The sequence below is a fragment of the Sorex araneus genome, chromosome 1 (assembly GCF_027595985.1).
Source record: "Sorex araneus isolate mSorAra2 chromosome 1, mSorAra2.pri, whole genome shotgun sequence".
Lineage (NCBI taxonomy): Eukaryota > Metazoa > Chordata > Mammalia > Eulipotyphla > Soricidae > Sorex > Sorex araneus.
This window is the reverse complement of record NC_073302.1, coordinates 152363253-152651610: the sequence shown is the minus strand read 5'-3', so window position 1 is coordinate 152651610 and position 288358 is coordinate 152363253. Positions and strand designations below refer to the sequence as shown.

Sequence of the window (288358 nt, the reverse complement as noted above, 5' to 3'; positions counted from 1 at the left end):
TTCTTTACCGACGAAATGTGTCAGATTTCGGAAGGATGAACGCTGGGAACAACATATCTGGCATCTTTAGTCTTGTAAAACTCCTTTGTTCCAATAATACCTCCAACAATGATTATTTCAGGCCTGGGAGATAACTAGGTTGTAGAGCATAGGCCTGTACTGTGTGAGGCCCTGAGTTTGATCCCAGCCCGGAAAGATCCTCAGGCACTACTGGGAGTATTCCTGACGCTCAGAGTACTGCTAAGGAAAGCCTTCGTAGTTAAAAAATAGATTTGAAAAATTAAGAATGATTGGTTACAATTTGGGTTGGATCGATAACACAGCGGGTATGGTGTTTGCCTTGCACACAGCCGACCCGGGTTCTGATTCCTCCGTCCCTCTCCGAGAGCCCGGCAGGCTACCGAGAGTATCTCACCTGCATGGCAAGAGCTTGGCAAGCTAGCCTTGGCATATTCGATATTCCAAAAACAGTAACAACAAGTCTCACAATGGAGACATTACTGGTGCCCACTTGAGCAAATCGATGAGCAACGGGATGACAGTTACAGTGGCAGTGGTTACAATTTACACCTCCATACAAGCAAGAAAGTTGAACAGGAAAGCAAGAGAAATGTTTTTGGGAGGATTCTCCAATTTTATTATAATTGATTTTTGCTTATTTGTTTGTTTTTTGTTTGGGGGGGCCACACCTTGTAGTGCTTTTGACTTGTTTCTGGTTCTGCACTCAGGGATCACTCCTGACAGGTCTTGGGGAACCATGTGGAGTTCCAGGCTTAGAAACTGAGCTGCCACGTGAAAGGCCAGTTCCCTACTAGGTGTGCTATTACTCCAGTCCCCATAATTTGAGTTTTTAACTGACCTGTGACATAGAGACCCTCTCCACAAAGCTTTGTTGGGAGAGAATTCCTTTTATCCTTCTGAACTTCATTTTGTTTTTTTATGAGGACCAGTATTTTTATTTTTTGTTAAAAAATGGTCTGGTTACAATAGTGTTAACGTTTATGGTGTTGATGTGTTAAGTTACAGCACCCAACCAGCACCAAGGTGTCCAGGATCCTCTGCTACTGTCCCTATGTCACCTCTGGTCTGATCTTTGTTCCCCTCCCCCTCCCCCACTGTTTGTTATTAAGTTTTGTAATCTCTAGTATTTTTAAGGTCACATTCTAGAATTTTACTAGTTAGCTTTCAAAGTAAGAGTCAGGTCTAGAGATCATTTGAGGCTGTGGGGCAGGGCCTTCCAGGTAGTACAGAGGGAGCCCTGGGGTTCACTGGGGTCATTCCCAGTGATACTTTGCATGACCCAGCTTGGGCTGAGGCCACAAGAAACACATCTGACAAAGCATGGGGACCCCAGGTTGCCAGAGACTAAGCCTCTGCACACGCAGTGTGTGCTCTAGTCCTTTAATTCCAGAGGCCCAGACTAATTTTACTGAGAAAATAGAGAAAGAGATGAGGACTTAGCTTAAACACCTAGGATATTAACCATTCATAGTACCAACAACAAATGTGCCAAGGATTCCAAAATATAAGAAATGGTTCATTTTGACACCATGCCAGTGTGGTGTGAAACGAAGAATAATTCAGTTAAGAATTTTTAAGCAGACTATGTAAAAAGTTTCAAATATAAAAAAAAAAAATCAAACTTAAACTTTGTGGTGCCAAAGGGGGGAGATAGAGAATGTATAGGCTATTGGCTTAAACTTGAGGCCAGTGTTTTATTGTGTAATGTACCAAAGTTTCTTTAACCAGTCATCTGTTCTAGGGCATTGGGTTGTTTCCAGATTTTGGCTATTGTGAACAGTGTTGCAATGAACATAAAGGTACAGATGTCACTTCTACTGTGCTTTTTTGCATCCTCAGGATATATTCCCTGAAGTGGTATGCAGCAGTTAGGAGAGATGAAGTAATGAAATTTGCTTATAAATGGATAGACATAGACATGGAGAGTATCATGCTAAGTGAAATGAGTCAGAAAGAGAGGGATAGACATAGAAGGACTGCACTCATTTGTGGAGTATAGAATAACATCACATGAGGCTAACACCCAAAGACAGTAGATACAAAGGCCAGAGGATTGCCCCATAGCTGGAAGCCTGCTTCATGAATGAAGAGGAGAAGGCAGATGGAATAGAGAAGGGATCACTAAGAAAATGATGGCTGGAGGAATCAGTAGGGATGGGAGATGTGTGCCAAAAGTAGATAATGGACCAAATATGATGACCTCTCAGTGTCTGTGTTGCAAGCTATAATGCCCCAAAGTAGAGAGAGAGTATGGGGAATATTATCTGCCATAGAGGCAGGGGGAGGGCGGGAAAGAGGGCGTATACCGGGGATATTGGTGGTCGGAAATGTGCACTGGTGGAGAGATGGGTGTTTGATCATTGTGTGATTGTAACCCAAACATGAAAGCTTGTAACTATCTCACAGTGATTCAATAAAATTAAAAAAAAAACTTGAGGCCAGGGGGAGATATCATTTACTTTTCTTTTTTCTCTCAAAAGTTGTATAAAATTAGGTTGGGGCAAAGAGAGTAGAGTAGGTAAGGCGTTTGCCTTGCATGAGGTCGGTCCAGATTTGATTCCTGGTACCCCGTATTGTCCCTCAAGCCCCTCTGGGAGTGATCCCTGAGCACAGAGTCAGGAGTAAGTCCTGAGCACAGCTGGATATGCCACCCCCCAAAAAAAACAAAAGCGAGAAGGTTGTATGAAATGATTGATGCATCCTCTATTGACAACATCTTAAAACTGAAACAATGACATATCCATCTATAAGAACAAGTATTAACATACTCTACAAATATGTGCTGTTACTTGTTATTTTCTATTACTGTATCACTGTCATCCTGTGACATCGATTTGCTCATCGATTACTCGAGGGGCACCAGTAACATCTCCATTGTGAAACTTGTAGATACTGTTTTTGGCATATCGAATACGCACAGGTAGCTTGCCAGGCTCTGTGGTGCGGGCAAGATTCTCCTGGTAGCTTGCTGGGCTCTCTGAGAGGGGTGGAGGAATCAAACCTGGGTCAGCCACGTGCAAGGCAACCGCCCTACCCGCTGCGCTATGCTCCAGCCCATTATTTATTTTTTTTGTTTGTTTTGCTTTGCTTTTTGGTTTGTTTTTGTTTGTTCGTTTTTTGTTTTTGGGTCACACCTGGCGTTGCACAGGCATTACTCCTGGTTCATGCACTCAGGAATTACTCCTGGCGGTGTTCAGGGGACCATATGGGATGCTGGGAATCCAACCCAGGTCGGCCGTGTGCAAGACAAACATCCTACCTGCTGTGCTATCGCTCCAGCCCCCAGCCCATTATTTCTATAGGTATGATAAATCAATATGATTTGAGCACTCTTGCAGAACATAGAAAATATTTATCATGAACATTAACCAAGTCACTAATTTTAACAGAAATATTCAAGAATAAAGAGTTCCTGACAATTCAGAAACAAACAAGGGTCAAGAAGTAGCTCAGAGGGTTGGAGAGCTTGCTTTGTGCACAGCACCCTGAGTTTGATCTCTTACCCCATCCCAGAACTACCAGGTGTGCCCCTGGTGACCCCACAGGACCCGGGGGCCCAAGCAACACCACATCACCAGGCACTGAACCTCTGCCTGCTTGGCCAAATATCACTGCAAATAACTCTCTGATCTCCTGAGATCTGCTTGGGGGACACCCCTCCTAAAAAAAAAAACAAAAAACCATATATTTTTTTTAATTTAAATTTTATTGAATCACCATGTGGAGGGTTACATAGTTCTCAGGATTATGTCAGTTATACAATACTCAAACACCCTTCCCTTCACCAGTGCCCATATTCCATCACCAACCACCCCATTATACCTCCCGCCCCCTCCCGCCCCTCCAGTCCCCGCCCTTGTAAGTGATAAGTTTCACTTTGTTTATGCTTTATCTTGAAAACCCCATATTTTTTAAGTTAATTGGTATTGTGGATTCATCTTTGAGTCTAAAAGACCTGAGAGGGTTCTGTAGTTTTGTCCCCGCTGTAAAATCCTGAGTATTGTAATAAAGTCTGTGTAGATTCTAGTTGCCTGTAAGTTTCCTAATAAAATATGCACGACAAGTTGCATTTCAGGTCATAAAAAAATAATAAGGCTTAAACCTTCTATCATAGTTATGATTAAGCCTGACTCTGAATCACAGCAACCTTAAGTAACAGCCGTCTAAGTAAGGAGGACGTTTATTTCCGTGTTATTCTGACAGCCCGGCTCCACAAAATCCCACGAGACACAGGCTCTTTCCACCTTTTTCCTTATGACCTGAGATGGGGGTTGATTATCTCTGACTGGCAGGAGGAGGAGGGAAGGCAAAGAAGAACAAGCAAAGGGAACGACATAGGTGTTAACGAGAACAATCCTTGAAGCTGCCGAAAGATACTTGAACATTATTGAACAGCATTAGGCTATGGGGTTATGCTCAGCTATAGAAACAAAGAGAAATATTTTATATTGGTGTGAGGAACCCAGGGGGAAAAAATCCTGGAACTCAGAGCTAGAGAATAGGCTTTAAGGCACTTGCTTTGCATGTCGTTGACCCTAGTTTAATCCCCAGCACCACATTTACTCCCCTGAGCACTTCCAAGAATGATCCCTGAGCACTGAGCCAGGAGGAGCTCCTGAGCACCATAAGTATCCCCTTGAGCACCTCCATACAGTCCCCCAAACAAATAAGCAAAACCCAACTAAAATTCTACTATAAAGTAAGAATGCCTAGTAAGGGAAAAACAGCATAACAGCATTTCTGCAAACCAATTTTTTTTTTATTGGATCACCGTGAAATACAGTTACAAACTTTCATGATTATGTTTCAGTCATACAATGATCCAGCACCCATCCCTCCACCAGTGCACATTTTCCACCACCATTGTTCTCAGTGTCCCTCCCACCACCCCACCCATCCCCCCACCCCCCACCCCCACCTCTGCAGCAGGTACATACCATCTTTCTCTCTAATTTTGGACATTATGATTTCTGCAAACCTCTTAGCTAAGTCTATTAAAGCCATGCTTGGTTGCTAAATGAACAATCTGTTTCAAACAGATAATCACGTAGTGCAGTTAGAGGGGTTTATAGTAAGTGACATAAGCCAGAGGGGAAAGGACAAAAGCTAAATGATCTGTCTCATCTGTAGGCTATAAAAACCAAAAGGGCAGTAAATTTGTACATAAAAACCATACATTAGTGTAATAAACAGTTTAGGTTTCCGTCCAAAACTAAAACAAAAAGCATAAAATGAAAAGAAACAAAGACAGGGAATGAACAGCCTCTAATAATAACAAATAAACCTTGGACTCTGACCACTGACCCTGGAGCTGAGGTGAGCAGCTGTGGGGAGGAGAGGGAGCTACACAGCAGGCACCATCTGCCACACGTCAGAGGCAGCCCCAGTGCAGTTAGGCAGAGACCAAAGACATGAATATTGACCTTCTTATAACAGCCTTATCTCTAGTGAAATAGATTAAGAGATTGAAAAGTAGCACTGCACTGTAACACTGTCGTCCTGTTGTTCATCCATTTGCTTGAGTGGGCACCAGTAACATCTCCATTGTGAGACTTATTGTTACTGTTTTTGGCATATTGAATACGCCACGGGGTGCTTGCCAGGCTCTGCCGTGTGGGAGGGATACTCTTGGTAGCTTGCCTCATTCTCCGAGGTGGGCATATGAATCGAACCCGGGTCAGCCGTGTGCAAAGCAAACACCCTACCCACTGTGATATTGCTCCAGTCCGAATAAAAAGTAAGATCATTAAATAGTGCCTGTTAAGTATTTTTTTTAAAAAAAAGGTACTAACCAAAATAAAATCCTTAAATATTAATGATATTTCCTTTAAACGTTTCTTTTAACTTCTGCCATATATCCAAGTACGTTCATCCATCACTTTCTTTGCTGGTTGCATTAACGATCTTACATTCTCCAAATGCATATCATTTTCATTTCTTCAGAAAGAGAAGAAGGGAGCTTTTACCTTTAGTTTAGTTTTCCTAGAAACAGATCCATTTCACACATTTCCACTCACTTCAGTGATTTTTCTTTTTTGTAATATCTTTTGAATTTCATTTTTATAAAATTATTCACAATAATTAATTTCATTCAATATTCCAACACCAATCCCATCACCATTACACCTTCCCACCATTTTATTTCAAAATTTCCCAACCACCACCCAAGCCTAAATAGAAGGCTGGGGTGGTAGCTTGATAGAAGGCCCTAAATAATTTATTTTATATTGCTTGTAATGAATAATTCGCTAAAAATGATCAAAACAGTTTGCTTAGATGAAAGTGTATGAAGATTGTTGTATCTCATCCGGGAAGTATATTAAACCCTGTATAAGAGTACTAACATGTTGTTATAGGTTGAGACTTGTGTGCTAATATTTTTTTAAATGAGATTGGTTGCCCTCTATTTAACATCCCCTCCAATGTGGTGTGCCAGTCCTGATACATCAGTGTTGTAGAGTATGAAATGTTGCTCTAGGGATTCTAAAATTTTAAATAGGGTGATACAGCTGGAGTTAAATTTTTAACTGGATGGTAACTTTGGAGTCAGGAGGCATCTCTGAAGTTTGTTGCTCTCTTCTGAGATTTATTTTGTGAATCTCCGGATTGTGGCCAGTTAATGAGCTTATATGGCACCAGAGGGAGTTGGTGGGCATGGCTGGCAGACTCCTGGGAGATGGAGGGAGGTGACCCATCCCCAATTCCATGAGATCCTAGAGATTTCAGTCACAAAACCCACATACCTGAGTTTTTCAACAGATTCATTCATGGATGAGGCCTGTGCCAAGCCTTTGGTCAGTGATATTTCTAAGGATATGAAAATGTAATACGTGGGAGGCCGGAGCGATAGTATGGAGGTTAAGGTGGTTGCCTTGCATGCAACAGACCCAGGTTCGATTTCCAGCATCTCACGTGGTCCCCTGAGAACTGCCAGGAGTAATTCCTAAGTGCCAAGCCAGGAGCAATCCCTGAACATTGCCAGATATGGACCAAAAACAAAACAAAAAAATGTAACATTTGGTTTTGATTCAGACCCCCAAACAGAACAGAGATGTGATGAACCCATGCTTCCTAAAGAGAGGATCTAGATGGACTTTGTAGAGCTTGCTAAACAGTGTGACTAAAACTTTCCACTATCACTTAGCTCATCACCAACTTCCAGGTTCTATAAAACAAAGGGAGTGCTATAGAAGAAAGTTGATAGAAGAAACTGTTTTGAAATGAGAGTCAAGGAGATCTTCCTAGGAGAGCATATTGTGAATCCTTGAAGTTGAAAGTCACTAAGAAGAAAACTTTCAAGGCAAAAATCTATTGCCGACCACCAAGCTCGAAGAGAGTGGGACAGTGAAAGTAACTATGCTTCTGACATCATTGTCCTCTTTCCTCTGTAAGAAAAGTATTTTCCAGTGGCCAGGGGGCAATATATTCAGCAAAAAGGCAGGAGCTGACAAGAAACTCATAAATGGCCAACCAGAGAAGTATTCCCTGTACCAATTAAGGGAAAAAGAGGAAATTTATGAAGTGCTAATGATGGACAAGCCCACAAAAATGTCTCAAGACATAAGAGCATCTAGGGAGTCTATGCCTCAAGGATGACAGACTGCAGAGTTGCTGTTCAAACAGCAATTGTTTCTTACCCTTCCATTTTTTTTTTTTTTTGGTTTTTGGGTCACACCCGGCGATGCACAGGGATTACTCCTGGCTCTTCACTCAGGAATTACCCCTGGCGGTGCTCAGGGGACCATATGGGATGCTGGGATTAGAACCCGGGTCGGCCGCGTGCAAGGCAAACGCCCTACCCGCTGTGCTATCTCTCCAGCCCCCTCTTACCCTTCCATTTTTAACATCATCCATCCGGATACATTGCAGGGAGTGGAAAGTAGACATGGAAAGTAAATTGGAGGAAGATGAAGCCAACATGGTTGCAATGGGATTCATCACTTTAGTCAAATCCAAACTAGAAAAGGAGGTGAAGATTTTATATATTTGACTGGGATGCACTTTTGAATAGCTAAAAGTGATATTCTTAAAATACGAAAGTGAGAGGAGGGAGAGAAAGCACAGTGGGTAGGCCACTGGTCTTGCACATAGCCAACTTGTTTGATTCCCAGTATCCCATACAGTCCCTGAATACTTCCAGGAATAATACCTAAGTGCAGAGTCAGGAGTAACCCCTAAGCATTGCTGGGTGTTGTCCCAAAACCAATATATGTGAGTAGAAATGTTATGGGAGCTGCTAGAGAACCCTCCAATATCAAGGAGGAAAGTTCAACATTGCACATTTAAGAAAGAATAAAGTAGATACTTTTCCCATATGCACACTGGCTTTTAAAAGATATTTTTTATCAGAGTTGGAAGAATAGTACAATGGATAAACCTCTTGCCTTGTACACTACCAACCTGGGTTCCATCCCTGGCATTCCATATAGTTCATGGAACATCACCGCAAGTGATCCCTGAGCACAGAGCCAGGCATAAACTCTCAGCACTGCTGAGTGTGGTCCAAAGACTAAATATATTTGTATATTTAGTCTCATATATATATATATATATATGAACTTACATATAAAAGACCAAATATATAGATATAGATATGTGAGCTGTGTGGCCTGGGGGATAAAATCTGTGACCCCAGCCATGTGCTATACCACTTGATCCATCTCCATGGCCCTACATATTGACTTCTTGCTTAATATGGTTGAGTATATATTTCACAAAATCACATCATTTTAATATTCAGTATAATGACTACAAATAGTTTTGGAAGCAGTCACAAATGATGACTCATATAAGCATATATTTGATTTGTAGGAGAAAAAGAGTTCTAATCCTTGAAAGAAGCAAAGGCATTCATCAACTCTCTTTTGCCAGGAGAATGGAGGGAGGAGTAGCTTAAGCAGTAGTCTGAAAATTTCAATGTTTCCTCTTCTGAACAATTACTCTGTGTGTGTATGTGTGTGTGTGTGTGTGTGTGTGTGTGTGTGTGTGTGTGTGTGTGTGTGGTGCTGAGGATCAAACCCAGGGCCTCATGTATGAGAGGCATACGCTCTACCAGTGAGCTACTTCTCTAGCCCTGGACATACACTTTTTAAAGAATAAAGCCATGGACTGATAGTGATAGCTGCCTTGCATGCAGTTGACCTGGGTTTGATTCCTGACACCCCATATGGTATCCTAAGCTTTGCCAGGAGTGAGCTCAGAGCCTCAAGCTAGGAGTAAGCCATTAGTATCACCAGGTGTGGCCCCTGAACCAAAAAACAAACAAGCAAACAAACAAAAAGCCCACTTAGATGCAATATTTGGGGCTCGGTGAGGGGGGAGCCCAATATACAAGAGCAAAGCCCAAAATACACAAGATTAAATCTTGCCTAATGTTTTAACATTCCTGGAAGCCATGAAAATCATCCATTGATCCCAAAAGAAACCTGGGTGCTTTCAGGGTTCCTCTTTCATTAAAATGAGGAAACAAAGATCCTGGAGGGGAAATGATTTGCCTAAAGTTGATTGAAGGGGTCAGCAAGTAGCGAGCATCCCCTTCCACAGCACATTCCCACAATCCTGCAGACTGAAAGGGGGAAATTCAGAGTGAGCACAGGGCCAGCAGGGCCTCTAACTGGGCTCCTGGGTGCTTTGCTCCTCTGCTCCATGTGGTGCCCTTGTTTCTCTAAAGCCAGCATCTTCATGCATTATAGCTCACCTAGACAGAGCAGCATCATGGCATCCTCTGGCTTGGACCTCATCTGTCCGGTCCACACAGACTTTAATCTATTTACACTCTGCCTAAGAAGCTGCCTATGAGCCCATATTCCCAAATGAGGCCTCTAATCTAGTTTGGTGACTACTCTCAAGTCACTAGTTTGGTGGGAGGGGGGGTTACTTCCTGTGCTCAGAGGTTTCTACCCCTAGCAGTGCTCAGGGAGCCATGGTACCAAGGACCAAATCCAAGGCTCCTGCATTGACATGTGTCCTATAGCTCTATCTCACAAGTCCCCTATTTACTTTATTAATGCTATATTGACTCATGGATTTATAATATGGTATTGTAGATGGTTAGTTTCACTAGTTTGGTGACAAGTCACTAGTGCTGATAAGTGGAATCCTGACCTTCTGGAACTCTAGACCTCAGGCCCTCTAGTTTTGTTTTTTTTGTTTGTTTGTTCTTTTGTTTTTTGGGTCACACCAGCAATGTTTAGGGGTTACTCCTGGCTTTGCACTCAGGAATTACTCCTGGCGGTGCTTGGGGGACCATATGGGATGCCGGGGATTGAACCCGGGTCGGCCGCGTGCAAGGCAAACGCCCTACCCACTGTGCTATCGCTCCGGCCCTCAGGCCCTCTAGTTTTAAATGTAACCGTTGTTAAGGTGACTACATTTAAATGTTATCGCCTTTAAGGGCCAAGAGACAATATAACAGATGGTGCTTACCTTGCGTGTGGCTGACCTAGGTTCAACTCCCCAATACAACATACAGTCACCCCAAACTGTGCCAGGAGGGATCCCAGAGCACAGAGCTAGGATAAAGCCTTGTGCACATAGGATGTGGCCCCCAAACAAAAGCAAGCAAAAAAGAAAAAGGAATTACAAAAAAAAAAAACAAAAACACGCAGCATCAGAATCATGCCTCTGGGGACAAAATGGGTAGAATCTATGTTAAATGAGATCAGCAAGTGAAGTGGATAGGTTCAAGGATATGCAGAAGATGCATAAGAATGAAGCAAAAGGACTTGCAGAAAACAACACTTCCAGGCTCAGAGGAACTCTGACAGACCCCAGAAAAAGGAGGGGAGTAGAGGAATCAACAAAGGGGTCTTCTGGGCGGTGGAGCAGCACCAATACTTTGGTTGGTGGGAGAGTAAACATTAGCATTATACACTACACACGTACATAGAGATATGAAACTAACCATCTAAAACACTATGTTATAAATCCATGAGTCAATATAGCATTAACAGAATAAATAGGGGCTGGTGAGATAGAGCTGTAACATATATATCAATTCAGGAAACTTGGATTTGGTCTTTGTCACCACGTTGTTGGGCAGGAACTTCTGAGTACAGGGAGTAACCCCCCTCCCAGAACCACTCAAAATCCAAATAATAAACAGATTATTAAAAATAAATGAAAAGAATCAGCTGGAGGCCTTGATGAAAATGTACGTTTTGATGACTATTCCCCAGATAGCTCAATTGGAATCTCCAAGGAATCAGTATTATCAGCAAGCTCTAAAAGTAATTCTAAGAATTTGTCATATTTTGGAATGATTTATCTATAATATATGTAGTATTAGATTACTCATGCATTGACTTAAAGCCATTGATCAGTTGGTTGTCTAATGTTGCATCTGTTAGTAAGATTACTTCAATGTTATTGCTACTTTAATTGACTTGCATATATTGTCTGTCAAAATAGTCTGATTCAATAATAGGTGGAAATGATCCTTCTGGACAAGAACTGAGCATTAAAAATCGATAAAGGGATATACCTTTTAGTATCTGTATATCTGTATTGCAAACTACAATTCCCAAAGGAGGGGAGGAGTGAGATAGAGATAGAGACAGAGAGACAGAGACAGAGAGAGACAGAGACAGAGCGTAGGAGAGAGAGAAAGAAGATAAGTGCCTGCCATAGAGATGGGCTGGGGGGTATTAGGGGTGATGGTAGGGAACCTGGGGACACAGGTGCTGGGAAAGGTACACTGGTGGAGGGATGGGTGTTGGAACACTGTATGACTGAAACCTAATCATAAACAGCTTTGCAAAGGTCTACCTTACAGTGATTCAATAAAAAAATCTAAAATAAAACTCTGCATTGTGGTCATAAATTCTGAAGCTTAGAGAAGGATACCCTTTAATAGTGTTCCCTTGCTTAAAAGCTGGTGACATGGGCTGCAATTCCTTGAAAATATTATTTATTCTTTGTCCAATTATATTTAACAAGAAGATAAAGTGATGACTCATGTTTCATTACAGCCTCTGCAAAATTGCTGAATCCACATCTGAATCATGAGCCTTGTCATTTATTGAGTTCCTGGTGAATCAGAGCAAATGTTCCGAAACCATTTCTGCCTTTCTCCATGTTCAGGTTGTTTAAATGAAAGGCAAGCTTGCAGCGCAGATGTGTATCCTGCAGATACCTATAGACCATGAATTTTAGACCTAAAAAAGGCTTCAGTGGAAAGTCATGGGATCAGGAAGGTCAAAATAAATATGGAGACAAACTAAAGAAAATGATTGTGAGCTGAAGTGCACCAATGGTCTGGACAGAGTTTCTAGCCTGGTTGGGCATGTTGGCAGTCCACAATTTGGTTGGTCACAATCAAATTGAGCAACCAGTTGGTTGCTTCAGATTTACTCTAGATCTGGGGATGGTGCTGTTCTCTACAGCTCGTGCTCTCCCTCCCTCTCATTCTCCCTCCCTGTCTCTCTGTCTCTCTCTATCTGCTCCCTCTCTGTCTGTCTGTCTGTCTCTCTCTCTCCCCCGCCCCACTACCCCTCTGTCCTCATGCCTAAAAGTCTAAAGTCTAGCTTGCCTGTAAAATAAAAGACAGATAGGATTAGTGGGGGCTGGAGCGATAGCACAGCGGTTGGGCATTTGCCTTTCACGAGGTCAACCCAAGTTCAATTCCTCCACCCCCTCCCAGAGAGCCTGGCAAGCTATTGAGAGTATCAAGCCCGAGCAGCAGAGCCTGGCAAGCTACCCGTGCGTATTGAATATGCCAAAACAGTAACAATAAGTCTCTCAATGATAGACGTTACTGGTGCCTGCTCGAACAAATCGATGAGTAACGGGATGACAGTGACAGGACTAGTGGAACCACTTAACTGTGAACCAATTCAACAATAGACTGTAAAGAGCATAAGGAAACACTCTGGGTAATGAAGATATTTTATATCTTAATGAGGTGGTAGCCATAACCACTTCTGTTTGTTCATTGACCTGCAGGTCTAAAGAGTGGATTTTACAACGAGAGAGAGAGAGAGAGAGAGAGAGAGAGAGAGAGAGAGAGAGAGTACACTTGTTTTGCATATGCTAACCCTGGTTTGATCCCCAGGACTATATATGGTTCCCTATATACCACCAGGAGTGACCCCTGGTCACAGCCCTGAACACTGCTGGGTGTGGCCCAACCTCCTTCCCCCACCCCCACTCCCTCCAAAAGCTAAGTGACATTCTATACAATTACACCTAAAGGATTCATAGCAATGCTACCATGCTACCATAGCTACATTACGGACCAAATGTGAGAACATAATAATGAAGTGCATGGTTATGGACTCCCTCATTCTTGTGTTGAATCCCAATCTCCAATTTGATAGCATGACGAGGCAGGGCCCACATGAGGTGACTAGGTAATGAATGGGGTTGTCGCCCTTATGATGGAATCACTGCCTGTATTAGATGGGACAAGAGCACACTCTCATCTCAACCATGTGACGACGCAGGGGGAAAATGGCCCTCTACAAACAGAAGCTTTTTCTCACTAGACACCAAATCTGCTCACAGTTAAGCTTCACTTTTCCTAGCTCCCAGAACTGAGAAATATTTGCAGTTTAAACCTCCCTATCTTAGAGCAGTTTGAACCAAGGCAAGCCACAATAGACAAAAAGCCCACACAAATCAACCCGAAATTTCATTCTAATAGAAAACTGAGCAAAGGAGATTGTTATGGAAGACACACTTCTGCAGAGCCCTTCTAGTCTCAATGCAAACAACCTGTAGAAATGAGGGACCGGATTCAAAAATTTCAAAGTCATCAAACCCTTTGGGGAAGGGGCTGTTGAGGATGAAATAATTTCATTTTCCTTGTCTTGTTCTCCCCAGCAAAGCCAATAATGTTGGCAGTGAAAGATAAAGGGGCTAAGGCAGCGCCATGACAGCTCAGTAAGGAGCCAGACCTAAGTTTTGGTTTCCTATGGTTTCCCCGAGTTATGGTTTTCCCAAAGTGACGTGGCAAGCCAGGATAACTAAACATAAACGGCCGCCAGGACAACCAAATAGAGGTGGGAAAGTCGACTGGGAAAGTCCCAGGCAACCACCTTAGCCTGCCTCCAGCCAGTCAGAAGTTACCACGTAGCTGGAACGCCCCCTAGACCATTGCCAAAGACAAACCCCTGGATGTAATGCTGGAAGATTACCTTGCACACCCATGGCAAGGGGCCATTTGATCCAAGGAACCCCTTGTGTCAGTGAGCCGGATGGGGGCCCTAGCTCAAGCTAGCCACAAAGACCCTTTGCTTGTTGCATCTCAACTTGTCTTGTGTGATTTCTCTGGGGAAATCTTGGCCCGGTTTAACAGAAGCATAATTTCCCAGCTAATGGGTACTTGCTCTGGATGTGAGAACAATTGCATGACTGAGCAGGGCTTAGAAAGTTCTTTTTTATTTCTCCAAGTCAAGGGACACAATATTCCAGCAGCAGAAGCCTAAGCTAGGCACTCTGCTCTGAAGGCCCTTAGAGACCAGGTGAAAAGGTGTCTGTACAGGGTTTACCACGCCAGCTCAGAGACCCATGTGGGACTGCAGTGACCCAGTCTGGTCCTGTAGGATGAGCCAAAGGAGACTGCAAGACCTTTAAGGTTTGAAACTCCTGGTCCATTTCCTCACCCAGAGTGGGAAGTAGGGAAGTGATGTTACTGGGAATTTAGAAAGAATTTTTTCCTTGGCACTCAGGTTAAAACAATTAGGTGGATGAGAGCAAAGGGGAGCATTTTGTGACCCTAAATAACCCTTAGTGCTGCCAAATGATAAGTGGTAAGGTCCTGTCTTAACAATAACATAAATAATAATATATTATTTAATAAATACAATAAACTGATAATAATAAGTATAATAAACTGATAATAACATTAATAGTAAAAGGAAGATAAACTGCTGGATGAACCCTTATTTATTTATTTATTTGGTCTTTTTGGGTCACACCCAGCGATGATGAAGGGTTACTCCTGGCTCTGCACTCAGGAATTACTCTTGAAGGTGCTCGGGGGATGCTGGGGTTTAAACCCATGTTTGTGCAAGACAAACATCCTACCCCCTATACTGTCACTCCAGCCCTGTAGGCTGAACTCTTAATCAGATCTCTGGTTTTAAATTTATAAATGCATTGGTGCTTTTCTCAGAGGACCAGCCTGCAAGGGACTTTACCTGTCACTCCACACTCTGATCTGTGTTCTTTCTAAAGATCTACTTCGTGGTCCTCTATGAGCCGTGCTTAGAGCATGCAGAGGAGGTGGCTCTTTGGGGTGTGAACCCAAGAACTTCCAACTGACTGACTTGTGACTCATAGAGTTTTCTCAACCTGTCTGCTGTCTTGGATTAATTGGCCCTTGAGTGGCAGCAGAACCAACCCTGGCAATTACATCAAGTCTCAACCTCATTCATGATACTGGTATGTGGTGGTTTTCCCCACAGTAAGTAATCCTGCAGCACCCACTATGAGCATGCCATCAGTGCCCTACATTTGAACCCAACCCTCTCACACCTTACCTACCTGAAGATGGTATCACACACGGGTTTCATCCCACAAAGCCGCCACTTCCTTCAGATGCAAATCACACATCCAGGTTGTTCTTGGTGATCCTGAATATATATCATGACTCCTTCCTCGGGTTCAACTTACTTGATAAAGCAACCCAGAGAACTCAAGAGAACAATTGATGGGTTACTAGTTTGTAAATAATCACAGGATACATATAAGCCAGATGAATGGAGATCGGGGTCCAGAAGAGATCTAAATTTCTGACTCCTTGAAGTTTGGGGTTCACTGCACTCTTAGTATGTGCATGCTCCCTAAGCTTGTTCTTTTGGGGAGCTTATGAATTGATAAAATTTATTGCCATTGGTGATTAAATCCATCTCCATCTTTTTGCCTATTCTTAAAGGTGGGGTTGGTACTGAAAGCATCAACTCCCTTCCTCTTTATAAAAAAGTTTGTATTGAGGTTCTGTGATTTACAATACACCACACCCATCACCAGCTTAACCAGCTCCCTTCACCAAGGACCCCAATGTCCCTTCCTTTCAAACTGCCCTCCCCCCACACCCTCCCCACAACTCAATTCTGTGGATCAGTTCCCCTCTTCTGTTGTCTTTGGCCCTTTGTTCTTACCTTGCTGTGTAACTTTCAGTCCTGTATATTAGTGAGCTCATTGTGTGTCTCTAACCTAGTGTTGGTTCTCCTGGTGACCAGCATCTGTTCTTGGAATTTTTCAAAAATCACAGTTAACATAATTCAAGGGGGCTTGTTGGGAATAACAAAAGGCACCTTCTAATCACTCAGGAAATATCAAGAATGTCAGTAACTCTGTGCCAAATAATGTATTTATTGTTGAAATCCAAAGATCAATAGAGACAACAATCAATAGATTCAAAGATGCCTGTCCATGCCCCAAAGTCTAAAGATAAGGAGAGTTTATTCTCAGTTTACCCTTTCTTCCAAAAGCCTTACCATTTACTTTGGTTAAGTCTGTAAATAAGATGAAGCTGGACCAGGGGGATTGCCCCATAGCTGGAAGCCTGCTTCATGAGCAGACGGGAGAAGGCAGATGGAATAGAGAAGGGATCACTAAGAAAATGATGGCTGGAGGAACCAGTTGGGATGGGAGATGCATGCCGAAAGTAGATAATGAATCAAACATGATGACCTCTCAGTGTTTGTGTTGCAAGCTATAATGCCCAAAAGCAGAGAGACAGTATGGGGAATATTGTCTGCCATAGAGGCAGGGGGAGGGTGGGAAAGGGAGGGTATACCCAGGATATTGGTAGTGGGGAATGTGCACTGGTAGAGGGATGTGTATTTGATCATTGTGAGATTATAACCCAAACATGAAAGCTTATAACTATCTCATGGTGATTCAATAAAATTTTAAAAATTTAAAAAAATTTTTTAAAAAATATGAAGCTGGCCTCAGGGAACCGGCAGAGAGGGGATTTATTGTTCATTTTGGTGTCCTCTGACCTGCAATCTCCCTTCCCTCCCTGTCCCTTCCCTGTGACCCTTCAGATGACACAGTTGCTCTGAGGACACTAGTCCACCATCCTCCCACCTGACAGCTTGTTGCTAAATAAAGTTCTTTCTCCACCAATCACCACGTCTCTTGATTAATTGGCCTTTGAGTGACAGTGAAACCAAACCTTTGCGGTTACATTATTATAAGTCATCATATCAGAAGTGGAGAGGTAACTCACAGAAGAAAAACAGATAAAGAATAAACATGCATAATGATAGTGTGCTCAGCAGGAACTAAAGAAATTCAAATTAAAACCATATGATCTTTCTCACACAGTCAGTTAAAGTCAAAAATGGGCAATTATATAGGAAATAACTAGGGACAGGAAAAAAATAAGCAAGGTAGAACTAGGGAAAGAAAAGTAATTTTGCCCTTAGAATAAAAATGAATAGAACATCATAGGGCCAGACCTTCTAAGTAGTTCTCAGATCTGCAACGACAATTCTCATGGTCATCATAAATATCCAGTCTGTCTCTGTTTCAAACATTCTGCCTGCTTCCATCTTGACATTAAAGTCCCCTGAAGATAGGAGATCAGCTGTGTCTAGGCTTAATGAGAAGATTTTTTTTTTTTACGTATTTGTTCACCTCCCTAGTTCAAAAGATATGAAAAGGAAAGAACCACCCCTCATCATGGGCTTTTTCCTCTTGGAACTTTCTTATGCTATAGGTACTTTCTGTCTGGTTTTTGTCTGGTTCTAATCAAATCTACTTGTATTCAACCATTTTCATTTCCTCTCTTCCAGCCTTTGATAGCCAGAGACAAGAACCTACCTGTAATAACAAGAAATCTGTGAAGAGAAAGAGCATGGGGAAGTAAGTTTCTACACAGCTGTTGGTACAAGTACAACTTAATAGAGTCCTCTCACAGAGCCCAGCAAACTACCTTCACCCTCTCACAGAGCCCAGCAAACTACCAAGAGAATCTTGCCCACATGGCAGAGCCTGGCAATCCACCCATAGCGTATTCAATTTGCCAAAAATAGTAGCAACAATTCTCACAATGGAGACATTACTGATGCCCGCTCGAGCAAATCGATGAGCAACAGGATGACAGTGATAGGGTGATCCCCTCTCAATGTCCCCACTAAAGTGCATACCCCAGAGGAGCAGCCCCACCCCCATTTCATTCACTTCTCCATCCCAGGGATTATAATAGCGCCTAGCACAGCTGCTTCAATGCACAAACGTATGTACTAATATATCCACATTTATGCATAGATGATGAATTTATATTCATATACATGAGATATGTTATTCATATATGCACAGATATGTGAACGAAGGGATGTTTCTGATATTCCTAAATGCCTCTATCTATGGCCCTTTTGCCAACTTCCACTCCTTGCCAGTTTCCTTCTTTCTCCATTTCCCTTTTCCACTCTTCCCACCCAAAAACACACCACATTTTTATTCTTTTTTTCTCTAGAGAAGCTTTTTTTAAATGATTTTTTAAAATTGAATCGCTGCGAGATACACCCTTACAAAGCTGTTTATGATTAGATTTCAGTCATACAGTGTTCCAATACCCATCCCTGTGACGTAGGTGGGCAGGCACCCACCTGGCGATGGCAGTAAATTTCCTGGGAAGTATTAACTCTGAAGTTGCAAAGGCCAACTTTGCAGAAAACAGGAATTAAAACCTGATAAAAACCCTCACCTGGCGCCTGAGGAGGCTGGACCCCCCTCCAACAGAAGCTCCAGCAGAAACAAAAGGCCAGGAAAGGAATTTCAAAGACCATCTCCACTCCCAAACCCCTTGGTAATCTTCTTGGCAATTTTTACCTTGGCAAAAGCCCCACATGGGGGCAGGTTGGAGAAACCCTATAAAGGCCACCTTGAACAAAGGAGGGGTGCGCATATGCTGCCTGAGCCCATGTGCTGCTTGCACCCATGTGGCCGAGCACATGTGTTGCCCACATCTCCCCTCTTGAGACGTGTGCTTTCATGCATCCATGTCTAACGCTGCATTGTGTGTAGAGGCTCTCTCTGCCCTTGGAGAAGCCCGGGTTCTCTCTTGAGCACAATACTCTCCATTCTCTCCCACTTTCTATTCCTCCTTCCCTTTAAAACCTCCATGTAAAGTCTGTTTTACTTCACTGCTTGTTTACTCCTGAAATTCCTTTCTGTGAGGCGAGACAAGAACCCAGTAACCCTGGGGCCCAGGTAGCAGAGGTGGATGGGGAGAAAGTGGCCGTCTTTCTCCTCCCCGCTTCACATAAGTCATCAATGGGGTCCACCGACATCACCTCCACCAATGTACATTTCCCAGTACCAGTGTTCGCAGTTTCCCTTCCATCACCACCTCATTCCCCTCCTCGCCTGCCCTACAGCAGACACTTTTCTCCTCTTTCTTCTCTCTCTCTGTCTCTCTCTCTGTCTCTCTCTGTCTGTCTCTCTGTCTCTGTCTCTATCTGTCTGTCTCTCTTTCTCTCTCTCTGTCTCCCCCCTCCATCTCTTTCTCTCCCTCCCCCACCTCCTCCTCAGTTTTAGGTCCGTAACAAAACTAAGTGCACAGATTTTCGATCTCAGCCTGCACTCTTGCACACAGCTTCCCCAAGATCTGCCACCCCACGCCTCCCTGGCCTCTTGCCAGAGTTTCTCTTCACTCTAATAGTGTAAAATCTGCTCAGGTCCACGTTAGCAAGCTCTCTCATACAAATTAGATTGCCCAAGGCATTTCCTTCAATCACGGGAATTTTTCTTCATAAGAAAAACGCTGAGCTGAGAGAAACAAAATCATGTTTATAGTCTTTTAAAACCCCTCTCTTCACAACTACCCTAAGCCTTAGATTTGTTGCCTTGAAACTGATTTGGATCGTCAGTGTAGGTTCCGGAGTATTGAGGGAAAAACGAGTGTTTATGAAGACACAGTTGTTTAACAGCCTTGAGAAGGAATTTTGGGTCCCCCCAGGTATGAGTCCAGACCTCACACTGCTTTCTCTCTGGTTCAGTGTCTTGGTGTCCTTGGGTCCAGCATCCTCTGCTGTTCTCCTATGCTGTCCCCATGTCCTGGGTTGTCCTATGTCCTCCACTGTGCTCCTAGCCTGAGGTTTGCTGCTCTGTCTCTACCTCTCAAGAGTTCTTTGTCCCTTTGGCTTTTTAATTTTTTTTTACTTCTCCAGCAAAGACTTGAGCGATAGCACAGCGGATAGGGCATTTGCCTTGCACGTGGCCGACCCGGGTTCAATTCCTCCATTCCTCTCGGAGAGCCCGGCAAGCTACCGAGAGTATCCCACCCGCGCAGCAGAGCCTGGCAAGCTACCCGTGGCATATTCGATAGTCCAAAAACAGTAGTGAGTCTCACAATGGAGACGTTACTGGTGCCCTCTTGAGCAAGTCAATGAACAATGGGATGACAGTGCTACAGTGCTAGTTCTCTAGCTATGTGCCTGTGGGCAAGAAATGCTGCTTCTCCTGCTATCCACCCTAGCACTGCTGGCGATCAAAGAGATCTCCAGATCTAGGGTGCTCAGACAGATAGGTACCCTAGCAAAGAGGATGTCATCTGACCTGTACTCCCCCGTCTACGTCTTGCTAGCACCACAGCCATATCTGTTTGGTTACACCTCAGATCGGGAAGATTAAAAATGACCGATTGTATTAAAATAGATTATTTGACGTGCCCCACCTCCACCCACCCCACTCCACTTCCACTGTACCAGTTTGCTCCTTTAGAAGCAGAAGAGTGTTTGCCTGCAGTTCTTCTATGTGACCGCCCTGCCTGAAGTTTTGTGGTTCCTAGCTCCTAAATTGGTGTTAGACGGTTCTTTGTGTGATGTGGGTTTTGAGAACACTCTCAGGGGCTCTTTATTAGAATATCTGTAGCTTTCAATGCCCTTAGAATGGAGAACAGGTGCCTGAATAGACTCTAGATGTAGCTGAGCTGATCCCAAGAACTCTTTTATTGTTGTTTGGTTTTTGAGGAGTTCACACCTAGTGGTGCTCAACTTACTCTTAGCTAAGGGATCATCCCTGGCAGAGCTCGGGGGACCCTATCAGATGACAGGGATTTGGTCAGCCATGTGCAAGACAAACACTATCTCTGCTGTACTATCTCTCTGGCTCACGAGGTCTTTGTTTGGGGGCCACATCCAGCAATACTCAGGGCTCAATCCTGGCTCTACACTCAAGGGTATAGTAAAAAAAACTGCATGCAGAGGCAAGTGCTTTAATTCCTATACTATTTCTTGGGCCCCCTGATAGACTTTTGATTCCAGGGCAGGTCCAAACTTTGATATGGGTTTGGCACTTTGATTTTATAAGGTAAACTGTGGAGAGACAGTCAAAATTTTAAAGGTGTTGGGTTTCTTGTCCTTTAGAATGGGAAAAGTATGAGAGAGAGAGCAGAAGGAATGCATGCAGCTGACCCTCAGTTCAATTCTTAATTAACACTGCGTATGGTCCCTCAAGTACTGAGCACTGCCAGGGGTCACTCCTGAGCACAGAGTCAGAGCAGCCCCTGAGCACCACTGGTGCTGACCCAACCTTCCCCCTCAGTGTTAGCTTTCCCACCTGCAGCCTCTTCTGGCCAACACAAGCCAGTGCTGCATCAGCAAAGGCTCCCCCGGCCCCCACAAAAGACTTCTGCACTGACTCTGGATAAACGCAAAGGGCTTTAAATAATCATAAGCAGCAGCAGCATAATAAATAATAGCAACAATTTCAGTCCCAGACTGGAAGCTTGCAGATGCAGAATAATCCCTGCTTCATTCTGAGTCCAGGAGACTGAAAAAGAAAAGGCCCGGCTCCAAGGTGATTGGACAGAGGACCCCTCCCTCATTTCAGGAGGGGCTTCAGTCTTTTACTCCTTTGAAGCTTTCAACAAATTGGGTCCTAGCCCCCCAGATTAGGAGGACAATCATCTTTATGAAATCTACTGAGTTAAATGTGAAACTCATTCCAAGACAGCCTTATGGAAACAGTCAGAATATTTGATTAAATACCTGGACATGTGTTGACATGGAAAGCCTACCACCTCCCTCGCTAACTCATAGTGGACCTTTCTTTCCCTGGGCCTGGGCTGGGATGGGACCATCGCCTGCAGTGGGCCTTGCCTGACACATACCGATACTGGCTTCCCCCAACTCCTATGAGACCACGAATTAGATCAGCTTTTTCAGTGAGCTAGGTGCTAGCTTCTTAAATTGTGGACCATAACCCTGTGCCATCCCAGAACTGAATGCAGGACTCAGCAAAAAGATTCTTTAAAATTTCTATTAAATAAATGTCTTCATGATTTATTATGAGAAATTGTTTGATTTCTATGTGTGTTTTATTTAGCTCTGTACACTGGGCCGCGTAAACATCTTTCAGGTGAAAACTGGTGACGCGGCTGAGAGGTTGAGGTGCTTGTCTTGACTACAGCTGACTCCGGTCCCAGCACTGTCTGCGGTTCCCTGAGTGCTGCCAGGAATTACTCCGGAGCACAGAGCTAGAAATAACCTTTGAGAATCCCTTATAGGGTCCCAGACTCAACCCACCCAACACAGGACTACCCACACAGAAAAAGAAGCCTTAATCTTGAGTACTTGCTCTCAGGTATTTGAGGCCCTGGGTCCTATTCTGGGCACTGCAAAATAATCTTAAAAGCAGATCCCTTGAGCAATAATCATTTGGCTTTCACTTCTTTATGGCTAAAGGGATTGTACTGAAGACCTTTAGAAGAACCTCCGGTTTTAAATCTGAAAATGTATGATTCAGGGAGAGTGCCAGTCCTTCTTTGCTCTTCCGATGGCCCCAGCTCTGCGTGATCAGAAGGTAACTTGGGTTTGTGGGAAGGGACTGTGAGCACTCAGAATCAAATTACTCACCTGGGACAGACTGAAAACAAAGCAAAAATAAACAAGGATGCCACTCACACATACCCAACTTTTTTTCTTTTTTGCCACTCTTTTAAAGAACTGTGATTTAGTTATAGATAGTTGAGTTTTATGCATGTAAATATTCCAGCATCAATCCCTCCACCCGTGTCAGCTTCCCTCCATCAGTGTTTCCATTCCCTCCCCACCCCAGCTCCCTCTTCATCCCCATCTATCAAGTTGACAGGCACATTGCAAAGCTTCAGTGGTTGCGCTTAGATATCATGTTTTCTGTTTTGTTGAGTATAGCGCACAACTTTTCTTTTTCTTTTTCTTTATTTTTGGTCAGGCTGGAGCGATAGCACAGCAGTTGGGCGTTCGCCTTTCACATGGCCGACCGGTGTTCAATTCCTCCGCCCCTCTCGGAGAGCCCGGCAAGCTACTCTCGGTAGAGCCTGGCAAGCTACCTGTGTGTATTGGATATGCCAAAAACAGCAACAATAAATCTCTCAATGAGAGATGTTACTGGTGCCTGCTCAAACAAATCGATGAGCAACGGAGTGACAGTGACAGATTTTTGGTCACTGTTCAGGGTTTATTCCTGGATCTCAGGGATCACTCTTGGAGGGCCCAGGGGACCATTTGTGGTGCCAGGGATCAACCTAGGACAGTCATGTGCTGTGCCATCTGATAACACAGCAGATCATACCACCTGCTATAGTATCGCTTCAACCCCAGACACAAAACTTTCCTGAGACAGCATTGAAAATAGCCATTTAATAAACAGCCACCACCACCCTCCCCTAGCCCCATTGCCATAGCTGGTGAGACAGAGGAGGTATTTTATAGCAACTCTTTATTGTTAACAAAGTTTAATGGATAATGTTTAAGTGAATCACCATAATCATTATTCTTTGATGCTTGTTGAACACCAGCAGGAAGCTCTGCATTAGAAACCATGTGTAATCACATTCTACAAGCAGAGACTGTAGACCTATATCTGCTAGAATAGGCAGTGATAAGGAGGGTACAGTCTGTTAACTGGGTGCACTACAATGACTCATTTTAATGAGCGGATTTGTTGGTAAAGTACAGGCAATCTTTTTCCAGAACAATGTCCATAATTACCATCTCACCTTGTGACTCTTCAGCTTCCTGCAAACACCCATCCTCAGTAGGCCGAGATGCCTGCATGCAGGGCAGGAAGCTGCCAGTGTCTAGTTCTCTCACCCTCAAAGCAGGCATCACCACAATTTAACTCAAATGCTAGGAATGCTGAAGACACCTGCCTCCTGGGTACCACCAGACAGACGGCAGCCTCAGGAACACTCCTGGCTCTGAGCCACTTTCTCTTTGAAGAATAAAATTCAAAGTTGGTGGTTCAAAGACCTCCCATTGCCCTTATGATAAAGACCCAAGTTCTTAGCACCATCTGGTCAGTTGTCAAGTTCAGACCCAGAATGGGAAGCCCTTCCGGTCACACGGCTTCCTTCTACACTGCCTTTTCCACAGGAGTACCTGCTGCTTCCCTCTTCCTCTACACCTCCCTCTGCTCCTTTGTCAGAAACTCCTGGAAGACTTTCTACATTCCCTAACGAGGGCAATTTCCTCTTGACATGTTCTCACAGCATCACCTTCTCTGCCTGGAAGCTTTAGTCCCAGTGTGATTTTGTATGTGTTTGTAATGATTCCATCCATGCTGGTGATCCATGTCCACTGTAGGCTTTGTTAAGAACAGGACCTGTCGGCATTGAGCACCCCTGTGTCCCCAGCTCTGTGTTCAAAGGTTGGCGCACTACAGGGACTCAACCACAAAAGTTGGTTAAAGGAATGCTTGAACAACTGAATGGCAAATGGGAAGCAGGCTGTGACCTCAGGGAAATGTGAGAAAGCCATCATCAGCAGGAATTCCAAACCTTTGTGATCAGGGCTGGAGCTATGGTACAATGGGTAGGGCATTTGCCTTGTATGCAGCCAGCACAGGTTTGATCCCAGACATCCCATCTGGTCCCCTGAGTATTGCCAGGAGTAATCCCTGAGTATCACTGGGTGTGCACCCCGAACCCCCAAAACAGACCCCAAAGCCTTAGGATCTTACCCTAGTTAGTCTATTCAGGCTTCTGTGATAAAATACCACATAGCCCAAGTGGGGCTTAAAAACAAAAGATGTTTATTGTTTCCAGCTCTGGGAATTGGAAGTTCAGGTGAAGTGCTAACATGATCAAGTTCTGGCAAGGACCCTGCCAGCCTGCAGATGGTTGATTTCATTGTGTTCTCACTTGGTTGAGAGAGTCTGTACCCTCATGAAACAACCAACTTCCAACTGCCCAACCTCTAACACCTTCCCCTGGGACTCAGAATTTCAACATATGCATTTTGGTAGGATGCAAACATTCTGGCCGTCTCATGCACTGACTGTTGATTATGGAAGTGTTGAGACAGGCCAGAAAGTCAGCTGCCACTCTCTGTCTGAAATATAGACTTTTCATTTGCTGATTGGACAACCTCGGGCAAGTTCCTTCAGCTCTGAGTCCTCAGTTTTCTCACATGTAAAATGAGGATGATGTTGGTACCTGATCCAATCTCCTGGCTGACTACAGGTTTGGCTTCAAGTAAATGCTCGATAACCATCAGTTGATATTATAGCTGTCGTGATGAGGGTGTTGGAGAGACTCATGACTCAAAGACTGGATGAACTCAATCTCACCCCTGCTGCTTATCTTGCACTGACTATTTTCAACAGTAAGACCAAAGTTCTCCATTTCCTGACCAATTGATATTAAAGGAATATGAAGGGAGATGGATGGAGAGGGAGGTCACAGGAAGAACAAACCAAACCTGACTGTGCCAGGCCTTGGTACTGACCTCTCAGTGATATACCCCTCTCATATGTGAGGGTATGAGACGTGTGGCAGTACTCAGGGGATCATATGTGGTGCCAGGGATCAAACTGGGTTGAGGGTTGAAGAGACAGAACAGAAAGTAAGGTGCTTGCCTTGGAAGTGGCCACCTGGGTTTGATCCAGCAGCAACCCATGCGGTTCCCTGAGTCCCACCAGGAGAGATCCCTGAGTGTAGAGCCAAAAGTAAGCCCTGAATACTGCTCGGTGTCACCCCCCAAAACGAAGAACCCCATGCATGCAAGCATCTTAACCCCTGTACACTCTCTCCAGATCCATATCTCCTTACTTGAATAGTAAAAATCACTGTTTTTACTCCAGGGTATAAATGTAACATGCTAACAAAACATGCAACCCATAGTCGGGCCTGATTTCACACTGGGCATGGAGTAAGAAGACCTCCCCAGGCTGCTGTGAACCTGAAAGTGTTGTGCTTAAAGGGGAGACTCTGCCAGCCAGTGGGGTGTTTCTCTCTCAGGTGTTTCCCTTGGTGTTCCAGCATAAAGAGTAAAGTTCTGTTTGAGCCAGGATTTACCTGTGCCCACTTTCTTCACAGTTTCAGCCTGAGAAGTTTTCCAGCCAAACCCATTCCTTGATTTGTAACCATGTGATTCTAACCAACATTTTTTTAAATTTCAAAACCCTCCTACTCTTTGATTAATCTAAATTGCACAGTTGCATGGAACTTAACAGCATCTCTATAATATTTTATAATGCCTTGAAAACTTATCAGAAGGGTTTTATAGCATCTGTACCTCTATGGGAGTCAGTGAAGAGAAAGATTGAAAAAGGAAAAGTAATTGTGAACAAGTAGGCACAAATACAAGATACTTGGATTTATAAATCAAAGAAGATCTGTTCATAATATCTCTAAGACAAATTTTCAGGAGAAAAAGATGACCTACCTAGGCTAAGGCAGCCAGAGGATATGACCTTTTCCCCATTCTGTCCACTCTCTCTCCCTGGGGTTTTAAACCTGTGACCTCCAACTGCTGACCCAATCTTATTTGCCAAGTGGGTCTTGCTCCCCATTAAGGAGTATTCCCTGGGCAGGGGGAGTCTGTTCCGCTTAAGTGTGCTGAGTGGTCAGATCAATTCCTGAATTCTGATTTAATCTCTCTTTTAGCCCAAGGGAACCTACTTGTGAAGTCATAACCTTTGGGTTCTCACCCCATCTTAGATGATGAAAAACCACATTTCTCCCACCTTGCCTAGATCAATCCTTGAACGTGAAAGAGTTTTTTGGATTTTTTTTCTAATTTTGAGTTTTTTCCTGGGAGGGGGTGTGCTGAAAACAACCAATGACATAAATAGAAGTCATCATTCTGGTGAAATAGAAGGATTTCAACAGCCTTATTTATGCACATATAAGCAGGCTTGGCATCATAGCCAAGACTCTAAAATGAAAACAAAGAACAAAGAGAACTGATGATTGGAATAGATTCCAAATGCCAACTTACCCAAAAATCAGTCCTCTAGTTCATGCAGAAATGGAAACAGTCCAAGAAAGGAAAATATTTAATATTAGCAACTTACATTCATCAAGCAGTTCCCATGAGTGAGACAGACACAGCACTAAGAACCACACACACAAAAGGTTCTCATAGAACCTTTGGAATAGGCCCACAACCACGGGCTCTTTTAAATAAGGAGATAGAGGCGCAAAGGACTCTTTAATCTGTCCGAAGGACACTCCATGGTTGGTGAAGGAGCCAAAAAAGGATAAAGTCAACCTGGCTCCCAAAACCACTCTCTTTACTGCAAAATGGATAAAGAATCCAACGAGAGATATTCTCATTTTCCCAATAGCATTTATTGAAGAGGCTCTCCTTTTCCTATTGTTTGGGTCTTGGGACCCTTATATTTAACTAAACGTCAGTAAATATTTGGGCTTATTTCTGAACTTTCAGTTTAAAATAAAAAAAAAGTCTAACCAAATTGTGGTTATGTTTAAATCAGCTATTAACTTTTAAAAATTACCTTTTAAAGTGGATAGAAATTTTAATTCTGATGATGAAAAAAAAGTAGAGCATGTTCCTGAACCATCTCCCCATTTCTCCCGTAATTACTCATTTATCCTCTAAGGCTTTGTGCCAAATGCTGTGGAGTAAATAAAACTTAGACAAAAATTATACCTTTGAAAAGCAACCAAGTCTAGCTATTAAGACCTGCACAACTATATTAAAAACAAGTATTTAGAATTTAATATGTTCTAGGTGTTATCATATACCCTTAGAGATAATAGTGAGAATTCCTCAAAACAAGCTTTAGGGTGGAGACTACTATTATTTCCGTTTCATGAGGGATGAGACTGCTAAGTGCCCCTGGGCGCATGCTGGGAAAAGGGCGAAGTCTCTGTCAGAAGCCCAGCTCTTAAATGGACCAGTCAAGCAGACAGAAATAAGGGCAATGACAGGGATGTTTTAGTACAGATAAGATAATCGCCTTATCCACTCTCCCCTGGGGCTTCATTTTAAATTCATTCATTCAACCACTCCTCATTGAGATACAGCAACATGCCAGGCCCAGGAGGGTTTGCTGGATTGGAAGGATGAGAAGCTGCGATATTCATGAGGATTTATTCTCTCTTGAGGAAACAGGCATTGAAACCAGATCAGGGGGCCAAATTGGCTTGGTCCGGGAGTCTGAAGACGGGGTGGAAAACTGCCAAGCAGACAGAGGAAAGGCATAATTGTAGCCAGCACCCGTGCGGTGCTGGGTGATGTATCTGGGAATGATGTGTTGAGTGTCCTTAGAGAAGAGAATGCAAGCATGACACAGAAAGACAGAAGAAAAAGAAGTGTGAGTCACAAGGTGGGAAAACTAGAAACAGGGTAGGTCATGAAGGCCCTTAGGTCCAATGACAGTTTTGAGAGTTTCCTAAGGGCAACAGAAAATCACTGGAATGTTCTACCAGACAGAAATGGGGGTTGTTTGTTTTGTTGTTGTTGGATTTCTTTTTCCTTGTTTGTTTGGGTCATGTTTGGCCATGCTCAGGGCTTACTCCTAGCTCTGCACTCAGGGATCACTTCTGGCAGAGCTCAGAGGACCATACATGGTACCACGGATTGCATCCAGATTAGCCTCATGTGAGGCAAGTACCCTACTCTCTGTACTGTCTTTTTGGCACAAGCAAGGGGGTCTGGCTTGCACCTTAGGTTTCTGACAACAGCAGCCTAAAGGGTGAACTGGAGTGGGGTCCAGAGAAGAGACCATTCTAGGCTGTTACAGTGAGAAAGCAAAGGGAAGGAAAGCTCAGTGGGGCAGAAGAAGTTTAGAACAGACTTTGTCTAAAGATTTTCTGAAATGCATTTATCCTGAGTATGACATTTCTGTGATAGACTCTAATCCAATGATTCTCTGACAGTCTTTAGGGACCCTTGCCAGGGCTTAGGCTGGCATCCCCTCCTGCAACTTTTAGGATTTCCTGACCAGGTCATAAGGTGGCATTACCTCCATAAGACTTTAAGGGATTAAAGGCTTCTCACCACAGAAGTTACTACAAACAATGGAAAGTTACACTGGAGATGTAAACCAGAAGGGGTTAAAATGCCCTTGAGAGAAACTAAAGAGATCCTGAGAAACAGAATGCCAAAGCCTGCCTGTTTTGGCTTTTCCCCTCTCATGAGTTGTTGTACTCATGAGTATGAAAAATTAGTTCCCAGTTCCTAAAAAAAATTTTCTTTCAAGGTAGGTAGAGAAGACACTGGCAGTTTAGAGGCTCAATATCCTTAAGAACTGCAAGAAAAGCTCCGATTCTCACTCCTACCCTCCAGAGGAATCCTTCACACTGGAAACTCATGTCTGTTAATTAGTCGGCCACTGGTAACAGACTGTCACTGTCACTGTCATCCCATTGTTCATCGATTTGCTCGAGTGGGTACCAGTAACTTCACCATCATGAGACTTGTTGTTACTGGTTTTGGCATATTGAATACGCCACGGGTAGCTTGCCAGGCTCTCCGTGCAGGCGAGATACTCTCGGTAGGTTGCTGGGCTCTCCAATGGGGCGGAGGAATCAAACCCAGGTCAGCCGCGTGCAAGGCAAACGCCCTACCGGCTGTGCTACCGCTCCAGCCCAAAGAACAAAAAGGCGAGATGGCTTTAAGAAAAAAAAAATGAAGGTCAGGTAGATATGTCAAAAGGTTAAAGTGCATGTCTTGCATGCATCAGGCTCTGAGTTCAATCGTTGGCATTGTATGGCACAGCCAGCACCACCAAGTATAGTCCAGGTGGCCCCCAAGCACTGCTAGGCCTGAGCTAAATTGCATCGCAGGGTCTAAGCATCTAAGCATCAGGCCTGGCGTGGCAAACCCAGTGTTTTAGGAAATGCCCTCCCCTCCCCACCCCTTTGCAAAGACTTAGAAGGATGACAACTCCATGTTGCTTGCGTTTAAAGCCTGATTCAAGGTTTCAATTCTAAAAGACATCTTTTCTACTTTTCAGAAAATTGGAATATGAACTGAATAATATGACACTGAAGGATTATTCTGTTTTGTTAGATGTCACAGTGGTATGATATTTATGTTTTGTCAGGGTCCTATGTATTAGAATGTTAAAGTTCAAAGTAAAATGAAGCAACCTCTGATACAAATGGAATGAAAGATTTCATTTCGTCAGAATGAAGATTGGTTAAATGTACATGTCTGGGGGTGGATGAGTGCTTCGAGAAAATTAAGTTATCATGTTCTGTATCTTTGAAATTTTTATAATGGGGTTGTGTTTTAATTTGCTTGCTTTCTCACTACACAATACATAGGCACTGTAAGGAAAATAAATATATCTAAGAATTAACTAAAGTCCCATCATACCTAACACAGTACTAAACGTAGAGTCCTCGATGGTTTTCTATGTCCAGGTTTGATGTTTGACATCTTTGATTGATAGTCATTGAGTATTTCATCTTTTCTTTTTTCTTTCTTTTTTTTTTTTTTTTTGCTTTTTGGGTCAGACCCAGTGATGCTCAAGGGTTACTCCTGGCTCTGTAGTCAGGAATGACTCCTGGCAGTGCTGGAGGGACCATATGGGATGCCGAGGATCTAACCCAGGTCAGCTGCGTGCAAGACAAATGCCCTACTTGCTGTATATCTCTCTGACCCGAGTATTTGACCTTTTATCCCTGCTTTCACGTAACATATCTCAGCAATAGCCCTATTGTGACCTGGGCTTCACACCAGCACTGTGACATTTGAGAGCAGACTCTAAGCTTGCAGAACACTGTTCTTGAAATCAGCCTTTGGTGGAGAATATTTAAACCGTGGCAATCAGCAAACACTACACATCAGCTGGTGAGTTGTTAACCATTTACAAGCACATGACTGTTTAGAATCACCTTTTATTTGCAGGGGAGGTGGGCCTCCCAGGTGGGGCGCAGGGACCAGGGGGCCCCCTCCCAGTGATTATCAGACAACTGGACCATTGATTCAATGCACAAGCCCGAGGGTGCATTGCTGATCCAGCCCTGTGGTGCCACCCCAGAGATGTTGGGTCCTCCAGGCCCACATCCAGAGATAATCCAGACCTCCAGAGCTACAGTGATGCTTGGGGCACCATGTAAACATGCGACATGCTAGCAAACTGCTGTACTATCTTCTGCTCCTGTAACCATCATTTTAAAAAGCTAATATTTTAAATTTGTTCTTATTGTAATATAGATAGGATGATTGCAAGAGTTCTAACATTCATGGTTTTGATGTACAAAGTTACTTCGTCTTCACCATCACCAAAGTGCTTGAAACTCTCCACACTGACCTTTATCACTTCTAGTCCGCCCCATCCCCCTCTGGCCCCTGCTTAGTCATCTCAGTTTTGCCATCCAAAGCCAAGGACTTGGCACCGTTAGATACTGCCCATTCCCTTGTTTTCTCTCTCACTCGTCAGTGATGCCATCCAGTATTTGTTTTCTCTCTGGATTATTTCATTTAATGTGATATCCCCTACTTCTAGCTAAGTTGTAGCAAACTGCAAACATTCACCTTTTCTCGGGGCCAAAGTGATAGTATAGCAAATAGGGTGTTTGCCTTGTACTGCCAACCTGAATTTGATCCCTAGTATCCTACATGGTCCCCTGCCAAGAGTAATCCCTGAGTGCAGAGCCAGGTGAAAGCCCTGAGCACTGCTGGGTATTGCCCCCTCTTCAAAATAAAAATTTACCTTTTCTTATAGCTGAGTAGTATTTTGTTTCGTGTGTGTGTGTGTGTGTGTGTGTGTGTGTATTACAACTTCTTTCTATACTCTGTCCTTGGCCATTTTATAACCATTGTTTTTTCCAGTGATCTTCAGATAACTGGGCCATTGGTTCAATACATGGACCTGAGGGTATCACTGTTGCTCCAGCCCTGTAGTACTACCGCAGAGATGTTGGGTCCTTCAGGGTCAACATCTTTTTTGGGGGTGGGAGGGGAATACCCAGCTTTAGTCAGGGTTTACTCCTACCTCTGAACTCAGGGATCACTCCTGGTGGGGCTAGGGGACCAGATGGGAACTGAGGATCAAACCTGGGTCAGACACATGCAAGGCAAGCACCCTATGCACCGTACTCTCTCCAGCCCCCATATAGCCACCATTCAATTTATTTTTTTTTTCAAGTTCCCAGGTTGGTTGCATGCAAAGCAGATGCCCTACCTGCTATGCTATCACTCTAGTCCTAACAAAGCAACAATAGATCAAAATGACAGTTAAAAGTAATTTAGATAAAAGGAATTTTATAGAACATAAAGTTCTATTCCCAGGTTCCCTTTTTTTTAATCACTCACAAACATACCAGGTTCCTTTTTATTCAAAATTAATTAATTTAAATTCTCAAAGTTTGGAAGCCGGAGCAATAGTACAGTGGGTAGGGCATTTGCCTTGCACATAGCCGACCCAGGTTCAATGCTTGGCATCCCATACAGTCCTTCAAGCACCGCCAGAAGTAATTCCTGAGTGCAGAGCCAGGAGTAACCCTTAAGCATCGCTGGGTGTGACCCAAAAAGAAAAAACAGAAAAAAAATTTTTTTCAAAGTAATAATTCCTCAAATACTTTGAGTAATACTAAGTTTTATTACCTTAAACCAAAATATTGAATTACAAATTTTACTTACTAGATAGTAAACTATAAAATAATTATACTATATAATATTCTATTTAAGAAGAAAATCCCAAAAAAGAAAGTTTGTATTTTTTATTTATTTGGTTCTACTTTTCCCTCAACTATTAATTAAAGCTAATTTCTAAGAAATGATGAATTTTTAGTTTGACTATATAATAGACACCTTAACTATTGACCAATTTGATCATCTCATTTCTTCAAAGTAATCATTGTAGTCTGATTTTCATGTTTATTAATTTAAAGTATATATTAATTAGCTTTAAGTAGCAAAGGCTGAATAATCAAAATTCACTGAGATAAGTTTCTCACTACATGAAACATCACTACATCTTGGTTTTTGTTTGTTTGTTTGTTTGTTTGTTTTTATTACGTCCCTCTCGGAGAGCCCAGCAAGCTACCAAGAGTATCCCGCCCGCACGGCAGAGCTTGGCAAGCTACCCATGGCGTATTCAAGATGCCAAAAACAGTAACAAGTTTCACAATGGAGACGTTACTGGTGCCCACTCGAGCAAATTGATGAACAACGGGATGATAGCGTTACAAAAGCTTTTTTTTAAGTTGGGTAATTTTTAAAAAAAAATTTATTATGAATAATCGTGAGATACAAACTTATAAACTTCTGTGTTTGCATTTCAGTCATACAGTGATTGTTTACCCATCCCTCCACCAGTGCCCATTCTCCTCCACCAATATTCCCCGTATCTCTCCCACCACCCCCACCCCATCCCGCACCACCCCACCCTGCCTCTGCGGCAGAGCATTCCCTTTTGTTCTCTCTCCTTTTGGGTGTTGCAGTTTGCAATAGAGGTATTGAGTGGCCATCATGTTCCGTCTAGTCTACTTTCGGCATGCAGCTTTCAACTTCCCAACATCCTCTACTTGGTGGCCTTGGTGTTCCCTTCTCTATCTCAGCTGCCTTTTCCCCCAGCATGTAAGGCCAATTTCCAAGCTGTGATACAGACCTCCTGGTCCTTATCTCTACTACTCTTGGGTGTTAGTCTCCCATTCTGTCACTTTATATTCCACAGATGTATCGGTCTCTCTCTTTCTGACTCATTTTACTTAACAAGATAGTTTCCATGTTGATCCACTTATATGCAAATTTCATGACTTCATCTTTCCTAAACAGCTGCATAGTATTCCTTTGTGTAGATGTACCAAAATTTCTTTAACCAGTCATCTGTTTGGGGGCACTCCGATTTTTTCCAGATTTTTTTAGCCACCATTTTATTTATTTATTTATTTATTTATTTTTATTTTTTTTTTAAATTTTTTATTGTGGAAAGTTACAAAGTTACAAAGTTTTCAAGTTTAAATCTCAGTTATACAATGCTCGAATGCCCATCCCTTCACCAGTGCTCATATTCCACCAAGAATCCCAGTATAGCTCCACCCCGCCCCCTCACACCCAACCCCCCCCACGCCCCTAGCCCCCCCACCCTAAACCCCCCCGCCTGTGTAACTAATAAATTTCACTTTACTTTCACTTTGATTGCATACAATATGTCAACAAAACTCACTATTATTGTTTGGAGAGTCTCTCCCCTAAAGTCAGACCTGCTGAAAAGGAAGCATTAGATAATTTGTTTTCCATTGCTGAGGATGAAGAAGTATGAGGTCGAGTGACCACAATTAGCGGCCTCTCAGTTTTGGGTTTCTGTAATTTAGTATTTTAGTAACTAAGTCCAGAGAGATATCTGCCAGAAGTTTCATCGTTGCCAACTTGTACTTCACAGTTACATTATATTCCACATATGAGTGCAATCTTTCTATGTCTGTCTCTTTCTTTCTGACTCATTTCACTCAACATGATACTTTCCATGTTGATCCACTTGTATGCAAATTTCATGACTTCATGTTTCCTGACAGCTACATAGTATTCCATTGTGTAAATATACCAGAGTTTCTTTAGCCAATCATCTGTTTTCGGGCACTCTGGTTTTTTCCATATTGTGGCTATTGTGAACAGAGCGGCAATGAACATGGAAATGCAGATGTCATCTCTACTATACCTTTTTGCCTCTCCGGGATATATTCCCAGGAGCGGTATTGCTGGGTCAAATGGGAGCTCAATTTCTAACTTCCCCAACTTCCAACTCTACTACAAAGCGGTAGTCATTAAAACAGCATGGTACTGGAACAAAGGCAGAGCGGCAGACCAATGGAACAGGGTTGAATACTCTGACATACACCCCCAAATATATGATCATCTAATCTTTGATAAGGGAGCAAGAAATGTGAAGTGGAGCAAGGAAAGCATGTTTAACAAATTGTGCTGGCAAAACTGGACGGCTACATGCAAAAAAATGGGCTTAGACCTCCATCTATCACCATGTACAAAAATCAGATCAAACTGGATTAAAGACCTCAACATCAGACCAGAATCCCTAAGGTACATTGAAGATAAGGTCGGCAAAACCCTCCACGACATTGAAGCCAAAGGTATCTTCAAAGCTGACACACCACTGGCTAAGCTAGTGAAAACAGAGATAAATAATGGGACTATCTCAAACTAAGAAGCTTCTGCAACTCAAAAGAAACAGTGACCAAAATACAAAGACAGTCTACAGAATGGGAAAGGATATTTATGCAGTACCCATCCGATAAAGGGTTGATAACAAGGATATACAATGCACTGGTTGAACTCCACAAGAAGAAAACTGCCAACCCGATCAAAAAATGGGCTGATGAAATGAACAGAAACTTTTCCAAAGAAGAAATCCGAATGGCTAAGAGGCACATGAGAAAATGTTCAACATCACTAATCATCAGGGAAATGCAAATCAAAACAACAATGAGATATCATCTCACACCACAGAGACTGGCCCACATCCCCAAAAACAAAAGCAACCGGTGTTGGCGTGGATGTGGGGAGAAAGGGACTCTCCTTCACTGCTGGTGGGAATGTCGACTGGTTCAGCCCTTTTGGAAAACAATATGGACGATTCTTAGCCACCATTTTAAATGATCACCTAGTAGCCCTTCCAATAGACACAGTAAACATTTATATGACAGTTAATACACGTCAGGTACTAAGCATTTGCTCCTGTGGATTATTAATCCTAAGAATGGACCCCGTGAGGAAAGTTACTGTCACCCACAATTTTTACAGAGGAAGAAACTGAGGCAGAGGGCAACAGTGTAAATTGCCCCTGTTGTGGCAGAGCAAACATGAGAGAACTAGCGGGGACTCAGGCTGCCCTGCTGCATCTCAGCCTCCACTGTGTACCACAGCTTTGTACCTCGGCTGCGGCCAAGCAGCAGGCATCAGCCCTCTGAGGCCACTGCCTCGGCTCCATCAATCATTCAGTGAGGGGGCAGAATTGCAAGGCCAGCAGCCGTCAGCCTCGGCCAGCAGCCTGAGTGCGTGCCTTGGGGAGCCCGGAAATTGGTCCAAGCAGAGTTAAGAGGACCCTGCTCAGCTCCCTGGCAGCAAAGACCCCAGCACCACCACCCTCGGTTGGCGGATAGATACAGGGAAGATGGTGATACATGCTGAGAGCTGGTCTGACCTCGGGTGCCAGGGGAGCTGGTTTGGTACCCTATTGAGGGCGAACATCCAGGGGTGACTCTTTCTTCAGAACCTCTCCAGTTCCTGCCAGGGAGTCGGCATTCAGGGCAGGATTCTATTTCTGGCGTGACTGATGAGTGCTGAGCGAGAGCGAGCCAGTCATTTGACCTCGGCAGCAATCCTTTTACTGAACAGAGACGTCATAAGACCCCAGTGTTTCCAGAACACTCAGGAGCTCTCGCGTTTCCAGTACACTCAGGTGCTCTCTCGGTGGAAGACTGTGTGTGTATCTCAGCTGCTGGCCTTGCTGTTTCCTGGCTCAGCTTTTTCCCTCCTGGGGCTGGGAGCCTGGAGGTTTCTGGGACAGTGTTCCCACGTTGGTATGAAATGCGGAAGAAGCAGCAAGGAAGCAGTTACTGAGATATGCCTGAAGCTGGTCAGCCTAGCTTTGGATCAGGATTCTTGCAAAGTCAGTGAGAGGTCATTCCATGAAGAAGTGAAGAAAAAGAGTATTGTCTTAGAAGAATTGGAGGGTTGATGCACAAAAGGCTAAAGCCATCACGGAAACAGAAAATGTGCATGTCCCCTACCTGCAAAAACTTGCAGCATCATAGGGACTCAGTGGTTATCAAATAAGTGTCATTGTAATCTAAAGCCAAAGAAGACTCTAGAAAGCACCTAAGTTTATCCAGTGTAGGTTTCCCTTGATCTTTTAAATGCTCTAATCCCATTAAACACCAAGAGGGGATCCAGTGAGAATTAGGACATTCTCAGCGGCTGGGCATGTAGCTCACGGTAACATACCTTGCATGAACCAGACCATCCCAGAAAACACACCCTCTCTGGGCCTGCAATACCTCCAGAGATAGCCCCAAAGGTCCCCAACATTTACAGACCCCAGCATTGAATGGTCTGACTCTGTTGGCCAAATGTCCCCAAGAATAAGCCCCAAATATCATGAGAAATGACACCCACAGCTCCACGAGCACTGTTAGTGCAGAATTTGTGAATGTGTGAGAGGGAGAAAGGAAAGAAAATTGTAGAGAATTTGAAGGGATCATTGTGGGTTCCCTTCTGTCTCTATAGCCCAGGTTCTCCTTAGTGGCTTCGAGCTATGAGAAAGACTAGAGACCTCTACAGCTTCAGTACTGCCCAGAACTAGGGGTGTGGTGGAGACTAAGAACTGTGTGCAGAAAAAAGGCTGAGGAGAAATCAGATTCTGGGGAAAGAAACAGCTCTGCTAGCCTCCACTTGGGGCAGCCATTATGGCACAGACAGAGATTGGGGTGGGAAACAGTCATGCATATAAGACCTTGATTGCCACGACTGGTTCTTTATTTTGAATCACCATTATATATAGTTATGAAGCTTTCATGATTGAGTTTCAGTCATACAATGATCGATCACCCATCCCTCCACCGGTGTGCATTTTCCCCCACCAATGTCCCCAGTACCCCTCCCATCATTCCCAACCCATCCCACCCCCTGTCTCTGTGGCAGGCACCTTCCTTCTTACTCTCTCTCCACTTTGAGGCATCATGATTTGCAATACAGATACTGTAAGGCCATCATGTTTGGTCTTTAGTCGACTGTCAGCACACATCTCCCATCCCGAGTAATCCCTCCAACCTTCATTGATTTAGTGATCCCTTCTCTATCCCAACTGCCTTCTCTCCCAGAACATGAGGCAGGCTGCCAAACCATGGAGCAATCCTCCTGACCCTTATCTCTCTATCCTTAAGCGTTAGTCTCATATTATGTTATTCTATATTTCATAAATGAGTGCAGCCATTCTATGTCTGACCCTCTATTTCTGACTAATTTCCCTTAGCATGATACTCTCCATGTCTATCCAGTTATAAGTGAATTTCATGACTTCATATTTTCTAACAGCTGTATAGTATTCCATTGTGTAGATGTACTATGGTTTCTTTAACCAGCCGTCTGTTCTTGGGCACTCAGGTTATTTCCAGAGTCTAGCTATTATGAACAGTACTGCAATAAACATACAAGTGCAGATGTCATTTTCTATTGTGCTTTTTTGCATCCCCAGAATATATTCCCAGAAGTGGTATTGCTGGGTCATACGGAAGGTCAATTTCTAGTTTTTTTGAGGAATGTCCATATTGTTCTCCAAAACAGGCTGGACTCACGACTGGTTCTTTAGATGCTCAAAATCATGTCTGGTTTGTCCTATCACATGCATTTTCTGTTCTTTTTTATTACCAATAGAGCTAGTATCCATGCAAGCACTTTCAGAGGGTAATTTCACCTGTTTATCTCCACATGAAGAAGAAAAAGCATGAAGACAAGGGCTCTGTGTTTGCCATTTCCTTTTCCATGACTCACTTAAAAGGCTCAACTTGCACTCCCTGCCCTGCAGTAATGAATGTCACCATCATGCACATGATCATTGCCATGTTGTGGATGTTGTTGTTGTTCACAGGCCCTAGTCTTTTCCTCAGACCCACCCAATATCCCTCTCAGGATCCTAGATGGCAGCTGACATGAGGCCAACTTTCATGAGAGGTCACCAATTAGTCACAATTGACAGAGTAACATTTGATGACATCTAATGGCCTGAGGTCTTGGGAACTTGTGACTCATTCCCTGCCCTTTGCCCTCTAGTATCCTGTGCTTATGTGTGATGGAAGCATTTATCTGGCCCAGCCAGTCACCGCACGAAACGGTTGCCCTGTGCCTCTTCAAGGGTGCATTGTGTTGTGCTCCAAATGACTGGGAGTCTTCTCCCTGCTCAGCATTATAGATCTTGCTGTATTTTAATTTAACTGAGAACTATCGGCTCCAGTCTTGCCCAGGGGAATGGTCCATCCAACCCTGTAAGCTGGAGGAGTCTTTAGCGGAGTCTGAAGGCAGAGATTTCCAGCCAGAGGAAGCATTTGCTTTCGGCTGCTCCTGGAACAGACAGTGATGTATCCCAAGCCTCCTGATAAAGGTGTAATTCTTTGTGAGGGTGACGTGTGATGAGCCTCTAAAGCATTCCTGGGAAGCCTCGCAGGTCACGAGGGTAACCCATCTCCATTAGCTGAGGGCGGTGAGTTTGGCGTCTGTACATCCGGTCCTGATGGGGTAAAACAGTTTTCTCCTTTCCTATTCATTTTGAACTGGAGAGCCACTCTCATTTGCAGGCCAAATTCTTTCTCCACTGATTCTTTGTTCTACTCGCTGAGGAGGCAGTCTGGAAGATTCTGTTGACTCACAGAAGCACTCATATATCTTTAATTTCAACTCAGAGAAGGAAATACGTTATATGGCAACTCAGCACACACATGCACTTGAAAGTTTAACAAACTGCGTCCTGATACTTCTAGTTTCAGTCCATTTCTTCTCTTTTTGCCTCCTCTCCACTTCCTCCTCTTCCACTAACAAATTAACCTTAAGACATGCAAGGAAATCACCACTCAGGGTTTGAAAAGTGTTCTTCTTCTCTGTGATACTTCCAATGTCTTCTAGGTTTTACAACCACTTATAGAAATTCTCAGTTATTTAAAAATAATTTAGAAGTACTAATTATTTATGGGTTGGAGCAATAGCACAGCAGGTAGGGCATTTGCCTTCCATGCAGCCGACCTGGGTTCGACTCCTCCGCCCCTATCGGAGAGCCCAGCAAGCTACCGAGAGTATCTCGCCGGCACTGCAGAGCCTGGCAAGCTACCCATGGTGTATTATTCAATATGCCAAAAACAGTAACAACAAGTCCCACAATGGAGACGTTACTGGTGCCCGCTCGAGCAAATCGATGAGCAATGGGATGACAGTGATAGTGACAGTGACTAATTATTTATGCATACCTTTAAATATTTCTCAGAGTCCTGAAAACAGTTCATTATATGATTTCATCTCTGCCACTTTCTTTTCCAAAGCCACTTACTCTGACAAGCCAGGCAATACCATGCGAACAGTTTCTCTCTGCGAGGTGAAATGAAAAGTCATTTTTTTAGAGCCTGTAATTTTTTAATACCAACCTATATAATTTGAATAAATATAGCAAAGATTTTCTGTGAAACGGTTTAATCTCCCTACCTCCTGCCTTCCCTTAACTGATGTTGATGTTGTGGGGTGTGGTATTAGTAGTACACACATGCCTGACTGAGGGGCTCACACATTCTAACTATATGCTCCCCAGGTTGTGGTGGTCACACGCTCAGCCTCAGTGCTCACCGAGGTATGCACCCCTGTAAGTGCAGTCAGCACTATTGCTGACACACACAAGTATTGTGAGGAGGTGTTTGCTGGGGAGTTACCTGCAGTGCTCACCAGGAGAAAGAACACAAGGCTGACACCCAAGGACAGTAGATACAAGGGCCAGGGGGATTGCCCCATAGCTGGAAGACTGCTTCATGAGCAGAGGGGAGAAGGCAGATGGAATAGAGAAGGGATCACTAAGAAAATGATGGCTGGAGGAACCAGTTGGGATGGGAGATGTGTGCCGAAAGTAGATAATGGTCCAAGCATGATGACCTCTCAGTATCTGTATTGCAAGCTATAATGCCCCAAAGTAGAGAGAGAGTATGGGGAATATTGTCTGCCATAGAGCAGGGAGAGGGTGGGAAAGGGGGGTATACCCGGGATATTGGTGGTGGGGAATGTGCACTGGTGGAGGGATGGGTGTTTGATCATTGTGAGATTGTAACCCAAACATGAAAGCTTGTAACTATCTCATGGTGATTCAATAAAAATTTTAAAAAAAAAAAAGAAAGAACATTTTTCTATGTAGGGAGAAATTGGGCTACACCCAGCAGTGCTCAGATTTATTCCTGGCTCTGTGTTCAGGGGTCACTCCTTGTGGAGCTTGAGGTAACTGGGACATATGCATATGCGGTGTCTGGGACACACAGGGACTGGTCATGTGCAAGGCAAGTACCTTAATCCTGTAGTAGTTCTCGGAGCTCTGGGGTCACACTTCTTGTCCATGGCACTTACACGTCTTTTTATTATTATTTATTTTTTACTTCTCAACGTTTTTTAATTGAATCACTGTGAGATGCACGGTTACAAAATTGTTTATGATTGGATTTCAGTCATACACTATTCCAATACTCATTCCTTCACCACTGTACATTTCCCACTATTAAGTCCCCAGTTTCCCTCCCAGGCCCACGCCCAGCCTGCTTCTATGACAGACATCTCTCTCTCTCTCTCTCTCTCTCTCTCTCTCTCTCTCTCTCTCTCTCTCCTCTCTTCTCTCTCTCTTTCTCCCTCTCTTCTTTCTCTCTCTTTCATTCTGTCTCTTTCTTTTTAGGTATTATGGTTAGCAATACAGGTACTGTTGTGCCCAAGTTTCAGAGCCCCAAATGCAGAGAGACCCAGTTCCACACATAATAATGCAAAAGCAAAGGAACTTTATTACTAGCCCGAGCCAGCACTAGCTCCAGCTAGGGTCCAAGTTTCATCTAACACAGTGGAGTCTTGATAAGGACCCCAACTCCAAATCACAAGCACTTTATATAGGGTTCAGAGTTAAGAAGCAATTTATACTGATCTATTTTTGTCATTGGCCTTGTTACAATGGTGGTCAGCAATGAGGCAATGGTTGGCAACAGTTTCTAAGGAGGGTGCAGTGACCCTTCATGACTGGGCAGACCCAACTGCCCAATTCCTTATCTTGGCAAATTACTCAACTGGGAGTTTACCAGAAGCTGCAAGTCATGCTCTGGGGAAACAGAAATTGAGGCCTAGTTGAGTCTTAATGTTAGCTGCAGCTCGTCATGGCTCCTGAAGAGCCTACTTTTGGGCCTCACAGTACTAAAAGATTATCGTATATATCACTTTATCTCCTTTCAGCACTCAGTTCTTGTCCAAGTTACACATCTTTTAAAATGTAGTATGTGTGCATCCCTCATCCCTTTTGTTTATTTTTGGTCCCCACCTGTGATGCGCAGGGGCTACTCCTGGCTCTGCACTTAGGAATTACTCCTGGTAGGGCTCAGGGAACCATATGGAGTGCTGGGAATCAAATCAGGGTCTGTATACCCAAGGCAATCACCCTACCCATCATACTATCACTCCACCTCACCCCTGGAGGTGTGCCAGAAATCCCTTGTGAAGCTGGGGGTCATAGACAGCATTGCCACTGGGATCTGTGTTCAGTACTTATGCTCCAGGATTTGAATTCGATGCTCTAAGCCAAAGATGTCCGCTAAGCAAAGCAGACACTCTCAGCCACTGCACTATTCCTCTGGGCCCCCAAATATCAAACTTTTAGAAATTATCTTCAATATCCTTAACTAAATGTTAGCTACCAGGGTTTTTGTTTGAATGTCTGTAAAACCTTCTCATGGTATTATTAATATTTTATTGTATTTTTAAGTCATTCAAAAAGAAGTTTGCATTCTTACCACTTTTTATTCTCATCTCTGCCACTTCCTTTATATGTCTGTATCATAGTCAGTTTTCTGCTGTCAATCATTGAGACTCGGTTTGTCAGTTGGTAAGAAACTATCACTCTTAAATTTTATGATTAGATAAGAAGACATTTCTGTCTCTCCCTCAGAAAAGTGGTCAATCCACAAAAGTAATAAATTGTATTTATTCTTTGTTTCGTCTAGACTAATAGGCTGATTATTATTTGGGCATTAGATGTAATATCTTTTTTAAGTGGTACAATCTATTGAGACATGGTGTTACTCATAACAGTAACTCAATTCAATTTCTATATACTATTTGGTTATATTCTTTGTAGTTCATTAAAACTTGAGAAAGTTTCATTCACCCAGGGCTTCTGTCAAAATATAGACATGAACAAAAACCTCTGGAGTATTATTAGAGCAAGTTAACTTGCCAACCTGCAAATATAACCACTAGTATTTCAACCTGCATCTTGAAGATCCCCTGAGGAAGCTAGAATATGAGCCAGGGAAAGAAAGGAGAAGACAAATACTCTGTATTTCACTGCATAATCATGGCCATCATATAATCATCACACCCTGGACTGGAGCGATAGCACAGCACGTAGGGCATTTTCCTTGCACACGGTCGACCCAGGTTCGATTCCTCCGTCTCTCTCGGAGAGTCCGGCAAGCAACTGAGAGTATCCCACCCGCATGGCAGAGCCTGCCAAGCTACCCGTGGTATATTTGATATGCCAAAAACAGTAACAACAGGTCTCACAATGGAAACGTTACTGGTGCCCGCTCGAGCAAATTGATGAACAACAGGACGACAGTGCTACAGTGCTATACTGGCACAATTTGGGCGGGGGGTGGAATTCAGGAGATAAGGGGATATAATTTTTATTGAGAATATCCACTGAAGTAGAAATAATGTCTGTATAAAGCCAAATGTTTGTCACTATATGTTCTGAATCTTAATTAAGATATATGGGACTATTTTAATTTCTCTCTCCCTCCCTCCATCCCTCTCCTTCTAGGCATTGACTCACAATACAGGTACTAAAAGATTACCATGCATATTCCTTTACCTACTTTCGGCACTCAGTTCTTGTCCAGGGTCATCATTTCCAATTATTGTGATATTGGTCCCTTCTCTATTCTACCTGCCTCCCCTCACTGCCACCCCCACACACACACACCCCTTGCCAACTTGTGGCAAGCTTCCAACCATGAACCAGTCCTCCTAGCCCTCATTTCTACTGTCCTTGGGTAATAATCTCATACTATATTTTGGTTGGTGTCCATTTAGAACCTTTGTGCCTATCCACTCATTTCCTTTTTGTGATGAGCACATTCTTGCTATGTTTCAACCCTTTAGAGTACTTTACACTCAAGGTCATTGGCTGGTAAAGGCTGTCCACTGAACTTGCAGAGCCAGCCTGAGCTCCGTTGTGGATGGCCATCAGCATTTATGCCTCCTTTTTTTCAAACCCTCAGAACTTGAAATGTTAATTAAATTCAATAATAAACTAAATTTATATTTGAAGTCTATAAAACTAAATGTAGTGATAGGAGAAGAATGTGAATAGATATCTTGTCAAGTTGGATTGAAAAAGTAGACAGAATTCTCCACTCTTATATTAGAAGTTTCTAGATCAGCCTCTCTGTGGCTAAACAATCAGCTTTATCAAGCGGTTTCCTATGTCTTGTCTCTGTCTTTTCCTTTATTCTAGTTCTCAAGCTTTCAGGAAGCTTTCTGTAATGTCTGTGTACTTGCCCCATTTCCAGTTTCTAGTATTCAGCTTATTGGATGATCTTAGGACCCGAGTTGGCCATATACTTATAAGTATGATGTACCAATTATAAAAGTCAGGCTCGGCTTATACTCTGCGCTGAGGCTATTTTGATTGGTTATCCACCCCAAGTTCAAGTTTGTAATTCCTAAAATGAAAGAGAAGATATATGTATATATATATATATATATATATATATATATAGAGAGAGAGAGAGAGAGAGAGAGAGAGAGAAAGAGGGAGAGAGAGAGAGAAAAGAGAGCTGCCTGCCATAGAGGCAGGCTGGGGTGGGGGTTGGTTTGGTGGAGAAGGGAAACTGAGAACATTGAAATTACACTGGTGGAGGGATGGGTGTTGTAACATTGTATGACTGAAACCCAATAAACAATTTTGTAATGCTCTATCTCATGGTGATTCAATTTTAAAAAGAACTTTCTTGTAGTTACCCATGATTTCTAAATTATTAAATCTAATGATTATTTCTCAGTATTCGCCAAACGTAACACATTATCAGCACTTAACATAGTTTCTCTCTTAAATGCTTTCTTTTCCAGTAGTTATAATCTCCTGAACATCTCAAATTCTTCGACTGACTTCTTCTCATCTTATTAGTCTTTTAGATATTGTAGGGTTCAGAACTCGGTCTTGATTCTGCCTCTCAATTTCATCTACTCCCTACCACGTGGTACTTGAGTGAAACCCGGGGCCTCACACATTACCACTAAGCTACATCCAGCCACCCCTAGGTGTTCTCAGCTGGTCTCACTGCTATAAATATCAGCTATATGTGGCTGATTCTACTTTACGTCTTCAGATCTGACCTCTGAACTCCAGGCCTGTGTCTAAATACTCAGATTTAATAGGACTGAATGAGCCAGCTGTCTCTGTAGCCTTTCTTAACTGATGGCAGCACTATACTTCCAACTGCTCAGGCCATAACCTAATGCCACTCTATTGTCTTCCTTCTTTCACCCATTCCCTTAGACCCACTGGAAAATCCCATCCGTTGTATAAACATGCATCTCCAATCCTGATCACACCCTAATGATTATCACTTCTTGCCTGAAATATTGCAGTATTTTAAAAACCATTCTTTCTGTTTCTGCACATGATCCCCTGAAATTTGATACCCAGTCAGATAAGTCCCCGAAAGAGGAACTGCTGGATCATATGGTAGTTCTATTTTTAGGAATGCTTTTTTTTTAAATATAGGCATCCTCAAAATACACACAGTATTGGGTGGCTGTGTGTCTCTATCTTAGATATTCACCCACATATCAACCAAAGATATGTACTTTCTCTATCTCTCTCCATCTCTTATTTTTCTAAATAAGACAATTTTACTTGACTAAAAAATAAAAATTTTAAAAAGGAGAGGAAAATACAGCATTGGAGTTTCTATACCTCTATTAAATAATTAATATAATGAAGCTCATTATTTTTTTCAAATGCATAACATGTGCCCAATACTAATCAGTGCATATTCTGTCCCCTCTATTAGAAGACCTTAGCAGGGGCTGGAGCGATAGCACAGCAGGTAGGATGTTTGCCTTTTGCCTTGCATGCAGCTGACCCGGGTTCGATCCCCAGCATCCCATATGGTCCCCTGAGCACCGCCAGGAGTAATTCCTGAGTGCAGAGCCAGGAGTAACCCCTGTGTGTCACCAGGTGTGACCCAAAAAGCAAAAAAAAAAAAAAAAAAGAAGACGACCTTAGCAGCAAATCTTTCATTATTCCTGTGAGTGTGCTGGGACAGATATAACTGCTTACTAGATCTCTGATATTGACTAAATCACATCAGGTTCTATATGCATTAATTTCTAATGAAATAGGCATATAAAGTTTCCTTTGAAAAATATCCCCCCCATAGGGAACACCAAGTAAAGTGTGGTTGGAGGACCCGCTCGGGATGGGAGATGCGTGCTAAAAGTAGGCTACAGATTGAACACGATGGCCACTCAATACCCCTATTGCAAACTACAACACCCAAAAGGAGAGAGGGAACAAAAGAGAATGCCCTGCCACAGAGGCGGCGGGGTGGGGGGGGGCAGGGAATGGGATTGGGGGGTGGGAGGGGTACTGGGATCATCGGTGGTGGAGAATGGGCACTGGTGGAGGGATGAGTTCTCAAGCATTGTATGACCGAAACACATGCACAAAAATATGTAAATCTGTAACTGTACCCTCACGATGATTCACTAATAAAAATAAATAAATAAATAAATAAAAAACACTCGAAGCACAAAAAAGAGAAAAATACCCCCCCCAAAGTGATACATTGGCATAAGAATTATTATAATGTGTGTGTGCATGCGCACCCACGCCCACACCCAGGCCTCACACAGACAAAGCAAGTACTTTACTACTGAGCACTGTTCCCCAGCCGCTATCATAAAAGACTATTTTGAGCAAAAGTTACCTTTATAATAGCCAACAGAGAAAGGCATTGTAATTCCCCCTTGCTTCCAGAATATAGATTTTAAAAGTCCCCTGCAAAAGACACCCTCCCCTGAACCAGAAGGAAAGTATTTTCTTACCACCAAGAGCAGCCTCTAGGAACGAACCTTGTGAAGTTGATTCTCACCTTCCCTTAGTCTACCCATACTGAATCACTTCTCAAAACTTCCTCTCCTCATGCCACCTAGATACTCAGGTAGAGGCTTCCCACGGACAGTCTTCGCTTTTGCGGGGAGTGCCCGGGTCACTTGAACTGACATGACTGCGTCGCTCCTCTTTAACCTGTCTCATGTCACTTCAGTTCTCTAGCCTAATCAAAAGTTTCTTTTCGTTTTAATGAAAATAGATCTTTTATTGGTATGAAGACAAGCTGGGAAGGATGGCCGTCAGCACATGCTGGAGAACAGCTTTCCCAAAAAATGCTTGAGGTAAAAGTCTGCCTCCCCTCTACAGAAGAGAGCCTCCTTCCCCGCCTCCCCCAGGTACTGTCTTTGGAGGTGCACTGTAGGATAACATAGCCTCAGATAGTTTAGGTTTATTAGGTTACTCCCATCACAGTGCTCCCATTCCTCTGTGTTTATTTGTAACTTCTTTCTTTGTGTTCTGTTGACTTGTAAATATTGTTTTTCTCTTCTCCTTGAATCCTTTGCATAGTTTATTCAGAGCCATGTCCTTTAGTATGGGTGCAGGAAGACTATAGCAAATGCTATGCTTTTGTAACCTGGGAGTCATTTGCCTCTACATGATATTTTCCTCCTGGCATCTGTTCTCTCTCGACCTAAGCCTCAGCTGTCCTTACTTCCTAGCACCCCCAAAAGCAGGGTCCTGATGAGGGATGGGAGGGACCCAGGCAAGCAGTGAGTTATGTGCTACCCTGGCATCGAGATGGGCCTGGCCAAAGTGCCTAATGCTTAACTCTAAGATAAGAGTTTGGTCATGGACAAATGCTTTCATGATCCAAAAAGTAATAACTAGCTTCGGAGCCTGCTAGGGTTAGGAATGATTAATCTGGCCTGAGCGTTGTAGTCTGAGTCTGTGGCAAGATGTTGCCAGGAGAGCTGCCCTGCAAGCCTCAATGTATCTCTTACTGTGTCCATACAAAAATAACTAGTATTAAGATGTTGATGGAGTTTTTGGAATGAAAAAAGGAGAAAAGCAGCTATTTTGCCTGTGGGCAGTCAGAAAGGGCTTTGGAATGCCCCTAGGTGGTGTTTCCTTTGAACCTGGTAGGCCCTCAGGAAGGGCTTTCTTATGTTGATTTTGCTACCAGACTGTGTGTAGCCCAGAGGGCAAGGTGGAGAGAGACAAGGAGGGGGAGACTAGTGAAGAGGGAGCAGAATCCAGAGAGCGAGGATGGAGGAGTGAGGAGCTAGGAAGGAAGGGTGCGGGAGATGAGAGAGACGAAAGATTGAATAAACAGAAACTAATCAGCAACCAGCTTGGTCCTCATTCTTTCTTCGCCTGTCCTTGGCCCACAGCCGTCCCTATCCAGCCCACACACAGCGGCTCAAGAGCACGGAATGCGGGCGGTGAAACAGAGCCTCCCGGAGAGCCCGTGAACATACACCTTCGGCTTTCGGAAGTTTTTTACAGTGCACCATGGAAATGTCCCCTCAAGACTTTGCAGGACATGGAGATGTGTGGTAGGATGAGTGGGAGGATTCCAGCCTTACACGTGCAAGACTGCAAGTTGGGTCCCTGGCACCACCCTGCCTGGGATATGATCCCACACTATTGCAAAACGGGTTCCATCCTCAGCACACTGTGATCCAGTATGTGTGTGGAAACACCACAACTAAGTGTATAACCATAGACAGTGCAATTGTGGCAACAAAAGAAGTGGGGGGAGGGAAGGAGTGAGCGAGAACTTGCACAGACCCGAAACACAGAATTCTGTTGCCCCCAAAATTACTAAAATGGCTAAATGGAATGTTAGGGCGCAGATCGAGATCTCCCTTACCGACAAAGAGACTCCAGAGACTGCAAACAGTGTTAGGGTCGAGCAGACCTCTACCCGGGGAGGCGCAGAGGAACGAGACCGAGACAACTCTTTCTGCAAACACACGGGGTTTATTCAAGCCAACATGTTGGGACCCTGCAGCATGCCTGAGAGCAGGCAGGGCTGAGGGCTCCGAACTCAAAAAGCAAACAGTTTTTGTATCATTTTGGAGAAAAAAAAAAGGGGGGGGAATCACACATATTGGATCAAAGGGAATCACACATATTGGATCAAAGGGAATCACACCTATTGGATCAAAGGGAATCATACATAGGTCACTTAATTTGCTAATCTCAACATTTGTTATCTGTTAACTGTTTCTGCGCAAATGTTTCCTTACAATTCCTAGAACAGTTTGTTGGCCCATTTGGTGACCATTTCCTGCCCAGCGATAGGTCGAGAAAACATCTTTCAAAGCAGCCAAGCAGTTACAAAGGCAAATTCAGCGGTTAACAGAAGCGAATTTTTAACCCTTAACCTGCCCTCCTCTTCAACAGCAAGCAGGGTTTATTGTAAGACTGGCTAGCCAGGGTCCAGCCACCTATGCGGACACGCAGGTCTAGCAGGTTGGGCAAGACCCCGAGCTTCTCCAAAGGAGATCTTATATAGGCCTTCCCTGGCCATTACAGCAGAGCCCACGCATTTCATAGCCAATAGATTTGTAATATTACAAACTTTCTTAACCAATCCATTTAAAAGGACATCACTCCTTAGCCTATGGTTTTAGAGATCAGTATTCACGCCAATATTCAGGAATGTCCCGGTTCTGGGGGCAGTCCTGGGTCTTGTGATATGGGTCTTGTGATAAGCATCTGGTTATCTGGTCTGACCACCACCCTTCTTGTGACCTGGGGTGCCTGTATCCAAATTCCTTGCTCAGGGGCAGAAAATCAAGTTATTCTGCCATGCGGGCTCCTGTAAAAAGAGTCTTGAGAAAGCTAAATTGATTCCTGTGGTCTGTTCTGGGCCAGTTCCTTACAGGAAAGGAAGGGCTTTCTTGCCAAGAGGGCAACTGGGAAACCAGGAAGCATGTCTTGCCAGCAAAGACTTTAGAGTAAGTTCTGGAAAGGGCAATGGAGCATTAGACTTGATGCTGGTGGAGTTGGAGTAATGTGATGGCCTATGCCAGTGGTCTTCAAACACAGGTCCACGGACTGCTGCCAAGTCACAAGTGGAGAGAGACAGTCTACCACAAGGTTCATGACTGTCGTCCCTGGACTGGCACACAGACAAGTGCTGGCCTGCAGTTGTAAACAAGGTCTACACCTTTGCAGGAATTTTCCAGGGAAAATCAACTTATGAGAGGCAATAGTCAGTATGCACAGTTGAGGAACGTATAGTGTGCTTGCTTGCACACACATATATGTTGCATGGATAGAAAAGGGCAAAGTGGGGCTGGAGCAATAGCACAGCGGGTAGGGCTTTTGCCTTGCATGCAGCCGACCTGGGTTCAAATCCCAACATCCCATATGGTCCCCCCAGCACCGCCAGGAGAAATTCCTGAGTGCATGAGCCAGGAGTAACCCCTGTGCATCACTGGGTGTGACCCAAAAACCAAAAAAAAGAAAAAAGAAAAGAAAGAAAGAAAATGGCAAAGTTGGGCCAGAAAAATAGTTCAGTGGGTAAGGTGCCTTGCATGCAGCTGATCCCAGTTTTATCCCTGTCCCAACACATGGTCCCCGAGTACCACCAGGAGAGATTACCAAGCACAAAGGCAGAGTAAACTCTGAGCACAGCTGGGTATTGCTCCCCTACACCCTCCAAAAAGAGAAAGAAAAAGCAAAGAACAGCATCATTTTTTTTAATCCTTTAAAAACAAAAAACAAAAACAATCCTTCCCACATGGAAAGTATCATGCTGAGTGAAATGAGTCAGAAGGAGAGGGACATATATAGAATGACTGCATTCATTTGTGGTACATAAAAATATATAGTGCAAGACTAATATCCAAGACCAGGGAAAAGAAAGGCTAGGAGAACTGGTCAAGCATTGCAATCTACCACAATGTGTGTGGGGCGGAAGGTAGGTAAGATAGAGAAGGGACCAGTATGACAATAATAGTTGAAAATGATCATGTTGGACAAGCACGAGTGTTAAAAGTAGGTAAAGGGATATACACTGTTAGGGCGTGGATCAAGATCTCCCTATAACGACAAAGAGACTCCAGAGACTGCAAACAGCAAGCAGGGTTTATTGTAAGACTGGCTAGCCAGGGTCCAGCCGCCTACACGGACACGCAGGTCCAACAGGTTGGGCCAAAGACCCCGAGCTTCTCCAAAGGAGATCTTATATAGGCCTTCCCTGGCCATTACAGCAGAGCCCGCGCATTTCATAGCCAATAGATTTGTAATATTGCAAACTTTCTTAACCAATCCATTTAAAAGGACATCACTCCTTAGCCTATGGTTTTAGAGATCAGTATTCGCGCCAATATTCAGGAATGTCCCGGTTCTGGGGGCAGTCCTGGGTCTTGTGATACGGGTCATGTGATATGGGTCTGGTTATCTGGTCTGACCACCACCCTTCTTGCGGAACCGGGGTGCCTGTATCTGAATTCCTTGCTCAGGGGCAGAAAATCAAGTTATTCTAGAATGCGGGCTCCTGTAAAAAGAGTCTTAAGAAAGCTAAATAGATTCCTGTGGTCTGTCCTGGGCCAGATCCTCACATACACAATAACTTTTCAGCATCTGTATTGCAAATCACAATGCCCAAAAGAAGGGAGGGAGAAAGGGAGGGAGGGAGGGAGGGAGGGAGGGAGGGAGAGACAGACAGACAGACAGACAAACACGGACACAGACACAGAGACACAGAGACGGGGGGGTGGGGGAGAGAGAGAGAGAGAGAGAGAGAGAGAGAGAGAGAGAGAGAGAGAGAGAGAGAGAGAGAGAGAGAGAGAGAGAGAGAGAGAGGTGCCTGCCATAGAGGCAGGCTGGGGTTGGGGTGGAGAATGATGAGAGGAAACCTGGGGACACTGGTGGTGCTAGGGAATGTACACTGGTGGAGGGATGGGTGTTGGAACACTGTATGATTGAAACCTAATCATGAGCAGCTTTGTAAGGGTCTATCTCACAGTGATTTAATAAAAAATAAATAAAAATTAAAAAATTTCCCTCCCTTCCCTCTGTTGATGCTGCTGGGATGACTAGAGTTTATACCGCTTTTGGTGCTCACACATCACCTCACGGTGCTCCCCCACTCCACCAAGGTCCTAGGAGGGCTTGCACTGGTTTACATAGCTGTGCTTACACCCCTGCTCACCAGGGGTCGTGTTCTTCAGTTGCTGGCGCTCACATACACCTGCCAGGCCATGGTGCAGTCAGAAGTTGTGCCAGGCACAAACAGTCACGAGCTGCCAGGATGCTGCTCGGCACATGTAGTAACAGGGGGATTGAGCTCATGACCTCATGTTTGCAAGGCAGGGGCTAGAGTCTTTGCACAATCTCCTGTGATGAGGAAAGAGACCAAGGGGTGGGGGAGGGTTTTCCATTTCCCAGGTGTTACAGATCAAGAGTGCCCCCCTAGGGTCCTTATCCATGCAAAAGTATTTAAGATTCTGTCTTGGCCCCAACAAAAGCAAAGGAAGTAACAACGTGCTGTCACCGAGAGGGGCTGGCACAGCCTTTGCCTACAACCCTGTGGCTTTGCTTTCTTCATCCCAGAGTCAGTACCCATGAGAGGCACACAGACCTCAGAGCTGGACAACATCTGGGTTATTTGATTGAATATTATAAACCAATGTTACTTCAATAATAAAAAAATAACTTACTGCAATTTTTTTTTTGAACAATGAGAAACTAAGAGAAAGAGCTTGGTTGTGAGGAGAGTCAGGAGCTGCATGCAGTGCCTTGGGGACCTGCCACAATATATGCCCTGGGGCCAAGCTCTTCCCTCAGAGCCCTGCAGTGACTGGGCTGAGTGGGGAAGGCTGCTCCTGGTTCTCTCCAGCCAGAAGCTCTCCAGCTCCACCCCACCCCTGCTGGGTAGGCCTAGAGTTTATCAGGTCTGCACTGGAGCCTGAATCTCTTCCTGCTAATTCACACTTCCTTTACCATGAAAGCTACTGGTCCCAGATCAACCAGTGTGTCTATCCAGAACACCCAACTGATGGTTCTGCTGTGGGTTAATTAAATGAGGCCACTAAACACAGGGCATGCCCCAGAGTTGGGATTTCCTGAAAGTTCATTTTGCAATCTTCTTTACAGAAAAAACAATAGAACGGTGAATTATCTCAAACAGCAAAGAACATATAATGACAGACCACCCGGGGAACTATGGAGCCTAAGGTCTCACTCCCGCTTACACACACATTAAGGAGAGTTCATTTTCTCTAAGTAAACCTGCAGGTCAGAGGAGCCCTGATTTCTAGGCTTCAGTGGGGCACTTGGGGTAAAAGTCTGAGGCTTTTCTTACACACACACACACACACACACACACACACACACACACACACACACACACACGGTTAGGTCTTTGGCCTTTGGTCTATATGCTTGCTGGCATATTTGAGAGCCAGGATGGGAATGAGTTTTGGGTCTGGAGCTGGGGTCAGGGGACCCTGCAGAAAGAAACCTGGGAATAGGATTCAGGTAAAACAACAACTAAGCTCTGAGTACATGAGGGTGAGGGTTTGGGTGTTGGGAGGCAAAGAGGTTTTGGCCCAGAGCTGCCTTTGTCCTGCTTCCCTATAGAAGAAGCTTCACAAGACTGTAGGAGGCCCCAGGGAAGGAGCAGCAACTCATTTGGTTCCCCAAGAACCGCCAGGAGTAATTCCTGAGTGCAGAGCCAGGAATAACCCCTGAGCATCTCTGGATGTGACCCAAAAAGGGCAAAAATAAATAAATAATAAATAAAAGAGCAGGCAGAGCCACAGGTGCACTGCTGGGCTCGCATGGCCCAGGCCTCGCCATGAGACCCTACAGCCTCGGCCGGGTTTGGAGAGACGAGCTTGGACCCTTGGTGCTGTGACTCCAGGACACCGAAAGCGGGCGACTGAAGTGGCCTACCCTTGGCTCTGAGGTCGGGACGCAGAGCGCACCTGCCAGTCAAAAGAAAATTCTGGTGCTTGTGTAAATGGACATTAACTTTAGAATTTCTGACAAACCGTAGCAAATCACCTGGGAAGCTGCAACAGGCTGGGCCTCCGTGGACCTTCGAAGCAGATCGCACTGTGTCTGCAAGAAATTTGTTTCTGGGTAGGGTGTTTGCCTTGCATGCAGCCAACCTGGGTTCGATTCTCAGCATCCCATATGGTCCCCTGAGCAACGCCAGGAGTAATTTCTGAGTGCAGAGCCAGGAGTAACCCCTGTGCAATGCCGGGTGTGACCCAAAAAAGAAAAAAAAAAAAGAAATTTGTTTCTGTTTGAGGATTCTGGAGGGAGAGAGGATGGCATATCCAGCTGTGCTCGGGGGCTACTCCTGGCTCTGCACTCAGGGATCAATCCTGGAGGTGCTCTGGGGACTGTAAGTGATGCGGGGAATCAAACCCGGGTTGACCTGGTGCAAAGCAAGTGACTTAATACCTGTATGATTTCTCAGACCCAGAAAAAGAACGGTGACCATGGCAGAGTGACGGCAACCAAGGGCAACCACGGGTATGTGGCTGCCGCATGAACCCCATAAGGAGAGGTTGAGCCGATGGGCGCCGCCTCCCCCACCGAGCAGAGAGGAGACCTGAACATGTGTGCCAGCGGCAGCCTGATCGGGCCCTGGATTCGCTGGGGATTCTCTGGTCCTTCTGGAACCCAGAAGAATTTGGTCCACTGACAATGTCCTCCTGGATGGATCTTTGTTTAACCAGTCCAGCATGGTCGCTCTGGTAGATTTCCACCGAAGATGCGAGGAGCCAGCACAAATCAATTACAATGTGTTTTGTGGTGAACATTTCTACCGGGAAATGGTTGCTTGGGGTTCCCCCCAGCGCCAGCAGGAGGGCTAATTAAACAATTACCCTGCTGGCTGACATTTAGACAGGGGGTATCTTTAATCAACAAGGCCGTTTCCGGAGCACGAGGCTGAAAATCAAGAAGCCCTTCGCCTTCCCCTCTCACTGTGGCACAGTAGCCGGGGTCAGCCTTCCACACCAGCCCAGAGGTTCCACAGCAACCTCAGAGGAACCTGCATTAGCGGCCCAATTTCCTTCATTTCCTTCGGGGAAGGGGGTGGGGTGGCTGCTGGGGGAGTCATTGACATGTTCCGCCTAGGCTGGTTCCCGTAACCTTAGAACAGTTATGTTCATAGACGCTGACTCAAGATTCCCAGTAGCAAGGGCAGCACCTGGTTTTCTAGAGCACCCCGGGCAGTGGGCATGGGTCATCCATTAAATTCCATGGTTGCTGAGCTGCATTTCTCAGGCCTCCAGGGAAGAGCTTGTGTAGGGGCGTTGGATGGAAATTCACACTGAAATGGTTTTAACCCACAAAGGTTACTTACCCTCTGCAGGAGGCCATTCTAAACTCATTTCCTCCAAGGGTCATTCTGAGGTGCCTCCTCAGTGCATCCTGCATCAACGCTGATGTTTTTGGTTTGGTGATAAAGGAGTCAGTGGACATGGCAGAGCCGTGGGTTAGCACAGAGTAGCTGCCCCGTGTGTTTAATGGTCAGTTGCATAAATGATGAGATGGAAAAGGGCAGAGTCTCCTATTATATTGGTTTCCTGTGGCTGCTGTAATGCATTGCCACTAATTTAGTGCCTTAAAGCAACAGTTTTATTATCTTATAGTTCTGGGGTCAGAAGTCTAAAACGAGTCTAAAAAACATAGTGTGGAGGCCAGAGACAGAAGACCGAGGGTAAGGCATTTGCACGAGACTCAATGCCCTGATTCAGTGCCCACTCTACCAGGAGTGACCTGAGCTAAGCACAGAGTCAGGAGTAAGCTTGAGCACCACCGATGCAGCTCAAGAAACAAACAAATCAAGGTGTGCGCTGGCTTTGCTGCCTTTGGGGGTTCTCAGGAAGCATCTGTTTCCTTGACTTTTCTTGCTTCTAGCAGGAGTTTCCAAACTGGTTTGGACTACTACTACCACCTTTTCAGGAAAAAAAAAAATCATTCAGTGCCCACCCCCTGCAAATCAACCTTCCTTAAGTGAACAAACAGAAAGCACCCCCCCCCCCCCACCGAAGTGCTACTACTGCCCCCTGGATTCTTTCAGTGTCCCCCTGTGGGGCAGTATCACCCACTTTGGGAAGACCTAGAGGCTTCCTGAGTGCCCTGGCTCCTGCCCCTTCTGCCCCCGTACAAGTCCATCACTAGTATCTGCTCCAGCTCCTCCTTCTTTCTCTCTCAAAGACCCTTGCAATTACACTGGGTCCTGATAATTCAGGCAGTCAGTCTCCTTATTACAAGACCTCTAGTTTAATCACATCTGCAAAGTCCCTTTGCCATGTAAAGTAGCGTATTAACAAGTTCCAGAGAAAAGAACACAGGCGTCTTCAGGGAACCATTTTTCTGCCTACCAGCCCTATTATGGGAACTGCGGCTTCCTCTCCTTCTCAATATTCGTGCTGTTTCAAATTCCCTTTGCTTGGGGAAGGCAAAATAGCAAAGTAAATATGGTTCCTTGGAGACACAGAATCCCATTTTCCAACTGTCAAATGCAATCTCTGTCACTTGGGCTAAGGCCATTTGAAAGGACCATAAAGATAACAACGGCACCTCCTGGTGGAGCAGCTGGTCTTGGAGGCTCGCCCAGGACAGGTGCACGGACAGTCTCTGCATCTGTCCTGTGCCGGGGAAGGCAGCAGTGCAGGGCCGGTGGAAGGTGGGAGGAGTCGCAAGGGGGAAGTAACCTCTGAGCAGAATTGTCAGCCTCAAGTCTTCTGGGCTTCTAGGCGATTTGGTAAGCCCCTCTAGGGAGCTGTCAGCCAGTGAAACAAAATGAGAAAAGCCTCTTCCCTAACTTCCCTGCTGGATGGCTGAGAGAAGGCAGGGGCTGAGAGCAAATGTGCACAACTGAAGAAGAGTGAGTCTAGGGATCAGACAGAGGGGCTCCAGCCGGTGCACCTTGGAAAACATTTCTTGGGTCACTTTTTGAATTGAGGTATCATTACTGACAATGATACTGATATTAATGCTTTAGGCCCTGCAGACCCCAGCTCTCTCTGGCCTGCCTGCCCTCCCCTCACACCACCCCCAGCCTCCTCACACTCACTGCTCCCCTGACTTCCTTTGGGGGATAACTTTGCAGGACTTGTTTTCATTTGCCACTGTCTACTCCCTCATATTGTTTCTCCCCCCCCTCACCCCCCCCCCACACACCCCTACACACACCTGAGTGAGCGTGTCTAGTGTTGTCCATCTTCTTACTCCCTTCTCCTAGCACGACATCCCCCAGTTTCATCCAAGCTATGTGAAACACAAGGCTTCCTCTTTTCTCTCACAGTTGAGTCATATTCCATTGTATATCTACGCCACAATTTCTTTTCTTTTTTCTTTTTTTTTTTTTTTTTGCTTTTTGGGTCATACCTGGCGATGCTCAGGGGCTACTCCTGGCTCTGCACTCAGGAATTACACCTGGCAGTGCTCAGAGGACCGTATGGGATTCTGGGAATCGAACCCCAGGTCAGCCGTGTGCAAGGCAAACGCCCTACCCACTGTGCTATCGCTCCAGACCCCTATGCCACAATTTCTTTATCCACTCATCCATTGTTGGACTTGTGGGCTATTTCCAGATTTTAGCTACTGTGAAAAGCTCAACAATAGCTCTCAATGTATGTGTGCATGCATCTTTTTTTAATGAATGTGTTTGCAGAACACATTTCTTCATCTTTGAGGGCCTGACTGCCTTCACTTAGAACATGGAATTGCATTTGCCTTTGGGACTAATGTAAAGATGAGGAGTAATGAGTATAAAGCTTATGGTACACTGATTGCTCACTGCAGGTACTCAAAAGTGTATGCTTGCTGTCGATGTTGTTTTATTACTATTGCTCGACTGGGAGTAGAGATTGTAGTTGGCAAGTCTGGTAGGAAAGCTTCAATTGGTTGGTTCCCACATCATTACAAGCACTAGACACTTGACCAAAACCAGATGAGAACATTTTTGAGCAAAAATAATAAAGATCTGTCCTCCCCAATTCAGGTGCCTCTCCGGAAGATGCATTGTGAGTACTTGCATAGGCTCTCAGGAGACGTGAGCTCTGTCACACCTCAGGAAGATGGAACCCATTTAACTAGTGGAGAAGCAATTGAGCTTTTCAGATGAATTACTCTAATTTTATTCTCTTGCAGAAATGTGAAGATTTGAAGAGGTTCCAAATGCCTTCAAGGGCTTCTCAGTATGCTCCTTACTAGGCCTGGTTTCTTTTTGTCTTTATTTTTTTATTTAAAAGCAATGTACTTAGAAGGATGCGAGGGGAGAGAGTGGAGTGCATGTTTAAGGGAGAACACAGGCTTGAAAAAGTAAGACAAAGGCCTCATTTTAATTGGCCAGTAGCTGAAAAGTAGACTCGGTGGAACAAATTATTGAAAAGAAATTACATCAACTTCTTATTTATCTTTTCTCTTTTATTTTATTTAATATATTTTCTAATTTAGGCACTGGAATTTACAATAGCATAATTAGGACACATGTTTTAGGGTACCATGTTGCTGCATCACACTCATCACCAGAGTCCTGCATCCCTCCACCACTCAAGGTCCTCTCTCTCCCCACTCCTCTCTAGGCAAACTCAGCACTGCAGATAAATTCTCAAGGTCTGAAAACATTGGTCATTTTATATTCCCTTACCATGTGTTTTTTTATACTCCACATATGAGAAAGATAACTCAATATTTCTCCTTCTCTTTTTGACTAAACTTGCTCACATGAACCTTCCATGTAGTAGCAAACTTCAGGATTACATCTTTTTTCATCACTAAGTAATATTCCACACTTCTTTATCCACTCATCTATTCTTGAGCATCGGGGTTGTTTCCAGATCTTGGCTATGTTGACCAGCACTGTAATTTCCTTTACTTTTGTCTTATAATCAAAGATATTGTATGATTAATTTCCTTTAGAAATACTTAAACTGAGTAATCAGAGTTAAGATTCAAGCCTCAGACCAAACATCATTTTATATCTTCAAAGTAGAAAAGCAACTTTTCCCTCCTCATCCTTACAAATGATACTCTGTACTATGTAGAAGATTGAAGGATGGTTGGGGCAGGAGAGATTACCGCTGGTAAGGTGCTTACCTGTCATGCAGCCAACTGGGTTCAATCTCTGGCACCCCATATGGTCCCCCGAGAACTGCCAGAAGTGATCCCTGAGCTTAGAGCCAGGACTAAGCCCTGAGCACTGCTGGGTATGATCCAACCCCCCTCCCAAAAGAAACAAAAAATAAATGAAAACAAAAACACAAAAATGAAAGGATAGCATTCCATGGGCTCCGAGAGAAATTCCGATCCATCAGCATTTACTGAAGGCCCCGAAGAGAGCCCAGAGCTCAGAGAGGCAGAGGAAGACAGGCCTGGGAGACAGAGGAGCTGCCAATTGGGGTGTGAATAAGGCCGTGAGCTTTCACAGAGCTGAGGCAGAGCCGTAGATGTAGCATATAGACTGTTACTATCTTGAAATATCTGTCTCAACTCTCGGTAGCACTGGTTAAAAAATGGGCACTTTGAATTATCTACAGGTTGATCTCATAGGCCTGTTATCTAGAGAAATAGAACATTCTGGTGTGAGAGGCAGATTCCTCAGTATGATCATAGAAAAGGGGGAGATGTGAGAAGCAGCTAGCTCGCCTCTTCTCACCCTAGCCGTAAAGATTGTAAGAGACAGCTCGGGCCAGGAGGGATATATGACTTAACTGAGCTAATTGGTTGACAGTACCACTTGGTGGGAAGCATCTGGCCATGAAGGATATATGAATGAGTTAATGGACTAAAATAACTACCTGGTACTTATACAGACATGGAGCTGGAGAATCAGGAGCTGGTACACCCGTGTCTTGTGTCCTGTGCCTAACTGATAAGATGCTTACTTGGTGTATGGGAATGTTTTGCCTTCTTTTTTTTCCCCTTATGGCTCACACCTGGCAATGCAGAGGGGGTTACTCCTGGCTCTGCACTCAGAAATCACCCCGATGGTGCTCAGAGGACCATATGGGATACTGGGAATCGAACCCGGGTCAGCCGCGTGCAAGGCAAATGCCCCTACTCGCTGTACTATTGCTCCAGCCTCAGTTTTGCCTTCTTAATGCATGGGAATATCTTGCCTTCTTGATGTACAGAAACTGAGAATGTCTCCCTAATTGGGAATATTTTCTTGATATATTGTTCCTGTATGCTTTTGTTCATTTATGAAATGTTTAAAGTTATTTATGCCTTTGGAACTGTTTATCTTTGTGCCTACTCCTGAGGTCTGTGTGCCAGAGTGGCTATATAAACCCTCTGCCATAAGCCCTCAGGGTCGAGCTCTGCCCTCCTGCTTCAGCAGGACAGATTGGCCCCAGCTAGCTGGAATAATCAAGTCTCAGTGTGTGTTTCGCAGTCCCGCTGGACTCTTTGTCTCTCTGAATACTGAGGGGTGGTCTCCGTCCTAACACTGGAGAAAAGGAACCACTGCTTCAAACAGATGTGGAGTGGGAAACACTATTCTCCCTGTCCACATCTGTTTGAAGGCCCCCGTCATTTCATAGAACAAAGCTTCTCATGTATTCGTGTTTAGGGTGGGTTTAGGAGAGTTTTGGGTTTGGTTTTGGTTTTGTTTTTTTTGGGGGGGGCGATGCACAGGGGTCACTCCTGGCTCTGCACTCAGGAATTACTCCTGGCAGTGCTCGGGGGACCATATGGGATGCTGGGAGTCGAACCCAGGTTGGCCGCGTGCAAGGCAAATGCCCTACCCGCTGTGCTATTGCTTCAGCCATGGTTTTGGTGTTTTAAGCCACATCAACCAGTGTTCAGGGAGGGTCACATCAGCTCTGCACTCAGGGAGCACTCCTGGCAGTGCTCACGGAGACCACCTGCCAAGCCAGGGATAAAACTGGGCTCAGCCACGTGCAAGGCAAGTGCTAAACTTCTGTACAATCTCTCCAGCGCCTCATATTAGTTTTTTAAACGTTTTCCCTGAGTGGGAGTGATGGTACGGTGGATTGGGCCTTCGCCTTGTACAGGCTTGCAGGGATATGGACATTGACAGTGATGCCAGTGGCAGTCCCACATGACTTACATGAAGTGGGGAGGAGAGAGCAGCAGCCTCAAGAGGGGAATCTGCCATTTTCTCTCTATGCACCTCTGCCACTGCGGAACAGCTGGGGAAATCTAGGACTGTGAGCCTTTCTTGCTCCCTGCAGGAAAGTCAGTCAGTCCTCGCTTGACCTTGCTGGGTTCTTCGCCTTTCCCTCAAAGAAAAGAATTTCAGGAGATGAACAGTGAAGTTACAACATAGTCCTTTGGAAGTTTTGAGGAAGGCAAGAGGAGAGGGAGAGAGAGAGAGAGAGAAAGAGAGAGAGAGAGAGAGAGAGAGAGAGAGAGAGAGAGAGAGAGAGAGAGAGGGAGAGAGAGAGGGAGAGAGAGGGAGAGAGAGAGAGAGAGAATAATTTGCTCAAGAGAGAAGGGGGAGAGAAAGCTCCAGTACACATCCCAGCATTAGATATGAAAATTGTCCATCTCAAGAGCAGACATGTAGGCCACACACGTGCTCAGGCACCACAGGCACTTGGCAGCAACTGAGGGGCACAGGTATCACATGGGCTCTATCAGCATATGCACATACTTCCCTACTTAAAATTGGCTTTTAGGGGCTGGAGCAATAGCACAGCGGGTAGGGCATTTGCCTTGCACGTGGCCGACCCGGGTTTGATTCCCAGCATCCCATATGATCTTCTGAGCACCGCCAGGAGTAATTCCTGAGTGCATGAGCCAGGAGAAACCCCTAAGCATCACCAGGTGTGACCCAAAAAGAAAAAAAAAGGCTTTTAAAGAGTTTCTCCCCAGCTGCCCCACATAGGGCTTCCTACCTAAGTCAGAGCCTGTTGCTAGGGTGGTTGACAAGAAAGTAGAGATGGGAGTAGTGGATGGTCTTCTTTGATATTATGTTCCTGGGCTTTGTTCCTGCCGGAGTTCTTTTGGAGGGGGGTGACCAGCCTTCTCTGTGCTGGCGTCAGATAAATGTTTTATCTGGCCCTAGTTCCAGTGCTCACAAGGTAGGTTTTTACAGCCTTGAACCTAGTTGGTTTTATTTCTTCCCTTGAATTCATTGCCTTGGGGGTGGCCAGGGCTTCGCTACCTGCTTCAACAGCATCTGTGAACACTGTCACTCAGAACCATAACATTCTCCCTGCTGCCACTGATTTGGCAAAAAAAAAAAAAAAAAAAAGATTTTTTCCTGACTTGAGCCTGAAATAAAATCTGGGTCAGTGCTAGCATTCTCTTAGATCTTGCAGACTTTGCTCCGAGGGAAAGGACAGCAGCCCCTCTCCTGTGTCGGGATGAGAGGTGTGAGCCTGGCAGCTGCCACATTTTCAGTCTCTGGGAAGCAGCTGACCTGACAGAATGAGGCTGATGCAAAGAGGGATGAGTAGAGAAAAACGAGAAAGAATCCAGCCCCACAAGTCTCTGGTTCTGGGGGGGGGGGGTCTTTGAGGCTCACTTTTCCCCCAGGCTTCTACTCGACACACACCAGTCAATTAATTTCTTATCCCTCTCCGTCTTCCCTGCTGTGTGGGTGACCAGGAGCTCACACACGAAGTCGAGGTGCTCTCGTCTGCTCTGGTTGCACTCGCTGTGGTGCACAGACACATGTTTGCGGGTTGCTCGAAAGCCTAGCGGAGGAGGGGGCGGGGCTGGGGATGAGGCTACACACTTCCGTTATGATGCTCAAGCATGAACCCTGGACTGTGTCGTGGAAACTGCATGTTTCTGTCTAACGTCAGATTTGCAACTTCGATCTTGTGTGGGTGTCAGTCTCAGAGAATGAGGCAAACAGACACATAAAGAGACATACACAAGGACCATCCCAGCTTTAGGGTCTCCTGGGCGTCATCAGGGCACTCACAGGCTGGCTAATGGTTCATTACAACAGCCGTGAAGCATTGTTTAGTTGACTGAAGCACGAAGGACTGTTAGGAAACACATCATCACTCAATACGCACCTGAAGGGGGCTGGAGTGATAGCACAGCGGGTAGGGCGTTTGCCTTGCACGCAGCCGACCCGGGTTCGATTCCCAGCATCCCATATAGTCCCCTGAGCACCGCCAGGAGTAATTCCTGAGTGCAGAGCCAGGAGTAACCCCTGTGCATCGCCAGGTGTGACCCAAAAAGCAAAAAAAAAAAAAAAAAAAAAAACCCGCACCTGAAGAGCAGAGGGTGAGAGGGTGGGGCATTTCCCAGAGCCAATCAGCGGGCACCCTTAAAGTATAAAGGTGTGAAAATTTCCTATTCTATTTTTGCCTATGTTGCCCTCTGCTGAATAGTTTTATTCTTTCCTGGGTGCATTTTTGCTTGCCTGGATTATGATCTGAACGACCTACCCTGTTCTGCCCAGAGAACTATCTCAACCTTGGGGCTGTTGTTAGGAGGACCCGTCTCAGACAGCAGAGCTGCCCGGGCTGTGCTCAGACGCGGCGGGTGGCGCTGGGAACTAAACTCATGGCTTCAGGCTTGCAAGGCAGGTGCTTCGAGCTAACGAGTCATCTCTGGGAAATCCCAATTTTGTTAGGTTGATGTTTGTTTGGTTGGTTTCTGGTTCCTGGGTCACACCAGGAACTGATCTAGTCTGATGTCCAGAGGCAATTCCAAGCTCGTTGCTCTGTGCTCCCAATAGTGCTCAGGGGATCATGAGGGGCTGGAGATCCAATCCATAGAGCATTCGATCCCCAGAACTTCATATGCTTCCCTGAGCCCTGAGTCCTGCCAGGAGTGATCCTGAGTGCAGAGCCTGGGGTAAGCCCTGAACACTGCTGGGTGTGGGCCAAAATCGTGTGTGTGTGATGATTATTTATCATATTAAATTGGGCTTTTATCATAAATGACAAGAATTCAGGCTGTCACTTCTCTGTAAGTTGGTTTGGTAGGAACACAACTGCATCCACTTGTTTACAGACTTTCAATGCCTCCTTTTCTGTTTTAACATATTTAATTGGCTCTACACAGAAGTTTATCCAATCATGGTAATATTTTGGCCTTTAAAAGACCTGTGTCAGGACACTAGCACAGCACTAGCACAGCGGGTAGGGCGTTTGCCTTGCACGTGGCCAACCCATGTTCAATTCCCAGCATCCCATATGGTCCCCCAAGCACCACCAGGAGTAATTCCTGAGTGCAGAGCCAGGAGTTACCCCATGTGCATCGCTAGGTGTGATGCAAAAAAGCAGAAAGAAGAGGAAAGGAGAGGAAAGGAAAGGAAAGGAAAGGAAAGGAAAGGAAAGGAAAGGAAAGGAAAGGAAAGGAAAGGAAAGGAAAGGAAAGGAAAGGAAAGGAAAGGAAAGGAAAGGAAAGGAAAGGAAAGGAAAGGAAAGGAAAGGAAAGGAAAGGAAAGGAAAGGAAAGGAAAGGAAAGGAAAGGAAAGGAAAGGAAAGGAAAGGAAAGGAAAGGAAAGGAAAGGAAAGGAAAGGAAAGGAAAGGAAAGGAAAGGAAAGGAAAGGAAAGGAAAGGAAAGGAAAGGAAAGGAAAGGAAAGGAACAATAGAAAACCTGTGTCTGTTGCATTAAATTATGTTCTAAGAATGTTCTACTAGGTGTTAATGCCCAATTAATTTAAACAAGATTTTCTTCAGATTATATATTAGACTACATAATATAATTACTTTTCATTAGAAGTTTAATTCCCTTCATTCTTTCTTTTGTTGGGGGGGGCGGTTCTTGGGGCCACACCTGGCAGTGCTGGGGGGATTATTTCCTCTCTGTGCTCATGAGTGATCAGTAGCAGTGCTTGGGGGACCAGATGCAGTGCGAAGGATTGCACAGACATCAGCTTCATGCAAGGGAAGTTCCTTAACCCTTGTATTATCTCTCTGTCCTCAATTCCCTTACATCTGATAGAAAATTATTGCTGAAATTTCCTTTCTGTATTTATTGACTTCTATATATTACAGAAAATGTATGAAAATATAAATTAAATAAGCTGTAAGTTCAAAATGACTTTTATGTGGTTAAACAGAAAAAAATGAACTCACAAACATTAAAATCACACATAGCTAAACCTTGAAGAGGAGAGATTTCTTTTACGTTTTCAGCTTGCACCATCTAGAGGTGAAAAACATAATTCCTCATGAAACTCAGAAGTAGTTCATCCCCACTGATAGTTGGAAATGATTACTCTGGACAAGAACTGCGTGCTGAAAATAGGTAAAGGAATATTCATGATAACCTTTCAGTACCTGTATTGCAAACCACAGTGTACAGGAGGTGGGGGGCAGGGGGGGAGAGAGAGAGAGAGAGAGAGAGAGAGAGAGAGAGAGAGAGAGAGAGAGAGAGAGAGAGAGAGAGAGAAAATTAAGAAAAGTGCCTGCCATAGAGACAGGCTGGGGAGGAGCCATTGAAGAGAAGGAAACTGAGGACTTTGGTGGTGGGAAATGAAATGCACACTGGTAAAAAAAAAAAAGAAATGCACACTGGTGAAGTGACGGGTGTTAGAACATTACATGACTAAAACTCAATCATGGACAACTTTGTAACTGTGTATCTAATGGTGGTTCAATAAAACAATAATTTAACTTTTTAAATGTTCATATCCTCCTTTAATAGTGCAGGAGGTGACTAAGTCCTAGATAAATGGGATATAGAGATTTTCTCCTGTCCCACAACAGGAGGGGGTGGGGAATGAGCATTGGGATCAGACCCCCGCCTCCCACATACTCAGCATCTGGTCCAGAGAACCTGCCTTTCTGCTCTGTGGGGTCCTCTGAGAGCCTTATCAGCGGGTCACTGCAGTGTGGTGCCTTGTTCATTTGACCTCTACTTTGCATCTGTTAAAAAGGGTTGAGGAGCAAGTGATGCTTAAGAATAAAGGTTTCTCTTTTCTGTATATATAAACTAAACATCTTTTAAAAGTTAACACAAACAGAAAAGTTAAATAATAGTGCATTCGTTAAAATAACAATATAAAGATTCTTTTACTTGAATTCCTCCTTTTAGCTAATTGGAGGGTATAGGTTTTAGTCAATTTATTCATTTTTATCTTACTTTTACCAAGGAACCATTGTTTACATTACAGACTTGCAGAGTTACAGCACAGGCCTATTTTAGGGGCATGTTTTAGGCACCCCTGGATTTCTGCATGTGGACATCATGCTAGTCTAACCTTCACCACCACCCTCAGTCTGACATGTCACTTATGTTTGCCTTCGCCAAATTAATCAGTACTTGAGCCCTACCTTTGTAAAAATATCTCTACACAAATAAGATCACTACTATAATTAAAAAGATCAACCATCTCTATAAACTACCTTAAACTTTCTTTGTGATTTTTCATTGACAATCAAAAGAAAATTTTGAAAATGTTCAATTTTATGGTTTTAAGCTGATTTCCTTATCTATACAACTAAGAAGCAAATCCAAATCATATGTTACATTAGATTATTTTCCTTTAATTTCCTTGATTTTTATTACACAATTCAAGTGGAAAGCAAGAAACACAACACTCTAGATACCCTCATTATATTATCATTATTACTATTCTTTTTCTAATATACTACTGTTATTCTCCTATAATACTGAACTATCTCTGACTTTGCTTTGCTTTTGTTATTGTATATTTTATATTTTCTTTGTACCAAATATATATAGTGTAAGCGAATTTTGTAGAGGAAAAACTTTTTTTCTCTTTTCTAGATTCTGTGTGTGTATGAGTGTGTGTGTGTGTGTGTGTGTGTGAGTGTGTGTGTGTGTGAGAGTGTGTGTGTGTGTGTCTGATGGACTTACCCTTTTTAGGTTCTTCAACTGGTCTATTAATAATACTCACACAAGGGCTGGAGAGATAGTACAGCAGGTAAGGCACTTGTCTTGCATGCAACTGAGCAGGGCTCAATCTCTGGCATCACATTTGATCCCCTGAGCCCTACCAGGAGTGATCCCTGAGCACAGCCAAGTGTGATCCCGTAACTAACACTGAAATAATGATAGTAATGCTTACACAAGACTTCTTCCTTGTGAAGGCCCCCAAAATACAGCACTTTCAAAAATGCCAGAATATTTTGTTTTATATCCTTTTAGATAAAGAAGAGCTAAGAAATAAAAGGCTAGGAGATTATAGTAGATTTATAAAGAAGAAATGGGGGGAGGACTGGAGCAATAGCACAGTGAGTAGGGTGTTTGCTTTGCATGCAGCCAACCCGGGTTTGATTCCCAGCATCCCATATGGTCCCCCAAGCACTTCCAGGAGTAATTCCTGAGTGCAAAGCCAGGAGTAACCCCTGAGCATTGCTGGGTGTGACCCAAAAAGCAAAAGAGAAAAAAAGAAAATAAGTAACAGAGGGCTGGAGAGATCGGGTGGGACAACTTTCTTGCACATGGCCAACCTGGGTTCCATCCCAGACACAACATTTGGTCCCCCAAGTTCCACCAGGAATAACCCCTGTACACTGAGCCAGGAGTAAGTCATGAGCACAGCCATATGTGGTCCCCAAAATAAAAATAATAATAATAATTGAACATCTCATAAACCCTTTGGTAAAAATACATTATTTCCCATGAAAGGATGTATCTGAAGCTGAACAACCCCAAATTCACTTTCAGTTTTAAATAGAGATCTTTTTCTCTAAATAAAAGTTAACAGTCATTTAAGTGTGTTTGGTTGTTAATACTGTGAGACTCAGACCAAGCCAGACTGCAGCCATGACAGGCGACAGAAATGAGAAAAATCAGGTGGGCCTCAGGTTCAGTTATGGGAACTAAGACAGATTTCATTTCCCAGCAATGAAATAATTTGTAACTAACCAACCTGAACCTGTCTGGGAAAGTTCCTGGGCTCAGCAAGTGGGCTCAATCAATCAATTCTCACAATGCCCCAGAAGTTGCTTTTTGTTAACCCTAAAAGAATGAGTATCCTATGTAATCATAGGATTACTGGTACTGTTACTGGAAATTATTGTTTAACTGTTACCTGACCACTGCTACCCCAGACACTTGCCAAAACCTTAATTTAGTAACTAAGTAAGATTCTTTCCTGAAACAATAAGGCATGTACTGCTTATGTAATCAAGCCCAATATAAACTGCTTGCACTTGAGACCACTCTGTGGGTGAGATAGTTGACCCCAGTATGCTGGAATAAAACTCCTACTTCTTTTGTATTATCTAGTTAGTATCTCTGTCCACATCACTTCTTGGGAACCCGTAGTCCAGGCTTAACAATATTATGTCTGTCACTGTCACTATCATCCTGTTGCGCATCGATTTACTCAAGCGGGCACCAGTAACGTCTCCATTGTGAGACTTGTTACTGTTTTTGGCATATCGAATACGCCAGGGATAGCTTGCCAGGTTCTGCTGTGCAGGAGAGATACTCTTGGTAGCTTGCCGGGCTCTCTGAGAGGGACAGAAGAATCGAACCTAGGTTGGCCACGTGCAAGGCAAACACCCTACCGCTGTGCTATTGTTCCAACCCAACAATACTCTACTAGCATAAAAATATTTTCAAAACATTCAATTAAAACAGATTAGTTTCATTTATTTATTTTAAAGGGTTATTATTATTATTTTAAATTTTGCTTTATTTTACTTTAGGCACTGTGATTTGCTGTACTATTAATAATAAAACAACGTTCTAACTCCACACCCTCCACTAGAGCATCCCCCATCAACTTACCCACCCCATCTAGTTTGTTCATTTCTGCAGACCAAAAATGACTAGTTTTATAAATATGATGGGCTGGAGCGATAGCACAGCGGGTAGGGCATTTGCCTTTTACACAACCGACCCAGTTCGATTCCTCCGTGCCTCTCAGAGAGCCCGGCAAGCTGAAAGTATCTCGCCCACATGGCAGAGCCTGGCAAGCTACCCATGGCGTATCTGATATGCCAAAAACCATAACAACAAGTCTCACATAGAGACGTTACTGGTGTCTGCCTGAGCAAATCGATGAGCAATGGATGACAGATTCCTCATGTAAATGATACCATCTAATATATATATATGTACATATATATATATAATTTGTGGTTGCAAGCTTAAAATATAATGACTAAAGAATTGATTTACAATTAAAAATATAGTCATACTACTTTAAAAATAATGATCATTGTTTATATTTGATAAATAAATAAAAATTAATGAAGGAAAATTGAAAATGGATCTTAATATTTCCCCACAGAAATATTCCCTTTACCATTTGATAGATTTTCTTACATCACTCCCTTTCCCTCCTTCCTTTCTTTCTCACTTGATAGTTCTCTTTCTTTTTCACTTTATTTCTCTCACATGTCTGCTATGTGTATACATGTATTATTAAATTTGTAATTTTACTTTACTCTCAACATAAAAAACATTCTTTCAGTTAAATGAACACTTGACCAAAGAAGATATACAGATGGTCAATAGACATATGAAAACCATTTCTCATATCACTTATGATCAGGGTAATATAAATGAAGACTACGGCGGGAATTATTAAATAGCACTAGTTTCTGTTCATAGAAGTGCTCGTGTTCATTATTGCCTTATGTATAGTCCTACTAAGCCTATGAAAATGCCTATTTCCTTCATATCAAAGTCGGGTAAAACATTCTTTGAAATTCCTCCTTTAATTTAAGCTTTTTTCATGACTACATTTTATACATTTAATTGAGACGTTTTTAATTTAACTTAAATACATTTAATTTAAATGTATCTCATTACATATACATCCTTTATATGTATTTAATTACAGGGAATATTTTTAAATGTTTTTACCAAAGAGCTGCACTTTTACATTTTAAGTATCCAACATTGGTCCCCTACATTTTGCCCCCTAAGCAAAAACAAATAATACAGTCCCGAGAATGTGTGTGCGTTTGATTTCTAGGTGTTGAGCGAGTAAGTACATAGATAACCACAAGAGGTCGCTAGCACACAGATTATAGCACAACTGACAGCCACTAGGCGCCTCACTGGGTTTGCTAATCTTATAGTTTCAGAATAATTGTCTTGGCCGGAGGGAAGTCAAAGAAAAGGCCCACTGAATATATAATGAATATAAAATAAAGGCAAAGCAAATTTCTTCTATAAGGAAAAGAGGTGTCAATGGAATCTCTGTTTGTTGGGGACAGATTTGCATGCCAGTAGGCAAAGATCATTGCTTGTGGTTTTCAGTATTTTGGGTATTTTTTTAAAGACTTGTTTTGCATTGTGAAGGCTCTCCCATAGACTCAGCAACCAAAGCTGGGAGGATGTGCTGTGGTTTGGTACAGAAGCTCACACTTTCCCTATACACACACACACACACACACACACACACACACACACACACACACACACACACACACACACACACACACACACACACACACCCTGAAGTGGTTTGGTTCCACACTGTGAATCTATTGTGTCTGCACAGTTCTTGTGTTAGAGGCTCGACATTTCTTTTCATCTTTTTCTTTGGGGGGGGGGGGGAGGTTCAACCCAGCTGTGCTCAGGAGTTACTCTTTTTTTTTTATTGAATCACCATGAGATACAGTTAAGACATATGAACTTTCATAATTATATTTTAGTCATACAATGATTGAACACCCTTCCGTGTAACAGTGCCCATTCTCCACCACCAATGTTCCTGGTATCCCTCTTGCCACCCCCACCCCTTCCCACCCCCTGCCTGTGTGGCAGGCACATTCCCTCTTACTCTCTCTCTCCTTTTGAGTGTTATGGTTTGCAAGGTAGGTTCTAAGAGGCCATCATGTCTAGTTCAAAGTGTACTTTCAGCACACATCCCCCAGGGGTTACTCTTATCTCTGCACTAAGAAATTACTTCTGGCATTGTATACGGGTCCATATAGGGTGCTGGGGATGAATCCAGGTTGGGAGCATGCAAGGCAAGAGCCTTACCCACTGTGCTATCACTCCAGCCCCACCAACATTTCTATTGAAACAGCATTTCTATTGAAACCTACTGGCAGTAGCAAGATACTAATTGCCTTGTCTGGGGCTTTCTGTTTTATTTAAACAGCTACTGAGGAAGAACCTGATCACTTGTTTTAAGAATACAATTCAGTGATGGGAGTAAATTTACAGAGCTGGGCATCCATCACTGTGGTCCAGCTTTTGAATATTGTCGTGAACTCAACGAGAACCATCATGTCCATGTACAGGTCATCTCTCTTTCCATTCCACCCTGGGCAATCACAAGGAAACATTTGTCTCTGCAAGTCTATCCTATCTAGACATTTCTGTCAAAAAATCCAGGATCCAGAGTCATTGTATAATGGGGAGGGTACTTGTCTCGCACATGGCCAATTTGAGTTCTATTCCCAGTACCCCATATGGTCCTAGAGCCCCTGCAGGAGAAATCCCCTAAGCACAGAGTCAGGAGTAAGCCCCTGAGCACTACCAGGTGTAGCCCTAAAACAAAGTAGGTGAATTTTCTAGAACTAATAAGGGAAAACTTGAACTCATTATTTGTGAATAGTCTAATCATGTTTTGGAAAAAAATGTAACCTTTTATTGACTCTTAAATTTGTTGTATTAAGAAGTTGAGAGATCAGGGGCTGGAGTGATAGCACAGCGGGTAGGGCGTTTGCCTTGCACGCGGCCAACCCGGGTTCGAATCCCAGCATCCCATATGGTCCCCTGAGCACCGCCAGGGGTAATTCCTGAGTGCAGAGCCAGGAGTAACCCCTGTGCATCGCCAGGTGTGATCCAAAAAGCAAAAAAAAAAAAAAAAAGGAAGTTGAGAGATCAGCAATACCACTGCTGGGAATATATCCCAGAAAAGCCAAAAAGTATAGTCGAAATGACATCTGCACTTATATGTTCATCGCAGCACTGTTTACAATAGCCAGAATCTGGAAAAATCCCAAGTGCCCTAGAACAGATGACTGGTTGAAGAAACTCTGGTACATCTATACAATGGAATACTACGCAGCTGTTAGAAAAAATGAGGTCATGGCGTTTGCATATAAGTGGATCAGCATGGAAAGTATCATGCTAAGTGAAATGAGTCAGAAAGAGAGAGACAGACAGAAAGATTGCACTCATCTGTGGAATATAGAATAATAGACTATAAGACTAACACCCAAGATTAGTAGAAATAAGTACCAGGAGGTTGTCTCCATGGCTTGGAGGCTGGTCTCTCATTCTGGGCAACTCAGAGAAGGGAACACCAGGTAAAATGTGGTTGGAGATAATGCGGGGGAAGGGTGATGCGGGCCGAATACAGACTAGAGACTGAACACAATGGCCACTCAACACCTTTATTGCAAACCGCAACACCTAATCAGAGAGAGAGATCAAAAGGGCATACCCTGCCATAGTGGCAGTGTGGGGTGGGGGGGAGACGGGACTGGGGAGGGTGGGAGAGATGCTGGGTTTACTGGTGGTGGAGAAAGGGCACTGGTGAAGGGATGGGTTCTTGAACTTTGTATGGGGGAAACATGAGCACAAAAATGTATAAATCTGTAACTGTACCCTCACGTTGATTCACTAATTAAAAATAAATAAATTATTTTAAAAAAAGAAGTTGGGAGATGGCTCAGTGGCTAAAGCACACGCCTTGTAAGCACAAGACTGAGAGTTTGATTTCCAGTGCCACCCACATGAGCAGAGCAATCTGACCAAAGGCAACACGCAAACACAATCTGCAGTCTCTGCTCCCTGGTGGAGACACGAGTGGACTCTGGATGCATTTTGCAATTGAACTAATTTATCTTTAAAAAGGCCTCCTTGATTAATAAAGTTATGTCATTTTTCATGTGAAAAATGAAAACTGGGGAGGTGCACGGTGGTGCTTGAGGATTTCTCTCACTTTGGGGAACCCATATGGTGCTGGGGGATGACCTGGGCCTCCAGCACGCAAAGTACATGCTCTCTCACCCCCTCCTTCCTCCCCTCCTCCCCCCACCCCTCCCTTCCCTCTTCCCCCATTCCCTCCTCCCAGCCCAGTAAACTCCTATCTGATAGAACTCCATTCAGTCAAAAGTTCCCTCAAACAAAACAGTAAAAACAAAATTAGTGATAACATTATTAACATTATTAATTATATATTGGTATAAATCTATTTCTTTTTTAATTAATCATTTTTTAAAAGTCTGTGCTCTGTGGACCCATCTTAAATGGTTTCCCAAGTAGTCCATCTGTTCTGTCAAATATTCTCAGCAGATTTTTTTCCTCTTTAAAGGAATCACATGTATTGGCCCATCCATCCAATTACTTCTGTTATTTTTCCCTTGGAGGAGCCTTTCTACAGCCATCCACCCTCTCTGGACATGCTGTCTCCAGGTCTGCCTGCATAGGGCCAGGAGATGCTCAGAGGACTGGCTGCAGCACATATTTGGCACATGGGGGACATGCAATCCTGAGCATCATCAAAGACATGCAGCCCCCAAACCAAACTACAGTTTCCCTACTGCACAGCTGCCACTCGGAGAATTTCCCTCCCTGTCTACCAATTCTCTTTTTCATTTACACGTTGTTGCCACTGTTAGATATAGGGTACACGCAGAGGTAGCCATGGGTCCTAGATACCTGAGCCCCAGGACTTCACACATGAAGGGTCCGTGCTCTAGACCTTGAGCTGGACCCCCACACCCCAATCCCAAACTCTTTATCTGTGTCCCATTTTCCTTTCCCCAGATCTGGCAATGATTCTGACCTTGGCTACTTGTCTGTTCGCACAGCTCCTGGCAAGTATTGAAACAGAAGACTGTCTTCATCTACCTGTCCAGTGATTCATGTTTTGGCAGGATAAGTTTTATCTTATATTTATTTCTTAAAGGGTAGCATTAATATTTTATTATCCCTTATAATCGATAGCAGCTGGATCTTGCTCCATGAGCCAGGAGCATAAATGCATAGTCAAAAACATTGACTTGCTTTGGTCCAGAACTTTTTTTTATTCTGGAGGAGAAGGTGAAAGGGGGTGGGAGGTAGAAATTAAACAGAACTAACCTTCATCTTCTTTTGACGAAGTTAATGATTTCAAGTGGAAGGATCAAGAAATAGCAGGGAGGGGCTGGAGCAATAGTACAGTGTTGCCTTGTACTCGGCCAACCCGGGTTCAATTCCCAGCATCCCATATGGTCCTCCGAGCACCGCCAGGAGTAATTCCTGAGTGCATGAGCCAGGAGTAACCCCTGTGCATTGCTGGTGTGACACCCCCCCCAAAAAAATAGCAGGGAAACCATGTCACTAAAAACATAAAGATAGGACCAGGGAGACAGCTCCGAAGAGTGAGCAGTTGCCTGGCCTACTCAGGGCCCTGAGTTTGTTCTCTGGTACTGCATGCCCCCCTAACCCCAGCACTGCCAAGGGGGACGCTGTTGGCTCCCAACACTGGCAGCCCCAAGCAGCACATCTCCTCCCCAGCCCCAAACTGTCCACTCATTGTTAAGATGAGCATTGCCTTAAATCGAGTGGTGCAATGAACTCCCCAGCACCCCTTCAACAGGAACCCACCCCCCCGGCCCAATTATAAAGGTAAATGTCAAGTTGAGTGTGGGAGCTGAATTACTTAAAAACTGTTACCTCTAGATAATGGAGATAGATCTGTTCATTAAGACAATTTCAGGGTTGTGGGAGCAGCGCAATGATAAAGCACCTTCTTTGAGTGTGCGAGGCTCTGGATTTGATCCCAGACATGGAAAGGAAAAATGAGAGAGACCTTTTAACACTCTGCTCACAGCCTATTCTATTCCAGGATTATACTTTTTCTTTATATTTAAGACCCCCACTTGGGGCCAGAAAGATACTTCAGAAGCTAAAGGGCTTATGACCCAGGTAATTGCCAGGACCTCAGGGCCTAACCAGGACCATACATTTATGCCCTGGCATTGAACCGTTGACCTGTTTGGTCAAGAATCACTGGAAGTGGCCCCTAGATTTCCCAAGCACCACTTGGGAGCACCCCCTCCTAGAAAGACTTCAATCTGCTTTCTCTCCAAGAGCCATATGGTGACTCCTTAATTTTCACCCCAAGACCCTGTTCCAGCCATTACTGTTTCTTTCATTCCCATCATCTGTCAATCTTTCCCTTGCCACTGGCTTCCTTCCCTTTGCTTATAACTGTGTCCAAGAACTTCTAGCTTGGCAGGCAGAACTGACCAATGTTGGCTTTATTCCCTGCATCCTGATCTCATTTCTTGGCGCGCAATGCTGTTGGAATGATATCCACTACTAATGAGCCTCCATTGGGCCCAGCTCCAGGACCTCCCACGTATAAGTACTTATCAGGTACTCTGCAGGCTGTGGGTTGGATCACATATAGCCAGTCCCTCCAGCAGTGGTGGACATTTGGAAGACAGGATTGCAATCACTGGAAATAAATGGAAATAAGGGAGAAAAAGAAGAACCGAGGTGATCCCCCAAAAATTGCAGATCCATGACTGATGCTGGGAACTCACGAACAGGATATTTGGGGAGGGAGAAAAAGGAAGAGAAGAAATCCAACTTTAAAAAAATTGAATTTGAAGCTCAAAGAGTTGGATAGTCATCAAGATAAAGTTGACAGATTAATTTCAATCCAGACATTAAGAGTGAATATATACTGATTCAAATGTATTCTGGCCTCACACGATACTAGCTAAATGATCATTGCCAACATATTTACCTTCTCTTGGCCTTGGTTTTTCATCTGCAATATGGCGACTGCTTCATTTTGGGGTGGAAAGCACATTTTGTGATGCTTGCTCCTGGCTCTGTGCTCAAGGATTGTTCCTGGTGGGGCTTAGGGGACCTTATGGGATGCTAGGTATGAAACACAAGTTGGTTGCATGCATACAAGGCCAACAGCCTCCCTGCTAGGCTGTCTCACCTGTCTTCGGGGGCTGTTTTCTGATCAGAAAGTCAACATGACAAATCTGAGATGTCGCTAGAGTAGAGATATCCTGACCCTCATTGTTATCCTGATGGCAACGATGCAGAAAGTCATGGAAACCCTGGGAATGGGGGGCAGAGAGAAAGTAATAATGTAGAAAATACTTGGCAGAAAGAACAGTGGGAAGCTGTGGCTCCTTGGTTTGGGGGCTGTGACCATGGATACCCTCGTGTCCCCTGTCTGCATACCACCAGATCCCTTTACCACTTTCCTGCTCCACGGTCACTTTCAACAGCCAACAGGAAGAGTCCCAAAGCCCGGGGTGTCCATATTTCTGGGGAGAGCCCAAGAAAATATCTCCTGGTACAGGAGCACTAGCACTGCAGCTTCCTTGCCTGGTCTCACTGCCATGAGGTATGAATAGCTCCAGAGTCCCATGGAGGGGCCATAGCTGGTACAGAGGGTAGGGTCCTTGTCTTTACACTGCTGACCTGGGTTCCATCCCCGGCAACACAGAGAGTCTCCAAACCCCACCTGGAGCACAGAAGCAGGAACAAGTCCTGAGCACAGTTGAATGTGCCCCCTCCACAAAAAAAAAAAAAAAGAACCACACAACCAGAGTCTTGGTGCAATTGAGCCTTTCTTGCCCTGCAGGGGACTTTGACATGGGATCCTTGCTTCTCTTACTATTGTTCCCAACTCTCTCTCCCAGAACCTTACTGTCTTTTCCTGGCAGCACTTTCCAATTTTTCATTTTCACATGAACCTTATCTAAGGGTCTGCTTGGAGGGAGTCCATCCTATGACAGTGTAGGAGGGGTTGGTGAGATAGTACAGTGGATAGGGTACTTGCCTTGCACGTGTCTATTGAGTTTGATACCTGGTATGGTACCCTGAGCATTGCCAGGAGGGATTCCTAAGTGTATAGCCAGGAGTAGCCCCTGAGCATCACCAAGTATGGCCCCAAAACAAACAAACAAAAATGACAGTGTTGGAGTCATTAATGTTGCTTGTTCATTTTGCTACACACTGTCTTCTATGTGGTATGTTTATACTTCCTGGCTTCCCTGCGGGTGGGTGATGGACCAAGTTACCAGCTTGAGCAGGGGGATGGGTGTGACTTCTAGGCTGGGATCAAAGGCAGTTGGGGATAAATGGAGAAATAGCTCAAAGGCTGGACCATGTCTTGCACGTGCAAGGCCCCGAGTTTGATCCCTGGGTACCACATGAATTCTCTCCTGCTCCCACCTTTAACACCTTTAACGGGTATAACCTTCGAGGTTCCCCTGAGCACCGCCGGGCTTGAGCAGTATTACATCAACAGCCAGAGCACTGAACTGGACCATCCTGGTTGACTTAGTATTGTTGAATGTGACCCTGGAGCCCCTTGAGCATTTACTGGGAGGCCTCACTCCCCAAACTGCCAGTATGAAGCTCTTCAGACTTGCTTCCTCTGTACCATAGTAACCAAATATTCCCCAACAGTGACTTCTCCGTCAACCTGTAAGGGGGAGCCAAATCCAAGCTCTACCCAATAGGAGCAGGAAATAAACTTTCGTTTGTTAGGTCACTGGGGCTTGGGGGTCCGTTTGATCTATGGCAATGTAACCTCGCATATTCTGACTGATATAAGGGGTGAGGAAAAGAGAAGCAGGAATGACTAAGGCTTCTGACTTGGACTTCGGGTTGATGTGGTTGAAAGGGGTTTAACCCCATTTGGAGGTAGGAAAAGGCAAGGAGAAGGAACTGGGATTTATGTGTTTGGCTGTTTAGATGGGGAATGAAGTGCAGCTGTGGACACTTTGGGCTGGAGATTCTTTGATGGGAATCCAAACTGGGAGGTTGAAAAGACAGTTGGTTTTGGATCTTTGGAAAGTGGTGTAAGCTGGCGACAGGTAATTTGACACCTATCCAGGAAATCAGGATCAGAAAACCAAGTGATGATGCCATGTGGACCCCTACTCCACCCCGTGGTCATCCCAGCCACTGCCCGGACTCCTCACCTCTGATCTCATAGGACATGATTTGGGGAAAACGAATTTTTACAGAAGAAATTGAGATGGAATCTTCTTGCTAATTTTGCGTTTACAGACTGGATTTCATTTTTAAAGGCCTTTCCTGAAGAACTTATTGATCTGTGCTGATTAATCTGTGTTTCAGTCATTGGAATAGTCCTTTATTTTCTGTGTTTTCAAAGCCTGTGAAAAAGGCAGAATTTGATCAACATTTTGAAGCCAGGAATAACCCAAATTGTGTCTTTGTAAGCATGGAAGAATCCTGAAGGAAAAAAAAGCATCCAGTTCTCCTCTTGTTGGAGCTGTCATAAGCTGAATAAAAGAGGAAAGAGAGAAAGAAAGAAAGAAAGAAAGAAAGAAAGAAAGAAAGAAAGAAAGAAAGAAAGAAAGAAAGAAAGAAAGAAAGAAAGAAAGAAAGAAAGAAAGAAAGAGAAAGAAAAGGAACAGAAAGAAAAAACAAGTGAAAATAGGAGGTATATATTAATACAGATACTATGATCAGAATTTAAATTGGGTGTAAAGCTTCTTGAAAGGAGACAGAGGCACATAGGCATGTGGCTCGCACCAGTAGAAGGAAGGAAATATACAGTTCAAATAACAAAAGTTCCCAGCACTTGCCTTGCAAACAGCCAACCCTGGTTCAATCCCCAGCACCCCATGTGGTCCCCTAAGCCCACTAGGAGTGATCCCTAAGCACAGAGCCAGGAGCAACCCTGGTATACCACAGAGTGCAGCCCCAAAACAGGAGGAAAAAGAAACTAAAGTTCTAAATGTCCCCTTCTCCCTTCAACCACAGTAGCTTCTGAATAGAACTGTCCTAGAGAAAGAATTTTGTGACTCCAAGTTCCTTGAACAAGTTATAGTGGCCTCCTTGAGTAATACTTCGGGCTAGATTAATCTGATACAAACTGAATGGCAGAAAATCCTATCTATATTCTTAGGGGAACTCCAGATGGAAGAGAGTCCCAGGGGGATCCTGGACCTTTGCCCAGGAGGCAGCTTTGGAGCATTCCCAGAGTTGACGTTAGTTATCTAGGTGGTTCTGTGAAGTTGAACTTTGTGGCTTACAGCCCATCTTGAGCTCTCTGAAGGATGGACAGTGGTGTTTTTGTTTGCTAAAATATCCACTGAATAGGGACTGTGGCTGCTTTCATAGCCAGGAAACTTTCCCAACAAGCATCATGCTGTCTTCAATAGAGCAGGAAAAAAATAACCCACCGCAGAGGGGCCTGAAAGTGATTTTAATCTCAAGGAATGACAGGGCAAGAGGACAACAATACTTAGCTAATGGGATGTGTCACGTTTCTTTCACAGAGTAACACAACTACATCAGTGGCCTGAACAGCCATGATCTTTGGTAAACATGCAGTTGTGGAATCTAAAAAGCTGTAAAAGACTGAAAGAACAGTTGGCTCAGGAACATATTGCAGAGGAAGGGATCTAACCTGGGGCCTCCTGTAAGCTAATTCACTCTATCAGCTGCTGGGAAAACTCCCTGTTTGTTTAGTGGAGATTTTTAATTTTTCATTCACATACTTAGGCACAATGGCTTATTTTTTCTTCTCCAGCAGGTTTCTGACCCATGGTGCATGTAATTTGCTTTTTCACTCAGCAGCCTTGCCCTGTGTCTGGCTCTGGTTTGGTCCCTGGTCCCTGGCACTAAATCTAGCACCGCCCCCTCCCAGCACCTTTGGGTGTACCCAGTACCCACTCCTCTTCAAAAAAAAAAGGCGCAAAAATGAAATGAAAGAACTTTCTGAGAAACTCCATAAACTTTTCTTTAACTCTATTAAAAGAATGAAACTACAGACTAGTAAAACACTTTGCAACAATGTTGCCCTCAAAGGATTTGTATCTAAACTTTATAATGAATAACCAACCAAAAAGGAAAAGGTAGGGCTGTACTATCTACAGCAGATAGAGCAAATATTTGCCTTGCATGTAGCAGACCTGGGTTTGATGCTCAGCATTCCATATGGTCCCCTGAACACTGCCAGGAGTGATTCCTGGGTGCAGAGCCAGGAGTAACCCCTGAGCATTCCAGGGTGTGACCCAAAAAGACCAAAATAAAAAAAAGAAAATAAAAATAAAACATAGACAAAAACTTGGACAGACATAGAAAAGAACATTCAAGTGACCTATTAGTGTATATTAACCAAAGACAGCTAGATTTGTTTAGTGTTGTCACTGTTTTATTACACAATAATGTAATATATTTTGGTCAATACCAGGGGTGAAGCTTTAGCAACTGCCTGTGCTTGACTGCTTCAGCTGAATGGCGACCCATCATCATATAAAATGATTTTATCATTATACTTATCCACTTAAATTATTATATACTTTGTTACATATGGTTAAAATTATATTTTCATCACTATACATAATCACCAACTGGGTTTCTCTAAAAGATAGCAAGATGTGTTCAATAAAGGAAAATCACAGAGGCATATCAAGAGATGGAGTATTTGCTCAAATCCCAATTGATTATAAAAGTCAATAAAATAGGATAGAACTTCCTCAATCATATACAGGATACCATGAAAAACACAGAGCTAAAATAATGACATTTTAATATTTAAAATAATGATAAAAGACTTAAAATGATTATTCCCCTAAGACCAGGTATATGACATAGGTGCATAGGTTCTGTTTTTACCACTTCTACTCAACATGTAATAATGGGAGTTTTGGTTAGAGCACAAAGGCAAGAAAAAGGAACCAAGATGGAAAGAAGTAGTTCAACTATTTTTTATTTGTTGATTATCTGATATTATATACAAAAATTCCTAAAAATACACCAAAAATACTGCTAGACCTGACAAATAAATAAATCCATATATCAAGAATATATCAATAATGTCCATATATCAAGGACATTATACTAAAAAAGGAAGTTGAATTTTCTATAGAAACTGAATAATCAGACATGTAAATTAAGAAAATTATTTCCCATATGATACCATCAGATAGAATAAAATAGAAATAGTTTTATGAATTTCATATGATAGTATAAGATAGAATAAATAGAAATGTATTTAAGAAAGTATTTAAATTTGCATGTGGAAAATTACAAAATATTGTTTAATAAAAAGTAAAGATTGAAATAAATGAGACTGGTGACCCCGAGCGGCCACACACAAATGACTCCTCCATTCCTGAACGCCCATGATCCTGGAGGCCAACTAACTACTTTCAGCACCCAGCAGCTTCTTGCAGAAATGCCTCTAGACTGTGAACTAAGCTACGGCCCCATGCCACCCCGGGAGGGGAAAGGTTTTTCTCTCTCAGCCTTTCCTTTCCCAGTGGCACGGCAACTGCCATCTTATAAGGTCCACTAAACAGAGGTACAAGCTTGCAATGATGCTAATTCTGGCAGAAATTTCTCTGGACTTAATTACTAAAATACCAGAAATCCAAAACCACATGGCCGGCCACGGTCGAGGCCACGGGACCTCATGTGCTCTTGCAATGGAAAACAAATTATCAAATGATGCCTTTTCGGCAGGTCTGGTTGTTGGGGGGAAATTCCAAATAATCATAGTGAGTTTTCTGTTGAAATATTGAATGTAATCAGAGTAAAGATAAAGTTAAGTGAAAATCATCAGCCACACAGGTGGGGGTGGGGGGTGAGATGGGGGGTATTCTGGGGTTCTTGGTGATGGAACACGTGCACTGGTGAAGGGATGGGTGTTTGATCATTGTATGACTGAGACTTAAGCCTGAAAACTTTGTAACTTTTCACATGGTGATTCAATAAAAAATAAAAATAAAAAATAAAAAAGTCAAAATAAAAATTTTATGGAGAAAAAAACAAATAAATGAGAATATTCAGTGTTTATGTATTAGAAGACATTAGGCTGTTATGATTTTAGTACTACCCAAATTGATTCACGGAACCAAGGGAATTCATACAGTCATTTTGCAGAAATGGGGAGCTGTTTCTAAAACTCATGTGGAGATGGTAAAAAATATTGACGTTATTAATTTTCATGAAGAAGCGACAAATAAATCATGATAGTTTATACAATAGAATATTACACAGCAATAAAAGGAATAAGCTACATCTACACTGAGCACCATGGATGAGTGTTATGCACATAATATTGAGTAAAAGAAGCCAGGTGCAAAAGAGTTGTTACCATACTACTCCATTTCCATGACGTTCAAAAACTGGTACATATGTGCTGTCAGATGTCAGAAGGTTACCTCTGGTCAAGACAGTCCTGGAAAGGGAAACAAGGGAAGCTGTATTCTTGTTGGAAATGCTCCACATCTTCATTTGGGTGATAGTTATCCCAGTGTCTAATACAATTTAACAATCACTTTATTTGTTTAACAAATATCTAATAAAATTGATTTAACAAATTGATGTAATAAATTGTATCTAATAAAATTGAACTGTATGTTTAATGCCAAATATCATCCACACTTTTCTGTAAGTGTTATGTCTTTGTTGGTGCCCAATCAGATCATGAAGATGAGTCATTGGACGCTGCCTTGCAAGCAGGAAGCAGAACTAGGACACCAGTTTGCACTAAGTGGGTGAGCCTAAGCTTGTGAGTCTGATTCATATGGAAAAGGCCAAACTGACCCTCTGCAGCCAGCAAGTTCCCATAGCACAAAGAAGCAGCTTCCCCTTCTCATGTGTCTCAGACCTAGCTAACCTTTAGATGTAAACATCCTCTTCTGCTTATCACAGACCCCAGGTGTGAGGAAGTCCTGACCTATGGCGCCTAGTGCTAGGCCATGCTGTCTTCCCCAGAAATTGTAATGGACATGTTTTCCTTCCTATCACTGATCATGTTTCCCTTCCTGAATATTGTAACTATTTGCCTTGTAAATAGGGCAAAATAAGATATACTTTGATACATGCTCATCCTCTACCTCCATTTCCTTGTTTTGATTCTTCTTACTCTGTTGAATTTCATTGGACAGGTTTAAATAAGACAGCAAATAAAAGGAGGCTGAGAAGGCTGAGCGAGTTCTGTGATCCTCTGTGAAAAATATTTTTTCTCGGGTTTCTTGTGTCAGGGTCTCAAACCTTCTAAACCAAATGTTGATACAACAGGTCTTGTTCCAAAGTTAAGTACCAGAATTTAGACGGCGAAGAAATAATATAGCAGGTAAGGTAATTGACCAACCTGGAGTCTATTCCCAACATCCCACATGGTTCCCTAAGCTCACCAGGAGTGGCAGAACCAGGAGTAACTCTGAGCACTACCAGGTATGGCCTCCAAACAAAAAATAAAATAACTATTAAAAATATATATTTAAATTTCACTTGGCCAAAGACTAGGCATTGTACTTCATACCCGTTTCTTTATTGTCCTCTTTGTGTGCCACTATCAATTTGTATGAAGACCGAGCCTATGGTTCTTACTTTAAATGCAGGTTCTTTGGTCCCTCTGCAAATACACAGGATTAAAGTCTCTCAAGGGAAGATACTCAGGAGGACCCTACATTTTTCACTGTGAAACTCAAGATCTACCTCAATATGGGGAGAACAAGAGAGCCGCCTGGCATTGAAGGTCTAGTTCCGCCCTACCCCCACTAGCAGCCGGGTGCTAATCAGTTTCACTGTAGCATTTTCTAAGCAAGGCTTGGTTGAGAAATTGAGAGACATTGTGTATTGTTTCCCCCTTGATGTGAGGGAAGCAGAAAACTGTCTCTCTTTCAAGCTTTGACAGGACATGCCTTTCCCAGCTCCATGTGTCTTTGTTTGAGTTGAAAGTTCATCTTTCTGTTGTTGTTCCTTTCCAATAGGAAAGAATTCAAATCTTTTGCTTGATCTGTTCCTCCGCCGGTGAGGAAGCTTAGCTAGAGTACACAGTTTCACAGGTCTTTTTGTTCGATATTTGGTTTTGACTTTGGAGTAAAAGAATCTTTGAAGTATTTCTTGATTATATCATTCACTGCTTCGATAAGCAATTCTTTCATTGGACTTTTTCCCCATTCATTTTTCCTTTCCTTTCTACATTTTTAAAATTGAAGTGCCATGATTTACAAAGTTATCCATAGCTGAGGTTTAGACATACAATACAGCTGGACTAATCCTTCCACCAGTGTCAACTTCCCTCCACCAATGTTCCCAGGTTCCCTCCCCATATCCTCTCCTTTCCCCACACACTACCACCTCTACCTTATGCCTGCCCTCTTGGCAGGCATGTAAATTTGGTTGTTAAAGTTTGAGTCTCTTGATTTCAGTGTTGTTGACTCTTTGGTTTGGATATTTGCCTTTGTCATTCCTTAAAGACATCTTAACACTTGGGGGCTGGAGCGATAGCACAGCGGGTAAGGTGTTTGCCTTGCACGCGGCTGACCCGGGTTCTAATCCCAGCATCCCATATGGTCCCCAGAGCACCGCCAGGAGTAGAGTAATTTCTGAGTGAAGAGCCAGGAGTAACCCCTGTGCATCGCCGGGTGTGACCCAAAAACCAAAAAATATATATATATTAACACTCGCCTGTCCTGGCCCTTGTTACTTCTCATCTGTCTCTTCTTCCCCTGCCCTTCACTCTTTCTTCTTTTTTCCTTCTCTTGGAATGTTTATTTAAAATTAAAAAAACAAAACAAAACAAAACAAACCTTGGAGCCAGAGACAGTACAGCGGGCAGGGCACTTGCCAAGCATATAGACTACCCAGGTTCAATCTCCAGCATCATATATGTATGGTCCCCGGGGTTCTGCAAGGAGTGATCCCTGAGTGCAGAGCAGAAAGTAAGTCCTGCGCACTTGGGGTGTGATCCAAAGACAAAACTAAACAAAACCAAATCCTCATAATTATAAATCCTTTCTCTGTTATGGTGAGATGTATTAATGTACCTTCTTCAACTCAGAAGTGGTTTTTTTTCAAAGACTAAAAGCCTTTCCCTTAAAATATAGTTAGAATAAGGCCAATGCCCCCCAGTCACGAAACAGTAGAAGCCTCTCTTGAAAGTTGGTGAACAGACACATACAACCTAACTACATCGACATCAATCCACCTTTTGTAACTTCACGTCTCTCATTCTGCTGAAGCCTCTACCTTATCTTTGCACTCCCTCATTCTCCTTTTAAATTCTCCAGAGTTTCTGCATCAATCAGAATTGAGCCCACACTTTTCTCCCTTGCAGCAGTTGCTGAATGAAACCTATATTAACCTTCTTTAACTAGTATATGATTTTTATCTTGGACAGTTCTTCCCATTTCTTTAAGTTGCTTCTTTATATACAAGTAATCTAATTTGCTATCATATTGATTTAGTACATCTATTTAATGTTGATACTAGTATATTCACTGCATTTTATAAATTATAGGTTATGGGTTATAACTCTTTCTTTCTTCCTTCCTTCCTTTCTTTTCTTTTTTTTACCTTTGCTTTTTGGGTCACACCAAGTGATATTGAGGTGTTGCTCCTGGTTCTGCACTCAGAAATTACTCCTGGTGGTGCTCAGGAGGCCATATGAGATGGTGGAGATGGAACCTGGGTTGGCCACATGCAAGGCAAATGCCCAACCCACTGTGTTAAATATTAACCCTAAGTGTTTTAGGCTTCATCAGTGAATTACCTCTTTTCCTTCTCCCAGAGAAGCCCTCCACGCTCCTTCTAGTATCCCTAATTTAAAGTTTATCTTTAACCTTTCCTTTGTGTTTTACCTCTCATTGTCTCAGTTCCCCAAGTCAGTCTTGATTGCTTATAAGCCCAACTTTCTGGACTTTGTATTTGTAATGCTTTGTATTTGAAGTAACAACAATGGGCCTCATTTGCCTGACACTGAACGAGCCCCCAGTATGGCAATGTTAAGAAGGATGAGCAAGGTGAGGCTGATAAAATCTCAGGGATGAACTAGACTGCCAAAACGAAGAAAGACTAATATGACTGTCTGTACTTTCAACGCACATACACTGGCATCAGAAGCATCCATTGAGGACCTGATGGTGCAAACACAGAAGATCAAGTAGGACATTATTGGTCTGACCAAAGCGAGAAGGCATCAATTACATCACGCCATTTTTTTTTTCATCACGCCATTTTCGACACTGGAGAAGAACTGTTCCTCGAAACATGTGACAACAGAGGCATCGGTGGCGTCGGTGTTCTTGTCAACACGAACTTGGCCATGAGCATTGATTCATTCGAATGCCTAATAACCCAAATCTGACAATTACGCTTGAATAAATGTGGCTCACTGCTGGAAGTTTCTATCCTCGTCATCTACGCACCAACATCCAACTACGATGAAGAAGAAATTGAGAAGTTCTACATGGAGTTGGAGACGTTCTATAAAGAAGACCCCACCTTCAACAAGATCATTGTTGGTTATTTTAATGCCAAGATAGGACCAAGAAGGTCGCCCGAAGAACTCCACATTGGGTCCCATGGCCTAGAATGGAACAAACACGATGAAAGACTGTCTGAGTTCATCAGGTCAACCAGGACCATCACGGTAACTAACAGTTCCAGAAGGCTGAATCTAAACACTGGACATGGGAGCCTCCCAGTAGACAATTCCACAATGAAATTGACCACATCATATTCAATCAAAGGTTTTGCCTGACCAATGTCTTTGTTGTCCCAAAATTCCAAACGGGATCAGACCACCGTCTCCTTCGTGCAAAATTCTACTTTACAGAGCGGGGAGAAAGGACTACAAAGTTTAAGTTTAAGAAGAGAACTTCCAGAATGACCACCAACTGGGAGCTCTTTGGCACTATTGCGGCAATGTGGGAAGATGCTGTCGTTGACAACATCGACGAGGAATAAGATCAACTGGTTCAGCACCTCCATCATTGCGCAAAAAATACTGAGAGTGGGGAAGCCACAAACAGATGCCTGTCTTCGGAAACTCTCGAGCTCATTCACCAACATGGTTTGGCATGAGCCTCAGGCAACCACAAGCTAACATCTGAGCTTGCAAAGTTGTGCAGAGAAATGATAGAGGAAGACCTCAAAGAGAGAAGAGCAGCAGTGTTGGCCGATGTGGCAAAAGCTGGGAAAAGTATTTGCGATGCTCGCCTGTCCTTCGCCAACTATAAGACCAAGATGACTGCCCTCCGACATCCTGATGGATCTATCACATCTTCCAGAGGGCAATGGAGAGGACTATTCACAACTTCTACTCGGATCTCTTCAACAGCCACATCCACCTACCACATACAAATTCTGCAGGATGGATATGTCGTTCCCAACGTCCTCTCTTCTGAAATCTGACACGCCATTTTGTCGGTAAAGACACGCACAGCACCTGGTCCAGACAAGGTCAGACCCGAACACCTGAAGAATCTGCCGTCAGTACTCATCAATACACTGGCTCGGCTCTTCACACTCTACCTGTCGAAATGCAAGGTTCCATCCCAATGGAAAACCAGCAGGATTGTTCTATTGTACAAGAAGGGAGACATCCACGACATCGGCAACTATCGCCCAATCTGCCTGTTATCTGTCGTCTTCAAATTGTTCACTCGAGTCATCCTGAGTAGAATAGACAGAACACTAGATGAAGGACAACCATGTGAGCAAGCCGGGTTCTTAAAAGAATTCAGCATGATCAACTATACCCACACAGTGACCAAACTCATTGAAGTTTCACGAGAGTTCAAGATGCCACTATGTCTAATGTTCATCAATTTAAAGAAGGCCTTCGATTCTGTTGAGACTGAAGTGGTCATCGAAGCCCTAGCCAAACAGGGTATTCAAACTCAGTACATCAAGATCCTCTGCGAGTTGCATTACGGATTCACCACCAGGATCTCACCATTCTACAAGGAATTGATCATTGACGTAAAGAGAGGGCTTGGGCAGGGTGATACCATTTCACCGAAACTCTTCAGTGCCACCCTCGAGAATGTCATAGGAAGGAATGGGAGTGAAGATAGATGGTCAGCAACTACACCACCTCTGCTTCACTGATGACATCGTTCTAATATACCACACATTAGCCAAGCGGCACAAATGCTGGCCAACTTTGACTGCAAGTGTGGAAAGGTCAGACTGCAGCAAAACGATATTCATGAAAAGCAAACTAGTCCCTGATGTTCCATTTGCTCTCAATGGGACGAACATCTCTGAATGCAGCAGCTATGTGTATCTGGGTTGAGAAATCAACATGAGGAATGACTTGGCGCCAGAACTGTGCAGGAGGAAGAGAGCAGTGTTGAACGCCTTCAAGAGCGTTGAAGAAGTGGTTAAGAGGATGAAGAACCTCTGGCTCTGGGCACATCTTTTCGACTCCACCGTTCTTCCTGCACTCACATACACCTCAGAGACCTGGGCCCTATAAAAACAGGATGAGAACGCTATTCGGGTATCCCAAAGAGGAATCGAAAGAGCTATGCTAGGAGTATCACGTCTCACTCAAGTGAGAGAAGGAATCCAGAGTTCTGACCTCTGTCGATGATCAAGAATCAGGGATACTGTCTCGTTTGCCAAGGCATCGAAAATCAGACGGGCCAGACACGTAATGTGATTCAGAGACGGCCGCTCTACTAGAGCTGTTACTGACCACGTGGCCACCCACCAACGAGATGGTCAGACTTCTTCGTCAAAACCCTGAATGAACAATTTGAGGCTCTTCCTGTTCCTAGAGTGAGCAGATATCATTGGGCTACACTAGCATGAGACAGGGACAAATGGAGATGTTACTGGTGCTTGCTCGAACAAATAGAAGATCAATGGGATGACAAGTGATACAAGTATTTGAAGTGCTGCGTATTTGTACCTGCTTTTCTATTTCCCCTATAGCCTTTTTATATTTTATTTTATTTCTTTGCTAAGAATATTGCTTAAACACAGAAAGACCATTAATGCTATACTCCTAATATTTGGGAGTTGATTGACTCTAAATATATCTATTCCTGGGCTTTGGTCAAAATTACTTACCCTGGGCTTCAGTTGCTGTAGTTCCTAATACCCCAAAAAAGAGGTCCTGCCGTGGGACTGGGATGGACTGGGGCCAGTGGCAAAGCTACCCTGGCATCGAAATGGGACAGTCTAGAAAGCAGAAATGCATGATTTTCATGCAAGCTGTTATGACTTAAGAGACATAGGATAAGCTGCTCTTAGAGTCCAAAGGACTAAGTTTTGGAATATCTGTCTCTTACTGTGTTTACCCAAACAACTGCAAGTATTGATAAGAAATGAACTTCGTTGCTTAATTTAATATACAACTAGAAGGAAAGACAAAAGCAATGCAGATATCCCTGGGAGACAGTGTCTCCTTGAGTTAAACTCCCCAAGAGAATTGGCTCTGCCAAATATTTTATCTCTGTAAATGACCAATCATACGTATGTCCTATACCTCAGCCCCCTCAGATGTTCTATAAGTATGCTAGCAACTCTACATTAAATGGGTCATTTTCACCATCAGGCTGTGGTCTCCCATCTCTCTGTCTCTCTGCTGGGGAGGCCTGGGGAGGGTGGGAGGCGGCCAGGCCACCAAACTCATACATTGCGCAGCACCCACACACTTTGTGCACTCTCACCATTGTACTGTCACTCAGGCCCCAACGGGCTATAAATTTCTCATTCAAACTCAGTACACTTTTTTTTTTCATATTCTGTTTTTCTTTTCCCTTTTTTTTTCTTTTTCTTTTTCTTGTCACACACAAGTGGTACAAAGGACTACTTCCGGCAGTACTCAGGGACCATATATGGTGTCAGGGATAGAAATGGGGTTAGTCACATGTAAACTAAACACTTTAATCCCTATACTAATCTCTCTGGCCCATTTCTTAATATAAAAGGAATCTATAGATAGTACAGAAAATGAGAAAAATATTGTCAACAGACTAAAATTCACCAGTAATCCTCCTAACCTGTTTTGCTTCTTTCTAAACCATTTTCCAATGGTTGTTGGGTTTTTGGATTTTTTGTTTTTGCAGGAAAACTTTTGACAAGATTTAATGTTTATTTGTGATAAAAAAAAATCTCAAATAACCGGAGCTAAATAATAAAAAAGTAAATATAATAAAGGCCAAACACAAAATGCATTTTCAGTATCAACAAAATGAAAACTTTCCTCTGGATCAGGCACAAAGCAAAGGGGTTCACTTTTTCCACTATTATTCAACATCATATTGAAAGTCCTTACTAATAGCAGTGAGACATTATAGTGCTTAGGACATTTAGTACTCAGGGGCTTTCAGGGTCATATGTGGCAGTGTTCTTGGGCAATGCAATTCTAGAAATCAAATGCATTATCTCAGACATACTAAAAAGACATGTGCTCTACTAACTGAGCTACCTCTCTGGCCTGAACATGTGGGTATTTATTTGAAGACCTATATATTATCTGGTCATATTCGTAATTAAGCGTACTTTTAAAAGAAAATAGAATAATATTTTTAAACAGATGTATAGCATTTTTACTTAACATTTCTCTATGCATTAAAATATTCCTCAAATATGTGATCTTTAGGAATGTGGTATAACATCCCAATGATTGTATGTAACAACAATTTTGTTTGTTTTGCTTTGTTGTGCCACCTGCAAGAGATCCAGCAAACGTGATTTTCTTCATCAGTGATACCAAAAACATTATTTCTAACTAAATTTTGGAAATGTTCTGCCCTTAAACTTTCATCTCCTATCAGATCAAAATAGAAGAAACAATTGCAACAGTCCTTCTCAAACCTGTTACTCTCTTGTTCTTCAGGTTCTTCTTCTTTCTTTTAATACATAGTATCACTCAGGAATTTGAAATATGCAGGGTAGCAACGATTGACAAAGAAAGGGTCATTAGGACATTTGCTTTTTTAAAAAGAGTTAAATCACTGATACACAGTTGCAAAGTTGTTCAGGATTGAGTTTTAGTCATGCAAGGCTCCAACTGCCACATTTCCCACCACAATATCCCGTTTCCCCCACCCCCACCCCCACCTCCTGCCTCACCCCCACGGTGGGCCTCAATGGTATATTTCTCCCTCTCCTCCTCCTCCTCCTCCTCCTCCTCCTCCTCCTCCTCCTCCTGTCTGAATCATCAGCCTTGCGACTATGGGCATACTCTTTCTGAGTATTTCCATCTCCTCTTGCTTAACTGGACATAATATTGCTGTGCACTTCCATGGATAGTTATAAGGATTAAATGAGTTAATTTCCACAAGAAAGTCAATAATTTTGCAATTTGTTTCCAGACAAAAATGGCCATTATTTTAGCTGTCTTGATTTCTTCATTTTTACTACAATTCAATGGCTCTTTTCTGGGCCATTTGAACCAGCAACCCCTCACCTCCATTGTTGTGGCAAGTCTCTCTTAGGATGGTTCTCTCTGCTTTAAACACATATGAGGGTCAGAGAGTTAAGGTGTTACACCTTGCAAGGTGGCTGACCCCAATTTAATATCAGCGTTGTATATGGTTCTCACCACTGCAAAGCACAATCAGGAGTAATTTCTGAGCAGAGAGAACTTGTAGTCCCTGAGCACTGCTGGACCACACTAAAGATGCAATGAAACTGTCGCACTTAATAGACTAGTGAAGTGTGGGAACAACCTAAATGTCCAGTTGTTGATGAATGAAACAAAAAGTTGTAGTATATATACATAGTGAAATACTATGCAACTGTAAGAAAGGAATAAATATGCAATTTGCCATAATGTGGATGAAACTAGAGTATTGTGCTGAGTGGTCAGAAGGAAAGCTTAGATACAAAATAACCTTTCTTATATGTGGGATTTAAAGATACACAGTAAGGAAGAAAAAATAGTGAAAAAAAAGGAGAGAGAGAGAGAGAGAGAGAGAGAGAGAGAGAGAGAGAGAGAGAGAGAGAGAGAGAGAGAGAGAGAGAGAGAGAGAGAGAATTGGAGAGTTGGTCCACAGAACCAAGCTGGAAAGTAGTGGGTGTTTAAAATCTTGGTGGATGGATGTGAGCACTCTTCCGGGAAGTGAGGAAGTGGTGGCAGGTATAGTGTTGGAATGACTTAAGTGAGAAACCGTTAACAATATTGTAAACCACAGTACCTCAATAAAGATTTAAAGAACAAACAAAAATGCAGCGAAAACTCAAGATGTCTCCATTTTCTGCTAATAAGTTAACAACATAGTAATGTTACAAGAGAAGACAAGGCAATCATCCTTTTACTCTCTGCAAAACTTTTGAGACAAAAGTTATTTTGGTAATGATTTACAGAGTATAAATCTGATAAGAACTCAGTTTTTAGCTGTTTTCCCAGAAAAGGCTTCATGGGCCCTAGATTTTCATTCATCATATGCACAGTAAGATTTAATGCAATTCTGTCAGTGAAAGAAGTAAATGAGGATTTAAAAGAAAAAAAAACCACCCAAAACTCTCAAAGCTGCATGCATCATGTTGCAATTAGAGAAAAGAAAATCAAGTTCTATCGGGACACGCATTTATGTGGGAGATCATGCGTTCAGTAGGTCTCAGCAGCAGATAGTTGCTGAGAGAGAAAGTTGGGGTTGGCTCTCCATGGCTGTCTCTTTGGACCCTTCGATGAGGTTGGCTGGGACTTGTTCTGGTTCCTACTAGAGTACCAAGACCTCTGGGAGACAAGGATCTCAGGCATAGGACCCATCTCTTTATCCTATCTTAGGATAATTGCTCAAAATAAATCATACTCATGCTCTTCATTTCAAATATTCTGAATGAGTTGCAGGCTGGTTTTATGCTAACTCTTGAGGCTTCAACACTTGCAGATGCAGGTAGGAAAACAAAACCAAAAAAAATCTTTCCAGAAGCGACGATTGTTTTGGGTTATCCTGAAAACTCTTACCTACACACAGCTCTAGAAACAAAAATTAAGCCGTCAAATAATTTTATTCATTAGAGGTTGGCCGTGGCTATTCAAAACATTTGAATAAAATGATTTCTTGTTAGAAACATAAATGTTCAATGCATAATATTTACGATTTTGACTGATAAAGTTTTACAAATGAAACTGATGTGAGGTTGATTGCTACAAATAATGGGGCAGAAAATCCTATTTAACTTTAAAAACGCATATAGCTTATCAACAAATGCATTCTCAAGTATTTCTTGATCTCGCCAACCATTAGTAAATCCTTGAAGGTCTGGAGTGGTGATTACTGAATATTTTCTTGTAAAAGAAAAGATGCGACTTCAAATTTATCTCCATCAACTGAAGACACTGCCTCTGCTTTTGGATGGGCTTATTTGCTAGTTGACGGATAAAAGAAACTCTTAAAATGAGCCACACGACTATTGTTCAACACATTTATTCAATATACTTAAATCACCGCATTCATGGCTTTTAAGAAAACCTACCACGCTTTGCAGAGCAGAGAACCTGATTTTTTCTTTTTCTTTTCCCCTCCAGCGAGTGAAATTAGCGAGAGGACCCTGCCGGCTAAGGCGGAAGGCGCGTGAGTGGGCAAAGGAAGGGGGAGGGAAGCAGGGTGGAGCCCGCGGTCCCTCTGGATGAGCCGGCGCGTGCTAGATTCTGAAAGAAGAACGAACGGTCCACGCAGCAATCGGGAGGCTCCGTGCCCTCCCGGGATGCAAGTACGGACTCTGGGCCGCGTGCAGCCTTGTGAACCGAGAGCCCTGGACCGCCCGTTCCCCCTCGCATCCTCTGTGGTGGCCGTGGCTCCAGGAGGGCAAACGGGCTGGAGGCATCATCCTCAGCATCAGCATCAGCATCCGCGTCCGCGGCTCGCGCGGCCTCCCGGGCCCGGGGCTCCGTCCCGGCCGGAGGAGAAAGTTCCGTGGGGGTGTGCCCGGGCGATCCTGCCTCTGCGGACGGGAAAGGCGCAGGCCAAGGCCGCGTGCCCGTCCCCGCAAGCTTTCCCGCACCGATTCGTAGCGCTCGGCCCCGGGTCAGTGTGGGAGAGCCGGCCTGGCCGGGAGCTGGGGCGTCGCGGCCGGAGAGGGGGGGCGCGCGGGCGCGGAAGGGCGCCCCCCGGCTGGCTGAGCCCGCACCTGCCGGCAGGCCCCGGGGAGGCGGCGCCCGGGCGGGGCGGCGCGGCGGGGGGCGCGGGCGCGGCGGCACGGCTGGAGGCGCTGCGGCGCCAGTGCGTCACGCCGGCGGAGGGCACGGTGGGCTGCGCCGGACCCGGGCCGGCGTGCGGGGCGAGGGGCAGGCGCCGCACCCGCCCTGGGCTAGCCGGGACCGGCCGGCTCGGCGGCGGCTCCCATCCTTCGCTCATTCATTCCTGCCCGCGGCCTCCGGGGGCGCGTCCGAGGTGAGTGCGCCGCGCGGCCCGGCGGGGGTGGGCGAGCCGGGGCTCGGGCTGGCCCCGCGGGGGGCTGCCGGCCCCCAGCCCCCTCCCCCGCGCTCCCCGCGGCTGGCGGCGGCGCGGGCCCGGGCCCCCGGGGGCGTGCGGCCCGCACCTCCGGGCACCCGCGGCGGCCGGCCGGAGCCCCCCGGGAGGCATGGGGCGCGCCCCCAGGTGTGCGGGCCGCCGTGGCAGCGCCTCCATCTTGTGTGCGGGAATGCTCCCCGGTGCTGGCCTCCGCCTCGCCGCAGCCTGCAGAGCCCCCTCCCCGTGCGCCCCGCTTTCTGCGACCGCCTTAGAGCGAGGGGCGTGGGGCGGCCGCGGCGCGCGCGCGCGCGCGTGTGTGTGTGTGTTGTGTGTGTGTGTGTTGTGTGTGTGTGTGTGGCCCCAGGGCCTTTTACACTCGGCTTCATCTCCCCTCCCCCCACCCAGGTGCTTCCCCGAAGGCATCCCGACCACCTCCCCCACCCCGCCAGCTCCTTTTCCGCCTCGGCATTGTACTCGATTCTCTTCTAGAATGCAGGCCATCGCAGTTTTATTCCATTTCCGAACTGCCCGTGCGGCCAAAGAAAGACATGTCGAGGCCCGCGTCCCCGGGATGGATGCGTGAAGCCTAGGCTGGTCTGCAGCTCCGGGAGCTGGAGTCCATTTACTCCCGTTATTTTCTAGTGGGAGAAAGGATGAGGCGTCTTCCCTGCCGCTCCGCTTCTGGAAATGGGCGTGGGTAGCTTTCTCCCGGGTAGATGGGACCTGAACACCTGAGGCAGGTCTTCACCTCAACCCTCCCCCCCTTTGCGAAATCTCTTTCAAGACCTTAAAAATAACGCTGAAAATTTTTAGGGGGGTTGGAAAGGTTAAAAAGGGGGTGGGGGGCAGGGGGACTGGTTGCTTAAAGGAAAAGTTTGGTTTGTGAATCTTTGGGACCTCCACACAATTGGATCTTTCGGAGATTCCTGGAAATTATCCCCCACCCCACCCCCATGCATCTAAGGTACAGATATAGTGGATTTTATTTATCTTTGATGTTTTATTTCTGCATCACAGATGGGGATTAAAATATTGGGACCTGGAGGTTGCATAATGTACATTTGGGCCCTCAGGTGCATCTGGCTTGGTTGGATAAGCTTTATCTGCGTTACATTGCACCCTCCCCAAAGAGCAACAGATTTTAGTTACAAACTACATTTTGTTTTTCTCTTAGACGAAGAAAGATGTTTGACGATCTGGCCCAGACTTAGATGAAGTTTCTGTTCTTAAGGTTTGCTTAGTTTATAATTTGGGGACGAGGGATGAGCCAAGGGAAGAACTTTTTGTGCTAAGACTGCCAGTTACAAAGAAAGAAAGGCAAAGTAACAAATCCTTTCACTGGAAGCTTGTTGCAGTTATAATGGAATCCATTCTTTGGGTGTATGTTGAGCATGGGTTTAGGGCATTTAGAAGTAACTTGTATGAATAGCAACATTGACCCACAGAGTGATTAGCAACCTAAGATGCTTTAGGTTCTAAGAGATTCCATATTTGTCTAATCCTCTGAAGGATTTGGATCGGTACCAAGGGTATCCTTTTGCTAGTCACGGCACAGAGGGTATCAAACAAAGGGCTTAATTCTGGTTCAGAGAAAGATATTACAATGTAATATTTGGAGTGTCAGAGAGGAAACATGGTAAGAGTTTATTAGGGAAAAAATATGATATAAATTGGAGAGACAGCCAGTTTAATTCACATAGCTTAGAGGAAGGGTACAAATGACTTTTTTTTTTTTTTGGGGTCACACCCGGAGATGCACAGGGGTTACTCCTGGCTCTTCACTCAGGAATTACCCCTGGCGTTGCTCAGGGGACCATATGGGATGCTGGGATTAGAACCCGGGTCGGCTGCGTGCAAGGCAAACGCCCTACCCGCTGTGCTATCGCTCCAGCCCCCCTACAAATGACTTTTATGGCCAGAAGGGAGTGGTAACCAGAAGTTTTACTGGTGGCAGAGAAAGTGGGGGAGGGAGAGGAGAAAGGAATTTGCAAGACTACTTTCCTGAAGGGCCTGTTACCTAGGCGTTTAACCTCTCTGGGGCTGGCCAGCAGGTTCCTGATTGACCAGTTTAAGATTTCATTCTGGGAAACCGGAAATGTCCTGTTTGGTGACTGGAAACTTAGCATAAATGACGCTATTTGGGGTCTTTTGCTTCTCCACAAATATTTTTGAGGTTAAAATTTTTTAAATATCAGAAATGCTGTGTCTTCATCAGTGACATGCCCTGTGGAGAGAATTACAAGGGCGAAATGAACATTGGTTGTTGAAAGATGACTTTTGTTTTAGGAATTTTTAAATTGGCAAAGATTTTCTGCTAGGGATGGCAGATGCTCCTAGTATCTTGGGATTGCCAGATGTTTTTTCTAGCAAGTTCAGCCCAAGTTCCAGTCAAACACATTTCCTGTACCTGTACCCTTGATGTCGCTGGGCCCCACGGGTGACTTAAGTGAAGCGGGGACGGTCACTTTCTCCCCAACCGCCTCTACCACCCGGGACCCAAGGTTACTGGGTTCTTGTCTCGCGGGCTGAATGAGGGCTAGAGACTGAGCACAGCGGCCACTCAACACCTTTATTGCAAACAGCTAATTAGAGAGAGAGAACAGAAGGGAATGCCCTGCCACAGTGGCAGGGTGGGGTGGGGGGGAGATGGGAGTGGGGAGGGTGGGAGGGACGCCGGGTTTACGGGTGGTGGAGAATGGGCACTGGTGAAGGGATGGGTTCCCGAACTTTGTATGAGGGAAGTATAAGCACAAAAGTGTATAAATCTGTAACTGTACCCTCACGGTGATTCTCTAATCAAAAATAAATAAATTATAAAAAAAAAAAAAAGAAAATTAAAACAGTGATAATTCCCCATTGAAAGCATATAATTAGCAATTATGTTATCTTGCTTGGAGAATATGATGACTCTTTGGTGTGAAAAATTCTTAATCTTGCATTTATATTAACAATTTAAAAAATGATAAAAAGCATTATTATTTTACACCATTAAATGTGGAAAAATTAGGAAATTAATATATTGGAGATAGAAGTCAAATATTTTGTATTTTTGCTACATAAAACTATGTTGTATATATTTTAAATATTATGTAAAAATAAATAAAGTGTTGGAAAATTTTTAGAAATAAGAAATACACATAATTTTATAATTGATATTTTAAGTATTACTTTTTAATTTATTATTAAAAAATATAAACCTACTTCAATTATTCTTACGACCCATAAAACTAGTGCCTATCATCTTGTTTTATACCTTCTGGAATAAAATGCACATCATTATTAAAATTAAAAAAAAAAAAAAAGAATTTCAGGATGGGACAAGCAGTGAAGTAAACAGATTTTATTTAGAGGCTTTTTGAGGGAAGGAGGAAGGGATAAGTGGAAGAGAGAATAGTAAGAGTAACTCGCTCAAGAGAGAACTTGGGCTTCTCCAAGGGTGGAGAGGGCCCCTACACATATCCGAGCTTTAGACACAAAAGTATGAAAGCATGAAAGTACACATCTCAAGAGGGAAGATGTGGGCAACTCATGTGCTCAGCCACGTGGGCGCAAGCAGCACATGGGCTCCCTTCTTTTGTTCAAGGTGCTTTTATAGGGTTTCTTCAACCTGTCCCCACGTGGGGTTTCTTCCAGGTAAAAGTTCGTTGCTAAGGAGGTTGCCAGGGAGGTTGGGAGTGGTGATGGTTTTCAGGCTGGATCACATTTTAATCAGATTAAGGGAGAGGTCTGAGAGTTTGAGGTATTTCATGGGGTGGGGTCCAACTTCCTCAGGGTCTGCTGATGGTCTTATCCAGTCTTGTTTTCTGAATCCACAGGTGGATCAGTCTTAAGATTCTCCTTTCCAGAGACTTTGTTAATCTAAGTTTCATTGCCAAGGGCCTTTCCCTATCTACCTGCCTACATCACCCTTGATTGTGTTGTGGAGATGTCCAGGGGCTCTGTAGATTAGGGTTTTGTTTGCTTGTTTGTTTCTGTTAGGGGGCCCCACCATTGTGCTCAGGACACAGAGATCTTTCGGGGTCTTAGAGTAAGAATTAGTCTTCTAATTTTAAATCTTGCCCGGTTTCTAGTGGAGAAAAAGGATCAATGTAGCAAAAGGCGGCTATATTTGAATTTCAAATACATAAAGTACTTGAAATTGATTTCTTTTGATTGATGTCGGTGGGCCCCAGGGGTAGCTTATGTGAAGCAGGGAGCAGAAAGATGGTTACTTTCTCTTGATACACCTCTGCCATCTGGGACTCAGGGTTACTGGGTTCTTGTCTCCCCTCACAGAAAAGAGTTTCAGGAGTAGACAAGCAGAGAAGTAAAACAGATTTTATTTGGAGGCTTTGAAGGGAAGGAGGAAGAGAAAGTGGGAGAGAGTGGAGAGTAACGTGCTCAAGAAAGAACCCCGGCTTCTCCAAGGGCAGAGAGAGCCTCTACACACATCCCAGCTTTAGACATGAAAGCATGAAAGTACACATCTCAGGGGAGATGCAGGCGCCACATGTGCTGGGCCACGTGGGCGCAAGCAGCACATGGGCTCGGCCAGCATATGTGCGCCCTTCCTTTGTTCAAGGTGGCTTTTTAGGGTTTTTCCAACCTGCACCCAAGTGGGGCTTCTACCTAGGTAAAAGTTCCTAGCTAAGGAGATTGCGGGGGGGGGGGGGGGGGGGGGGCGGGGCGGCGGGCGGTTTGGGAGTGGTGATAGTCTTCCAAGAAATTCCTTTCCTGGCCTTTTGTTTCTGCTGGAGCTTCTCTGGGTCTGTTGCTGGTGATAGATAAGGGTCTTATGAGGCTTTAGTAACTCCAGGGTTATTACTTCCCAGGAAATTTACTGCCATTGCCTTGGCAAAGGACCTTCCCTATCTGCCTTCTTGCCTGCCTGCCTACATCATTATCTGGGGATTGAGCCCAGGATCTCACACATGCAAGTCAGAAGCTCTACCTCTGGTCTCTGTCCCCAAATTAATTTTAAATCCCATTTGTTGGTATGTTTCCAAACCATGAAAATAATTGGAGGTGATTCTGAATGAATTTTATCTGGAGAAAACTTTTATATCTGAGTACCTTTTCTGAATAGAGGAAAAGAAAAAGGAAAAGAGAAGAGGAAGTAGGTTTTTAAATGCCCCCTGTAGTTTTCTAATTTCAGATGTATAACTACTCATCTGAGGACTGGAAATTGTGCTCGTCATCTTCTTTTCCAGAATTTTTATACTGATTTTGAATGGAGATTAGGAGATCAGGGAAGTTCTTGTACCTTTACAACTTTGGGCAGAGAATGGTCCTCCTGGAATTGGGAGAGTCAGTTGTCATTAAGACTGCTTTTCCAATCTGGTTGGTCTGCATTTTTATGTGGGATTATTTATAGGTAGAATTTTTGGTTTGAAATTCCCACTTTCAAAACATAAAATAGTTTTATTTAGAGAAACGTGAGTGTGTGTGTGTTTATGTATGAGAGAGAGAGAGAGAGAGAGAGAGAGAGAGAGAGAGAGAGAGAGGGGACCGTTCCCAACAGGACTTCATTTACTAATTTCTCCCGGTTCCATTCCTCATCTACCATACCACGGTTTCTAGGTACTTGACAATCTTAGTGGCTCTCTACTGGAAGCATTCCAGTTATTCCATGTAGTTGTTCTAAAGCATGACTTTCAGAATGGAATAGAAAACTGCAGATTACTGTGTGACCCATGATGAATGCAGGGATACTTTCCCATCTCTGAACCTGGACTGTCATAAACCTAATAATAATGAAGCCCTCTCTGAGATTAAATTCAAAAGAAAAGAAAATAACTTGCCCATGATTCATTTTGAGTCTCATATGTAAACCTCAAGATCTTGTTTTTTGTTGTTTGGTTTGATTTTGGGGCCACACGTGGTGGTGCTCAGGGCTTATTACTCCTTGCTCCTCCTCTGGGATTCCTCTTGCTGCTTGTGGGATTGAACCCACGTTAGCCAGTGCAAGGCAAGTGCTTTAATCTCTGTTCTACTTCTCTGGCCCCAGTAGCCTGCTTTTGTGCTTACTATAGAAAAGAATTAATGGATAATTAAAACTTTGTCTTTTGGGGTCACAGCCAGTGACACTCAGGGTTACTCCTGGCTCTGTACTCAGGAATTACTCCTGGCAGTGCTCCGCCGACTATATGGCTGCTGGGGATTAAACCCTGGTTAGCCATGTACAAGGCCCTACCTGCTATACTATTGGTCTGGCCCCTATACTGCCACCTCGTACATTTCACTTTCTTAGTGCTATTTTGGAGTAGCATATTAAAGAAATGTGTTGTAGTTGTGTTATTTTGTTTCTCTTCTAGTTATTTAAAAAAAATATAGGTGGTTATATATTTACTGGTGTCATGACCATTCCACAATTCAGATGCTGGATCATAGCAATTAGTACAGGCACCTAACATCGGAAGGGAGGATTTTTCCTAATTTAAAAGAATCTAAGGAGTAATTGAATAATATGACTTATGATATATTTTCTATAATTGTATAAACAGACATCCTGCCCATGTTGTCCTTTTGTCTCAACCTGGCCACTTGATCACATCTCCCTGGCGGCCAGTAGCATAGACTTACAGTCTTGACTCTGCCTCTTGCTACTTGTATGAACTTGGACAATTTACCGTGTGAAATAAGACAGCTTAACAGCGACACCCTTGAGGCTTCTCATTAGGACAATGTACGTAAAAATAACCTAGGGTCATTTTTGTTGTTTTAGGGTCATACGGGAAGTGCTCGGGGATCATTCCTGGTGGTGCTAGGGGGTATGTGGGGTGCCTGGAATCAAACCATGCAAGGCAAGTGCTTTGCCTGTGGTTCTGTTCTCTCTGGTCTCTCCCTCCTGGGGTCATTTTGAGGCATAAGTGAGATTGTATAGAGGGTGGTAAGCATGGTGCCTGGTGCAAGGTAAGCAAGCAGTCATAGTCTATTGTCGTAAAATATGACGAGAGCATAACCAAATGCTCGTCCTCTGCCCCCAGCACTGCCGGGTGCAGCCTGCCAAATCCCAAGTTACTGGACCAACGGTACCACTTGGATCAAATTGTCAGGCTCCCACTACTGCAAAGGCTTCTAAAAGAAAATTGTAAGTGAATTTTTAATGATATACCTCTCTCTAAATTAAGATCCTCTTATGCTCTTCTTTCTTCACGTAATCAAGTATAGATGCTTAAGTTACTAGTTACAAGAGACATCAGAGGTCATTTCATCCAACCCCACTTTTTGCCTAGCTCTGTTTGGTGGTGGTGGTGTGGGGGGTGGGGACAGGGAGTTCGGAGTTGTTTCCCTGCAGCTCTGAGTTTGATAGGACAGCTAAAGAAAAAATAATTCACACTGCCATATGAAGAGTCTTAAAAAAACATATGCACAAGGTATCCAAAAGTCTGCCAGTGAGTGTCCTTTTAGTTCTGTGAACCAACCTATTAAATGCGGTTATTGTATGAATTGTCTCAAAGTACAGACTTGACTATCTTGCTGAAGGTCATCCTTAAGTAGCCCCCTGTTTTTTTTTTTTTTTTTGCTTTTTTGGGTCACATCTGGCGATGCACAGGGGTTACTCCTGGCTCTGCACTCAGGAATTACCCCTGGCCGTGCTCAGGGGACCATATGGGATGCTGGGATTTGAACCCGGGTCGGCCGCGTGCAAGGCAAACGCCCTACCCGCTGTGCTATCTCTCCAGCCCCGCCCCCTGTTTTTTTGTCTTGAGTTATGTCCAGACTTTTCCTGTGGCCTTTTATCTTCTATCTGTATTTGTTAATTCTCCTCCCACTGCCCATTAAACATGGGAATTCCCCAGGGAACTCATGTCCTTATTTCCCAGCTTGCTCTCTGGGCTTCTATTTCTGCATTCTCTTTCTGGAAGACCTTGCTCTTGCCCTGCCTATGGAAAGACCACCTGTTGCTTTTCATCAGGCAGCAAAACTAGATGAGTGGTTTATTGCTACAAGCTTGAGTTAGTGGCTACATAATGGAGTCAGAAGACTGTGCTTATTTTCCTGCAAGACTGTTGCCAATGAGAGTTAAAACAACAACAAAATAACCTGGAAAAGTAGTTGCATCTGGATTTGCAAGGGGTTTGCACAAGTATGTGTCTGGGGTCTTGGAACTGCGGAATTGGAGAGGCCAGGAAGGGAAAAAGGAATGACTGTCTATGGATCAGAGACTGCCGGGTTTTCCCAGTCCCAGTCCTGATGATTCTCTGCAGATACTGGCAGCCTTTGCTTTTGTTGCTTGGGGAGCTTCGAGGATCTCCTGTCTGAGGTGGTGCTGAATCTTCCAGTGATGCTGCTGGAGGGATTGTGACTCAGCAGAATAGTTCACAAACCGTTATTAGCCAAAACAACACATCGGCTTTTGTTTGTGTTGTGCAACTCCTTCAAAATGAAGGCAACTTTCACTGTTTTAAATGCAACAAGCATCTGGCATTTTGTTTTAAAAAATAGGTAAAGGGGTTTGAATTATTTCATTTCTACTAAGAGTTGCCTATATCCTGGAGGTTTCCTGTTCCAAACCCCTGCTTATTAATGTGGTAAGGAGGCAAGGTAAAAAAATAAAAAGAATTTTGCATTGTCTAAGCTTGCAGTGGAGGGTAATATTTTGTAGCATATTCATATAAACAGTTCCTGATTTGTCTTTTTTGGGTTTTGAAAACTGCTTGTCTGAGATTATAAAATGTTAGCTAATCTGGTATTGAGGTGGCTCTTTCCAAGGGCCTACAGACAAAAGGAATGAGAAGATTTAATGTCCTGGTGTTGCTGATGTATTCTGCAGGCAATGGCGTTATTTTCAGTCAAATGGAAGTTGTTATTTTCAGTCAAATGGAAGTTTAATTTATAAGCACATTTCTGTTTCTTGTAAACATCTCCAATTAATTTATTCTTTTTTTTTTTTCTTTTTGGGTCACACCTGGCGATGCGCAGGGGTTACTCCTGGGTTTGCACTCAGGAATTACTCCTGGCGGTGCTCAGGGCACCATATGGGATGCTGGGAATCGAACCCGGGTCGGCCACGTGTAAGACAAATGCCCTACCCGCTGTGCTATTGCTCCAGCCCCTGATTAATTTATTCTTAAGCTTGACATAGGTATGCCAGCAGTGTAAGTAGCTCTTTATTCTGCTCATGGTGTAGAGCTAGTAAGATGAGTATTTAGCATTCATTCCTTTGTGGTCACTTAATGTGCATTGTCACATTTTTGCTAAAGTCTTATATGTATTCCCCTTTACCTTCCCAAGGGAGAAATCCCCCGCCTCCCTCCCCCCTCAAAATCACATTCTGTCTCTGTTGGACATCAAATGCAGGAATGTGACCTAAACGTTGCCTTAGATGCATCCTAGAGTGGCAGTGCACCCAGATGAGTGTCTGCGGAAGGAGCCTAAACAGAGCCCCCTATGTGCCTTCTCTTTGAGGGCTTCCTCCCCTATCTAGGATAACTGCTGTTAACAATATGGTGTGTGATCATTATTCCATATCTTTTTCTGAATTATTTTTTTGGGGAGGGGTGAGGTAGGAGACATATTGGGCAGTCCTCAGGGCTTACTCCTGGCTTTGTGCTTAGGGCCACTCCTGAAAGTGCTCAGGGGACCATATGTAGTACCAGGGATGGAACCTGGGTCAGCTATGTGCAAGGCCAGTGCCTTACATACCATATTCTCTCCAGCACCCATGTCACTTTCTGTACATGTGAACATATTCTAATTCTTGAATGAATTAATTTTATTTATTGTTACATTAGTTTTGCACCATACTCTGCGGTGCTCAGGGGCTTTCCCAGTGTTGTTATGAGGACTGTGTGGTGCTGGGAGTCAAACCCAGGCCTCCTATGTGCAAAGCATGTGTTCGGCTGTTGAACCATCTCTCTGACCCAGTTAATTGGTTTGAGAAGACTTTATGCAGGTAGGTTTTTTTAAAGCATTTTTGATAGTTGTTTTCCTTGTTTTTTGAGTTGACTCTTCTTGCTATGGCATATTTGCCTCTTTGTTTAAAAAACCATTTTATTAAGGATCTCAACTCTTGGGGACATATTGGTTATAGTTTGGAGATCATGTCTTTCAGGCTGCAGATGTGGCTCAGGGATAGAGTACTTACCTGGTGTGTGTGTGTGTGAGAGAGAGAGACTCTGCATTTGACTCCCAGCACTGCAAAAAACAGGATCTTTGATCTTTGTATTGGTTTGTTATTGGTTTAAAGTCAAATGGAATTTCAAGGAAAGCCCTGTCACTGTTCTCACCACCAAAACTGAAGTGTCATTCCACCACCGGAATGTGCCCTCTTGTCTTTCTTTACCTCCCTTGTCTTTTTTCTGGTAGCCACTTGAGTTTTCACTGAGTCTGGAAGTGAGTATTGTTAGATATGCTGTTTGCTCTAGTAGTTCATAGTCCACACATCCACACATATATGGTCACTGCCTCTTGTTTCCTTGTTCCATTTGGCATAATCACCTCGAATTCCATCCCATTTTGTTTTAAAGGGCACAATTTCATCTTTCATAACTGCAGAGGGGTATTCCATTGGGTATATATACCGTGGCTGCTTTGTCCAGTTGACTGTCTGTGGACTCCACATTCTGGCTGTTGCGAATAATACTGCTCTGGATGTATGGGTCCATTCACACCTTTTACATTACTCTTTCACTATCCTGTTTATCTAAAGGCCCTTTCCTAAGTCTGGAAGTGGTGTCACTGTAACACATAAAGTTCCCTCCCTGCCTATCTCCCTACCTTACTCTCTTCCTCTCTCCTTTCCTTCATTCCTTCCTTTTCCCCTCAACTTATTTATGCCATCCTTCTCCCTCTGTTGTATTGTTGCAATGGCCAGGGGCTGCACATGCTTGTTTATGGTGCTCACCAAGTTCCCGAACTTGGTTGTGGTGCTCAGACACTTTCGGTTGTGTTACTTGCTGCCGGATCAGTGAAGGGTTGTACTGGTCACACACGAGGTTGCAGCATGCTGGAAAATACATTCCCCATGGTGGCTTCTAGGGTCACAGGTGGCCATGCTGCTGGCATCACACTGGGCTAGGGCTTGAACTTGCAGCCCCATGCGCACCTGTACGCCTTGCACTTACTGTGCCACTGGGTATCCTGGACCACTTCTTACTCCTGTTTTCTTAAGGAATGTCTGTGATGTTTTCCACAGAGGTGCTGTTTGCATCATCAGCAGTGTGCTTGGGTTCTTTTCCTTCCACTTGCTTGCCAAAACTTGTTTTCTGTCATTTTGATATAGGCCATTCTCACCTGTGTGAGATTTGTGTTTCCCAAATAATAAGGAAGCAACATTGAGCATTTTTCCTGTGTCTGTGGGACATCTCTATGTTTTTTTATTTGAGAAATATCTGTTGAGGTCTTTGCCCCCTACCCTCTTTTTTGGTTGGGCAGCTTTTCTTTTTGTTGTGAAGTTATGTGAGTTCTGTGTGTGTGCGTGCGTGTGTGTGTGTGTGTGTGTGTGTGTGTGTGTGTGTGTGTGTATGTGTGTGTTTAAACACTAACCACTTATCTGGCATATATACAAATACCCTTTCCAGTATTTGGGGAGTGATTTCTTTTGCTCTGAAAATGCTTTAAAATTTGATGTAGTCCTTGGCTAAGGTGCCCACATGATCATTTATGCCAGAGATGACTCCTGCAGTTTTCGAAGTGTGCCAAAAGTGGAACTCTGATCCAACACGGCCCCTCTCCTACAGGTACAGCAGTGGTGGGGGGTGTGGCTGCAGTTATTTTTCCCTTTCATAGCGCTTTGGACTCATATCTCAACCTCCATTCCTTAATTCTTACGAGGACAGCCTGGCTATCCCAAACACATCAGGCCAATAGTTCACTAGCCTATTCCAATAAAAATACTCCCAAAACTCACCCAAATAACAGTGAACAGAAGAATCTGAACTAGCCTAATGTAAGAGAACACATCCCCTGAAGCTGCACTAGAGGCCCCACATGCATCACAGAGAAGCACCAAAGAGGAAGTTAGTATTCTTGTAGGGGCAAAAGGAGATCACCATCATCCGAGCTTATCCGGAATACCCGGAAATACAATCTCTCCAGTAAAGGATTCAGAGATGAAATATTGAGGATGTTCAATGAGCTCAAAGAAATGGTGAAACAGGCATCCAGTAAATTAAAAAATGGTATGAAAGAAACAGTGGAACAGACAACCGATAAAATACAGGAAGAAATGAGAGCATAAATAAGAAAGCTACAAACAGAAGTGTCACTAATAAAGAATTGGTAGATGAAATAAAAAACTCAGTGGGTGCCCTCAGCAATAAAATGACAACAGCTAACAGAATCAGTGAGCTTGAAGATGAGCTGTAGAAAACATACAGGCAACAACAAATAATGGAAAAAAACCTCAAAATAGTTAAAGGGCAAATAAGAGATCTAATGTATGATGAATTTAAGAAGAACAATGTAAGAATCATCAGAGTACCAGAAGGACAGGGAGGCAGCCCCAGTGAAGTAGTAATAGTTAAAGACATCATTGCTGAGAAGTTCCCAGAGCTGGAGAATGCAGGCATCCAGATCCAAGAGGTTCAAAGGGTACCAGCTAAAAGAGACCCCAAAAAAGACTCCGGTACATCATAATCAGAATGATGAATACCACAGATAAAATTTGATGTAGTTCTGTTTATTCTGAATGTTGGTTCTCTTGCTAGTAGACTCGGCAAATGTCTCATCCATGACTTTTTTCTTTAATATATTTTATAATTTTGGATCTAATAGCTAAGTCTTTAGTTCATTTTGAGTTAATTTGTGTGTCTAATGTTAAATAGAGGTCAAATTGTATACTTTTTGCACGTGGCAATCCACTTTCCTCAGCATTATTTGTGGGAAGGGCTTTTCTTCCCCATTGTCTTTGTTTCTTGGTTTTGGGGTCACACCCAATGGTGCTCAGGAGTTACTCCTAGCAGTGCTCTGGGAACTATGTGGGGTGCTGGGAATTAAACCTGGGTCTGTCACGTGCACTCCTTACCCTCTGTACTGTCTCTCCAGCCTTCTCATTGTGGATTTTGGCATCTTTATCGATGTCCACATTTGTGTGTTTTTTTCTGGGTTCTCTAGTTTGTTCCATTAGACTCTGTGTCTGTTTTTGTTCCAGGACCTCATTATTTTAATTTGCATTGTTTAAAGTCAAAGAGTGTTGCCTTCATTTTTCTTCTTTTCTCTGAGAATTGCTTTAGTTAATTGGTATCTTTTGGGGTTCCACACAGATCTTATGGTTGCTTATTCTGTTTCCTTGAAAAGTACCACTCATGTTCTGATAGAGATTGGATTCTGTAGATTGTTTTAGGTAAGATGGCCACATTTAATAATTTCTACCGTCCAACCCATATATATATGATATTTGGGATGTCTTTATTTCTTTACATCTTCTATTTTTCTTTTAGTAACGTATGATACTTTTCAGTGTATAGGATTTTTGTTGATATTGTTAGTTCTCTTTCTTTACTACATTTGCTACCAGGTATTTTAAGTATTTTCTGATAGAGTTTAAAAGGTACTGGTTTTTGGGCTGGAGCGATAGCACAGCGGGTAGGGCGTTTACACGCGGCCAACCGGGGTTCGATCCCCAGCATCCCATATGGTCCCTTGAGCACTGCCAGGGGTAATTCCTGAGTGCAAAGCCAGGAGTAACTGGTGTGCAGCGCCAGGTGAGACCCAAAAAGCAAAAAAAAAAAGAGGTACTGGTTTTTTAACTCCCTTTTCAAATTCATTGTATAAAGAAATGGAATTGATTTCTGCATACTTTTAAAAAATTTTATAATTGAATCACCATGAGATACAGTTATAAAGCTTTCATGTTTGAGTTTCAGTCATACAATGATTGAACACCCAACCCTGCACCAGTGCACATCTTCCACCACCAATGTCCCCAGTATCCCTCCCATCCCACCCCCCCCAACTTGGCAGACAATCTCCCCCATACTCTCTTTTGTATTGCTTGTTATGAATAGCATAAGATGTCACATAGTCGCAGGGGTAGGGTGGGGGTATGGGCTGAGAAGGACCGGCTCATCCCCTTTCCCTTGAGGCTTGGAGTTTGACCCTGTGTACCTGCACTTCTCACTGGGTTCTGGAAGTTGGCGGCCGCTGGGGTCCTTGGAGGCCAGGTGGAGGGACGACGCCTGCCCCTGTCTGAGGCACCCAGTGAAGTCGGCCTGGCTTAAAGTCCGGAGGAATCTCTGCAGCAAGCTGCTTGGTGTGTAGAGTCCAGCCTGCTCAGTTTGGAGATTCTTTTGTGTGTCTATTTCTCCTATTCTTAAGTCAGGGTGTGGTGTGTGTGTGTGTGTGTGTGTGTGTGTGTGTGTGTGTGTGTGTGTGTGTGTGTGTGTGTGTGTGTGTGTGTGTGTGTGTGTGTGTGTGTGTGTGTGTGTGTGTGTGTGTGTGTGTAGAGTCCAGCCTGATGATTCAGTGCTGGGGCCTCAAGCCACACCCAACATTGTTTGGCCATGTGGTGCTAGGGATCGAACTCAGACTTTAGCATGTGGCATGTGTTCCAACCCTCTGAGCTATCTCTTTGATCTTGAGTGTTTAAAAAAATAACTTATTATTATATTGTTACTTTTTATTTGCGGACTCATGAGTACTGTTAATGTTAGGATTCCATGCGTGCAGTGTTCCAGCACCACACCTCCACAGAGTCCCTCCTTCCCTCCACCACTGTCCCAGGTTGTGGAGCATTTTTTTGGCTTAAGTAGTTGTTGAATCTTGCCAGCCGCCTTTTCAGCATCTAATGGTGTGATCATATGCTGTTTATCTTTATTTCTGTTGATGTAGCATATAAATTAATGTGAGTATTGAATCATCCTTACATCTCTGGGATGAATTTCAAGGTGGTCACAAGAAACGGTTTTTTTGATTTGTTGTTTCATTTAATTTGCCCAAATTATGTTGAGGAATTTTGCATCTGTTCAGCAGATCTGTGGTGTGTAGTTTTCTTGTTGTGCTGTCCTTTTCTGGTTTGGGAATTAGAGTGATAATTGCTTTCAATAGAATGTGTTTGGAAGTATTCCCCCACTCTCCCTTTTCTTTTTGTTTTTCTTTTTTGCTTTTTGGGAAGAGTTTGGGCAGGGTGAGTATTAGCTCTTTAAAGTTTTGCAGAGTTAATAGGTGAAATCATCTGGTCCTGGGCTTTTGTTCTTATGGAGACTTCTGATAACTGTTTCAATTTCTCTTTGTGATAGACCTATTCAAGCCTTCTCTTTCTATATGATTCAGTTGTAGAGGTTGTATGATTCTAAAAATGTTTCCATTCCTTTCAGATTGTCCTGGTTGTGTGTATATAGCTGTTTATAGTAGATGCTTTGTATTTCTGTAGCATATGGTGTATATCTGCCGCTTTCACTTAGGATACATATTATTAGGCTTTCCTTTCTCCTTGGTGAGCCTCATGATAGTTTATCATGAGTTTTATTGATTTAGGGAATCAGCTCCTGTTGTCATTGACCTTTGGTATCATTCTTTATGTTTCTACTTCATCTATTTCCATTTTGATTTTTATTATTTCCTTCTCACTTTTGGGTTTGTTTATTTGGTATTTTCGGCCAAACCTGGGGATGCTCAGGGCTTACTCCTGGCTCTGTGCTTGGGGATCGTTCCTGGCAGAGCTCAGGGAACCATGTGTGTTGCTGGGATTGACGCAGGCTAGGATTCCATGCGTGCAGTGTTCCAACATGCAAGGCAAGCACCTTCACTGCTGTGCCAGCTCTCTGACCTTCACCTTTGGTGCTGTTGGTTTACCCAGTTGTTATTCAGAAGTATTTTTCTGTTTGGGGCTTATTTTTTTGCCACACCAGGTGGTGCGTCCTGACTCTGTGCTCAGGAGTGACCCATGGTCGTGGTCGTGTTTGGGAGACCATCTATGGTTGCAAGAATTAGAGCTGGTTGGTTGCATGCAAGACAGACACCTCCTGAACCACTTTTGACCCCCCAAAAGCTTATTGCTTAATGTGCTTTTCTTTTTCGTTTTAGTCTCAGATCATTGGGCTAGAAAAGATCCTTGGTATGATTTGAATCTTCACATATTACAACATTTTCTGCATCCCAACTCCTAATCTCTTCACGGTGCTGCCAGAGCAGGGTGGAGGGGAGCAGAGCAGAGGGATCCAGACAGCCTCTGTGGCCTCTATAATTCACCATTCCCAGCCAAAGGTCTGATTACAGACGCTCTCAGGGCTGGGCTTGGATGGCTGCACTGCTTATTCCCTTACAGAGGCGAGAGGGAAGGAACTTGGAGGTCCAGCTGAAACACTGGGGCCGTTTTGTCTTATTCACTCCCAGAGCTTGATGTTGACCAGCAGCTCAGTCTTTCACCTCTGTCTGAAAGGTGGACTGTTACTTCTGTTTTCTTGATTCCCTTCACCCATTGTCCAAACCTCTGAGTTTATTCCATGTTGCGATTATGCACCTTCAGAGATACGGATGCATGTGTCTCTTGGGCAAAGCAGGCTTTGAGGGGATGAGGCTTAATTTTGGTGATACAGAATTGATTTGGGATTATGTTTTAGCACAGAGCTTTTTCTGGGTTTATTCCACCACATTGCTCAATGTTTTTTGCTCTTACATATAAAAAAATGTAATATTCCAAATGACTAGCTTTCTTTTTTTTACTCATATGATGCTTTTCCTTTCTTATCCAGAGATCCTTTTCCTCTGTATGTTCAAGTAATTTGCTCACACAGCAAGTAATCCTGCAATATGGTTCCAGAGCACAGTCCCTTCACTGGCATATGCCACATTTTTCATGCACAAAGCCTGAGCCATATGACTGGGTTTTGCTTCTTGCAAGCCCCCAGATCTGTCAGATACCCAGTATTGTCACATTTAAATGATTTTTTGAAAGATTTTGGATCATTTTCCTGAACATGAAGAAGGAATTAGACTGTCATATACAGAAATAGAATTTGTAAGATTTCCTCTTCATAGAAGTGGTTTTAGGGCTCCAAGGTGTTATTCTTCCAGATTGGGCTTGTGATGGACAGACAGGTATCAGAGCGGACTGTCTGGATTTCAATACTAGCTATTAAAGTAGCAGTTCGGCCACTAATACCGTGTGTCTGGAACAAGTTAACTTTATGTCTTTTACCTTTCCTGTCTACTAGAGTGGTTCTAAGGAAACCACTCACTTTTTAATAATGTAGGAGTACTGCTGTTTATTCAGCCATTGATTAAGCTGATTGAATTGGGCATGAATTCCACATTACTTTTTTTTATTCTATTCTGAATGTTAATTTTATTTTATTATTATCCCCTCCCCCCCCTTTTTTTTTTGCTTTTTGGGTCACACCTGGTGATGCACAGGGGTTACTCCTGGCTATGCACTCAGGAATTACTCCTGGCGGTGCTCAGGGGACCATATGGGATGCTGGGAATTGAACCTGGGTCGACTGACCTGTGCAAGGCAAATGCCCTACCTGCTGTGCTATTGTTTCCGCCCTTTTCATTTGTTGTGAGATACAGTTACAGAGTTTTCATGGTTGACCTCAGTCATACAATCATCAAACACCCATCACTTCACCAGTGCACATTTTCCACCACCCAAATCCCCAGTATTCCCCCACCCCCTAGCCCCGGTCCAACCCTTCCCTTGCCTGTGTGGCAGACAAAGTTTTCTCTCTACTTTGGTTATATTCGATATTTTGATAGCAATCTCACCACCACTCAAACCTGCCGAAAAGGCAATGCTAGATGATTTGTTTTCTGTTGCTTGTTTGGATAGAATATAATGTCCAGGAAATTCTGTGTCATTCTCTTCTGGGAGCTTTAGCTTATAGTCTCCAGGTCTTGGCTGTTGATGAGATTACATGGCGCCAGGGGCAGTTTGTGGGTATGACTGCTAAGTTTCTGGAAAACTGGGGACCTTGGGGGAGGAGGCCCAGTCCTGATCCAAGTGGGCTGCTTGGAGATCTCAGTCACGGGTTCCCGCATACCTGGGTTTTCCTACTGGTCCGCTGTCCGGTGAGGTTCATCCTGTTTTGGGTGAGGTTCTTGCCCTCTTGGGTAAGGCTTGTCTGAGCATGTGGAGAGTAGCCTTGGTCATGGCAGTGGTTGGGTTCTGGAGGTTTTCAGATGCCGGGGTTCTGCTTGGGGCAGGGAGGGAAACTCAACTCCCCCTCCCCTTCCCCCGCCAGGTACCCCAGTGAAGACAGCCTGGTGCGGGGCCAGGGCATTCTGTGGTGCTCCCTTCCAGGAGATTTAGTTTATAGTCTCTGGGTCTTGGCCATTGATGAGATTACATGGCGCCAGGGGCAGTTTGTGGATGTGACTGCCAAGCTGCTGGAAAACTGGGGACCTGGTGGGAGGAGGCTCAATCCCGATCTGAGCGGGTTTGGAGATCTTAGTCACAGGAAACCACTCACTTTAAGGGTTGCTGTAAAACCTTTATCAAAGAAATCCATCTGGGGGCTGGAGAGACAGGCGCTGGCCTTGCAGCCCTTGAGTACCACAGATAACCCCCACAGATAAACACCAGTACCAAAAATACCCTTTAAAAAAATAGAATCCGTGTGTAGTGTTTGAATAGAACCAGGTACACAGTCCATTGATGGTTCAGTGGTTGTTTCAGAAACACATTCTTGCTTCTTATTGAAATAAAAAGAATCAACCAGTAACCTCATTAAATTGCTGGTACAATATCCATAAGTTAGAGGTAGTCTGACCCCTACCCTATTTGAGTGCTTTTCCTTTCACCAATCATGGGAAAGAATTGCTGAATGCACCAGATACTTATTTGGGCCTTGCAGCTTTCTATTGTTCAGTGGTTTAATTTTTGTTGTATTTAAACTCCGTACAAAGAAGAGTTAATCTAGTAGATAATAGAAGAATAAAGACAAGATAGTGAGACCAGTTGAGTTGCTGTAGCAGTATGAAGGAAGTAATATTGGAGAGAAAAGATAAAAAGGAAGAATCAAGAGAACCATCATAATATTCTTGGGGGAGCAGGTGTATTTGGGTCACGGGGACCCTATGTGGTGCAGGGGATGGAACCAAGATTCGCTACATTCAAGACAACCACCGTAACCCTCCTCTACTCTCTCTTTGGCCCCCATAATATTCTTAAACAGGCCGTTTAAAATCATTGTGTGTGTGTGTGTGTGGTGTGTGTGTGTGTGTGTGTGTGTGTGTGTGTGTGTATAAAAGATTGTGCCGATGTCTCAAGTACATAACCTAAGTAGGTGTTAGGGAGCAATCAGGAGAGAATGATGTCTTAGATTGGTTGATAGGATTTTTTTCCTTAAAGACCTCTTTCAGTTACAAATATTTTATTCTCTGTTTCCCTTGATCTTTCTAGAAGCTCCCAAATAATAGGAACTACCTATAGAATATCTTCATTTAAGAACTGTACTTAGAAATTATGGGCCCCCTTTTTAAGAATATAGTTAACTGTTCCCTAAAATCTAATTAACTTCTTAATTAGAATTAAGAAGAAAAAATCATAATAAGAATTTGTTTTCTAATTCTTGTTCATATTTTTTTCATTAAGAGCTTTCATTTTTTAAAAGAGTATGTTTTTCTAGAAAACTAGTTATGAAAGAGGCATAAAATAGGTTAGGGAATTTTAGAGCTCTGAGGTAAAGTCTGAATATTAGGTTTTTGTACAAGTTAGCCAGGATTAATGAGCATACCATTTGTTTAATATATAAATTGATTTGGACATTTTTTACACTTCATTATCCATTCTGTGTAAAATTTTTGATGAATTAGTTCACTTAAGACTAGGTTAAGCTTCTCATTCATTTAAAATCTAGTTAGGCCTTGATGTTCATTCCATGGGCAGCATATCAAGTATTTGACAGGATTTGGTCTGACAGCTTTCCAGTTATGTAACATAGACTAGAGGCTTTAAAACAACAGTAAGGGGGGGAGAAGCACAAGATTCATCATAGCAGCCTATATTGCTCTTCAGAGTTTGAACATTCTTGCCTCTCTGAATTGCAGCAGGACCACTATAAATAAAATTTTAAGTTAATTTAGGTATATTTTAAGATAAACTATCATAGATGTTTAGAGGTTATTCCTCAGGAATAACGTGTCCAGTTGCATCACATTGCTGATGAGAATACAGAAGTCTAAAGAGGGTAAGTAATTAATTGCTTTGGGTCACAGAGCTTATTCGTGGTAGAGCTGACCCAGGAACCCAGGTCATGGAATTCCAGCCTCTGTTCTTTCTGGTGGTAATATGTGATTAGAATTTTAAGTCACGAGGTTATTATGGCAATACTTTTAAAAAGAACCTTTTTTAAAACTATGACACTAACAGTGTTGTCTAATTTTGCATATTGAATACCAGTAATTATATAGGAAAGTACATTTTATTGTCCTATTTCTAACTTTCTAGCCCCATTAGTGGTGTGATGTTGGTCCAGTTTTTTTTTTTCTTTTTAAATTTTTTATTGTGGAAAGTTACAAAGTTACAAAGTTTTCAGGTTTAAATCTCAGTTATACAATGCTCGAATACCCATCCCTTCACCAGTGCTCATATTCCACCACCAAGAATCCCAGTATAGCTCCACCCCGTCCCCTCTGGTCCAGTTTTTTAATCAACCCTAAAACTGTTTCTTCATCTATAGAACGGGATGATGAAGTACCTCCTTATATTTTGATGTGATGGCCTATAAAGGCTGGTATACTGTCACTTCTCCATAAATACTGCCTACAGAATTTTCTGATTTATAATAATTCCTGGTTCTTTTATCTTCTAAGTAGGTGATTACTTAGCCAATAAAATTGATCATTGAGAGTGATTAGTAATAAAAATTAAAGGACAGATTAGCAAGCTATTTTAGAAAGGACATATGTGAGTATTGAGAATTATGGAAATATTTCTCATGTTTTTTACATTACTAGTACAGTTATGATACCATAGTTGTTTATTCTTAGTTTTTTGGTTTGAGAGTCAGACCTGGTGATACTGTTTAGAAAAATGTTTAATCTAGTATATCAAATAGGGTGTTTCATATATTTGATATAGGTGAATAGAATGTTTCTAAGTAATGAGCCGAGATTCTAATAATGTTATGTAGATGAACGTTGAAACCATTATTATGCTAAGTGAAATAAACCAGATGTAAAAGGATAATAACTGAATGATTCCACTTCAGAAATTCCTAGAATAGGCAAATTCCTAGAAAGGAAAATGGTGATTATCAGGGACTCTGAGAGAAGAAGGCAGAGGGTATTGCTGTATAATGCTTAGTTTTAATTTTGTTGATTAAAAAATCTTGAAAATGACTTCATCTTTCCTGACAGCAGAATGGGAGACAAACACCCAAGAGTAGTAGAGATAAGGACCAGGAGGTCTGCCCCACAGCTTGGAAACTGGCCTCACATGCTGGGGGGAAAGGCAGCTAAGATAGAGAAGGGACCACCTAGTAGAGAATGTTGGGAGGACCCACTCAGGTTGAAAGCTGCGTGCGAAAGTAGACTATAGACCGAACCTGATGGCCACTCAATACCTCAATTGCAAACTACAGCATCCAATAGGAGAGAGAACAAAAGGGAATGCCCAGCTGCAGAGGCAGGGTGGGGTGGTGGGGATTGGGGTGGTGGTGGTGGTGGGGGATACTGGGAACACTGGTGGAGGAGAATGGACACTGATGGAGGGATGTAAATGAAATGCAAACATGAAAGTTCTTAAGTTTGTAACTGTACCTCACAGTGATTCACTAATAAAAAAAATCTTGAAAATGTAGAGTGGCAATGATTGGACAGTGTTTCAGATATATTTATGGCCACTAAATTGGACACTTAGAAATGATTGTAGCACTGTAGCACTGTAGTCCTGTTGTTCATCAGTTTGCTTGAGCGGGCACCAGTAATGTCTCCATTGTGAGATTTGTTACTGTTTTTGGCATATCGAATACATCTTGGGTAGCTTGCCAGGCTTTGCCATGCAGGCGGGATACTTTCGGTAGCTTTCTGGGCTCTCCAAGAGGGATGGAGGAATCGAACCCGGGTTGGCCACATACAAGGCAAATGCCCTAACCACTGTGCCATTGCTCCAGTCCAGAAATGATTGATTCAAGAAATGATTGAAATAATATAATTTTTTGTTAATGTGTACCTAGCCAAATTGTGTGTGTGTGTGTGTGAGAGAGAGAGAGAGAAAGAGAGAGAGGGGGGGAGGGAGAGAAAGGGAGAGAGATTTTTTTTAATTTATTTTTTAATTAGTGAATCACCATGAGGGGACAGTTACAGATTTACACATTTTTGTGCTTGTGTTTCCTTCATACAATGTTTGAGCACCCATCCCTCCACCAGTGGAGAAAGAGATATTTTTAGATGAATTAAGAAATAGCTATAGAGGTGCTTGGCAGGCTGCAACAAAGTGTTGATGGTGATGTATAAAATATTAATAATCTGACAGCGCCAAAAGAAGGATAATGGCACAGGGAAACTGGGCCTGAGAGAACAGGGAGGACCTCTCCATCCCTCTAAAGGATGGCAGGGGAAAGCCTGGGTATCTGAGGTAGCTTCTCTGCTAAAATCCTCTGAATCTGGGCTGTGCCAATAGGTTCTTCATTCAGGTGAATCAGTTTTCCTAGTAAACAGGTCTTTCCCCTTCCTTTTCTGTTTTGTTTTTGGTCACACCCAGTGGTGCTCAGGGTTTACTCCTGGCTCTGCTCAGGGGACCATTTGGAGTGCTGGGGATCAAACCCGTGTCAGCTGCCTGCATGGCAAGTGCCCTGCCCACTGTACTATCTCTTCAGCTCCAGGACTTTGTTTTCCAGTAATTAAACTAAAAAAGAGGAAAGTGCATTTTATTTTCTTGATTATTTTGGGAGTAACTGGGCCTTTACCCATGTTGCTTGGGCAGGGCAGGAAGAGCACTCTGCTTAGGGATGCTTCTGGTGGTGCTGGGGGTTGAACCAGGGTTGGCCACGTGCAAAGGAAGTGCACTCTCTGTTCCAGCCTCAGGAGAGTGCATTTTGTTTTGTTTTTTATTTTTTGGGGTCACACACAGCTATGCTTAGGGAAATTTGGTGATGCTTAAGGGACTATATGTATTTCTGGGGATCAACCCGGGTCCATTGTGTACAAGGCAAGTGCCCTAAGCCCTGTAGTATCTCTCCAGCTCATAAAATGCATTTTAAACATGACATTGGCATTTAAAATCCACTAACTACACTACACTTTGACCCATTACTGTAACCATGGACGGAAAAGAAAAACCACCCTCAAACATTGCTTTTCATTTGTGTGACCACATTTGTCTAAACTGTAATATTATTATTATATTTGTTTTTGGCTTTTTTTTTTTTTTGGTCACACCCACGATGCTCAGGATTTACTCTTGGCTCTGCACTCAGGAATCACTTCTGGTGGTGCTCGGGGGACCATATGGGATGCTGGGGATTGAATCCGGTTGGCCGTGTGCAAGGCAAACGCCCTACCTGCTGTGCTATCACTCCAGCCCCTCTAATGTTTTTTTAAGTAATAGTAATTATGCTTTCACTCTTTTGGCGATATTAACATTTTGTTATTTACATTTTCATATATTTACATTTTGCTTTTTCTGTCATGGTTAGAAAAAATTTAAAACTCTGTGTGTGTGTGTGTGTGTGTGTGTGTGTGTGTGTGTGTGTGTGTGTGTCGGTGATGAAATTATTCCTGGTGGTGCTGGGATAGAGGTGGGATGCATGTGTTGCTGGGGATTAAAGCCTGGCTTCTTGCTTTGAAGCGTGCACTCAGCCCATAAAACTATCTCTCCCGCCCATAAATCAAAATTTTAAAAATCAAGGTACTAGGATTTACAGTGCTATTAAGGATAGAGGTTTTTTTTGATCCCTGGCACTATATAGGGTGGTCCCTGAGTGTAGAGCCAGGAGTGATCCCTGAGCACTGCCAAGTATGACCCCAAACACCCCTCTCCCTCCATTCCCCAAGTAATTCTTTTTAAAATAAAAGATTGTTTTCTATGGGTAAGGGAAGATAGCACTTTGTATCTGAAATATTTTGTTCATGTTGTTTGGTAAAGAGCATGGCATTCCCCGTGGACATGCTAGATAACTGCAGTCATGAAGAATTAGAAAGTTCTGCTGAAGATTATTTGTCAGATCTTCGGTGTAGCGATCCTGAAAATCCTGAGTGCTTTTCTTTTCTCAACATTACGGTAAGGTATTTTTATCTACTTTTTTTTTCAGTTGCATTCATATATGAAGCCAATATCCTCATATTTTTATCTTTAAAAATTAATCATTTTGAAATTTGGCAGATTATTCAGATGAGTATTCACTTACTAGAACACTATTCATAAAATTATAAATAAATATTGGTTGACTTCAAGAGCCATGATTGAGTTTTACAAGTATGAGGTTATCACTTAATATCGCTATTGTGTCTTTAAAAGTGTAGGTAGTATACTTAACATAATTGAGGTAATCTGATTTACATTTGAAATTTGTGTGATAGGAATATTTTTTAAAGTTTTATTGAGGGGCTGGAGCAATAGCACAGCGGGTAGGGCACTTGCCTTGCACGTGGCCGACCCGGGTTCGATTCCCAGCATCCCATATAGTCCTCCGAGAACTGCCAGGAGTATTTCCTGATTGCATGAGCCAGGAATAACCCCTGTGCATCGCTGGGTGTGGCCCAAAAAGAAAAATAAAGTTTTATTGGATCACCTTGAGATAGTTACAAACTTGGATGATTATGCTTCAGTCACAAACAATGCTTAAGCAACCCATCCCTCCACCAGTGCACATTTTCCACCACGATTGTTCCCAGTTTCATTGTTCCCAGTGAAAGTAGAAAGTACAATTCTTTTTACTTTCTTTCTAATTTTGGGTATTACGATTTGCAATACATACTAAGAGGTCGTCATGTTTGGTCCTTGGTCTACTTTCAGCACACATCTCCCATCCTGGGAGGTCCCTCCAGTGATCCAACTTAGTGGTTCCATTTTTTTTTTTTTTTTTACTCTGTGTTTGTTTCTTTTTACTTTTTGGGTCACACCTGACGATGCTTAGGGGTTACTCCTGTCTCTGCACTCAGGAATTACTCCTGGCGGTGCTCAGGGGACCATATAGGATGCTGGGAATCGAACCCGGGTCGGCCGCGTGCAAGGCAAATGCCCTACCTGCTGTGCTATTGCTCCAGCCCCCTTAGTGGCTCCTTCTCTGTCCCAACTGCCTTTCCCCCCAGCACGAGCGGCTGGCTTCCAAACCATGGCATGACCCTCTTGGCCCTTGAGATTAGAAATTTTCTAAAAATCAGCAAATCACTACATGTTTTTTGTATCATGAGTCTTTTACTAAAATCTTAAAATAAAAATTTATAGCAAGTAAGCTGCAGTATATATTGTGGTAGGAAGAATATTAGATTTGGCACCATCAGAATTACAGGGCAGTTTGGAGAGATGCTCAGAGGGTTGTAGCCTACAGCAGCCCAGGGGCTGACCCCCAGCGCCAGACGCCGCCTCCCACCTCCCCAGCACCTCTGGAGCAACCCTCACGCAGCACCAACAGCAAAGCACAAGAGAGAATGCTACGTGAACCTGAGCGTAGATAAATTTTATAATTCTCTAGACCTCAGGTTTTCCTTCTGGAAAAAGACACGAATGTTAGTGATTTCTACTTAGTCTTCTCCAGCACCCACTTTCCATAATGCTCTAAGTTGTAGCATTGTTCTGTAAGAGAAGAACTAGTGTCGGACTAAGAAAGGCAGAAAAAGGGGCCAGAGCGATAGCACAGCGGGTAGGGCGTTTGCCTTGCACATGGCCGACCTGGGTTCGATCCCCGGCATCCTATATGGTCCCCCAAGCACCGCCAGGAGTGGTTCCTGAGTGCAAAGCCAGGAGTAACCCCTGAGCATCGCTGGGTGTGACCCAAAAAGCAAAAAAAAAAAAAAAAAAAAAAAAGGCAGAAAAAAATAAGATTTTCATGTATCTCATCCGTTAAATAAATTTATCTGGTGTCTTCTGCTAGAAGATGGAATTTTTCTTCATAAAGTGGACTAAATCAGTGTTTCTCAACCTTTTCTTCACCAACCTTGTTCCCTTCAGACCTTGTTTCCTGGCTGTGGCCCCTGTGTCCTGCAAGTTGGCCCCTTAGCTTAGATTTATGCTGTGGCCTCTCATTTTTGCAGTTTTCACATGTAGCCTCCTGGCAACATCCTGGGGATATGTAGGGGTCATATCCCCTTCCCCTTTGAGAAATGCTGGACTTAGATAAAAATTATAGTTACTTTGTAATGACTTTATGGACCATGTTATACTTTCTAAACATTTGTTTTATAGATGACCCTGTGCTCAGGCTAGCAGTGCTCAGAGGCCTGCAGGACCACACCTGGAGTCATGGTGGGCGTTGGCAGTCTTGCGGGCAATCAGACTCAGGGCCTCACACATACCGGGCTTGCTCTCCACCTTGCCAGCTACTGCCCTGGCCCTAGGTTTTCTGTTTTGACTCAAAGGTGCAGCAATATTAAGTGAAATAAATGTTTTCTTCCCCCAAGATAACAAAAAGCCTTTTTTTTTCCATACTAGAAACACTTCTATGAAATGTAACTAGCATTAGTGTAGGACATTTAATATTTAGATAAATGATGATGTCTCATCTTGTTTTTTTTTTTTTCCAGCTCTTCACTGATCTTTCATCAATTGTCATTTCAGATTCCCATTAGCCTGTCAAATGTAGGCTTTGTACCTCTTTATGGTGGCGATCAGACCCAGAAAATCCTCGCTCTTTTTGCACCTGAGGACTCACTCACAGGTCTCTCTTTCTCTCCTCCCCCCACTTTTAAAAAAATTTTATTTAGTCTTTGTGTGTATGTGTGTGTGTGTGTGTGTGTGTGTGTGTGCATGCGTGTGCATATCTATATATCTCGATAAAATATAATTCCTAATTGCTTATGATTAAATATTTAATGGATGAAATAGAGTAGAAATAAGGCTAAATGGGTATAACGAAGGGTACTTATGTAAATCTTAGCAGATAGTAATGGGTCTACAGTTTAGACCTATATCTTACTAGCTTTATATTCTGTTCCAGCTGTGGCTCTTTACCTTGCTGATCAGTGGTGGGCTATTGATGATATTGTGAAAACATCTGATCCTTCCAGAGAGGGGCTGAAGCAGGTAACGAGATCTGTCACTTTAAAACTCTTTCTTATGCAGCTATTACAGTATGTTTCCTGTAAACAACAGTTTTGTAAGTCTTTGAGGGTCTGTTCATCTGGGGGCACTTAGGTTATATTAAGCCCCTGAAGTTCATTCTTAAGAAACTGGCACTCATACTGACACTGAGGTGGATGGGGTTTTGAAAGCACCTGGCAGTTGGATGAGGAAGAGTGCACAGTTTCTCTGTCCTGTCAGCTTCAGCTTCTGATTATTTTGTGGGCTCTAAACACACGTGTTTTCTCTGTGTGGTTGCTTCGCTTCTCTGACTCCAGGAGAGACTGACTGGCACTTGCCCCTCAGAGGGGCCATCTCTGCATTGGTGAGTCTAGAGGCTATAGCCCTCCATTAGCAGGGTGCAGGGTGGGCATCAGTCCTACCACACAGCTTCCTTCCTCTGTCCCCGCCACATTTTTTTTTTTTTTTGCTTTTTGGGTCACACCCGGCGATGCACAGGGGTCACTCCTGGCTCATGCACTCAGGAATCACCCCTGGCGGCGCTCAGGGGACCATATGGGATGCTGGGATTCGAACCCGGGTCGGCCGCGTGCAAGGCAAACGCCCTACCTGCTGTGCTATCGCTCCAGCCCCTGTCCCTGCCACATTTATCAGGTACTTAGGGGAACCTGTGTGTGCCTGCCTGCCCGTGTCGCATTTCATAGTGCTGAACGGGAGAAGGATCTGGCATGATGAAAATAGGGATATATATATATATATATATATATATATATATATATATATGTAAAGTACCACCCAGAGGGCAAAGATAAATCAATTGTACATGTACACCATGAAGATCAAACCAAGTTGGCAGCATATACATATATGTATATATATATACACATATACATATGTATATACATGTATATGCTGCCAACTTTAATTATCCATATTATATATACTAGATTTAAAGAAATACGGGCTTTTAGCTAAGTAGAAGTAAAATCATGGTTAAAATCTCAGAACAGGGGCTGGAGCAATAGCACAGCAGTTAGGGCGTTTGCCGTGCACGCGGCCGACCCGGGTTCAATTCCCAGCATCCCATATGGTCCCCTGAGCACCGCCAGGAGTAATTCCTGAGTGCAGAGCCAGGAATAACCCCTGTGCATCGCTGGGTGTGACCCAAAAGGGGGAAAAAAAAAATCTCACAGAACAACCTTAAGGCTATCCGGAAAAGCCCCACTGTCTTAGCAGTATCTTCACTGTTTACGCCTGTACTAGTTGCTCACCTGAGACGAAGAGAGGTGTGAGAGACCTGAAGCAGTTTCAAGGAAGCAGACTAGTGCCAGACTGCCCCAGCTGACTGAAGTGGTCTTTCCCTTCCATTGCTATTAGGCTTAATTTTGGTGTCAAAAATGATACCACCCACCCCTACCCCACACCTTACAACACCTAGTGACATAGCTGCTCTGGTCTTGTACCTTTCATTGAGAATGTTCACATTGTTTTTAGATCTTTTCACATTCTAAACTTCCCAAATTTAGATCTTCTTATCCAATCTTGCTGAAAGATAATAGCACATGATTTGAAGAACAGTTATGATACCTCACTTACGTTACTGGTTTTATACCAGTGATGAGAATTAATCCATGTAGTCAATAAGAGACCTTTCTGCTACCTTCAGAGTTTTGTGTGGGTTTGGTCTTCAGAATATCAGGGTACAATCTTTTTTTTTTTTTTTTTTTGCTTTTTTTGGGGTCATCCCTGGCAGTGCTCAGGGGACCATATGGGGTGCTGGGAATCGAACCTGGGTCGGCCATGTGCAAAGCAAACGCCCTTCCCGCTGTGCTATTGCTCCAGCCCCACGTTACTTTTTTTTTTTTTTTAGTTATTTATTTTTTATTGAATCACCATGAAAAAAATACAAAGCTTTCAGGTTTAAGTTCCAGTCATACAATGATTAACCCCCCCATCCCTTCACCAGTACACATGCTCCGCCACCAAGAACCCCAATATACCCCCCTCCCACCCCCTACCTGAGTAGCTAATGATCCTCACTTTTTTCAAAGTATTCAAAGTATTCTCTCTATACTTTGAATAATTCAATATTTCTATAGAGAACTCACTATTATTGTTTGGAGTTTACCCCCAACAATCAGGCCTGCTAAAAAGGCATCATTTAACAATTTGTTTTCCATTGCTGAGAATGAAGACTATGAGCTCACGCGGCTGAGACAGCAGCTGCGCAGTTTTGGATTTCTGATATTTTAGCTCAGTTCACAGTCTAGGTGCATTTCTGTAAGAAGCCGCTCTGGGCACCAAAATGGGTTAGAAGACCTCTCGGATCATAGTCTTTAGGAGCAGAGGGTCCCTACTTTACCTATTTAGTTAAGCTTATTCCAGGGTACTTGATTTTCTGAGGCAACTAGTGTTAATGGGATTAAAAAAAAACAACATCTTTCTTCTCTTTCATTTGTTGCATATAGGAAAGATACGGACTTTTAGGTATTGATTGTGTAACCTGCCACTTTACAAATCTTTTGTTTCTAGGAACTATTTTTTTTATCTGGACTTTATTGATCTAATAAAATTACATTAAGAATTGAAATGAATTATACATTATTGTGCTCATGTTTCCCCCATACAAAGTTCGAGAACCCATCCCTTCACCAGTGCCCATTCTCTACCACCAGTAAACCCAGCATCTCTCCCACCCTCCCCAGTCCCGTCTCCCCCCCACCCCACACTGCCACTATGGCAGGGTATTCCCTTTTGTTCTCTCTCTCTGATTAGGTGTTGTGGTTTGCAATAAAGGTGCTGAATGGCCATTGTGTTCAGTCTCTAGTCTACATTCGGCACGTGTCACCCCCCCCCCCCCCATGACCTCCGACCACATTTTACTTGGTGTTCCCTTCTCTGAGTTGCCCAGAATGAGAGACCAGCCTCCAAGCCATGGAGTCAACCTCCTGGTACTTATTTCTACTATTCTTGGGTGTTAGTCTCCTAGTCTATTATTCTATATTCCACAGATGAGTGCAATCTTTCTATGTCTGTCTCTCTCTTTCTGACTCATTTCACTTAGCATGATACTTTCCATGCTGATCCACTTATATGCAAACTTCATGACCTCATTTTTTCTAACAGCTGCATAGTATTCCATTGTATAGATGTAGCAAAGTTTCTTCAATCAGTCATCTGTTCTAGGGCACTCAGGTTTTTTCCAGATTCTGGCTATTGTAAACAGTGCTGCGATGAACATAATAAGTGCATATGTCACTTCGACTATACTTTTTTGCTTCTCTGGGATATATTCCCAGCAGTGGTATTGCTGGGTCAAATGGAAAGGATATTTACACAATACCCATCAGATAAGGGGTTGATATCAATGGTATATAAAGCACTGGTTGAACTCTACAAGAAGAAAACATCCAACCCCATCAAAAAATGGGGCGAAGTCAGCACTGTTTACAATAGCCAGAATCTGGAAAAAACCCGAATGCCCCAGAACGGATGACTGGTTGAGGAAACTTTGGTACATCTATACAATGGAATACTATGCAGCTGTTAGAAAAAAGGAGGTCAAGAATTTTGTAGTTAAGTGGATGGGCATGAAAAGTTTCATGCTGAGTGAAATGAGTCAGAAAGAGAGAGACAGACATAGAAAGATTGCACTCATCTATGGTATATAGAATAACAGAGTGGGAGACTAACACCCAAGAACTGTAGAAATAAGTACCAGGAGGTTGACTCCATGGCTTCGAGGCTGGCCTCACGTTCCGGGGAAAGGTCAACTCAGAGAAGCGATCACCAACTACATTGTAGTCGAAGGCCATGTGGGGGAAGGGAGTTGCGGGCTGAATGAGGGCTAGAGACTGAGCACAGCGGCCACTCAACACCTTTATTGCAAACCACAACAGCTAATTAGAGAGAGAAAACAGAAGGGAATGCCTTGCCACAGTGGCAGGGTGGGGTGGGGGGGAGATGGGATTGGGGAGGGTGGGAGGGACACTGGGTTTACGGGTGGTGGAGAATGGGCACTGGTGAAGGGATGGGTTCCCAAACTTTGTATGAGGGAAGTATAAGCACAAAAGTGTATAAATCTGTAACTGTACCCTCACGGTGATTCTCTAATTAAAAATAAATAAATTAAAAAAAAATGGGGCGAAGAAATGAACAGAAACTTTCCCAAGGAAGAGATACGAATGGCCAAAAGGCACATGAAAAAGTGCTCTACATCACTAATCATCAGGGAGATGCAGATCAAAACAACCATGAGATACCACCTCACACCACAGAGACTAGCACACATCCAAAAGAACAAAAGCAACCTCTGTTGGAGAGGATGTGGGAAGAAAGGGACCCTTCTACACTGCTGGTGGGAATGTCGGCTAATTCAGCCCTTTTGGAAAACAATATGGACGATTCTCAAAAAACTAGAGGTTGAACTTCCACGTTACTTTTTTTTTTAAGTAGACTTGTAGGAAAATAGACTTTACGGGCAGAATTCTTACTTGTTAAGTAAGTAAAGTTTGTAAAGTAAAGATGTCCATGGAGAAAAGATCTCCATTTGCTGTCAGGAAGTAGCTGAGGTAGGAAGCGAGGCTGTTTCCATCCAGGGATTGCTGCAAGTGTGTTTTCAGTAGCCTTCCCCAGTGCACTGCCCTCATTGGATCTGGAAAGGTGACAGCGAGGGGTGGGGGCAGCAGAGGGGGAGAGGAGAAGGAGGGAGACAAAAGAGAGAGAGAGAGAGAGAGACAGACAGACATAGCAAAGCATAGTTGTTAAATAAGCATTTTACCTGAAAAAGATGAGGTAAAGATGATTCCTTTTCTCTTCTTGGGTGGGAGTCGGGGGTCTTTCCGCCACAGCCAGTGGTGCTCAGGGCTTACTCCTGGATCTGTGCTCAGTTGGCTCAGTCAGCTATGTGAGAGGCAAGCACCCTACCCCTGTACTACTGCTCCTGCCCTGAGACATATTTCTTTTCTAAGAGTATCGTTATGCCTTTACTCAGCAAATGAAGGAATTGTCCTTAAAGACATTAGGGGGATAACACTAAACCTTCCCTCACTGTTTCATTCTCTTAATGTGGAAACTGGAATGGCGCGAGAAAGAACTGAAGCACTCGCGATAGGGAGTACTGATTAGAGTAGGGCAGACCCCGGGGGAGCTGGAGACAGAAAGAACATCTGAGGCGCTGAAGGGGAGATGCTGGGGGTTGGTTCCTTGGGCACCCATTTTGCCCTTTTTAAAAAGAATTTTGCTGACAGGAAGTATTCTGTGTGTAACATGTCTATAGAAATGGATTGCTACTGATACAAATGATCAGTCTCATTTCCGTGATAATTAAATATATATGACTAATTTTGGATGCGTTCAAAGTGTTTTCGATGCCCATGTCAGGTGTGTGGTCAGGAATGTGGTGAACAGCACCTCAGAATGGATACACATTGTAACTATTACGCCCGGTGTTTGACTCTCTTTGTAGGTGAGGACTCTTGGGGAGAGAGTGGTTCTGTATGTTCTGAATCGAATTATTTATAGAAAACAGGAAATGGAGAGAAATGAGATCCCATTCCTGTGTCATAGCAGTAACGATTATGCTAAAATTCTGTGGACGAATGGAGAGGCCATTGGTTTTTATTCAGTTAAGCCTACAGGTGAGTCTTCAAAAGTTATATAACTATACTTTATGGAAACCTTTTTAGATCTCAATTACTGTATCTAGAATTAATATTGAAATGATGGAGAGGGGGATACTTTTAAGTCTACCGTTCTCTGCAAGTGAGAATTGATAGAAAAGTCTCGAGGAAAACCAAAATACAAATAAAAAAATGAACACATTTTCTGTTCCCTCCACATATGTGGACAAGGACTTGTAAGTTTTAACTCTAGTTTGTCTCTTTTTCTCCCTCCCATTTCCTTCCCGTATTTAAAGGTTGTTGTTGACTTGAATTTTTACTGTTACCAACAGTATCTGTTCCTTCAAACCTTGTACACGTAAGGGTCAAATGCATTGCATTTTTCTGTTTAGTGTAGCTGATTCAACCTGACCTATTAAAGATAGATGTGTTAATTACCATGAAAAACTTATTTTGGATATTTAGATACTCCAAACAGCCTTGAATTCATCAGTTTTCTGAAATTTGGATGTCTGATCCAAATTATTTCTTCAAGACTGGCTTAGCCTTATTTCTTCAAGACTGGCTTAGCCTCGCCTTCCTTTCCCTGTTTCCCTGTTTTGTCCAGTGTCCTTGAGCTACTGGACCAAAAAGATCTAACCTACTTACTTCATTTACCCACCCCCACCCACCCCACACCTTATAACACACAGTTACATAGCTGGTCTGGTCTTGTACCTTAGTCAAAACACATTTCATTGAGACTGCTCACATTGTTTTTAATCTTTTCACATTTTAAACCTCCCAAACTTAGACCTTCTTATCTAATCTGGCCGAAAGATAATAGCACATGATATGAAGAATAGTTATGATACCTCACTCATTATTACTGGTTATATACCAGTGATGAGAATTAATCCATGTAGTCAACAATAGAACTCTTTTTTTTTTTTTTTGCTTATTTTGGGTCTCACCTGGTGATACTAAGGGGTTACTCCTGGCTCTGTACTCAGGAATTCTCCTGGCGGTGCTCAGGGGACCATATGGGATGCTGGGAATCAAACCCAGGTCAGCTGCATGCAAGGCAAATGCCCTACCCGCTGTGCTATTACTCCAGCCCCGAGAACTCTTTTTTTTTTTTTTTTAATCCCTAAGAATAAACACTGGTCTATAGCTTACAGTGACTTGGTTGTTTAGGAAATACTTTGATTCCCCTTTTATTTTATCTTATTTATTTATTTTTTGCTTTTTGAGTCACACCCGGCGATGCACAGGGGTTACTCCTGGCTCATACACTCAGGAATTACTGCTGTTGCTACTTGGGGGACCATATGGGATGCTGGGAATCGAACCTAGGTCAGCCGCGTGCAAGGCAAATACCCTATCTGCTGTGTGATCGCTCCAGCCCCTGGTTCCCCTTTTAGATTTTTTTGTATAAATTTGAAATGGAATAATACAAATTGCAAATTTCAAATATAACTTTGAAAAGCTTATAAAATTATAAAATTTATACCTCCATAATGACAGCGTTAATATATAGAGAGGACAGTGATGTGTTTTAAGTAAAAGCTTTTTGCTATGTGTATAAAAGACATCATTTCATGGTTTTAAGACTTTCAGGAATAAGTTTAGTTCAGTGGTGTGATTTAATTAATTGCTTGATGCTTTATTTTACCCTGGATAATTCCTATGGAAACTGGAGGCTTTTTGCTTCTTTCACGGATTCCTTGAGGATTTCTTACTGAAACCAGCTCACAGATACTGGAGCACATATGTTTGTACTTTTTAATTTAGATCTTGTTATAGATCAGTATTTCTTAAAATGGATAATGACTGGAAGCATTGGACTATCGAAGTTGATGATAGTAGCGCCAGGTGCTATTGGGGACACATTTCCCCTTTTCTTTTTCTTTTTTTTTTTTTGGCGGGGGGTTGGGGGGGGCTCGGACAGTTAAGCCATACCTGCTGGTGCTTAGGTCTTATTCCTGACTCTATGCTCAGGGATCACTCCTCGTGGTGCTTGGGAACCATATGTGGTATCAGGAATTGAGTCAATGTTGGATTTGTACAAGGCAACTATTATCTTCTGTCTGTATGCTGTAGAAGATTGATTTCCAGGAGACACTGGATATTTTTTTTTCTTCCTACAAAGGGGGAAATAAGTTCAAATAAGTTTGGGAACCTTTGTTTCAGATAACACGCCCATTTAATTTTCAGATAATGCACTCTTATAGCACTTGTGATTACAATTATTTGATTTTAGGAGCATACTGATGTTTGTTTTTTGTGCATCTGGTCCTCCTCTGAGAGTCAGCCTTGGTTTTCACTTCTTCTAGTAGTTAAATCATTTTTATATTCTCTTAAGTTCAGGTGTTACTTTCCTACGTCTTTTAGCACCTTCCATGATTATTTATTGATTGATTATTGATTACAGTATTACTATTTTATTTCTTCTCTGCTTAGAGCACTAATTTTCATCTGCCAGTAACACTATCATTAGACATATCCTGTATTAACTTTTGAATCAATAGGAATTAACTGTGGAAATATTCTTATTATATAGAAAAAATGCAAGCATTAAAAAAGTGGTAAAACTGTTCAAAACAGGTAGCGAAAAACTCTTTGTGATAGAAATATTCCTAATATACTTATTAGAAAGCAATACTGGGTCTAGAAAGTTAATACAGTGGCTAGGATGCTTGCCTTGAATGTGGCCAACCTGGTTCAAATACTGTACCAGTATCAAAAGATAAAATATTTATCAGATAAATTTGTAAGCATTGAACTAATGCTTTATGAAGTCACACTTGTGATTTTAATTAAACAAGAAGTTGATACATTGAGATAAAAATAACTTTTATACAGTTAAAGGGGGGTTTTGTTTATGAAGTTACAGGCTCTTCCAGCTGAGTGACATTCAAGACACTAATTTTTTTCTTTTGTTTTGGGGGCACATCTGGCCGTGACAGGGCTTACTTGTGGCTATGCACTCAGGGATCACGCTGGGCAGGGCTCAGAGGACCATATATAATGCCAGGGATTGAACCTGTCAGCCCTGTGCAAGCAAGCTCCTTACCCACTGTACTAGCTGATCCCAGCAGAAGTTTGTGCTGAAGAAGAACTGGGGTATTAAGAGATGTTTTTTTGAGGGGTCGGTCACACCCTGCAATGCTTGGGGCCTTCTAGCTCTGTGCTTGCTGATCACTGCAGCAATGCTTGGGGGACAGACCATTTGCAGTTCTGTGGACAGAACCGGGGTGATGCACTTGCAAGGCCAACATAACACCTGCACTATCTCTTCTCTCTCAAGAATTGAGGTTTTGGGGCCTGAGCAATAGTACAGCGGGTAGGGCATTCGCCTTGCACACTGTCGATCTGGGTTTAATCCTCATCATCTCATATAGTCCCCTGAGAACTGCCAAGTGCAGATCCAGGAGTAGTCCCTGAGCATCGCTGGGTGTGGCCCAAAAGTAAAAACAGGTTTGAGGTTTTGTTTTCAGGCTTGAGTCTGTGTAGGTTAATCCCCTTCTTAGGGAAATGAACAAATACATGCAGCCACCCAGATTACACTGTGGCTCTCCGAAGTGTAGCATTGGGAAAGGAGGTGGCTGCTCTGCTTTCAGCTGTTGTTTTAACCATTTATAAAACTGAATGCTTTTTGGGTTTGAGGATATAGCTCAGTGGTAAAACACTTTCCATGTATATGTCTATCCATGAGGCTCTGGGTTCAATTGCTGACATCTCAAAATGCTTTTCAATAAGGGTTCTGCTTATTGGGGTTGCGGGATGTAGAGTTGGAAATACATGTAGAATGGAAATACTGGTCATGAGACAAGCTCATATTTCAGCAAAAGTCCAGTGGAAGAGACAGAGAACTGTATCCAGTAAACAACTAATCATAGCTCATCAGCAGTAGTACTCATTGAAGAGTGAGCAGTTGATTTTGTTTAAGGGAAGTGTTTCAAGAGAGTGAAGTTTATTTAAAATTTGGGGGCTGGAGCAATAGCACAGTGGGTAGGGCATTTGCCTTGCACTCGGCCAACCCGGGTTCAATTCCCAGCATCCCATATGGTCCCCCAAGCACTGCCAGGGGTAGTTCCTGAGTGCATGAGTCAGGAGTAACCCCTGTGCATTGCCGAGTGTGACCCAAAAAGAAAAGAAAAAAAATAAATAAAAGTGGCTTTGAAGGCTGTCAGGCAGAGAGAGGAAGGAAAGACTTTTTTTTTTCTTTTTGGGTCACACTCAGCAATACACAGGATTTACTCCTGGGTTTGCACTCAGGAATTACCCCTGACAGTGCTCGGGAGACCATATGGGATGCTGGGAATCGAACCTGGGTCGCCTTCGTGTAAGGCAAAACGCCCTATCTGCTGTACTACCATTCCAGCCCTGGAAAGACAATTCTTATTAAAAGACATGGAGAGATTCTCTGTATGAAAGAAGGAAAAAGTTGTGCAGGCAAAAAGTTGTGAAGGCTGAAGTTGTGTTTGGAGCTCTCTGTGTCCTGAATTAACTGGTGAAGTCTGTGGGGTGAAGAGAGATTGAAGATGGAGCTTCCTCTTCATCAGAAATCCACTGTGAGGGGATTTTTATTATTTGGGAATTCTGAAATTTTAAATAGAGTGATATAGCTGTAGTTAATTTTTTAACTGGATACAGTGGGTCCAGTGGCATCTCTGAAGCATGTTGCTGTCTTCAGAGAATTATTTGTATGTCTCTGGATCATGGCCGTTAATGAGTTGATATGGTGCCAGAGGCAGTTCATGGGCATGTCCACTAGGATCCCAGAGGGACAGGGAGCAGTGGGGAGGTAGCCCATCCCCAACTTCGTGAGAGCCTGGAGATTTCAGTCACAAAACCCGCATACCTGAGGTTTTCGGCAGATTGAATATTTTACCATGTAGGGTATTGAATATTTTTCAGCAGATTCATTCTCATGGATGAGGCTTGTTCTGAGCCTGTAAAGATCAGCCATGGGCATAGTGGCGATTGGGTTCTGGAGGTTTTCGGCTGCTGGGGCTCAGTTGGAGAGTGGAAGAATGCACCTGCCTCGGGGGCACTTCTAAATTCCATAAATTGTCCATTTTGACACAGAGGATGGTTTCTGTTTTTGATACTAGAAGGAATGTTTATATGGAAAAAATTATTTGTGGATAATTTCTTTCACATAAGTAGTGCTGTCCTAAAGCATATGTAGTAGTAAACAGCCTTAGACTTTCTGTTGATAACTAAAATTTACAGTGCTTTCCATTCTCATTTTTGCTTTGTATTTGAATCACTATTTCAAGGTCATGTATTTTAATTTTACAATAACTTCTAGCAGTTGCCAAGGAGCACTACTTTCAAGGCCTTGAAAAATGTTAATGGTCATGTTTGCTTGTTGGATTATCTGTTAAATTTACCAACAGGATTAATTCCTGAATGCAGATCCAGTTGTAACCTCTGAGTATCGCTGCATGTGACCCCAAAATGAAACAAAACAAAAATTTGTATTCAATGTTCTTGATATAGAAAGATTTTTAGAAAGACTTAACTCATGTATTATTCACTGTATGTATATACACATATGGCCTTTTTAATGTGAAAAATTGTTGGGTTTGTTCCTATGACTGCAGGAAGTATATGTACCTCATTTCTTACTCAAAGCTACCAACTACCAGTTCTTGACACAATGTTTGTAAGAAAGAAATACCGAGGCATAGAATTTGGGCTTCATATGCTGGAGGACTTTGTTGATTCTTTTACAGAAGATGCACTTGGCTTACGGTATCCACTATCCTCTCTCATGTACACAGGTAAATGAATGGGTTGTTAAAAATGTTGTACTTAGTGGCATTTCTGACTTGTTTCTGCAGAATATTATAAGTCGGCACATAGCAATATTTAAGGGTTTCATATTCTAGTCTGCCTAGGACCTACTTTCAGAAATGAACCCTTATGTATATAATTTGTTAATGTCTAGTGGCATTTAAAAAAACACTGAGTATATAACTCATATGCCATAAAATTCATCCTCTTAAAATATACAATTCAGTGGCAGTGGGTATATTTGCAGTGTTCAAACCGTAGCTAATATCTAATTCCAGAACATTTTGCTTCTGAGCACCGTGTGGGAATCCTCTCAAAATAAATGAATGAATAAATAAATGTGTACTTTATTTATCACAGTTTTCAACTGTTGTTTTGCCATCAAATATGTATTTCCTTCCTCTGTGTTGTCCTTTCTGTTATTGGTTTCATGTATTTTAGCTCGATGTCTATTATAAACTCCATAGCATGTTTGTTTCAAGTAATTATGTTTTATGTAACTTGGGATTTTTGGGGAGGAAGATTGAACACAGCTTTCTACCTGAAAGGCTTACATTCTACCATTCACCTCATCCCAACTGTAAGAAAAATTTTAAATGAGAAGGGGAAAGTCCCTCTGATAACCCCACATGTTGATTATTTTCAGCCTCTTCATTTCTTATAATCCAGACTTCCACCTGATATAATTTTCTTCTCCTTCAGGAATGTCCTTTAACAAGTCCTCAATTATTGTAGTATTAATTTATTTGATTAATTTATTTAATTTATTTGATTAACTTATTTTGTTTTTATTTTCCCTTTCAGCTTGAGGAAATTTTCATAAAATAATTCGAAAGTATTTTGCTGCTTACAAGATCCTACATTAACTGCTTTTCCCCAACCGTATATTTTTTATATTTGGTTTGCATAGTTTTGAATACTACTTATTATTAAATTACATCTCTTTTGTCTGTTTAAGCCTAGTATAAACACTTCATATTCCAATACTAATTATTATTAAATTACACCTCTTATCTGTTTAAGCCTAGTCTAAACACTTCATATTGCATTTTGTTAATTGTATCTTTTTATTTGTTTGGGGGACCACACTGAGTGGTAGCAGTGTTCAGGGGGCCCTGCCATGCTGGGGATGAACCCAGAGCCCTCTCAAGCAAATAAAGCACATGCTCTGGTCCTGTGAGCTATCATCCATGTCCTGGTTTTTAAATAATTATTTTTTAAGTATCTGGAAATAATCATCTTCTCTTGGTTTAATTTTCTAACTTTTCCTGCTTATCTTCTTGTATGGACTTAAGAAACCACTGTCTTTTTTTTTTTTTTTGCTTTTTGGGTCACACCCGGCGATGCACAGGGGTTACTCCTGGCTCTGCACCCAGGAATTACTCCTGGCGGTGCTCAGGGGACCATATGGGATGCTGGGAATCGAACCCGGGTTGGCCTCGTGCAAGGCAAATGCCCTACCCGCTGTGCTATCTCTCCAGCCCCAAGAAACCACTATCTTAAAAAGAAATTTTTAAGAAACTTAAAAAGAAATTCTGTTGAGATTTTTGTGGAATCAGGAATTACCTTTAAACTTTCATATTTAATATTAGCTTATAGAGAATTGACATAATATTTTTCTGTTCAGCAGTGTTATTTTATAGCATAGATAATTATATGATTTTGTTCCAATCATCACTTACATTTTCTTCATATTGTTCTTAAAGTCAAATTGTTATGGGAATTTTATCTTCATAGTGTTTATAGTGAAGAATGTCTCCTATTATTTTTTTCTCACTGGTAGTTTATTACATATTTGAGAGAGATTGTCTTACATGTTTTGTATCCAGCCATGTAACTAAATACGTAATAGTTTCTCGAGTGTTTCAGAGTCTGCCTCTGCTCTTGGCCAGCCTCAAAGCCTTGCCTGATCTGATGGCTTTCAATAAAAACATAAAAACCGTCTCTTCCACATCTCATACTGTCCCTGACTGCTCTTGTGCTTCTTACCAACTTTTCACCCTACATCTCCCATCTCTTTTGGTTTTCATTTTAATGCCACTGTAAGATTCTTTGGTGCCTTGTGGATAAAATCTAACGAATATTTCTTCTGTAATAAGGTGCAGGGACTGGAGCGATAGTACAGTAGGTAGGGCACTCACCTTGCAAGATCAGAGTTCCATATCGGTCACCTGCGAATCACCAGGATTAATTCCCAAGTGCAGAGCCAGGAGTAATCTTAGCATTGCTAGGTGTGGCAATACCGTTGGATTTTTTAAAAATGTTACGTAATTTATAGAATGTTTTGGTGAGAATTGGTGTTTTTATTCCTGTTGATTGACTCTAACAATCATTTTGTTCTGTTCTATTATGTTTATCATAACACTTTTTAGTAATTTTATTTATTTATTAGTACTTGGGCCACAACTGCCATGCCCAGGGACTATTTCTGGTTCTCCGCTCAAGAGTGACCCCTGGTGGTGCTCAGGGACCATTTGTGCTCCCTGTGATTAAGCCATACGTGCACACTTTAAGTCTTATAATATTTCTCCACCCCTAGTACTTTTCTCTTTAAAGATAAAAAAACTTAAATTTTTTATTGCTTGGTCCTGTTAAACTTTAATTTGAGATTTTATTTAGGATTTTCACTCATGAATAAGACTCTAAGTTTCTTCAATTGTCTTTTTATTTTTGATTTCACATGTTATTTTTGATTTCCCTTGATGTTAGTTCCATTAAGGGAACAAGGCAGCTTGCTTTTCATCTTCTTTATGTTTTCTAAGCCAGTATTTGCCATTTCCAGAAAATTTTAAATGTATTTTCCAGCTTGCAAACAGTACTTTGAAAAATATCCAGGAGACCATGAACTTCTTTGGGAAGTTGAAGGTGTTGGACACTGGTACCAGCGAAAACCAATCAGCAGAGCATTACAAAGAGAAACCCTTAAAACTAAAGGTAAGGTTTCAGTTTGGGGTGGGGGGCTGAGGAGATAATACAGGACAAGGCAACAGGCCTCTTGTGCAGCTGGCCTCTCCCTGTTAGTATCCGGCACCAGCAGGAGTGCTCCCGAGCAGTGAGAATTGAGTCAGGAGTAGAGCCCCTTGGCACTGCCAGCGGTTTTGCTGGCAGTTTTGCTGTTATTTCTCAGGTCATGAAAAAACACCTGTTTCGACTTGTACTTGGAGTAGTCATCTAAAGTGTCCAAAGATTGGGAAGTGGTTTCTGGATTCGGAGTTTAACTCTCAAGGTGAAGGTGAAAAAGCTTCCCAGACTTCACCTCTGCAGCCAGGTGTGACCCCCAGAAACTCTTAAAATATCTTTTTCATTTTTGAATACAAACCCACCTTTAAAAAGCACTGTGTTCTGGTGAAGGGATGGGGGTTGGAACATTATATGACTGAAACCCAATCATGAACAAGTTTGTGACTAAGTTTGTGACTGTGTACTTTGTCCTGATTCAAAGTGGTGCGTAAGAGCTGGAGAGAGAACTCAAAGGGCCAAGTGCATGCTTTCCATGCAGAAGCCCTGGGTTCTGTCCTCAGCATGGCCTGGGCTCCTCAGCTCAGAGCCAGGAGTCGCCGCTGGGTACCCTCATCGGGTGTTGCCCAAAAATCAGAAGAAAAAGAAAGAGAAAAACCTAAGCATAGTTGTGTCTTACTTTTCAGCCATAACCAGACACTTGGTATCTTGTAATATGTCTCTAGTAACAGACCTTCTATTCAAGTTTGAATTGTCTTTTCACACTTCAGTTAGTAGTAAGTGGGGACTTTAATTACTGTCCAGCAAATTAATAGTCCAGTAGGAATTTATGGGCAAGAAATAAACAAAGAGTGCTACAGCAGCATAGAATAGGCATCAGAAAATCAAAGGTTATGATGTAGACTCATGCATCTCTCTCCAAAGTCACTAGATGTGGTAGTTTTAAAAGGCCTCTCTGGAAGGTTTCAGTGTAAAATTTTCGTGAACAGGCTGTCCCCCCACCGAAATCGTTAGCAACTTTCTGTGTAGGTAGTTCTTCAAGGATTTTGTGTAAGTCACTATAAAGAATATTAAAGTACTGGCTTAGTTACAGTTTTTGCAATTCTTTTACACACAGCTGTTTCTCAGAATGAAGCTAAAAGATCTGTATCTGGAAATTATGGACTTGCCAGTGTTCCAGAATACGAAGCGGGAACTGAAGACAATCAGTCTAGTGATACGCAACTGACAGTAAGTACACGGTGTATTTATTGTAGGAAATAAATTCTGTTTCTTTAAGTAAATTCAACTGTTACTTTAGTTTTTTTTATAGATTATTAAACAAGCTTGTATAATTTCTACTGTGGTAGTCTTAGTGATATCTTTAGATAACCTGGTCACTAGGGAGTTAGTTTTCTGTGAAAAAAAAGCAGTTTTAATAAAGTTACTTGTATGGTGAGCTAATAGGAATTTGGGAAAACAATAGCATAAAAGAATATATAAGTCTCTAATAGTAAATAGACCTCAAGTATAGTAACAATTAGAATTTTTATATACACATAATACTATAAAGTATGTATTTGTTTTACATTATTTTGCTTTTGTTCCTTTGTGTTGTTTCCAGCTGCCTTTCTCCATTAACATAATAAAGCAAGCATTTACCATGGCACTGATGCTTTAGAATGATTGTTACATGGTAGCATGCTATTTATCATATATGAATACCATCATTTATTTATTTTTAACATTGTGTGTAAGTTTTTTACTTACAATTGGTCTAGCAGTGAGCATTTGCATGCTTCTTCATGTATGTGTAATTATATCCTTCCAACTATAAATTTGTATAAGTGTAAGTCATTGTAGGTGATTGGATATACAGTCATGTAGAAACTGAGAGCCAATATATACCGAAGTACATATACTATGTACTTTGCAAATATTAGATCACCCGAAAGTAAATCATTTCCTGTTACTGAACTCCTGAGGACTTATTAGCTCCTTTTCTAGAACTTCCTTAATATTGCTTAAAATATCTGTACATTGAAGAGAATTCTAGATTCTAATTTCATTGTGATATTGTAGTCATAATTTACTTTATATATGGATATAAGCACTGTTGTCCCATTGTTCATCAATTTGCTCAAGCGGGCAACAGTAACGTCTCCATTGTGAGACTTGTTGTTACTGTTTTTGGCACATTGAGTGCACCATGGGGAGGTTGTCAGGCTCTGCCGTGCGGGTTGCATACTCTCAGTAGCCTGCCAGGGTCTCCAATAGGGATGGAGGAATCGAACCCAGGTCGGCCTCATGCAAGGCAAACGCCCTACCCGCTGTTATCGATCCAATCCATAAAAAACAAAAAGAACCAAAAAAAAAACCCCACAGACCAGGAAAAGCCTAAGGAGCTCAGGCTTCATGGACTCTGTGACAAGTTAGTTCAACCTTTAACTTCACAGTCTTCTTGACCCTTTTCTGCACTCCATGCCCGTGGATATAAGCATATATTTTTAATGAGTATTGGCTGTGTCACATTTCAGAGACAAGCGCTTTGGGAAATTTCTGTTCTTATTTCCTGTCTTAATTAGCAAGATAATTGACTGAGTGAAAAATTTGAAATATTTTCAAGGATAATTTATTTTATTTTTTTTTTTTTTTTGCTTTTTGGGTCACACCCAGTGATGCACAGGGGTTACTCCTGGCTTTGCACTCAGGAATTACTCCTGGTGGTGCTCAGGGGACCATATGGGATGCTGGGAATCGAACCCGGGTTGGCTGCATGCAAGGCAAACGCCCTCCCCGATGTGCGATCACTCCAGCCCCAATTTAGATAATTTTGTAAAAAAAATCTAACTGTACACAGATTGAAGGCTTGTGCCGACTTGTTAGGGAAGAACAAGAAGTGATTTATGATCCAGGTTTATGGCCAAATAACTGATTTTTTTAAAATTGCCATTAAGAATGGGGATTATTTCCAGGAAAGAGTTCAGTTTGGGATAGGGTGGTTATGAACTTGTTTGGAACATTCATTGGGGAGATGTTTAATTGAGGATAAAGCTCTGGAAATTTGGAAAGGTACTTAAATTTGGATATATCAGCAAACAGATGTTGAAGTGTTTAGTAGATGAGGAACAGGGAAAGCACATGGATTGTGAAGAAAGAGTAGCTGATGACTGAATACTAGAAAATTACAGTGTACAGCACTTGAAGTACTATATGTTTTGATGAGGTCTTCAGCTTGTCGTAAGCTGTAGCTACAATCTAGCCTTTTTATTGCTTAAATAGATTTTCTCAGTCAATTCAGAAATGCTATTTGGAAAGTGTTTTTTAAAAAATTTCTTTGATACCGTGAATGAAAGAGACCCATAGGGGAAATTGTTTTCTAAACCTTTGAGTTTTAACCTATAATCTGTTTTTAGATTGGTTCTCTAAAAGATGCCTTTGCAAGCACTCCTGAAGGTAAGACGTTTAGCTGTTATGTCAGCTCGAAACACTTAAAATTAGGCTGTGTGAGTGTGTTTAAAGTGAAGATGTGTCCGTCTGTAAAATCTCGATGGATTATTTTGTTATTCCTGCCATTGATTCTGCCTTGTAAGCAGAGTAAACTTCTCTTTTCTTTCTTCCTTTACTTGTAAATAGGGACTGGAATCTCTGTCTCTACCAAGATCACTGGGCTCTAAGAATATAAGTGGAAAAAAGATATTTTTTAAGACCTCAGGGTAACTTAGAATTGTGTGGAATGAATGTTGACAAAGTTATTTCTTAATTTAAAGAAAGATACTGACATAGCCTGGTGTATGTGAGAGAAGGGAAGCATATAAAGTTTATACCGGGGGTACATGTAAACTTGCAGAGTTCTTACATTTTAAAGATGCTTCAATAGGCAATCCTTTGAATACTTGCTGAATAGCAGGTTTGCTGCTATTTCTCAGGTCATGAAAAAACACCAGTTTCCACTCGTACTCGAAGTAGTCATCTAAAGCGGCCAAAGATTGGGAAACGGTTTCTGGATTCAGAGTTTAATTCTCAAGGCGAAGGTGAAAAAAATTCCCAGACTTCACCTACAGCAAACAAGTAAAGTATTGCTTATTTTACTCTCGCTACGTTATTTATTATTTCCAAATTAGCATTTAATATTAAATACAACTATTTTGTGTAGCAAATGACATGAATATAGGAATTTGTATTTGTGTTCTTCTACAAGATTATTGATTGTACTTAATAGTGGGAAATGTCAGTTTGAAGTAATATGGGGAGAAGTTGCTAGTATGAGTGTGCAATAAATTTGTATTTAATCTTTTTGTGTGTAAAAATCCAGAATGTTCAGATTATATTCTGGACATTCTTGGACATTATGATAATGTCCAAATCATTATCACCAATTTTTAATTTTCCAGTAACTATAGTTACTGCTGACATTAGCTAATTAAAAAATCCTCAAATTTACTTTATAACAATCATTATACTGGATTACTGGATTTAATTTATAAATTACTGAAAACTATTGACAATAGTCAGCTCTTCCTGGAATTTAATAGTCAACTGAATCAACAGAATATTTGTGTCAAAACTCTTATCTCCTTTTGTATTTTCCAATAATAACTTTAATAACTTGGCCATTTTAATTTATCTTGTTTTATTTATTTATTTATTTATTTTTAATTTTTGTTTTGGGGTCACACCCAGGAAAGCTCAGGGCTATGTACCTAGGAATCACATCCCTGGCAGTAGTCAGTGGGGGAGGGGAGCGGCATGGGGGAGGAGGATGCCTGTCTTTGGAAACTCTCCAGCTCATTCCTCAACGTGTTTGGCTCGAGCCTCAGGCAACCACAAGCTAACCTCCGAGCTCGAAAAGCTGTGCAGAGATGTGATAAAGGAAGACCTGAAAGAGAGAAGAGCAGCAGTGTTGGCCAGTGCAGCAGAAGCTGGGAAAAGTATTCGCAACGCTCTCCTGTCCTTCGCCAACGACAAGACCAAGATGATTGCCCTCCGACGTCCCGATGGATCTATCACATCTTCCAGAAAGGCAATGGAGAGGATTATTCATGACTTCTACTCGGATCTCTTTGATAGCCATGTCCACCTGCCCACATACCAAATTCCGCAGGATGGATATGTCGTTCCCAACGTCCTCCCTTACAAAATCCGACATGCCATTTCGTTGGTAAAGATGCGTACAGCACCTGGTCCGGACAAGGTCAGACCCGAACACCTGAAGAATCTGCCTCCAGTACTCGTCAATACACTGGCTCGGCTCTTTACATGCTACTTGTCTGAATGCAAGGTTCCGTCCCAGTGGAAAACCAGTAGGACCGTTCTGTTGTACAAGAAGGGAGACATCCACGACATCGGCAACTATCGCCCAATCTTCCTGCTGTCTGTTGTCTACAAGTTGTGAATATTCGTGTCATCCTGAATAGAATAGGCAGAACACTAGACGAAGGACAACCATGCGAGCAAGCTGGGTTCCGAAGGGGATTCAGCACTATAGACCATATCCACACAGTGACCAAACTCATTGAAGTTTCGCAAGAGTTCAAGATGCCATTCTGCCTAACGTTCATCAATTTAAAGAAGACTTTCGATTCTGTTGAGACTGAAGCAGTCATTAAAGTCCTAGCCAAACAGGGCGTTCAAACTCATTATATCAAAATCCTCCGAGAGCTGTATTGTGGATTCACCACCAGGATCTCACCATTCTACAAGGAAGTGATCATTGATGTAAAGAGAGGTGTGCTGCAGGGTGATACCATTTCACGGAAACTCTTCAGTGCCACCCTCGAGAACATCATTTGAAGACTGGAATGGGAAGGAATGGGAGTGAAGATAGACGGTCGGCAATTACACCACCTCCGCTTTGCTGATGACATCATTGTCATAACGCCAAACATTAGCCAAGCAGTGTAAAAAACTAAGGCTCGCGGAGGGGCGAGTGCACTCGCGGGCTCTCCGGGCGTTTCTGTCTCACCACCCGCGTTCGGTGCTCTGGAACCGCAGTGTGTGGACTGGATCGGGACGGCCGGTGGTCAAGGACAGGCAAAGGAAGAACGAGGACCAAGCTGGTTGCTGATTAGTTACCGTTTATTCAATCTTCAAACTTTCTCATCTCCCACACTCCCAGCTCCGGCCTCTCTCTGGATCTACCGCTCAACTCCCGCCTCTCTCTGGCTTCTCCTTCTTGTCTCTCCCACCTTGCCCTCTAGGCTACACCCAGCCAGGTAGCAAAATCAACATAAGAAAGCCCTTCCTGAGGGCAGGGCACTCCAAAGCCCTTCCTCACTCTTAAAGTTTTTTTTCTTTTCCTTAGTCCAGGAACTTATTAACATCTCAATACTAGTTATTTTTGTATGGACATAGCAAGGGATACATTGAGGCTTGCAAGGCAGCTCTCCTGGCAACATCTTGCCACAGGCTCAGACCACAGCACTCAGGCCAGATTAATCATTCCTCACCCTAGCAGGGTCCAAATCTAGTATCACTGTTTGGATCATGACAGCATTTGTCCATGATCAAGCTCTTAACTTATAGTTAAGCATTAGGCACTTTGGCCAGGCCCATCTTGATGCCAGGGTAGCACACAACTCACCGCTTGCCCTGGGTCCTTCTTGTCCCATGTCGGGACCGTGCTTTGGGGGTGCTAGGAAGTAAGGGCAGCTGAGGCTTAGGTCAAGAGAACAGATGCCCTGGAGGAAAATATCATGTAGAGTCAAATGATTCCCAGGTTACAAAAGCATAACATTTGTTAAGTCTTCCTGTGTCCATACAAAAAGGACTTGCTCTGAATAAACTATGCAAAGGACTCAAGGAGAAGAGAAAAACATTATTTACAAGTCAACAGAACACTAAGAAAGAAGCTACAAATAAACAAAGAGGAATAGGAGCACTGTAACGGGAGTAACCCAATAAACCTAAACTACTGAGGCTATGTTATCCTACAAAGCAGCACAAATGGTGGCCGACTTCGACCACGAGTGTGGAAAGGTCGGATTGCAGCTGAATCTCAACAAGATGATGCTCATGAAAAACGAACTAGTCCCTGAAGCTCCGTTTGCTCTCCATGGAACGAACATCTCCGAATGCAGCAGCTATGTGTACCTTGGTCGAGAAATCAACATGAGGAACGACTTGGCACCAGAATTGTGCAGGAGGAAGAGAGCAGTGTGGAATGCCTTCAAGAGCATCGAAGAAGTGGTTAAGAGGACGAAGAACCTCCGACTCTGGGCACATCTTTTCGATTCCATCATTCTTCCTGCACTAACATATGCCTCAGAGACCTGGGCCCTACACAAACAGGATGAGAACACTATTTGGGTATCCCAAAGAGGAATCGAAAGAGCTATGCTAGGAGTATCACATCTCACTCAAGTGAGAGAAGGAATCTGGAGTTCTGACCTCTGTCGACGGTCAAGAATCAGGGACGCTGTCTCGTTTGCCAAGGCATCAAAAATCAGATGGGCCGGTCATGTAATGTGATTCAGAGACGACCACTGGAGTAGAGCTGTTACCGACTGGATTCCACGGGACATCAGAAGACCGAGTGGCCGCCCACCAACTAGATGGTCAGATTTCTTCGTCAAATCTCTGAATGAACGATTTGAGGCTCTTCCTGTTCCTGGAGCAAGCAGATATCATTGGGCTGCACTAGCACGCAACAGGGACAAATGGCGATGTTACTGGCGCCCACTCGAGCAAATCACTTGTCGAAACGACAAGTGATACAAGTGATTTTTTCAACTCCTAAAGTCACCTTATTTTAATTTTTTTTGGATGACATGAGATACAGTCACAGACTTACAAACTTTCATGATTACATTTCAGTCATACGATGATTATTTATCCCTCCACCAGTGCCCATTCTCTACCACCAATGTTCCCAGTATCCCTCCTGCCACCCCACCCCTTTCCACCTCTGCCTCTGTGGCAAGCACATTCTCTCTTTACTCTCTCTCTCCTTTTGAGTGTTATGGTTTTCAGTTCAGGTACTAAGAGGCCATCATGTTTGGTCCATAGTCTACTTTCAGCACGCATCTGCCATCCCACGTGAGCCCTCCAAGCATCATTCACTTAGTGGTCCTTTCTCTATCCTAACTGCCTTTTCCCTCAGCATGTGAGGCCGGCTTTCAAGCATGGAGCTATCCTTCTGGCCCTTATCTCTACTATCCTTGGGTGTTAGTCTCCTATTATATTACTTTATATTTCACAAATGAGTGCAGTCATTCTGTATCTGTCCCTCTTGCTCTGACTCATTTCATTTAGCATGATATTCTCCACATTGATCCACTTATGCGCAAATTTCATCTTTTCTAACAACGACATAGTATTCCATTCTGTAGATGTACCAGAGTTTCTTTAACCAGTCATCTGTTCTTGGGCACTCAGGTTGTTTCCAGAATCTGATTATTGTAAATAGTGCTGCAATAAGCATACAAAGTACAGATGTCGTTTCTACTGTATTTTTTTTGCATCTCCGGTATATATTCCCAGAAGTGGTGTTTCTGGGTCAAATGGGAGCTCAATTTCTAGTTTTTTGAGAAACATCCATACTGTTTTCCAAAAGGGCTGAACCAGTTGGCATTCCCACCAGCAGTGAAGAAGGGTCCCTTTTTTCCCACATTCACACCAACACTGGTTGCTTTTGTTCTTTTGGATGTGGGCCAGTCTCTGTGGTGTGAGATGGTATCTCACTGTTGTTTTGATCTGCATCTCCTTGATTAGTGATGAAGAGCATTTTTTCATGTGCCTTTGGCCATTTGGATTTTTTCTTTGAGAAAGTTTCTGTTTATTTCATGGCCCCATTTTCAATGGGATTGGATGTTTTCGTCTTGTAGAATTCAGCCAGTACCTTGTATATCTTTGATATGAACCCCCTGTCAGAAGGGCACTGGGTGAATATCCTCTGTCGTTCTGTAGATAGTCTTTGTATCTACAGATACAAAGTCACTGTTTCTTTTGAGGTGCAGAAGCTTTTTAGTTTGAGATAGTCCCATTTGTTTATCTCTGTTTCCACTTGTTTGATCAGTGGCATTTCATCTTTTTTTAAAAAATTTTTTATTTTATTTATTTAATTAATTAATTTATTTTTGCTTTTTGGGTCACACCCGGCGATGCACAGGGGTTACTCCTGGCTCTGCACTCAGGAATTAACCCTGGCGGTGCTCAGGGGACCATATGGGATGCTGGGAATCAACCCAGGTCGGCTGCGTGCAAGGCAAACGCCCTACCCGCTGTGCTATTGCTCCAGCCCCAGCATTTCATCTTTGAAGATATTTTTAGCTTCAGTGTTGTGGAGGGTTTTGCTGACCTTGTTGTCAGTGTACCTTATGGATTCTGGTCTGATGTTGAGGTCCTTAATCCATTTTGAGCTGACTTTTGTGCATGGTGTTAGGTAGAGGTCTGAGCCCTCTTTTTTTTTTTCTTTGCATGTAAGCTGTCCAGTTTGGCTAACACCACTTGTTAAAGAGACTTTCCTTGCTATACTTTATATTTCTTGCTCCCTTATCAACAATTAAATGATCACATATTTGAGGGTATGTGTAACGATATTCAACGCTATTCCATTGGTCTGCAGATCTGTCTTTGTTCCAGTATCATGCTGTTCTAATTATTACCGCTTTGTAGTAGAGTTTGAAATTGGGGAAGGTGATGCCTCCCATCTTTTTTTCCAAAAAGAATTGTTTTAGCTATTTATGGGGACTTGTCTTTCCATATGAATTTCAGTAGTACTTGATCAATTTCTTTGAAGACTGTGATGGGACCCTTATAAGGATTGCATTGAATCTATATAATAATGCTTTGGGAAGTATTGCCATTTTGACAATGTTAATTCTCCCAGGGCTGGAGCGATAGCACAGTGGGTAGGGCATTTGCCTTGCACATGGCCGACCCGGGTTCGATTCCTCCGTTCCTCTTGGAGAGCCTGGCAAGCTAGTGAGAGTATCCTGCCCGCACGGCAGTGCCTGGCAAGCTACTCGTGGTGTATTCAATATGCCAAAAACAGTAACAAAAAGTCTCACAATGGAGACGTTACTGGTGCCCGTTGAGCAAATCAATGAAAGGGGACAACAGTGCTACAATTCTCCCAATCCATGAGCAGAGGATGTGTTTCCATTTCCTTGTGTCCTCTTATTTCTGAAAGTAGTGTTTTTGGCAGTTTTCTTTGTACAGGTCCTTTACCTCCTTAGTTAAACTGATTTCAAGATGCTTGATTTTCTAAGGCATGATTATGAATGGGATTGCTTTTTTCATGTCACTCTCTTCTCTGTCATTATTTGCGTATAGGAAAGCCATGGACTTTTAGGTATTGATTTTATACCTTCGACTTTACATGCCTATTGTTTTTAGGAGCTAGCTTGACTATTTTAGTTTTAGAATTATTTCCCTCAAATAAAGAGCTCTGTAGGCATGCTAATTTTATTATGTAACTAATTTTAAATTTCGGTAATTAAGCATGTAAATGTTTATTTTGGTAAAAACTTAGTGTTGGGGACTAGAGAGAGTACTCAGTGGACAGGAGTACATTCTTTGCTTGCAGGAGATCGAGTTTGGTCCTTGTGACCTCGCAAATTGAGTACCAAGCTGGAGTAGCTCCTGAGCACTGTCTAGTGTGGACCCCAAACCAAACCAAAACAAAATAAAACTTACATGACAAGAATTATAGAAGTGGTTGATAATTTGTAAAGAGTTTAGATAATTGTGGGTTTTTTCACTGACCAATATTTTTATATACTACTTTTGAGAAGAGAATGTAAGGAATAGTGCATTTAAATTGAATGTCCTAAAATTATTGTGCAGTTTTGTTTTCCATAGACAGTAAGACTAAATGTTTGCATACTCAGAACTTCTGAAGAACAAAATAACATTTTGTCCACTAAGCATTGACTGCCTAGCGGTTTCTTTTTTGGGAGAGCAGGAATTAGGCCACTCCCAGCAGTGCTCAAGGCTTGCTCCCAGCTCCATGTTTAGGAATCACTCTTGGCAGTGCTCAAGGGACCATATGCAGTGCCAGGATCACACTGGGGCCAGCTGTGTGCATGACAAGTGCCTTCCCCCTCGTACTATCTCTTCAGCCCTGCCTAGTGGCTTCTAATATATATAATTTATACTGTGACACAAATTAAGAGCACTGCAAAGAGGGCTGTGAGGATACAAAAGAAGCGCATAATGTTGAGGACTCAAGAGGGTGAGGCAGTGGAAAAAATGTCATTTTCGGCCAAGGGCTTTAAGAATAAGTAGAAACTCAACAAGGAAAGTTTAAGGAGATTATTTTTCTAGTCCAAAGGACCAACCACTAGCTATAGTCTGCACACCAAATCTAGCTGACAGCCTATTATTATCATTAAAGTTTTATTGTAAGACAACCTGTTATTATATAAAGTTTTATTGTAACTCATTCACACAAGTTAGTTTACATGTCAATTTTGGTTGCTTTTTATTACAGTAGTGGAGGTGACTGTATCGTTCCTAAAGGAAAAGAAAATTTTATTAACTCCTATTCAACCCTAGTAGTTTAATGTAGTTTAATGATAAGACATTAGTTTAATGATAAGACATTTACAGACTTTGTATGGTAAAATTTGAAGTCATTGAGTGAACAATACTTAGTTGATTCTCTAAAGTGTTACTTTGGTAATAGAGACCATAAAATTTTGTGTTGATCCTTAGTAATGCAAGTAAGAATGGTTTTCTTTTGTTTTCTAGATTGGAATCCACTACTCATATATCAGAGAGCTCAGAAGAAATCACAGAAGAAGAATTCCAAGAGAGCATGGTTGAATGTGAGGAGGCAAGTGTTAATAAAGAAGCTCTGCAAACACCAGAAACCCAGGCACCCCTGGAAAAGCAAGCAGATGAGAAGGTATAAGATCCTTAAGAAATCACCGACTGAAAATAAACTCAGCTTTAACTTTCTTAATCATGTATTGCGAGAAAAAAGTAATATCTGTCTTGGAGAAAACTGCAACTGTTGTTTAAAAACATGTATCTTTTGGGGCTGGAGCAATAGCACAGAGGGTAGGGCATTTGCCTTGTACCCGGGTTTGATTCCCAGCATCCCATATGGTCCCCTGAGCACCGGCAGGAGTGAGTCCTGAGTGCATGAGCCAGGAGTAACCCCTGAGCATCTCTGGGTGTGACCCAATAAAAGCAAAAAAAAAAAAAATGTATCTTTTAATGAGGTCAGGCATACCATTTGGGGGAGAGAATATAATAAAAAATTTCATTCTGTATTTCAAATGGATTTATAAAATTTTATTTATATTGAAAAAGAAGAGTGGATTTTTTTTAGTAAGATGATTTAGTTTATTTTAAAATGTAAAATAATAAATTATGCATAAGTAACACAAAGAATGTGATTGTTAAACCCTCAAATTTACTTTATAATATATTCATTATACTGATTATTAGATTTAATTTATAAATTATTGATGTCTATTGACAGTAGCCAGCCAACAATAAGACACTTAGTCTTATTGTTTTATTTATGAAAAGCAAACAAAATCGCACAATAATTTTGGAACATTCAATTTTAAATGCACTTTCTGGACTGGAGTGATAGCACAGTGGTTAGGGCGTTTGCCTTGCACATGGCTGACCCGGGTTTGATTCCTCTGTCCCTCTCGGAGAGTCCGGCAAGCTACTGAGAGTATCCTGTCCCCATGGCAGAGCCTGGCAAGCTCTCCGTGACATATTTGATATGCCAAAAACAGTAATCAACAAGTCTCACAATGGAGACATTATTGGTGCCCGCTCAGGCAAATCGATGAACAACAGGAGGACAGTGCTATAGTGCTACTTACATTCGCTTGTCAAAGGTAGTATATAAAAATATTGGTCAGTGAAAAAAACACAGTTATCTAAACTCTACAAATTATCAACTACTTCTATTATTCTTGCCCTGAAGGTTTTTTGTTTTGTTTTGTTTTGTTTTGGGACCCACACCAGATTTGACTTTATAAGGTTGATGGATTAGAGAGCTAGTACAGGGGTTAAGGGCACTTGCCTTATACCTTAGTTTGATTCTTTGGCACCACATATGGTCCCCAGAGCACCACCAGGAGTGATCCCTAAGCACAGAGCCAGGAGTAAGCCCTGAGCACCGCAGAGTATGACCCGACCTTCCTCCCACCAAAAAACTACTATTATATTCCATGTACTTAATGTGACCTCTTTCATCTAACAGTTCAATATGAACACATATTCTCCAGATCACTAGTGATACCTCCCTCCATTCAGTTCCAGTGACATTTCTTACTTTGTTGGACTTGCTGTCCACTCTTCAAGATTGTTTCTGTGGTCCCCTGGCTTTAGATCACAGCCATCCTGGGTTCTTTGCATGTCTGTGAACTTTTGGTCTTATTTATTTTCTTGACTCTTCTCCCTGCCTTTTCACCTTTACTGTGGACATTTTAGAAGACTTGGGTCTTTACTGTGGACAGATCTGGGTCTTTACTTTCTGCTCTCTCCAAAATACATCCAGTCTACAGGCCCAGCTACCCTTTCTTTGCCAGTGGCCGGTAACTCCAGACTTCTGACCTGTGTGTCCAGCTTGTCTTCTTGGGTCTGAATCTTCCTTGTGTTCTCAAACTTAAAACAAGACAACTGAGTTTTTTCAGTTTCAGCTTAATTTTATTAAAAAAATTAATTTTTAAAAGCATTTGCTATATCTTTCTGATTTCTTTCCTTTCATTGTTTCTTTCATGAGATTTATAATAATTCCCTTTGGAATGTAATCTTTTTAGTATGCTGCATGGCCAGATTATTTTTCTAGGTCTCAGATCTCAGTATAACTTTGGTGTTAGGTAGGTGAAATGGATCTTATATGTATAAGTATGAAGCAGGACTCCTCAAATTCATGTAAACCAGTAACGAATCAACACCATTAAAAATTTTTTTTCCATTTAAAATTTTTTAAAAACCCAGTTTTCAAAAAACCTTTGAAATACCTTCCTTACATGATTTTTTTAAATTAAAATTTTTAATTGAATCATAGTGAAATACAGTTACAAAGTTATTAATGATTGGGTCTCAGTCATATAATGTTCCAACACCTGTCCCTTTTTTAGTGGTACCGTGTTACCCTGACAAATCTGTTTCTGAGCACTTGAGTTACTACTTTTTCTGATTTGTTATTTGGTAATAAAACATGATTACATGCTCTCTAATTATGGGACTGTCACTAGGAATAATTAGAACTGTGAGGCATCACCTGTTGGGTTCCAGTACTCGCCCTGGGTTTTTGATTGTGTGCACACTTTACACCCCCTTTGCAGCCATACTAGAGAGTAGTTGGTGTTTCATGGGCCTGCGGGGCCCATCTGATCCCTCAGGTCAGCTGAGGTCTAGGCCTGAGCTGCACCATGGCCCTTGGCGTTGCCACACTTCTTTCCTCTGCCTTACTCCTGTCCCAGAACCTACACTCATTCTCTCTCTCTCTCTCTCTCTCTCTCTCTCTCTCTCTCTCTCTCTCTCTCTCTCCCTCCCCCTCTCCCTCTCCCCATCTCGCCCTCTCCCCCTCTCCCATTGTTTTTCTCTCTCTCTCCCTCTCCCTCCCTCTCTCCTGCTCTTTTTCCCCCTCTCTCTCTCACACACAATTAAACATTAAATATAAGTCTTATGACTAGATAAGCTTTGGGAGCAGTTTCAGAAATTGAGGATATGTGCTGTTAGGTTTCTTTTTTGTGTTTCCTGTGTTGTAAGGAACAGAATTGTTCAAAGTTGATCATGGGCTGACTGGACAGTGAAATAACAGAGACTGGAGCTCTCTTCTCTCAGACAGAGACTGGACCCAACTCGGCTTCTCACACAGAACTGCTAGACTTTCCTTTGCTTGGCAGGGTCAACTCCTCCCAGGGATTGCGAGTGTCAAACAGCTGATATTCCAGTTCTCTGAAGAGCTGACACCAAACCTAGACTCTCTCTGGTGCCTTTTTACTCAGAAGGTTCCTTCCACGATGGCCCTATCAGAAAGAAGAACAAGAAGGGGGCAGCATCTCCTCTCTGAGCCTTAGACCCACACTTCGTCTTCCAGAGCATCCTGACACTGTCCTGTTTCTCCAGGAGCTGACAGCTCTAGGAGCTTCTTAGGGATCCTTTTTTTGCCTGCCCTGCCTTGCGAGGTTCTCCTTTCCCCCTGTAAGACTATTCCTTCAGGTATGCTGTAGAACGTGGATTGTGTCTTGAGTCCTGGTGCATGGCAAATAAGGACTGAGAATGATCCCGCCTTGCTTGGATCATCAGGTAGTCTGTTGCTGTCTCCTGGCTGACTTTGTTCTCCTCTGACGGCATAGGAGTCTGAGTTAGAACCTCTGAACGGTGAGGTCGTGGATGACACACTAAAGACTTCACTTATACCTGAAGAGGAAGACTCTGCTAGTGAAGTGTTAGAAGAGCTAAAATTGCAGTCTTTAAATTCCAATGAAGACTCCACAAATCTTGTTCCCTCGGTGATAGAATCTTCAAAACCTCCTGAGGCTCTTGCACAGGATAAGGTAAGGGGCGAGGGAGAACCTCATTTTTTTTTATAGTTGAAAAAGAGGGGGAAGATGGTACACAAATCCCTGTTCTTCTGTCCGCCACCCCCTTTAGCATGGATAGTCAGTCTTTCAGTGGGGGGACATCTATTTTTGAGCCACTTAGGCTAGGCCCACGGGGTCCGAGACCCACTCCCTGATATCAGGGCCAGGGCCCGGTGGTTCCAGGGTGCGATCAGGGCCACACCAGCTGTGCTCAAGGGCCTCCAGAGTATACTTGGTGGTGCTCAGATTGCCGTGTGGTGGCCAGTATTGAATTTAGGTCCTTGTATATGCCCCTGGCCTCTCTCATGAAAGATGTTCACAGTAATTTGGTTTCTGAAGAAAATTCAGTTAGGCACCAGAGAGATAGTACAGGGGTTAAGGTACTGGATTCTATGTGGCTCACCCTGGTTTGATCCATAGTACTTCAGGACCCCTAAGTACTGCCAGTTATAACACCTGATGACAGAGCCAGGAGTAGCCCCTGAACACCACCAAATGTGCCTTAACATCCCCCCAAAAAAGAAAAGAAAAAAAGAGAAAATGACTCAGTAAAATTCTATAAGCCTTATTCAGTTATCTGTCATGCGTAATAATAAGTTTTACTTTTACTTGGTAGAATAAGGGAAAGGCTTAGAAAAAGTGGATAAAAGCATTTATTTTCCAAATACTTAAGTTCCTTATGCTTAGTATATAGCCAATATAGTAATTATATTTTGTTCTCAGTATACAGATTAGTAGGGGGGGAATACTTGGTTTTGTTTTCTTTTTTAAATCAAAAATTTTTAAATGTTACAAGATTAAAAAACTTTAGTTGGGCCAGAGTAGTAGTACACTGGGCAGGTCATTCGCCTTGCACATGGCCACCGTATGTTCCATTCCTGGTGCCCCAACTGGACCCCAAAGCCACCTAGGAGTGATCCCTGAGTGCAGAACCAGGGAGTAAGTCCTGAGCACTGCTGTGTGAGGCCCAAAAGCAAAATATATAGCATCGTATTAGTGTCTTATATAAATAAATCACATTTCTGTTGCCTCACATATCATGTAATGAAATACACTAACAGATTTAAGGGTGACACAGCATCAGGTCCCAGGGAGTCCTGGTGTTTGTCTCCAGTGACACTAAGAAACTAGTAACTTTGAATTGACCCATGGTTTTAAAGAAACTTGACATGAATCTGAAGATGTCTTTAGCATGAAATACCATTCTTACATCCTTCTAAAACAAGTACTTCATGTATCAGAAGCAGCAGGAGAGAATTTTTAAGAAACTGGGTTGTATTTGATGTATGTACTCGAAGAACAGAAATAATGAGTCAATTCCTTTAGGTTGCCCTTCACTGTCCTTGCCTGCTAATATCTTAGAGTAACTTATGTAAGAACTGTATCGAAATAGTTTTATTTGTTCACCACGTTTCTTGTTTTCAGGTTTCCCATACAGCTGACTCAGAAACGTTGCTAGATGAACGCCTATCTGAAGACAAGGGACACAATGAAGAAAAAGCGCCACTAGTCTCCAGAAAGAAAGTGCACTCGGGGGGTTCAGACAGTGTTGCTTCTGTCCCAAATGAAGAACGAGCTGATGGTGGCCTTCCAAGCTCCGTCACAGCTGAATTTCCTGAGGAACCAGTCTCTGAAAACGTACCCCTGAAGACCAGCTCCTCATTGGAAGACCAGGGTGAGGAGGCGGTGCCTGAGCCCCAGGACACACCAGCTGCCCTTCCTCAGGGTTCTTTGATAGAGGTGGAACTTGAAGATGTGCCATTTTCACAGAGTGCAGGACAGAAGAGCCAGTCTGAGGAGCAGTCGGAAGCATCTTCTGAGCAATTGGATCAGTTCGCACAGTCAGCAGAAAAAGCCGTGGATAGCAGCTCAGAGGAGATAGAAGTGGAAATACCCATAGTAGATAGGCGGAATTTAAGAAGAAAGGCGAAAGGACACAAAGGACCTGCTAAGAAGAAAGCCAAGCTGATCTGAGTGGGAAAATACATACAGTAAATCTTTGTAACATGATTGTTTTTAAAAATAATGGTAATTAATAAATAGCATGGGGCACAGGACAAAAAGTTCCAGAATTTCAATTGAACTTATTTATGATACAGTTTTCCTCTTCCCCTAGGACCTAGGAGTCACCATTCTTTTTTTTCAGGCTATTTTGTGTAAATACAATTTTTTAATTTTTATTAGCCATGTTTCAATTTTGGGAAACCAGATCATACTATATATTTTTTCTTCAGTAGATATATAACCATTAATATTTCAAAAAATAAAAATTTAATAAAACCATGGAAGTAATAGACTTTCCAATAATTGTAGGGATCATTGAATTCTTTTATACTAAAGGTTTTAATAGTAAACTTGGTGAAGGTTCTAGATGTTTTATCTTAAATATCAAAATTAGTCTCCTTTCTAAAAAGTGTAGGCACGCCTAAGCAAAAAGTCAGGCAAGTGGAATAAATATAACTTCAATTAATGAGAGCACAGATTCAGAAATTTGTGGTCAAAGGTTCAGTGATGATACAGTAGATGTAGTTTCTTCCTTCAACCTCATGTTGAAGGAATATGGACAAGTAAGCATAAAATCTTTTTCCAATTCACTTTTTATGTGAACAAGTAAGCATACAATCTACTTGCAGTTCACTCTATTACATCTGAGAGTACCGAGAAAGATTTAACTCTGGCATGTAGGCACCGATATGAAAAAATTGTATTTTCATTGAAAATTGTTCTATCATTTTTGGGTTTTTTTTGGGTGTCTGTATTTACAGATACAAGCTTAAAGAGTATATTTTTCTCCTTAATTAGGTGAACATTACAGTTTCATAATACAGTTTAACTTGGTCTTGTCTGGTTTGTAATGAGAACAATAAAACTGGGGCTTGCACCTTTGTTCTCACCCAATTAACATGAGCTTTTTAGGTGTCTGAGACCTTTTCCTAAGGCTTCTCTTTGAAACTCTCACTGCCTTTTAGAATATTGCAGCTTCTTTAGATTCCATCCACTGCCTTAACTCACGGAAAGATTCCTGTCAAAAGATCTGCCTACCTGCCAGCTTATACCCTTGACATCCATTTTTAGGGTAGGCTTGGAACTGCCCTCCACCGTGTGAGCAGAAGTAAACCTGCTGTAGGAGCTATAGTCATTAAGTGCTTACATCAGACAGGCTATAGTTGTCCCTTTGACTTTGCTCAATCTTGATGTATAAGTACTGGTTGGTTATAAGCTAGCCTGTATCTGTGCATTGTTTTGCCTTATTAAAGGCCTTTTTGCCTAAGTGGGGAAAATGTTATTTTTTTTTTTAAATAGTAACTTACTTTAAAAATGGCTATTAGACTCCAAAGAGAATCTCAAATCAGAACTCCTCTTTGGAAGTATTATGTGTACTTAAATTTACACTTATGTGGAGAATGCTTTGAGACTGTTGAGACTGTTTCAGAAACAGCTTGGTCCTTACATGGAAAAAAAATGTGTCATGACTTTGTCTCATGATTTGAGGAGCTAAGGATTGATGTTCAAAGTTGACCGCTCTGTAGTCAGGTGATGTCATTAAATTTGTGCATGGGAGAGGGATGGATGTTGGTTATTTAGAAACATCTAGTTGGTTGAGTTATAAATCTTTAAGCAGGCAAAACATGTAAAATTCTGAATACTTATATTCCCTTGTGTTTTTCTTAATTATCACTCAGGCTATTTGGCTTAATATGAAAAGTGAAGCACTTTGATCATTTTTTCCCCCAACAACTGCAATTAAGTGAAATAATAATGACTAACTCTAGTGTGTCTAGCAAATGTTTATGCCAGTTTTTCTTTTCTACATTTTGTGAGAAACTTAATCCCATAATTGAAGAACCAGAGCAAGTTTTAGTAAGTCTTCGCCATTCCATTTTTACTTTCTTGAGGTTGGAAAAAAAGCCTAAAATTTACTCACTATTTACTTGAATAGTTCTCTTTAAAATACTTCCTAAAAAGGTGAAGTTTAAGAATGAGCTCACTGACAATTCCTCATGCATGAACACAGTTGTTGAGTTTACAAGAGAAATGTTCAGTTATTCTTATATGTGTGATCACCAAGGACAAACAGTATAAACTTACACTTGTTAGACTTTTTTTGGCTTGTTTTTTAGCCCTTTCAAAATGTATTGTTCAACACATAACCTTTAGTTAGGTATTCTGACAGAAAATGCTATCTTGGAGTTTGTAATATTAAAGAAAAGGTGCATGAAGGACCATAATTTTCATCTTCAATGAGTTCCTTACTCAGTACATAGAACATTTGTAAAAAAACATTCACCTCAAAAGGGAATCTAAAATTTAATGAGTGTGTACAGCATTAGAGAAACTTTCAGAACTCAAATCTGACTTCCACCAGCTCACCTACTTGTTGAATGTCTAGTCACATTCTATCCTTTGTGAACTGACTTTTTTGTTTTGAAGTCTGTGGAGAAAGTTTATTTTAGTTTATGTATATAGTATTTTTTTCCTGTGTGTGTAATATAAAGCAGTTATTAGGAAACTGTTAGTTCCTTTAAAATGAGGAACTAAAAGTTTCTCTCAATTATTAGATATCACAGCAACAAGAAGCATATTTAAGAATTTTTAAAAGCTCTTCTACAGATTTTAAGGTGGAAGATCTAATAATTTTTAAAACAAAATCAAATAGAATGCCAGTTGTCTCCTTAAAATGTGTCTCAAGGGACTGAAGAGCTAGTACTATAGGCAAGGCGCTTGCCTTGCATGCTGCTGAACAAGGTTCAATCTCTGGCACCACATACCTCCCCCAAGCAACTGCAGGAGTGATCCCTAAGCACAGAGCCAGAAGCCCTGAGCACTGCTGGATGTGACCTCCACTTAAAGCAAAAATGTCTATTCATCGTGGCATTTCTAATAAGTGCAGAAAAATAATGTTTAACCTTTACCTTAAATGATTTTAGACAAATATCTTGGAAGTTTTTGATTACATCAAATTGAGTCTTTTATCTAATTTTCTGCTCTTATGTTCTGCTTCACCCTTGAGGATTACCTCCTAAGGTTTGGTCACACCAGCAAACTGAAACATCTTAATGTAAATAAAGGATTGCCAGTAACATTACTCATCTGTATTACAGTATTTTAGAAATTTTTGCTCTTTATGTCCATAAGAGCAACATGGTGTTTAAGGCGTTACTGTTTTTCCTGAGTGTCATTACAAATGTGCTTCCACTTGCGTGCTTTCTTTGTACAAAACAGTAATTTATCATTTTTGGTCTTAAAAAAATAAGCAAACTTCAGTTCTGTAGTGTAACCAGTGCTTTAGTCGACTCTTCTTAACCTTTAGAAATTTAAGTCAACCACACGTTTCTATTAGTGGCAGAATCATTTGGTAAAATCTATTTGTAAGAATGGTCTTCTGTCACCCTGAATTGTATCATACTGGATTGTCATTTCCAAGGAACTAGCTTTTCTTAAGTGTCTCTGTGTTTTAAAACTTGTTTATAGAATTTAGGAAAGATGTTACCGTATTCAGAAAAGCGAGTCTTACTAAGGTAATTTTATTTGTTTTCTTGTTTTTTTTTTTTCTTTTGAGTTTAAAAGTAGCCATTAAACCTATATTTTGTGATTGTTTCCTGATATGTGTTTTGAAATTTTTTTCTTTTCCCTGAATTTCCTGAAGATATGTTTAGATACTAAATTTGTCTAGATGCTGAATAATTGTGTAAAAGCACAATCACACTGGTTTTAATTCACTTAAAAATTTTAAACACTACGATTATAGATGTGTAATATCAGAAACTCTAAAACTCAGTCTTAAATATAAAACTACTTTGACCAAGTGACAATTCTAAAAGAATCACATCTATTTAATATTATACAAATTGTTGCAAGTAAATTTCATTTTAAAGACTTCCACAGTGTTTTTCATTAAAAATGGAACTTGGATTTAAACCATTTTTGTTGGGGCAGGGAGTTTGGCCTCACCAGGAGAAGCTCAACCTATTCGTCCCTCTGTGCCCTGGAGTCATGACCTCTGGTGGTACTTGTGTGGTCTGTGGTATTGTGTTTATGTGGTTAACAATGGTGGATTGGAGCCACAGTTGCAGTCACCGCAGTCACACAGAAGGCAAGTGCCTTACCTCCTGTATTACCTCTCTGGCCCCTTAAACCAATTTTTACTAATCAAAAATTATAAGTATATATCACTCTTTAAGTTTAAAATGAAGAAAAGTATAACCATTTTGGGACAGAGCTATACATTTGTTGTTGTTGCAGTGTCATGAATCAAATTCTGATTAGGTCATACATTTCATAGTGAGCCACTTTCTAGCCCCTATTTGGGTTCTTTTTTGAAGTTCCAAGTAGAAAATATTATTCCAACTAGGTACTATATATGTCACAAATGGGGGGGGGAAACAGTATGAATATACTGACATTCTATCGATTCTATCGAGAAATGAAAGAGGTTAAATGATTTAAGTTCTCCTGAACTCGTATACTTTTACGGTAAGAACTTTATAAACAAAATGATACTGTGTGATGCTGTAATTATTAAAGTTTAAGTACACTGGCTTTTCCAGTAATGACAAATCTGCATTGCCAAGTACCCACTCATGAATATAGACTGATGAAGCAGACAGTTTCTGTAATTGCATTTAGAATCGTTCAGTCTTAGGAACTTATGCTAAGCAAACTCAAAACAAAGATAACTTTTTAAGAAAACTAGGCCTAGGCCACTTTAATGTTTTGTGCAGTATCATATGCTTTTTTTCTTGATGACTGCAGATATCACCTTGGCCGTAGTCACTGGTGGATTCCCTGACTGAGATGTAGTCTTCCGTGAGTATAAGGAGTTACTTGCATAAGCTGCTGTCAAACCAGTAAGACGGCATTGATGCATCCATCATTTTCAGGATTGTTGGTAACCTGAGCATATTTTCCTGAGAACAAAATGGGAAAAAAATGGGGAGAGATATTAGCTAACAAAAAATAGCTTCAAAGTGTATCATCTTTGACTAAAGTATCAGCATAGGAAAAAATGAGGGAGGGATAGGAGAAAATAATGATTTTACAAAACCACCCAAACTTGAGCTCTGATCATTTTTATTTTTCCTTCAGTTTTTGTTTTCTGGGCCAAACTGGCAGTGGACTTGGCTTTGCATCTTGGTGCTCCAGAAACTGCATTGTTGATCAAACCCAGCCCCCCCACTCCCATATATAATGTATGTGCTCAGCCTGTTGCACTTTCTCTGACCCTGATCCCTCAAATTTTATTTTTGTATATTTTTACCAATTATCTTCTTTAGAGAACTATACAAAAAGTACATTTGTGGCTATACCTGTATTGCTGATTTTCTCATAAATATTTTTTCCCCCTGCTTTTTGGGTCACACCTGGCGATGCACAGGGGACCATATGGGATGCTGGAAATCAAAATGCAGGTCAGCCGCGTGCAAGGCAAACGCCCTACCCACTGTGCTATCACTCCAGCCCCTCCCCATAAATCCTAACTAGAAAATGCATCAGGTTTTTTCTGGGGGCTAAGGGATACACTTTGGGAGGTGCACAAGAGGGGATCCTGTGGTACTGGGCATCAAACCCAGGCTCCCATGAGCAATGCACATGCCCTAGCCCTTTGAGCCATCTCCCTTGGCCCCCAAATCCAGCATTTTAAATGAGTTTCAAGTCAGTAAACAGTGTTAAGATTAGTCAATGTGAAGTAATAGGAGGATGTCCATTAAAATGATAGAAGGTATGTTCTCCCTTTTATTTTTTTTGGCTTTTTGGGTCACACACAGCAATACTCAGGGGTTACTCCTGGCTCTGCACTCAGGAATCACTCCTGGCAGTACTGGGGGACCATGTGGGATGCTGGGGATCAAAGCCGGGTCAGCCAGATGCAAGACAAACACCCTGCCTGAGGTACTATTGCTCCAGCTCATTTTTCCGTTTAAAAGAACATTGAAATACAGAGGTTCTCTTTATTAAACTAATAATAACAATGCACTAACAGCAGAGAACAAAAAGAACAGAACATAAAATTGTGACATAATTTTGGCTTTAGTCACTAAAATAACATGCTAATGTTTTATATATGCCTAGTTCACACCCCATTCATAGTTCATATTTTCATCTTCCAACTATAATTTCAAGTTAACTTCAACTCTATCTTTTCCCCTCATAATATGCTTTAATAAAAGCATTAAAATCTAGCTATAGGGCTGGAGTGATAGTATAGTGGGAAGGGCGTTAGCCTTGCACATGGCCGACCCGGGTGCAAGCCCTGGCATCACATATGGTCCCCCGAGCACTGCCAGGAGTGATCCCTGAATGCAGAGCCATTCAGCCAAAGTCGTGAGCATCACCCACCCAGTGTGACCTAAAAAGGAAAAAAACCCTAGCTACAACTGAAACATGCTAAAATTAAAGAGCATTAGTTTTTCTACCAAAAAAATCCTACAGATTTCAATCAGATTTAAATCATATCCAACTTCAATTCGTAAATAAATTTATTGTGTATTTTCTATCAACTTGAAAGGCATTTTCCTGTTAGGACTGTAAATTAGTAGCAGCCTTCTAGAACAAATTTACTTACCCCAAATAACTTTGCCTCCCTGTGTGACAAGGCCCAACTCGCTGACGTTCACCTCGATGACAGTACCTTTGGTGATAACACCCAGAGTAGTATAGAGTGGAGATGAGGGATTCTTCTTTACGCCAAGTATTGACAAGCAAAAAGTGGCTTTCAGGTCAGGATGTGTTACATGGGCTTTTTTGAAACGTAAACCCTAGTAAGTAGAACAATGTTTAGAGTCCAAAATATAAAATGGTGAGTAGTAATACATTTTGCTTATCATTTCCAGGTATTTCCAAAAAACAAGGGATAAATGTTAATCTAAAACGTCAAATAAAATACAGTGGATTCTGTTAGCCTCAAAACCTCAGCTATTATACCAGGGGAAATAAAGCCAAGCATGTCTTTCTGGAAAGTTTGTGCTAGCCAGTTTCATACTTTGATTTGTCCAGTCGCTACTCTGCTATGACACGGCATGCAACTTACAGGGGCTCAAAACATCTCTTTAAACATGATAATCTTTCAAAACCCTGTTTGTTTTTCACCCTGCAGTAGAAGAGACAACCTCAATCTGAAGTTAATCCAGTTCTATCACTTCAGTTACTTTAAAAAACTTGGATTCTCTCACTTCTGCAACATCATGTAGAGTTCGTGATCAAGTTTGTACATATCCTGTATTTGTTAAAATTATAAAACAGGGTTCAGCAGGCTTGAGTTGTTTCCAAATTAAATGGTATGAATGGAATCAAAGTGAATATTCCTGATTCTAAGTCTATACTTCCATGATGGGGACAGATGGTAGGCTCTTTTTTAATAGTACTTTAATTACAAAAGATTGCTTTGTAATTTCACAAGATACAAAAGAAATTCTATATTATAAAAAGACTAACACTGATCACAAATTAGAACCAAGAGAGGTCTCTGTGATAGAAACCAGAGTCACCCAGTCACCCAGAGTCTTTGGTGTTTCTTAATTCTTACTGGGAGTGAGGGTCAAATGATACACCAGGTTCCTAGTAACAGGATCACTAATCAGGCTTGTAACCTTTCAGAATCTAATTAACTCATAATGAATGACCGGACTAGAACATTCTCTCTCTGTAGAACTGTAAGGCTACTAAATGTAGTCAGAACAAATTTTAGTTAAAAAACAGGGCCCATTATTATGTGAAAACAAAATAATGTGTAAACACCAGAGAATAAATGGTTTTGCAGGTCATGTGGTCTCCACTGAAACTAAATTCTGCAGGAAAAAATATGCTATGTGAATGAAGGGGCATGGCTGTATTTCAGTAGCACTTCATAGAAACAAGCTACTTCACATTTTCAGAAGAAAATTCTTGGAGAACTGGAATAACACTGAAAAGTTTCCTCTAGATTATTTTTCTCGGCAGACTAATACTCACTTGAAGAGTATTTTGCTGTTTTGTTTTGGGGCCACACCCAGAAATGCTCAGGAGTTACTCCTGGCTCTGCACTCAGGAATTATTCCCGGCAGTGCTCAGGGGACAATTTGGGATGCCAAGGATGGAGCCCAGATTACCCAAGTGCAAGGCAAATGCTCTCTCTGCTATACTATTGCTCTGGCCAAGGAAAAGCATTCAAGTCTCTTTAAAGGGTTATTGCAAATAAACATTTTCAAATATATTTGGTGTTTTGACCATTACTGTTGTTCACAGAAATTAATACCGTATTTTTATTCTTTGATGACTTGCATATTAGTATTTTGTAAGGAATTATGATACTACTAACTTCACTGAGCTAGAAATTAGGGTTTTTTTTTTAGCTTTTTTTCAGCCATACCTGGGGTACTCCCAGCTATGTGATGGGGGTTGCTCCTGGTCATGCTCAGGAAACCACGGTGCCAGGGACTCAAACCCTGTGCCTCCAGCATGCACTCAGCTATTTCTCTGGCCTTGTTGGAACTGACTAACAGATGTCAGACATGTAATGGATTACTTGCTGAATAATTAAAATAATTGGAAAATTAAGTCCAGTGTCATGTTTACAAGTCAAGATTAACAATGTATGTCAGCAAATTCTTTGCCACTTCAGACTCTTTTAAGTCGAAAGATACTTGATGGTAGTAGAAAACTGGTAAGCAATCCTTACGCTTAATTTAAAGTAACAAAAATAACCTAAAAAATGTCTTCAACCTGTTTTTGTGGTATCTTTGCAACTAGGAAATTATAACTACTAAGTCTCACAACTTGGAGCTGACACTTGTGCTACTACACAAGAGATTTACCATTGGTCTAATGAATCTTTCATATTTAGGTGGTTTTCGTGTAAAGCCATCTCCAACAAAGCAGACTTTAGTAACCATCCTCTTCCATGCTTTCTTCTTTCTCTTTCCTGTTCGAATAACTTTTAATACTTCTGTTTCTCCCTGGGCACGAACTTTGGGCAGAGGAACTTCCCATTTTCCCTAAAAAAGACGGCAGTTAAAATGGATATTGTAAGTGAATGATATGAGAATAATGTCAATACATTTAATTTGTATAAAGTAGTAGACTCACTTAACTACTCAAATTTTTTTGCCCAGCTGTTTTCTAGAACCCAACTCCTCATAAGCCCAAAAGTACTTGCAACTAATTAAGTTCACATTGTACCTGGAGAAACTTTATATAAGCTGAAAGTCATATTATCTTGTTATGGGCAAAGACTATTATAATAAGGTAGCACCTTTTCCCCTAAGCTATGTATGTGCTTACTACTAAAGAATTTTTTTATTTATTTTTTGCTTTTTGGGTCACACCCAGCGATGCTCAGGGGTTATTCCTGGCTCAACACTCAGGGAATTATTCTTGGCAGTGCTCAGGGGACTATGGGATGCCAATGACTGAACCCAGGCTGGCTGCGTAGAAGGCAAACCCGTTATCTGCTGTATTACCTCTCCACTACTAAAGAATTAATAGTTAAAACTCGAAGTGTCTCTCCATAGTTTGTTGTTCTGTGTGTGGGTTTTTTTTTTTGGGGGGGGCGGCTGGGACTGGGAGGAGGGGGTGGGGCAACCACATGCAGCAGTGCTCAGGCTCCCCCCTGGCAATGCTGAGGGTGGATGGTATATGGTGCCAGCAATGGAACAGAGGTTAGCAATGTATGAGGCTAATGTCTTAACCTCTGTACTATCTCTCTGGTTCCTTAATAAAGATTTGTTCTGCCATTCTGAATAGATTTTCAAATAATAACAATTATATATATATAAAAAAGACATTCAGTATCTTTCTATAATGTAAAAAATACTAGCAGTGCAAGGCGGCAGAAAGATTTCTGGAGTTATCCCTAAGACTCAGGTTCTAGAAACAACTCCAGAATTTCACAGGTATGTAACTAACCATGAACTATGACTTGACATCTCATGGATTCAACTCTTCATCAGTACAATGAGTGGCTAAGCAAGCAATCCCTAAAATTTATTTCAGTGCTATAGTCTTACCATTCTGATTGAGTAGTTATCACTCCATACTCCTAGGAAACAGGGGAAACTATATGGTTTTAAAAAACATCTGGAAACTACAAGTTCTTTAAATATGACCACACATTATGCTATTTAGATTTGTCAGTGTGTGGGTTTTGTGGGTTTTTTTTTTTAACAGTGCCCATGTATTTCTGTTTTGAGAAAATAGATCTACATTCGAATTTAGCCTAATTTGACACCAAGTGCTGAGGGTTTTGTTCGTTTAAGTTAAAACACTTAGAATGTTTTTCAATATTCAATTTTTAGACAGTTTTGGCACTGCAGGGCGGCAAAAAACCTGTTGTATCTTCATTACATAATCTATACTATGAAGCACAGCCCTGGAAGTTATCAAATATGGGGAGCTGTTAAAATAATTGAATTTGAGATTCATTTGTTATTTTTGGTTTTCTTAAAATATTCTGATAAAATATGCTGGTGATGAAACAGCAAATTTTTAATTTATCTTATGTTAAATGAAACTTACAAAGACATCTAAGTAATGGATATAACAGTAACAGTCGGCTTCAACAAAAGAAAATATAAAGACATCAAAATCTAAATGTAATTTTTCTAAAAGGGGAATAATGACTTCAGTTTTATTACTTACTGCTTTCTCTTTTCGTTTCTGTTTAATCATATTGGAAAGTACTTTAGCTCGGGATTGTCTCTCTCTGTCCAGCAAATACTCAGGCATTGCTCCTTGTGGAGTCTTTTCATCATTCTTTTGCTTGGTGTTTCTCTTTTCATGCATCTTAATACTACCAAAAAGGGAGAAAATATCAAGATGACTTAGTAACAACTATTTTAAAATGTTAATTCATTATAAGAAATAGACAGGATCACTTACGTCTTTTTCATTTGTATTTTCTCAGCATGGCGCTGTTTATGGTAGAGCTTAGCCTTCAAACCAATCATCTTTTTTGCTTTCCTGGAACGTTCATGGGCCTCTCGACCTTCTTTCTTTCTCTTCTTCTCATGGTAATCCAAACGATACCCATAGCGCTTACGGTGTAACTCAATATATTCATTTTGTGGCTATAATGATACGAGAAATTTTATGATTGTTAAAAGAAATTAGTAAGTTATTCTAAAATATTTTTCGAGTAGTACTTACAGAAAACCCTGCATCATCCAAATGTTCCCTTGCTTAAATACTGTTTGCACTATGAAAAAAATCTAGTCACATGGTCTACATTAAATTTTAATTATGGACCATATAGGGAACTAGGGTTTATATTTGTAGTAACCTCAATGAAAATTGTTCATTCAAAGGAACTGTAATCCAATCCATTTGACCACAAAAGGTACGATATGATTACCAAATAATCTTTTTTTCCTGAATATCAGAACCATCTGAGTAGGTTATACTGGTCTTAAACCACCAGGTCATGGACTACTGCTGGAATGTAGGTGGAGAAAGGTTGAAAACCACTGGTCCACTGCCTTGGTACATAACTGCTGATTGGTACACAGGGATGCAAGCCAGGGGCTGGCCTGCAGGGGCGAAAGGTTGAAAATGCTGGGTTACATCATACATTGTAGGCATGGGATAGTCTATACCCATGTCTCAACCTTTTCCCAACTGTGGGTGTCCTTCCAACCTTGTTTCCTTCCTGTGGTCCTCCTGTCCTACCAGTTGGCCTCCTAGTCTCATGTTGGCCATCATTTATTCAATTTCCACCTGTGCCCTTGCCTGGAATATCCTGGTGACACATGATTCCAGAATGCCAGATGTAGGTCTACACCACCAAGATTTTGTCTATATCATTCTCTGTCATGTGCAGATAGCTCCATTCTCTATCTGCAAGGCACGAACGAGTAATAAAACATATCTTAGGGTGTATTCTTATCATTAAGTCACGTGTTATTATCAATAGTGTTATGTAGATAGGCAGATCTAAGTTTTGGCAAATGTTTCAGTTCTATAACTACTGAAATTATGAGGGATTATTTTCGTTACCCCAGAAAGCTCTCCTTTGTCAATCTGAAGTCAACTCTTGCCTCATCTCTAATTTGACACTCTCTGCAGTTTCCCCTTTTCTCGGAATGAAAGGTAAACGCAATGTAGAGTGTGCCGCCTAAGGCTACGCTGTGCAGAAGGCTCTTGCGATTCTGCTGTTGCGTGGATCAGTACTTAGATCTTCCTCCCTGAATAAGTTCTACTGGATAATCCACCATCGTTTTACTGTGATAACCTACCACAGATACACCGTTTATCCCCCAGCCGGTCGATGACGATGAGCACAAGCATCTGCCGGATGCAGGGTACCAGCCGGCTCTGCAATTCAGGAGCCTTCGGACAGGTGCCAAAGCGTGCCTTTGGTTTCTCCATCATTAAAGAGGTAGTAACGGGAATAATGACCGCCTGGGCTTAAAAATCTGCCTTGTTGGGGCCGGAGCGATAGCACAGCGGGTAGGGCGTTTGCCTTGCACGCGGCCGACCCGGGTTCGATCCCCGGCATCCCATATGGTCCCCCAAGCACCGCCAGGAGTAATTCCTGAGTGCAAAAGCCAGGAGTAACCCCTGAGCATCGCTGGGTGTGACCCAAAAAGCAAAAAAAAAAAAAAAATCTGCCTTGTAAACCCCTGTGCTTTGGGAAAGCCCTCACTGTGCTGCAAAGCCAAGTTCCACTCACTCCACAACAGAACCTGATGGGGGGGGAGGGAGCCACCAGCCTCATTCCCTCCAACTTCCGCCTACTCCTTCTCCAGCACCCCCAGACCCCTCCAAACGCTACACGCTTCAGGGACCGGTGCCCAAGACAAACTCCTCACCATGGTGGCGGTGTCAGGGCTGCGTGACGCAGCCGCCCCGACGTCAAGAAGCTCGAGACTTGACGGGTCGCAGAAGACCCGCCAGCAACTCGCACGCCGCGGCCGGCAGGAAAGGGAGGCCTCTTCACGGGCCGGGTGCAAGAGGAGCTGAATGAATTGGTTCCGGGCCCCCTTTCGCCGGGTTCAATTTCAGGAGCGGAAGTTACTGGCAGGCAACATTTGACTGGCGGACCGCCGGAAGTAGCTTGCTGCGCCGCTCCGGAAGCGGCCCAGCGAGCTCACGGGCTGCACGCCCGACGTTCGAGGGATCGCGGTGACAGGTGCTCGAGGCTCGGGGACGTCTCTGCAGACTTGAGGTACGGCCTGCACCGCGCAGCCCCCGCGCGCCCAGGTCCCCGCTCTTTGCGGAACAGTCGCCTACCTTTTTTGCATGCAGGTACCGACCAGCCAGCCCTCGGTGCCCAGTCCCGCCGCGTCCTCCCTCTTAAGAATTTAGCTCTGCTTTTGGGCTTCGTCTTTGTGCCTTCTCTGGAGCGTGAAACTTGGAAAGTGCTGGCCCGGAAAGGACTGCAGACTTAACGTAGAAAGTAGAAAAGGACGCCGTCAGACCGAGTCCTGTTTCCCAGACTTAATTTCCGAAATCACCGAGGTCTTTTGATGCATTGGGCACAGTGCAGAGTGTCTCTGTTTAGCGGTGAGCAGGGCCCTGCAGGACGTCATTGCCTTACGTGCGGGCAAGCACTCGTGGGAAGAGCTTGGATGGTTTCAACTCGTTTACAGAAGTGCCTTAACTGTCCCACGGTTTGGAATGGCATCATTCCGTTTTGAGTAGATATGTTGACGTGTTTGCTTAGTGAGGTGTATGTTAGTTTACTGTCCGAATTTCGAAGCTTCACTGTATCACCGTATCACTGTCATCCTGTTAGTGGATTTGCTCCAGCGGGCACCAGTAACTTCTCTATTAAACTCAGCCCTGAGATTTTAGCGGCCTCTCCTTACTCGTCTGTCTTTCCCAACGATAGGAGACTCTTTCAGGGTCAGAGGAATGAGACCTATTGTTACTGTTGTTGGCATATTGAATACGCCACGGGTAGCTTGCCAGGCTTTGCCAGGCGCTGCCATGCGGGTGGGATACTCTCGGTAGCTTGCTGGGCTTTATGAAAGGTATGTGTATATCTGTTACTGTATTTTGGATAAATACGCCACAAGGAGCTTGTCAGGCTCTCCAAAGTGGGCAGTAGACTCTCGGTACTTTGTCAGGTTCTCCCAGGGAGAGAATATTTCAAAGCTTATGGGGATTTTTTTTTTCTCTTTTGGCTTTTTGGGTAGCACCCGGCCATGCACAGGGGTCACTCCTGGCGGTGCTCAGGGGGCCATATGAGATGCTGGGAATCGAACCGGGTCAGCCACGTCTAAGGCAAACGCCCTACCCACTGTACTCCAACCCTTTTAAATAGGTTTTTAATAGGTTTCCTCGATGAACATATCACTGTTCTTGAATTTATAATATTTTTAGAGTTACTGCAATCCCGGAAATTTAACGTTATAAGCAATGGTCATGTCTTGATTTCTGTAAAATAGAGGGAGCAAACTGCTTGACGGTGTTGTTATCATTTGTCTTAAGCTCGCAGCTGTGATTTCGGATTTTAAAATGCTGAAACTGGTTTTGCTGAAACAGCAAAAACCAGTCTTAAAAAAACTACTTTGGCTATAGCTAGACTGGGTATTATCGTTACTGTGTAGTATCTGCCAAAGTTATATACTAGATAGTCAGGTGGTATGTTTTTCTGATTTCAGTTTTTCTTTTTCTACACTTTCATATCTTTCTCTAAAGCATGTTGAGGAAAGCATTCCTCATGCACAGAGTTTTCATTTTCTGAATGATGCGTTGAGTTTCTAATAGTTAAAAATATTTTTAAGGTCATACATTTTTAACATATTATGTAGGCCTTAATGTCTTACCTGTAATACCTGGCATAGTTTTATGGTTTTTCTGTTTCTTTTTCAGAGACTCACAGTTCAGAAGGCCAAGATGTTCAACTCAAGGGTACTTGCCGTGAATCATAAGAAAATATCCAGTATGCACATTAATGTAAGCTTTCCTTCTAATGTGAAATGAACTCCAACAACCTAATCCCAAATGCCTAGTTTTTTATGAGAACATATGAAGGAAACTTAACCAAGAAAAAGCATGCCTTCTTTTTTTTAAAAAAAAAAGTCTGGGTTCATTTTTACTTTTAAATCATCAGTGTAGCACTTTGAAGAATCTCCCATCCCTGGGAGTTTGTTTTCTTCAGAGTTTCAGTTACTGACACTTTCATACTATCTGTCCGGAAAGGTGGAAACTACCCTAGTCATTGCACATGGGAGATTTAGGTAGCTATGAATTCTCTTCTCTTGAATTTTCCCTCTGGGATAATAGTGTTTTGATGCCAGAAACTTGGTAATAATACAGAAAAACAAAACAAAACCTAGAAAACCCAGACGTGCATTTAACTGGTATCATAAAAGACAGTGCAGTAGCCCCAGACCATTATAAACATTAGGTGTGTGTTTGAGTATATTAGAAACCATAAGTGTTTGATGGTTTAGAGATGAATTAGGATGGACAATATTCAGCTTCTGTGTGGGAACATTGAAGAAGTCGCCTGGGGAACGTTTTTTCTCATCTTCCCTTCATTGCTTTTGCAGAGACTGGGAGGTCACACACACACTAGACTGTGGGGTGAGGAGGCGGGGTGCTGGGGGAGTTGTGCAATTTAAATATGGTGATGGGGCACAGTTGTTGGCTGGGGTTGTTCTGCTTGTTAGTGCTCACACGTGGCGGTTCCCAGGAGCAGGGGCTGTGCTGCGTGCATGTGATGGTGCCAGGGGTCGAATTCTATCCCTCATGCTTTTAAGGCATGTTCCCCATCTGGAGAGTTTTTAGCTTTTTTTTTTTTTTCTTTCTCTGGTTCATTGACCCACATCCACAGCCCCCTTTTGAGGACCTTTTAAGAAAATGTCCCAACTTCACTTCCCCCACTTGAAGTGCTTAAAAAACTTTCTAGGTAATTCTACATAACCACCACTAATGATTTCAGAATTCACTGCCCCTGGCCAGCCCCTCGCTCCTCTTGGTTGTAGATGTGAACCAATGAGTATTCAGGTAAGAAACCTTCTATGACCATCTTAATTCTCTACAAACTTGAGGATCAAGATTCTCAAAGTATAGCTATTAGAGATTCACCCTGAAGCCTTGTTAAACACTGGTCGTTTGGCCCTATCCCCAGACTTAAAGGTTCTCTTGTCTGAAATGGGTCTTGAGAATGTGTCTTTCAAAGAGTTATGCTAAGATAACATTAATGTTATGTCTTTTTCTCCTCACTAGAATATGTGTTTCTCTAAAATAAAAGCAAGTTTAAAAAGATTGAAACTACGTGTGCCTCTTGAAAGAAATTACAGTTCCCTACCAGGTACGAATTCTCAGTTTTTAAAAAACTGCTTACTTTAGAAATTATCACTTAACAACTTTACCGGTTTTATTTGTTTTGCTTTTGGGGCCACCTCCAGCCATGCTTAGGGCTTACTCCTGGCTTTGTGCTCGTGAGTCACTTCTGTTGGTGCTAGGGAACCAGCTGCAGTGCCAGATTTCAAAACAGGGTCAGTAGTGTACAAGGCAAGCACCTTAGTCCTCTTACTGTCTCTTCGGTGCCTTACTCTTTCTGGTTTTGTCATCTGTCACCCCTTCATAAGTGACTGCATAGGAAAATTAAAAAGGAGAGGTTATTTTAGCTTGGGTTTTATTTTAATTGGAATTAAAGAGTTTGCTTTAAGTTATCTTGTTTTTGTTCATTTGTAATTAAAGGAAAATTTCTTGTTTTAAAGTTCAATTTTTATTATGTTTACTAGGAAATGATACCAAATCACTTCACTCTATCATCAGTCCTCCTATAGATAAGTAAGTACTTTCATTGTTCTGTCTTTTTTTCATAGCATTGTTAGTGAATGCTTTAATTCCTGTGATTATTTTGCCCCAACTAGTTATAAACAGATGTTGGTATATATCTTTAAAGATAATTTTTAGCATTGTTAGTCAATACTTTAATTTCTATGACTTTTTGCCTTGATTATAAATAAATGTGGCATTATTTTTAAAGATAATTTTTTTCTCAGTTCAGTGCTGAAAATTTATAATATAGCAACAAAACACACTTCAGAGGAATGTCAGAGAAGTTGTTAAGTCTTTGATTATTAGCTGCTTAGTCAGAATAACTTGGAAGGGATAATGTTTTCTGTTTTTCTAGTTTTTGCAAATTATTAAATATTATATTAATGTATTTATAAAATTATTAAGATATTATCCAACTTTGAAATTTGCACAGAATAGATAATTTAGTTTTATAATTTTGGTAATGTCACCTTATAATATGTGTTTTTCCTTTTCAAACAGAATTCGTAATATTGGAATCATGGCTCATATTGATGCAGGCAAAACTACCACCACAGAAAGAATTTTGTACTATTCTGGATACACAAGATCACTGGGAGGTTAGAATGGATTCTTCCTCTCCCCAAACCCTTTAGTAATAATAAGATGAGTGGGAAATATTTGACTAAGAAGACATCCTAGAGCTCTTGAGTATGGCATGGAGGCACTGATGCCTGAGTTACACCTTAAAGATAAGGTAGTTGTGACACTTACCAGAGGGTCTTTGGTTCCTCTGGATTCAGGCTCACAGGACCATGGTAGCCAAAGTGGCTGTGGCTTAGAAAGCTGCAGACCAGGAGCCAGAGTGTGCCAGCAGACCAATAACAGACTTTTCTTTCTATGGGAGTAGTTGTGACAGTTCACAGAAGTGCATGAGAACTGTCACCAGTTCTCACTGTGATAGCCAGATCAAAAGATAAGATGTACTGCAGCTATTCTGGCTTAGAAGATTCATACTATATATTTAGAGAGGAACAGGAGAGGAGGGGAGGGGAGGGGAGGGGAGGGGAGGGGAGGGGAGGGGAGGGGAGGGGAGGGGAGAGGACGCTAGAAAGCGCTTCTCGGTTTTCCACTAATGACATGACATACCCCTCTCAGGGAAACCTAAATCTGTGACTTTCCATCAGGTATTTATAATCCACTTACAGTTCTGCCCAATTCAAATATAAACAACCAGATTTTTTTCCCCCATAACATATTTTGTGTGTAACATAGGTGATATATCTTTTCTGATTTCTAGAAGAAATGAACTGGAAAGTTAATCAAAGTTCAGATTCTCATACAGAAGAAGAAATAATTTACTAATTGTATATATTCTAAGTTTGGAAATTATTTTTAAATTGTAATGCAAAAAACCATGGTCCATGACTATTCGTATACATTTGAATCCCCATGCAACTTATTTACTTTTTTGTCTGTTGAAGCAAAGTAGTTTTATTTATAGAAATAATGGGGTGGGGGCGGGGAGAATGCGCTGCCTTCTTCTTTTTGCAGTTTTGTTAATTTTTTCTAGAATGGGCCACACTTGCGGTGTGGGGCTGTGGAAAGCAGGGCTGCTCCTGCCAGTGCTCTGCCAGTGATGCAGGCTGACAGTTGGGTCTCCCCTCCCCTCCTTAGTGCTGGGACTTGTGTGGCTAGACATGTTTCTTAAGTTTCCTATCAGTTGAGCTGTCTTCCCAGTCCTTACTTTTTAAATACGCGTGCCCTAGCTCTACCATGGAAATTAATATTTGCAGATCTGCTATGGCCTGCCTGGATGGCTGGATTTTTGCAGTATGAAACACTGTTTTGCTCATGCAGTTGTAATCTCTCTCTTTTTTTCCCTGAATCAAACATTTTTTAGTACATTGTACTTTTCCTTATTGCCGGTAAGTGAATTTATTTCAAAATTTGAGGAAGAGGTCATTGGATCCATAAACACCAGAAGTAGAAACCATTTTTTTTCAGAAGCCCCACAGTGATTTGAAATGCATTGCACGAAGAACCATTTTTCTAGACTTTCGGATTTGGTTAGCTGGGTTAGGTATTTTGCTCAGAATTATAAACTAGTGGTAAGGTAAGTAGTTAAGTTTAGCATTCCCTGTGCCTTTTACACAGTATTAATCACCCTCCTACCAAGGGATCAAGTATGAGGAATATTAAGAAATGTTGTAAGTTAAACTGGAAAGAAAGTATACAGTTCAGCAAAATCAAGATACTTAAACAGATTTTAATTTTGGTTGTTATAAAACTTTTTACCAAAAAAATTGCTAACCTTGCTTAAAAGCTTTTTCTACAATGAGGATTTATTTGGGGGGGGAAATGAGGGCTCTAAATATTAAAACAAATATTTTATGATTATTTTGCCCTTTTTGGTAGAAAGGGTGGTGTTTGGGCCACATCCAGTGTTGCTCAGGGCTCCCTCCTGGCTCTGTGCTGGCACTTCTGGCAGTGCTCAGGGAACCATATGCAATGCTAGGGACTGAAGGATAAATCCCTTACCTCTGTATAATCTGTCCAGCCCCTGAACAATATTTTCTTAAAGCAAATCAAACTATGTCAGATAGATATCAAGTACCAATAAAAACACATTTGCCATTCAGCCTGTATCATCTTTTTCCTGATTAGATGTTGACGATGGAGACACAGTAACAGATTTCATGGCTCAAGAAAGAGAAAGAGGCATTACAATTCAATCAGCGGCTGTTACATTTGATTGGAAGGGGCATAGAGTCAATTTAATTGATACACCAGGTATGGTTTTTGTTCCAGCAATGCACAGATAATGCATCGTTTTGTTTGTATTTTTTTTTAATTGTGATTTTTAAAAACATGAATTCTTACATCCTTACATCTTTGCCAGTTTTAAGTGTACTGTTCTGTGATGTCAAGTGCGTATTTGTTGCTGTGTAATATCTCCAGAACTTTTTCATTTTGTGCAACTGAAACTGTATGCTCATCAAACAGCTACCTCTTTTGTCCCTTGTATCCATCTCATGTAATCACTATTATACTTTCTGTGTCTCTGAGACTGACTAGTTTAGATAAGCCTTATACAAATAGAATTGGTCAGGTGGTAGAAAGTTACAGTTAACTTTTTTATTTTCACTTAGCATAAAGTTCTCATGATTACCTACCCCATGTCATAGATACATAAACATATACAATTTTTGTAAAAAATTTTAAAAAAACATTTAAAAAATTGACATCTGAGAGTATTCCCTTTCCTTTTTTTTTTTTTTTGCTTTTTTTAGGTCATGCCCAGCAGTACTGTATCCTGGCTATACACAGGAATTATTCCTGGCAGTGCTTGGGATCTGAGCTATGTGGCATCTGAGGGATCGAACCCCAGTTGTCTGCATGCAAGGGAAATGTCCTACCTACTGTACTATCGCTCTGGCTGTATTCTTTTCCTTCTAAGGCTGCCTAATACCTTCATGGTGTATAAGTAACATTGTGTATAATTTGCAAAATTTTCATTCTCTTCCTTTGATGGAAATTTGGATAGCGTCTAATCCTTGGCTATTATGAATGGTGCTACTATAAAATTGGGTGTGCAAATACCTATTTATTTATTTATTTATTTGCTTTTGCTGTTTGGGTCACACCCGGCGATGCACAGGGATTACTCCTGGCTCTGCACTCAGAAAATTAACTCCTGGTGGTGCTCAGGGGACCATATGGGATGCCTGGAAATCGAACCCGGGTCAGCCGCATGCAAGGCAAATGCCCTACCCCCTGTGCTATCACTCCAGCCCCGCAAATACCTTTTTAATACCTCTTTTAGTACTTTTGAATATATAGCCTAAGTGGGATTTCTGCCATATGGTTGTTTTAGTTTTTCTGAAATATTATGAATCTTTGATTTTTTTTCTAGGTCATGTGGACTTTACCTTGGAAGTTGAACGTTGCCTGAGAGTGTTAGATGGTGCAGTGGCTGTATTTGATGCCTCTGCTGGTGTAGAGGTAAAAAACATTTCTAAAATAAAGTGAATATAGACTGAATGGTTTTTTAAAAAGTAATATATCAGATTTAGTGAACTGTATAGCCTTTGATTTGCAAATTTGTGTTCATCAAATTATGATGAAAGAAGTTAGAATATAATGTTGAATTATGCTTTGTATATAATTCTCATATCTTAGAGTTAAAAGGAAGTTCTGTGGGACATAGGAAAGGTAGTGTTGAGAACTATAAAGGGCCTTGGGTTTTCACTCGATTTCCAAGATAACAGGTTTATCTGCCAGAACCTACATGACACTTTGGCAGAAGACAAAAAAGTCCTGAGTCAGAGTTTTAGCATTTTCTTGTGCCTGTCCAGGTCTTAATTTGTCTCAAGTGAATGAGGGGAGTCAGGTGATGACTGTACCTGCACATTTAGTGGAACTTGTGCTTAACACCAGTATTTCATAGTGGACAGGGAGCATGCCAGCTCTGTGCTCTGGAGGAGACATTTTCTTTCTTTTATAGGCAACTTAGTAATCAGAGTGTTTATAGCAGCTAAATTCACATGGATATTGAACTAGGAACAAGTCACTAAATAAGTGATACAAGTGATAACAGTAAAAGTAAATGACCAGTATTCCTAACATCATGAGTTCAAATGTTACTTTAAACGGAAATAATCATGGTCTTTATGAAATTTAACAATAGACCAGAATTGGGGGCTGGACAATAGTAGTTACAGCATTTACCTTGCACACAGCTGACCGACTTTCGATCCTTGGCATCCCATATGGTCCCCCAAGCACCCCCAGGAGTAATTCCTGAGTTCAGAGCCAGGAGTAACTCCTGAACATCACCGGTTGTGACCCCCCCCAAAAAAAATTGACACTCTTATAGGCATTATATAGTAGATGTTGTAATTCAAAAAGCCAAAAAAGAAAGAAAGAAACCCTTCTTTTTAAAAAAGAAAAAGAATAGACCAGAATGAAGTCAGGATGTCAGGAATCAACAGATTTCTTTTCTTATGGGTGGTGGAACTTAAATGTTTTAGAATGATAAAATGTTCTGCATATTGATTGGAAAAGTTGTACAGGCATATGTATACATTTTATTCTCATTGAGCTGTACAGTTAAGTTATGCATGTCATATAAATATTACTTTGAAGTAACAAATTATGAATTATTTTCTATTTTAAATAAAGTCAGCACATTAGGCTTTCATCCTTCAAAGCTATTTGACTTCACAAAGTTTATTATGATAGATTCCAAGCTATGTTTAATGTATACTATATATGGAATTAGGAAAAGTCAGATACAAGAAAGGAATATGAGAATTGCAACTTATAGGTGCAGGCTTTGACTTCTTTCCTCCTTAAACCCTCTTCCCCGCCCCCTGTTCGGGTCACACCCAGCAATGCTCAGGGGTTACTCCAAGCTCTTCACTCCGGAATTACCCCCTCTGCACTCCGGAATTACCCCCTCAGTGCTTGGGGGACCATATGGGATGCAGGGGATCGAACCCAGGTTGGCCACATGCAAAGCAAATGCCCTACCTGCTGTACTATGGCTCCGGCCCCCCTTTTTGGTTTTAAATCCAACTATGCACAATAAAAATACAATTTTTTAATACAACAAACAGCGTTTGTTTTATAGTAATTTTTATTTATTCCTTTTGCATCACAACTAAGACAAAAGTTTCTATTCCAGAGATTAGAAAATTGATGTTAAATGAGTTTAGTATTATGTAATGTGTTGTAGGGTAACATGAAGTCGAGCTGAAAAAAGAGTCTTCTAGTCTTGATTTAATTTTTTTTTGATGACTCAGTACTAAGAGGTTTTCGTTTACTCCAATTAGTGATTTTTTCACGCAGTGTAACTGTTTTTTGTTGTCTTTAGGCACAAACTCTCACTGTATGGAGACAAGCTGATAAACACAAGATACCTCGAATTTGTTTTTTAAACAAGATGGATAAAGCTGGAGCAAGGTATTTTTTTCACTTACTGAAGTGAGACTACATTTTGAGCTTTCAGTGGACTATAGCTTAAATATAGGACAGTATAAATATTCCATGGAATTTCATGATAAACATACTTATTTTAGAAAGACCTTTAAGTAGCCACTCCTTAAGGCTAAGTTGCAGTGTGGGATTAATAGCAAACTGATGGATAATGACTCTCCAGAGTACAATGTACAGAAGCTGGATCCTATTTTCTAGAATTCTGACGTGGAGTCCTACTGATTCCATCACTCTTTTTAGTCTCTGTATTGCCGAAGGATATGGTGCTCCTATCATTGTTACTGAGAGAAGGTAGAAATGATTTTTTGCAATTTCCTGAGAAAATGATGTTTTTCTTTCTCCTTTGATTTTATTTAGTTACTGGTAATAGTTTCTCAATAAAGGGAACTGGCTGAGAGAGGAGAACATAGCTGTTTTAGGACCTGCACAAGAGTTTACTCGGAGGTATAATAATGCTCGTACTGCTCAGAGTGGTAATATATGAGACACCCTATGGACAGTTACTGAGTGGTGAACATTAGGGAGAATAAAAAGAATTCTGTTACTGACCTTTCTTAAACCTATTTTCAGAATCTTAATATTTTTTTAAAGTATAATTGTTTTGCTTTCCACAGTTTTAACTATGCAGTTGAAAGCATCAGAGAGAAGTTGAAAGCCAAACCTTTGCTTTTACAGGTAATTTGGTTAATAGCAAGAGCTATAAAAATGCAATTGTTTTATTATTTTATTATACCTATTTTTGACACATTTTATCATGCTACAATGTGCATGTTTTTTAAATTGGTCAGATTCTTTTTTGAAGCTGAGATATAAATAAAATTGTTATTTGTTATGTGTTAATAATGACAGTGACATTTTGGGAAAAGTGGTACAATTAAACAACTTTTATCACTATTGCTGCTCTCTAAATGCGTCATTAATGTTAATCTCTTTCTGACTTATAGTTGCCAATTGGTGAAGCCAAAACTTTCAAAGGAGTGGTAGATGTAATAAATAAAGAAAAACTAATTTGGAATCCCAATTCAGCTGATGGAAAAGACTTTGAGAGAAAACCTCTCTTGGCACAAAATGATCCTAAATTGCTGAAGGAGACAACTGAAGCAAGGAATGCCTTAATTGAACAAGTAAAAGACATACTTTGAATTTGAAATTGCATAAGCATTTAAACTGTCACTGTAGCACTGTCGTCCCGTTGTTCATTGATTTGCTAGAGCGGGCACCAGTAACGTCTCCTTTGTGAGGCTTGTTGTTACTGTTTTTGGCATATCGAATATGCCACGGTTAGCTTACCAGGCTCTGCTGTGTGGGTAGGATACTCTTGGTAGCTTGCCGGGCTCTCCGAGAGGGGCGGAGGAATCAAACATGGGTCAGCCGCATGCAAGAAGAAATTATTGTGAAATCGTATCCAAACTTACATTAGGAGCATGATAGTCATTTTCAGGCAGCAGCTGCAGGAGCTGATGCCAGCCACATTTGCTCTCTAGGAAGATGGTTGGGTATGTTTCTGCTACAGTTAGCTCTGCTAAAGCATGTTTTTTTCACCATGATTAAATGTTGTAGTCCCTGTTATAAACTTTTTATTTTTTATTTATTTATTTTTTACCTCCCCGCCCCCCCTCGCCCCCCTGTTATAAACTTCTTAAATTTTTTTTTTAGGATTTTAGTAAAGCATAATGATTTACAAAGTTATTCATAGTTGAATTTTAGGGGTCAGAGCGGATACAGCAGGTAGGTCTTACCTTGCAGGTTCAATCCCCAGCACCCCAGATGGTTTCCCAAAAACCCCCTAGGACTGATTGCAGAGCCAGAGCCAGGAGTAAACTCTGACCACTGCCCCCACTGCCAGGTGTGGCCCAGTCAAAAACAGAATAGTTGGGTTTTAGACATACAATATTTCGGTACTATTCCCACCACCAGCATCTGTTACAAACTTTTAAAGTATCAACATTTTTGTCAGCTGAAATGTATTTTATATATTTCATGAAAAGGACACGAACTTGATCATTGTATTTTTTTTTTTTTTTTTTGCTTTTTGGGTCACACCCGGCGATGCACAGGGGTTACTCCTGGCTCATGCACTCAGGAATTACTCCTGGCGGTGCTCAGGGGACTATATGGGATGCTGGGAATCGAACCCGGGTCGGCCGCGTGCAAGGCAAACGCCCTACCCGCTGTGCTATTGCTCCAGCCCCAATCATTGTATTTTAATTATTGATGTGTCCCTGTGCTCCTATCTTAACTTTATTCCCATATCACAGGATTACAATTTTAAGTGTTTCTTTTAGAGTCTTAAAAAAACTTGGTGAACATTCACAGTATTAAAGGAACACATAGGTGGTTTTTGTTTGTTTTTAGCATCCCCTAAATTTATCTTTAAAAAATGGTACTCACCGCTGGTAGGGAGCTTACCTTGCACACAGCCAACCTGGGTTTAATCCCATCATCCCATATGATCCTCTGCACACTGCCAGGAGTAATTTCTGAGTGCAGAGCCAGGAGTAACCCCTAAACATCACTGGGTGTGGCCAAAGGGGGAAAAAAATTGGTACTCTCTTTATATTGTAAACTTTGTGTTTTGATCACTGAGTTATAAATACTTTGTTGGTATGCTTTATCAGGTTGTGACTTCCTATAAATTAGTTTATCTCCGTTTTCAGTTTCCTTTCTCTTGAAAGAAAAACTCTAGAAGATGTAGAGCTACTTGGCCTGGATAAGGTTCATCATGTAACTATTATGAAACACTTGGATCATGTATCTTAATGGTATTTACACTTGAAAATTATAGCACGTGCAAGTTACTGAGTTAAATTCTTTTTCTCTTTAGGTTGCAGATTTGGATGATGAATTTGCTGACTTAGTTCTAGGAGAGTTTAGTGAAAATTTTGATTTGCTACCAGCTGAAAAGGTAAATTTTATTTTAGGTTTCTCTTAAATTTTTGGACTTTTTTTTAAAAAAACTTTGCATTCCATTAGAAAATACTGGCTAAAACAAAAAATAGGATAACATAAAGTTACTATTATACAGGAACTTGAATAATGGCAGTGATTTTCAATTTTCAAATATACTTGACAAAATCAGAAACTTAATCTTTTTTGCATATATTGAGAGAGAATCAGCTTATTACTCATTCTCTGTCACCTCTTCATTCTGATAATTTGTCTAAATATGGAAATCATAGGTAAAAATGTGTTTAGTTGGAGTGGATGAAGGGCCCTCCGGGCAATTCTGGGCTAACCGGGCTAGAGGATGAGGTGCTGCTTGGATCGTGCGGTGTTGGAGGAATCTGCCCTGGGCAACCCAGACTATCTCTCGGGCTTCCAGAGGTAGAAATTGTGGGACGAGAGTGATAGTACACCAGAGAGGGTGCTTACCTTCATGCAGCTGACCTGGGTTCAGTCCCCAGCACCCCATATGGTCCCCCGTGTGCCCTGCCAGGAGTCATTCCTGAGCACAGAGCCAGGAGTATCCACTGAGCACTGCTGGGTGTGCCTGCCCACATCCCACCCCGCACCCCTCAAATAGTGGAGGAGGGAAAACAGGTAGACATTTCATATTTAAAATTTATTGAGCTCAAGGATTGGTACACTTATACTTTTTTCTCAAAATTTTTTTTCTGACTCAGATTTAATGAAAAGTAATAGGTCTTTCATTCCATTTTTTTCTTTTTCTTTTAAAAAGATAATTTTTAAAAAATAATTTAAAAAATTGGGCTGGAGTGATAGCACAGCGGGTGGTAGGGCGTTTGCCTTGCATGCGACCAACCTGGCTTTGATTCCCAGCATCCCATATGGTTCCCTGAGCACGACCAGGAGTAATTCCTGAGTGCATGAACTAGGAGTAACCCCTGTGCATTGCTGGGTGTGACGCAAAAACCAAAAAAAATTTTAAATTAAAATATATTAAGCTAGTTCATAAGTAGGTAAAATGCCTAAAATTTTTCTCAGAAGGTGTGCCTGGAGAAAGCTCAAAGCACATCCTACCGTGTCTAAGGCCCTGGTTCAGTGCTCAGCACTGCGCAGCCTCTCTCCTCCCACAGTGCAAGGTGAACCCTGAGCCAGCCAGTCAGCCTCCTGCAAGTGGCTGTTGCTCCACCCCTAGCAACACGGGCAGGGCAGTCCCAGCATCCCATTTTACTAAAAAATATTCTTTTTTTTTTTTTCCTTTTTGGGTCAAACCCAGCGATGCACAGGGGTCACTCCTGGCTCTGCGCTCAGGAATTACCCCTGGCGGTGCTCAGGGGACCATAGGGGATGCTGGGAATCGAACCCGGGTTGGCTGTGTGCAAAGCAAACGCCCTACCCACTGTAGCCCCAGAGCATTGCCAAGTGTAACCAGAAAAACATACACCAAAATAAAAAAAAAAAAAACAAAACTTGACTTCCTTTTTTATTATTTTGGTAGGGATTGGGGTGTCACACCTGGTGATGCTCAGGAGTTACTCCTGGCTCTGCATTCAGGAATCACTCCTGGCGGTGCTTGGGGCGCCCTGTGGGATGCTGGGGATCGAACTCAGGTTGGCTATGTGCAAGACAAATACCCTCCCTGTTGTACTATTGCTCTGGCTTCAAAAACTTGACGTCTTAAAGATACTTCTGTTTTTTGTGTGTTCCTGTTGGAGAGAGACTGTTATTTTCCTCTTAAAGAATTATCAAGTAAAGTGTTTCTAAGTATATAAAATGGGCCCTAAAATGGGCCCAGCAATCCACTCAGTATTTATATAAACAGTTAAAAACACAGGGTCTCCATTTTTGAGCTACTTGAATATAAGGTGGAAAAAGTGATTTTTCTTTTCTTTAGGATGAAACGATTCAGTTATTTATGAATATTTTAAAAATGTTTTGTTATTTCGTACTTGAATGCTTAAGTGTGATGTTTATTAAAGGCATCATTTATTATGCCCTGAGTCACCCCACATGATTTCTGTTTGCAGAGAGCTCACAGTCTAAAGTGGAATGACCCATTTCTCATATTAGTAGCTTGCAAGCACATCCAAGCTTTCCTTGGTTTTTGAGATCTTTTAAAATCTTTTCCTACTTCCTTTGATTTCTCATTTTCCTTTTATTTTTATATCACCTTAACTCATTTGAAGAAGTTATAACCCATTTATATTTGTTACCAATCAGTTCTTGTATTAGACCAGCAGGGTTAAATCATATGTTTATTTGTTCGAGAAATATTTTGGGTACTTTAAGTTCTTTTGTAGTGTCTGGGGATTTAGCATTGTTTTCATAGATTTCCTGCAATGCACACATGGAGTTTGCATTCTAGCATGTGAGAAGACAGACAGTAGACCAAAAATATTTGGTATTCCAGCTAGTAATTAATATGATGGAAAGTAAAGAAAAAGGCCATAAAGTGTGATGGAAGCAATTTTTTAAAAATTTTTTTGATTCACCGTGAGATATAGTTGCAAGCTTTCATGTCTGAGTTATAATCACACAAAGATCAAACAACCATCCCTCCACCAGAGCACATTCCCCACCACCAATATCCCCAGTATACCCCCACCTTTCCCACCCTCCCACCACCTCCATGGCAGACAATATTCCCCATACTCTCTACTTGGGGCATTATGGTTTGCAGTGCAAATACTGAGAGGTTATCATGGTTGGTCCTTGATCTACTTTTGGCATGCATCTCCCATCCCGACTGATTCCTCCAACTGTTATTTTCTTAGTGATCCCTTCTCTATTCCAGCTGTCCTCTCCCCGCCCGCTCATGAGGCAGGCTGATGGAAGCATATTTTAAAAGTGCTGCTTTACATTCTTGCTTACAGAAGGTATATAGTTCCAAGATATTTTGGCCGAGACCAGTAAGCTGCATACACAAAATAATTCTCTTTTCTGCTTTATAGCTGCGGACTGCGATACACAGAGTAACTCTGGCTCAGACAGCAGTGCCTGTGCTGTGTGGAAGTGCCCTGAAGAACAAAGGTATTCAACCTTTGTTAGATGCTATTACTGTATATTTGCCTTCACCTGGAGAGCGCAACTATGACTTTCTGTAAGTATGCAAGTACATAGAGTAAAATCTTACAACGTTGAAAAAAACAAGTCGGTGAATAGATCTTATTTCATAAGGAGTAGTCAGATCACCATATTTTGAATAACTTGGGTGGGGGGAAGAATACAAATAATATATGGAGCAGGAGAGATAGCACAGTTGGTAAGGTGTGTGCCTTGCATGTGGCCAACTCAGGTTTGATCTCCAGCACCATCTATGGTCCCCTCGGCCCTGCCAGGAGTGATTCCTGAGCACAGAACCAGGAGTAAGTCCTGAGCACAGTAGGGTGGAAACTAGGAAGAGTTTGAAAGGTTTCATCAAAAAAATGTACCTCTGTGTAAAATCTGGCAATTTCAAAGAGATTCATACTTCCTGAGATCTAGTAGAGAATACTATTGAAGGACATCATTCATAAAAGCACTGCCTCTGTAAACAAATTCAACTTTAGAGCAAAGTATGGATTTATATGATTAAGCAACTGGGAAATAGGAAGAGGGTGAAAGCAATAATTGGAAAGTTTTATATATAATGTACAGGCTTTTGAGAAGTGGTATAATGTTCCTCAGTATATATATGTATATATATATATATATATATATATATATATATATATTTGCTTTATGGGTCACACCTGGCAATGCATAGGGGTTACTCCTGGCTCTGCACTCAGGAATCACCCCTGGCGGTGCTCAGAGGACCATATGGAATCGAACCTGGGTCAGCCTCGTGCAAGGCAAACGCCCTACCTGCTGTACTATTGCTCCACCCCCCTCAGTGTATTTTTTTGAGGAGAAACTCTTTGCAATGGTACTGTGTGTGAATAGAGGTCTATTTGGGAAAGTTCATTATTTTTAGTTTTGAGATAGTAATGGTTATGTTATCTCTAAATTAGTCCAGTAAGAAAAAAGACAAAAACTAGTTCAGAGAAATTTTCACATATTTAAGATGAAATACAATATTTAAAAATAAACGGGCTGGACCGATAGTACAACAGTAGGGTGTTTGTTTGCCTTGCATGCAGCCAGCCTGGGTTCAATCCCTGGGCCCTTTGTGGTCCCCTGAGCACCATCAGGAGTGATGCCTGAGTGCAGAGCCGGGGGTAAATCCTGAGCACTGCTGGGTGTGGCCCCCAAACAAAAACAAATAAACTGGGCTTTAATAATAGTACAGTGGTTGGGCATTTGTCTTGCATGTGGCTGACCTGGGTTCAATCTTTGGCTCATCATATGGCCCCCCCAATCCCACCAGAATTTATCCCTGAGCTTAGGGCTGGGTGTAAACCCATAGCATCACTGATTGTGTCCAGAAAAAAATTTTTTTTTTTTTGTTTTGCTTTTTGGGTCACATCCAGCAATGCACAGGGGTCACTCCTGGCTCATGCACTCAGGAATCACCCCTGGCGGTGCTCAGGGGACCATATGGGATGCTGGGATTTGAACCCGGGTCGGCTGTGTGCAAGGCAAACGCCATACCCGCTGTGCTATCACTCCAGCCCCCCAGAAAAAATTTTTTTTAAAAAAAGGAAAAAAATCAACTCAAAATACAAAGTGATCAAAGTGGAGGAAGACACTGGCAATATTTAGTAAATCTAGGTAGTTAAGCTAAAATCTATAGAATTTTAGAGGACATGCGGGTAATTTGTGTAATGCACTGATCTGATTGCAATATCGACAGATACATAGAAAAAAATCTTTACTTTTCTAGACTATCTCCTTAATTTTTTAGGCAGTGGTATAAGGGCGACTTATGTGCTTTGGCATTTAAAGTTCTCCATGATAAACAGCGAGGACCACTGGTGTTTATGAGAATTTACTCAGGCACAATAAAACCCCAGTCGGCTGTTCATAATATTAATGGAAACTGCACGTAAGTAGGTGCTTATAACTTTCTAAAACTGCATTCATTTTTGTAGGACTACATTTACTGAAATAGATCTCTGTTTTATAGGGAGAGAATAAGTCGCCTGCTTTTGCCATTCGCTGACCAACATATAGAAATCCCGTCACTGACTGCTGGTAACATTGCTTTGACTGTTGGACTTAAACACGTAAGTGACCTAGTGTTTTCTCTGGGAGTTAACAGCTTAAATGTTTGCATGTTTGAAATAGCAAAGCCCCCCAAGCAATCCAAATATCCATCAGCAGAATAGTTTATACATTTAATTGAAAGCAAAATTATGTAAGGCTATAAATAGTATGAATTGCATTTATATACAGTTTAAATACAGGTAAGGGAATTTATTACTTATGGATACATACACAGGCTTTAGTTGATATAAAATATATTCCTAGGGATGGAGAGATAGAACAGGAAGTAAAGCACTGCCTTGCATATTGCTTCAGTGGCTGCATCCCTGGTTAGCACCGTGTATAATCCCCTGAACACTGCCAGGAATGACCACTCCAGGAATGACCGATGGGCATAGCCCCAAACCTCACCCTCTCCCTGTTGTATTTAGTTGTTGCAGTAACACTGACTTCTCAGGATATAGACTTCTGATGTGCATCATGAGAAAGCAACATCTGGATGTAATACTTTACTGCTTGCAGCTTGATTCCATCCTTCAGCATACAGTTGGCATCTTTAATCCTCCCACCCCACTCTTAAGCTTTCCTTCTCACTGTCACTAACTTGTATGTATAGTCTAAAAGGTTATTTTGACATTCGTTGATGGGTATCAAACTGAGTCCTTACATATGAAGGCATTTGCCTTGCCTGTAGGGCACATCCCTGGCCCAGTTGATTCATTTGTTTCTTAATATACCACACATCAGCGAAGTCGTCTGCACTTACCTTTCTCTGTCTGGTGAATTGTATTAAGTATAACTTGCTCTTAAGTTCACCCAAGGGGCTGCAAAAGGAAAGATCTTTATCTCGTGGGGGAGGTGTGCCTCTTGAGTAGACTTCAGGGGTCTTGGAGTCACTTCCTGTAATACTCTGCCGGGCTGTGTGTGCTCAGTGCAGGAGGCCCAGAAGTGTGTTGTGGCCAGAGCCCACAAGGGCCATACCTGTTGGTGCTGGGGATCAAACTCAGGCCCCTTTGAGATATCTCTCCTGCCTCTGGACTTCATCCTCTTTGTCATAGCTGAGTAGTAGTCCCCCGTGTGGGTGGGTAGATGGGTGGATAAGTTGGTACAACTTTATTCAGACATGTGTTGATGGGCATTTTAGTACCTAGGCTATTAGAAATAACGCTGTGGTAAACATGGGGTCACTAGACATTGAGTAAAAAATCAATTGGAGGTCGCAGGGGGACTTGCTGTGTCTGTGGATGGAGGAGGGGCATGGTAAGAACTAGCTGCTGCTGTGGCTGTGATGGTTCCAGTTTGTGGCTCACCAAGGTGGACACGCTTCTCTCTAGGGTTCCCGGTGAAGGACTTGGCACTCTGGCCACATTGCCCACACAGATCTCCAGTGGGCGGAGGGAAAGACTGTCATCTGGATAGTAATCTCTGCTGTCCTCCTTGCTGGGGTTCTGACCGGTGGGGAGCCCCTCAGTCCTGCCACCTTTTGTTCGAGTGGGCACCAGTAACGTCTCTCATTACTGTTTGACAAACAGAGACTTATTGTTACTGTTTTTGGCATATCCAATACGCACGGGTAGCTTGCCAGGCTCTGCCATGCAGGCGAGATACTCTCTGTAGTTTGCCGGGGCTCTCCGAGAGGGGCGGAGAAATCGAACATGGGTCAGCCGCATGAAAGGCGAAAGCCCAACCGCTGTGCTATCGCTCCAGCCCTGCCACTTGGGTCACATAAATGCATGGATGTCCCTGGTCCTTTCCGTGCAGGTCTGTGCAGTGCCCAGGATGCAGCCAGCCTTTGGTTTTGCTGCCAGGAGTATTCTAGGCATTCGCCCTGCACTTTTTTTCCCTTTTAACATTTTATTATTGAATCACTGTGAGATAGACCCTTACAAAGCTGTTCATAATTAGTTATCAGTCATGCAGTGTTCCAACACCCATCCCTCCACCACTGTACATTCATTTCCCAGCACCACAGTCCCCAGTTTCCCTCCCATCACCTCCCCTCCACCCCCAGCCTGCCTCTGTGGCAGACATTTTTTCTCTCTCTCCCTCTCTCCCTCTCTCTCTTCCCCATCTCTCCTTTTCGCTCTCCCCCTCTCTCCTTCTTTCCCTCTCCCCCATTCCTCTCTCTCTCTCCTCCCTCCCCCTCTTCCTCTTTCTCCTTCACTCTACCTCTCTCTCCCTCACTCTCCCTTTCTCTCCTTTTGGGCATTGTGGTTTGCAGTACAGATACTGAAACGTTATCAGGACTATCAACTATCCCTTTACCTACTTTTAACATTCAGTTCTTGTCCAGCGTGATCATTCCAGCTATTGTCATCCTGGTCATTTCTCTCTCTTTCCGACCCTCTGCCTCCATACACTTGTAGTTGTGGTTGATTCCAACCATTTACCAGCCCTCCTAGATCCTGTTTTCCCTGGCCGTGGATATGTCTTCTATTATATATATTTATTTCATATCCCACAAAGGAATGCAGTCCTTCTATATCTGTCCCTCTCTTTCTCACTCATTTTATTGATATGATGCCCTCCCAAGTCCATCTGGCCCTGCACTTTTATTTAGTGCTTTATGCCCTCCCTGCCATTCCTTTGTCATTGTTGGCATTAGTTGTTGTCAATATTGTCATAGTCACTGGGGGCTGCATGCATTCGTGCCTCCCGAATTCCTGGCTGGGGCCACAAATGAGGTGTGGTGGTCGCACACGCAGCCGAGGTGCTGACTGAGCCTTGCCCTCCTCTCATGGCGGTGCTTGTGGTGAGTTTGCTGCGCCTGCAGTCTTGGTTGAGGCACACGGTCAAGGTCACACTTGCCAGGGTCGGCTGCAGAGCCCACCTGTGAGCTTGCTGGGGGTCGCAGTTGCCTAATGAGTAGCAGATGCGCTGCCTAACCTGTCTTGACGTGATTGGGAAAATTGAGAACGGTGTATTTGTTCCTGTCAAATGAATTTTAGACCTTTATTTTCTGTTTGATTATTTATTAGAATATTTTGGATAAAATTCTTTTTTTCTTGGGCTTGTGGTGCGCCTGGAGTGCTCTAGGCTTACTCCCGGCTTTGTGTCGGGGTCCTGGCCGGTCGACCCCGGCACACTGGAGTATAATCCCCTGGTCGCCGGACTTACTCCCTGTAGGAGAGGGAGTGAGAAGGGGAGAAGCCTCTGCACTGACCCTCCATGTACACGAGGACTCCCACCGCCACCGAGAAAGAACCACGCAGAGGGGAAAGGCTGGCAGTCAGTCAGCAATCCTTTTATTAGCTCTCACACAGCGGGTTTTATACATGCATTTCAAGGGCAATAAATGTATCACATTTACCTTGTTAGGCTCAATACAGATGTTAATGATTTACATCTCCCGCTCTCAGGGCCAGGTATATCAGCTCAGGCAGATCCCTCATCCTCAGTCAGAGTGCTTACGTGTGTGGAGTGCTGAAACAAGCCCTTGGGCTCCTGGGCCCCTGTAAACAGGGCCGGCTCTTTCAGGAGCAGGGAATTTAGTCAAAGTCTCAGGCCAGCTACTGAGACCCCAACAGAGTCACTTTTGGTATTGCTCACAGGGCTATATGAGATTTTGAGGGTCAGCCACATGCAGGTCAAGCACCTTAACCCCTGTACTATCTCTGCAGCCCTGGACAGAATTGTTAAGCAACAAAAAATAAGTTTACCTGTCCAAAGTCATAATTACTTTTATAAGTTTCTTAAACTGCTGAAAATAAATATGCCGCATTAATTTTTTCTTACTTTATAGTTCTTGGAGGAAGCTGAGTATTTACCAACAATCTTTTTTTTTTTTTTTTAAGCCATCTTGTTTGCTTGCAGACTGCCACTGGAGACACCATTGTTTCATCCAAGTCCAGTGCATTAGCTGCAGCTCGGCGAGCCGAAAGAGTTGGAGAGAAGAAGCATAGACAAAGCAGTGAAGTGGAGAGACTGGTACTGGCGGGAGTGGAGATTCCAGAGCCTGTTTTCTTCTGTACCATAGAACCCCCTTCAGTGGCTAAGCAGCCAGGTACAAACTAGTCATAGTGTATCAATTAGTGTGCTGATTTCGCTAAGATAGTCCCATTAGAGCCTTCAACAGATATCTGATTTATTTTGGTTTTATCTGAGTTTATTGATATTTTGTGTGATGAGTCTAGCTTTTATTTGATTTTTTTGCCCCCATTTTACTTAAACACCAGGTTTCCAAAGTTGTTCCTGATGTTTTGTCACAGGCATTCCAGTATTCCAACACCAGACTCACTACTACTATGAACTTTTCCTCCACCATTGTCTCCATTTTCCCAAGAACCCTTAAACCTGCCCTCTGTGGCAGGCCCACATAATTTTATTTATTTATTTATTTTTTAATTAGTGAGTCACAGTGAGGGTACAGTTACAGATTCACACATTTTTGTGTTTGTTTTTCCCTCATGCAATGTTTGAGAGCCCATCCCTCCACCAGTGTCCATTCTCCACCACCAATGAACCCAGTATCCCTCCTACCCCCCCAATCCCATCCCCCCACCCCACCCCGCCTCTGTGGTGGGGCATTCCAATTTGATATCTCTCTTTCCTTTTGGGTGTCCACATAATTTATTTTATATTGCATGTTACCATTAAATGTTTAATGGAATGATCAAAAAATAGTAAAAGAAAACTTATGAAAATTTCATCTCTCCCTGGGGATATTAAACCCTTATTTGAGAACTTCCTGAGCTGTTGTTGCTTGGTAAGCCTTCTGTGTTAGTTGGGGTTACTTGGTTAGTTAGTCACATCCCAGCCAATCTGGCATGCTCCTGCTGGCATGTTAGTACTGCAGAGTTGGGAATGTCGTTCCAGGAATCCAGAGTGTTTCACAGGGTAGTCTGGTCAGAGGCATGGCGGCAGCTGCTGGGCATGAGTGCGGCTGCTGGGGCTGTGGTAGGGCAGAAACTTGGTCTGCCCCGCTCCTGGGATCACCCCAAAGGTCTCAGCTGGGAACGGGTATTAGAGAAAGTTTTGGCTACTGGATCTCCTTCAAGGTTTAAGTATGAGTCTCTGGAACAGGACCTCTAGGTGGGCTTACACAGTGGTGGCAGTGGGGTGTGTGTGTGGCTGCCGGGGTGTCTGGAAGTATGGACAGGAGTGGGGAGTTCACCCATTCCAATTCTGAGAAGGCCTGGGGTTTTCAGCCAGAAAGACCCGGGGAGCCTGAGGTTTTGGGCAGGTTCACATCTCTGTGGAGCTCCGTCATGCAGTGGTGGGGTCTGGCTGGAGGCATGGCAGCTGTTCTGTTACTTAATTTTTTTTTCCTTTTTGATGTTACAAACTCATTTGTAACAAACACATTTTTTTTTCCCTTGGCCAATTTTCTCCTATCATATTCTTCCTCATTCTTGTTCTTATGGTGCTGTCAGTGAAATTAAGATCATTGTCTTCAGGATTGCAGCAAAGCATTTACGGTGGTTTGGATTTTTCTTTTAAAAATTTGCCTGTTAATTTCCCTCACTAGAAGGTATGGTACTGGTACATTATATCAAAAGTAAAATGTAAAGATAGCAGTTGCTGTTTATCCTCTAGATTTGGATCATGCGTTGAAATGCCTTCAGCGTGAAGACCCCAGTTTAAAAGTGAGACAGGATCCTGACTCTGGACAGGTAGGTACTGCACTTATGGTTGGGTCGGAGGCGATAAGAGAGATAGAAAGAGAGGAGTGGGAGAGGGAAGAGAGGGGGAGAGGTTCCATTTTGGTTTTCTTATATGAATTTATAATTCTTTATAGAAGCTACATAATTATATTGCCTGTCAAACCAACAATGCAAATTTCTCCTTAATTTATTTCTTCTTTTGGGGGGGTCACACCCAGCAATGCTCAGGGGTTACTCCTGGCTCTGCACTCAAAAATTACTCCTGATGGTGCTCAGGGGACCATATGGGATGCCGGGAATAAAACCTGGGTTGGCCGCGTGAAAGGCAAATGCCTACCTGCTGTGCTATCGCTCCAGCCCCAAATTTCTCCTTAACTTCTTATATTCTACTTACAGAAACCACTTTCTAACATTTCAGACTTTCAGAAGTCAACCGTTTGTGAAATTTTGAAATAAAAATTAACCCCAAGACAAAGCCTTAAATCTCTTCTGATAGAACTTATAGATGCAACACACCAGAAGGAGGATACAAAGGCTTTTAATGACAATAATACACATAAAATGGGGGAAAAGTGATAGATTACAACCTGTATTGCATCGGGCCAGTGGGGAGTTTTCCCCCAGAATGCAAACTATTTATTGGAGAAAATGAAAGTAAAGAAAAATGAAAAGCAACAGGCACTGTCTGGAGTGAGAGAGGGTGTTCAAGAGAACAGCAGCTGGGAAGTGGATTTTAAAGTAGGTACAGAGGGGGCTGGAGTGATAGCACAGCGGGTAGGGCGTTTGCCTTGCACGCGGCCGACCCGGGTTCGAATCCCAGCATCCCATATGGTCCCCCGAGCACCGCCAGGAGTAATTCCTTTTTTTTTTTTTTTTTTTTTTTTTTTGCTTTTTGGGTCACACCTGGCAATGCACAGGGGTTACTCCTGGCTATGCACTCAGGAATCACCCCTGGCCGTGCTCAGGGGACCATATGGGATGCTGGGATTCAAACCCGGGTCGGCCGCGTGCAAGGCAAACGCCCTACCCGCTGTGCTATCTCTCCAGCCCGCCAGGAGTAATTCCTGAGTGCATGAGCCAGGAGTGACCCCTGTGCATCGCTGGGTGTGACCCAAAAAAGCAAAAAAAAAAAAAAAATCTCTAAAGTACAGAACCGTGCTGTATTGTAGCACATAGAAAAATAGATGTTCATTCTCTTTCTTCTTTGTAAGGCACGATAAAATTTATGTGAGATTTTGGGGGGAAAAATCTTGAGAAGATTATAAATTTGTCTCAAAGGATAACTTCATTTAATCTGAAAAATACAGAATAAAAAAAATTCTAGCTGAAGTAATAATTTTCCTCCCAAAAGTATAACTGTACTTAAATTAGACTTTTTATGTTAAAATACTTTTATATTTAAAATACCAATAGTTATGTTTTAAAAGCATACAAATGTACAAAGGTAAGAATTAAAAGTCTACTCTTTTCTTTGAATTTGATTCTATTTAGGTCACCACTGAATACTTGATGTATAGCCTTTTACACGTTCCCAAATCTCTTCTGCTAAGCTAGTTTATAAAGCACAGTGTATTTTTTTTATGTATCTGTACAGATTACTATTATAAAAAGATGTTCTATTATATTATTCTGCAGCTTACTTTCTCCCCAATAACTCATTTCTTTAACTCTGTTAAAGTTTTGCAGTCATGCACCAAGTAATTCTTGTGTGTGTGCTTCATCTAACTTAGTTTTATTACAGTGAAATGTTACAGATTAAAACCAGGCAGCCAAAGAAAAACAAAGCAAATCTGGGAAAGATGTAAGAAATACTAATTCTTCACACTAATTATTATTATTTCTCAAACACGGTTTTCAGGGATAACCTTTTTTTTTTTAATCATGTCTAGAGGCTGAAGTGATAGTACAGCATGTAGGGCACTTGTCTTGTATGCAGTCAACCTGGGAATGATCCTTGGCACACCACCTGGTTCCTGAGCCCCGTAGGAGTGACCCTAGTGTAGACCCAAGAGTCAGCTCTGAGTACTGCCAGGTGTGGCCCAAAACCAAGTTTCCTTTTCTTTTTTCTTTTTTTTGTCTTTGATACAAATTTGATGGTTCTAATAAGGGGCACCAAGTAACATTGGTTCAAAGAATGTAAAAGTTAGATTGTCATGTAAAAGTCTATGCTAATGTGGACTATCGCTCCAACAAAAACTTGTTCATTTTTGACCCACCTCCACAACTGACCTGGTCAGTGCTCGGGAGGTAGCTCCTAGTCAGGCCTGAGGATGCAGTGCTGCCTGGCCTTTGCCCTGCGTATCGCCTGGGCACACCATAGCCATGTTTAGGGGTATCCAGAGCCACAGGCAGTGTGTGGTGCTGAGGATCACACCAGGCCCTTGCATGTGCCCTAACTCCTATAGTATCTCTGTCACCCTAGGGGAGAGGTTTTGTCTGCCCGAAAAGCTGTTGGATACCCTGGATGGTTGGAAATACTCATTGGTTGGGAATGTTTGGTGGGAAGAATTTCCATCCCCAAGAATATTGCCCTCATCGGCATTTTCGAGAAAATTGCCTTTGTCTTCATTGAGGGCTTTACCCTTTCCTTAAAAAGTATTTTAAGAAGCTGGAGCGATAGCACAGCAGGTAGGGCATTTGCCTTGCACGCAGTCAACCTGGGTATGATTCCCAGCATCCCATATGGTCCCTCGAGCACCGCCTGGAGTAATTCCTGAGTGCAGAGCCTGGAGTAACTCCTGTGCATCACCGTGTGTGACCTGTAGGAGCCCCCAAAATTGCAGAATACACTCATTTGCCATTAATGAAAAATTACAGTGATATCTTTTTATGTAGTATTTTGTGACAAATACCATTTTCCTTTCAATTTTTCAAACTTTCTTTTTTTTTCCCCCAGACTGTCCTTTGTGGAATGGGAGAGTTACATATCGAGATTATTCATGACCGAATCAAGAGGGAATATGGACTGGAAACCTATCTAGGACCTCTCCAGGTGGCATACCGAGAGACCATCTTAAATTCAGTTTGTGCCACAGGTAAAAAAAAGTGTAGTGGCCTTGCGCAGTAGTATGGGGCAGGGTGCTTGCCTTGTATGCAGCCAACCAGAGTTCAATCCCTGGCACCCCATATGGTTACCCGTGCCCCACCAGGAGCAATCCCTCAGCACAGCCAGCCAGGAGTAAGCCCCGAACACCACTGGGTGTTGCCCCCCAAAAAAATAAATGTATAATCAATATGTCAAAATTTGTTTAATTTACTTTCCCCCATATATTTCTTAACATTACAGTACTTTAAAAATAAACATGAAAGCATAGGTGTTTTCATGGTAAGGCTGCTCTCATTTTTAGTGTTGTATTTTATGCCATCCTAGCATTAATAAGTTCTGATAACCCACTACCATTGGACCAGCTGTAAGCTGCCAATAGTATCCCGCCTGCATAGCGGAGCCTGGCAAGCTACCCGTGGCGTATTCGATATGCCAAAAACAGTAACAATAGGTGTCATAATGGAGACATTACTGGTGCCCACTCGAGCAAATCGATGAACAATGGGATGACAGTGGTATTTTGTGCCATTGTTAATATTTTCTCCCCCTTTGTCTAGGTGACCTATAACAAGAGGTGCCAGTTGTGGCACCTAGGCATCTTTGCTGGAGAAATCTCTGAGGTTCTCTATTCCATTTGTTTTCAGATACATTAGATAGAACTTTGGGAGACAAACGGCATCTTGTGACTGTAGAACTGGAAGCAAAGCCAGCTGAAACCCCATCTGCTGTGCCAGTTATTGAGTATGCTGAGAGTGTCAGTGAAGACCTTCTGAAGGCTTGCCAAGAGGCCATTGAAAATGGAATTCACAGCGCCTGCCTCCAAGGTAATACTCAAGTGAGAGTAGCTATTAGTATTATGCCCAACCATTTAATCACTCCTACCATTATTTTTGTACCATTTCCTAACCATGATAGGGTTTTCTCCCTGTTGCTCACATCAGACATACCATATCTTTTATAGTTGTTCCATTCTTAGGATACTCTTAGTCTGGTTTGTTCCTGTCTTTTTCCTTCTCCAACCCCACAATCTTTTGCTGATTTTGCTTTTCAGTTTTGGAGGTTTCTCCTGATGTTTTCTCAAATTCAGAAACTCTTTCCTCAGTCATGTCCACGGAACTTAAGTTCATCAAAAGATATTTTTCATTTTTGGTATGTTTTCTATCTCAAGCATTTCCTTATTTTACTACGTGAGGCTGTTTCTCAGGTTTTATTGTCCATTTGTTCTTGTATGCAGTTTACTTTATTAGATCTTTTGAAATATTCTTCATGCCAGTATAGTCTTGATTTGATTGTTCCAACATCACTTCTTGCCTGGTTTTGATGCTTCTTGTCTATTCAAACTGTGCTTCTTGCAATATAGTAAATCTTAGCTTTTTCTTAATAGTTCCAATGTGTCACTTAAAAGGGACAATTGTAGACAGCCTTCAGTAAAAAGATGAGTGAACAGAGAAGCCTTTTTCATTTCCATTCTCAGACTTCTACTCCTGGAACTGCGGTGTAGTAGCAGAAACTGGCTTTCTTCCCTACTGAGGTGGACTAGGGGACAGGAGTTGGATATTGTCCCCAGATCAGGCAGATTCTAATCTGCAGTAACTGCTGATAAACTAGATTCCCCGAGGGCAGGCGGAGGACTCTGAAGCATCGCAGAATGGCTTCTTTTCCCTTCTCTGTTGCAACATACTGTTTTTCTCTTATATTTACTATGAGAACCTGCTTGGTCTCTGAAGGTGAATCTCAGTACGTTTTGGGGCCTCCTTTGACCAGATTCCCCTGAAATAGATCTGGAACTCTTAGAGTTGTGCACCCTGAACCTCCAGCAGTTCACCAATCACAGGTGGATTTTCCTGTGTCTCTGTAGGGACTACTACTGCTTCAACTACTGGTCCAACCAGTGCAGGTCTGCAGGTGTAGAAAGGCCCAGTAACTGCTGGGCTGTGGGCCTGATGGAGGACAGGTTCTAAGAAAGCTGGAGAATGCTCATTTCGGGGGTTTCTGATTTTGCTTCCTTTTTCTAGGAAGCACATGCTGCCTATGTTCACCCATATCCATCCAGTCCTGGAGTAGTGGCTTGCCCTTTGCTCTCCTCTCTCACAGATGCAGGGAGAGTTGGTTTTCAGGACTGGGAGTGTAGTTCAGTAGTAGAGCACATCCCCTGCAGTTTGAGGCCCTGGCCCAGGGGAGGCTGCAGGGGACACCCACCCTGAGCTCCACCGACAGCAGTAGAACCAGGAGAGATGCTTGGAAGCAAAGGGTGGTCACTTAGCTGGCGCCACGTTTCAGCACAGCACAAGTCATCCTTTATGAAGGACCGGAAACCAGCCCTCACGTGAATGCCATCCCCTGCCTGTTCCTCACATTTAAAGCCCTAAGTCCCGACTGTTCCTGTGCCTGAAATGTACTGTGAAATCGAAACAAATCTGCAGTTTGAGGCCCTGGGTTCTGCAAGGAGTCGGAATAGGTGGAGAGGGAGTTAGGGAAGGAGGAAGAATGGGACCAAAAAAAAAAAACAGAGCAGGAGGAAGTATGGGAGGAAGGGAGGAAGAGAAGAAAAAGGAAGAATTAACTCTGTTAAAGAAAAAAAAAAAGAGTCTGTTCTACTTTGTACTTGCTAAATCAGAGTGATGACTTAAGCTCCTTCCAAGCTCTTTGAAAGCAGCAGTCTGCTCCTACCTCTTTAGATTTCTCAGTGACTCCTCACTGCATAGTGATTCTTTTTTTTTTTTTAATTTTTAAAATTTTGTTGAATCACCGTGAGATAGTTACAAGCTTTCACGTTGGGGTTACAATCTCACAATGATCAAACACCCATCCCTCCACCAGTGCACATTCCCCACCACCAATATCCCGGGTATACCCTTTCTTTCCCACCCTCCCCCTACCTCTAAGGCAGACAATATTCCCCATACTCTCTCTCTGCTTTTGGGCATTATAGCTTGCAACACAGACACTGAGAGGTCATCATGTTTGGTCCATTATCTACTTTCGGTGCATAGTGATGCTTAATATAGTTTTTTCATCTTGTAGGACCATTGCTTGGATCCCCAGTTCAAGATACAGGAATTACTTTACATTCTCTGACCATTCATCCTGGTACCTCCACCACTATGATTTCTGCCTGTGTCTCAAGATGTGTACAGAAGGTATAGAACTGGTCTCACCTTTTTCACTTTAAGCATCTCTTGGACAGCAGTGCAAGAGCTGATCCTGCAGACAGATTTGCCTTTGCAGTGCCTGTGTCTCAAACCCTTGAGGTCAAAGGGAATTTTTACTGAGGAGAATGTCTGGTTCTCCTTGGCAAAGTGGTTATTTGAGACAACCTAAGAAATTGCTATGTAATAAATAGCCTGGTTTTTGTTTTCTGTTCTTGTCACATGCCACGGTGCTCAGGGTTTACTCTTGGCTCTGCACTCACAAAACACTCCTGTGGACTGAACCCGGGTCTGCTGCATGCAAAGCAGGTGCACTACCCACAGTACTATCTCTGCTTTTCCTGTTCCAGACATAGACCCATTGCAAGTTTTGAGACAAAGACGTTCCTGGGATCGTATTGGCCCAAAAATTGACTATAAAGAACATTAAAACTTATTGTGTTCTAATATTGGAATTTGTTCAGTCCCCAGCACCATATATATTTTCCAGAGTCCCGCCAGGGCCCGAGGAGTGCAGACCCCAGAGTAAGACCTGAGCACAGTTGGAGGTGGTTCAGAACAAAAGAATTGAACTTCTACCCTAGGAAACAGAAATATGCATTCTTTTTCCTTTAGGCTCTGAAAAAGGCTGATAAACAAGTTTTAGAGCCCTTGATGAAGCTAGAGGTTACAGTAGCTGGAGATTATCTCAGCCCTGTCCTGGCAGATCTGGCACAAAGAAGAGGGAACATTCAGGAGATCCAGACACGTCAAGACAACAAAGTTGTGACTGGGTTTGTTCCCTTGGCAGAAATTATGGTAAGTACCAGGGACCGAAACACGTTCAGTGTCACTACCAGAGGTGTACTTACCAAGAAAACAGCAGCGATTCAGAGAAGCAGCAGTGATTTGTTGAGATGTCATAGTATGTTTTCGCCACAGGAACAGTCAAGACTTAGGGTTTAAATGTGTGGAACAGGCAGGAGATGGCATTCGTGTGGGGGCTGGTTTCCGGTCCTTCATAAAGGATGACTTGTGCTGTGCTGAAACGTGGCGCCAGCTGAGTGACCACCCTTTGCTTCCAAGCATCTCTCCTGGTTCTACTGCTGTCGGTGGAGCTTAGGGCGGGTCTCCCCAGCATCACCCCTGTCTCACAGCTGCACTGTGCAGAGGCTCGGAAGGGCCGGGGAGTCTTTCAGAGGCTGGGCCAGGGAACACCCCGAGGCACGCCCACGCTTCCCACGCTCCCCCACATTGTATGACCACTACTCCTTGGAAACACGGTTAAGTGATGGGCTGGGAAGCAGTGATATGGTTACGGGATATCATCATTCCTGATAACAGTCCAAGATAAACAGTATAATGAGAAATCTGGCAAAGTATCTGATGTGCTAACAGATTTATTTTTATTAGGGTTATTCAACTGTGCTCCGAACACTAACCTCAGGCTCAGCTACTTTTGCCTTAGAACTGTCTAATTATCAAGCCATGAACCCTCAAGAGCAAAGGGCACTGCTCAACCAGAGAAGTGGCTTGAGCTAAAATCTCAAGTCCTTGAGAATGAAGAGAAATTCAAGAGTACCTGCGTATTTCATTTTGAGTAAGAACATTTTTTATTGCTTTACTGATTATCGAAGATACTACTATTTGTTTATCCAAAGGACTACATAAAAAAAAATATAACTTGAACACAGACAATGGCACTGGGACTTTTTGTTCTATTTTTATATAGCAGCATTAAAAATTACTGTATCTGAATTATATTGTTTCTATGGAATATGGAAGAAGTGGTTAAGAGAACAAAGGATCTCCGACTCTGGGCACATCTTTTCGATTCCACCGTTCTTCCTGAACTAACATATGCCTCAGAGACCTGGGCCCTACGCAAACAGGATGAGAACGTTATTTGGATATCCCAAAGAGGAATCGAAAGAGCTATGCTAGGAGTATCATGTCTCACTCAAGTGAGAAAAGGAATTCGGAGTTCTGACCTCCGTCAACGGTCAAGAATCAGGGATGCTGTCTCGTTTGCCAAGGCATCGAAAATCAGATGGGTCGGTCATGTAATGCGATTCAAAGACAACCGCTGGACTAGAGCTGTTACCGACTGTATTCCACGGGACGTCAGAAAATCTTGTGGCCGCCCACCAACTAGATGGTCAGATTTCTTCATCAAATCCCTGAATGAACGATTTGAGGCTCCGCCTGTTCCTGGAGTGGGCAGATATCATTGGGCTGCACTGTGCGACAGGGACAAATGGAGACATTACTGGCTCCCGCTCGAGTAAATCGAAGATCAACGGGTCAGCAAGTGATACAGGTGATACAAGTGATGGAATTGGTACTACTAGTAATAAAAATTTAGCCCTCAACATGATATCAGAAGGTTGTTGTTTCTTTTAATGAATCTCTCAAAACAGGATGCTAAGAATGCTTATGAAATAGACAAATATTTAAACTTTCAATAAGTGTTTATTCCAAAGAACATAATTGCAAATAAAGTTGTTTATAGTAGAGATTGCTACTGGTATTTTTCCCCTTCTATTTTTCCTTTTCAATTTTTTTTTTCTTTTTTGGGCTGTACCCAGTGATGCTCGGGATTACTCCTGGCTTTGTACTCAGAATTATTTCTGGTGGTGCTCAGGAGACTATATGAGATCACACCTGGGTCAGCTACATGCAAGACAAGCGCTACCCACTGGCCCCCAGTTTCTCTCTGTTTTTACTCTTTGAACTGATGGTCACAGTATCCAACAGAAACAGGTTGTGCAGTGATTCCACGTCTGGAAAAATTGAAAGAAACCAGTGTGAATTAAAAATGTTTTAGATTAATAAAACTCATCTCCATGTTAATCATTAAGAATCACTGAGTCATAGCATTAATCTGAAGAGATTCAGGAAGAATTCAAAAGATCTATTGTATTAAAATCCTATTTTGTAGAAAAATTTTTGTACAGAGAAACAGATATAACTTATCCACAAAATAAAAGATTGCTCTTGATTTCTCTTATTTAAATCACTACTTGGATGTACTTTATGCAAAACCCCAAATGTCTAAGAAGCTTGCCTATACTAAAGGAGGAGATTAAAAATAATGTGCAGTTTTACAGTGTCTGAGCTTGAAAGAGACATATTTGTCCTACCTGACCATTCTGCAGCGGTGAATGGTCAGTCTCTTAGAAGCATCAAGTAGATCACGGACCTCTTTTTGACTCCAGAGTCTTTCACCAACTGCACTTGCCCGAGGCCTAAAATTAAAACCACACATTCCTAAAGAAGTTTGACTTCATGTTTTCTAGGGACTGGTCTAAGTCCCACTAAAAATTTGCCCAAAGCAAATTTTAGTGCTCTCCTACTTGGATAGAAAAAGAAAGATACATATACCATAATGTCGGTGTGAGGTTAGTTCCATCCACATATTCTCCCCACAGACAGGCTTCTCCGCCAATGACCAGCTGTTTCTGTGTCTGAGAACCTACATAAAAATCAGTAAATTGATGTCAGTTAAGAAGCAGCAACTCAAGATGACATATACAGAGGCAACAGGAATTGCTTCTGCTGCCAACCCAAGTCAGGATTTCTCACCCAAAGTCAGCAGGAAGGACCTGAGCGATGATGTTCACGGCTGAGCACAATAAAAGGAGCATGAAATTTTTCCCCACCCCCAAGCCCATGGATCACACAGTGCTTAGTAGCAAATGTTGACTAAGGGGCAGGCATTACAAGTCTGTAGATGAAATTTATCACAGGTACCCCAAACATCACTCCTCCACGTGTTCCTCCCACCTGACATCCCTTTCCCTCCAGTAACCAGCATGGGTTTCAGTGAGTCTAGCACTTAGTTCTGTTATGTTTTGCCAGTTGGTTGGCTTTAGATACTTATAAACCACATATGGTGAAACCCTGTGATAATGGCCTTTCACTTCCTTCCTTCTTTCAATTAGCAGAATTGCCTCATTCCATCTATTTTATCCCAGATGGTACAATGTTATCTTTTCTTCAGCAGAATAGTATTCCACCGAGTATATGCATCTCCGTCTTCTCTATCCAGTCACTGTCATTGGCCATTGGGGTTGAGTTCATGCTTCGGTTATTGTGAATACTTTATGCAGTGGACAAAGGGGTGCAAGTACCTGCTTATTCCAGCCTTATGAACCATCTCTAGCTCTTTTTACCAGCATGTTCTTTTTCTCTGAGTGAGCCTACCCAGGTGTTTATTAACCAGCCAGCATCTGGATGATATGTACATTTGTACTGCCTAAGTCAGACGAACAGCTCTTCTTGTCACTGTTGTTCTGCATGCTCTTTTTATTTCTGTTTCATTTATTTCTGCTCAGCTTTTCATTATTTGTTTTAGAAACCCTGACATTTGGTTCTGTTTATTCCTTGTTTTTCTAGCTGCTTCAGGTTTATGGTTAGTTGATGAATTTGAGAATTTTCTGGCTTATTTATCTGGGCCAGTATTGTGTAGGCTGCATGCTACCTACTCTGCTATCTCTCCAGCCCATGAATTTTCATCTTACTGCTGTTTTTAATATATCCCTTAAGGTGTGATTTATCGTGTTTTAGTTTTCATTTTTTCTAATTTTTTTCTTTTGATTTCTTGACTCAAGAGTTACTCAGAAGCGTATTGTTCGGTGTCTATGTGGTAGAAAATTTACCCGTCATCTTTTTATTGTTTCCTTTTTGCTTCATGCTATTATAATTAGAAATAATACTTTATATGATTTTGATCTCAATGTATTGGGTCAAAAAGGAAGTCTTTGAAAACATGATCTGTCTCAGAAAATATTTCATTATATTTGAAAACATGATCTGTTCCAGAAAATAATTATACTGGTAAGTGTGATATTTCTTTCTGTCTTATTTTTTTTAAATGTATTTGAGAATACATTTTAAAAAATTTAAACATATTTTGGCTACATGTTTACAATACGATCAATGATAAGCTTCACGCATACAACATTCCAACACTACATCTCTCACCAGAGTGTACGCAGTGTATGCTTCCCTCTGCCACTCTCTCAGGTCACCCCTCAAGACACCCAGCCCCTCCACCCTCTCCCCACCAGGGTGACCTCAATTCTGTAGACCAGTTTGCAGAGTTTTGTTTGGGAAAGCTGTTCTTGCCATAATATGTTTCTTTATATCCCACGTACGAGAGGTCATTCTATATCTCTCCCTCTCTTTCTGGCTGACTTCACTTAGCTTGATACCCTTCGTTTCCGTCTATGTAGTGGCAAGTTGTGTGATTTTCTTTCCTTATAGCTAAGTGTTATTCCACTGAGTTTATGTACCATAGTTTCTTTATCCAGTGATCTGTTCTTGAATACTAACAGTTGTTTCTTGATATTTGGCTGTTGTGAATAGTGCTTAAAAAGAACATAGGGGGCTGGAGTGATAGCACAGCGGGTAGGGCGTTTGCCTTGCACGCGGCCGACCCGGGTTCGAATCCCAGCATCCCATATGGTCCCCTGAGCACCGCCAGTGGTGATTCCTGAGTGCATGAGCCAGGAGTAACCCCTGTGCATCGCCGGGTGTGACCCAAAAAAGCAAAAAAAAAAAAAAAAAAAAAAAAAGAACATAGGATGGAACCAGAGTAATAGTACAGTGGATAGGGCATTTGCCTTGCACACAGCTAGCTGACACGAGTTTGTTCTCTAGAAACCCCTATTGTCCCCTGAGCACCACTGGGTGGTCCTACCACCACCACCACCTCCACCGAAAAAAAAAAATAGAACATAGGACAGCAGATGTCTTTTCTGGTAGGTATTGGGCCCTTACGGTAGATGCCTAGAAATAGAATTGCTAGGTCATATGTATGAAAGCTTGATTCTGAGTTTTTTTAAGAAGTGTCATGTTGTTTTCCAGGAGGGTTGAATCAGGTGACATTCCCACCCATAGTGGATGCTGGCTCCTTTTTCCCCCACATTCACACCAACACTGGTTGTTTCTGGTCCTATGGATGTGTGCCAGTCTCAGTGGTGTGAGGTGATACCACATTTTTCTTTTGATTTGCATTTCCCTGATAACCAGTGATGCCGAGCACTTTTTCATATACCTGTTGGCCAACCATTAGCAGACCTTCCTCAAGGGTCTGGTTACAGGGTGGGTTTTTGTCACCAAGGTTCAGACAATTACAGTTGTTTATCACTGATGACTTCAAGGAAGGTTTCTTCACCTACCACGTTTTGTCCGACTATGTCTCTTTTCATGTTGAGTTCTATTTATCCATGTTTGTGGATTTAGAAGTTCTTATAAAGAAGTATGGTTTGCTTTATTGTTGATTTTTTTTTTCTCACACAAAATTGAAAATGACACCAAACCAGTACTTTCTACATACACATAATCTAGGCTCAAGGTAAGAGGTGGTGATTTGATGTAATGCATCAGTAAAATTTCATTGGGGTGGGGAACAAGTAGGGAATAAAACCACAAAACTAAGGTAAAGAATGTTACTTAACTTACCGGAAAAATCAAGGGGCTCCACTTCATAGTACTTTATCCAGTCTTCTCCATAACTTATATGATCTAAGTCCCACGGAGCAGAAAGGATCACCTGGAAGCCAGCGTCTGTGATCATAGTTTGATAACTAGAATATTGTTCCCTTTTCCATATTTGGATCACTGTTCCTGGATGAAACTATGAAGTTACAAATTACAGTTAACATTAGTTTTAACGAGTAAAGCTAAAGGCTTTAGGTGTCAGAACATAACTTTTCTATGAATCTTCACAAAATTCATACAGTTTTTTAGGCCCCCTTCCTCCAAGTTCTTTCCACGGTTCAGAAAGATAAGCAGGTAAGGCACTTTCCTTGCACACAGGTAACCTGGGGTCTGTCCCCGGCACCACACAGGAGTGATCACATCCAGGAGTGATCGCCGAACACAGCCAGGAGTAAACCCTGAGCACTGCCAGGTATGGCCCAAAACCAAAAAAGAAAACAAAGTATGTTATTACCAATATCTATTCATGTTAGGGGCTTAAAATTAGAAGAGCCATCAACCTTACTACTGGATTTTTAGCTCTGCCAACCTAACACTAGGAGTGATGGACAGAAAAGATTTAATCCATTTCTCCCACTGTACTGTTTTACTCATTTGGAATCTGGGAAAATGTCATCTACCTTTTGGGAAGACTAATGGGAATAACTAGAAAGCAAATGTTTAGTTGCCCCACAGGAATCTGACATGATTCTTGTCATGTCAGAGATAAATGTCATGTAACATTAAAAGTGTACATTGATAGTTTTGTTTATAACAAAACTACCATGATGTAATATAGCCCTGTTCATTTTATGCATTGTGGTTTGTGGAGTTAATTACACAGTTTAAGTAGATGATTCTAGTCCTTCTCCAATATCCAGGTCTCTTTTAAAAATGATTTAAAATCACCACGAGATAAATAGTTACAAAGTTGTCCATGACTGGGCTTCAGTTATATAATGTTCCAACACTCATTCCTTCACCAGTGTACATTTCCCACCACCAATATCCCCAGTTTCCCTCCTTCCACCCCCCCACCCCCAGTTAGCCTCCATACAGGCAATTCTCTTTCTTGTCTCTCCCTCTCCCCTGTTTTGGTCATTATGGTTTATGGTTTGTGGTACAGTACTGATAGGTTATCATGTATATATCCTTTTACCTACTTTTAGCCCTCAATTCTTGTCCAGAGTGATCATTTCCAGTTGTCTTTGTCACAGTGGTCCCTTCTATATGCCAGGCCTCTCTTTTGACCCAGGTACAATATCTTGGTCCTGTCTGTCCACTTGCATTCATTGTACTTTGGCCTCATCCTGTCCCTTTGCAGTTCTTGGTCCACTGTGTGTTCCAGGTCTGCGGACTGGAATCTGTAATCTATGCCCCCTGCTCTGTTGTTGCTCTGTGATTTGTGGCTAGACCTCTTTGTAGTCCTGCATCTGCCTGGCCCTCAGCTCTCCTTGGTCTTGGGCCATAGCCATATGCCTGTGGTAAGAACAGCCACAGTCCTGCAGTCAGTTCGACATAGTGAGGGGGCAGAGAAGATGCATTCGTTCTTCATTACTCAGTTCTGGGGAAGGGACTTCTTTCAGAGTAAGTGCACATGTGATTAATAATGACATTAAAGAGTAAAGTAAGTGAAGGAAAGGAAATATGCAGCAATATTGCTAGACAGTTTACAGTCTTTATCTGACAACACTTTAAAGAGAAAGGAAATATAATTATAAGAAAAGCCGTCCAAGATGTTATAACATTAATTCTCTTGTATTATAAAATCCAGTAAGTTCCTCACCTTTTTTTAAAAAAAAAAAAAAAAGAATCACTGTGAGGTACAGTTAACAGACTTACAAACTTTCATGCTTATATTTCAGTCATACAATGATTGAGTATCCATCCCTCCAACAGTGCCCATTCTCCACCACCAATGATCCCAATATCCCTAGTTCCTCACCTTTTCTTTCTTACTGAAAACATCTTGCCAAACTATGGCTGTTTTCCTTAGACTTAAAACAATGTTCATAAGCCTGCCGTTGAAGAAAATGTCAGTTATTTCACATAGCACAGCTAACACTACATATATTTAAAGTATGCATATTTTCATATCAAGAATTAAATCCATGGGGCCGGACCAATAGTACAGTGGGTAGGGCATTTATTTGCCTTGCATGCAGTTGACCTGGCTTAAATCCCCAGCGTCCCATATGTTTCCCAACCACTACCAGGAGTAATTCCAGAGTGCAGAGCTAGAGTAACCCCTGAGCATTGCCAGGTGTGACCCAAAAAACAAAAACAAAAGAATTAAAACCATGAAGGATTGGCGAGATGGTACAGCGGGTAGGATGCTTGCCTTGCATGTGGCTGACCTGGGTTCAATCCCAGGCAGCCCATATGGTCCCTCCCAAGTATTGCCTGGAGTGATTGCTGATTGCAGAATAACTCCTGAGCATCACTAGATGTGGCCCGAAAACACAAAAGAATTAAAACCAAGTGCTTTTGCTGAAACATCTGAAATTGAGTGGAACTACTAACTCCTTATTATATGACTTAACACTTGACTCAGCAAACACTTTAAAAGTCTTTTGCTGAGTGACTGAGCTGCATATCCCATTCAGATAGAAACTCAGAAGTGTGCAAACACCGACCTCTACTAAGTCTATGGTAGTCTTAGAAGAAACTGTAATCTAGCCTGTGATGGCATCTTAGGGACATTCAACACTTGCCACAATTAGTTAAATATTTCTTGATTTTTATTTATTTTTAAATTATTATTTGTAGGGGGTGGGTGTTTGGGGTCACACCTGGCGATGTTCATGGGTTACTTCTGGCTCTGCACTCAGGAATTACTCCTGAAAGTCCTCGGGGGGACCATATGGGATGCTGGCGATCGAACCCCAGTCAGCCACATGCAAGGCAAATGCCCTACCTGCTGTACTATCACTCAAGCCCCAGTTTTTTGATTTTTAAACAATGCCTGGAGGATGCTGGTGATGTGGCACAGTGGTAGAGACATGCCAATAAGGATGTGTGAGGTCCGGGATTCTACCCATGGTACCGAGAAGTAAACCAAAAATGCCAGTTTTTTTTGAAGATTAAAGTAATAAAATATGTAATCCACAGAAGACTAAAGGAAAAGGTGTGTTCTGGTTTTGCTCAATAAAGTGAACCTCCGTATTAGTATGGCTCATGAACTGGTGGTGGTTTTTACATTTATAGTGTTGCTTAAAAGTGAAAAATTGAACCATTGTTCTTTTGTGGACCTATGTAGCCTTGAGTATTGATCCTCTGGCCCTTTATCAGTTTATAGAGTCCTCTACTGGAACAGAATGTTGCATTAGAACTTTGCGATGATGGAACTCCTTTTATCTCCACTCTTCAATTTGTTCCACTAGCCTTCCCTGCCTGCTGGACACTTAAAGTGTCACAGATGTGACTGAGAAACTGAAAACAAGTTTTCATCTTTTTCACTGTACTTCCCAAACCAACAGTCAAATGGGAAACTCTTCCAGACCAGCAGAGTGGTTACCAGAGAGGAAACAGGAAGAGGGAGCATGATATAGGTCAGAGCAGTCACTTGTAGGGGGGTAGATTGAAGCTAATCTCTTGGGGTTGATCATCCTGTCATTTATACAGACGTAGTATAATGCTGTAGACCATTATTAACACAGTAAAATAATTTTAATATATACAGTCATGGAGCTGAAGCTATAGTTCAGCTGTTAGGGTGTTTGCCTTGCACACAGCAGACTTGGGTTTGATCCTTGGCACCCTGTATGGTCCCCCAAACTTGCCAGGAGTTATCCCTAAGTGCAGAGCCAGGAGTGACTTCAAAACAAACAAAATATATAGACACATGTGGTTGTGGTGTCCTACTGACCAGTCTAGGTAGAAAGTGTAAAAAGTGTTCCAGGAAGGAATCCCAGCACTGGATGGTGAGTGGGGAAGACACTGCCGAGTAACCAGGGCTTTGGGCTGAGTTCTAGAACTGCTCTCCCATCACTCTGCACTGGGTACCACAGTACTGTCCCATGGTACTCAGTATAATCCAGGAGGAGATACTGCTCTCTTCTGATATCATTTTCATCTACACTGTACTTTGGCAGAGGGCAAAGAGAAAGTGAGAAAAACAAAATGGTATCAAACTAATGTTTTGGGGTTTTTTTGTTTTTTTCTAAAATGCACTGAAGGAAAAAACAGAAGCAGGTATTCAGATAACTTACTTTTTAATATAGAAAGATTGTAGTAAATTTAATTCCTGAGGTAAGCCAGTGGCTTTCATGAAAGCTTGAATTTCTGGATTGGACGCCCTACAGCAAAAACAGGGATTAAAATTACATTTGTAATTTTGACATGCCCCATCTGTATAAAGCGAAAAATATTCCTGTCAATCAGTCATGCGGAATGAAAACTATTACATTAGTATAGTCTTAAACAAGCCTAAAAACTGAAACATATTGGAAAAATCTTATCTAAGCTATCAGTTATTTATTTATTTTATTTTTTTAAGAAGTAGGTCCAGAGAGACAGTATAGGGGTTTAAGGCCTGGCCTAGTATACAGCTGACTCTAGATCAGCCATAAACATATGGTTCTCATTGCTAGGAATGACCCCTGAGTCCAGAACTCCACTGGGGACTTATACCACTCATATATCTGGTGCTTATGCCCATGTAGTGATTATACCACCTGTATATATGCTCTGCAGAAGTACACAACCGCCCAAATTGTTTTGCCAAGTAAATCTTACAAGTAGAAATGTTTCTGAAAATCTGTTCTTTCCACGGGTGACAGATTTGAAATTCCTCCACTGATATGGGGTATAATTAAAAATGTGAATTAAAGCTGTTTTAAATAATTATCATACCAACAGTAGAATGGTACTTCATGTCCTCCCAAATGAATAAATTTATCTGGAAACACTTGACTAATTTCTTCCAAAAACTTATACATGAAGATGTAAGTTGATAGTGGGACAGGATTTACAATGTCAAAAGTCCCTTTTTGCAGCTTTGTATTATAGCATGGAGTCAGGAGATCTTTTTGACCTGTAAGAAAATGTGAAGAAAATTCTTTTCTTAAAAGATACTTTCATTTCAAAACATAATATTGTATATTCTTTTTTTCTTTTTCTTTCTTTCTTTTTTTTTCTTTTAGGGTCACACACAGCAATGCTTAGGGGTTACTTCTAGCTCATGCACTCAGTAATTACTCCCGGCGATGCTCAAGACCATATGGGATGCTGGGAATCGAACCGAGGTCGGCTGCGTGCAAGGCAAATGCCCTACCCGCTGTGCTATCGCTCCAGCCCCATATTGTATATTCTTTTATGATACCAATTTATCATAAAAGTTTTTTTTATCATATCTTTTTGCACACACACAAAAAGATAAGCATATTTGCTAAGAGTAACTAGTTTAATTTCTTCCAAATTAAGATAGGGGAATCTTTCCTGACTCCTATTCCTGTCCCTCACCATTTCCATTTCCACCAGCCTTTCTGAGATTATCTGAGCCTGAGATTTTCTGACTAAAATAGATGTTCTAGGAGCTTGAATGATAGTACAGTGAGTAGGGCACTTGCCTTGTACATAATTGACCAGGGTTTTATCCCCAGCATCCCATGTGGGTCCCCTGAGCACTGCCAGGAGGAAATCCTGCACCCAGAGTCACCCCTGAGCATCTCTGGCTATGTTCCCAAACTAAACCAAAAGAACAAGAACAACAGCAAACCCAGATATTCTAGCTGCACTTCAAATAAGACCCAACAAAACCCAAATTCTTATAAGACAAATGTTGGATCAGTTTGCTCTTACATTTGAACAAGTGATTAGATAATTCCTAGAGGAAGCAAATAGACAAAATTGACATTATTGGGACTGAGGAGGCTAATGAGGTTTGAGTCAGTGAGCCCAACTGGAGGAGAAATCTTCACACAGGAGGGGACAGGAGTGCTGCACCACAAGTACGAAACAGTGATTTCAATACTATTGTGAACGGATAACTCAGTAAAAGAAAAAGTTAGAGACGTCTGGCTTCATATTTTGATTAGGTACTGGGAAAGAAGAGCAAACTTCTTCTCCCTCAATTTGTATTCTGTTTACTGGGTACAGTCAATAGAAAAGTTCTTGGGGGCCAAAGAGATAGTGCAGTGGGCAGGGATTTGCCTTCTTTTCAGGAATTGTTTCCATGGTTCCCGGTGAGCCCAAGCACATCTGAGACCCTCTAGCTCATGTGCTTCCAGACTTAGTCCCCAGGGATGCTTACTGAACAGTGATAAAAAGCAAACTGCTGTGCCTTTCCCATTAAAGTCATTATTTAATGACTTCAAAACTTTGAAGATCACTTTAGCTACTACAAGTATTTCCAGGTTAGAGATATGGAATGAGTATGATATTTACAACTAGCCCAGGTTGGTCACTACATTTATAAATGGCAACAGGAATGTTCAAACCCAGGTTTCATTTTCTTCTCCCAGGGTTTTGGAGCACACACTGGGTGTTCTGGGGCTATTCCTGGCTCTATGCTCAGAGAGACCCTGTTGGTACTCTGGCAGCATCTTCGAACCAGAGCTCCACCATTCTTGTACCTGTCCCTCTGGCTCCAAAGCCAGGTAATCTTGATAAATACCAGTTCTCAACAAAACTGTAGAAACTCCCATTCTTTGCTGCTGCATATTCCAACTAAATGTCTTCATTCTACTAGAAATCAGAATATATTCCTTGACTCTCAAAAGCATTTTATTACCTCTTCAAGAAAGTACAGTCTTGGAGCTGGAGCGATAGCATAGCGGGTAGGGCGTTTGCCTTGCACGCGGTTGACCTGGGTTCGATTCCCAGCATCCCATATGGTCCCCCGAGCACTGCCAGGAGTAATTTCTGAGTGCAGAGCCAGGAGTAACCCCTGAGTATTACTGGGTGTGGCCCAAAAAGCAAAAAAAATAAAGTACAATTTTGGGGCTGGAGTGATAGCACAGCGGGGAGGGCGTTCAGGTAGGGTGTTTTGCCTTGCATGAGGCTGACCCAGGTTCAATTCCTGGCATCCTATATGGTCCCCTGAGCACCTCCAGGGGTAATTCCTTAGTGCAGAGCCAGGAGTGACCCCAGCGCCTCGCCGGGTGTGACCCAAAAAGCAAAAAAAAAAAAGTACATTCTTAAATTCATCGTGTTCTACTTCAGCAATCATGTTTGTTTTCTTTTATCCCTAGGTATACATTTGGCACTGCCCTGACACAGTGACTTAAAACACAGACAAAAGAGTTAGTTGAATCATACTGAATAGTTTTAAATTGTGTTAGTGATGGTAGAAATCGCAATACAGACAGACTGAGCATGCACCGTTTATAAATCAGAGATGCAGAACTGCAGATGTTCCCTCTTTGTCCCTTCTTACCTTTCCCCCAAGACTTTGTGTGTCCAGGGGTGTTAAATTCCGGTATAACTCGAATCCCTCGTAACCGGGCATATTCAATCACTTTATAGACATCGTTTGGGGTATACACATGAGCTGGTGAATAGCGCCCCTTGAAAAAGTCACACACAAAAACATACATTTCAAAAGAGTATTTGTCCTAGAAACTAGTCTTCATACTTCGGTTTACCTGAGAACTGACTCTTCCATTATCATAATGTATGAAACAGTCCCATGTTATGTTTACTCAGCATTCCCTGGGGTCACTCTAGATTAACCTGGAGAACTCTCCTAACAGGACTTCTACCATGTCAGTCTAACATACCTGTACATCCTTGGAAGTGAGGTGCTCATGATATAAAGACTCACAAGGGAGGAACAAATAGCCAAGGGTTACAGAATTGGGGAGTTGGTTCACAGAACTGGGCTGGTGGGTACGGGAGAGAAGTGTCAAGCAGGGCCATGGGGGAGAAAAGTGGGTACTCGTGTTGGTGTGGTATTGGAATGTGTGTGTGTGTGTGTGTGTGTGTGTGTGTGTGTGAAACCATCGTTGGCAGTTCTATAAATCACAGTACTTCAATACAAATGTTGTCAATAATAATAGAGTTAATGTGGAAGGTGGGGGGACCCACTTAAAATGGCGCCCCCTGCATCTGTCAGTTACAGAGCAACCACATCCACACGTCTTACAAGGCATAGCTGTTTTCTTTCAAAGTCCTCTGAATTACTGTCAGCTGTATAAAATCTCAGGAGCTAAGTGACAAGATTTTCTTTAACATTTCAGTCCCCTCCACTAAAAACGTAGAACTCAATATTGGTTGTAACTAAAGATAAAAAAGCACTCAGAATGTAGCCTGTCTGAAGGTTAGAATGTGACCTAAAAAGAAATCAATCCAGCTGTAACTTCAAATTTGTATCTAACCAAGTCCATTTAACTACCTCCTTGAAGTAAATTATAGGATACAGAAGACATGTTACTCTTACACTATGGAAATTCAATTAGCAAAACCCAAACTGTGATATTATTAGACAAATATCTTGATTTAGCAAAAATAAAAGTTTGAGGGGAAAAAAGTGTAGTCTGTAACTTAAAGAATTAATATATTAACAGATTGCTGTATATGCACTATGTTTGCATACAGTGCAAGTTACATAAATTTTTAATGAAAATAACACTGAGAAGTGTGAAAAATTATTGTTGTTAGTGTTAATATTTTTGCCATATCGCTCTTTTTATTTTTTTATTATTTTTTTATTAGTGAATCACCGTGAGTTACAGTTACAAACTTATGAACCTTCATGTTTGCATTTTGTTTACATCACTCCACCAGTGCCTAGTCCCCTCCACCAGTGTTCTCAGTATCCCTCCCACCCTCCCACCCCACCCCCCCACCCCACTCCACCTCTGTGGCAGGGCATTCCCTTTTGTTCTCTCTCTCCTTTTGGATGTTGTGGTTTGCAACAGAGGCACTGCGTGGCTATTGTGTTTGGTCTATATTCTATTTTCAGTGCGCATCTCCCATCCTGTGCGGGTCCTCAAACCACACTTTATCTGGTGTTCCCTTCTCTATACGAGCTGCCCCTTCCTCCAGCATGTGAGGCCAGCTTCTAAGCCTTGGATGGCTCTTTTTAATAGCAGGATTATCACAAATCTGATATGATCTCTGAGATTTAATTCAAAATGGTGCTATTGAGGATTAGCTAGAACATAAGCCTTGCATGGGTGAGTCCTTGGGTTTAAACCTCACATCACACACATGCAAATTATAAAAGTATTTATTATATAAGTAATCTTGATTTGATAAGTCATTAATTAAGTTGAGTGATGAGTGTATGGAATCACAACATTGTTCTATATGTGTTTGAAGATTTCCCCAATAAAAGCATAACAAGCAAAATACATGAGTGCAGCTAGCATTTCAGACTACATGGCAACTTTGGTCAAAACTTTGGATTTATGTACAGAGAGAGACCAATGTTTAGAATCCTGGCTCTGACCCTTTCGACCTGTAACTTTAATCCATGCATCAAGTTTTACGGACTGTCACCTGCTGTTTTTTCTCATTTCATAGAGATTATAGTACTAGCTCAGACCGAGACTTGCTCAAACTCCTCTGGCCTATGAATTTAAACTCTTCATAATAAGACTCTCTGGTATTTTCTCATTTTTTTGCATTTTGAGGGGGGTGTTTAGTTTTTGGTCTTAGCCCACATCCAGTGATGCTCAGGAACTACTCCTGGCTCTGCTCTCAGGAATTAATTACTCCTTGTAGGTACTCCAGGGACCATATAGGATGCTAAGGATGGCGCTGTGCCATCATTCTAGCCCCAAGACTACGCAGTATTTTCTAAGGAGTTCTCACATCTAACAATACCTGTCACAAGTTTTCAGAAAGGAAAGAGATCATTTAAATAATTCAAGCAGTTCTGTTTAAAATTAACACAGCTGGGACTGGAGCAATAGCACAGCGGGTAGGGCATTTGCCTTGCATCTGGCCAACCCCGGTTTGATTCCCAGCATCCCATATGGTCCCCTGAGCACCACCAGGGGTACTTCCTGAGTGCAAAGCCAGGATTAGCCCCTGTGCATCACTGGGTGTGACCCAAGAAGCAAAAAACATATAATTTAAATTAACACAGCTGAAGTGGGAGATGGGGACACTCATTTAATGGTGCGTGGGGGCAGATATTCTGATGATGGAAACTGTACCAGTAACAGTGTTATCAACCACGGTGCCTCAAATAAAATTTAAGTATTAAAAACCAATATAGTTTGGCTACTTCATAATCACTGATCCTCATGTTACTGTGTCATGTCTCCTACATTTGAGTTTTTTTTTTCCATGTATAGGAACACCAGAGATTTATATTTTACAATAACATAAAAAGTTAGGACACACAAATGAATCTCGAACCCAAGCAACTTGCTGCAGAGATGGCCCGGGACTTTGCAATAGGCCTTTTCCACTGGACTGCTCCAGACGGGGACAGGTGCTGTCCCTCCGCCTGCCCACTGCTGCAGTTTTCTAGAAGTCAGCGAGAAGCTCCAGGTACGAGTAATGGTGACGGCAAATCCCAAGCCCCATGGGACAGGGGAGGAGTGGGCCCTTCTCCTTCCCCCAACCCCGATGGAACTTCAAGATGATGCCACATCTGGCCACCATCTACTTAAGCTCCCACACGGCCATGATCCAGAGACACACAAACAAATCTCTGACCTGAGCAACTTGCTGCAATGATTTCCTCAGACCCTAATTATTAAAATTTTAGAATTCCTAGAGCATTACGAGTGTTGAAGAAGTGGTTAAGAGGACGAAGAAACTTTGGCTCCGGGCACATCTTTTCGACTCCACCGTTCTTCCTGCACTCACATACACCTCAGAGACCTGGGCCCTCTGAAAACAGGATGAGAACGCTATTCGGGTATCCCAGAGAGGAATTGAAAGAGCTATGCTTGGAGTATCACGTTTCACTCAAGTGAGAGAAGGAATCCGGAGTTCTGACCTCCGTCGATAGTCAAGAATCAAAGACGCTGTCTCATTTGCCAAAGCGTCGAAAATCAGATGGGCCGGACACGTATGCGATTTAGAGATGACTAGAGCTGTTACCGATTGGATTCCATGGCAGGTCAAGAGACCACATGGCTGCCCACCTACAAGACGGTCAGACTTCTTCGTCAAGACCCTGAATGGGGGCTGGAGCAATAGCACAGCGGGTAGGGTGTTTGCCTTGCATGCGGCCAACCTGGGTTCAATTCCCAGCATACCATATGGTCTCCTGAGCACCACCAGGAGTAATTTCTGAGTGCATGAGCATCGCCGTGTGTGACCCAAAAAGCAAAAAAAAAAAAAAAAAAAAGACCCTGAATGAACAGTTTGAGGCTCTTTGTGTTCCTGGAGAGAGCAGACACCATTGGGCTACACTAGCACTCGACAAGGACAAATGGAGATGTTGCTGGTGCCCACTCGAACAAATTGACGAACAATGGGATGACAAATGACAAGTGACAAGAGCATTATATTGTGTCCCTAACAAGCAATACAAAACACATTGTCTAGCATTGCATTTTCGGCAGGTATGAGGGGTGGTGGGACTAGTCTTGAAATATTGAAGATAACTACAGTAGAGAAAGAGAGTATTGTGCATATTGTCTGCCACACAGGCAGGGGGAGGTGTGGAAGGGGGGGTGGTACTGGGGATTTTGGTGGGGAAAATGGGCACTAGTGAAGGGATGGGTGTTTAATGACTGTATCATTGAAGCTCGAACATGAAAGTTTTGTTACTGTACCACACAGTGAATCAATAAAAAAAAAAAAAAGAAAGAAAGTTATGCTAGCAGGGAGGCATAGCAGGTAGGGTGCTCTATTTGCATGCAGCTGATCTGATTTGATCCCAGGCACCCCTTAAAGTCCCCTGAGCTCTCCAGGAGTGATCCCTGGGTGCAGAGACAAAAGTACCAAAAACAAAAACAAATTATGGTAAAACTTAATAACAATGTTATAACAAACTTGTAACAATCTTATATTCATTTAAAATACAATTAGAAACAATAGTTATGTGTATCTAAAATATAAGCACAAAAATATTTTTTCAAATGTTTGATTTTTTTTACATCATTTCTATCCATAGGAGATAATATCTAAGCTACAAACTTCTAATGAAAACAAGTGTCTACACAGAATCCAATAACAGGTATACTCACTTGATTGCTCAACTCAGGGAAAGTGGTGCTCTGGTACGGAAAAGACTGGTCATCAACTATGTGCCAGTGGAGAACATTGAACTTGTTAAAAGCCATGGCATCCTGCAAGCCAAGGTGTTAAGCAGTTATAACATATTTAATAAACAATCCAATTTACATTTCTACAATCAAGATTGCTTCAATGTGTCAGCATCCATTAATATTTCTTTTCTAGCTAACATAGTTATGGAGTATAAATCCTTCATCTTAGCTACTTTACATGGCCTGTCAATTTCAAATTACCTGTACAGTAAAATCAGGGGTAGAACGGAGGAAGTTGTCATTTCAACTTATGGCTATTAGAGAGTTAAGTACCAGGGATGAATGAACAATATGAATAAAAGTCAGCATTATGATATAATACAATTTGTTCATTTGTGGTTTTTTGTTTGGTTGGTTCGTTTTATTTTGGACTTATCTCTGTGCTCAGTTATTACTGCTGGCATTGCTCAGGGGACCATATGTGTTGCTGGGGATCAAATCCAATCACCCCTTATATAAGGCAAGTGTGCTACCCATTATACTATGAAGCCCCAAGATTATTAGCAGAAACTCCACAGTACTGTATTGAAAACTTTTTAATTTTACAAAACAAAACAAAAGGGCTGGAGCGATAGCACAGCAGGTAGGGCGTTTGCCTTGTAGGTGGCTGACCTGTGTTTGATTCCTCCATCCCTCTCAGAGAGCCCGGCAAGCTACCGAGAATATCCTGCCCACAGCGGCAGAGCCTGGCAAGCTACCCGTGGCGTATTTGATATGCCGAAAACAGTTTAACAAGTCTCACAATGGAGACGTTACTGGTGCCCGCTTGAGCAAATCGATGAGCAACAGAGTGATAGTGATATAGTGATACAAAAACAAAAAACAGGGTCTGGAGTGATAGTATAGCCAGTAGGGTGGTTGCCTTCCATGCAACCCACCTGGATTCTATTCTTGGTATCCTATATAATCCTCTGAGCCCACCAGGAGTGTTTCCTGAGTGCAGAACCAGTAGTAACCCCTGAGCACCACCAGGTATGGCCTCAAAACAGAAACAAAACCCATAGCGCAAAAATTAGAAATAGTAATAGAGAATTTTTTAATTAATAAAATAGAGTTAGACAAAACATCAAAAGAAATAGTACAAAATATGTTTAATGTGAAAAATGAATCCAATGTCAGCAAAAAGGAAAAGGACTATTGGATTTAGAAATATCCGTACAATCCTTACGATAAGTAGAATAAAACCCACATCTAAGGCAGAGATATTTTGAACAAAAATAAACTGGTAGAATCTCCCAGAAAACCATCCAAATGAAAAGGAGATGAAATATTCATAGAAAGGAGATATCAGATATGAAACATAATCAGAAAACAAACCAGAATGGTATTAATTTAGTTCTATGTCAATAGTATAAATGAGATTCATCAGAACTCATTAATCAAAAGAGACACAGGGGGACTGGAGTGATAGCACAGCGGCATGGCATTTGCCTTGCCACGTGGCCGAACCGGGTTCGATTTCCACCATCCCATATGGTCCCCTGAGCACCGCCAGGAGTGATTCCTGAGTGTAGAGCCAGGAGTAACACATGAGCATTGCCGGGTGTGACCCAAAAAGAAAAAAAAAGACACAGAGGGCGAGGGCCCTGGAGAGCAAATACAAGGGTAAGGCATCTGCCTTGTATGTGGTGGGCTAGAATTCATTCCGCAGCACCCCATATGACTGCCACCGGCCCACCAGGAGTGATCCCTGAACTGCAAAGGAGGGAGGGAGGGAGGGAGAGAGGGAGGAGGAACTTCCCATGCAAAGCAATGTTTGTTTGACAGTCCTCCCTCTGCTGATCACTCAGATGCAAAGGCCACTCCTCACCAGCATCTCTCCTCACCTGCTATCTAACAATTGGCTCAGGGACAATATAGGGTGCCGGGGATCAAACCCAGGTCAGCTGCTTGCAAGGCAAGCACCCTGCATGTACTATCACTCTGGCCCCTCCTCTGAGCTCTTAAATGTAAAAGTTTCACCCCTATGGGAGAGCCTGGTCTTGGATACCTCCCTTGGTGCATGGAACTTTTTTTGTAAGATCTCCCTTAAACTCTAGAATCTAATAAACCTCTAATAAATATTGTGGGGGGATTTTAAGCCTCTTGTCAATTTCTTTTGTTTGAGAGCCCAAAAACCAAAGAACTCATTATACTTATATTGGTATGATAGCCAGAGAAGAAAATCTGAATAAATTGTGACAGACCAAAGTTTCCATAAACTTTTAGATAACTTCTGTGGGCACACAGCACCTGTGCCCTCCTACTTGTCTCTATTACTTGTTCAATCACTGAATATTTCTAACCAAATGTATAGAGGCTCTCAAGCTTTTCTGTCCTACCACACCTCTTTCAGAAAAAAAAAATCTGTGATCTCCTCCAAATAAGAGAACAAGAAGTATCCCTCAATTGCACCCACAGATATAAAAGCCATTCTGGATTTTATATTACACTTCAATGAGCAGAACTGACCATTATGGGAAATATTCAGTAGACCAATAATTTGGCGCCTTTGGAGTATACACAGAACTTCAATGGGCAGTAATTTTGTTTGTTTGGGGCTACACCCAATGGTGCTTAGGGCTTACTCCTGGCTCTGTGCTCAGGAATCATTCCTGGTGGGCTGAGGGGACCATATGATATGCAGGGAATTTAATCTATGAGTTGGGTATGTGCAAGGCAATTGCCCTACACTCTAGTATCTCTGGCCCCACAGTGGGCAGTATTAAAATTATATACTTCTCTTAACAACCTTGCCTAAATATTACAAGCTTGGTCCCTGCACCACCATGAAAAGCAAATGGACACTTTGCTAGAAGACCCTCCACCTCTCTGCTGAGGAAATAAAATTCCCAAGTGAGAAGAAATGAAAGCTCAATATTTCTGCTTAGTACATGAACAGCAAACTCCCCGTTCAAACCTGCACAGGGGTCTGTAAGTTCTAAGCATTAAAAATAAGTCTCTAAGCATTAATAACAGCATTATACAGAGCAGCTTCAGAACAATGGATTGAAATAATCACTTACCAGAGTTTCTAAAATGCACTTAACAGGCAGGTAGTGTCTGGCTGTATCAATTAAAATGCCTCTATGAGGAAATCTTGGAGAATCCATAATTCTGGATTCATTGATGGTGATCTATAAGGCAAAATCAATTTTTGATTTATCTTTAGAATTTTCTCTTGACTAAGTATCAGTGAAGATTACTTGTGCAAACACATTGAATATAAGACAAATTTGGTAAAAAAAAAAATTGGCACTTTCCAGCTAATTGAAATGTTTGGAGAGGTAAAGAAAAAACTTTAAGAAGCAATAAACAGGGTCCTGGGAGAGGATATAAGGATGAGGGGCACATGATTTGCACATGGGCCTCTGAAAATTACTTGGTGTAACTTTGGTGGCTCCTCAGATGGCTGGGGTGACCCTGGTGGTCCCTGGCACCACAGTGCTGCATTCTTGGGCCCAGCCATTGACCATCTGGCTTGATTCTCTGGGTATCACTAGAGCAGCACCCACGGTCCCTGACAATTACTTGGAAGGCTTCTCCTGGCTCCCAAAATAAGAATCAATAAAGAGCAAAATCCTGGGGCTGGAGAGATAGCAGAGCGGGTAGGGCATTTGCCTTGCACGCAGCTGACCCAGGTTCGATTCCCAGCATCCCATATGGTTCCCTGAGCACCGCCAGGAGTAATTTCTGAGTGCAAATCCAGGAGTAACCCCTGTGCATCGCCAGGTGTGACCCAAAAAGAAAAGAAAAAAAAAGAGCAAAATTCTATATTTTTCTAGTAGTAATAGATCTATTTAATATTTTCAGCAACATATAATAACCACACTTACCACCCCATAAGAATCTTGATGAATTAACTGGCTAAAAGTCTCTAAACCTAGAGAAAATAAAATAAATAATTTATTGCATCAATTTATAAAATAAAGAAATGAAGGTTTATTATCCAAATAAATGCCCACAGATGTGGCTTAACACAACTAAATGTAATGTTGTACCTACCTATACCCTTTAATGTATTTTCTATAATCAAAATAGAATTAAAAATAAATTCCTTATCATCTAATAAAAATTAGAAGTTCTGTTGATAACCACCATCACATCCATTGCCACAGATAACTGTAATAAAACATGAAGGGAGGTAAACATTCCTTAGAGAGCAGTGGTATACTAAGGAAATATCACCATCAATCCAGGTGCAAGGAGAGAGGATGAGAAATAAGGATTTGGTAGAAATCCTTGTGTTTCTCAATAGGTAAAATAGTGGCTCTGGGAGTCAGAAGCAGTAGCCTAGGAGCAGAGAGAGAGAAGCAGGACACGGCACATAGCCTGAAGACTGCTTGGATGGACGGGCAAAGGAGCAGGCTTTTGCAAGCATTTGCTTCCTTGGGAGGGGTGGATGTCTAGCTTGGAAGTGGACACCTATCTGCAGCCACCTGCTCTCAGATGAACACTTCTCCAGCGCCACAGGCATTTCTCACCTTTGAGGCCCACTCACCCCAGGCAGAAACCAGGGACCCTTTCCCCAGATTTCCTTGCAGGCAGAGATGACCACTGACTCAGGGTGAACATGGTCTGGAGGCATCAAGGAGAAGGCCTGGGGCTGTGAGGGAGGCCCCTGTCAGCACTGCTGGGCAATGTTCAGTGGGGATACAAGCTAGTCTTTAATCCAGAGTTGATAATAGCCATTGATAATATAATAACATAAAGTATTCATAATCAAATAGCCATTTGATAATAGTCATTTCTAACCGGTGGTAGATGAATCTCATTGGGAGTTAGAGTCGTGTTTTCCCAGGAATGAGAGAGCTGAATGCCTCTTCATTTATCTGTTGCACTGGAGATTCCATTCCCCCTGAGCCCCACACTGGTTATCTCCAACTGCCTCCAATGTATTTATTAACTAATTATTACAATACATTATTATCAGTGGGCTGGAGCGATAGCACAGTGGTAGGGCGTTTGCCTTGCACACGGCCAACCCGTGTTCAATTCCTCCACCCCTCTCGAAAAGCCCAGCAAGCTACTGAGAGTATTGTGCCCACACGGCAGAGCCTGGCAAGCTACCCATGGTGTACTCGATATGCCAAAAACAGTAACAATAAGTCTCACAATGAGAGACATTACTGGTGCCCGCTTGAGCAAACCGATGAGCAATGGGATGACAGTGACAGTGATTATTATCAATAGTTTAAACAGCTCAGGGTTTACCTAATATCTTCCAAGTGTGCCAGGTGCAGATTTTCAATTGAAATTTCTAGTTTGAAATGTCAGTAACTAAAAAAACATGGCTAAAAAACAGGTCCAGAGAAGCATGTCTGAGGATTACACATGTGCCACAGGCTGCCACTGAACATCTTCATTGTGAGGTAGTGGGGGTGGGTGTAGGGTTGGCGTCCTTCTGTGGCAAGGCACATGCTCTCCATCCGCCCCTGTTTTCTCTTGCCCAATGTGTCTGTCTGCTGACTGAATTTTGTGATTTCGTTCAGAGAAGAATAACTTATGCTCAACGACCTTACACTCTAGTCACTCATCAAAACTAAACTCAACAACTTTTTCAGAAAAAGTCTGTGAGGGATTAGCTGTTCACAATTAGAAAATCTGCTTATTTTTAAGATATAATCAAGAAGGATTATAGCTATTGTTTGACTAAAGTATCTCTTTGCTGGCTCAAAAAAATACATCAGAGTCTTCAGAAAACTGCCAGAAGTGATCTCTTAGCACCGCTGGATGTGGCCTAAAACAATTTGAGTAGATATCTGAAAATAAGGTTCTCTTTGCATGCAAATCCTATTCATGATTTGATACTGTCCCACTAAGACCCCTGTTTCTCTATGAAGTTGGGAGAAAGAGCAAACACCTACTTTTGAACTAATGAAAGTGGATTGAACTCCAAGAGGTCATCCAGTTCTCATTCTGGGGTCTCAAGAGATTAATCTCTTATTTTTGATTTGGGGCTGCACCTGGCAGAACTCAGGGCTCACTCCTGGCTTTGTAATCAGGGATCACTCCTGTGTTGCTTGTGGGACCATATATGGTGCCAGGGATTGAACCTAGGTAAGCTGTGGGCAAAGCAAGTACCCCACTGCTGTATTATCTCTTGGACCTAATCTTTTAAAAAAGTTTTTTACCGGAGTAGCCCTGTGGCCAGTAAATGTATCCCTAATGGTTTTAGTACATGAGGTGCAGATTAAAAGGTTCTCCCCCCAAAATGTGGTAAGACTGGCGATGTTCTAAGTAAACAAGGGAATTTTGAAAACAATTTTCTTCAGATGATAGTGAATGTGATTTACACATGGTCACGTTCTTTCATTACTTCCTTCATAAGTTAATGAAAGAATGATCTTTGCTGTGGCTGACTTTACAAAGGACCAGCTGAAAATATTTATTTACTAGAAAATAACAATGAAAGTTTATAGAACTTACCTCGCAACACTCCCCAGACACTTCTGGCATTGAGGGAAGCCACTGGTCCATGTACCTTCAAGTTATCTTGAATTGTTAAACAGCAAATGAATTATGAACGTTAATCCCTCATCGACTCACAGCAAATTTCCTAAACATGGAGTTTATATTTCTGAACAGTTCCATTTTAAAATTGAGGCATAATTGACATTTTCCATTCTATTAATCTGGTGTATAGCATAATGCTTTGATGTTTTATATATTACAAAATATTTACCACGATAAAGCTAATAACAAAATTTTTCTTCTGGTAAAATAGCTTAACATTTATCCTCTTAGCAGCATTCAAAAATGCACGCAGCTTTTTAAACTATAATCAAGTTGTACATTGCTTCCCTAGGATATTTATTTTATAACTGAAATTTATGTCTTTGCTCTCTCACTTCCTCCCCCCACCTTCACAACCCTCTGGCAACAACTAGTCTGTTACCTGTAAACAAGGTTTAGGATCTTTTTGTTGTTGTTGTTTTGGGGCTACATCCAGCAGAGCTCAGGGCACTTTTGGCTCTACACTCAGGGGTCACTCCTGGATGGGATTGGGGAACCATATGGGTGCTAGGGATCGAGCCCCAGGCAGCCATGTGCAAGGCAAACACCCTATCCCTATACTATCTCTTCACATGGGTGTTTTAAATTATGTTCAGATCCCATACATACATGAGATCATATTGTATGTTTTGCTCTCTCTGACTTATTATTACACTTGGCATAATGCTATTAATCTTCATTCATACTGCCTCAATGAGTATATTTTGTTTTCATGACTGAACAATGTGTGTGTATATGTATGTGTGTTTTGTGGAGAGGGCTTTGTGCCATATCTAGTGGTGCTTAGGAGCTGCTTCCACAGGTGCTAAAGTAACCATGTGGTGTCATAAATTGAATCTGGTATTCCCACATGTAATGCCCATTAATTTGTAATTGTATAGAACGATTATCTTTTCTCTATATACTTGTTAGCACGATTTACTGTTTCTGTTTGATAATAGGCATTCAAACAGGTAGGAGGTGAACTTTATTGGGGGTTTGAGTTGCATTCCCCCAGTGATGAAAGAATTGAATACCTCTTTATTTATCGGTTGCACTGGAGTTTTCATTCCCCTTGAACTCCACACTGGTATCTACAACTGCCTCCTATCCCACTTCCCTTCAGTGTTCTGTACCTCCCTTCAGCTCACACCCCACAACTGAACTCCTTCTCTTGCATGCCCCACCCCAGACCTTAGTGTTAAGTTATTCAGGTCAGGAACATGGGTGTCATCTCAAGATTCCCCATTTTCCCTAGATGGAGAGTTATTCCCTCCTTGGACCCTAGATAGAGAAGAGTCCTGAGTCTGGTCAGATGTTAAGTGAATGGTAAACATACACCTCAGTACCCACTATTCTATGCAAAGACTCAGAATCACTCATCTTGAAGATTGAGTTGTCAGCACCATCTATAGTAATCCAAACAGTGTGGTACTGAAACAAGGACAGGTTCTCACACCAATGCAATACAATTCAAAGTCCAGAAATAAGATTTCCAGGATTATGGCTTGTTAATTTTCGATAAAGGAGCAAAGTTATAAAGTGGAATTAAGAAAGCCTATTCAACAAATGGTGCTGGGAATATGCAGAAAAAAAAATCCAGACCACTTTCTAACACCATCACAGAAGCCAAGTAAAAATGTACTAAAGACTTTGATATCAGACCTGAATCTATAAATTATATTGAAGAAAACATAGGTATAACACTTCATGATATTGAAGTTAGAGAAATCTTTGAGGATTCAATGCCATTAGCTAAGCTAACGGAAGTTGTGTGCTGTTCATAGAACGGAGTCTGTTTTCAGGACTAAGATGTGTAAGGAGCAGATGAGTGGGGTAGTTCCCATTGGACAAATACTCACAGGATTCATCTGAAGAGATATTGGGGTAAATGTCACACTCTGAGTCACGGACCACTGAGACCACGAGTTGCTCTAACCATTTTCCATTTTGAAATTTAACAGGGCCTTGCAGCCTCCTTTTGTCATAAAAAATATACGTAGTGTACCTTCATGAAAAAGAAATGGAAAAATAACTTCAAAGCACAGTAGTCAAGTTTGAATTAGACATGTGATCTCTCAAATTCATGCTCCCCATATTTGTCCACCTGGAGGCTCGAACCTGGCTGCATGTCACAGTCCCCTGGGGCCTGAGGGAATACACTGATGTCCAGACCTTCAAAGGCCGAATCTCTGAGAGATCCAACCATGGGGTCTAAAACTTTTCCCCCTATACTCCCAAGTAATATCTAGGTTTCTAAAAGTTAGTAACAAATAATGGTAATTCCATTACTCTTGGGGGTGCAAGTTAGTTCTGACCTGTGATGCAGGAGTCAGGTATAGTGGATGATGATAGGGTGACACATGAGGCAAAAGCTTTGTCTCTATGTGACAACATGAACCAGTCGTAGCCACACTAAAGATCCCATGCAGAGGTGGAACAAATATCCTTGCTTTAGATCTCCTGACTGCATGTGAGAGATGCTAGTTTTTTCTTGGCTGAAACTAGCTTGAGTCTGAGTTCTTGTTACATTTCAACAAAGGCATATAAAACATATACAAACTCCTCTGATCCCTCCTCACCCCCAAAGTCACCAGCACACAATTTCACTAAGATCTTGAAAGATTACCTTTTGTAAGTCTCCAAACATCCTGTGACATAAATAAACATTTAAAGGTGTTAATAAGGAGCAGATAGGATACTAATTATTTATTTTGTAGAGTTTTTTTAAAGTCGGAAATTGTATGTATTGCTTGTGTGTACGAATGTTTTGTATTTTTCCAAAAATATATAGAGATGATTCATCAATTCCAATGAATGTGGAAGGATCTCAAATTTAGCAATGAAGAACAGACAAGATAAACTAAATGTACTGAGAGCTTTTTTCAAAGGAGAATCTCCATAGATCAAAAGAAAATTAAGTTCATTGATGTTGTACTTTAAAACGCTTGAGAGGGCTGTAGATGTAACTCCTCCAGAGAGCACTTGCCCTGCATGTGTCAGGCCCTGGATTCGCTTCTCCATTTCCTCAGAAATTGAAGATGGTGAACTTAAGTAATCTGCATTTCACCAGAATTAAAGTTCATTTTTAAATAAATGGTAAAGATACCATCCACTTTGATATCTGAGTTTGGTGCTGACTTGTCAATAATAGGATAAATGTCCCCCCCTGGGAAAATGGGCCAGGAGGACTGGTCAGTGGTTGGAAATTACTACAAGGATGTGGGGGGTAGAGGGTAATTAAGGTAGATGAAGGTTTGTTATGACAACATTAGCTGGAAAATGGTCACGCTGGACAAGAACTGAGTGTTGAAAGTGAGTAAAGGGATATACATGATAACTTTTCAGCATCTCGTATTGCAAACCATATTGCCTAAAATGAAAGAAATAAGGAGAGAGGGGTGAGAGGTGCCTGCCCTAGAGGCAGGCTGGGGTGGGAGAGTAGTTTGGGGGTGTGGGAAGGTAACTGAGGACTTTGGTACTGGGAAATTACATTTGTGGAGGGATGGGTGATGGAACATTATTTAACTGAAACCAAATCATGAACAGCTTTGTAATCTCTATCTCACAGTGATTCAATAAAATAAAAATTAACATAAAAAATATTTCCCCTGGATAGGCAGCCTCCTCTGTTAACACAGAGTTCAGATCTAGTGGTATAAAATGTACTAGGGTTAGTTTAGCAATTCACAGCTGAAGGCACAAAGCACTTTGTTACTTTAAAAAAAATGAGCAGTGGTCAAATCATGGACCTTGTTTGAGAAATTGAGGAAGCATCTCTGGATCAAACAGAAAAAACTATCTGTGTGCAAAATGCATAGCTTCACAGCAGGCTTGGGACAGAAGCTCAGCTCTTCACAGACAGGAATCAGAGGATTCTGAACAATGTAGGGTGTATCCTCTTAGTGCTCTGAACCACTTTGCGCTCTGGAAACTCTCCCATCACATCCAAATCCCATTAACATCAGCAAGCTTTTCTTTTTCCTCTTTGGGTCACACCTGGCGATGCACAGGGATTATTCCTGGCTCACACACTCAGGAATGGACATGGAGCTCACGTACTCAGGAATGGACATGGAGCTGATATGAATGGAGCAAAGTGGTAGGGCGTGACGCCCACCAGGCAAAAACAAACCTTTGGGGAAGAAGGAGACAGAAAGTACTTCCCGCACCAGTGAGTTCCAGCCTCTCTGATCACAGCTCTGCCTACACAGCACCCCGGGGAGGGACAGTACGTAGCTCCCCAAGTGCATCTGCCTTGGGTAGGGGGTGTCCCACTGTGGGTTGACATCAACTGGCTGAGGCTAAGGGGAAGCAGACAGAAAAGGGCCTTGCAAAGTGGGGCTCAGGCATGAACAGGGAGGAACCAGCGAGACAGGACAGGGTTTATGGCATTTGGTTTGCACGGGGCTGACCTGGGTTTAATTCCTAGCACCTTGTATACACTCCTGAGTCCTGCCAGGAGTGATCCCTGAGCACAGAGCCAGGAGTAAGCTCCGAGCACTGCCAGGTATGGCCCCACAACCCTCACCCTCTAAAAAAGGTAAATGAAGGGCAACAGAAGAAGTGGCTTTGGGGAGCAGGAAGAAAAGGAGAAATGGCCTTTGCATGGACCCTGTCAAGCAGCTGGGTGGCAACAGGCAGTTTGTAAGGAACAGAGATTTGGGGAGAGCGTCTCAGCAGCACCCCAGCCTTCCTTCTCTGCATCTGAACGGTGGCATGGCTGGTCCTTTCCTCTCCCTCACCCCATCTGCCCTCAGAAGGAGCAAGGCCAGACTGGGAGCAACCTCCTCCTCCTCCTCCCTCAATGTCCGTCAGTCTGACGGGCTCAGACCAGGAAGGTGGGGGGAGTCGAAAGGGAAAGAGATCAGGTGTCTATCCACCAGGTTAGAGTGAGGTCTTCCATACTCGGGACGACTCTGGTTTCTGCAGATTTGGACACTTGCGGGGGACTGAAATGGGGACCAGAGTCCCAGGTGGTGGGGCAGAGTGACTCCAGGCGACAAGAGGCGCTCCGGTGTGGTTCCCTGGTCCCCTGCTCGCTAAGTGTCCTTGGTGGGGCAGTCGTTCCCAGGCTCAGTTTCCCTGGGGTGCGCTCACCGCCTAAAGGCTTCTTGTAGAATAATGCAGGAAGGGCCAACTTTGGAAGAGTTGCCATGGTGGATCCTGAACTCTTGGCGGGACAGGTGCAGCAGCCGTGAGGATATCTCCACCGAACTCGGCAGGGGCCACAGTCTCGGTACCGATTCGACCGCGGCCTGTGTTGCCAGCAGCGGTAACAGCATCCAGGACAGCGCCAGCTCGCGCAGCTCCATGCCCATTCGCCCGCTCTTGCCCAGCAAGTAGATATGAATGGAGCTGGCGCGGCACCCGGAGCACCAGAGGAATTGAGGGTACCCGAGTCACCCAATCAGACGACGGCTCAGCCTGCCCGATGGGATCGCTCCCAGGGGCAGCGCTGGCGAAGGCCCCGCCCCGCATAGCCCGCTGGACCGCCCCCCTGGCGGAGGCCCCGCCCCTCCCTTCCCGAGGCCCAGCTCCCAGGCGAAGGCCCCGCCCCGCTCTTTCTGAGTCCCCGCCCCCGGGCTAAGGCCCCGCCCCTCCTCCTCCCGCGGGACCGCCCCCCTGTCGAAGGCCCCTCCCTGCCTCCTCCCTCTGGGACTGCACTTGGCTCAGGCCCCGTCCCGCTTCCGCCGAATTGGGCCGCCCCTGGAACAGGCCCCGCTCACTGTTCTGCGACTGCAACCGCTTTCGATTTAGGCTCCGCCCCGCCCCCTCCCGCTGGGACCGCCTCCTGGCGCAGGCTCCGCCCCTCCCGCGGAGCTGCACTCCACCTGCAGAACCCGTTCCTTGCGGGAGCAGAAACCAACACCAGGTTCTCAGTAGAACTCTAGGGTCCACCAGGCTAGGAAGGCTGCACCCCATCAGCTTCTTCAGCTGCCCCACTGGGCTCACCCTTGGCTTCTGCCTTAATGTAAAAAGCAGAACAAAGTCTGGGGTCACCCCATTTCTGCCAACCCTCAGAACAAAAATTGGGATTACCCGTTTCTCTCGACCCCAAACTTCTGATAACTGATGATCATTCGCTTATTGATCCTAAGTCTATTCTTGGAGATAACGACCTTTCCTCTTAATCAGTGAAGCCTCCCATCAGAATTCCCTGAGGTAGAGTTTTCAGAGGGGGGAGGTTAAAACTTAGGCATCAGACGTTCTCTCGAGAACAGAGCATCTTGACTCAAGAGTGGTAGGCCAAGTTAATAGGTACAAGGTGTAAAGAGTTGTGTGGCTGTGATCAGCGGTTAGAAATGCCCAAGTCAAATCTAAAAAATTGAAACCTTGACTACTAGTGAACAGATGTACTGTTCCTTCTGAGACAATTTAGTGATTAAGACTGATAAATACTGGGGCCAGAGTGATAGCACAGTGGAGAGGGCGTTTGCCTTGCACGCAGCCAAGCTGGGTCCCATCACCGGCATCCCATATGGTCCCCTGAGCACCACCAGGAGGGCAGTGAGTGCACTCCTGAATGCAGAGCCAGGAGTAACCCCTGAGCATTGCTGGGTGTGACCCAAAAAAAGCCAAAAAAAAATTGCTAAATACTGTCAAAATTTGCTGTCCAAGTGTAAATATATATATATATATATATATATATATATCTATATCTGCACCCTATTTCCAATGAGACTGGATATTACTAATGATCAGGAGACACAGCAGGAAAAAAGTAGAAAATTATAGCATATGAGTGGAGATTTCACAGGGCTGCAATTGTTAAGGGGAAGTAGGATAGAGCTTGGCTATTTATCCAGCACCCGGGGACTGGAGGCACCCAGACAAAGCCAGGTAGATTCCACGTAGTAAGATAATTACATCATCTTCTCTGAGAGTGAAAAAGCTGAAATTCCTAGAGAGGTTGTGATCACAGATAAACTGGCAGCTGGATAACACCTCCCCCAACTACATTCTTTTCTTGCTATTCATAAATGGGGAAACTTAGAGTTTATTTATTTAATTTTTTTCCAAAAAGGTTAAGGGTGAAGCACTGAAATGGGGCGGGAGCTGCTTCTTGGCCTCTTTGAGCCTTCACTGCTATTCACTGAAAATAACCTGCATAAAATAAGCTGTTACAAGTAATGCTAACAGCGTCTTCCAGGCAGTGGGCACTGACTTGACCTTTTGTTCCTCCTTCCAAAGTAGTACCTCTCGGGAGAGGCCTTTGGGCACACTGAGAAAAGTGTATTTGACCCTTTCGTGGACAATGAACCCACAGTATCTCACTGCATCTGGTTGGGTAAACCCAGCCCCACTCAAGAAAATAATATTTTCAATTTAATGTATATTTGTGGCAGGACTCAGTCTATACATATTTGTAGAGTTGAAGTAACATGAGTTTGTAACATAAAGGTCTCATATGTGTCTGTCCGTTAAAATCAGCATGTGTCTGCACTTTATTTTGGTTGCCTCAAACAATCTAATTTCCACCATCATCATAAAATTGACAACTTTTGACCAAATTACCCAATCCTCTTCCCTTCTGACAATCATTAATATTTTATCAAGTCATAAATGTTCACAATTTTTTTTTTTGTTTATTTTGCAGCCACAACCAGTGATGCTCAGGGATTATTCCTGACTGCATTTAGGAACCACTCCTGGCAGTGCTCAGGGACCATGAGTTGCCAGGGATTGAACCTGGGTTGACCCCAAGCAAGACAAGCACCCTATCCACTATACTATCACTCTGGCCCTTAATTTTCACAAACTTATTTAGTTCGTTTCTTTTGTTTCTGTATATAACGCCTCAGTGAAATTTCAGGTGTTTGTGATTATCATTTCTCTAATGATAATGAGGCAGGGCTTAGAAAGCAGCAATCTTAGTGGGGAGCCCTAAAGATAATATAGCCTGAATATGAAAAGATCCTTTTCAACCTGATTGCACTCCTTGTATCCTATGTGATTTGGGGGACCAGGTGAGCTTGGGCTGGAGCAGAGGTCTAGCATGGGCATAAGAGTTCGAGTGAGTAGCATCTGACCTCCCATTTTTAGGCAGAATCTGTGACTGCACAAGCCCTCTGGCTTCCACTCAGGGAGAGGAGTTGTAAGTGTCCCACTCCCAGGAAAAACTATATAACCATGATCAAAGCAGAAAGCAGGGATCCTGCTCCTCTGAGGAATAAGCTGCTTGCTCCTCTCATCAGCATACTCTTAGATCTTCCTGTTGCTTTACTAGGTTCCCTATCACTGTTTTCTCTTGTTCTCTGGCATATTCAAGGGCTGCTGAGGCACCAAGTCTCCTGTGCTCTTAATAAATATATATACACAAATTTCATCATCATCATCATCATCCTGTTCATCGCTGATTTTCTCAAACTGTCTCAGTAACATCTCCATAATACACACACACAAACACACACACACACACACACACACACATATATTTTTTCCTTAGGCAGGCCACAGTGATGCTCAGGGGTTACTCCTGATTCTGCAAGGATCACACCTGGGATGCTTGGGGGACCATATAGGATGTGGGGGATCAAACCCAGGCCAGCCATGTGCAAGGTAGCTCTCTACTTGCTTACTATCTCTCCAAGCATCCTGTACTAACTCTGTAGACTGCAAAAGGCAGGAAGCAAGAATTTCAGCAATTCTGATTCTTCAACTAATGAGAATAATATCTTTTTAGTCCACCCATGTATTGCAAATACAGGATCTTCCCTTTTTATATACAGCTGAGTATTATTTTGAATTTTTTGAGGAATTCCCATACTGTCCTTTACACTGACTACACCAGTGCCCATAGGTAGTATATTTTTCTTCCAGACATGTCTCAGAGCTATAAAGTTGTGACTGGGTTTGTTCCCTTGGCAGTAATTATGGTAAGTACCTGGACTGAAACACCTTCAGTGTTAATACCAGAGGTGTATTTACCAAGAAAACAGCAACGATTCAGAGAAGCAGCAGTGATCTGTTGAGATTTCACAGTCTGTTTCCGCCACAGGAACAGTCAGGACTTTGGGTTTTAAATGTAGGAAACAGGGCATTTGTGTGGGTTTGAAGGATATTTCCGGTCCTTCATAAAGCAGGATTTGTGCTGTGCTGAGACGTGGCGCCAGCTAAGTGACCACCCTTTGCTTCCATGCATCTCTCCTGGTTCTACTGCTGTCAGTGGGGCTCAGGGTGGGTCTCCCCAGCAGCACCCCTGCCGCAGAGCTGCACTGAGCAGAGGCACGGAAGGGCCGGGGCGTCTTTCAGAGGCTGGGCCAGGGAACACCCCGAGGCACGCCCACACAGCCACTTCCCGCGCTCCTCCACACTGTATGACCACTGCTCCTTGGAAACACGGTTAAGTGATGGGCTGGAAAGCAGTAATATGGTTACGGGATATCATCTTTCCTGATAACAGTCCAAGAAAAACAGTATAATGAGAAATCTGGCAAAGTTCTGATGTGCTAACAGATTTTTATTAGGGTTATTCAACTGTGCTCCTAATACTAACCTCAGGCTCAGCTACTTTGCCTTAGAACTAATTATCAAGCCGGAACCCTCAAGAACAAAGGGCATTGCTCAACCAGAGAAGCATTTCCAGCTAAAAATCTCAGGTCCTTGAGACTGAAGAGAAGTTCAGGAGTACCAGCGTATTTCATTTTGAATAAGAACAATTTTTATTTACTGTTGGGCAAAGAAATATATTATTCAATCCATCCAAAGAAACAGAACATATAACTTGAAAAACTGACACTGGCACTGAGATTGTCCAATTCTACTTTATGTAGCAGTGTTGAAAGTGGTTTTACTTGAAGTACATTGTGTTTCTACGTATTTAGTACTGTTAAGAATATAGACCTAGCCTTCTGTTTGGTATCAAAACATTATGAAAAAGGTACTAGGAAAGACTACATGTGAAATGGAGGAAAGGATTTAATCAATAAGCTTTTATTCAAAAGCAGTTTACATGATTTCAAAATGATGTTCATTGCTGTAGGGACTGCTGTGGGTAGTTTTTCCACATGAGTTTTTCTTTGATTCCTCTCATTTTTACACTCTGAGCTGATGGTCACAATAGCCAACAAAAAGAGGTTGTGCAGCAATTCCCCGTCTGAAGGAATAAGAGAAAACAGTGGTAATAAAAGATGTTTTAGATTGATAAAACTCATCTCCATGTTAAAATATTTCAATCTGAATCACTGAACCATAGCGCTAATCAGAAAAGATCAGGAAGATACTATAAACATTTATAAGAATGAATGATACTAATGTATTAACTTTGGTATGATTACAAATACATCATAGGTATTTTAGACCTACCTCCCCGCAAAAAAAGACGCTTTTCAATTTTAAACATTAAAATCACTATTTGTTAGGTGACGTACTTTTTTTTTTCCCCCTTAAATAATGTAGGAGTACTGCTATTTGTTTAGCCATTGATTAATTTGATTGAACTGGGCATGAACTCTAAGACATGCTTTCTATAGGTAGTAAAATTTAAAAAGTCTAAGAAACTTGCCACTACTAAAGAAGAAGCATCTTCAATTTCATAGTATTTTAGCTTGAAATATCCATGTTTTCCTACCTGACCATTCTGCAGCGGTGAATTGTCAGTCTCTCATAAGCATCCTGCAGATCACGGACCTTTTGGTGACTCCAGAGTCTCTCACCAACTGCACTTGCCCGAGGCCTAAAATTAAAACCACACATTCCCAAAGAAGTCATATGCCTGAGGCAAATTTAGTGCTTTCTTACTTGAATTAAAAAAAAAAAATACTCAGAAAAAAAGAAAAGGAAAGCTCGAGCCAGAGAGACAGTACGGGAGGTATAGCATTTGCCTCACATACATTCAACTTGGGTTCAATCTCTGGTACCCCAATGGTTCCCGGGAGTCTATTAGGAATGATTCTTGAGTGCAGAGCCAGGAGTAAGCCCTTAGCACCACCAGATATGGCCCCAAAACAAAAGAAAAGAAAGAAAACAAAACAAAAGCAAAGAAAAATGAAGACATTTAAATTCAATTACTATCAAACACATACCATAATCTTGGGGTGAGGTTAGTTCCATCCACAAATTCTCCCCACAGACAGGCTTCTCCGCCAATGACCAGCTGCTTCTGTTTCTGAGAACCTACATAAAAATCATTAAATTGATGTCAGTTGAGAAGCAGCAGCTCAAGATGATTTATACAGAGGCAACAGGAATTGCTTCTGTTGCCAACCCACCCAGTATTTCTCTCCTGGACTCAGCAGGAAGGACCTGAGTGACCTGAGTGATCATGTGCATCATGTTCACGGCTGAGCACAATAAAAGGGGCATGAATTTTTTTTTTCTTGCAAAGCAACAAAACAATAATAATACATAGACATAGCTACAGCTTTATATAATGATTTAACAGATATAATCTGCACTAGGATGCATAACAAAACTAGTCCTTGGTAGTTGGTATATTTCTACCATCTTATTAAACACAATTTCTGCAAAAAAGTTTTTGGCTATTTATTTTATTACTAGGCTCTCGCTCTTTACTCTTTGGTATCCCTGTTACCCTAAAAATGAAGTCTGAATACTTGCATGGTGTCTTAATATTTCTCAAAGCATATTTCTTTTTTTCTCATTGATTTGATTCATTCCTGGAGTTCATTCATTCTTCAAGTTCACTTATTTTCTTCTCTGCAATTTAGACTCGCTATTAAATTTTCCTTTTTCCATTTTCTTTCTATATCCACATCTGGACTATTTTTATAGTTTTGTTCCTTTGGTAAAAACTCCCTCAGCTCTTATGTTTTATTTCATTAATATTTTGTTGTGTGCTATTGTGCATTTGTTATATTTTATTCTTTTCATAATAATTTTAATTGTGGTTAGACTATCTGTATCTATAACATTCAGGTTCACTGCTGAAGGGATTTCCTCTTGTATTCATTATATCACTAGGGATTTAACTTTTTTGGCAATTACTTTTTTTTTTTTTTTTTTGCTTTGAGTCATACTTGGTGATGCTCAGGGGTTATTCCTGGTTCTGCACTCAGGAATTACCCCCTGGCAGTGCTCAGGGGACCATATGGGATGCTGGGAATTGAACCCGGGTCAGCTGCATGCAAGGCAAATGCCCTACCCACTGTGTTATCTCTCCAGCCCCCCTACTGCAATTACTTTTTAAATTAACAAGTGCTGCTGTAGCTTTTGGCTTGGTTTGTCTTTTGTTTGTTTTTTTCCAGAACCTCAGATATGTGTGGAGGCAGATATATACAAGGGTTGATTCTTTGATATTTCACTTAATCACAGCTCTAGGTGAAAAGAACTAGATGAGTTATGAAATGTTCTCATATTCTCTTTTCTACTGTGACCAGTATTGTTCTTGAATGAGCTCAATAGAACTTTCCTTCAGTCCCGGTTCCAAGTTTCTGTGCTCTTGCTGGGGTGCCCTGGGGACAGTCATGTACGCGTTTCCTAGAGTGTGGGGAGAGATCTCAGTGTTGCAATTATTAGTAGATCTTCCTCAAGAGTCTGGGCTACAGGGTGGGTTTTTGTCACCTAAGGCTCTAATGGCTACTGGTGCTTATCAACTATAACCTCAGGGAAGGACCCTTTTTGTGTCACAGTTTTTCTTACTATGTCTCTTCGTTTTGCCCTGTTAAATATTAGTCCACCATGTTGTAGGCCTAGAGTTTCTTTTTGTATATGAATATTGTTTATTTGACAAAGTTAAGAATGACACAGGCATCAAATTAAGGGACAATGACTATTAGATAACACCTTGGTAAAATTTCAAGATGGGGGTTGGCAGGGAAGAAAAAGAATAAATCATGGTAATGAATGTTATTTTACTCACCGTCAAAATTAAGAGGTTCCACTTGATAATATTTTCTCCAATCTTGTCCATAACTGATATAATCTAAGTACCAGGGGCTAGAAAGGATCACCGGGAAGCCAGCTGCTGTAACGTTAGCTTCACGAATGGGATATTCCTCACTTTTCCATATTTGAACCACTGTGCCTGGTTGAAGCTATGAAGTTACAAATTACAATTAATATTAGATATAACAAGTATAGTATAGGGGAAAAAAAAAACCCATACACTCAGCATATGGTTTTCTGTGATTCTTCACAATTACTTTTGTTTTCCCTTTTCCCTCAGATCATTTCCAAAGGCTATTCACTGTAAGGACTAAAACTTAGAAGAGACATCAATCTTATAGTTTTAGTTTTTAACTTTTCCATCATATAGAGATGTGATATACAAAAGTATAAAATCTATTTCTAGCACACTACTGTTTTACACTTTAGAAAATTGAGAAAAGGTCATCTAGCTTTTGGGAAGACTAACAGTAACAGTTAGAAAATAAATTCTCAGTTGTCCTCCAGCCTAAAAAATAAAAAAGGATTCTTGCCATGTCCACAAGAGATATCACCTAATATTGAAAGTGAAGACTGATATATTTATTTACAAAAAAACCCTGCCTTAACAGCAATGAAGTCTCATTCATTCTGAACTGATAACTCAGCTGTACTGGGAAAGAAACTTAAAGTCAACTTGTGATCAATAATGGCATTAAAGAGCAAAGTAAATGAAGGAAAGGCGGTACAGTATCGCTGGTCAGTTTACAACTTTCACTTAACAAAACTTTCAAAGGAAAGGAAAGGTAATCTCCCTAACTACAAGAAAAGCTTCATCAGGGTTCCTGCCATCCAAGATGTTATAACATTAATTCTCTTGTGTTATATGAATCTGATAAATTTTTTACCTTATCTTTGTTATCAAAAACATCTTGCCAGACTATTGTTCTTTTCTTTGTATTTGAAACGATGTTCAAAAGTCTGCAGTTGAAGAAAATATCAGTTATTTCAGATGATGCAGTTAACACTAATGTTTAAAGTATGCATGCATGTTTTCTATCAGGAGTTAGAACCATGAGAAGTGCTTTTGCTGAAACAAGTGTTGGGAGTTACTGGGAAGGAAGGAAGGAAGAGGTTACTGGGTGGGACAAATAACTCCTTCCCATCACGTGACTCAAAATTTCACTCAGCAGAACAGTTTAAAAGTCTTTTGCTGAATAATTGAGCTGTATACCCATTCACATGGAAACTCAAAAGTGTGCAAACATCAACCTCTAATTCCATGGCAGTCTTAGAAGAAACTCTAATACAGCCTGCAATGGCACCTTAGTACCATTCTACACTTGCCACAATTAGTCCACAATATCTCTTGGTGGTTAAACAATGCCTGGGAAATGCTGGTGATGTGGCACAGTAGTGGTAGAGGTTGCCTTCTAATATGCGTGATGTCCTAGGTTCTATCCTTGGCACCGTGGGAAAAAACAAAATGCCTGGTGTTCAGAAGATTAAAGAAATGGGCCTTCATGCAAATCATTTGTAGAGTCCCCCACTGGGATAGAATGTTGCGTTAGAACTTTCTGCACAGGCGGAACTCTTTTCATCTCCACTTTTCTATTTGTACCCACTAACCTCCCCTGTCTGCTGGACACTTAAAGTTTGAGAACTGTGACTGAGAAACTGAAAACAGGTTTTCATCTTTTTCACTGTACTTTCCAAACCAACAAGGGGAAACTCTTTCAGACCAGAAGGGCAGTTACCAGAAAGGAAGCAGGAAGAGGGAGCATGATATAGGTCAGAAGGGTCACTTGTTTGGGGATATACTGAAGCTAATCTCTTGGGGTTGACCATCCTGTAGTTTATAGAGATGCAGTATATAGGCCATTTATAGAGATCCTGTATGTAGGCCACCATTGTTAACACAATGTTAACATACTTTTAATACATAGTCACATGTGGTTGTGATGTCCTATTGACCAGTTCAGGTAGAGAGTATAAGATGTGCTCCAGGAAGAAATTCTAGCACTAGATGGTGAGTGAGGAAGACACTGCAGAGTGTGACCAGGGGCTTAGGGCTAACGTTTTCGTTTTTGTTTTGGGAGAGGTTGGGAGAACACACCTAATTCTGCACAGGACTGCATTCAGGGGTCACTCAAAGCAGGCTTGAAGGACCATTTGGGGTATCAGAGATGGAATTCAGGTGGACTGTGTACAAGGCATGGACACCCTCCACACTATAGCTCTGTAGCTCTGGTGCTGATCCGAGTTTTTAGCATTGCTATCCCACTATTCAGCAGTTATTTCAAAAGGCTTTATTCCACCATGTATGCAGTGAAATAAAAAAAAAATGGTTACTACTTCCTTTTTTTTTTAACCATACCACCATCTACTTTGGCAAGGGATGGAGAAAAAGAGATGAAATCATACCAAAATAATCATACCAAACAAAATAATCATACCAAACAAAATCATACCAAAATAAAGACTTTTTTCCTAAAAGGCACTAAAGTAAAAATTGAAGCAAGCATTCAAGTAACTTACTTTCCAAGATAGAAAGATTCTAATTTCTTAAAATCTTTGTCAAAGCCACTGCGTTTCATGAAAGCTTGAATTTCTGGATTGGACTCCCTGTAGCAAAAACAAAGGTTAAAATTACATTTCAGTTTGATATATCCCATCTATGTAAGGCAGAAAACATATGTAACATCAACTGTGCAGGATTAAAACTATTAAATTTATATGAAACATATAAATAATAGACTGAATTATGTATTAGAAATGTGTTCTCAGCGCATATGCTGCCTGAGCCTATGTGCTGCTTGTGCCCATGTGGCCGAGCACATGTGTCGCCTGCATCTCCCCTCTTGAGATGTGTACTTTCATACTTTTGTGTCTAAAGCTCGGTAATGTGTAGGGGCTTCCTCCACCCTTGGAGAAGCCCGAGTTCTCTCCTGAGCACATTACTCTTACTATTCTCTCTTTCACTTATCCCTTCCTCCTTCCCTCAAAAAAACCTCTAAATAAAATCTGTTACTTAAAAAAAAAAATGTGTTCTCTAAATGATAATGACTACTTAAAAAATTATTTTAAAAAAGAGATGAAAACACAGGATAATGAGAAATGCCAAGAGTGACCCCAGAACACAGAGTCAGATTAGTTCCAGAGTACTGCAGGTTTTGGCCAAGAAAACAAAGAAAAAGATCTTTTTATTTGTTTTTGGGGATGACAACCAGATATGCTCAGGGGTTATTCCTGGCTCTGCACTCATATATGGGATGTCAGGTACTGAACCTGGGTTGACCGCATACAAGGCAAACATCCTACTCACTGTACTACTGCTCTAGCCCCAAGAAACAGATTTTTGTTTTTAAACTGAATTATGCTAGCTTTATCCCAAATAACTTTTCCAAAAGCTAATGTCCTGATAATATTTCATTTCCTGTCTTTTTTTTTTTCACATTTCAAAACCACTGATTAAGAGTCAGACCACTCTGTTTTATGCTAGACAGAAAACATCAGTGGGCAACAGCTTGGTGATGGTTGTTCCAGTGGCCCTTGAAAACATTTCCTTAGTCTTTCTCTGAAGTATCAGAGTGCAAGTGGATGTGTAAATCTCCCCCATTTAATCCTTGCTGTCTTTTAGTAAAGTGGTCTTGTTTACCACAGGCTTTTCAATTTTATTTTACATCTTGTTTGTTTTCCTACCCATATGCTTGTTCTACAGAAGTGCATCACTTCCAAACGCTTTTGCCAAGTTGAACTATGCAAGTAGAAATGTTACCCAAAATCTTTCCTTCCCACTGGAGGCTGCGAGACCCACTTTGAAATGGAAGAGAATTATAGATTTGAGGAGGAGGTTTTGATGAACTGTCATACCAACAAGTGAACTCTACTTCATCTCCTCCCACATGAATAAATTCATCTGGAAACACTTTACTAATTTCGGCAAAAAAATCTGACAAGAAGCTGTAAGTTGAATTCCAGATAGGATTTATCGGTCCAAATGTCCCAGATGGCTGTTCCTCATCATAGCATGGAGTCAAGAGGTCTTTGTGACCTGTAAGAAAACATGGAGAGTCTTCTCTAAAAAGCATTTTCATGACAAACACCTGATGTTCCACATGTGTTCTTCTATCAGCTTAATTGGGCGAAGCTACATTTTGCACAGAAAATATAAGCATGTCTACAAGGAGTGAATAACGTATCTTCTTCCAAATCTCACAAGGAGGAATTCTTTGCTGAATTCTATCTATCTCTGTACCTCTCACTATTTACATTTTTCACCAGTGACTTCTCTGAGATTACCTGGGCCTCTGTGAGACATTATCTCTCAGGAACAGATATCATACATTCACTTCAAATAAGATAAAACGAAACGCAAATTCTCAAAATGGGATGTTTGCTCTTATGCAAGATGTTCGGAACCAAAGATCAGACAATTCTCGGTGGGAATACCGAGTGAGATATGATCAGTACTAATGGGAGCTGAGAGGTGCTCAGTCGGAGGACAGTGGTGGAGGGACCTTGGCACTGATGGAGCGGAGGGTTGTAGCAGTGCTGCAAGGACGAAACAATGATTTCAACTCTACCGTAAATGGTGACCGCTCATTGAAAAATCTCTCAAGTCCCGATTTCCATTTTCCCTGAAGTCCTTCTATAGCTTCTCCTCATTTTTATATTCTGATTAGGTCGCAGGGTCCCACCAGCCTGCAGCCCTTCTCCCATAGACAACCAATCTCAGATGTCTCTGGATCTTCTCTCAGAATGTCTCTAAGCTCTATACACTGTCTTCTATGCCCGCTCATCATTCTGGTCTAGGACTTCAGTCTGTTTCCCCTGCCAACTCGCTGTCGCTGTCAAGTGGGTTTTCCTGCAGCTTGGCCCCTACTGTGTCACCTTCTTTTCAGGAATGGTTTCCGTGGCTCCTGGTGAGCCCAAGCACGTCTAGGACCTTCATGTGCTTCCACACTTAGCCCCCGGAGATCTTTGTGATGGCTACTAATACAACTGTCCCCAATTAAATGATGGAAAATGAATGTGAGATTTTATAACTAGCCCGGGCTGGTCACTACACTTAAAATGGTAAAAGGAATGTTGAAACCCAGGCTTGTCTCTTACATTTACCCACCCAGCAACCCCCCCCTTTTTTTTTTGCCACACACTGGGGTGCTCTGGGGCTAACCTGGCTCTGTTCTCTGTGAGACCCTGGTGGTCCTCGAGGCACCACCCGTGCTACTGGGGATTGGATGGGGTTGCCTGTTCGAAAGGCAGGTGCCGTAATTCCAGTACGATCTCTCTGACCCCAAAACAAGATAATCTTGATTTACACTTTGCTCCTGTATATTCCAACTAAATGCTTTCACTTCACCAGCAATTGGAATATATTCCTCAATGCTCAGAAATACTGTAAGCAGTACTTCATCAAGAAAGCATAGTCTTAAGTCTGTTCTGTTCTACTTCAGCAAACATGTTTTTTTTTTTTTCATTTTAACCCTCAGTTGTACACTTAATCCTGGACACAGTGACATACATAAAAGAGTTACTGAATTATAATGAATTGTGTTAGTGATGGTGGAAATCACAATAAGGATAGAGTGAACATACACCTTTCATAAATCAGAGATGCAGAACTGCACATGTTCCCTTTTTTGCAATTATAAAACACTCTTTTCTCCTCCTTCTTACCTTTTCCCCAAGACGCTGTGTGTCCAGGGGTGTCAAATTCTGGTATGACTCGAATCCCTTGTAACCGGGCATATTCAATCACAATATGGACATCTTTTGGAGTATACACATGAGCCGGAGAATAGCGCCCCTTGAAAAAGTCACACACAAAAAACACGAATTTCAGAAGAGTATTTGTCCTAGAAAGTGTTCATACTTCTGTTTGCACTCATTACCTGAGAACTGACTCTTCCAATATCAAGATGTATGAAATAATCCCATGTGATGTTTACTCAGCCCTCTCTGGGGGGTCACTCCAGATTTACCTGGAGAACTCTCACTCCCAATAGGACTTCTGTTTCAGGGACCTCTACCATCTCAATCTAACACACCCACACAGCCCCAGAACTGAAATGCTTGACTCCAAAGTGAAACCACTAAAAATGAAATCCACTGCATTTATCAGTGATAGAACCAGATGTCAAAATCTTCTAAGGCATAGCTTTACAAATCTCAGGGACTCTCTAACTGACATGCACTTTGAGCATGCCAAGGCAAGTACCTTTCCCATCAGTGCATAATCTAATAGACCCCCACATGATTTTCTTTAAGATTATTCCCAGTCCCTTGAAAATTGAGAATTCAGTTTTGATTTTCACTAAAGATAAAGGTCTACTTACTCATGGTGTTTTTGTTTTTGTTTTTTTGCTTTTTGGGTCACACCCAAAGTTGCTCAAGGGTTACTCCTGCCTCTATCCTCAGGAATCACTCCTGGCACTGCTCGGGGGACCATATGGAATGCCGGGGATAGAACCTGGGTTGGTCGCGTGCAAGGCAAACGTCCTACCTGCTGTACTATCACTCCGGCCCCTCATGGTGTTACTGTAGCCTATTTCTAAAGGTTATGGAATATAAATTTTTATGTCCTGGAAAGAAATCTGTATACAGCTGCAATGTCAAATTTGTATTTAATCAATTAATATTTCCTTAAGGTAAATACAGGGGACAGAAGACATATTAATTGACATTGTAAAAATACAATTACTAAAACCCATAATAATAAGTCTAATAAGTCTGTTATTAGACTAAGATCTAGAATGAAAAAAAGCCACCTATAGCTTGAAAATTAATACATATATCAACAGATTGCTGTGTATGTCTATATTTCCAACAATAAATGTTATAAAATTTTTCATGAAAGGTAACATATACTTGAAAATATTATTATTATCTGTGTGAGTTCCTGAGTTTAATCCTCACACTACACACACATACACACAATTTAATTATAATGGTGTTGGATATTTAAGCAACCTAATTGAAAAGGTATTAATAAAGTTGGGTGATAAATACATACAAATCATTAAAATGCTTAATAAAAAACCTTCTTCTTCAATAAGAAAAACTTTCAAAAAATCATTAAATTGTTCTGTCTATATTATTTGAAATTTTTCCTTAATAAAAGCACAACCAGTGACGCTCCCTCGACCCGCCCTTCCGGACCCAGCCTGCTCCGCGGCCCTGAGCACCCCGGGCTTCCCTCCCCTCCGGACTGCCGGCCGAGTGGCCGGCACGCCGACCCCAAGCGCCGCCGCCGTCCTGTCTTCCCGCAAAGGTCTGTGGGAAAGGGGCGTGGCCTAACCACCAGGGGCGTGGCCTAAGAAAAGTGGGCGTGGCCTCATTGCCGGCGGCCAAAGCTCACGCAGCGGAAAGTAGTTTTCTCAACATCCTATCCAAGACTAACATCCTAGCTATTCGCAAGCAGTAGGACAATAAAACACAAGACTTCACATAAGAACATCTCAGTAGGAGACCAGGTTCTACACCGGCAAGTAAAAAGCCAACCACTATTAACTGAGCCTATCCACAATCCTTTTTCACAACAAAAGGAAACAGGGACACTCATCATCAAGAGCCCTCTTTCATATCACCACAAACAACATGAAGAAACAGCGAAAATCCCCATTGCAACCAGAGGACGATCAAAGGAATCCGGAAACCTCAATGGGCGCCTCCTACAAACTTGACCTCTCTGAGAAAGAATTCAGACTTGAAATCCTCAACATGTTCAATCAACTCAATGCAAAGATGGACAACTTCAAGGAAGACCTGGCGGAAACAATACAACAGACAGCCGACAAAATACGGGAAGAAATGAGAGCAGAAATAAAAAACCTTCAAAAAGAAATGAAGGATTCCGTACATGAAATCAAAAACTCTCTGACTGCCCTCAACAATAGGATGACTGCAGCCGAAGACAGAATCAGTATGCTTGAAGATGAGCTGCAAGAGGCCTACAGGCAACATCAAACCATGGCAAGAGACCTCAAAATAGCTCTAGCCAGAATCAGAGTCCTAGGGGATGAATTCAAGAGGAACAACATTAGAATCATTGGACTACCAGAACCACAGGGAACCAACCCCAACGAAAAAGACACAGTCAAACAAATCATTGCGGAAAACTTCCCACAGCTGGACAATGCAGGCATCCAGATTCAAGGCGCCCGGAGAGTGCCAGCTAAAAGAGATCCTAACAGAAAAACCCCAAGACATATCATAGTTACAATGATGGACATCTTCCAGAGAGACACAATACTCCAAGCAGCAAGGTCCAAGAAGGAAATCGCATACAAAGGAGCACCCCTTAGGCTCACAGCAGATCTATCAGAGGAAACCCTCCAAGCTCGAAGGCAATGGTGGGATATAGTGAAAAAACTCAATGAAATCAACGCTTCACCAAGAATACTTTATCCGGCTAAACTCTCATTCAAACTAGAAGGAATCATACACTACTTTGGGGATAAACAACAGCTCAGGAACTTCATAGACTCAAAACCAAACCTAAAAGAAGCACTAAAGGGGCTATTGTAAGACAAGAACAACCTCTACAAGCACAACAAACCCTTGCACAAAGACGGCACAAAATCCCATAACAATAATCTCCCTTAATGTCAATGGTCTGAATTCACCAATTAAGAGACACAGACTGGCAAAATGGATTCAGAGACTCAACCCAACCTTCTGTTGCCTGCAAGAAACACATCTGAATAGCAAGAACAAACACAGACTCAAAGTCAAAGGATGGAAAACAATCCTGCAAGCAAACAACTCCCTCAAGAAAGCCGGAGTGGCTTTACTAGTATCGGACAACATAGACTTCAGGTTGAAAAAGATTAGAAGGGATAGTGAAGGCCACTTTTTATTAATCAAGGGATGTGTACATCAGGAAGAAATCACACTCCTGAATGTCTACGCACCCAATGAGGGACCAGCTAAATACCTACAACAGCTGCTAAGAGACCTCGAGAAGGACATCTCGAGCAACACAATAGTAGTTGGAGACTTCAACACTGCACTGTCTCCTCTGGACAGATCTAGAAGATTAAAACTCACCAATGAAATACTGGCTTTGAAGGAAGAAATAGAAGAGAGAGGGCTAACAGATCTATACAGGGCTTTATATCCCCAAAAAAAGGAATACACATTCTTTTCCAGTGCACATGGAACATTTTCCAGAATAGACCATGCGCTGGGCCACACAACATACCTCAACAGAATCAACAAGATAGACATTGTACCAGCTATCTTTTCAGACCATGATGCACTGAAGATAAAACTTAACTGTGGACAGATGCAGAAAACCAAATCAAACACCTGGAAATTAAATAGCTCGATATTGAACAATGAGTGGGTCAGGAAGGAAATCAAGGAAGAAATCAAAAGGTACCTAGAAACAAATGAGAATGAAGACACGAGCTACCAGAACCTGTGGGACGCAGCTAAAGCCGTTTTAAGGGGAAAATTTATAGCTCTGCAAGCATATCTCAGGAAGGAAGAAAGGGCCCACATAAATAACTTGACTTCACAGCTCAAGACCTTAGAAAAGGACCAACAAAAGGAGCCAAAACCAGGCAGAAGGAAAGAGATAATAAAACTTAGAGCAGAAATTAATGACATGGAAACCCAAAAGACAATCCGGAAGATCAATGAAACCAAGAGCTGGTTCTTCGAGAAAATAAACAAGATTGATAAACCACTAGCAAGACTCACAAAGAAAGAGAGAGAGAGAACCCTTATAAGCCGAATCAGAAATGAAAAGGGGGACATCACGACAGAAACCAATGAAATTCAAAAGATCATCAGAGACTACTTTGAAAATCTCTATGCCACGAAACAAGAGAATCTAGAAGAAATGGATAAATTCCTCGACTCCTATAATCTCCCAAGGCTGAACCAAGAAGACCTGGAGTACCTGAATAGTCCAATTAACATCAAGGAAATTGAAATGGTAATCAAAAGTCTCCCCAAAAACAAAAGCCCAGGTCCAGACGGATTCACTAGTGAGTTCTTCCAAACATTTAAAGAGGACCTTTTGCCAGTCCTTCTCAAGCTCTTCCAGGAAATTGAAGAAACAGAAACCCTCCCTAACAGTTTCTATGAGGCTCATATCTCCCTAATACCAAAAGCAAACAAAGACACCACAAAAAAAGAAAACTACAGGCCAATATCCCTGATGAACACAGATGCAAAAATTCTCAACAAAATATTAGCAAATAGAATTCAACAACTTATCAAAAAGATCATACACCACGACCAAGTGGGATTCATCCCGGGGATGCAAGGATGGTTTAACATCCGGAAATCAATCAACATAATCCACCATATCAACAAAAGAAAAGATAAAAATCATATAATCATATCAATAGATGCAGAGAAAGCATTTGACAAGATCCAGCATCCGTTTATGATGAAAACACTAGCCAAAATAGGTATAGAAGGGACCTTCCTCAATATAGTCAAAGCCATTTATCACAAGCCTATGGCAAGCATTGTCCTCAATGGGGAAAAACTAAGAGCCTTCCCTCTGAGAACAGGGACGAGACAAGGATGCCCACTCTCTCCACTTCTGTTCAATATAGTACTGGAAGTACTTGCAATAGCGATTAGGCAAGAAAAAGACATTAAGGGCATTCAGGTAGGAAAGGAAGAAATCAAGCTCTCACTATTCGCAGATGATATGATACTATACTTAGAGAACCCTAAAACCTCTACCAAGAAACTCCTAGAAACAATAGACTCGTACAGTAAAGTTGCAGGCTATAGAATCAATACCCAAAAGTCCATGGCTTTCCTATATGCAAATAATGAGAGAGAAGAAAGTGACCTGAGAAAAGCAATCCCATTCACAATTGCGCCTCAAAAAATCAAATACCTCGGAATCAGCTTAACAAAGGAGGTAAAGGACTTGTATAATGAAAACTATAAAACACTACTTCAGGAAATAAAAGAGGACACGAGGAAATGGAAAGACATCCCCTGCTCATGGATTGGAAGAATTAATATTGTCAAAATGGCAATTCTTCCCAAAGCATTGTACAAATTCAATGCGATCCCTATAGGGATACCCTTGACATTCTTCAAAGAAATGGAGCAAGCGCTCCTGAAATTCATATGGAACAATAAGCCCCCACGAATAGCTAAAGCAATCCTTGGGAAAAAGAAAATGGGAGGAATCAACCTCCCCAACTTCCAACTCTACTACAAAGCGGTAGTCATTAAAACAGCATGGTACTGGAACAAAGGCAGAGCGGCAGACCAATGGAACAGGGTTGAATACTCTGACATACACCCCCAAATATATGATCATCTAATCTTTGATAAGGGAGCAAGAAATGTGAAGTGGAGCAAGGAAAGCATGTTTAACAAATTGTGCTGGCAAAACTGGACGGCTACATGCAAAAAAATGGGCTTAGACCTCCATCTATCACCATGTACAAAAATCAGATCAAACTGGATTAAAGACCTCAACATCAGACCAGAATCCCTAAGGTACATTGAAGATAAGGTCGGCAAAACCCTCCACGACATTGAAGCCAAAGGTATCTTCAAAGCTGACACGCCACTGGCTAAGCTAGTGAAAACAAAGATAAATAAATGGGACTATCTCAAACTAAGGAGCTTCTGCAACTCAAAAGAAACAGTGACCAAAATACAAAGACAGTCTACAGAATGGGAAAGGATATTTATGCAGTACCCATCCGATAAAGGGTTGATAACAAGGATATACAATGCACTGGTTGAACTCCACAAGAAGAAAACTGCCAACCCGATCAAAAAATGGGCTGATGAAATGAACAGAAACTTTTCCAAAGAAGAAATCCGAATGGCTAAGAAGCACATGAGAAAATGTTCAACATCACTAATCATCAGGGAAATGCAGATCAAAACAACAATGAGATATCATCTCACACCACAGAGACTGGCCCACATCCCCAAAAACAAAAGCAACCGGTGTTGGCGTGGATGTGGGGAGAAAGGGACTCTCCTTCACTGCTGGTGGGAATGCCGACTGGTTCAGCCCTTTTGGAAAACAATATGGACGATTCTCAAAAAGTTAGAAATTGAGCTCCCATTTGACCCAGCAATACCACTCCTGGGAATATATCCCGGAGAGGCAAAAAGGTATAGTAGAGATGACATCTGCATTTCCATGTTCATTGCCGCTCTGTTCACAATAGCCACAATATGGAAAAAACCAGAGTGCCCGAAAACAGATGATTGGCTAAAGAAACTCTGGTATATTTACACAATGGAATATTATGTAGCTGTCAGGAAACATGAAGTCATGAAATTTGCATACAAGTGGATCAACATGGAAAGTATCATGTTGAGTGAAATGAGTCAGAAAGAAAGAGACAGACATAGAAAGATTGCACTCATATGTGGAATATAATGTAACTGAGAAGTACAAGTTGGCAACGATGCAACTTCTGGCAGATATCTCTCTGGACTTAGTTACTAAAATACTAAATTACAGAAACCCAAAACTGAGAGGCCGCTAAGTGTGGTCACTCGACCTCACACTTCTTCATCCTCAGCAATGGAAAACAAATTACCTAATGCTTCCTTTTCAGCAGGTCTGACTTTAGGGGAGAGACTCTCCAAACAATAATAGTGAGTTTTGTTGAAATATTGTATGCAATCAAAGTGAAAGTAAAGTGAAATTTATTAGTTACACAGGCGGGGGGGGGCTTAGGGTGGGGGGGCTAGGGGCGTGGGGGTGTTTGGGGTGTGAGGGGGCGGGGTGGAGCTATACTGGGATTCTTGGTGGTGGAATATGAGCACTGGTGAAGGGATGGGTATTCGAGCATTGTATAACTGAGATTTAAACCTGAAAACTTTGTAACTTTGTAACTTTCCACAATAAAAAATTAAAAAAAAAAAAAAAAAAAAAAAAAAGCACAACCAGCAAAAACATTGAGTGCAGCTAGCATTTTAGAGTGTATTACATAACATTAGTCAAAGTTTTGAAATTATATAAAATAAATAAAATTTAGAATCCTGACTCTGACTCTTATTACTTGCAACATTGTACTGTGCATCAAGTTTTACTAAATTTTAACTGCTATCTTTGTATTACAGACAGATTACACCAATAGTTTATATCAAGGTCTGACCAACTCTCCTCTAGTCTATGAAAATCAATTTAAACTTTTCAAGTTGAGATTACCACTATTTATTAAGAAGCAGTTCTCATATCTAACAACACTATTACAAGTTTTCAGAGATGAAAAAAGTCGTGTAGAGAATTCAAAATAATTTCATTTAAAACTAATATAATTCGGCTACTTAATCATTATTGAACCTTATGTTGATAATGAATATTTTGGATCTCCTACATTTGAGTTTTAAACTTTTTGTTTGTTTGTTTGTTTTGTTTTTTGGGTCACACCCGGCAATGCACAGGGGTTACTCCTGGCTCACGCACTCAGGAATTACTCCTGGCGGTGCTCGGGGGACCATATGGGATGCTGGGAATCGAACCTGGGTCGCAAGGCAAATGGCCTACCCACTGTACTATCACTCCAGCCCCCTGAGTTTTAAATTTTTTAAGTGTAGAGCCTCTATAGACTTATATTTTACAAGATCACAACAAATTACAGTAGCATTTATAGTACGTTGTTTATGTTATGTCCTATGTAGTCCCTAAGTGGCGTGGACTCTCTCCCACATGAGCATTCGGTGGCCATGAGGCACCCAGTCTACAGCCAGTGCCAACAGGGGCATGAGGGAGGGAACAGGGCCACCAGGCTGGTTGGTGATCAGTTGCCATTTATTCCAACCTCTGTCCTGCTGTTTATTCTATTCTCCCAGTGTACTTATTCCACTCCAGTCTCACACTGCCCCTCATTCTCATCTCCCACTTCCCCCCATGCTACTCTGCCAGCACCCAGTCTCGCAGCCTTAGTCTAGAGCCCCACCTCCAGGGGTTGGGGGCAGCAACTATACCTAGGTGAGCTAGCACAATCAACATATGTAAAGCCCTTCCCTTCCTTCAAGGGTGGAATTTCACCTAAGGACATACTTCTCCTCAGTCCATAAGCAATCATCTTAGATTTACTTACTTTTAATAATCGTTCTTGTCATTTTGTATGGACACAGTAAGAGATCTAGTAATATTACAGGGTAGTTCTCCTGGGGACATTTCATATAGATCCCAGACCACAGATCTCAGACCATCTTAGTCTTTCCTAACCCTAGTAGGGTCCTTGTCCAAACACTTTTCTTTAAGTCATGACAGAATTCATCCATGACCATGCTCTTAAATTATAAGTTTTGTGGCACCTGGCTTGATCTGTTTCAATGCCAAGCTTACAGCTTGCCCTGGATCCATCCAGTCCCTTTGTTGGGACCCTGCTTTTGGGGTGCTAGGAACTAAGGGCAACTGAGGTTTAAGTCAAATAAATATGACAGATACCCAGGGATAAATATTATTTGGAGTCAATTAACTCCCATGTGACAAAAGCATAGCATAAACTGTCTTTCTTTGTCTATACAAAAAGGACATTGCTCTAAAGTAAACTATGCAAAGGACATAAAGGAAAGACAAAAGCAATACTTCACTTACAAATACAAATTCCAGAGTCCTTAGAAGGACCTGACCTAACAAGTCACAGAGCCTGTGGGATATAGGTGACCACAGACAGGGAAAGCAGAGCACAGAGAAGAAGTTAACAATAAACACAGAGGAATGGGAGTGCCTGAGGCACTGTGATGGGTGTACCCTAATGAACCTAAGCTCCCTGTGGCCAGGGAGAAAAGGTAAACCAACATTATCCTACAGTGTACATTAAAAACAAACTTGAAAAACAAAATAATCATATGGATCTAAAATATGAAGGAAAACATTTTAAATTTCAAGTGCCTCCTTTTTTTTTTTCTTTTTGGGTCACACCCAGCGATGCACAGGGGTTACTCCTGGCTCTACACTCAGGAATTACTCCTGGCGGTGCTAGGGGACCATATGGGATGCTGGGAATCGAACCCGGGTTGGCTGCGTGCAAGGCAAATGCCCTACCTGCTGTGCTATCACTCCAGCCCCCCACTTTTATACAACATTTCTACCCCAAAGAATGCAATATTTAAGCGACAGCTTTGTAATGATATGCTACCAAACAACTTGACTTCAAAAACCCAGATTTCAATAATGCAAAATACTCACTTGATTGCTTAACTCTGGAAAAGTGACACTCTGGTATGGGAAAGACTGGTCATCAACTATGTGCCAGTGGAGAACATTGAACTTGTTAAAAGCCATGGCATCCTGCAAGCCAAGGTGTTAAACAGTTACACACAACAGAATTAATACACAATCCAATTTACAACGTTCAGGATGGTTTTCAATGTGTCTGCTTTTTCATATGTCTATCCATAAGAAGAATTTAACATCCCTTTTTTGGCTAACAAAGATTTAGACATATAAGGATGCTTCTGAAAATACTAAAAGTAGCTGTATTAAGTTATAGACAGTCTCCTCTCACCAATCTAGGCTAAATGTTACAAGCTCTTCTCTGCACCACCATGAAAAACAAATGGGTGCCGAGGAAATAAACTTTCTGAGAGAGAAAGAAATGAAAGCTCAGTGTTCCCAATTAGTACACGAAAAGCAAATGCCTCTGTTCAGACCTGCACAGGAGGATTTGTGTCTGTAACTTCCAGTGTAAAAAAAGAAAAAACAGCATAAAACAGAGCAGCTTCAGAACCTACCAGAGTTTCTAAAATACGCTTAACAGGCAGGTAGTGTCTGGCTGTATCAATTAAAATGCCTCGATGACGAAATCTTGGAGAATCAATAATACTGGATTCATTGATAGTGATCTAAAAAACAAAATTCATTTTTGATTTATTTTTAGAATTCCCTCTTGACTACGCATCAAGGAAGAATACACGTGTAAAAGTACTGAATAAAATATTTGGGAGCAAACAACACAGTTTACACTTTTCAGCTAGGTTAAATGTTTAGAGAGAAAAAAAAACAACTTTAAGAAGCACTAAAGCAATAAAGAGAGCAAAATCTGCAAAGAGCAATAAAGAAATAAACCTCAAGAAGCAGTAAAGGAATAGGTCCTTTCTTTATGTCAAGGAGTAGACACAGGATTAGGGGCACATGTCTGCATATATGAACCCCTGTCCAATTCATAGAACTCCATGAATCCCTGAGGATTGCTTGGTGTAGCTCTGGGGGTCCCCAAGATGGCTGAGGGAAGCCTGGTGGTTCCTGGCACTGTGACACCACATCCTTGGGTCAAAACATTCAACCATCCCATTTAGTTGGCTGGATATTATTAGAATAGCCCCTGGTTCCGCTGAGTGTTGTTGGGTGGGGGAGTGTGGGGGAGATCCCTGCTCTTAGCCCCTCAAGAGCTAAAAATCCTATTTTCCTCCTACAAATATATTCATAAAAATATTTCAGTAACATAATTATACTTACTGTTCCATAAGGATCTTGATAAATTAATTGGCTAAAGGTCTCTAAACCTAGAGAATATAAAATGATGTTGCATCAATTTATAAAATAGAGAAATGAGGTTTACATTATCCAAATAAACATCCAAACAAAACATGGCTAATACAATAAATATCATGTTGTACCTATATCTTCTGATGTATTTTCTATAATCAAAACTGAACTGAAAAACAAATCCATTAATATCTAATAAAAATACTTTACATCACTATATCTCAGCTGATAAACATTAGCTTATGTCAAAAGATAAACATTAAAAAATCAATTTTAGAACATCAGTTTCTTAATAAAGATATACTATCATGAGAAAAAAAAACTTTCTCATAGTATTATAAGAGGAAAGTATCTTGATAAAATAACAATGCTCTACTAGGCGCCAAAATGTAACAGAAGGAACAGTCAAAGTGGCAACATGAAATTATAAAGGCCCAACACGGGACAGTGTTTTACTCATAGCTGCAAAGTGAATTGTTCTCATCACTGGTTCCTACCTGTAATTTGCCTTGTTTTACAAAAAATTATTACTCTAGCACAGAAATGTGTAACAAGAGAAAATTTCAATCTAAGAGTAAATCAAAATCATTTTTCATAGGTCTTTCCTCCTCTCTCCCAAACAGCACTGCACTGTAGCACTGTCGTCCTGTTGTTCAGCGATTTGCTCAAGAGGGCATCAGTAACGTCTCATTGTGAAACTTTATTACTGCTTTTGGCATATTGAATACGCCATGGGTAGCTTGCCAAGCTCTGCCGTGCGGACAGGATACTCTCAGTAGCTTGCTGGGCTCCTGAGAGGGATGGAGAAATCAAACCCTGGGCGGCCGAGTGCAAAGCAAACGTCCTACCCGCTGTGCTACTGCTCTAGTCCTTTCCCCCAAATACCAAATACGACTGATAAAAAGAAGAATGACTGGAATTTGTGCTTAAGTGAAAAAAAACACTCAATTTTCCTATAGGCCAGTTTGTGCTAAAGTCTGACAATACACAAAGATAAAGAATTCTTGGACTAAATTCCAGTCACTTCATACTATCAAAGGTCTTAATCTAGATATGGATCATGGCAAACATCAGTAAGATTCTGCCTTCTTATAAACTTATAAACGACCCAACGGAACAAATTTTATTGTGGCTTGACTTCCCTAAGCACCATCAACACACATTTCTTTACTAGAAACTAACAATGAAAGTGCAATAGAACTTACCTCTCAACACTCCCCAGACACTGTTAGCACTGAGGGAAGCCACTGGTCCTTGTATCTTCAAGTTATCTTGAATTGTTAAAAAGCAAATGAATTCTGAATGTTAATCCCTCAGTGATTCACAGTAAACTTCCTAAACACAGATTTGGTATTCCTCAACCGTTCTATTTCAAAATTGAGGTACAATAGACATTTTCCATTCTACTAATTCAGGTGTGAACATAATGATTTGATGTGTATATTGCAAAATGATCACCACAATGTATCTCAAAATATTGTCAGATACACAGTTACAATATTTTTTCTTGTGATGAGAATACGTAAGATCTACTTTTTCAAAAAAAAATCTACTTTTTCAGCAACTTTCAAATTTGCATACAGGACTTTTTAACTACAAACACCAGGCTGTACCTTACTTCCCTAGGACATTTATTTGGCAATTGAAATTTATGTCTTTGAACTTCAACCCCCTTTCCACACCTTCCCAATGTTCTAACAACAATTAACCTGTTATCTGTATATATGGATTCAGGGTTTTTTAAATTACCCTTAGATTCCATACATAAATGAGATCATATAATATGGTGTATCTTACTGTCTGACTTATTATACTTGGCATAATACTATTAGACTTCATGTGCAGCAAATGGCAATATAATGTTCTTTTTATAGCTGAGTAATATTCCGCTTTGGGTGTATGTGTTTTCTGTGGGGAGAGAGGGCTTTGTGCCACACACAATGGTGCTTAGGGGCTGTTTCTGCCAGTGCTAAGGAGAACATGCAATGCAAGGGATCAAATCTGGGACTCCCACAGGCAATGCGTATACTTAGACTGTTACTCTATACTCTATACTTTTAGCCCTGTGTGTGCATGTTTATAATCAAATGTATATGTACCCAGTCATATATGCTACTCGGTAGCATTTTGGTTGACAAACACTGCTCACAAGACTTGCTCCTCCAGAGAGTGCCATTCACAGTCCAGGTTTGTGTAACTCTACTATGGTTCAGCACTGTCAAATCACCCAACAGCATGTTTGAAAACCCATCCCCACCAGAAAGGGACATGTGCCTGGTTACCATATATCCTTCAACCATCAAAAGACACTTAGCTTATTCCCATACCTTGATGACTATAAACAATGCTGCATTGAAGATGGAGGTGCGGTTAACTTTCCAAGCTAGCATTTTTATTTCCTTGGGTGAATATCAGAAGAGGAAATGCTGGGTCAGATGCTAATTCTATTTTTAGGTCTTTGAGGAACCTCCTATTGCTAAGTGACTGTCACAAAGTTAGTCACCACTAGGACAGAACTGTTTTTCTTTTCTCTACATACTTAACAGCAATGTGTTTCCTGATTTAATATTTTAATAATAACCACTCTATGAGGTGGGGGTTGAGTCTCACTGGGGTGATATTGAATGTCTCTTCGTTTATCTGTTGAATTGAAAATTTCATTCCCCCTGAACTCCACGGCTGTTATGCCACATGCCTCATTCCCTTCTTCCCTTCCATGCCTCCCTTCAGCTCACACCTCACAAGTGAACTCTTTGCTCTTGCATGCCCCACACACTTCACAGCCTCTCCGGTGCTCATTCTCTTGGCTTCCTGCTTGAGACCCTTAGTGTTAAGTTATTCAGGTCAGGAATGTGGGTGTCATCTCAAGATCCCTCGTTTCCCTCCTTGACTCTAGACAGAGATGAGTCCTGAGTATGGGCAGATGTGACGTGAGCGGTGCACAGACTTCTCAGTACCCACTATTCCTACAAGAAGCTTCGGTCCCACTCAGATCCTCCACAAATCTTTAAGGCAGAGTTATCAGCACCATCTGTTTTCCCTTTCTGTTTTTATTGACTTACCCTGCGCCCACCTTCCATTAAAATAATCCGAAATTGGCCTTAAACCTTCTAATCTTGGGTTAGGAAGATGGCCTAAAGGTCTCCAGCACATGCTCTGTATGCAAGAACTCTGGATTTGAAACCCAGCAGGAGAGTCACGTCCCATCCCTGCAAAGACTCTCTCTAAACTCATGGGTTACTTGAGCTCTGCCCATTCAGTAAAAAGTCGCCAGATATCTAGAACAAGGCACCAGTTGGCCACATCTGGACAAACAGGGATAGTGACTGATGAAGGGTCTTTTTTTTTTTAACCTTTCAAATCAGAATCTTCCTTAGGTTGGCCCAGAAATACTGTTAGCTTTTAGAGAGATTTGGGGCAGAATCAAGCACAAATGAAGTAAAATACCAGACTATATAGAGAAACTGAGAGCTAAAGATTGTGAAAGATGTGGACTCTGTCACAATAAAGACACTTGAGGGCAAAAAGTTAATGATTTCATGTCAATCTTAGCTTCAAATCATTATGGCCCTCCACCACATATTTGGTCACTTCATATTTGGCTGCAGATAAAGAAGATTTCATCAGCAACCAATAATCACGTGAACTTCTCAGGTGACAGTCTGCTGACAAGAAATCCCCTTCCATCCAGAGACCACTATATCAAATAAACTAAACACCAGGCTAATTTTTTTTTTGTTATGATGAATACAAACCAATCAACCTTGCTTCCTCTCTATCAATATCAAATTCTGAGTCAACTATCCAGGGTAGGTCATTTCACTGGTCACTGTTTAAAAATAATTATTTCATCTTACAACTTTTAGATACTTAGCACAAGTAGTCATATAAAAACAATACTGTAGGGGCTGGAGCGATAGCACAGTGGGTAGGGCATTTGCCTTGCACATGGCCAACCCAGGTTCGATTCCCAGCATCCCATATGGACCCCTGAGCACTGCCACTAGTGGTTCCTGCATGCAGAGCCAGGAGTAACCCCTGTGCATCTCCAGGTGTGACCAAAAAAAACCAATACTGCATTGTGTAAACACAAAAATGACCCTCGGGGGCTGCAGCTGCTGCTGGACACATGTGTTCCTTCAGTGGCCCTGAGCCGCCTCCCTGCCTCCCCACCTCCCTAGGGCTCCCCAGCACAGATACAGAGAACTGGGAGATGGGGAGGCTGGGGACCACCGTCTGATGGTGAAAATGGCGTCTGATGGTAAAAATGGCCCATTTAATGTACAGTTGCTAGCATACTTATAGAACATCTGAAGGGTGGTTGAGGTAAGGGGTGTGATTAGTCATTTACATAGACAAACATTTGGCAGAGGAAATTCTTTTAGGGAGATCAACTCAAGGAGACACTCTGTCTCCCAGGGACAACTACATGGCTTTTACGTTTCCCTCTAAGTGTATAAGTTATCGATACTTGCAGTTGTTTGGATAAACACAGTAGGAGACAAAGATCCCAACACTTAGTTCTCTGGGCTGAGAGCAAGCATGGCTTTTAACACTTGGTTGTCTGGGCTCTGAGGGCAAGCAAGGCTTTTACCCTAAGTCCCAGATTAAGTCCTCAGGCCAGTTCAGCTAATCTTTCCCCAGGGGGGTCCTGTCTCTTAAATTGTAACAGTTTGCATCAAAACCATGCATCTATGCTTTCTAGAATGTCCCATTTCGCTGCCGCTGCCGGGTAGTTTTGCCACTCGCCCCGGGTCCATCCCAGTCCCATGGCAGGACCTCCCCTTTGGGGTGTTAGGAACTACAGAAACTGAATCCTAAGTCAAGTAGTTACGACTAAGTAATTATGCCCAGGAGCAGATATATTTCAGAGTCCATCAACTCCCAAATATTAGGAGCATAGCATTAATGGTCTTTCTGTGTTTTAACCAAAGAACACTGCTCTATGGTAACATATAAAAAGGCTAGAGGGGAGACAGAAAAGCAAGTACAAATATACAGCACTTCAAATACAAAGCAGTATCAATACAAGATCAGAATTACCAGAAAGTTTTGTTTTACAAGCAATCGAGATTGACTTGGGGGACTGTGACAATGAGAGATAAAATACAAGGGAAAGATTACAGATAAACTTTAATTAAGTTAGGGATGCTAGCAAGGGTATGTTCAATTTCTCTAGGAGGAAGAAAGGGGACAATTCACTGATAAAGCCTAAAGCACTTAGGGTTAATATCCAACACAAAGGGAAGGTTGAAGATAGACTTTGACTAAGTTAAGGATGTTAGCAAGGGCATGGTAAGCTTCTCTGGGAGGAGGGAAAGGGCAATTCACTGATAAAGCCTAAAGCACTTAAGGTTTATATCCAACACTGCATGGCATGTATTTGATAATGATAATCTCCTATAGCTAAAGTTGGCAGAGAGTAAAATGGATGACAATTCAACTAGTGCAAAACCAGAAATAAAAAGCACTTGGGAGATTTTGCTACATATAGACCCATAAACTGCAGAACTTCCACTTTTATTTCTAAACCAGGATCCATCCCGTGGCACCACATATGGTCCCCTGAACACCTTCAGTAGTTATCCCTGAGTTAGAGCCTGGAGTAAGCCCTGAGCATAACCAAATAAAACAAAACCCAACAAAACAAACTAAAAAAATCTTTTGTTTTATAGGTTTATGTACTAATGATATCAATATATTTATCATTAAACATATCAAAGATGGGAATAAAATTCTCTTATTTTACTTACTGAATCACCATGAATTTCAAAGCTACAAAAACTATTCATGACTGAGTTACAGGCATAAAATAATTGAGCAATAATCCTTTCACCAGGGCACTAACATTCTCTTTAAGAGGTCCACTTAACTCCACTGTCTTCCTCAAAATAAACACTAACCATGTCCTTTCATGGACATCTTCAGACACATGTAATATAAGAACATACACTACTGATTTTTTTTTAATTTATTTTTTAATTAGTGAGTCACAGTGAGGGTACAGTTACAGATTCACACATTTTTGTCCTTGTTATTCCCTCATACAATGTTTGAGAACCCATTCCTCCACCAGTGTCCATTCTCCACCACCAATGAACCCAGTATCCCTCCCACCCCCCCAGTCCCATCCCCCCACCCCACCCCGCCTCTGTGGCAGGGCATTCCAATTTGATAGCTCTCTTTCCTTTTGGGTGTTGTGGTTTGAAATAGGGGTACTGAGTGGTCATCCTGTTCAGTCTCTAGTCTACTGCATCTCCCTTCCCGCGCAGGATCTCCAATCACATATTACTTGGTGTTCCTTTCTCTATCTGGGATGACTTTCCTCCAACGTGTGAGGCCAGCTTCCAAGCTATGGAGCCAACCTCCTGGTGTTATATACTACCATTCTTAGGTATTAGTCTCGTACTCTGTTGTTCTATATCCCACAGATGAGTGCAATCTTTCTATGTCTGTCCCTCTCTTTCTGGCTCATTTCACTTAGCATGATACTTTCCATGTTGATCCACTTATATGCAAAGTTCATGACTTCATCCTTTCTAACAGCTGCATAGTATTCCATTGTATAGATGTATACCAAAGTTTCTTTAACCAGTCACCTGTTCTCGGGCACTCGGGTTTTTTCCAGATTCTGGCTATTGTAAACATACACTACTGATTTTCCTGAGTGCTCCTGTGTTTGCACTGATGTATGAATGTCACCATATAGAACACGGAGACATCACCTCCTTTTTCTGACTCAGTAGTCTATCTTAGCATTTTATCCATGTTTGTTCTTTATAACTTGGCTTCTTTATTCCTACGTGTTCTGTAATATTATAGTGTGAATTGATCAGATAAACAGTTACTCTTATGTATGTAAATTTACAGTTTTGTTTGCAATTCTCTTTACTATTACAGGAAAATTGCTTTAAACATCCCTGAGGTATCTTCCTAATTTCCTACAATAGAATTTAGTCTACCACTGGTTTGGAGATATATGTACTGTTGTTTTTTATAGATAATGATAATATACTTGCTAATTTCTCCACCATTTCTTTAGGTTCTGGAACATCAATGGATGATTTGCTACTTCCATTTGTAGGTATTACTTCCATCAATAGCAACTTGTAAAAACATTAAAAGTTATTTAGTCTTAAACCAGAATATTTCATAATCAGCTTGTTTCAGGAAGTATTCTTTTCCTAAGAAAAAGGGATTACAAACCTAAATGAAGACCAGCTTTGACTTTGCAGTCTTTACACATTCCATTTTCTGGAATGTCTAATAAATCATCTGTATTGATAACACATAGCAAACTTGGCAACTTAATGATCATGTCTATCTCAACTCAGGTTGCAAAACCTAATTCAGAGAATCTGAGAGTTGTTAACTAAAATATGTGGCTGATAGTATCAAGTTACTGAGTTTCTCTTTTAAAAATAGCTATAGAACTGAAAAGAAATGAAGTTATTTTCCCAAGATGATGTTGAAAATCTCTCTAACCAGCAGATGGGAAGAGATGTATTCAACTCTTTCTGAGAGAGAGAAGTCATTCTTGTAAGGTATGTAGTAGTCTTTCTGTCATCTTTATACTCAAGTCACCAGTCTGCACTAATCTTATATCATGATATCCTCATGGTGTTCAACTTAATTCTTTTTCTACATTATTTCCTATCAGGATCCCCTGTGGAAAGTCCTGCCCTGTTATGTACTCCTTCCAAAACAATTTGGAAATAATCCCTAGAGTATAATGTTTTTAGACAATACAAAATCATACACTAAATATTGGAAATAATATCAACCAAATGATAGTCACTTTCCACCTGCTCTACATTATGTTTATGTCAAATCAGATCCTCAGAATCAGGGGTGAGAGCAATAGTATAGCAGGTAGGCTGTTTGCCTTGCATGTGGTGGACCCAGATTTGATACCTGACATCTCAAATAGTCCCTGAGCATCACCAGGGATAATTCCTGAGTGCGGAGCCAGGAATAATTCCTGAGCATCACCAGGGATAATTCCTGAGTGTGGAGCCAGGAATAATTCCTGAGCATCACCAGGTGTGGCCTCAAAAAAAAAAAAAGATTCTAGAAATCATAGATTAATTTTTCAAGCTACAAGAAATTATCTAGTACAACATAGGGGATTACCAAATGAGCAATGTTCAACCTACATAATGTAGAACAATATTCTATAAAAATGTAGAACATTATTCATCCATTAAAATATCACAGATATCACAGAGATGGGGCTGGAGCGATAGCACAGCGGGTAGGGCATTTGCCTTGCACGCAGCCGACCCGGGTTTGAATCCCAGCATCCCATATGGTCCCCTGAGCACCGCCAGGAGTAACTCCTGAGTGCAGAGCCAGGAGTAACCCCTGTGCATCGCCAGGTATGTCCCAAAAAGCAATAAAAATAAAAATAAAAAATAATAATAAAATAAAATATCACAGAGATGGGGGCTGGAGCAATAGCACAGTGGGTAGGGCGTTTGCCTTGCACGCGGCCGACCCGGGTTCGATTCCCAGTATCCCATATCGTCCCCCGAGCACCACCAGGAGTAATTCCTGAGTGCATAGCCAGGAGTAACCCCCGAGCATCGCCTAGTGTGATCCAAAAAGAAAAAAAAAATCACAGAGAAGCCAGAGAGATAGTATAGAGGGTAAGGTGCTGGTGCTTGTTTTGCATGTAGCTGACCTGGGTGTGGTCCCTGGCATTCCATATAGTCTTCCAAGCATTGCTAGGAGAGATTCTTGAGCACAGAGCCAGGAGTAACACCTGAGCATCACTAGCAAGGCCCAGAACAAATAATACCACACAAAAGTATTTCACTTATAGTAACTTTACACATTAAAAAGCCAGAATATAAAAACTGCAAGGACAGAACTATTGCATTTTCATGTTATTGTTTATCATAAGCCTACTTTGTGTAAATTAAAAAAAAATTATTTACTTGAAGTAAGGGGGGTTTGGGGCCACCTGGTGGTGCTCAGGGATTACTCCTCTTGGGCTCAGGGGTCCATATAGGGTGTTAGGGATTGAACCCAGCTTGGCTGGGTTCCAGGCAAGCACCCTACCTGCTATACAATTGCTCAGGCCCTACTTTATGTAATTAAAAAAATATAATTCTGGAGGAAAAAACTGTAGAGGGTTGGAGGGATAGTACTTGCTTTGCAAATGGTTGATGTGGGTTCAATCCCTGGCACCCCATATGGTCCCCTGTGCATGCCAGAAATGAACCTTAAAAGCAGAACCAGGAATAAATCCTGAGTATCACTGGGTGTGTCCCCAAAACCAAAAAGAACTCCCAAACCTACAAATAAACCAGTACAGATTAGCAGTAACCTATGATTGAACAATGCAATGATGAGTCTCTTCTCTCCTTCTCTTCACATACTATAAAGATTTTCTACAATGGCAATGCATTACTTTTATGATTACATTTTAACGGTACACTTGATAGGCCAGGAACGACAAAGTCACTGGCCAAGAACTCACAGTATTTTGTAGAATAGTTTCCAGGATTAATGTTGGTAAGGATCAACTGAGCGCGCTAGTTCATACTGAACCAATACTCACAGGATTCATCTGAAGAGATACTGGGGTAAGAGTCACACTCTGAGTCATTAACCACTGAGACCAAGAGTTGCTGTAACTGTGTTCTGTTTTCAAATTTAGGAGGTCCTTGAAGTTTCTTGTTGTCATAAAAAATATACAAATAGTATCTGCATGAAAAATAAAATTGAAACCAAAATTGAAAGCACAGTAGTCAAGTTTGAAGAACATATGATCTCTCAAATCCATGCTCCCCATATTAGTCTGGCTAGAGGGTCACTACGGCTGCACATCACAGTCATCTGGGGCCTGCGGGAATATACTAATGTCCAGACCTTAGAGGCCGAATTTCTGAAATGTGAGATCCAACCATGGGCTCTTGAATTTTTCTTGACATTCCCAAGTAACATCTAGGAAGCCCTAAAAGTCAGTAATTAAATCAGTAACAATAATTCCATCACTCTTGGATTGTTAGTTTGAACTATAATGTGGGGGATTAGGATTAGTGGGTCCTGATAGGACGTCACCTCTGCTGGGTGACACATAAGACAAAAACTTTGTCTCTATGTGATAACCTAAACCAGCAGGCATCACACTGCAGATGGCAGGCAGAGATGGAACAAAAAGATCTGCAAACAATTTTGTTGAGTCAGTCAAAATATATCTGCATTGGTCTGCCTGGTTGTGTGAGAGATAACTGGTTTCCTCATTGCTTAAACCGAACTGAGTGTGGGTACCTGTTTCATCACAGGTACCCTAATCCAGGAACCTGAAAAAGCTTACCGTCACACAGAATTTCTCTTGGTTTTTTTTTTTTTTTTGCTTTTTGGGTCACACCCAGCAATGCACAGGGGTCACTCCTGGCTCATGCACTCAGGAATTATACCTGGCGGTGCTCAGGGGACTATATGGGATGCTGGGATTTGAACCCGGGTCGGCCGCATGCAAGGCAAACGCCCTACCCACTGTGCTATCACTCTAGCCCCTCTCTTGGGTTTTTAAAATTTACCTTATGCAGATTCCCAAATATCATATGTTATTTAAAGGTTTTTAAATAGATTTAAAGGTTTTAATAGATAAAGATCAGATATCATACTGCGACATCGTTTATTTTGTAGATTTTAGAAGTCAGAAAATTTAATGAGCTACTACTGTAAGAATGTCTTTCATTTAAAAAAGAGCAAGAGATATCAGATGACTCATTAATTACAATGAATATGAAAAGATCTGGAGAATTAATTAGTGAAGAGGAGAACAGATAAAGTTAATATACTGAGGGCTATTTTCTGTCTTCCTTCCTTCCTTCCTTCCTTCCTTCCTTCCTTCCTTCCTTCCTTCCTTCCTTCCTTTTCTTTCTCTTTTCCTCTTTCTTTTTTAAAACTTTCTTTCTCCTTCTTTCTTTCCTTAATCCTTTCTCTTTCTTCTTTTTTTGGTTTTTGGGTCACACCTGGCAATGTTCAGGGGTTACTTCTAGCTCTACGCTCAGAAATCACTCCTGGCAGGCTCAGGGGATAGAACCAAGGTCAGCCATGTGCAAGGCAAGCATCTTGCCTATTGTTCAATCACTCTGGTGAAGGCAATTTTCAAAGGAAAACCTCAAGAGAGCAAAAGGGAATTAAGCTCAATAACCATTTACTGAAAAATACTAAAGATTAGGGGCCAGAGCGATAGTATAGTAGGTAGGATGTTGGCCTTGCACATGGCTGACCGGGTACAGTCCCTGGCATAGTGTATTTGTGCGTGTGTATACATAAACACACACACACACTATACATATATAGTGTATATATATGCATATATATATATATATACACAAAAAAGATTAGGACTGGAGAGATAGTATGGCTTGTAAGGCGCTTGTACCTGGCTGACCAGCAGCACAGGCAATCTCCGGGGCCCACCAGGACCAAGAGGAAGCCCTAAGCACAGCCCCAACTCCCCTCATTCCAAGATAGGGCTGTGGATGTAATGCCCACAGGGCACTTGCTTTGCATGTATAATAGGTTTACTTTTCCTTTCCCACAAAACTCAAGAAGGTAACTTAAATAATCTTTATTTTACCACAATTAATTTTTTAAAAAACATCAACGGAAATTAAAGACCCAGCCATTGTGATACCCGCACTAGGTGCTGGCTAGTGACAAACAAGGCAATTTTTGCCCCGAAAGGGTTAAGTCCTACTGGAAAGAGTCCTGAGTCAATGTGGTGCAATGTACCAGGGTTAATTTGGCATTTCAAGACTGAAAGCATAGTAATTCATTTGTTTAAAAATAAAATGAGCAAATGGCAAGTGACTGCCTAGAAACAGAAGTAGCTGTGATCAGAACAGACCAAACTATCCTGCAAAACATACAACTGCCCATTTTGGGACAAAAGCTGGGCTCTTTCACAGACAGGAGTGAGAGGAATCCGTGTGATGTAGGGCTGGGCCACTGTGTGTTCTAGATCTTTTAGAGCTCTTAGAACTCTCCGCATCATGTCCAAATCCTGCTAACATTGTCTTGGGGTAGAAGTGGGAGCGAGGGTTTGGGTCACATGCACCTGTGCTCAGCAATCACTGTGCTCTGGTAACCACATGGGGTACTGGAGATCGAGCCCCACTTGTCCGCATGCAAGGCGAGAGCCTTCCCGGCTATCTCTCCAGCCTCTTATCTTGCTTTTAATCTGACAGACACTGCTTCTCTTGAGATTTTGCAATGCTTGGCAGAGTACTTTCAAATTTTAGCCATAAGGACGAATGACGAATGTTTTATCTGCTTCCTAACGATGCATTCATCCTTAACAGCTGCTTCCCACAAAAAAGCCCGACTCGGCAAACTCTCCTGTCATCACCTGTAGGGCGTGGAAACATCAGGATTTGTTTTTGAACCATCCCACAGCTGATTCAATTGCTGGTTGGGGCTGGACAGGAGTAAGGCATTTGCCTTGTTCGGTTTTATCCCTGGCACTGTGTATGATACCCCAGGAATGAACAGTGAGCACGGTCAAGAGTAAACCCTGAGCATAGCTTTTGCTCCACCAAAACTTCCAAACTTGGCTCTCTAGCTTTGTCAAATATGTCATCCAGCTCTCTGCTATCCTCCTCTCATTCATTTAGAAGAGCACCCAGTTTATGATCTGAGCAGAAAACAGCATGCACTTGGCTTCCCAAGTGCATCTGGCTTGGGTAGTAGGGGTTCTGCCATGGGCTGTCTCCTGACATCTTCATCCCAGCTGAGATAAAAGGGGAGATAAACATGGCAAGGCCCTGCAAAATGGGGCTCAAGAACAAAACAGGGAGCTGGAGGACAACACAGAGAGTGGCTCTAGGGAGCAGGAAGAAAAGGAGAAACAACCTTTGCACTGCCTCTGTCTGTAAAGTAGCTGGTGGCAACAGGCAGCTAGTAAGGAACAGAGATTTGGGGAGAGCGTCCCAGCAGCACCCCAGCCTTGTGGCATGGCTGGCTTCTTCCTCTCCCTCATCCCATCTCTCCACAGAAGGAGCAAGGCCAGCCTGGGAGCAGGCTCCTCCTCCTCCCCTGGGGAGTGGAAAGCTGTGGGGGAGAGCTGGGGTGTCTGTCTGCCTGGGTTCCAGGTGCCGCCGGAGTTTTCCACACCAGGCACTGGGATTGCTGGTGTCCCCTGTGGCTTGTAGACACTTAACAGGATCAGGAATGGGAATCAAGAGTCCCTGGGGTGTGGGAGTTGGGGAGCGTGACTAAGTGACTGCAGGAGACAACAGGCGCTCAGGTGAGGTCGCCTTGGTCCCCAGCCTGCAGAGACTCTGGTATAACCTTCCCCACCCCAGGGTCCTCTCTAACTGACCGCTCCATGGGGTGTGCTCACCGCCGAAATGCTTCCTGCAGAAGGTCGCAGGACCGGCCGATCTTGGAAGATGGGTCGTGGTCGATGCTGAACTGCTGCGGGGACAGGTATAGCAGGCGCGGGGATATCTCCACGGAGAGCGGCAGGGGCCATAGTCCAGGGTTCGGTGCGGCGCGGGACTGTGTCGCCAACGCCGCCAGCAGCGTTAACAGGAAGCAGGGCCGCCCCAGCCCGTGCTGCTCCATGCCGCTAGCCAGCTCCGCTTCCACGGGTCTAGGGCTGAGCCCAGGAGCGCCCGGGTCATAAGACTTCCCGCCGGGCCCCGGAGGAGGAAGCAGGGTGCAAGAGCCACCCAATAAGAGGACAGCGAAGCGCAGCCCGGCGCGCCCCGCCTCCCCCAGCTGGGATCGCCCCTGGGTCAGGCCCCGCCCACCTCCTCCCGCTGGGACTGCTCCGGGCGCAGGTCCCGCCCCGGCTCAGGATCCGCCCCGCCTCCTCCCGCTAGGACCGCCCCCGGCTCAGGCTCCGCCTCGCCTCCTCGGCTGGGACCGCCCTCGGAGCAGGTCCCGCCCCGCCTCCTTCCTCTGAGACCGCCCCTGGCTCAGGCTCCGCCCCGTCTCCTCCGGCTGGGACCGCCCCTGGCGCAGACTCCGCCCTTCCCGTCGAGCAAGCGGAGCGCTCCTCCTGCTGGAGCAGAAACCAACACCAGGTTCTCTGTAGAACTCAGGGACTTAACGCAGCTGCTCACCGAGCTGGGAAGGCGGCACTTAGCTTCTTCAGTCCTCACTGGGCTCACCCTTGGCCTCTGTCGCAATGAAAAAGCGAAGCAAATTCTGGGGCACCCCATTTTGCCCACCCACAAACATCCTCTTGGGAAGTTCCACGAAATAAAAAGACTCAGTCCTTGGAAATACAGTGAGGGATATAGCAAAAGGTTGTTTGTTTTTGTCACCTCCCAGAGAAGCATACTAAAACCTACACATGAAATGGATTAAAAGGTAGAAGTTTAGGGCCAGACTGATAGTATAGCGGTAGGGCGTTTGCCTTGCACAAATCTTACTTAGGATAGACTCTAGCACCGCACATGGTCCAGGAGCCTTGCCAGGACTGATCCCTGAGTGCACAGCCAAGGAGTAAGTAAGCCCAGAACACCATAGAGTGACCAAAAACCAAAACGAAACAAAAAAAAAAGTTTAATCAATAAGATTTTATTCAAAAGCAGTTTGCATGATTTCAAAATAAAACTGATTATATTTGATTGTAGTAGAGATTTCTCTGAGCATTTTGCTCTCCTATAGTTCCATTTTATTTCATTTCATTTTTTACATGTTGAACTCACGTTCACAATATCCAACAGAAATAGGTTGTGCAGCTATTCCACGTCTAATGGAATATAAGAAATCAGTATGAATAAAACCAGTGTCTTAGATTGAAATAACTATTTTTATAAAACATAGCATCAATTATTTAAAAAAGATTTAGAGAGGTATTCTAAATAATGATTTATTAAAATCTATTATTGCAGGGAGAGAGAGATAGTATGGAGGGTAAGGCACTGGCCTTGCATGCAGCCTACCCAGGTTAGACCCCCAGAACCACATACGGTTCCCTGAACCCTGCCAGGAATGATCCCTAAGCACAGAGCAAGAAGTAAGCCCTGAATTTAGTCAGATATGGTCCCCAAAGCAATAAAATATCACTGTCACTGTCATTCCATTGTTCATTGATTTGGTCGAGTGGGCAGCAGTAATGTCTCCATTATGAGACTTGTTGTTACTGTTTTTGGCATATTAAATATGCCACGGGTAGCTTGCCAGGCTCTGCCACGCGGGCAAAATACTCTCCGCATCATATATAAATTTTGATATAATTTTTATGCTTCATTGATACTACCGATTAAATGTTTCCCAATATCAAGTATTTAAATCACTACCTCTTAGAGGGCATACTGTCTATAAGTAGCAAAATCCCCCAAGTCCAAGAAGCTTGCTAATACTTAAAAAGTCTGTTAAAAAAATCATCTGTTTCACAGTGTCTTATCTTAAAATGCTCATGTTTTCCTACCTGACCATTCTGCAGCGGTGAATTGTTAGTCTGTGATAGGCATCCTGCAGGTCACGAACTTCTTGATGACTCCACAGTCTCTCACCAACTGCACTTGCCCGGGGCCTAAAATTTCCCCAAACAACAAAAAAATTAAATTCATATTTTGTTAAGAAAATATTTAAGTCATATGCTTGGGAGACTTCCTAGTGTTTTCTGACTTGGGTAGAAAGAGAAAACACTTGTATCACTTGTCATCCCGTTGTTCATCAATTTGTTTGAGCGGGCACCAGTAATGTCTCCATTCATCCCTGTCGCATGCTAGTGTAGCCCAATGGCGTCTGCTCACTCCAGGAACACAAAGATCCTCAAACTGTTTATTCAGGGTCTGGGCGAAGAAGTCTGACCATCTCGTAGGTGGGCGGCCACTCGGTCTTTTGACGTCCCGTGGAATCCAGTCCATAACAGCTCTACTCCAGCTGGCAAACGAGACAGCAGCTCTGATTCTTGATCGTTGATGGAGGTCGGAACTCCAGATTCCTTCTCGCACTTGAGTGAAACGTGGCACTCCAAGCATAGCTCTTTCAATACCTCTTTGGGATATCCAAATAGCATTCTCATTCTGTTTTTGTAGGGCCCACGTCTCTGAAGAGTTTCGGTGAAATGGTGCCGCCCTGCTGAATCCCTCTCTTTATCCTCTGGAAGAGCTGTGTACAGACTGGATCAGGATGACCAGCTGTCAACGGACAGCCAAAGGGGAAGGAATAACGAGGACCCAGCTGGTTGCTGATTTGTTACTGTTTATTCAATCTTTAAACTTCCATCTCCCTCACTCCCAGCTCCAGCCTCTCTCTGGATCTACTCAGCTACTCCTCTAGGCTCTCCTTCCCCATGTCTCTCTCTCGGAACCCCTTTTTGCTCATGGCGCAATACATTGACATCACCAAAGGCACCAAAAGATCTTACAGGAAGAACTTGAGGCAACATTATTCTCTTGTATCTGCAGGCCAGTAATCTAGGCCTCCAGAAAGCAGATACAAAACCAAAACTGAAGCCTTCCTTGGGCTGAAAAGCACTCGGATTTACATACCAAAGACTGGGCTGGGCTGCCACATGAAATCTACATTGTCAATTACAAATCAGGCAGCACCTGAAATCTATATCCCAAAGACTAGGCTGGGCCAGAGCCTGGAATCTACAATGTAACAATTCAAGCTTAAAAGGTTCAATAACAATAGCAGAACACCTATTCTCTCTTTCAGCAGGACCCATCAATGATGAAATCCCATGGTTGTGTTTCTCTTCTCCTTGTCCAACAAACATATGAGTTTTGTATGGGCATAGCAAGAGACGCATTAAACTTTTAGAATTGCTTTCCTGGGGTCATCTCAATCTCAGACTACAGTGCCCAGGCCAGATTAGTCTTTCCTATCCCTAGCAGGGTCCTAGTCTCGTCATTACTTTGAGATGCATGACAGCACTTGTCCATGATCAGACTCTTAACTTACAGTTAAGAATGAGGCACTTTGGCCAGGCCCATCTCGATGCCAGGGTAGCACATAACTTACCGCTTGCCCTGGGTCCATCTCGTCCCCCGTTGGGACCCTGCCTAGGAACTGAGGGCAACCAAGGCTACAGTCAAGAAAGCAGATGCCCGGGAATTAATAATATTCAAAGCCAATTAAATCCCAATTGCAAAGGCATATTAATAAATGTCTTTCTTTGTCCATACAAAAGGACTTGCTCTGAATAAGCTATGCAAAGGACTCAAGGAGAAGATTTACAATTCAACAGAACACTAAGAAAGAAGCTACAAATAAACACAGAGGAATGGGAGCACTGTGACAGGAGTAACCCAATAAACCTAAATTACCTGAAGCTATGTAATCCTACAGGCTTCGATGACCACTTCGGTCTCAATAGAATCAGAGGCTTTCTTTAAATCAATGACCATTAGATGGAGAAAACAAAGACATCTAAATTCAAACATCCCAATACACATACCATAATCTTGGCGTGAGATTAGTTTCATCCACATATTCTCCCCATAGACAAGCTTCTCCACCAAGGACAAGTTGTTTCTGTTTCTGAGAGCCTACATAAAAATCATTAAATTGTTGTTAGTGAAGTAGTGGCAGCTCAAGATTTATATACAGAGGCAACAGTGTTTGCTTCTATCTTCATTCTAGATCAATTCTCTCCTGGAGTCAGCAGGACCTTGAGTTGTGTTCATGGAAGTAGCACAATAGGTGTTGAAATTTATCCCCAACCCAGAGACTATGATTCATAAAGGGCTTATTAGCAAATTTTGACTGAGGTGGTTATCTACTGAAGATCCCCTTTTATGGAAATGTATGTGGAAATCAACATTTCCCCCTTAAGCTCCAATATCCAGGGAATACAAACTATTCATGAGCCCCCTCCTACACCATCTATCTCTTGGCATCAGAAATTGTCACTGTCACTATCATCCGGTTGCTCATATATTTGCTCAAGCGGGCACCAGTAACGTCTCCATTGTGAGACTTGTACTGTTTTTGGCATATTGAATATGCCACGGTTAGCTTGTCAGGCTTTGCTGCGTGGGTGGGACACTCTCAGTAACTTGCCCTACCCACTGTGCTACCGCTCCAGCCCATCAGATATCAGAAATTAGATAAAGTATTTAATACCTTCTTCTACAGTCATTAAAACTTCTGGTGGGACACACCCAGTGATGCTTAGAGGTTATTCCTGGCTCTGCATTCAGAAACTACTCCAGGTGATGCTTGGGAGAGAATATGGGATGCCTAGATGTGCCTTACTCACTGTACTATCTCTCCAGCCCCCATAACTTTTTGATCATTACAAAAAGTCATGTAAATTTGTGACCCATATAAAGGTTATAAAGTTTTTAACAGCTAAATTTTCTTTTTTTATATATATTTTTTTTATTGAGGTACTGTAATTTACAAAGTTATTCATAGCTCCCACCTTTACAATCAGTCAAGATCAAATTCCATATGTATGGTTTACCCGACCTCAGATCTCAACCTCATCACACATCACTCCCGCCTGGGCTCTGGGGCCATATGGGGTGCCAGGGACCGAACCTGGATCAGCCGCATTGCGAGGCAAACGCCGTAACCGCTGTCCTATCACTCTGGCTCCAACAGCTAAATTTTCTTTTCAGAGGAAACTTGGGTACAAAACAATACAAAATAGACTGTTCTTCATGAAGGGGGTCTGAGATCCTAAAACTCCACCATCAAGATATTCCCTACTGTAATACGCCTGCCACAGAGGTGAGTGGGGGGGCGATGGGGTGGGGGTGGTGGGATGGATACTGGAACATTGGTGGTGGAAAACGGGCACTGGTGGAGGGATGGGCACTCGATTGTTGTATGACTTAAACGTAAGCATAAAAGTTTGTAAGTCTGTAACTGTACCTCACGGTGATTCATTAAAAAATTTTTTTAAAAAGATACTCCCTACTGTTATCCATCTTTTCCTGGATGATTTTCTCTACAGATCTTAAGTGTACACAATCTATAATTCAGGGCTAAAACACAGTGTCTTACTGGAGAGACAGTTTAGAAGAGGAACCGAGTTTAACGCAATCCAAAATCTTTTAAAACATAGCAGGAATAAAGGAGATGCGTTATGCATACACAATGCAAGACTAGCTGGCTATCAGCAAAGATGAAACGCTGTTATTTGTGATAACGTGCATAGAACTACAGGTTATATGCTCAGTAAAATATGCCAAAGATAAATGTATTGTTTTGCTCTGGGTGGTTGCTGAACAAACGAACAAGCAAAGAAAATAAAAATTTTAAACTCTAAGAACAAAATGGCTGTTATCAAAAGGGAGTGAGGGGAATCAATTCATCTTAAGTGGTTCATTGTATGGTGATCAAAAAAAACAAAATCTACAGAGTACTGTTGGCTGTGCCGGACTGGGCCGAAGGTAAGTGTCTTGGTCTTTATACTGCCGAAATCAGTAGCCAGCAATGAGATCAGACGTGTCATAACAAGCAGTATGCAACAGCCCATTCAGGCGCAGTCCTTTTTGGAAGTTTCCAGCAAAAGGGAACTGTGCTGGGAAAAGCTGGAATTGAGGTCAAACAGCCAGATTCTGTTATTAGGAACTGTGTTTAAGTTCAGATGATTATGAATGATTGAAGGAAAAGCAAAGCTTTTGTACACAATTTGTTTAAATTCTCTTGATGATAACCATGGAATTTTAGTTATTGGTTTTGGTCACAAAGGATGTGCTGTTGGTGACATTCTCAGAGCCCACTTTAAAGCTGTCAAAGAAGCCATCTCATTTGGCCTTACACAAAAGCAAGCAAGAAAAACCAACATCATAAGTTTTGATGATAAAATCACAGTAGTAATACATTTTCACATACCCACCCCCCATCAATTACCTAGTGAACAATGAAAATGAAGAAATGAACAATCAGACTTGACAGGATGTAGAGAAATCATTTAGAGGGCAATGCATAGCAATACGAGTTAACATAAATATATCAGAAAATTCTCACTTGAATCATCCAACCTCACACCTGAAGTAACTATAAAAAGAGGGGTAAGCAGAACCTAGCACATTGTTTATTCTTCCAATCTTTACCAGAGCTCTCTCTACAACTTCTAGAGTTGAAAGGAGGTGGTAGTTGTCACCCGAGGTTCTGATGGTTACCGGTACATATCAGTGATGGCCTCAGGAAGGACTTCTGTCCTGCCAAGTTAGTCTAACAACAGCTCCATTTGCCTGTTGAACTAGATTTCTCCATGATTCTAGGCATAGAAAATTTTTTTTATTTAAGAATATGTTTTCTATTTGAGCTTAAAATTACTTGTAGGCTTTCTTTTTTTTTTCTTTTTGGGTCACACCCGATGATGCACAGGGGTTACTCCTGGCTCATGCACTTAGGAATTACTCCTGGCGGTTCTCGGGGGACCATAAGGGATGCTGGGAATCGAACCTGGGTTGGCGGCATGCAAGGCAAACACCCTACCCACTGTGCTATCGCTCCAGCTCCTTAGAGACTTTTTTTTTTAAGTACACACATAAATCAAAGATCAAAGTAAGTGACAGTAATTAGGTAACACTTAAGTAAATATTTCATGATGATGGTAGTAGGGGGTGGTAGTAGAGAGAAAGCTAACAAACCAAGGCAAAGAAATGTTGTTTCACTTACCAGAAAAATCAAGAGGTTCTGCTAAATAATAATTTTTCCAGTCTTCTCCATAACTGATACCATCTAAATACCAAGGAGCAGAAAGTATGATATGGAATCCAGCTGCTGAGACTTTTGCCTCTTCAATGGTATATCTATCGGATTTCCATATTTGAATTACTGTGCCTGGATAAAGCTATGAAGTTACAAATTGTAATGGATATTAGGTCTAACAAGTATAATGGAGGAGAGCATATCTCAAGGCGTTAGAGCTTGGAAAACATGATTTCTTTACTTTTTAAAAATAATTGTTTTCTTTGCCTTTTCCCTCAAAGTTCTTTCCAAAGGCAATTCATTGTAGGAATTCAAAATTTAAAGATTCTTCAAACATAAGGTTGGATTTTTAATTTTTGCCGACATATGATACTACGAAGATGTGATGAACAAAAAGATCAACTTCATTTATACCACACTAAAGCTTTGATCAATTTGAAAGCTTTAAAATATCATCTATGTTGTAGAAGACATTAATACAGATCCTCAGTTGTCACAAAAGAAAATAAAGAATTCTGAATAGGTCAGAGAGAAATGTCAAAAGTAAAATTTAAAGTATGCATTGATGGTTTTATTTATAATAAAACTACCTTAACAAAACGGCATTGGGAGAGGCTTTTGGGTACTTTGGTGTCAATGAGGTTCAATAACTTTGTATACCAGTATCACTGTCATCCCTTTGCTCATCAATTTGTTTGAGCGGGCACCAGTAATGTCTCTCATTGAGAGACTTATTGTTACTTTTTTTTGGCATATCCAATACGTACGGGTAGCTTGCCAGGCTCTGCCTCGCAGGCTCGATACTCTCGGTAGCTTGCTGGGCTCTCTGAGAGGGGCGGAGGAATTGAACTCGGGTCGGCCGCGTGAAAAGCGAACGCCCAACCAGTATCATAAGCCAATTTCTGGTTTGTATGCTAGAACTATGACTCAGTCTTTATTATGATTACTATGACTAAGTAATCACAAATCTGGTTTCCAAGTGAACTCTCGATTGTCAATTCTCATTATTGTCATCATTTATGATATTTCCAATTGTCCTTCACTGAATATGGCTCAATCATCTCTGGATATGATTCATAAAAAGAAACCTTTATAACATTAAAAATAGCAACAGAGACTCATTTATTCTTATCATTCAGCTGTTTTGGGAAAGGACCTTACTTAAAAGCAAGTCAGTATGTGATTGAGAATGACATAAAAGAGATAAGTATGTGAGGGAAAATGAACAAGTTTTCCATCTAAGTTTACAGCTTTTGCCTAACAATAGTTTAAAAGGAAAGCTAATTTCCTTGATAATGTTGAGGAAAACTTCATGAGGGTTCCTGCCATGCAAGATGATATAATATTATGTCTTTCGTATCTTATATGTCTTATATAGATCTCACCTTAATATCATCATCAAAAACGTCTTGCCAGACTATGACTCTTCTCCTTAGATTTGCAATAATACTCAAAAGTCTGCCATTGGAAAAAAAATCACAGTTATTTCAGATAACAAGTTTAACAATTTTTTTAGTACACAGGATTTCTTCCATGAATTATAACCATAAAAGGTGTCATTTCTGAAACAGTTAGAGTTAGATGGGAACCCATAACTCCTTTTTCTCACAAGACTCAGAATTGACTTAGCAAGTCGGTTTAAAACTTGTTTGCTGCATGAATAAGCTCATATCCCATTCACATAGAAACTCAGAGGAGGGTGCACATAGAAGTCTTTTCTAATTCCACGACAATCTTAAAGGGAACCATAACCTAGCTTGTGGTGTCTTCCAAATTACATATCACACTTGCAACTGTCAATCTAAAATATTTCTTAATGAATTAACAATGCAATATAAAGGTTGGGCTGTGACACAGTGGATGAGACCTGCCTAATAGTTGTGATATCTGGGGCTGAATCTCTGGAGTAAAACAATACAAAACAAAAACCTATCACAAAAATATCGGATATCCTGAAAAATGAAAGATATAATATTTCTTACAACAAAAGAATAAAGGAAATTTTAATATATTTTAGCTTGCTTATGCAGATGATGGATGCAAAATTGATTCCATCACTTATGATATTGTTTTAGTGTGGCTCATGAACTGAGAGTAATTTTTATATTTATAAAATGTTGCTGAAAGTGTCAACCATTTGTGGCCCACATAGCCCAAAATATTGATCTTCTAACCCTTTATGGAGATAGTTTGCAAATCTCTCCAGTGGGGGCAGAACTATCCATTCATCTTTCTGCAATGATAAAACCCTTTTATATCTTCATTTTGCAGAATGTGCCACTAGGCTCATCTTCCTGATGGGTACTTAGAATGTAACAAATCAGACTGAGAAATTTTCATTTGCTTTCATTGCATTTTACATACTAATAGTCACAGTAAATTCTCTCTGAGAGCATAAGAGTGATTAGCAGAGAGGCAGTGGGATGAGGGTGCATATGGCAAGTAAAAGGGATCAATTGTATGGTGGTGGATGGAAGATAGACTCTCGGGATTGATTATAATGAAGTCTATACAAATGTCGCAATACTGTAAGTCATTGTTACCAGAATAAAACACATTGAATAAACATCAACAGGCACATGTGGCTGTGGACCAATGAGCCCGGGTAGAAAGTATTAGAAACGTCCAGAAGATGACAAGGGGAAGGAATCCCAGCACAGGATGCTGAGTGAGGAAGACATTGCAGGGTACGCAGGTCTTCGGGCTAAGTTCTTAGAACTGCTGTCTCACTGTGCAGCTGTTTCTGTCAAAGGCTTTATTCCACTGTGATAATTAGTGATATCAAACAAGGGAAACTGTTTCCTTCTTTATGGATTTTCATTTACATTTTGCACTACCATCTACACTTTGGCAAAGGGTGGAAAATAATAGTGCAAAGTAAAAAATGAACCAAAATGGTAGCAAAACTGATTATATGAGGAATTGAAATAAAATAGAAGGCATTCAAGTAACTTACTTTTTAATATGATAAGATTCCTGTTTTTTAAAATCATTGTAAGAGCTGCTGCGTTTCACAAAGGCTTTAATTTCTGAATTGGACATCCTTTGGCAAAAACAGAATGTTAAAATTACATTTAAAAGTTTGATATAGTTCATCTGTATAAAGCATTAAATATTCCTAACATTAATTACGCAAATTTAAAACTATTAAATTTTTTAGAAGTAAGCCTTAAACTGAACAATATAATGTAAACATTTATCTAAGGTATGGTTAATATTAAAATATAAAATAAAATTTAATATTGAAATTAAAAATATTTTTAATTTAAAATTAAAAATATTTTAAATTTTAATATTAATTTAAAACAAGAAATTATGTGTTAGTTTTATATTCCAAAGAACTTTTCCAGAAGCTGGTGTCCTGATATGTTTTATTTTCTCAAAGTGCATTTTTGTTTGTTTTGGGCCACACTCAGCAGTGCTCAGGGATTTCTCCAACTCTGTGCTCAGGATCACTCCTGGTGGTGTGCTCCGGGGGCCACACATATCATCTGGTCCCTCAAAGTATATTCCTTTTAATGCATAATTAAAAAATGTAGTCACCATGAAATTAAAAATTCATGACTGAGTTTCAGGCATACTATGTTTCAACATCTTTCACTTCACCAGTGTCCATTTCCTGCCACCCATGGTCACCCAACTCCATTTGCCTCCTACCCACCAGTCTGCTTCTATGAGAGGCCTTTTTTTTAAAAATAAGTTTATGCACTATGGTTTACAGTACTGTTGCTGATGGAGTTTCATACATAACACTTTTCTGCTTTCCAGCACCACATTCTCTCAGGGCCAAACGATTTCCTCCATTAAAACGTTGGCCCCTTCCTGAGAAAATTCTCCCTCAGTTAATCCTTGCTCTCTTTCACTAAAGCTGCCTTTTTTTTTTTTTTTGGCTTTTTGGGTTACACCCGGCGATGCTCAGGGCTGACTCCTGGCTCTGCACTCAGGAATCACTCCTGGCGGTGCTCAGGGGACCATATGGGATGCTGGGAATTGAACCCAGGTTGGCCGCTTGCAAGGCAAACGCCTTACCTGCTGTACTATCACTCCAGCCCAAAGCTACCTTTTCTTAAGCTTAATTTTTTCCTGCATATTCACTCTTCTGAGAGGTTTTGGTTGGATTGTTTTGGACCACGCTTGTACCTAGGGCTTATTTATGGGCTCTATGCTCAGGAATCACTCCTTGTATTCTCGGGATTATATGTCATGCTGGGTACTGAATCAACACCAGCTGTGTGCAAGGCAAGGCATATGCCTTAACATCTATACTATCTCTTCAGCCCACAATTTTAAGATCTTTTACTTTGTTATACCACCCATATGAACCTTCAATAAAAGTATAACATCTGAACTATTTTGACAAGTTAAATCTCACAAGTAGAAACATTGCCAAAAATCTGTCATTTCCACTGAAAACCTCTATATCTACTCTGAAATGGAACATAATTAAAATTGAAAGAACAAAAACAAAGGTTTATTGTCATACCAACAATTGAATCCGACTTCATCTCCTCCCAAATGAATATATTTATCTGAAAACACTTTATAAATCTCTGCGAAAAATTTAGACATGAAGACGTAAGTTGAATTCTGTACAGGGTTTAGAGGTAGAAATGGTGCAGATGGCCATTCTTGTTTTAAGCAGAAAGTTAGGAAGTTGCTCTGACCTATAAGGAAAACATGAAAAGGGGTGATAGTATAGTGGGTAGGGCATTTGTCTTGCATGAAAACAACCCAGGTTCACTCCCTAGCATTCCATGTGGTCCGAGAGCCCATCAGGATAGATCCCTGAGCTCAGAGCCATGAGTAAGCCCTGAACACTACTGGTCTGACCCAAAAACAAAAACAAACAAAAAAAGAAACCACGAAAAGGTATTTTTATTTCAAACATATGATGACATACAAGTCTAATTATACTAATTATACTAGCTTATTTAAAACATTTTGTAACATTTCATTTTTAAAAGATAATCATGTTTACTAAGTGACTAATATAATTTATTCCAAATTAGATGAGGGAGAATTCTTTCTTGAATCTTTTCCTGATATCTCACCATTTCCATTTTCACCAGTCTCTGAGATGATCAGAGCCCATCTGAGATATTAATTTCCCAAAACAGATATACTAGCTGTACTTCAGATAAGAGCTAACAAAATCCAAATTCTCAAACTAAGAGACAAGTACCCGATGATCTTCCCAATATGCTAATATAAAGAAAGAGAAAGGGATTAGACAATCCCTGGTGGAAACAGTGAGACACGATGAATAGAACTGGGATCTGAGGTGGCTAAGGATGGAGGAAGGGGAGCCAGGGCACAATGATTGGAGGGAGGTTGACACTGTTAGAGTGCTTGGTGTAGCAGCACAGCAAATATAAAACAATGCTTTTAACACTATTGTAAACTGTGATAACTCAATAAAAAAGAATTCAGAGTCCATATTCTGTTTCCTAAGATCCTTTTGTAGATTCTCTTGATTTTCATATTCTAATGTGGAACCGCTATGAACCCAGTCTTTAACTCTTCCTCTGTCTTCCATAGTCAGTGAGAAAGGCTTCTGGATTTTATTTCCAGCATGTCTTTCAACTCTGTGCATTGTCCTTTTGCCTGCTCACCATTTTGGTCTTGGACTTCAATCTCTTTCCTCTGCCAATCTGTCACTGTTACCCAGGTATTTCTTCACACTGTCCCCGTCATGTCAGTCTTCTTTTCAGTAATGTTTCCTAGTTTTGGTGGATCATGGTGATCTCACTCCATACCCAGGACCAGATTCTACTTTTCATCCTTCCAGACTTACCTCCCTGTGTTCTCCACTTCCACATTCATAACAATACTATGTACATGAAATTCATTATTTAACCTTCAAAATAGTTTATGATACCACTGTTATGACTATCCCCCAAACATTTCATTTACTATATTTATAAATGTCAGGAAAAATATTTAAACTCAGGCCAACTTGGTTGATACCAATTCTCAACAATTTTACAAAAAATCCTATTCTTTGTTGCAGTATATTTCAAGTAAATGTCTTTAACCATAAATGTAAATATATTCCTTCACTTTTGAAAGCATTGTAGTCATTACTACACCATGAAAAAATATTCTTTTGAGGTGGAGTGGGTAAGGTGAGTGATGCTAGAGATGGTATTTCAGACTGTGCTCAGGGGCTATTCCTGGGTGTGATTTGGGGGATCATATCTGGTGCTGACAATCAAACTGGGGTTGGCCACATGTAAGAAAGTCACCTTACCCCCTGTACTATGTCTCTGACCCCAAGTATATTCTCAAATTCACTATCAAGTTCCACTTTGTAACCATATTCTTGTTTTCTTTAATTTCTTGGTTTTATATTTTCAGAAGTGCCTTGCTCACAAAAACACATAATAGTTACTGAATTGTTTTGAGCAGTTATGGAATTACATCAGTGATGCTTAAATGATCATGTTTAAGGACAAAACCCCAAGCATACATCATTCATAAAAAGCAGAGATACAGAACATTAGGTGTTCCCATTCTACAAAACACACTCCTTACCTTTATCTGAAAATTTTACATGCATAGGGGTATCAAATTCTGGTATGACTCGAATCCCTCGTAACCGAGCATATTCAATCACCTTATGGACATCGAGTGGAGTATACACATGAAATGGGGAATAGCCTCCCTGGAGAGGCACATATGAAAAGGCAAAGATATGAAGAGTATTGATTAATACAGAAAGTAATAATGCTTCTGCTTGCACTCGATACCTGAAAACTAACATTTCCAATATCATGAGTCCTTTGTGATGTTTGATTATTGATTTAATGTTTTCAGCATACTCGGGCTCATCTCAGATTTATTGAGAAATCTCTCACTCCAAATAGCAAATCTTGTTTCGGGGATACCTACCACCACACTATTTCAATCTCACAGGGCCATGCAACCTCAGAAGTGAAGTGCTTCACTCCAAACTGAAACAACTTAAAACATAATTCATTGCATTTGTTAGTTACAGAATCAAATTTAAAAATCATACCGGGCACACAGCTCTTGTTTTTCAAAGTCACTTGAATTAGTATCAGTTTTTAAAATTCCCCCAGGGACTCACTATCTGACATAATTTTCTTGAAGATTACCCTTAGCTATCTACCTGCCAGTTCACTTGAAAATTTAGAGGTCAATATTGGTTTTAATTAAACCCATTTCTCGGGGCTGGAGCAATAGCACAGCGGGTAGGGCGTTTGCCTTTCACGCGGCCGACCCGGGTTCGATTCCCAGCATCCCATATGGTCCCCTGAGCACCGCTAGGAGTCATTCCTGAGTGCAGAGCCAGGAGTAACCCCTGTGCATCGCCAGGTGTGACCCAAAAAGCAAAAAAAAAAAAAAAAAATTAAACCCATTTCTCAAGGTATGGACTATAAATGTTATAGTTTCAAAAGAAATCTGGATCCAGTTCCAGTGTCAGTTTTTTATCTAATCTAGATTGTTTTGCTACGGTCAAGAATCAGGGACGCTGTCTTGTTTGCCAAGGCATCAAAAATCAGATGGGCCAGTCATGTAATGTGATTCAGAGACGACCGCTGGACTAGACCTGTTACCGACTGGATTCCATGGGACGTCAGAAGACCTTGTGGCCACCCACCAACTATATGGTCAGATTTCTTCATCAAATCCCTGAATGAACGATTTGAGGCTCTTCGTGTGCCTGGAGCAAACAGATATTATTGGGCTGCACTAGCACGTGACAGAGACAAATGGAGACATTACTGGCACCCGCTCGAGCAAATCGAAGATCAACAGGATGACAAGTGATACAAGGGACTGTTTTGCTACCACCTTAAGTAAATTTAGGGGACAGAAAAACATGCTAATTAACATGACAGAAATGCAATCAGCAAATTCATCTTGGACATTTTTTTGACAACTAATTTAGATTCTTTAATAAAAATGCAAAGATTTATAAGAAAACTAAAAATGGACGGCAAGTTGCATCTATAACTTACAAAAATGTTAACACACGTGCCAACAGATTGCTTTGTATGGACCCCATTTGCATCCAATTTCATTAATTTTTTTATTATTATATGTAGCAGAATTTGGGAAATGTGAACAGTGAATGATTATCTAGATTAGTGTTAAATTATCAACAGTTATAAGGTTTGTGGGTGTTTTGCTTTTAAGAATAACAAATTTACAAGTTTGATCTGATCTGCGATTCAATTTAAAGTATGATGATAGTGTGGGTATGGCCTTACACACTGCTGACCCATATTCTATCCCTGGCATCCCATATGGTTCCTCAAGCCCCACTAGGAGTAATTCCTGAGTGCAGAGCCAGGATTAATACTAGGTGGGATCCCCAAACAAACAAAAATAAACAAACAAAAACCCAAAGTAATGGTATTGAGAATCAGGGATTTAGATCAATGATAGAACATATGCCTTTGAGATGTGAGTTCCTGGGTTTAATCCCTTCACCACCACGAATAATAATAATGGTGCTGGGAATCTTAGTATCTGATAGTCCAGTATTGATTAGTAAAGGTGGGTGATAAGTACATGAAAATACATCAACTGTTATACTTCTGTGTGTGTGTTTGAAAACTTTTGCTAATAAAAGTATAACAAGCCAAATCATAAGTGGAGTTAGCACTTCAAACTATATTGTATGAACACTAGACAAAATTTTGGAATTATGCTTCAGGACAAAACTTAGAATCCTGACTCTGTGCCTTGCTACCTTGCTAACTTAATTTTTTTTTTATTTTTTGGTTTTTGGGTCACACCTGGCGATGCACAGGGGTTATTCCTGGCTCTGCACTCAGGAACCACTCCTGGCGGTGCTCAGGGGACCATATGGGATGCTGGGATTTGAACCCGGGTCAGCCGTGTGCAAGGCAAACGCCCTACCCGCTATGCTATCATTCCAGCCCCCTACCTTGCTAACTTTAAACCATCATTGCTAACTCTGAACCAGACATCTAGATTATTAAACATGGCCTGCTCCCCTTGTCCAAGGGGATTACACTATTGACTCATCCCAAGGTTTGCTCGAAGTTCCTCTGGTCTAAGAAAGTCAATTTCATCACTTCAAAATGAGACTGCCATTTTTTTCTGAAACAGTTCTCATATCTAATATTTCCCATCCTATGTTTTTCAGAGAATAAGGAGAAAATATACATAACTCAAAACAATTCAGCTTCAAACTAATATACCTGAGCTGCCTCATAATGACTAAACCTTACATTAACTATGAATGTGTTAGGTCTCCCACCAGTGTTGACAAATTTTACGTGTGTAGACTCTAGATACAGTTTACATTTACAATAACCTAAGAATTAAAAACAACACAAGTTATATGAACCTAAAAAAAAGTGTATTAATTTTTTCTAAATATCTCATTGTAGACATTATTCCTACTTATAGAAGGAAATATTTAAGCTACAGTCTTTGAATGAAACTCCACCAATCAACTTGACTTCAATAATGCAGATTCCAATCATGTGAATACTCACTTTAGTGCTTAGCTCTGGAAAAGCAACACTCTGATATGGGAAAGACTGTTCGTCAACTATATGCCAGTGGAGAACATTGAACTTGTTAAAAGCCATGGCATCCTGCAAGCCAACACATCAACATACAGCAGATTAGGTTCACAATCCAGTTAATATTTCTTTATTCGGGATGTTTCCAATGTGTCTGCTATTTACAATTTCTGTCTCAGAAAAAAAAAAGGTGTGAAAGTATAAATCCTTTGCCTTAGATTCCTTACCTGGCCTGTCATATTCAAAACACCTACTGGGGAACGGTGGAGGGAAACTTAGGAAGGTAGCCAGATGTTACAAACTTCAGATTATCAGAAGTGCTAGAAATGAATGTACACTAAAATTTCCAGGCTTTCATTGAGTTGGGGATGGGCTACCGCTCCCATTTACCTGTACTTCCGAAAGCCTCAGCAGTTGCACCCATGAACCACCTCTGGCAATAGGTAAGCTCATTCACTGGCCATGATCCAGAGCCTCATAAATAAATCTCAAGAGAAAGCAATAAAGTTGCAGAGATTCTTCCAGATGCTGCACAAGGTTGAATCATCTGAAGCATGCCAGAGGTGGGTGGGTGATCCCAGAGCCCACCCAAACAGAGTCCCAGCACATTCCATAATCACCATCATGCTCCTGGCCAGACTCCACTGCTCAGGACGAACCTCATGCAGAAATTAATCTGTTGAAAAACTCAGGTATGCGAGATTTGTGACTTAAATCTCCAGGCTTTCATGGAGTCAGGGATGGGCTACCTCCCCCCACCTCCCTGTACTTCTGGAAGCCTCAGAAATCACACACATGCCCCAAAACTGTCAGCCAGTTAAAAATTTAACTCCAGCTGTATCATCCTCTTATAGAATTTGAACTTCCTGGAGCATGCGGCCGTGACATCTCAAACTCTACAACATTGATAAACCAGTAGTAGCACACCAGAATGGATGGGATGTAATCTAGAAAGCAACCAATCTTGATGAACCAAATATAAACACAGAAGGCTTAACTTGTAACAACATCTTAATAACATCTTATACAAGGGTTTCATGGCTCCATGATGAGATACAACAATCTTCAATAAGTTTCTTCTAAGGAAACTTTTTGATTTTTTTTTAGCAAATTATAACAAGCAATACAAAATAAATTACTGAGAGTCTGCTATGGGGGCAGTCTTAAGGAGTGGTCAGGGAAATTGGAGAAATTGTGGTGGGAATGTGCAATGGTGGTGACATTGGTGTTGGAATATTGAATGTCTATAACAAACTAAAGTTGTTCATGATGATTTGATTATCATGTTTATATAAAGCATAAGGAAAAAATAAAATTTTAAAAAAAGAAACAAATGTACAACATGATGCTAAGTCATTATGATACATGGGAAAGTTGTTAAAAGAGCAGATCCTAAGAGTTCTCATTACAAAAAAATCTTTCTCTCTTTCTTTTTATGGTTTTTGGATGTGATACTGATGCTAACAGACTTATTGTGGTAAGCATTTTAACTCATTTGCAGAGCATATCATTATGCTGTACACCCTAGTCAAATACAGTGATGCAAGTCAATTATATCGTAAATAAAATAACTAGAAAAAATTCTGGGAATGGATATATTAAATTTGAAATAAAGATGGTATATTTTTAAAGTTTATGTAAAACTTGAATTTATTCTAAACTCTGAATTATAATTTGATGCATTTTTCAAGGGAACAGTCATTTCATCATCCACGAGGGAACAGTACACCCTGTTAAGAAAGACTGGAGAGATCAATAGTTTTCCATCTTGCAGTATACAAATCCAATGAGCAGTATTGAAACTATAGGCTTCTCTGAGGGTATGGTGCCACCAGCAGGTCAACCTGTACCTGTGGGGCGAGTGCATCTGCAGCTTGATGTTGCCTTCAGGCTTCCTGATACCCCAAAATTGCCACTATGCTTTTGGCTGGACCCCAACAAATTGGGACCATGTTTACCAAGAAATTAAACAGTCAAAAGTTGGTATGTGGGAGTCACACCCACAAACCACCTCAGGCTCAGCTATGCAAGCTCATTTATTGGCCTTATTTCAGAGACCATAGATATATCTCGAAAGAGATAAAAAGCCACTGTTATCTCAGACTCTCGCATGGCTAAACAGATGGGGGTAAATTGAAGTGGGGTGGGTCGGCTTGTGCCCAATCAAGCAGACCCCCAGCAGCCACTTGCTTCCACAACCCAAAATCACCGCCATACACCTGGCCTGACTCTACTGTCTCAGGACAGACCTCACCAAGACATAATGTGTTGAAAATTCTGGTATGTGGGTTTTGTGGCTGAAATCTCCAGGCTTTCTTGGGGTCGAGATGGGCTACCTCCCCACATCTCCTTGGACTTCCAGAAGCCTCAACAGTCACATTCACACCCCAAAGTTGCTACCCAATTGAAAAGCTACTCCAGCCTTACTGTTCCAATAAAAATACTTAATGCCCTGAACAAACACCATGATCTTTTAGCACCTGTATTGCAAATCATAATGCACAAAAGGAAAAGGAGAAAGAGAGCAAGAAGCAAAGTGCCTCCCATAGAGGGAGGCTGGGCATAGGGGTTGAGGATGGGTGGGGGCTGGTGGTGGGGAAACAAGAGACATTGGTGGGAAATGTACACTGATGGACGGATGGTGCTGAATCATTGTATGACTGATACCCAACAATGAATAGCTTTGTAATAGTCTATCTCACGGATACCCAATTAAAAAAAAGTAGTGTGGAGTTCGTGCCCAATTCAATCAGCTTAATCAATGACTGAATAAATAGCAGTACTCCTACATTAAAAAAATAAAATGAGGGGCTGGAGTGATAGCACAGCGGGTAGGGCGTTTGCCTTGCACGCGGCTGACCCGGGTTCGAATCCCAGAATCCCATGTGGTCCCCTGAGCACCGCCAGGATTAATTTCTGAGTGTAGAACCAGGAGTAATCCCTGTGCATCGCCGGGTGTGACCCAAAAAGCAAAAAAAAAAAAAATGAAACTATAGGTTTCTCTTAACAAACTCTGGTTAAATATTATAAGACTTTTCCTCCCCATCACCAAGAAAAAGAAGAGTGACTCTCTAGTAGACCTGGCACTTCTCAACTGAAAAAATGAACTTTTCAGGGGAAGAAATAAAAATTTTGTGTTTTGACTTAGTACATGAATCCCCTGGCATAAGCCTACACAGTGGTTTCTAAGTTCCAGTGTAACATGATAGCACAAAACAGAGCAGCTATAGAATAGATGACGCATTGAAATGATCACCTACCAGAGTTTCTAAAATGCTCTTAACTGGCAGGAAGTGTCTGCCTGTATCAATTAAAATACCTCTATGAGGAAATCGTGGAGAATCAGTAATGTTGCATTCATTGATGGTGAACTAAAAGACAAAATTGTTTTGATCTATTTTTAGAATTTGATCTTTATTAAAGACCAGTGAATCTATCTATGCAAGTACTGAATGTAAGATTCATTTCAAATAAAAATTATGCAATAAACATGTAGATATTTACAGAAAAAAATCTTCAAGAAGCAAGAAGACCTAAATGGTTTACATTTTTTTCTAGTAGGGATATGTCTATAATAATAGTTTTTAATAACATAATCATAATCATACTTACAGTATTAGAAGTATCTCTAATAATTAACTGGCTAAAGGTTTCTAAACCTAGAAAAAATAAAACAAATAACTGCATTATTTCGTATCAAAGCAATAAAGTTGTGTTATCCAGTGATCTACAGCAAGATAAGGCTAATGCAATTAAATATACTGCAATAACAATGACTGCGAACATAATTTATAAAGCCAAAATCAATTTTATTTTATTTTATTTTCCAAAATCAATTTTAAAAGTAACTGTTACCATAGGAAAGAACTAAACAAAAGTCTATGTTAATAGCCTCTTATAGTATAGACTGATTCTGCTAAGTCAGGTAGCTAAATGGTGGACAAGGAACCAATGGTTAGGGTATGTTGACATTCTGGAAACAGTGACACTGTGTTTCTAAAACATCAATATAAACACAATTGTAAAAGGAAATAAGTACAGGCATGATCAAATTTAACAAATGATCCTTGTCATAGTTTCATCAAAATGCTTTCCATCATTTGAACAGTGTCTCCATTCAAAACAGGCAGATCAGAGCCAGGGAGATAGCTCAGGGGCTACACAAAGATAAGATGCCTGATAAGCAGGAGGTGTTGAGTTGGATTCCCAGCATCACAAAGCCCCCAGAGAATGCAGATGTGGCCCTGATGAGTTCAGTCCACTGTACCTGAGCATTGAAGTTTCCAACAAGAATAATGGGCACTGCCACTGCCCCCAGACTGGGAAGCAATAGATAAAACTTTATACATAAATGTCCCAGATGCGAATGGTTACATTTATAGTTAATATCTATAATATTTTTGTATTCTACTTTGAAATAGGGTTATAAAATAAATAATGACTACAGAACATAATGAGGATATTTAATTTTATATGACCTCAACCTAACCACATACAAATAATTAATTGTTTATAATTGCTAATGCTTTGATTAGATAGGTCACATTAGAAAAAATTATTCTCTCCAAAATCCCTGCCTTGGGGCTGGAGAGATAGCAGAAATGACCAGAGCATACACTTTTCATGCAGGGGTCCTTGTTTAGATCCAGGGCAATGAATGGTACTTCCCGCACTGCTAGGACAAACTCCAAGCACACTTTGGGAGAACCGTTGGAGGTGACCCCACATCCAAAACAATTAAAAGCAAAAGAACAGAACAGAAAGAGAACCAAATACACCCTACTACTAGCAGAGACGATGAGCTCAGAGAACTGCCTTACAAGGGAGCGATCACATGGTCACATCCCAGATGGACCACAGATGATGAAGATGATTGTGGCTGCTCTGCTGCCTGCCACCCTGGACACTGCGAGTGATTTCCAGTGCAGAGCCCCCAGGTGAGTGTGAGCCCCCCGAAAGTGCATGTACAATCAAAAATGTGCGTGAGTGGCATGGCCAGAAAATGTAAGCACAGGTGACCATGCGTGTGAGCATGATGGACTCCCTGGTGAGCATAAATAAGCCATACCTTATGTAGTTTAAGAATGTGACTCCAGTGAGCACAGATGTGAGCACTGGACCTATAGGAGCACAAACCTCAGTAAGTACCAACGTCAAGTGTGTGAGCAGCACAGCAGGTTGTGGGGCCACCGGGAGAGCACCACAGTTAAAAACAACAGCATCAATAGCAGCAAAGAAGAAAAGGGAAGTGAGAGGGAATAAAAACTAGCAATGCTTCTATTTATGAATCAGTGCAACAATAAACTTTCTTCTTAGAAGAGGTGAAAGAGATTTTGGGACAGCAGAAGTCGAAGTCCCAGCACTGAATCTTTGCATATTAGCCCTCTTCACAGCTGCATGTTTTACTGGGAAAATTACTTCATTCTGGTTTCTAGGCCTCTGCAGAAATAGGCTGGTTCAGTAGCAGCAGAAATTGGCATAAATAAAAGACACAGAAGTGTTAACAAACTCAGTGAGGGAAGGGAGATGTTACCTTACGAAGCAGCAAGAAGTGGGCATAAAAACAAACAGAAATCAAATTCCCTGAAACAAAATAGCTGAGCTATTGAAGACTTTACAAGTCAGCATCCAGATGAATTATAGCACTCTAGGAAGGAAAAACTCTCATTTTTTTAATTAAAAAATTTTGAGGTAACATTGGTTTACAAGAGGATGTGTTTGATATCTTTCAGATGTACAATGTCACTATACAATGCCCATCACCAAAGTATCCATATTCCCCCATCATAGTCCACACCAAGCTTTCCTTCCACTCATTGCCCCTCTTCAGGTACATGTGCTCTGATCATTTCTGCTATCTCCCCAGCCCCAAGGCAGGGATTTTGGAGACAATAATTTTCTTTATTGTGAGCTATCTAATCAAAGCATTAGCAATTAAAAACAATTAATACTTTGGATGTAGTTAGGTTGAGTTCATATAAAATTAAATGTTCAAGACTAAGAATTTGGATTATTCATGGCTCTGAGCTCAGGGTTCACTGGGCAGGGTAGGGGGAGTCTCAAGGGGAACTTATGCCACATGCAAGGTACCAGGTCCATGAACATTATTATCTTGCTTTTGTTTCTATATATTCCACCCATGAGGAAGATAATTTGACAATTGTTTTACACTTTTTGACTTTCTTTTTTGGGGGGGAGATGGTCACACCCGGCATTGCACAGGGGTTATTCCTGGCTCATGCACTCAGGAATTACTCCTGGCGGTGCTTGGAGGACCCCATATGGGACGCTGGGAATTGAGCCCTGGTTGGCTGAGTGCAGGGCAAATGCCCTACCCGCTGTGCTATCGCACCAGCCCCACTTTCCGACTTTCTGAACTTATCATTTAACCCTCAAATGAAAATGATTAGTGCTTCCATGTGACCCAGATATACCACTTCTTGGTATCTAACTCTCAAATGCAAAAATGTTGAGTTTGGGGAGATATCTGCAGGCCTACGTTCATTTCAATATTGAGAACAATTGATAAGATTCGGAAACAACCCAAATGTCCAATGACAGTAAAATGGATAAATATACCCAATATTCAGATACCAATTTATATGTACCAATATCTAAACATTTATAATTATATACATATAATTATAAGTGTTTAGAATGTTTAGAGCCTCGACAGTCGAAGACCTTTGGAACCCAGACACTTCTGTTCTCAAGGCCATTCTCCACACGTTCAGACGAGCTTCATGCATGAAGGAACCGGCAGAGGAATCTAGATCTGGGGCCAAGATCTCCAAGGCTGCTTGAATCAGAACTGGGCCTCTTCCACCCAGATCCCCCATGTCCCAGTAGCTAGGCACTCACACCCAGAAACTGTCCCCTGTGCTGTGTAATCCCATCATTGGCCGACAACCAGAGACTATAAAACCACGATCCTGGAAGTGTGAGGCTGCAACTCAGCTGCGCAACATCTAATAGCCTAGTTCTCCCTCTTGGAGAAAACTGACATCTACCAAGAGTCTATTGCCTGCTTGGGAGAGCCTGACAAGCTCCCCATGGAGTGTTCATATTCCAAATACAGTAACAGATATACATACCTCTCGGAGAGCCCGGCAAGCTACTGAGAGTATCCTGCCCGCATGGCAAAGCCTGGCAAGGTACCCGTGGCATATTCAATATGCCAAAAACAGTAACAAGTCTTATAATGGAGACGTTACTGGTGCCTGCTCAAGCAAATTGATGAGCAATGGGATGACAGTGCTACAATGCTGCAGTTTTTATTGTATATTTATGTACCAATAGTCACTGCAATTAGTTTGAAACCAGAAGATATCATGTTAAGTGAAGTATGTCAGAGGGAAAAGGACAACTATTGGATGATCTCACTTATATCTGTGGTATACAAGAGTAACAAGACTAATGAATGGAAGGTATCAGATGATGTCAAAGCCTTGAATCAAATTATCTTTCTACAGTGTTTATTTTATTTTTGGCTCCCACTAGTGTAAGGAATCACTCCTGATGATGCTTGGGAGACCATATGCAGTAAAAGGGAATCAGGGTTTGCCTATACAAAACAAGGATCTTAATCCCTGTACTATCTTGTTTACTTCCTTTCTTTAGTGTTTGAAGTGACATATGCTTAATGGAAATTATTCTGGAAATATTTAACAAACCAATCCTAACAGGTCCAAAGAAGGAAAATTTTCTACTTTTGATTTTGAAAGCAGCAGCTAAAAAGATTTCACTAATAGAAAATAACAATAAAATCATACAGAACTTACCTCTCAACACACCCCAAATACTGCTGGCACTGAGGTAAGCCGTCTGTTCTTTTACCGTCAACTTATCTTGAATTATTCAAATGAAATATACACCATACCAGCAAAAGAAAAGATAATCATATGATCAATTGAAGTACAGAAACTTTTGACAGAATTCAACATACACTCATAATAAAAAAAAATAACCCTCAACAAAATAGAGATAGGAGGAACCTTCCTCAGGGTAGTAGTGGCCATTTGTAACAAAACCACAGCCAACATCATACTCAATGGCACATGGTAAATATAAAATCTAGACTTGTACAGCTCTATGATGTCTGAACAATTCAGTCATCCATGACATATTTAGAACATATCCCTGCTAGTAAGGGATACATGTCTGTAACACTGTAGCACTGTCGTCCCATTGTTCATCGATTTGCTCAAGCGGGCACCAGTAACATCTCCATTGTGAGATTTGTTACTGTTCTGGCATCTCCAATACGCCATGGGTAGCTTGACAGGCTCTGCCATGTGGGTGGGATACTCTCGGTAGCTTGCTGGGCTCTCTAAGGGGGACGGAGGAATCTAATCCGGGTCAGCTGCACTAAAAAACTAATAATCTAAAAAAAAAGTAATC

The 288358-nt window shown here is 42.0% G+C and overlaps 6 protein-coding genes and 1 non-coding gene across 13 annotated transcripts in view; 2 read left to right on the top strand and 5 right to left on the bottom strand.

Moving 5' to 3' along the window:
* The first annotated feature begins 93001 nt into the window (after window positions 1-93001).
* FAM169A (family with sequence similarity 169 member A) lies at window positions 93002-156501 on the top strand. Of its 5 annotated transcripts, XM_055123999.1 has the most exons (14): window positions 93800-93937; window positions 100963-101066; window positions 117951-118085; window positions 120582-120681; window positions 120961-121046; window positions 126511-126682; window positions 132259-132438; window positions 135257-135385; window positions 136527-136639; window positions 138805-138844; window positions 139318-139459; window positions 147083-147239; window positions 150670-150870; window positions 152323-156501. In XM_055123999.1, the coding sequence occupies exons 3-14, from the start codon at window positions 117954-117956 to the stop codon at window positions 152869-152871; spliced, it is 2001 nt and encodes a 666-aa protein (XP_054979974.1). In that variant the 5' UTR covers window positions 93800-93937; window positions 100963-101066; window positions 117951-117953; the 3' UTR covers window positions 152872-156501. The 5 variants fall into 5 exon arrangements, with proteins under 5 accessions (XP_054979982.1, XP_054979969.1, XP_054979992.1 ...); XM_055123994.1 differs by lacking the exons at window positions 93800-93937; window positions 100963-101066 and adding an exon at window positions 93004-93257; XM_055124017.1 differs by lacking the exons at window positions 93800-93937; window positions 100963-101066 and adding an exon at window positions 93304-93571.
* Window positions 156502-157575: 1074 nt separating this feature from the next.
* Window positions 157576-165799, bottom strand: NSA2 (NSA2 ribosome biogenesis factor). Its single transcript, XM_055124031.1, has 6 exons — window positions 165678-165799; window positions 163750-163937; window positions 163510-163660; window positions 161688-161867; window positions 159461-159653; window positions 157576-157805 (listed from the first exon to the last, which is right to left on the bottom strand). The coding sequence occupies exons 1-6, from the start codon at window positions 165678-165680 to the stop codon at window positions 157738-157740; spliced, it is 783 nt and encodes a 260-aa protein (XP_054980006.1). The 5' UTR covers window positions 165681-165799; the 3' UTR covers window positions 157576-157737.
* On the bottom strand, window positions 159979-160106 carry LOC129400884 (small nucleolar RNA SNORA66). The gene has a single exon (XR_008627951.1). It is a non-coding gene; the product is annotated as a small nucleolar RNA SNORA66 (small nucleolar RNA).
* A 126-nt stretch (window positions 165800-165925) lies between the features above and the next one.
* Window positions 165926-200073, top strand: GFM2 (GTP dependent ribosome recycling factor mitochondrial 2). 3 transcript variants are annotated; one of them, XM_055123118.1, is made up of 21 exons: window positions 165926-166033; window positions 167686-167769; window positions 169048-169132; window positions 169569-169617; window positions 170110-170207; window positions 172255-172380; window positions 173504-173592; window positions 175466-175554; window positions 176202-176262; window positions 176532-176711; window positions 178412-178492; window positions 181443-181591; window positions 183317-183457; window positions 183539-183638; window positions 187432-187621; window positions 189154-189230; window positions 192118-192256; window positions 192912-193091; window positions 195292-195407; window positions 196032-196214; window positions 196809-200073. In XM_055123118.1, exons 2-21 carry the CDS (start codon window positions 167710-167712, stop codon window positions 196935-196937), a joined length of 2322 nt encoding a protein of 773 aa, XP_054979093.1. In that variant the 5' UTR covers window positions 165926-166033; window positions 167686-167709; the 3' UTR covers window positions 196938-200073. The 3 variants fall into 3 exon arrangements, with proteins under 3 accessions (XP_054979093.1, XP_054979087.1, XP_054979100.1); XM_055123112.1 differs by having other exon boundaries at window positions 166003-166113; XM_055123125.1 differs by lacking the exons at window positions 165926-166033; window positions 167686-167769; window positions 169048-169132; ... (1 more) ...; window positions 170110-170207; window positions 172255-172380 and adding an exon at window positions 172985-173348.
* On the bottom strand, window positions 198094-214195 carry LOC101540815 (beta-hexosaminidase subunit beta-like). The gene is made up of 9 exons (XM_055123128.1): window positions 213980-214195; window positions 209260-209389; window positions 206736-206916; window positions 206093-206179; window positions 203827-203899; window positions 201864-202038; window positions 198780-198870; window positions 198539-198643; window positions 198094-198178 (listed from the first exon to the last, which is right to left on the bottom strand). The coding sequence occupies exons 1-9, from the start codon at window positions 214073-214075 to the stop codon at window positions 198118-198120; spliced, it is 999 nt and encodes a 332-aa protein (XP_054979103.1). The 5' UTR covers window positions 214076-214195; the 3' UTR covers window positions 198094-198117.
* A 16253-nt stretch (window positions 214196-230448) lies between these two features.
* On the bottom strand, window positions 230449-263554 carry LOC101540553 (beta-hexosaminidase subunit beta-like). The gene is made up of 14 exons (XM_004608556.2): window positions 263191-263554; window positions 259390-259535; window positions 251030-251095; window positions 249795-249841; window positions 249071-249181; window positions 248526-248627; window positions 239045-239174; window positions 237236-237416; window positions 235901-235987; window positions 234271-234343; window positions 233358-233532; window positions 231562-231652; window positions 231108-231212; window positions 230449-230633 (listed from the first exon to the last, which is right to left on the bottom strand). The coding sequence occupies exons 1-14, from the start codon at window positions 263412-263414 to the stop codon at window positions 230573-230575; spliced, it is 1599 nt and encodes a 532-aa protein (XP_004608613.2). The 5' UTR covers window positions 263415-263554; the 3' UTR covers window positions 230449-230572.
* An 841-nt stretch (window positions 263555-264395) lies between these two features.
* LOC101540296 (beta-hexosaminidase subunit beta-like) overlaps window positions 264396-288358 on the bottom strand; it is a 33105-nt gene continuing 9142 nt past the window's right edge. The window contains exons 4-15 of the mRNA XM_055123545.1: window positions 287740-287805; window positions 283571-283617; window positions 283219-283329; window positions 279929-280030; window positions 276966-277095; window positions 274915-275095; window positions 273388-273474; window positions 271817-271889; window positions 270399-270573; window positions 267217-267307; window positions 265234-265338; window positions 264396-264552 (exon numbers count right to left, since the gene is read on the bottom strand). Coding sequence (XP_054979520.1) covers window positions 264492-264552; window positions 265234-265338; window positions 267217-267307; window positions 270399-270573; window positions 271817-271889; window positions 273388-273474; window positions 274915-275095; window positions 276966-277095; window positions 279929-280030; window positions 283219-283329; window positions 283571-283617; window positions 287740-287805 — 1229 coding nt within the window. The 3' untranslated portion in view covers window positions 264396-264491. The remainder of the gene's footprint in view (window positions 264553-265233; window positions 265339-267216; window positions 267308-270398; window positions 270574-271816; window positions 271890-273387; window positions 273475-274914; window positions 275096-276965; window positions 277096-279928; window positions 280031-283218; window positions 283330-283570; window positions 283618-287739; window positions 287806-288358) is intronic.

What these genes read in the sequence shown, in the direction of transcription:
- FAM169A (XM_055123994.1), top strand. Translation starts at nt 93,174, where the DNA reads ATGAGCCGGCGCGTGCTAGATTCTGAAAGAAGAACGAACGGTCCACGC. An exon ending in CCAGAGAGGGGCTGAAGCAG is followed by an intron (nt 121,047 to 126,510) that starts GTAACGAGATCT and finishes CTCTCTTTGTAG; the next exon opens with GTGAGGACTCTTGGGGAGAG. An exon ending in AAAAGCAAGCAGATGAGAAG is followed by an intron (nt 147,240 to 150,669) that starts GTATAAGATCCT and finishes CTGACGGCATAG; the next exon opens with GAGTCTGAGTTAGAACCTCT.
- NSA2 (XM_055124031.1), bottom strand. An exon ending in AGAAACGAAAAGAGAAAGCA is followed by an intron (nt 161,868 to 163,509) that starts GTAAGTAATAAA and finishes CGTCTTTTTTAG; the next exon opens with GGAAAATGGGAAGTTCCTCT. An exon ending in GGGAGGCAAAGTTATTTGGG is followed by an intron (nt 157,806 to 159,460) that starts GTAAGTAAATTT and finishes TTTTGTTCTCAG; the next exon opens with GAAAATATGCTCAGGTTACC.
- GFM2 (XM_055123112.1), top strand. An exon ending in TGACTGTTGGACTTAAACAC is followed by an intron (nt 183,639 to 187,431) that starts GTAAGTGACCTA and finishes GTTTGCTTGCAG; the next exon opens with ACTGCCACTGGAGACACCAT. An exon ending in TCACAGCGCCTGCCTCCAAG is followed by an intron (nt 193,092 to 195,291) that starts GTAATACTCAAG and finishes TTCATCTTGTAG; the next exon opens with GACCATTGCTTGGATCCCCA.
- LOC101540815 (XM_055123128.1), bottom strand. Translation starts at nt 214,075, where the DNA reads ATGGCTTTTAACAAGTTCAATGTTCTCCACTGGCACATAGTTGATGAC. An exon ending in TCCCTGAGTTGAGCAATCAA is followed by an intron (nt 209,390 to 213,979) that starts GTGAGTATACCT and finishes GACTTTTTCAAG; the next exon opens with GGGCGCTATTCACCAGCTCA. An exon ending in TTTTCAGTAAGAAAGAAAAG is followed by an intron (nt 202,039 to 203,826) that starts GTGAGGAACTAG and finishes GTAACTTCATAG; the next exon opens with TTTCATCCAGGAACAGTGAT.
- LOC101540553 (XM_004608556.2), bottom strand. Translation starts at nt 263,414, where the DNA reads ATGGAGCAGCACGGGCTGGGGCGGCCCTGCTTCCTGTTAACGCTGCTG. An exon ending in ATCAAGATCCTTATGGAACA is followed by an intron (nt 249,182 to 249,794) that starts GTAAGTATAATT and finishes TTTGTTTTTTAG; the next exon opens with ATCACTATCAATGAATCCAG. An exon ending in TTTTTGATAACAAAGATAAG is followed by an intron (nt 233,533 to 234,270) that starts GTAAAAAATTTA and finishes GTAACTTCATAG; the next exon opens with CTTCAACCAGGCACAGTGGT.